This window comes from Phocoena phocoena, chromosome 17 (genome assembly GCF_963924675.1).
Source record: "Phocoena phocoena chromosome 17, mPhoPho1.1, whole genome shotgun sequence".
NCBI classification, from domain to species: Eukaryota; Metazoa; Chordata; class Mammalia; order Artiodactyla; family Phocoenidae; genus Phocoena; species Phocoena phocoena.
The window spans coordinates 70,178,856-70,435,501 of record NC_089235.1 but is presented as its reverse complement, the minus strand read 5'-3'; the positions used below and the strand labels follow the sequence as shown (position 1 = coordinate 70,435,501).

At 44.7% G+C, this 256,646-nt stretch overlaps 2 protein-coding genes across 4 annotated transcripts; one reads left to right on the top strand and one right to left on the bottom strand.

Annotated features, from left to right (window-relative positions):
- The first annotated feature begins 18,695 nt into the window (after positions 1 to 18,695).
- Positions 18,696 to 172,607, top strand: CYRIB (CYFIP related Rac1 interactor B). 3 transcript variants are annotated; one of them, XM_065895008.1, is made up of 13 exons: positions 18,696 to 18,972; positions 58,640 to 58,692; positions 119,136 to 119,174; positions 141,873 to 141,955; positions 148,652 to 148,773; positions 152,843 to 152,948; positions 159,029 to 159,165; positions 160,553 to 160,630; positions 162,632 to 162,748; positions 163,657 to 163,736; positions 165,419 to 165,545; positions 166,991 to 167,061; positions 171,878 to 172,607. In XM_065895008.1, the coding sequence occupies exons 4-13, from the start codon at positions 141,883 to 141,885 to the stop codon at positions 171,939 to 171,941; spliced, it is 975 nt and encodes a 324-aa protein (XP_065751080.1). In that variant the 5' UTR covers positions 18,696 to 18,972; positions 58,640 to 58,692; positions 119,136 to 119,174; positions 141,873 to 141,882; the 3' UTR covers positions 171,942 to 172,607. The 3 variants fall into 3 exon arrangements, with proteins under 3 accessions (XP_065751080.1, XP_065751081.1, XP_065751082.1); XM_065895009.1 differs by lacking the exons at positions 18,696 to 18,972; positions 58,640 to 58,692 and adding an exon at positions 84,334 to 84,555; XM_065895010.1 differs by lacking the exons at positions 18,696 to 18,972; positions 58,640 to 58,692; positions 119,136 to 119,174; positions 141,873 to 141,955 and adding an exon at positions 140,877 to 140,949 and having other exon boundaries at positions 171,878 to 172,387.
- An 18,899-nt stretch (positions 172,608 to 191,506) lies between these two features.
- Positions 191,507 to 196,187, bottom strand: GSDMC (gasdermin C). Its single transcript, XM_065895153.1, has 6 exons — positions 195,971 to 196,187; positions 195,175 to 195,221; positions 193,288 to 193,428; positions 192,840 to 192,969; positions 192,320 to 192,392; positions 191,507 to 191,672 (listed from the first exon to the last, which is right to left on the bottom strand). The coding sequence occupies exons 1-6, from the start codon at positions 196,185 to 196,187 to the stop codon at positions 191,507 to 191,509; spliced, it is 774 nt and encodes a 257-aa protein (XP_065751225.1).
- Positions 196,188 to 256,646: the final 60,459 nt, after the last annotated feature.

Below are 256,646 nucleotides of genomic sequence, written 5' to 3'. Positions count from 1 at the left end.
AGGGGCATCTTCACGCGATGTGTACAGCAGTGAGAATGAACCAACCACACACAATAGGGGTGAATGTCACAAATGATGTTGATTGAGGCAAGAAGCCACACTCAGGAGAATTCACCTTTGATTCTACATAATGTACAAAAATAGGCCATATATGTGGTTACAAGTCACAATCACGGTTACCCGAAGGGGAACTTGGAAGGGAGGCTGGGGGAGGGACTTTGGGATACAGATGCTATTCTTTCTTCTTCTGGGTGCTAGTTACACAGGTTTGGTTCAGTTTGTGAAAATTCCTCGAGCTGTTTGCTTCTGATATGTGCACTTTTCTGTGTGTATGTTATCCTCAGTACAATGCTGATAAACGTGTAATCAGCTCTCAAAAAATATATATATATATTTTAAGGCCCTTATTTGTAGCATTTGCCAATTCCCATGGTGTAAATATTTCTACCACGGCTGATTCCAAGCTACCAATATGATGTCGCTGAATGCCAAATTGGGAAAAGAGGTATACGATCCGTTACAATCCGTTCTTGCAAGTGGGACTGAGCCAGCTCCAGCAGACCACTGGTTATACTTTAACAAAAGTGTTTTAAAAAGTCAAGTCTGCTAAAACGCAGAGGTGAAATTAGGGCTAATGAGGATAAGCCCCTTCTGACCTAGCTACCTGCTTGGCCCCATGTGAGGAACACCCATCACCTACCCCCCCACCTCCCTATACTCTTTAAAAAAATGTTATAACAGCCTTATTGCAATATAACGCATATACCATACAATTCACTCATCAAGTTTACATTTCAGTGGTTTGTTTTTAGAATTGTACAACCATCATCACAATCAATTTTAGAACATTTTCCTCACCCCCGAATGAAACCTTATACCCTTTAGCAATCACTCCCATTTTCCTCCAACCCCTGACAACCACTAATTTATTTCCTGTCTCTACAGAGATTTGTCTCCTTTGGAAATTTCATATAAATGGAATCCTAGATGGTCCTCTGTGACTGGCGGCTTCTACTCAGCATAACGTTTTCAAGGTTTATCCGTGTTGCAGCATGTATCAGTATTTCTTTTTTTTGCCAAGTAATGTTCCACTGTATGGATATCCTTCATTTTGTTTTTCCACTGCTGAGCAGTTGGGTTGTTCCCACTATTTTGACTATTATGAATAATGCTGCTATGAACGTTCGTGTGTACGTTTTTGCAGGGACGGATGTTTTCGTTTCTCTTGTGCGTATACCTAGAAGTTGAATTGCTGGGTCAGAGGGTGACTCTGTGTAACCGCCTGAGGAACTGCCAGACTGTTTTCCGAAGTAGCTGGACCATTTTGCATTCCCACCAGCAGTGGACGAGGGCTCCAGTTGCTCCACATCCTTGACAACACTTGTTATGATCTCTCTTTTTTATTACGGCCAGCCAGGTGGGTGTGGAGTGGTATCTCACTGTGGTTTTCATTTGCGTTTCCTTGATGACGTGATGTTGAGTATATTTTCATGTGCTGACTGGCCGTGTGTACATCTTCTCTGGGGAAATGGCCATTTAGAACCTTTGCCTATGTGTCCTTTTGTTACTGAGTTGTAGGAATTCTTGATATATTCTAGATAAAGTCTCTTATCAGATGTGAGATTTGCAAAAATTTTCTCTCATTCTGTGTGTTATCTTTCCCTTCTACCCTTTTGAACATGGACCTTGTCCTCAAGAAGATGGAACGTTCAGGAATCACAAACTCCAAAGCCTTCAAAAGCCAGGCAAATCACCAAAATATTTGAGATGAACTTGGGTTCTTCTCCAGTAATACCACAGTTCAGGCTAAGTTAAGCGTCACTGGGGCCTCTGCGAGCATAGATGTGGGCAGTGGATTCTCTGGCCCTGGGTTTGATGCTGCATGCCCCCCGCCCCATAGCTGAGTGAATGTGGGCAAGTTAGCTGGCCCCTCTGAACCCTAAATTTTCTTTTTTAAAAAAATAAATTTATTTATTTTTGGCTGTGTTGGGTCTTCGTTGCTGCGTGCAGGCTTTCTCTAGCTGCGGCACGTGGGGGCTACTCTTCCTGTGGTGCACGGGCTTCTCTTGTTGCGAAGCAGGGCTCTAGGCGCGCGGGCTTCAGTAGTTGTGGCACGTGGGCTCAGTAGTTGTGACTCGCAGGCTGTAGAGCGCAGGCTCAGTAGTTGTGGCGTACGGGCTTAGTTGCTCTGCGGCATGTGGGATCTTCCGGGACCAGGACTCGAACCCGTGTCCCCTGCATTGGCAGGCGGATTCTTAACCACTGTGCCGCCAGGGAAGTCCCCTAAATTTTCTTGTCCATGAAATGTGGGTACTACCGCTGCCCTCACAAATGGAGATGGACAGAGAACAACTTGGAACATTTTGGAGCGGGCCCTCCTGTATAATGGTTAACTGTGCACACTTTACTTTGATAAATTTTTTTACTATAATGTAAGGCCTACATCTGGTCTGGCGTCTGTTAGGGCTGTGTCGGGGGTAATCCCCTCTCCCACCCTGCTCTTTATGCCAAAGAGCCCCGCCGGGCTGCCTCCACCCTCCATCCCCTGAGCCTTCCTGATTGCTCAAAGCTGCCTTTAGATGCCTGAACCTGCTACCTCTTAGGGCAGTGGGGAGGGCGAAAGGGCTAAATATTACTACTTTTGCTTTTATTGTTATTAAATCGGAGACCAACAAATGTTTCTCAGCTTCTGGGGCCAGTAAGAACGTTACCAATAATTGAAACCAAAAGAAAGTGTGGTTTCGCTCTCCTTTCAAGAGGAAGTAGCCTTTTGACCCCATCAGGGGTTTCTCAGTCTTCCCCGCGGTAGCCACCACCCCAGCCCCTGCAGCAGAGCCCAGCTGGGCATTTGTGCCCCTGGAGCCCGGGGCCTGGCTGCTCTGACGAAGCCCGCAGCCCGTGAGGTCGGCCTGCAGAGGGGCTGAGGGCAAGGGGCAGGGTCTCAGATCCCCGGGGGAGCAGATCTGGTGGTTCCAAAGCCAGACTTCCTTTAACAGACAGGTATACTCAGGGATCACGGACACACCACCCAAGGTTGAGCTGTGAATTTCAAAACAGAAATGAAACTCTAGAAGTGCCTCATCTCTGCCCCTCTGGCTCTTAACAGTAAAGTCACTCCCTTCCATGAGTCAGGCTGGGAAGTGCTGATTTCACGGTAACACATCACCTCTGCTTAGAGAACCCTCCCTGCCAGGCAGGATTCTTGCGGCTCCGACACACCCAGCTCCCCACGCCCTGCGCCCAGGGTGCCCGTGGGGTCAGGACGTCCTTGGGGAGCCAAGCCCAGAGCAGGAACCCGCTGCTCCCCTTCCTGAGGCAAACCCACCCATTAAGCTCCATCTATCTCTGTGTCCATCTGTCTTTCTCTCTACTTAAGCTGTGGGTCTCAGACTTGAGTGTTAAAAATGCAAACCCCGCACCCTGACCTCCCTGATTCTGAGTCAGCGGGTCAGGCAGAGCAGGTGGGACCCGGGGTTTTGTGCGTGTAGCAGATACGCCTGGGCGCTCTGATGTGGGTCGTCACGGACTGTCCTTTGAAAAATAACATTCACATGGTTCAACATTTTTTTTTTTTTAAACCAAAGCAATGTGTGGATCTTGAAGCCAAAAGAAGCGCTTTGTTGGGTGCTGGCCTGGCCCCTCCAGCTTCATCCTGTCTCACCGTCCTCAGCCCCTTCCAACCCTGGCCGGGGCCCTGCTCCATCACAAGCACCCGTGGTCTCCTCCAGCCTATTCTAGGGCTCAGGCCACCGACCAGACATAAAGCTGCTAATAGGTACCGTCTCTGCCTGCCTTTCACGCTCCCTGCAGCCAAGAGCCCATAGGGGGTCCTCAAACAACAACTTTAAGTAAGGGGGCCACTAAAACCCCAACCCCAATCCACCAACGTTATCCTGAGAGAAGAAAGACGTCAGAATTACAGGAAGTGGTGTCTTTCCTCTGGCCTGGTAGAGGGTATTCAAACACAGCTCGTCTGTCTGCTGTCGAAATGGAGTCCAGTTGGACTATCACAAATAAAACCCTGCTTGTGGGGCTTCCCTGGTGGCACAGTGGTTGACAATCCACCTGCCAATGCAGGAGACATGGGTTCGAGCCCTGGTCCGGGAAGATTCCACATGCCGGAGTAACTAAGCCCGTGCGCCACAACTACTGAGCCTGCGCTCTAGAGCCCACGAGCCACAACTACTGAAGCCCACACGCCTAGAGCCCATGCTCCGCAACAAGAGAAGCCACTGCAATGAGAAGCCCGCGCACCGCAACGAAGAGTGGCCCCCACTCGCTGCAACTAGAGGAAGCCTGCGTGCAGCAACAGAGACCCAACGCAGCCAAAAACAACACCCTGCTTGTGCCTGCATCCAATTAGGAGGGAAGAAGGAGTGCAGAGGGGCAGCTCTGCAGGGCAGCAGGGGCAGGAGAAGAACTGGAACCCGCCCACTGGGGTCACCACCCCCAGAGCTGCTGAATTGAGGAGGGGGAGCCTGTCCTTGCCTGGCTCCAGCCAACAGAAAAAGCTCGGGCGAGCCTTTTCCCCTCTACGCTTTAGTTTCATCGCCCGGAAGTTAGGGATTGCATAGGTTGGCCTATGGTTATGCCATCACATCTCCTTTTTCTGATTTTGACTCTCTCACCACCCTTTAGAATGAATTGTGATATCGGACCAACTCAGACAATCCAGGAGAGTCTCCCCATCTCAGAATCCTTAATCACACCCACAAAGTCCCTTTTGCCATGGAAGGTAATATATTCACAAGTCCCAGGGGTAAGGACATGGCCGGGGCAGCGGGGGCGGGCTGCTTTATTCTGTCTATCACAAAGAGCTCAAACAAGTCTCCCAGAGTCACAGCGCTGGAGAGTAGAGAGTCTGGGTTAGGTGACACCCAGGTGGCTTTTGCTTCCTTTAAACCTCTGTGACTCCATGCTGATGATCCGTGAGCTCCACCCTGTTCTCAACGGAGTGGCAGAAGCAGCAGCAGGGCCCATCTTCCTAGACTCACACTCCATCCTCCTCCGAGAGCCCCCTGTCTTTCAGTAAGCATCTCCCGTGCACCTACTATGTGCCAGACCCCAGGGACACAGGATAATCAACCCCACACACGCCTGTGTGGACACTCAGAGTCCAGTCAGCAAAACATATGTCCTCGGTACTTCAATAAAGCAGCTTCCAAGATGGGGGCAGTCTAAATTATAACAATCCTTTTGGCAATACATAAGAGGTCCCCCAAAATATTAATACACTGGCCAAAATTCCAACTCTTGAGAATTTTTCCTAAGAAAAATAAAAGATTTATATACTATGCTGTTATTTTAGAAATTCACATGGCTGATTAATTATGGTACATCCACCCAATAAAATAATATGTAGCCACAAAAAACATGCAAACATACTTAATATATGGTGTCTCAGGGTACAATCTAACAACCACCAACAGGGGACTGATTTACAAAGGTAAAGTGCTTCCTGACAATGGAATGCTAATGGCTGTCAAAAAGAAGAAATTGGAAATTCTCCACATGTCAAAAGACAAAAGAGAAAGATCTCCATTACTTGCATGGTTTATACGTGGAAAAAGTCTGGAAGGATTTGAATACCATAGTTCTGAGGTCAGAACTATACTTGGCACTTTCTTCTATTGTGATATATATTTTTTTAATCTATTATATATAGTAAGCTGGGGTGACAAATTGTAGCATAATCTCTTTGGAAAGTGGGTAGTAATATTTAATAAATTCGAAGTTACGCATATCTACCTACTACTCAGCTACTCCACCCCAGGTACAAAGAGATTCTTTCCTTTCCTTTCCTGTGCACAAGGGGACATGGAAAAGAAGATCCGTGCAAAAGCACTGTTTAAAAGAGCAAAATATTGGAATAATGCAGATGTCGTCCCCAGAAAAATGAACAAAGCAACCGTGTTAAGTTTATCCAGCAGAATACTCCCCGATGTTGATTAATTCTTGGAATGAATCAGCCAAAATTTTCAGGTATGTACTAGGTACAGTTCTTATACCTAAAAAATGATCCCGGCTCTCATGGGGCTCCCACTCAACTGGGGAAAGGTAGGGAAGAGAAAGTGGGAGAGACACAAAGACTCCACAGTTTTTCACGTGGTAGTAACGAGTGCTGTGAATCACGGAATGAGTAGACATGGGCTACATGTAGCAACATGAATAAACAGTGTGGAGTAGAAAAGAAAGTTGCCGGAAGTGTTCATACGAAATGAAACCATTTATATGAAGTTAAAAAAAATCTACAAAATTCGACATGTTGCTTATGGATATATGGGGATGATTAACCCCAAACAGGGTAGTGGTTGTCTCAGGGAGGGGGCAGCGGGGGAGCCACAGGCATGGATGCTGGCATAGGGCTTCCGCTCCCCCATCGCCCCCTCCCAAAGAACAGGAAAGAAGCAAAGAAGGAAGGGGAAGATCTGATGCAAACATGGCAAAATGTGAAGACACGACCGAGTACGTGGAGAAGGTGGACCTGGAAGGAAGGTTGTGATGTTCACGGTTGGGACCTGGGGGTGAGGAAAGGGCTTTCCGAAGAGAAGAGCCTTGAGAACAGACAGGTGCTCTTTCTATCATGGAGCTGGAACTCTTTCATAACTTTAAAGAAATGAAAAACCAAGTTGCTTTTCTTTCCTGGGCCTGAGCTGTAGTCAGGATGGCATCCTCCCTGCCCTTGTCCACACCATGCTCAACCTCATCTTGAGTCTGTTTATTCATTTTTGCCTCTTGTGGTCCCTCCCGCTCTGGCCTTTTCAGCCAGCAGTTGGTGAGAAAGTACACAGGATTCTCCCATAAAGCACAGCTGTCCGACCTCGCGTGCAAATACCAGCAGCCCTGGGGCTGGGGAATGTCTTCTGTGTTCTGAGTTCTTCCAGGAAATACTTACAGAGCACCCGCTGGGTGCTGGGCCCTGCTCTGTGCTCAGTATACCACAGGGAAAAGGATAGACAAGATCCCCATTTTCCTGAAGCTTCCATTCAGTGGGAGGAAACAGAAAATAAATAAGTGGAATAACTAATACCTGATAATAAGTGTCCTGGAGAATATGAAACAAGATAATCTGATAGTGACGAGTGTCGCTTGGTAATCCCAGGGTAATTTAGAACCTTCTCTTTTTCCCGCAACAAGGTTTATAATGAACTTTTGTCAATCCAAAAAGCAAAAAGGTTTTAGGTTTACGATTCTATTTCACTGAAAGAAGAGGGAATTCAGGTTAAAACAGTGTCATTTCCCCAACTGTTAATTTTGGAAAGAATCATTTTACTCTTTCTTGTCCTCCCGAAATATCTACAGTGTGCCAAGAACGTGACTTTTCGGAGCTGTAGTCCTCTGATGATAATATCTGTTCTATCCCTGTTCGTGCCACAAACAGCAACAACTATTGCAGGAAAAAAAAAAAAAAAAACAGTTCCTCCTGGTACCCATCAGGTGGCATATCCAAAGATTCACTTTTTTAAACTGTAAAACAAAAATATCAAGGGAGACTATGATGATTATATCTGTACTCTTTTATTTTTTAATTAATTTTCTAAATTGACATATAGTTGATTTACAATGTTGTGCTAGTTCCAGGTGTGCAGTGAAGTGGTTCAGTCAGTTACACACACACACACACACACACACACACACACACACACACACACACACGTTCTTTTTCAGGTTCTTTTCCACTATAGGATATTACAAGATATTGAATATAATTCCCTGTGCTATATAGTAGGACCTTATTGTTTATCTGTTTTATATATATTAGTGTATATCTGTTAATCCCAAACTCCTAATTTATCCCTCTCCCCTTTTTCCCCTTCAGTAGCCATAAGTTTGTTTTCTAAGTCTGTGAGACTCTCTGTTTTGTAAATAAGTTCATTTGTACCATGTTTTAGATTCCACATATGTGATATCATATGGTATTTGTCTTTCTCTGTGTGACTTCACTCAGTATGATCATCTCTAGATCCATCCATGTTGCTGCAAATGGCATTATTTCATTCTTTTTTATGGCTGAGTAATATTCCATTGTATATACGTACCACATCTTCTTTATCCATTCATCCGTTGATGGACATTTAGGTTGCTTCCATGTCTTGGCTATTATAAATTCACTCTTTTAAACGCTTTTTTTTTTCCTTTTAAGGATAAATGGCACAGGAAAAATCATTTGTTCTTCTTTCCAGAAAAGTTTCATGAACACCATCCTGTGAGGACCAGTGTGTTTGGAGTTGGGGTGCAGATGATGGAAGGTCGGAGCCTCCTGACTGTCAGGTCCTTGGGCAGCCCTAGCGCGAGGCAGAAACGCATCGCCATAGGATTTCAGGGTAGAACAGAGTATACGTCCAACAGGGATGTTCAGGGCATACTCGTGGAGCTGGTGACAGTGGGGCTGGGCTTTGAAGGATAAAAAGGATTCCCAAGTGAGGCACAGAGGCTGGAGGTACAACCCTCTTAATCTTTTCTCAGGAATCACTGTCCTTACTGCCTATTGTCCTGTGTCTGAAACAGTATTTTTTCCTTTTTTTTTCAGTTAAGGATGGAGAATAATTCCAGTCCTGTTACCCTACCTCAGCTAGAAGTCCTCCCAACCTGTTTTTATGGGTAAAACCTCTTCCTATGGGTGATCCCTACGATTCATATTAATGGGGTTACCCAGTGACTGGGTTCCTAGGTATCCAAGGGTTCATTTGAATTCTAGAGTGGGTTCTTGTAACGGAGCTGAGCACGGCCATGGGGTCCGGAGACCAGGTTCAAGTCCAGCGTCTGGTATAAATAGATGGCATTGGGCACATCACTTTGACTCTCAGGCTGCCATTTCCTTTTCTGTCGGATGACAGTAGCAGTACCTGCTCACCTTGAGGGACAGGATTTGAGGGTTAAGAGAGTGGGTGTAAAATCCCTCTGTAAACTCAAAAGCCCCATGTATTGCAAGGTCTGTTCATTAGCCAATTTTACAGCCACCCTTCTATCATCCAACAAAGCTGGTGCTCAAGGAACCGTCTGATGGTGGCTTAATCAGCTTATAAACGGGCACGAAAAGCAATGACAATATATTGAAAAAATGTGTGTCAAAGACAAATGTAAATGGAACGAATGCGTGTGGCATTCACCTTTCGAGGATTATCTGTGCCGTTTGCCACCTCCCCATCTTCATTTGTATATGTAACCACAACTATCGCTACAGATCATCTTTCTTAGAACGCTTCAGGGGCTTTTCCTTTTCATGAATGTGATTTTTACCAGCACTCTTCTCCCTCCACATAGCGATAATGAAAAAGCAACAACCACTAACATTCTCGGTCAGCTCCTCGTGTGCCCTGTGCAGCAGTAAGCACCTGAGCTGTGTTAATCTCATTGAACCCTCACCGCGGCCCTATGGGCTGGACCGTGATCATCCCCATTTTCCTGACGGGTAACCTGAGGCTTAGGGAATTTCAGGAGTGAGTGCCGGATCCTGTCTCTAACACCTTTCACTATTCAAGCAAATTAAGTCAGATTCTCAAAAGCCAGAACGCATCCGACTAGAACCCTCAATTAACTGTGTGCGTGTACACGCGTGTGCATTCTTTCCAGCCCAGTCAACTTCAAGAAGAAAGAGAGAAATGACTATACAAGATTATTTTGAGAATTCTTGCCTTTCTCTTTAAGTACAGCTTGAGCGGTTATGCCAGAGTCAGTTGACACCAGGGGACTGTAACATGCGTTTCAGTCATTCATTTTCTTTCATTCATTCGTATTCGTTCATTCAGCTCACTTATTTAGCCCTGACAGTTCCAGGCACTCTGCCACGTACACAGAAACATAAAAAATAATGACTTGAAGGCGTACTGAATTGTGGTTAAGAGAATGGATGCAGGCAGCCGTTTGCATACTGTGTGGCCTTGGGCCAGTCATTTAGATTCCTGGGCCTCAGATTCTTCATCTGAAAAATGGAGATGACAGTAGTGCCCACCGCTAAGTGAGATCACGTATGTCAAGCACTTAGTTGGGTGCATGGCATGTAGTAAACACTCTGTGAGTATTTCCTGTGGACACCCAGCCGAGGCACAGCCAATGGACTGGAGCCACTGGGCTCCCAGCAGCACACCGCTAACGATCGTGATGGGGGTTTCTGTCTGGAGCAGCTCCAGGTGCCCAGCTCTCCTGCCCCCAGGGCCTGTCTCTGTGGCCGGCTCCGGGCTGGGTGCCCACGTCGGTAGGCGTGTTGCAGGCGCCCCCCCTGCCCCCACGCTGGGTCTGGGCATCTTGCTCAGCTTCCCCAGCCTTTGGCCTCCACTACTGTGGCCTTCACAGTTGATGTGCCCACTTCAGAGCTGGCAGCTGCCGGTGACCCTGCCCAGGTCCTCGGAAGCTGCCTGCCACAGTGAGCGTTGGGTGAAAGAAAGGGCAAGGCTTATTCTAGACCCCCGTGTTCCTCAAACTTGAGTGTGCCTGAGAACCACTTGGCAACGGCCATGAAAATGCAGGTCCCTGGGCCCACCCAGACCTACTGAGCAAGACAATGTGGGAGGGGGGCAAAGCCTGGGAATCTGTATTTTTAACAAGTACCCCCAAGGGATCCTGATGCAGGTGGCTCTGGGACCATGCTTTTGGAAAACTTAGTTTTCTCATCTGCAAAATGGGAACACTAATAAAACTCCAAATTACAAGCATAAAGTACAATTATTTTCATAACCAAAAATTGTTAAAGAACACGGGATTGGGAGTCTGGAGAGCTGGGCTGAGACCTAACTATGTCTCTAACTCGTTGTGTGACCTTCTGCAAGTCACTCAACTTTTCTGTGACTCAGTTTCCTTGTGTGCAAAGGGAAGGGAAGAGTACTGCCTTATCTTCATCACGGGGCTGTTAAGGGACATCCCAGGAGACCATGGCTATGGAGATTCTTTGAAATGTAAGAAGTGCTGAGCTTCTAAAACCCAGGCCCATGGAAAATGAAACCAGAGCAGGAAAGCATGAGGGCTGGCCCAGAGGCAGCCAGGGCCGCAGGGAGAGCTGAAGGGGGGACCCAGGGGACATCCCTGCGGAGGCGGGGAATGTCCTGTGCGTGGGTGAAAAGAGGCCAGCATGAGGGAGGCAGCTCTCCAGGTGAGGCAGTGAGAGTAGGCAGACCAGTATAGACACACTGAGACTACGGCCCTTAATGGGATGAAAAGAAAGCCTTTATCCACATGGAGCCATCGCAAAAAGTGTCACTGGAACTCAAACAGAAAACCCAAGTTACAGAGGGATATGTACTAGGAGACCTTTTATGTAAGTTTGAAAACGCGTAAACAATATTTCATGCATATTTTACAGATGCATACATATGTTTACGTAGTAAAAGTGTAAATATATTTAACAAGCATGTGTATGTCACTCTTAACGTGCCAAACTCTATCCTAGGTGTTTTGTAAACAATAGTTCGTTTAACCCTCCAGACAACATGCAAAGGTGATACTATTCATATCTTCAGTTTACAGATGAGGACCATTTGGCCCCAGAGAGGGTGATTAATGGGTCAAAGTCACACAGCTAGAAGGTGGCAGAACCAATATTCCCCACCCAGTTGTTCTGGCTCCAGAATCCTCATTCACAATATGGTTCTGGCTCCTGGTAAGAAAGGTAAAGACTAAAGTTAGGACATAAGTTACCCCTGGAGCAGGAAGGAGAGGAACAGGGGACGGAATAGAGGGAGCTCCAGTTCTATCTGTTATGTTTTTCGGGTTTTTTTCAGAGAATCTGAGCAAATATGAATGTATTTGTTTCCCACGGCTGACATAACAAAGTACCATAGACTGGGTGGCTTAAACAACAGAAATTTATTGTCTCACAGTTCTAGAGGCTGGAAGTCCAAGGTCAAGGTATTGGCAGGGTTGATTCCGTCTGAGGTCTCTCTCCTTGGCTTGTAGATGGCTGCCTTCCCTCTGTACATGTCTATGTCCTAATCTTCACTTCTTATAAGGACGCCAGTCATTGTGCATTAGGGCCCACCCTAATGGCCTCATTTTAACTGTAGGACCTCTTTAAAGGCCCTATTGCCTCATACAGTCACATTCTGAGGTCCTGGGGCTCAGGAATTTGGGGGGCGACACAGTCAGCCCATAACAATGGCCAGATGATAAGATACGACAGAGCTAATGGTGGGTACATGGTTGTTTGCTATGTTAATCTCTACACCGCTTTGTATGCATGAAATATTTCTTAATAAAATAAAATCAGTGTGTTTGATAACAGTACCGTGTTCACAGTAATGATGAAAACACAGTGGCTGGGAAGGCACAGGAATCCAAGAGGAATAAAAGGGCCACCTGTAACCTGTCTGCCATCCGGGTCAGGCTCCTCAGCCCTGGCTGCACATTAAAAGCACCTGAAGAGCTCTGAGAACATGCTGAAGTCTGAGCACACCCAAGATCAATTAAATTGGAATCTTGGGCTGGGCTCAGGTATTGGAGGGTAAACAGCTTCCCCAGGTGATTCTAATATGCACCAGGGCCGAGATCCGTGGCTCTCAAATATGAGTGAATCTGGCATCACCTGGAGGGCTTGTCAAACCCCAGGATGCTGGGCCCCACCCCCAGGTCTCTGAGTGGGTAGCTGGGATGGGGTGGAGACTCTTTTCCTTATTGGTTCCCAGATGATGCTGGTACTGTTCTCCAAGGACCCTGCTTTGCTAACACTGCTCTGAGAGGTTGCCCACTGCAAACAGATGCCTGGTTTTTGATGAGCACAAGGTGTTGTAAAGATTGGAACGTGAATGTCTAACGATGGAGGATGTGCTCTCCTTCACTACAGTCTCCACCATTCCCTATTGCTCAGATGGGCGGGTGTCAGTGGCTGGGCCTGTCAGGTAAGGTATCAGTATCTCTCCCCCATTCGCCCATCCATTCTTTATTCAGCGCACCTTTATTTAGCAGTCATAATGTTTCGGGTACCATTCTAAGGGCTGGGACCTCAGTGCTGAACAAGACATGGCGTCTGTCCTGGAGGAAATGGCACTGAAGGAGTGCTTTGCTCTCTCACACGCTCCTTCCCTTCTGTGTGGGTTTCAGGCCAGCAGTGGCCTCCCAGTTTATTGTTTAAACCTGTGTGGGATGAGCTACCTCAGCAGAAGTGAATAAAGAAGCGAATTAAACATGCGCTTGCAGTGTGATTGCAACTTTTAAAATGAATTTTAACAAGACTGAGAGACAATACATCAAAATGTTAAGAAAGAATGGCTGACCCTGGACAGGACATTATGGATGAGTTTTGCTTGTTCTTTTCTTTTTTTTTTTGCGGTACGCGGGCCTCTGACTGCTGTGGCCTCTCCCGCTATGGAGCAGAGGCTCCGGATGCGCAGGCTCAGTGGCCATGGCTCACGGGCCCAGCCGCTCCACGGCATGTGGGATCTTCCCGGACCGGGGCACGAACCCGTGTCCCCTGCATCGGCAGGCGGATTCTCAACCACTAGCGCCACCAGGGAAGCCCTCTCTCGATTTTTCTATAGCAAACATGTATGACTTCTTTTTTTAAAATTTTATTCATTTTTGGCTGCGTTGGGTCTTCGTTGCCGTCCACAGGCTTTCTCTAGTTGTGGTGAGCGGGGGCTACGCTTTGTTGTGGTGCACGGGCTTCTCATGGCAGTGGCTTCTCTTGTTGCAGAGCACGGGCTCTAGGTGTGCGGGCTTCAGTAGTTGTGGCTCGCGGGCTTAGTTGCTCTGCGGCATGTGGGATCTTCCAGGACGAGGGATCGAACCCGTGTCCCCTGCATTAGCAGGCGGATTCTTAACCACCGTGCCACCAGGGAAGTCCCATGTATTACTTTCATAATTTAAAAAATAACTCGTATAAACACCCTCTTGCCCCGGGTGTGTATGCACGTGTGTGTGCACGCTCACACCTATACTTGTGGACCAGGGTAGAGAGACGTTTTATGCTCCGAGAAATGACTCATTTAGAAAGAGGTTTTATATCAGTGTGATCGTAGGGGAGACATTTCTGTGCCTTCTCACGTAGGGCCATTTGATTTCCCATGGAACATGTCACTGATACAAGATCACACCTCCACGTAATTGAGTTTTTCTGCACAGTGAAAGTTGACCCATTTACACAGCAATTCCCCCGTAAGTAACTGTTTAACAGCACTGGCTCTAAAATCACTCCCAGCCTTTCTCCAGGATTTAGGCTCTTCGGAGAGTGTGAAGGGCTAGTTTCCCCTCCCACCACCATCACTACATGATCCCAGGGAGTTGGCAGTGTTTTCACTTTGCTCTCTTGCGTTTAGTGATGATTGTCACTTTGCAAGGGACCAGTGACAAGCCGTGCGTGTCCATCGATTCCCGGGAGGGGCGGAGAGCGAGCGGAGCCGGCTGCGCCTGCGTCAGTCACATCACCGCCGCCTGCCACGTGCTGTGCTTGGGCACGTGTGAAATCCCTCTTGCAGGTGTGCTTTGGTTTGTGCAGTTCCAAGGCTCTAAAGTCTAGGCAGTGCTTTCTAAAGTTCCCCCAAGAACTCTGGTTCCTTTTCTCCGTGGCCCCGTGCTCCGGAAGACACTGTATATCATATAGTAAGAGCCACAGCAACGGCCATATACTAAGTATCTTCCAGGTGAAATTCTACCTGTGCTCCACACTCGGCCCCCGCAATGACCCCATGGCGTCGGTGTCATCGTCACCCCATTTTACGTGACAGGGAAACACAAGAGGCTGAATACTTTCCCCAAGGTCCTGAGGCTGATGAGAGCTAAAGTCAGGATTTGGATTCGGGTCTGTCTTGACCCTGACTTTCCCACTAATGCCACTCTCTTTTCTCAGAAACACAAATTAAGGTACAATAATAATAAAAATATTAATACCCAAGCTGCATTATTTCATGCTAATTGCTTTTACTTTCAGTTGTTAAAGGATCCCTTATATAAACTGGCTGCTCGCAAGGAGTTCCGGCGCCTGGTTGCCCAGATTCTGACATTTTGGTTCATTTGTGCGGCTCTATTGTGGCTTCCCCCACCCCTGGCCAAATTTTCCTTCCATCCTTTTTTTTTTGTTTTTTTTTTAATCCAGGTAAAATTCTCATAACCTATAGTTAACTGTTTAAATTTTTATTGTATTTTTTAATTGAGATACAGTTGATGTACAATATATAGTTAACCATTTTAAAGTGAACAGTTCAGTGGTATTTAGTACATTCACTGTGTTGCACAACTACCACCTTGATTTAGTTTCAGAATATGTTCATCACCCTTAAAGGAAACCCCTAAGCAGTTACCCCCATTCTCTTCTCCTCCCAGCCCCTGGAAACCATCACTCACTAACCCTGGTTCTGCATGGCAGGTTAGGATCCCTGTCCCAGCCTAAAGGTGAGCTCTCTCTCCACCTCTCTGAGTGGGATTCTCCAGCCGGAAGGGGCTGCCTGAGCCACCGGCAAGCCCCCTTCCAGGAAGGCAGCCCCTAGAAGTTTCAGGCTTTGTCTCCTCCCTTAAGTCTGTTGGTTCTGAATGGCTGGAGGTGAAGGGACCCAGGTGACCAGGTACATAGAGCGTCACTGAGTTTGCTTTTACCCCAATGGAAAATGGAATCTGCTTAATTGCAAAATACTAACCAGCAGGACAAAAACGGAGTCCCTGTGTCTCCTGACTTCTACCTTCTGTTACCATGTACACGTAATAGCATTCACTCTTGGGGAAAATGCCAATGCTCAGCAGGGAAACACATAGTCTTGAGGGGCTTTTGCATATGTGATGGAAAGAGCTAGCTACTTTGCTTGAAAGATGGGTGGACTGCCCGTGCCGTGGGAGGACAGGATTCTAAGACTGAAACTAAAATGTGCATATGCTATGTTACAGTGTATAGAGCATTCAAAATTCATTATCTCATGGCGCCTTCTCAACGACAGAATGAATGTTATTATTCCCATTTTACAGACAAGCAAATTAAAGGAGTCAGAAGTTAAATGACATGCCCAGGTTGCACAACTGGAAATGGTAGGCCGGCCTTCCCGACTCCAAAATCAGCTCTGTTTTCAGGATGCTGGATGGTACGAACTGCATATTTGTGTCCCGCCAAGATTCCTGTGTTGAAACCTAATCCCTCATGTGATGGTATTGGGAGGTGGGACCTTTGGGAAGTAATTAGGTCATGAGAGCAGAGCCTTCATAAATGGGATTAGTGTCCTTATAAAAGAGACCCCCAGAGAGCTCCTTCCCCTCTTCTGTCATGTGAGGACACAGTGACGAGGGCCGTCTGTGAACCAGGAAGCGGGCCCTCACTAGACGGCAAATCTGCTAGCGCCTTCATCATGAACTTCCCAGCCTCTAAAACCATAAGAAGGAAACGTTTGTTGTTTAAGCCACCCAGTCTGTGATATTTGGTTACAAGAGCCCAAACAGGCTGAGACATAGATTTCTACCTGCTGTTGTCAGGGCTGATACCTCAGGGAAACAGAGCAGGTCACTGCAGTGGTGAATTGCCGGAGCTTTTCCCAGGCATTATCCCCAGGTTTCCATTTGCTTGAGTCTGTCAGATCTATCAGGACCTGATTGAACGAGGCAAGGTCAAAGGCCAGAATCATCCCCTTAGCCTCCCCGTATGCAGTGAGTGGAGACACACGCATATGAGTTGGACCTCTCCTCTCTGGCATCTCTGAATTCAGCGGAGTGCAGGGGAAGAGTGATGCAGCCCCTGCCCATGCCCTCACCTACTCTTCCCTGCTTCCTGACTCCCCACATTTACACTCTAGGTTACAATCACGCCAAGCTGTTTGCAGTTCCCACGCGGGCCAGAAAGTTCCTGCCCCCATGCCTTTAACAATTACTGTGATGATAACTACAATGGTGATAGCTCTCTCCTGGGTCCTGTTAATGTGCTAGGTTCTACACATGTGCTATTTCATTTAACTGCCCCCCACACCACCACCTAATGAAGTGGTTATGGTCAATCCCATTTCACAGATGAGCGAGCTGAGGCTCAGCGTGGCTAAGTGCCGGGCTTTGAGCCAGACAATCTGGGTGCACGCCCAGCTCCACCACTATCGAATTAGTCTGACCTTGCGCAAATTCCTCCGGACAGCTCCAGTATCTTGCAAAACACTGAGCCTGATGAACCTGCCCCCTGGGGCTGTTGTGAGAATTAAATTAGATGGGGACAGCGTTTGGCACCTGGTGAGTATTTCCGAAATGTTCAGAATTTTTCATCCCACTGTGTAGGCGGCCAAGAAAGAAACTAAGCTCAGCTGTGTCTGATTCCAAACCCTTTCTCTGCTTCTAGTCACATTCATAGTTCAAGACCCAGCTGTTCCACCCCTCCCCATGCCACCCTCCATCACTGCCAGGGAGGCATCTGTTCCCCTTTTGTAGGGGTGAGAGCGCCAGTGCTCAAGCAAGCTTCCAGGTGCTTCTAATGCCTCCCAGAACTTCTAGGAAGGGCTTTCTGATTTCCTCCTGTTGTTCTCTCTTTGGCTCCCTCCCTTCCAAGCTGGGTAAACACCCCTTCCCCCTGTCTCCTCTATACACTGTCATCTGTCCTACTTTCCTGCAGGTACGGATTCGTGTGGGCCCCCATCTCCCTCCAGGGCTAGGAGCCTCTTGGAAGTCTTGTTGGAATTCTACCATCTCAGTTCCCCCAGCTCCTAGCACAGGGCTTTAGAAGGGGCTCGCTAAAGAAACAAACAGGTCATAATCAGGTAAGTCAGCACTCAATATTATTTGGTGACTGGTCACCACATCCCCTTTCCCGGCAACACATCCAGGAGAGGTGGAGGGTGGAAAGACAATGGAAGCTTCTGAGGTGATTCTTGATGTCCTGCTGGAGGTCAGAGGAAATACTTTAAATAACATTGTCTATATTCCTAAGAAATTTGGCTGAATTTCAAGACAGTGCTGGATGGCTTTGAGGGCCGGGGGAGCAAGGCAGAGGGAGGAAAGAAGCATTTCAATTTCCTAGGCATGTCTTGCTACATGGAGAGAAATGCACTCTTTGCCATTACAGACGAGGGGAAGGATGAGGTCTCTTACAATACCGGAAACGAGAGTTCTACTGAAGGGCATTTTGTCTGGGAATTTCAGTGCTGGAAGTCCTTGGAGAGCCTCGTAGGGTAGCACAGATACTCCCAACCCCCCCTCCCCGCCCCCGCGGTATCTTTCCTTCTGTAGCATTAGCACCACCAGACACATCGGATGCTTGTTTATTGCCTGTCACCCCCGCTCCCCACCCGCGGCAGGGATGTTGTTTGCATTCCCAGCTGCCTCTCGGGGACCTAGGACGGCCCTGGCACTTGGTAGGCCCTCAGCGAATATCTGTCGAGGGCCGAATGGATGTTTTGAACGCACAAGCTGTTCCACGCCTCCACCGTCAGGGGGGCGGGGCAGGGATCGGCATCCTTCCCCACGCACAGGTGAGGGGGAAGCGGACCCAGGGCCGGGAACCCGGCCGGCCTGAAGGTCGGGGGCGCTGAGGGCCCGACGGGCTGTGCCCTCGGGCCATCCCCGCGCCTCGCAGAGCTGGAGTTCCCTCGTCTACGCCACCGGGAGGGCGCCGAGCCCCCCAGCGCGCCCCCGGGCGGCCGCTCGCCCGCCTGCCGCGACTTGCCCAAGGTCACCCGCGCCCCGGCCCCCGGGTTGTGGGGTGGGGGCCGGCGCGGGGCGGTCCCGGGGCGCCGCGCGCGCTGACGCCGGGCCCCGCGATGCGGCGGGGACTGGGCGCGGGGGGAGGCGGCTTCGGCGGGCGTCCTCCTTTTGTGAGAGCGCCGGCGGCGCGGCTTCTCGAAGGTAAACGGCGTTTCCTCTTCCTCCTCGATGCGTCTCTTCCTTTTATAGTTATTTCTCGGCTGGCAGTCGCCGGGGCTGTTGCTGCTGCTGCTGCTGCTGGGCCGCCGCGGCGGGGGCCGCTCGCAAACCTGTGGCGGTGACGTGAGACCCGCCAACCCGGAAGCAGCGGCGGCGGCGGCACCCGAGGCTCCGAGGCTCCTGCGCTCCAGCGCCGGCGGCTGCGCTCCCCTCGCCGCTCGCCCGGGCCGCCAGGTACGTGCCCGGGGCTTCTCCGGCGCCTCCGCCCGGGCCGCCCGGCTCGCTTGCGCGCGCCCTGGGAGCCGATCTGCTACCGGGGAGGGCGTGGGGTGCGGGGCGCGCGCGCGATGGGTGCAGGGAGAGGTGGGAGTGCGATCCGGGCCGCGCCGGGCGCCCTGCGGTTGGAGAGGGGGCGCCGCAGCGGTGGGAGTCCCCGGCGCGTGGGGCGCCCCGAGGATGCGTCTCGGGGGGGAGGGGGCTGGAGGGCGCGAGGGGCGCACGCCGAGGGGCCGCCGCCCGGGTCCGCCCAGCTGTGGGGAGCGCGCGGCTGCGCCCGGAGGGAGGGTGCCCGGCGTGGCCGCTCCCCCGCAGACCCCTCCTGCTAGCCAGGTGCGGGCGCAGGGTCTGACCCCGGGCGCCGTGCACCCCCCAACCCCCCAGCTAACTTCGACTGGGGGCTTGGAAGGCCAGTCTCTTAGAATTGAGGAACTGGAGGGGGTGAACAGAATCTCCCTTGGCTTCAAGACTTCCTCGTGGGGTAACCACCCGCCTCTGTTTAAAGAGCACTTCCTCTTTGCCCTTTATCTTTTCGTCGTATTTTTTTTCCATTTTTTAAAAAATGTAAGTTCAGTGTTAACGAGTGGATGCCCCTGCAGCCTGCACGGCTTCCCTGGAGTTGTGTACACACCCTGTGGGTATGGAACCTTGTGTGTCCTGTGTCGGGGGTGGAAGGAAAGAGGAACCGAGGACTTCCCTTACTGGAGCCCCCGGCGGCGGTCTTTGATCCTCCCCCTGCCGCAGAAATGGAGCCAGAGGGGGAGGGGTTGAGTGGGAAGGAGGCCCCGCCGGGGAGTGTCACGAGGACTTTGCACCTAGGTTTAATTCCTTGCTCTGCCACTTAATAGCTGTGTGACCTTGGGCAAATCGCTTGCCCTCTCTGAGTCTTAGGCGCCTGTCTCTAAAATGGGCTGCTTTGAGTTGGGCCTCGAGAAGAGGAGCGTGTATTCCCTGGCCTGGAGAGGGCGCAGTGATTGGACGTGTCATTGTCAGTCACCTTTAATTTCTGCATCCCCACCGCCTAGAAGGGGGGCCTGGGGCACATGGGAGGTGCTCCATAGATACCTGTGAAATGAATAGGTGGGTGGTGAATTTTGAGAAGTGAGTGGCAGGGTGTGGTCCCACATTTTGGCCTCCTTGCCCTGTAACATCCATTCCACGGTCCCCCGAGAGCCACATTTTGCCACCTGGGATATATGTAATCCACCCCCTTCCCAAGGAGGATTAGCTTGTGAAAATATTGACTTCTTATGAAAAGGAGCTTAAACTCTGACTTTGAGCCTCTCCTATTCTTGGAAGATTGCATTTAGTGGAAATGAAAAGGAAGCCTCATTTTGATTGCCACCGCCAGATGACTGGCCGCCGGGGCGGGCTGCCAGGGCTGACAGCTGGGCTGATTTCCCAGGCGTTGGGGTTCCTGTAAACAGGAGGAAGCTAGGGAGAGGTGGGTTTTCTCCTAGGTGGGGCGTGCAGAAGTGGTCAGCTGGCTTGACTTTTCTTCCTGGGGAGGCACGTTGTAATTTGCGTTATCTGGATCCTTGCTAAACTTTAGGCATGGGGAGGGGCAGAGCGTGTGTGCTGAAGGAGCCCAGGGTGGACTCACCTTCAGGGGTACTTGGAAATGGCCTTCGTATAAAGGCTCACTGCATTTCCGCAGGTCACCTGGGGAGATTTTCAGGTGATTTTGCTTTCTCTGACAGCCATTCCTTTTCTCCTTTCTCAGCTCTCAAAGGCCTGTGTGCACTTCTCTTAGGATCCTTAGCTGTGCTTTTCTTTTGGTTTTTTGCTCTCACAGCTGGAGGGCAGGAGATGAGCCTGAGTGCTGCTATCATTTTAAGAGGCAGAAGCAGGCACCTCTGTGTGGCCGGCTGCGGTTTACGCATATGCGCGGATTCATTTTTAAGGCATAGAGTGGCCATAGTTACCCATGAAGTAGAGGTTTTATTCTCATCTTGCGACTTAGAGAAAGTGCAGGACTTGGCCCAAGACCCTCAGCCAATTAAGCAGCAGATTCAAGGTCCTTCCTCTAGACTTCCTACTGCAGAGCTCTCCCGCTTCCCGGTGCACTGTGCTCCCTTCTGAAGGGCCTTTGTGTTTCCCCTGGCACCTGGCAGGCTGTATGGCATATGCTGGATACTCAGTACATGCTTTTTTTTTTTTTTTGACAGAATGAACAAAAGAGGGATGGTTTGCTCTTTGTGGAGGTACACAGTCTGTCTCTACCTCAAGGTCAGCGCACTGGCCTGTAGGTGACCTTTTGCACTTGTTCTCTGGCCATTCCTCCCAAGTGTGTCTTGGTTCCCCATTGTGGAATCCCAGTGTCTGTCAGTTCCTGCTTCAGCACCCAGAGCCCATGACGGGAGGGACTCCTGAGGGGCACCAGTGCCAGGAGGTTGTGGCCTTAGGCCCATCATCTCCTTGATGGAAGAGACCACGGTCCTGTGGCTTTGGAGGTCTGGAACTTGGCCGCCAAAGCGGTTTCTCTCTCTCCAGAGAAACCATCTTCCAGCAAGCATTGTGGCCATAGTGTTGTGTCAGTGAAACATCAGATTTAAAATCAGTCCACTTTAGCTATGCCCTGGCCTGAAGCCTTAGAGAGGTCATGGCCTTCTTAGAACTTTCTTTTCCTCATGTATAAATGGGCAAAATCATCCCTGCCCCATTCCATCCAGTTCACAGGACTCCTGAACATGAGGGCAGGATCCACATTCACACCTCACTGCCCCCACTTACTGCCTGTGTGCATGTCGCAAAGTTCCTTCACCTCTCAGCCTCAGTGTTCTCATTTGTAAAATGGGACGATCTGTCGGGGGGATGGTTTTGCTCATTGCGGTCATGTGAGTGGTGCTCTCAGCACAGGCCCCCGTTAAATGGCCATAATTGTCAATGTTTATTATTATCAACAGCAGCAGCAGTAGTGATCCCTCTGTCCTCAACTAGAGAGAGCATAAGCGTCTCAAAGGCCAGAGCCATGTCCCATTTTTTTTTTTTTTTTTTTTTTTTTGCGGTACGCGGGCCTCTCACTGCTGTGGCCTCTCCCGTTGTGGAGCACAGGCTCCGCACGCGCAGGCCCAGCGGCTCATGGCTCACGGGCCCAGCCGCTCCACGGCACGTGGGATCTTCCCGGACCGGGGCACGAACCCGCGTCCCCTGCATCGGCAGGCGGACTCTCAACCACTGCGCCACCAGGGAAGCCCCATGTCCCTTTTTTAACTTGAATTGGAGCTTCTGGAGAGAAGTCAATTGAGGAAGCGTGGGGGGAAGGGTTGATTTTATTCTCTTTCTCCTTCCGTGTCTGGGACACTTGATAAAGGCCTGATGAAGAAAGACTCACGATGATCCTGTTTTGCATCCATCCCTGAGAGTAAAAGGTCTTTTTTCCTCTCTCTCATAAAGTGAGCTCTTTATGTGCCTATGGCACTCATTTCATATCTTCTCATAAACTTTGTATCCACTCCTTCCAGATATCACTCAAGACTTGATTCTCCCAGATTGTCAAATAGACAGAGTTCTGTTGCGTGGGTAGAACTTTGGGAGTTAAGTCTTTGATGGTCTTAAAAGGGGTGATTGGCCTCACCAGGTTGAAGGGAAGATAACAGCTTTGTAGCCAAGGATGCATGAGGTTAACAGCATCTGTATTTTCCTCTCATCCTTTTTGGCTTCAGAGGCAGCATGGCTGTGGGTCTGGGGGCCACACTGTCTGGGTTTCCATCCTGGTTGTGCTAACTACGAGCTCCGTGGCTTCCTCTCTCTGGGCCTTCTTCATCTTTCAAATGAAGAATAATGTTTGCTGCCTGGAAAGGTTGTTGTGAAGGTCAACACAGAGGTGGTCTGGGGAGCCTCCCAGCACAGTGTATGGCACATAGACGGTGCCCAGCAAATGTCAGTTACTTTCCTGCCACCCCTGGGCTCTTTCTGTCCTGGCCCCAGTCCCATTGTCCTGTCCCTCCGTTAACGGGGCTCCAATTCCCACTGAGGATCAAGCCCTTGGGTGACAGCTTCATCCTAGATTCAAGTTCAGGTCTCCATGCTTTTCCAAACCACTTGTTGACTGGCCACAGTATGGTGCTTCCACTGTGAATGGAGAGATCCTTGTACCAGAGCTTGTCAAGGAGAGTAAACTGGGGAGTCACTGAGTTTACGTTTTGTCCCGTTGATTTTTTTTCCCTCTCCTTTCCAGAGACTTACTAGCTGCCATCTGCTCCGAGGGAAGGAGACATCATGTTCATAAATAATCGAAGTTGACGAGGAGATTTGTTTAAAGAAGTGATGCTGAGAATGATTTTTATAAATATTTAAGATAATCTGAAGCCATTAGAGGAATCGCAGGGTTTATTAAAAAAAAAAAAAAAACCGAAAGCATGTTTTGGAAGGGTTCCTTTTCCTTCCAAGTTGAATAAATGTCAAGAGTAGTGGACGCAGGGCCCGCAAGGGGCAGGTGGCCTGCCGGTCTGTTTGTCTCTGCTGTTGGCTGTTGGCAGTCATCCATTTATGGGGGCTGATGGATGGGGAACACGAGGGTAGTCAGAGCCACAGGACTGAGGGGGAGAGCCCTGAACATTTTGAAGCTGCCTGGGCTTCCTTGAGACTCAGAGAGCCAGTGGGTCACACATGCCAGGAGTCCCCCTGGGGGGGCTGTACATTTCAGATGCTGCTTCTAGAATCTGAGAGTCAGTGGCAGGCTTCTAGAAGGTTCCTAAAGTGAATGTTTTTTGCTTAATGACAGGCTACATTTTAGTGAGCCCTGCTGAGGCCCACAAGTCGGGAGGCAGCTGGGTGGTCAAATCGAGGGAGGTGGGATAGGGCATGTCAGAACCAGGGGACACCTCGCAACACTTCCCAAACTGGCGGGTGCCCCTGGATCCCTTGGGGATTCCCTTGCAGATTCTGAGGCACAGGCTGGGGTGGGCGGAAGGCCTGCATTTCTAACACCTCCCCGTGTGATGCTCTGGGTTGTGGACCACACTTTGAGTAGGGAGAGCTTGGAGGTCCCCACCTGCCTCATTCATTTGGGACCCCAGCTGGCACTGAGGACACGGATCAGAATATAGTCCCGGAGGCTCCTGGCAGCTGATGGCTTAGTTAGCAGAGGAGACAGACATGCCCCAAATCACACGATACGAAGATGGTGGGGACTGAAGGGAGAGTGGAGAAGAGCTGCCTGCACCCACCCAGAGGTGCTCCATAGCCCAACAGGGCCCGGGTGCTCTGGGCAGTCCAGGTGGGGTGGGAGAGGGAGGGAAGGGAGGGAAGCAGGGGGAGTGTGCCAGGCCTTCACCCATGATCAGGGCTGGAAGGACTGAGCAGGGGCCTCTTGCTCAGAGTTTTAGCCTTCAGGCGTCCCGTACTCTATTTTTTTTTTTTTTTTTTTTTTTTTTTGCGGTACGCGAGCCTCTCACTGTTGTGGCCTCTCCCGTTGTGGAGCACAGGCTCCGGACGCGCAGGCCCAGCGGCCATGGCTCACGGGCCCAGCTGCTCCGCGGCATGTGGGATCTTCCCGGACCGGGGCACAAACCCGTGTCCCCTGCATCGGCAGGCGGACTCTCAACCACTGCGCCACCAGGGAAGCCCCGTCCCGTACTCTTAATTGAACAGATGAGGGAACTGGGATCCAGAGGGGGAAGCATTTTGCCCAAGAGGCAAAGTCAGGACCGGAACCCAGGTCTTCTGGCTCCCAAACCGAGCTTATCACACGGCTCCAGAGTGTCTTTCTGCGATCGCCTCGGGGCCGCCTTAGTGCAAGGCTCTGAGGCCAAGGAGATGCTGGGGGCTGGACGTCCCCAGCGCAGAAGGTACCTCTGCCCCTGACCTTCCTTTGGCAGGGGACCGAGCCCTTAAACCCACAGTGAACAAGAAGGCCCGACGCAGGAAAAGTGATGGCTTTGAAGCCGTGCACCCCGCCAGGCTCCTGGCCTCCACTCCCTTACCCCAGTCAGCACCCTCACGTGAGCGGGGGAGGGCAGCGGTGCAGCCGTGCGGAGGGGCTGAGGATGGGAAGAGGCCTGGGCAGCAGGAGGAAGAACAGCTCCGTCGTTGACTCATTCGCTTCGTGGAGTCTCCTGGGACCGGCTGTGTCCGGCGGCTGGGGGCTCTGTGGAGTGTTACCCCAGTGCCCACTCAGCAGATACTGTCGGACTGCGGAGCCGGAGGTGTCCTGGCGCTGCCAGTCAGTAGCTGTGTAACCTTGGGCGAATCGCAGGGCCTTGCTGAGCCAGAACCATCTCGGCCAGAGCTGGGCTAATAACACCTGCCTCTCTGGATTGCCCGGAGGACTGAATGAGGTAATGTGTGCTCTAGTTACTAACCTAGCCCCTTCGTAGAAACACTCCAAAAAGACACCCCCCGGGCTTCCCTGGTGGCGCAGTGGTTGAGAGTCCGCCTGCCGATGCAGGGGACACGGGTTCGTGCCCCGGTCCGGGAAGATCCCACATGCCGCGGAGCCGCTGGGCCCGTGAGTCATGGCCGCCGAGCCTGCACGTCCGGAGCCTGTGCTCCACAACGGGAGAGGCCACAACAGTGAGAGGCCCGTGTACCACAAAAAAACAAAAACAAAAACAAAAGACACCCCCTCCCCGCGAAGACATAGTCACCACTGGGTGGGGACGAATTTGTCCAGTGCTGAGTTCAGGCCAGGGCTGTATCCTTCTGGCAGTGATGCGGGATATGGATTTGAAGGGAGGGTAGGTATGTCTGTAAGGTCATTGCAAACTGCTGCAGTGCTTTTATGCAAAACTGAACGCTGGGGTTGGCCCCCCTGGGGTTCTCCTTTGAAAGGGAGAAGAACCGTGGAACTTAGGACCTGGGACCTCCTGGTTCACACATGACTCCCTAACGGTGGAGTCTTCTGCGGCTTGCCTAACCTCCCCCGACATCCCAGTGCCTGCTTTGCAGCTTGTTGTGGCTCTGAAGTTGGAAACCAGCGCAGTCGGCCTGGCGTAGGGCCTGGCTTCTCACAGGTGCTCAGTACTTCGAGGCCCCTGTCTCCTCAGCCTCAGGGTCTGGGACTCTGGGAGGCCTTTACCGCCAGTTTGTGTGCTGGCCTGGCCCCAGCTTTGCTCAAAACCAGAGGTGAAGTACAGTACAGAAAGCAGCCAGGAAGTGAAACTCAGCCAGTGAAATCCTAAAATGTCTGCTCTGCTCCCCTGAACTCTGGTTTTGTGTAGCGCCCCAAGCTCTGGAGGCATTGGAGACCGGCCAGTGCGGGCGTTCAGATCCCGCAGGCTGCAAGCGAAAGCTGAGGGGTATTTCACAGCCCTTTCCAAACGTGCTTTCGTAGCCATCAAGTGTTGAGTTCATTGTGGAGAGAGCAGGTCCATCCTGCTCTTCAGCCACAGACGCTGAGTGAGTACCTACTACGCTTTGGGCCCGGTGATGGGTCCTTGGGGGGAATAAATACTGTGTGACCCCTGACACCCCACACAAGTCCCTAAGGGCCTGAGCAGCTTAAGAAGGAAGAATTTGGATTTGTTTCCTTGGGCTCACCCAAGCCCAGTCCCTCCAAGCCTATCCTGTCCCTCAGGAATTGGAAAAGTGCTCTAGCTACGTTTGGAGATAGGGCAGTAGGGAGAGTCACCGGGCACCAGAGGACAGGGCGGCAGGGTGATGGGGAGCGAGACAGCATATCTGACACTTTGTGTCGCATTTATGACCCAGCCAAAGGTCTCCCTAATAACAAGCCTCCTGTAAATGTCGCATTGCGGGTTTTTGTGATTTTGGTTTTTTTTGGGTTCTTTCGTCTACCTTATTATAGTAATAACTTTCCCTTATCGGGCATGGACAATGTGTACTTTGCAGATGGTATTTCTTACCTCACAGTAACTCGGTGAGGCAAGTTATATTATCCCCACCTTACAGATGAGGAAACGGAGAACACTTAGAGGCTAATAGAAAGCAGAGCTGGAATGCAAAGTGCTACACCAGCTTCAACACCTACCTATTGTTTTTACTACCTCTTCTGAGTGTACTTCAGACATAACTCGAAAAATCTCTGAAGAGAGTTGTCTACCAAGGAGCAGGCACGGCTGCTGCTGGACGATGCTAGATGTTGCTAGAAGACGGTGGTGGTTTTCTAAGTGGGCATCTCATTATGATAGGTGCCTTGGCAACCATCACTGCCGAGAGCCACCTACTGTGAACTTGTCAGCCCAGGAAGTTCCAAATTTATAAATGACTCTTGTAAGTAGATTACTTGGGCTAATTTGAGTGGTGAGGTTTTTGGTAAATTCAGTGTGAAACTGACTGGTGCTATTAATACACCTCTTGATGTGTTTGGTGTTGGGACGTGTAGCACATACATCGTCTGCATTACTCTGTCTGCATGCTCCCCCAACAAGGCAAAGTTTTGGGGGAAGGAAGTGTGCTCTGGGTTCATGCTTTGGGGTGGATGGTTGAATTGGGCGGGAAAATCCCAGTGTTTGGGCATGGGTCACTGTAGACTTGAGAAAATAAGGTAGATACAGGATGAATCGCTGGGCTTGTAGTGTTTCCCCCATCCATTTTCAGTGTGTGAATTTACCAGAATATTCTATGTGTGGGTTTCCTCTTGCCCAGTATTTCTTTTATCTGACCATAACTTGCGTATGTTTAAGCTTCCTGGGTGGGAGGGTCAAGAATCCACATTTTTAACAAGAGTTCAAATGATTCTGACGCATTGGTCCCCGTCACCCAGTTAGAGGAACCCCGCGTAGCGTAATCTTTTACCTGTGTACCACCTGCTTCTAACTGCTGAGGGTGGGGCAGTTGGTATAAGATGGAAAGGACATTGAAGATCACCTAGTCCCATCCTTCTCAGCCTTTTTCAGGCCACAGCCCACTCAGGAAACAGACTTTATAAGGTGTGGGCTGGGGAATGGGCAGTAAAAGAGGAAGCATCTCTCGGCTGGAGATGACGGACCCTGGGGCCACCCCCCAAAGTGCTGAGGAGGTCAGTATCTCAACACTGTAATCTCGTCTAGGAATCCCGCTTGGGAAGTTCTGATTCTCATCCAAGGTTGGAACCTGTTCACACAGCCCATGGAAGCCCAGAGAGGTGATATGAGTTGCCCAGAGTCACGCAGGAACTTGAAAGTCATCTAGGTCACTCAGTGAAAGAATGGTCAGACCAGGGAGGTGAAAGCCCTACTAAGGGCCACACAGCCAGCTCGTGGCCCAGTGAGGAGTTCTCGTGACCAGACAGCCTGGCCGTGGCAGGCGGGTTGCCGCGCCATGGTGGCCTCCCCAGCACTCACCAGCCTTGGAGGTCTGGTTTCCTGTTCTAATCCGAACCTGATTTTCTGCTAGTTCCTGACAGAGAGACACATCCCTCAAGACCTAAAAGCACCAAAGGAGAAGAAACCTTACACAGGGGACACATCTCAATCGTGAAGTCCGGAAGTCAGCTCAGCAGGCAGAACTGCATATGGTGAAAACGATTCAGACAGTCTCCTAATTTGCCCCTGAAGGATCGTTTCTGCACACGTGATTTTGTGTATGTGATACCGTGCAGTAACACGTGTGCGTAAATGTATAGCACAAACAGTAGTGTACAGTATACAATAAAGTACAATGTACAATATCCAAAAAAGAAATTCAATTAAATACAAGAGACAAAGTACACTTTTATTATTTAAATTAAAAAAAAAAAAGCGTTTGGCCCTTTGAGTATAGCTGAATATAGCTAAGTTAAATGAGCGTGAGATACAGTTCCATTGTATGTTGTGATACATTGAGGACATCTTGAGAACGTGTAGTTGTCCTGACCCGGTGGCATGCCATACATTACACGTGTATGTACAGTTATTTCAGGGGTCTCTTCTGCTTGAGTGTGATTAACTTTGGAGACTTTTGGGGGGTCCAGCTCCAGTGTGGGAGACCTAGTAGACTGGAAGGACACAGCCTCTCCTGGCCTAGTGAGGCCCGACTCCGTTTTTTGAATGAAAGCAGTCTCTGATCACAACCTCACGCCAGTGGTTGAATGCCGCATTCTGGAGTTGATCTGAAAGGGCCTCCTGGGCCCATGGGGGACTCCAGCCTTTAGAGATGACCCCAGCTCCCTGAGGCCCTCCTCCCCCTGACCCCGACACCCGCAGTGGAACTGTTTCCCCAAGCGGTGTTTCTCAAAGTTTCAGTGGTGAAATGCAGAGGAAGTGTAGAAAAATGAATTTGCATACTTCTGACTTCACCCTGGCCCTCTCTCTCTCCCTCTCTCCCTCTCCCTCCCTCCTTCTCTCCCTCTCTCTCTCTCTCTCTCTCTCTCTCTCTCTCTCTCTCTCTCTCTCTCTCTCTCTCTCTCTCTCTCTCTCTCTCTCGGCAGTAGATGAGGAATAGGTGAGCTGTGACCTTTTGAATGTCCCCCACCCATTCCCCCAGGGACCCCCTCCCCCATGATCATGGCTGAGAATGTGATTGGAAAATGCTTCTCTCCAGCTAACCCGATCTTTGTCTCAAGACCTTGGACATTTAAAACCCAAAGAAAAGGAACCTGATCTTTTGTTCCCGATCGTGTTAAGTGGGGCAGGAGGGAGTATTTGATTCCACCTTGGAGCTTATTCTCCTACGCATTATGGAGCTGCCACTCAACAGCAGGGATTGAAGAGCACCTGAGATGCACCTGCTGATGTGCAGAGACTGGAATGTTCTCTAAGAGCTCACTCAAGAGAAAATCCATCCGGTGCCCCGTCCTCCCCCAGGATTGCTGTGAACCGTGTCATCCTGGGAAGGCGCCTGTATCTTCTTGCTGGTGGCCAGCTGGGTCCTTGATCAACCCTTCTGGGCAATCATGGCAATTTATATCAAGAGCCATGAAGATCTTTGTAACCTTTGACCCAGTGACCCCACTTCTGGGAAGCTGTCATAAGGAAACAGTAAAAAATCTGGACAAAATGTTGCACAGAGATCTTCAACTCAGCTTTTTTGACAATAACAAAATAAGTTGGCAATAACCTAAGCGTCTGACCATAACCAAAGACCTGAATCAGTTCTGCTGTAGCCACTCAAGGTGAAGGCCCAGGGAGGCTGGGCGAAACTGAGCAAAGCAGTCGTATATAGGAAAAAAGACTGGAAGGAAATACACTCCAAAATGGTGTCAGAGGTTGTGGAAGGCGGATAAGAATCTGGACGAATTTCTTTTCCTTTCTCTCTTTGACGCATTTTCTGTAATGTGGTGGCTATGTTACTTTTATGGGAAGAAAACCTCTTTTCTGTCTCTTCTAAGAAACTGAGAACTCTGCTGTTTGCAGGGAAAGCAAGAAAACCAAAGTGGAGATCCCTTCCCACACGGCGCATAACAAAACAGACCAGCTCCTGAAGCTTAGTCCCGGGCATTCCTGAGGTTCCAGTACTAACAGGCCTGTTAACAGGGATATAAGACAACTGGAAAAAGAACAGCTGGTAGTTCTTGAATATACCAGCCACCCTGGATCAGACACCCTAGACCCAGGCAGAAGACATTATTGTTGCCATTTAATAGTAGTAAAATAATCAATGAGGTAACCCAGGGGTGGGGGTGGGGGTCAGAGGAGGTCATGTGACTTTTCTAGACTCACCGTGTCTAGAGACACCACAATCCCAGGAACTCTCCTCAGGTCATATGGAAATCATTTTCTGGGAAGGATAAGGTGAGGGTCAGCTACCAGTGAACAATAGCAAGGTTGTTTTCTGTTTGGGTGGCATTGTCTTTTTAAGTGGCAAGCAGAGTGAACTCTGGTTCCAACGGAGGAGAAGCTGCCCTGGTGTGTTCTGAGTGGAAGAGATGTAACCTTATGTCCACAAGCAGGTGAAGGCGCCGAGGTGAGCTACAGCCAGTTACGGGGATAGCAAATTTCCAGACAGTCTTGTTGTGTTTAAAATGCCATTTTCTTTCAAGTTCTGTAGCTCACCTGTCATCTTTGCCTTCATTTTGGAGCAGTTCTGATTCAAATAACTCCTCAGCCATTTTTTTAAGGGAGGCACAAAAAAGGTGCCTGGGAACTAGGTGCCAAAGGTGGGTTTGAGGAAGAAGCGTATGAATTAATTTTCTGCTTTGGGTGGAAAATTGAAATGGGAGTGTTTTAAAATGTTCACTTCAAGGATTTCCCCGGTGGCGCAGTGGTTAAGAATACGCCTGCCAGTGCAGGGGACACGGGTTTGAGCCTTGGTCCAGGAAGATCCCACATGCTGTGGAGCAACTAAGCCCGTGCGCTACAACTACTGAGCCTGTGCGCTAGAGCCTGCGAGCCACAACTACTGAGCCTGCGTGCCACAACTACTGAAGACTACGCGCCTAGAGCCCGCGCTCCGCAACAAGAGAAGCCACCGCAATGAGAAGCCCACGCACTGCAACAAAGATTAGCCCCCACTCTCTGCAACTAGAGAAAGCCTGTGTGTAGCAACGAAGACCCAATGCAACCAAAAATAAATTTTAAAAAAGGTATAAAAAAATATTCACTTCAAACCCCAAGATTCATATTTTTTGTGTATGTGTTTCTGTGATCACATAGGAAACGGGGACACGTTTCAGCATCATTTCCAAATAGCCATTTATTGCGTGCCCAGAAAAGCCCGTGTTTTTTCCATTCTCTTCCTCCTCTGTTCTCTGTTGGGCCCGGCACCTGGGCCCTCTGCTCCCAAGCACCTTCCAGAGCAAGTGACAGGTAAATCAGGCAGTTGTGCTGCTCTGGCCGAATGACTGAAGCTACTTGCTGAGCTGAGCCCTGGGCCACAGAGCTGAGTCACTCCCCTCCCTCATCTTCGCAGTTTCCAGGGTCAGGACCAGAACACACGGTGGGCTAAGTTTCTGCCTGGGCCCATCATCTCGTTTAATCCTCACCTGCCTTCTGCCGGGACATGCAGGTCAGCTCAGCAAGTCCTAGCGGGCGACCCATCAGGCGTTAGGCGGGTTTAGTAAAAGCTTTCATCCTTGGGCGAGGCTGAAGCCCGTGAAAACTCCAAGGTTTTTGTTACCTGAGGGTGTGGGTTTCATCTGCTCCCGAGAGGGCGGAGGCTCGGGAGAGCCGCTGCTGGGCACGAGGCCTTGCCTCTGCTGTGGGTGCCCAGCCCTGCCAGTTGCTTCACGTCCCTTTGCTTCTCTGTGGAGGGGCCATCATGAAGCATCCTTACAGGAGGAGGAAGCTGGGTGTGTGATAGGCCTGTCACCTCCCTGCCTCCCTCTCCTAAGGACCATGCTCTGAGGGCTCAGTCACCCGTGTCCTCCCAGAGGGGTGTAGCTGCTGTCTGGGCAGTGTTGTGTGGGGGCGTGTGTTCTAGGTCTGCCCTGCTCTCCCCTCCCATCTTCCTTCCCTGTCTGTCCCCCTCGCCTCTGTCAGAGCCTGGGACAAGCGCTCCGTTGGAGAACCACTGAGAGCTAACTCGAGGAACAGTCCTCTGTGAATACATGTGCCAGAAAAAAGCCTTTGGCCAAGCGTAAGCCCAGCTGAACATTGTTGGCGCTAAATTAAAGGTGAGCCTCCTGGCTCTCTGGTCTACTTCGCGGTGACCACACACCACGTCTTGACCCTTAAAAGAAGAAACAAGGAAGGAAGAGAAAAAAGCAAGGGGCTTCTATGACAGAAAATAAAGTCTAATACAGTACCTTATATCCGTAGTGTGCTTTGTGTTTATGCCGTGGCCTTCTTCCACTAAGCATCACCGAGCCCTGGGACTGGGCCTTTTACTCTTTGAGGTCTACAGGTCAGGCCTCGATCCAAGAGTGTTTGTAGAATGAGTGTGTCATTTTTTCAGAAAATTGAAGCCCAGAGAGGTTGAGTGATTTGCCTAAGGCTGCACAGCTGCTGAGGGCCAGAGTTGGGACTCAGTCTTAGTCCTGGCTCTTCTTCAGCTCCACTTGGTGGCCTCCTTACAGGTGCACTTCAGGCTGGCAGAGAATTCAGAAGTCAGGAGACACACCTAATGAATGAAAGGGGCATTTACTGAGGCCTCATCCCTCCTTTATTCTGAAGGCTGGTATTCCTTGTACTCTGGAAATCAGCCTGCTCTCTGGCCACCTGAACTGTCCTCCCATCTCTCCCACCCTCGCACGTTTAAGCATTTTCTCATTTGTCTCCTCCAGAGCTCCTGGAAGCCCCCTGGGGCTGTGTTATTTAGTACCGTTGTTGAAAATCAGAATGCAGCCCATGGCTTCGGCTGTGGGAGCTGGAGTTGGACAAAAGAGTACATTGGTCCTCAGTGAGAGAGGACCCTTGCTGTCTGTCAGAGGGTCCCCAGGTTGGGTCCTCTCTGGGCCATCACACTTTCTGTTCCAGCCTCTCCATGTTCTTATCTGCAGAAATGATGGTTCGTTCACCATCATTAAATAGTAGGCCCAGAGCCCCTACTGTGTGCCAAGTACAGTACTGTGGGTTCTGTCCTCATATTAAATGCTGCTCTGCCCCTTCAGCCAGCTCTGGGCTGTGTCTTACTTCAGTTCTGTACGCCTTCAGACTCCAGGGATTGGGAGGCGATCGGATGGCTCCACTGGGTGGGCCTTCTGCACCCCTCCCCCCATTCCCTTTTTGGGTCCAGTGGGGAAAAACCCTGTCCTCAGTGTTTTCTTCTTCTCCTTTTCCTCCTCCCCCTCTCCCCCTCCCCCTCCTTTTACCATTTTCAACAAGCAAGCATCAAGCATGAGCTATGTGCCAGGGTTTGGGTTGGGTGCCCATATAGAGAGCTTAGCAGGAATCATTGCTCACAGAGGGTCCCGGACTGTGGGAGGAGATGGACATAAAAACAAGTCATTGTACTAATATGCAAAGTGTTATGGTTATGCAAAATTTAAAACTTGCCAGTGATATACATGGTTTAAGGAGTACAGTCATATGTAGTAAAAGCGTAAAGAAATGCATGGCAGTAAGAATACCCAATTCAGGACAGTGCTTACCTCTGGGGAACTGGGGAGACAGACAGTTTTGGGGTGGGGTACCCAGGGGACTTTGCTTGTATTCACTATATTTTGTTCCTTAAGCTTGGTGGTGGGCAGAAGAGGCGGTTTTATTATTCTTTATGTATTTTTTTGTACATCTGAAATATTGCACAGTAAATTTTTTTTTAAAAAGTTGCAAGCAAGAAGTTATTTGGAGACACTAGCCTGGTAGGGTCAACAGCCAGATATGGGGAAGTTTCTCTTCTCTGTGCATCTAGCCAAGCACAGCCCAGGCTCACACATTCAGGACATGTTGAACTGAACTTTGCCTGAAGGGGCTAGGGCAGGCTTTATAGATAAGTGACAGTTTGAACTGAATCTTGAGGGCTAGCGCTGGGAACAGCATTTCAGACAAAGGGAAGAGCGTGTGCAAAAGCTGGCAGGCAGGCCAGCGTTCAAGGAGCTATATGCAAATGGGTGGAGCCCATTTGCTCTCCCAAAGCCCCCCACCCCCCTGCCGCCTTTTTCTTTTTGGGATGCGCCGCAAGGAGGAAAGCAGACACTGGCCCTTCCGCCTCCCCCACCCCTCTTCGGAGCACACAGCAGTTTCCCAGATGAGTCTTCAGTGTCAGACAACCGTAACCTCGGCCCTTTTTCTGTACAAGAAGAGCTTTCTCGCCAGTGTTTGCTCTCTGCTGGTCCAACTCCTTTATCAGAGTCCCGGTTTACCAACGGCTTCCTCCTGCCTGGGCTGAGGAAGAGCAGTTTGCGGGCAGCTGTCATTGGAAGGGACCTTAGCCAGTGTCTGGTGCAGTGACCAGATGAGGAGACCGAGTCTCCTGATAACAGTGAATGTTCTGGAAAGCGGCGGCCTCAGCTTCTGAGCTTCACGTGGGATCTTAGTTCCCTGACCAGGAATCGAACCAGCACCCTCTGCATTGGAAGCACAGAGTCTTAACCACTAGACCAGAAGGGAAGGAAGTCCCTGCTGTTGATCATTTATACTCAGAATGGCTCAGAATCCAGGGTGGTGTAGAGTTGAGTTGACTCGGGATGGGCTTCACTCTGGTATTAACACAAAGTCAGATTCCCAAGAGCACTTTGGTGTTTACCGGGGCCTTGGCTTTGTGAGAGATTGGTCCCAGCCCAAGGAGATGGGCTTTGGTTTCAAATGCAGAAAGCCGGGCTTCCCTGGTGGCGCAGTGGTTGAGAGTCCGCCTGCCAATGCAGGGGACACGGGTTCGTGCCCCGGTCCGGGAAGATCCCACATGCCGCAGAGCGGCTGGGCCCGTGAGCCATGGCCGCTGAGCCTGCGCGTCCGGAGCCTGTGCTCCACAACGGCACAGGCCACAACAGTGAGAGGCCCGCGTACGGCAAAAACAAAAACAAACAAATGCAGAAAGCCGTTGGTAAACCGGGACTCCGATAAAGGAGTTGGACCAGCAGAGAGCAAACACTGGCGAGAAGGCTCATCTTGTACAGAAAAAGGGCCAAGGTTACCGTTGTCTGACACTGAAGACTCATCTGGGAAACTGCTGTGTGCTCCGAAGCGGGGGAGGAGGCAGAAGGGCCAGTGTCTGTTTAGTGGCTTTTGGGGAATCATGTATCTTCAAGATCATTTTCTTTGAAAACATTGCAAAGCCAACAAAACTCCTGGGGGAGCCAGATCAAAGCAGTGACGGGGAATTTCATCAGCGCTTAATCAAAGACATCGACTGTTTTCTGAGCCTCACTGGTTCCTCTCCCACTGTTGACTTTAATTGTGGAAACTTGTTCATTAGGGTTTCGTTACAGCTGGCCCAGGGTGTCACCCCTCGTTTGCCCACTTTGATCTCTGGGAAGTCGTCGGCTTTTTGGGAGATCCTTGGGCTCCTGGCCATCTCTGCCATTCACATTCAAATTCAGGCCAGACCTGCACCCAGATTTCAGGAGAGAGGTCCTTTTCCACACCCCATGTTCCTGCCTGGCCTGAGGAAGAGCAGTTTGCGGGCAGCTGTCGTTGGAAGATACAAGGAGACTCCAATAAAGATGTTAAAATAAAAAAAATAAAAGATACAAGGAGATAGGAGCCTATCATTAAAACAAAGAAATGGATTCCTAATGATGGAATGTCGAGTACTCATTTATTCATTAAACAGATATTTACCGAACACCCATGGTATGCTCAGTTTTAGGGGCAGAGATAACTCCTGATAACAGTGAATGTTCTGGAAGGGGGCGGCCTCAGCTTCTGAGCTTCATTAGGTGCCTCTTTTAATCTACCAGAGGCTGTCCCCAATGAACCTGCAAGTCCACAGGCTTTTTAGATGCAGTCTTGACGAGCTGTGTGACAACCTAGTGGCAGCAGGGGGCAGGGAAAGCTGCAGGGTCCGGAGGAACTTAGCATGGGTCTCCCACCGGGGACCAATTAATTCCGCAGGAAGTTATGGTTTACATTTTGCCCTGGAAACTCAGGCCCTGCACACACTCACGTGCCTTGGCCCTCAGAGCATCCTCTCCGCGAGTTTTGTTTAATCACAGTCATAGTTGAAAACTCCCAGCATTTTCCCCTGATTTTATTAGCTAGTCCTTACCCGCATTTCATCCCACTTTTTTTGGGTCTGTGTTTATAGACCCTAAGTAAACTTTAATTAGGAAGCCAGCAATGGCCAGAAAAGGTTCATTCTGTCTCTTTCGTACTGTAGCTGTTGAAAGTGCAAGTTAAGGCAGGGGGATCCCCAGTAGCTAGTAGAGTGACCTGGGGGTGAAGGATTGTGTGGTCTCACACCCCCCAACAGATCAGGTGCCCTGAGTCAGCTTCAGTTACATCGACATTACCTGCAAGAGATCACTTGATGTTACCTTTGATTGATTGATTGATTCATTCATTCATTCACCAAAGGGATACCGCCTTTTTGTAACACCATCTCGTGATCAGACCTTAGAGGGCAGTGATTTTTGCCTGTGTTCACTCCTGCTTCTCTGCCCCTAAAATTGAGCATACCGAGGGTGTTCAGGAAATATTTGTTTAATGAATAAATGAGTACTCGACATTCCATCATTGGGAATTCATTTCTTTGTTTTAATGATAGGCTCCTATCTCCTTGTATCTTTTATTTTATTTTTTTAACATCTTTATTGGAGTCTCCTTGTATCTTAAAACAATGCCCCAGGCGAGGGTAAAGAGTATATTAAGTGCCAACAATGAGCTGATCGCAGGAAAGCAGATGGAACTCTGTGGCCCCTGGCAAGAGGGTGAGCCAGAAGCTGGCTGGGGTGTCGTGTTAGTATGGAAATTGGTGTGAAGAGAGGAGGATTAGAGGCTCAGCTAGTTGTATGAGCGAGAATCTCTTGGGCAGGTCACCCAAGCTCTCTGAGATAGACTTCCTGATCTAGAAACCGGGGGTGGAATGATAATGCCAGATTCTTACCTAACTTGCCCTGTCCCCTGGATCTCGGTTTCCCTGAAGGCCCTTCTGTCCTCCCAGGTGTTCCCACTGGTGCTTCCTCAAGGCATTCATTCAGCTCCCACTGTGTCAGGCACCGTACTAGGCCTTGGGAAGACAGTGGTGTCAGAGGTAAATGAGTCCCTTTTTCATCTAAGCTGGGGAGTTTAGATGGAGAGACAGATAGCGACGATACAGGGAGCTGGGGCGAGAGACATGCTGGGACGGGGGACATGCAACCCAGCCTGAGAGGTCAAGGGGGGCTTCCCAGAGGAAGTGACATCCCAAAGGGTAGGGGCTGGTTTTCTTACTCTTTAGATTCCTAGCTCTAAGCAGAGTGCCTCACATATAACAGGTATTTGGGGAATGAATGATGGACGAGCAGATACGTGTAACAGCGTTTTATAAACCAGAAAGTATAGAACAAGGGGCAGGTGTCGGTGTTATGATTTGTGTAGGGTAGAGCAGGGGCACCTAGGACAAACTTTATTTCCCGCCTTCGTGAGGACCAACTGTTGCCAAGACCTAGGGTCTCCCTTAGAGCACAGCCAGCTGGGTGATGCTGTCAGCCTCTGCCTTTTGTCCCCCCACTCGGGGAAGGAGACTGTCTGTGGCTGGACATTTGAAGACAACTCAGTAGCCAGCAGCCCTTCTTAATGGGGTCTGGATTTGGACATACAGACCTTGTTCTCGGTACCATGATGGCTGACTCAGGAGGTAGCTCATTGTGTGTGTGTGTGTGTGTGTGTGTGTGTGTGTGTGTGTGTGAATGGAGTGATGCCCAGCAATTGCTAAAAAAGGTCTGCAGCTCATATTCAAATCCCTAACTCTGCACTACAGTTGCCATCCCCATAGCAGAGCTTGCTCTTTTTTTAATCCTCTTCTTCATCCAGCTGAACTTCTGGAAGCCAGGGATGGCAACTGATTCATCTTTGTAACCCTAGAGCCCAGCAGGGAGCCTGGCACATCTGGATCTTGGAAGAGTTTGCAGAGTGAATGAACAAACGAATGATAATGCCAATTAAGTTATCCAGAGTGTAGCTGGCGCCTGGCGTCTTCATGGGGTAGGGAGAGGGATGTCTCTGGAAATGGCCTTTTGCTACTACGCTAGGTGTTTTGCAATAGCAGATGCTTGAAATTCTGCTAGACGCTTGCTCTCTGGGGTGAGAGATGAAGAAACACTTCCTTTGTTCACACTTGGCTCCGGGGCTGTGTAGACAGGCAGAGGCCTCTCACTTCTGCCGCCCTGGGAGCCCCTGGGTCCACCCTGTGGGCCAGTTATGGTGAGACAGGGCTCGTGGATCTGCAGTGACCTAATTCCACGGTTCAGCGAGTTGGTGTGTCTTGTGGGCATTTTCTATATTTTGGGGTGCTCAGCATCCTACCCACCTCCCTCTTTGGGGGATCTCCCAGGATGTAGGTCTGGGAGGGGAGCAGAGCTCTGCCCCCTGGTACGGGAGCTGAGGTGGACCAGACGTGCTTTCTTGCCACGTCCAGCTGGTCAGGCCGCGGCGTGTGGCCTCCGTGTGGCCACGTGGCTTAGATTCCGGGTTGAGCGCAGCAGTAGTGCAGGTGAGTTAGAGGTTCCTCGGAGTCAGGAGTATTCTAAGCAGAGGTCCTGTGGGCACAGCCGTGGCCACATTTCCCCTCTGCCCATCTCCCCTGGCCCTTTATCCCAGCCTGGTTGTCCAGCCTGCCTGGTGATTCTGGGAGCTTCCCCTTATTGTCTCATCAAATTCCATTTTTCCTTTTCTGCTGTCTGTAATCAGCAACCCTGACTGACGGGTACCACTGAGGCCAGGGTGAGGCACCCCGTCCCCAGCAGGGACCTTGGGAACATGGTGAGACAGGTGAGCTTGCTCTGGATGCCTCCCTTTTTGTGCTGTAGACACCATCCAGCCTGATCCCATTCCTTGAAGACCCAGTCTGCTGCAGTTCAGCTCCGTAAACATGGGGCCACCTACTCTGTGTCAGGTTCGCACTCAAAGGCACAGGGATGCGGAGATCAAGAGTCCCTAATCCTGGCCGATCTGGGGCTTTCTGGCCGTTCATCCCTTCAACCAGTATTTACTGAGCACCTGCTAAGTGCCACAGGCACTGTGCTAGGGCTTAGGGATGCGGAACCAAAGAGACGGAATGTTTGCCGTCCTGGAGTTTGCATTTCATTTCTTCAGCCTGTTCTTCCTTTAAACCATGTCTTATTCTTTGCCTGTTCCTTCATTCATATATATGTGTGTGTGTGTATGTATACACACTTACACATATATACACACACACATACGCATACACACGTATACATACACATATATATCATTCACTGAACACCTATGTTCTCTGTATAGAAATACTTATATACGTATATTTGTTGCTGTATAAAACATGCACATATGTATGAAAACAAGCTTTCCTCGAATACCAGCTGTATGCTACAGATAAAAACATGTTTATACATATATATAACATGCACATACGCTGTATACATCTACATGTATCTACAAGTGTTTACTGAATACCTGCTTTGTGCCTACACTGTGTTAGGCATGTGGCAGAACACAGCCTAGCAGAAGAGACAGAAGAAAACGCTGTTTTCATACGCTGGGAAGGGCCATAACTTTGAAGGATTAGGCAGAGAGGTGAGCTTGGGAGGGTTACCGTGAGGCGTGAAGGGAGAGCGGGCATCAGGCTGCCACGGAGTGGTTGCTCTCCTCCATTACCTTGACAAGGACGGTCTGGTCCGGGTATCTGCTGAGGTGGCAACTCTGAGTGGCTCCTTATGTATTGATTTAGGTGCTTGCCAAAATCAGAGGTCGTCTGGGGACTAACTTGATTTAGGTTCCTTTAAAATAATCAATGAGATGGAAATTTCAGAACACTAAGAGGCTCAGATCTGTGCAGACATGAAAGTTCTCTTTTTCTTTAGAATTGACAGTGAGGGGAGGACCAGGGCAGGGGGTCAAGTCAGTGGAAGCGAAAGGCATTTCTCCCACTCTGCTTTCATCCTCTCATTCATCTAGAACTTGACCAGTTATCCGGGTCTTCTTGCCAGGATTTAATTGTTCTCTTGCCCCATTCCCTCCTAGGTTTTGAGGCCAAAATGAGGACCCTTTCAGCTCATTTACGCTGCATGTGCTGCCCTAGGACAGGGCTCCGGAGGGCTTCTGCAGCGGTGGGGGTTCTAGGCGGTCACCTGCTTGGGTCCCACATGCTGGCCACATCCTGCCCTGGCTATTTTTTTGTTTTTGTGACAGCTTTAATTTTTTAAAAAATATTTATTTATTTATTTTGGTTGCGCTGGGTCTTAGTTGCGGCGTGCAGGACCTTTAGTTGTGGCGTGCAGGATCTTTAGTTGTGGCATGTGGACTTCTTAGTTGCAGCATGCAGGATCTAGTTCCTTGACCAGGGATCGAACCCAGGCCCCCTGCATTGGGAGCATGGAGTCTTACCCGCTGGATCACCAGGGAAGTCCCATGACAGCTTTATTGAGGTGTATGTTAGACAGAATAATGTCCTTCCAAAGATGCCCAGGTCCTAATCTCCAGAACCTGTGAATACATTACCTTATGTGGCAAAAGGGACTTTACTGAGGTGCCTAAGGAATCTTCAGATGGGAAGATCATTCTGGATTATCCAGGTGGGCCTTAGAAGAGAGAGGTGGGAGGGTCAGAGTCACAGAAGGAGGTGTGATGATGGAAACAGAGGGTCAGAATCAGAGATTTGAAGCTGCTAACACTGCTTTCTTTGAAGCTGGAGGAGGGGGCCACAAACCAAGGAATGCTCACAGCCACCAGGAACAGGAGAACAGGTTCTCCCCTAGTAGAACCTCTGGAGGGAGCCTGGCCCTGCTGACACCTTGACTTCAACCCAGTGAAGCCCATTCTGGATTTCTGATCTCCAGAATTACAAGACAATACATCTGTGTTATTTTAAGCCACTAAATTTGTGGTAATTTGTTACAGCAGCCATAGGAAACCAATGCACGGTATATTTTATGTATCTAAAATCTACCCATTTCAGGTGTACAATTCAGTGATTTTTAGTCACTTTACCAAGTGGTGCAGCCATGGCCGTAATATAGTTTTTTGAATATTTTCATCACCCCACTGAGATCCTTCATGTCCATTTACGGATAATCTCTGTCCTCAAGCCCCAGGTAACCACTGATCTACTTTTTGTCTCTATAAATTTGTATGTAAAATTGCCTTTGGGACATTTCATATACGTGGAATATGTGATCTGTGTCTGGCTTCTTTTACTGAGCCTAGTGTTACTGAGGTTCATCCACGTTGTCAGTACTTCGTCCTTTTTACTGTGGAAAAATATTCTGTCGTATGGGTGTAGCACGTCGTTTCTCCACTCACCAGTTGATGGACAGCTGTGTTGTTTCCAGTTTGGGGCTATTAGGACTAACGCTGCTCTGAGCATTCATGTACAAGCCTTTGTGTGAACGTGGGTTTTCATTTCTCCTGGGTAGATGCCTAGGAGTGGAATTTCCTGGGTTGTGTGGATTTCTATATTTAACTTTTGAGAGGATGCCAAACTGCTTTCCAAAGTGGTTGCACTGGTTTTCATTCCCACCAGCAATTCCTGAGGGCTCCCTCCACCCCCAGTGTAAACCCCACAACTCAAGAAATTATTAACAGTCTGTTGGGGTTCTAGATCTGTGACCCTTGACCCATCCTACATTCTCTTATCACCAGGTTTATTTTGGATGTTGTCAAAATTTGGGGTTTTGGCATTGGATGAGACCTGATGTTGGTACTTGTAATATAAATAATGAGGCAGAAAGTTCAGGTCGAGACATTGGGTGAATCAAAGGGTTAACTCACCGTGCCTTTCTTCTTTTATTATTATTATTTTTTAAAATTGAAGTATAGTTGATTTACAATGTTGTGTTGGTTTCAGGTGTACAGCAAAGTGATTCAGTTATACATATACACACATTCTTTTTCAGATTCTTTCGCCTCATAGGTTATTACAAAACACTGAGTATACTTCTGTGCTCTACAGTAGGTCCTTGTTGGTTATCTATTTTATATATAACAGTGTGTATCTGTTAATCCCAAACTCCTAATTTGTCCCTCCCCCCCTTTCCCCTTTGGTAACCATAAAAGTTTGTTTTCTGTGTCTGTGGGTCTATTTCTGTATCATTGTTTTTCGATTCCACACATAAGCAGCATCATAGGGTACTTGTCTGTCTGGCGTACTTCGCTTAGTAGGGTTATCGCTAGGTCCATCCATGCCGCTGCGAACACCATGCCTGCCTTTCTTACTCCAAGCAGGTCTGCCATACATTAGCATCCCCCCCCCGCTGCCCCGTTCCAGCTTCTGCTTATGAGTTCTGCTTCTCCCCCCTGTCTGAGCCCATCTAGACTCCTCACTGGGTGGGGTTGGGGGCTGGTGAGCAGACATAGAGGGTTCAGTCTATAGACAGATGTCTACCCAGAAGGAGATGGGGGTGAGGGGCCCTGACCCTGCCGTAGCAGGGGTGGGATTGACAGAGATGAGATCCAGACAGAAAGCCTGATCGTTCAGTCTGAGCTTGGTGGGTAGGCAGGCCCCTCTCACTTCCTCAGTGACAGCAGTAAACAGAACACAAGCTTCGTTCCGGACAGAGATGGGTAAAGGAATCTTGCAAGCATTGCATTTTCAATGTGGGAAAGTGTTGTATAGACTTCAGTGACTTACTTTAAATTTCCACGAGGGAAAAAGCAAGTAATTTTATGGTGACCGTTAGAAGTTTTCAGGCCTTTGAGGAGAAACTTGACCGTGGGGCTTCTTGGCCGGACTTGGATGACCAGGTGGTAGCGCTGGGCCCTGGAGCTGACAGGGCCTTGGGGGCACCTGACCAAGGGTGGTTGGTCCCCAGGCAGGAAGGCGGCCGCCTAGGGCCTGGCTCTGCATGAGAGGGAGGTGTGGATGGGATGACGTTGGCTGGCCTGGTCTGAGCGGGTCTCTGAGGATCGTGGCCTGTAAGTTAAGCAGTTAATGGGAGGCGGAAAGGCTTAGAGAATCCAAGGTGATGACCTAGGTCAGCAGAGGGGCCAAGCCCCCCCTTTTCTTTCTTTCTTTTTTTTTTTTCCTTTTGGCTGTGCTGCGTGGCTTGTGGGATTTTACTTCCTTGACCAGGGATTGAACCCGGGCCCTCAGCAGTGAGAGCACAGAGTGCTAACCATTGGACTGTCAGGAAATGCCTGCCAAGCCCTTAACTAGAGCCCGAGGGACTCAGACTCTTCCATGGATGGTGTTTCTGCCATTTTATGAAGATGAAGCAACTGGAGAGATTAAGTGACTTGTCTAAGGTCACACAGTGAGTGAAAGGAGCCGCCAGAAATTCAAACTCCAGGGCTGTTTCTGAAATCACTGCCACTCCGCAAGATGCTTTTTCTTTAGAGATGAATGGGACGTACACAGAACAAAACAACTCACACTGAGTAATGAATGAATGTCCTCATGACAAGTTGCTGGGTCCAGGGGTGGGTAGACATTTTTACAGAGTGCCGCCTCCATCGCCTAGGCCCACTTTAGGAAGTAGAGGCTGCCTCTCATTGCATAACCAGAAACTGTTATTGTCTGTGTTGCCCCTGTTGACGCTGTTTATGGGCAGCAGGGAGGGTGAGAAACCACACGAAGTCTAAGGCCTGGAGGGCTCCAGCGGCGCTGCCAGGAAACAGAGACCCCGTTTTTCAGACACCCAGTGAGATGTGCAAAGAGCAGAAAATACATACAGAACTTCTCTGTGGCTCACATTTTTAAGTGAGTGTGTATGAATTAGTGTTGTAATAAAATAAAGTAAATGAAAGTAAGGTTATTATTTATAAATTATTAGGGTGGCAAGAAGCAGAGAACCTGGTGTTTTGTCCTGGCTCCTCTGCCTCCTGACTGTGTGACCCTGAGGTATCATTTCACTTCTTGGAATCTCAGTTTCCACTTCTGTAAAATGGGGAGGTTGCACTGGGAGTTCTCTAAAATCTTTCTTGAAATGAACTCTCTGTAATTATGAATGCTGTCTGTTTATGTTCTGTGTCAAGAGAAGTTTTATCCATAAACTTTTTCCTATGGCTTTGAATGAAATTTACACAGCCAGGGCTTCCCTGGTGGCGCAGTGGTTGAGGGTACGCCTGCCGATGCAGGGGACGTGGGTTCATACCCCGGTCCGGGAAGATCCCACATGCCGCGGAGCGGCTGGGCCCGTGAGCCATGGCCGCTGGGCCTGCGCGTCCGGAGCCTGTGCTCCGCAACCGGAGAGGCCACAACAGTGAGAGGCTCGCGTACCGCAAAAAAAAAAAGAAATTTACACAGCTGGCCGATTTTTCAGTGGAAACTTGGTGGGGGAGCTTTAATTTACATAACAAAGGCTTAACTCTGAGCCACTTTATGGCTTCCGTGGCTGTTAGAAAGCATTTGGGAGGGCCTTGAAAGTCATCTGCGGCGGGCGGTGGGGGTGGGTGGGGCGCGGGAAGAGGCTGTGTTTATGCAGTTCTCTCAACACTGACTAACTCCTGTGAAGAGTGGGGTCTTTGACCTCAGTGGACAGGATGTGGTTTACAGAACATGAGGTGCTCTGGAAGAGCTTATGCAGTCAGCTGGGATGGTTTGGAAACACTCTTCCTACCTGGTGGAGCGTGCAAGTGCCCGGACCTGGGAGGGATCTCGGAGTAGTTCCACGTGGCTGGACTGGAGGGTTCTTGTGGAGAACACAGGTCATCGGGGCCTGTGATGGCAGCCTCGTGAGCTGTGTTCAAGGAGCTTGCATAATAATCCTCAGGCAGTATGAGGCCACTGCAGGATATGTGTATTACAAAAGGTAACTAGGGACGTCCCTGGCAGTCCAGTGGTTAAGACTCTGTGCTTCCACTGCAGAAGGCGCGGGTTCGACCCCTGGTCCGGGAGCTGAGATCCCGCATGCCCCGCTGCGTGGCCAATAAATAAATAAATAAATAAAACAGAAAAAAAGAAGCCTTAAAGTTTTTTTTTTTTTTTTTTTTCTTTCAGTACACAGGCCTCTCACTGTTGTGGCCTCTCCCGTTGCGGAGCACAGGCTCCAGACGCACAGGCTCAGCGGCCATGGCTCACGGGCCCAGCCGCTCCACGGCACGCGGGATCTTCCCGGACCGGGACATGAACCCGTGTCCCCTGCATCGGCAGGCGGACTCCCAAACACTGTGCCACCAGGGAAGCCCTTAAAGTTTTTTTAAACAAAGAAAAAGAGAAAGAAAAGGTCACTAGTGGTAGCTTGGGAGATGGAGGGCAAGAGACTGGAGTCTAGGGGTCCAGTGAGACGGATGCTCTGTTTGCAGGGAGCGGAGGCTGTAGGGCCTGGAGACAGCCTCCCAGATGCCACCAGCAAGCCACAAAGTCACAAGAAATGGCAGCCAGGGCAAGAAGCGGGGCCGGGTAGCAACGAGCATCTTCTCACGCACCCACTGAGGAACGTGTCAGTCAGTGCTCTGGGTTGCAAGTGACAGAAACCAAACTCAAGCTGGGCTAGGTTTGAAAAAGTTCATTTACTGTGTCAAGTCGCTAAATGGTCAGGGGTGGCTGAACCAGGGCCCAACCATATGCTGGCCGGGTTTTGTCTCCCACTGTCTCTTGGCCCTGCTTTCCTCCCTCCTTGTTTCTCAGGCAGTATCTCCCTGTGAGATGGGTTCAGGCTTTCAGCCTTTCAGGTTAATGACCCTGTGTGTGGCAAGGAGGGCACCCTTTCCTGGTGTCTTCAGCCAAAGTGCTAGAGTAGGTTCTTATTGGCCAGTCCGGGTCACATGACCATTCTTGAACCTCGAGAGGACTCTTTTTTTTTTATTTTATTTTTTTTTTTTTGCGGTACGCGGGCCTCTCACTGCTATGGCCTCTCCCGTTGCGGAGCACAGGCTCCGGATGCACAGGCTCAGCAGCCCTGGCTCACGGGCCCAGCCGCTGCGCAGCATGTGGAATCTTCCCGGACCGGGGCACGAACCCGTGTCCCCTGCATCAGCAGGCGGCCTCTCAACCACTGCGCCACCAGGGAAGCCCGAGAGGACTCTTTTATTTAGCTAGTTATTTATTTACCTGGCCACACCGGGTCTTAGTTGCGGCATGTGTGCGGGATCTAGTTCCCTGACCAGGGATCGAACCCGGGCCCCCTGCACTGGGCGCGTGGAGTCTTACCCACTGGACCGCCAGGGAAGTCCCGAGAGGGCTCTTACGGGCCAGCTTTGGTCACATGCTTGTCCTTGTAGCAGCCACTGATTCTGGAAGATTCTGTGCTTTGACAGCCCTCCCCTTGGTGATATGCTAGCCCCTGGAGCACATGGAGGGAAGGGTCAGGGGATGCCCCAGAGGACACTGGTGCCATCCCAGAGGGGCTGGAGGCTGGGCAGGGCAGGAGCCCAGAAGCTTCCTTTTGCCTGGTTACGGTTAGGGTTAGGGTGAGAGGTCAGCACAGACTTTCCTTTTGCCTGGCCAGGGAGGCTTCTGTGACAGTGGTGTCATGACCTTGGGTGGAGTGAGTGGCCCAGAGGGAGGGAGGCGCCGTGGTTCCGTGGCCTGTCCTAGGTGCTACTGCCAGCAAACATTTATTGAGGGCCTTGTCCCTTTTCTGAATCCCTCAGAATGTTATTTGCCTTTTTCATGAGCCTTAACTGTGCCCGGGGGTGATGGTCAGAATGTTTAACATTGGGCACCCATCAGAGTCCTTTCTGGAAGCTTCCACAGTGCCGGATGTTCATCCTTCCCTTGCTGGGTGCCGGGGTAGGTCTGGGAGCTCTGGGGAAGGGCCGCCGGGGAGAGGGGCTCCGGACAGCAGCTCTTTCCCAAGCTGTGTGGAGTCCTTCGGTATTTTTAACGCTGGCTTAACGCTGCCGGCTAGTTTGGAAGCTCTTGGGGCGGGGCTGGAGGAACGCCTCCTGGCTCGCACCCCTCCCCCCACCCCTCCTTACGCTCACACCCTGGAGGATTCCCACTGGGCCACGGGCAGAGCGAGTGTGCCACTGAATTTGTGGAGGCCGCTGGAGAGAGGCAGGGGAGATTGCTCCGGAAGTGGCAGCTTTCTCCTGCTCGGCTGGGCTGAGGGCTTCTTCAGATCGGCTGCCCTTTCCTCTGAGCTTCGACGAGGCCGCTGCTGCCCGCACTTGCTCTCTTTGCACCCAAGTTTTTTTTTCTCTTTCCTGTGAGCAGTTCAGGTTTACAGGCCTTGGAGAGTGTGCAAATATTTGACTTCAATTAAGGAAGTCCCAAACGAGGAATAGAAAGAGTTACTTCTCGTTTATTATTTCTGGGGGACTCGGGGGTGGGGGTAGGCATGACCTCTGATGCCCCAGCCACCTGGTCCTCCAGGGCGGTGCAGGCACCCAAGAGGCCAGGCCAGGCACAGTGCGGCGGGCCAGCTGGCCCAGGGTGGCCTGTGGGAAGAGCAAGGCAAGAGGGTGCAGAGTTTAGGGACTTCCCTGGTGGCGCAGTGGTTGAGAATCCACCTGCCAACGCAGGGGACACGGGTTCGAGCCCTGGTCCGGGAAGATCCCACGTGCCACGAAGCAGCTAAGCCCGTGCGCCACAACTACTGAGCCTGCGCTCTAGGGCCCGCAAGCCACAACTACTGAGCCCATGTGCCACAACTACTGAAGCCTGCGCACCTAGAGCCCGTGCTCCGCAACAAGAGAATCCACCGCAATGAGAAGCCCGCACACTGCAAGGAAGAGTAGCACCCGCTCGCCGCAACTAGAGAAAGCCTGCGCGCAGCAACAAAGACCCAACGCGGCCAAAAATAAATAAATAAAGAGGGTGCGGAGTTTGGAGGCTTCTACCATGGGCCTGAATCTGGAGCACGGAGCAGGTGATGAGAAGGGTGGTGCCCGCTACCTGAGTAATACCTACCAGCTGTTAGTACTTCCTGCCGGCTGGTCGTGGTGCCCATGTGGTCTGTTTGACTGATCTCACTGAATAATCCTCTCCACAATCGTGAGTGGTAAACATCATCATCCCCATTTACAGCTGAGGAAGCTGAGCCCAGAGAAGTTAAAGCATGTGTCCAGGACCACGCAGCTACTCAGTGGCAACTTGGGTACGTCAGGCTCCAATGCTGGGCTGAAAACCAACCCCCTGTATAGTGCCCAAGGGGTGCTCTTAGACTTCATGGACTGTTTTGAGGACAGGTGAGGGGTCCTATAAATCAGAGCCCGAGGATACTAGATGAGAGTTTACCCTGGTGGTCAGAGCCTGCATGTTGGCTGCAGGAGGGAGAGGAGAGAGCGTGGGTGAGGGTAGAGGAAGCAGTGGGCCTCAACCTGGGGTATCAGGAAGGGAATGAACCCAGGCGCCCAGAGCTCCTGTCCCAGCCCTGCCACCGCACCATGGGCCTTGGGTGAGTCATACTGTCTCTAGGTTCTGGTTTCCTTTTCACTGAAATGAGAGTAACGACCACAATGACAGCTTTTACTGTGGGCTTCCTCAGTGCTGCGGCCAGCCCGGGGACACCAGGACGGAGAGGCGTATGGATTAGGGCTTCTGCTCACGGGTGCTCAGGGGCTAGTGGGGAAGGAGGCCCCTCCCCACCGGTGCTACACATGAGACATGGGACAGGTCAGCCCTGGTGAACCGGAAGGATCTCTGCCAGTTGGGGCTGGAAGGAGGGGAGCAGCTCGTGTCCCAGCTCTGGTTGCGGGGTCCTGCTGCCATCTGGCTGTTGTCCCTGCAGCCAGAGGGAGGGACCCGTTGACAAGGGACTTCCTTCCCCAGCCCTAGCGCTGCCCTAGACAGTCCTCAGCAGAACCACCTGCCCAAGCCCTCAGGTGAAAAATACCAAGTCCCAGCCACGCAGCACAGTCACCTGGGAGCTTTCTGCAAACACTGATGCCCAGTCTGGGGAACACTGTTTCTAAAAAGCTCCCCACGTGACTCGTATCCACAGCCTGCTTCTCCGGGGACCTGCTGCCCGTTCCTGCCGAGCGGATGGATTCATTAGGGCTGGGGAGAGGTTCCAGCAACCAGATGCCTCAGGGGCTTCGCAACTGCGCCTGGTTCCCAGCTCATTACTGTGTCCTGACCCTTTCGGGAGGCAGCAGGTGTGGCATTCTCCGTGGATGTGCAGGACGCGGGATGTCCCCAGTGTGCCCCGAACCCTTGGGCACCAGCGGCCGGCCTGGGGTGCACGTGAGCCCCCTGGGGCACCTGGGCTTCCTCTGGGCGCTGCTTCCTCCCTGCTCTGGGAAGAGCCTGAATCCCTACCCCTGGGACTGTGTAGGGCCACACTCAGGTGACCTAGCACAGTATCTCCCCGTACCCAGTGCCTACTGCCCCAGTGGGACTCAGTGACAGCCAGCCACAGGCCTGGGACAGAAATCAAGCAGGACGGCCATGGCAGTTTAGAATCCGAATTTGAACCTGACAGGGGTGTTGGAGATCTGGTCGATACGATGCTCTTGCCCTCTTGGGTTCAGAATCAGAGTTTTCTAGCATTTTTACATTGATTTAGTTTCTCTCCTTCTAGAGAAATCCTATTTCTTGAAGTTCTACTAGGGGCCAGCCACTTTCTGAACATTGTGTCATAGTAAATTTGCAAGGATTACAGAGGGAGAAACAAGCTTCCCCAAGGAGTTGTGACACATTTGCAAATGACTGAGTCAGGTTTCGAACCAAGGTCGGTCTGACTTCAAAGCTCATTTCTGTGCACAGAGATGTACTGTAGTTCCAATCATGTAAAATCAGAGCTGAGCTGTTCCATACGGTGGCTGGTAGCCATATGGGGCTATTTAAATTAATAGAAATTAAACATAATTAAAAACTCAGTTACAGTAGCCAGAGTTCAGCCGCTCTGTAGCCACATGGGTCTGGTGCTATGGTATTGGACAGTGTAGGTATAGAACATCTTCAGCACTGCAGAAAGTTCTATCAGATAGTGCTAAGCTAGAGTGATCGAATGGCACAGACAGGGCTCCGGGCCTGGCACGTATGGCCGAGGATGGTTAGAGGAGGGGACATGGTGAGCAGGCCGTGTCACCCTGTTGGCATCTGCTATTAGCGTTACCAGTTGTCCTGGTTTGCCTGAGACTGAGGGGTTTCCTGAGACTTGGGACTTGCTTTGCTAAAGCTGGAAAATTCCCAGGCAACCTGAGACGAGTCAGTTACTCTGTTCACTGCACAGTGTCCCTGTAGATGTCACACCTGTGCTCAGGTCCAGGACACAGAGTTGAGCAAAAAGTTGCAGAAAGTTCGGGGGGAAGCTAGCTGATGGAGTGGCGGCACCATTCAGGTAAAATGGGAAGAGTGCTCTGAGAAAGGGGAGCACCAGGTACGGTGTACCCTGAAGCCTCTCTGAAGCGGGGTACACCTGAGCTGAGTGGACATCTGGGGTGCAGTTAACCAGGTGAAGGAGTTTGGAAGTGTGCGGAAACTCAGTGATCAGCCCTGGCTAGTTAGGAGTTGGGAATCTTGGGAGACGGTTCTGACTCTGCTGTGATCCTGCTGTCTTCACCACAGGCATGTTCCTTTCCTTCCATGCTTCAGATTCTCTCACCTGTAAAACCAGGCAGTTAGACCAGATACCCGCAGTAATATTCTCCAGCTCCACCAGTGTCACTTTTTCAGGTAAATTGTGATATGTCTTTAAAGGTAACACAGCCCCACACTGACAAAGTGTTTGATAATCGGTTCCCTTCTGTTTCAGAAACAACATCTTTACCTTGCTTCTCTGTTAATGAGCTTCTTTCCTTTTCTCCAGTTTGAAGAGGGTAGGGCTAGGGCTGGCCCACAGGATTGAGGTTTTCCTGAGAGGGTATTGAGTCTGGCTGTTCAATTCCCAAGAGGTCTTTTCCTTCCTTGTTCACCTTCTTTCTTTCTTTCTTTATTTTAATTGTTGAAGTACAGTTGGTTTACAATGTTGTGTTAATTTCTGCTGTACAGCAAAGTGACTCAGTTATACATATATATATATATATATATATATACATTCTTTTTCATATTCTTTTCCATTATGGTGTATCACAGGATATTGAATATAGTTCCCTGTGCTATACAGTAGGACCTTGTTTTTTATCCATTCTCTATATGAGTTTGCATCTGCTAACCCCAAACTCCCAATCCATCACTCCCTCCCTCTTGGCAACCACAAGTCTGTTCTCTGTGTCTCCCTTCTTCACCTTCTTGTTAGATTTCTTAACTCAGTGGTGTGCTGGGCTGCAGCATAAAAAGAAAAAGAAAGACCATTTATTTTTAAAATATTTATTTATTTATTTCGTTGCACCGGGTCTTAGTTGCAGCAGGCGGGCTCCTTAGTGCGGCTCCAGGGCTCCTTAGTTGTGGCATGCGAACTCTTAGTTGCGGCATGCATGTGGGGATCTAGTTCCCTGACCAGGGATCGAACCCAGGCCCCCTGCATTGGGAGCATGGAGTCTTATCCACTGTGCCACCAGGGAAGTCCCCCAGGCCACTTACTAAAGTACACAGTAATAATTAATGTTTTAGTTTAAAGAAATGATTGGTTAAAGCTTTAAAATATTTTGAACATTTACCAACATGTAAGCACTCTACTATGTAGTGTCTCCACTCCCCCTAAATGGGGGATTTTTTCTTTTTTTTTAAGGTTAAAGGCAAATTTATTACCTGGACATAGAGTTGCAAGTACTACAGCTTCATTAAAAATATTGTAAAATATATAAGCTGTAGATCATGACACTCTGGAAATAAGTGTGAGATGTGTATACATCTTCAGCGGAAATCCGCCTGTGCAAGGAGAATGGTTAAGCAACATGCAGAAACTATGTTTTGGATTTTATCCTGCTTCAGAATTCGACCCTGAAAATGGTCCATCGTTCCAGGAGAGAAGGGATGTAGAGGGAAATGATAATAAACATTATTGCTGAATAGTATCTTTGAAAGAGAATAGCTCAGTACAATAGCAGTGTCTCCCCAAATCTCAGGCCCTGGATTTGGGAGAAAGGTGAGCTCCGGAGTCAGGTCAGAGTCCTTCCACTTAGAGGGTTGCCACCTCAGGGAAGAGAGTATGTGAGTAAAAGAAGCTCGAGTACATGCATACCTTGTTTTATTGTGCTTAGAAGATACTGCATTTTTTACAAGTAAAGATTTGTGGCAACCCTGTGTTGTCAGGTAATACAAAGTGGCATAAGATTTAGTGTGGCATAAGTTTAGGTGATGGGCGTCGAGAGGGCGGTGTGATTGATGAAAGCTGCAGTAGTTATTTTAACATTGTTATCCACAACCATTTATCTCCTATGTGCTTATTTATTTTTATTTCCTAATTTCTGATTCTAAATATTTAGGGCTGCCCCTGTGACCCTATCCTTTGCGTTTCCTTGTCGCCCTTGGGTCAGAGTCACACTATGTCACAGTAGCCAATCCACACTCTCCTTGGAGCCTGAGATCCTTGAAGATGGGAACTCTGTCCTCATGTCCATCTCTCTGGCACCTCTGGAGCTGCCTGCCATGTGGCAGTCAGTCATGACATTCTTATTGAGCAAACCAAGCTGTTACTAGCCAAAGGCCCATGTGTGGTCGCTTGCGACTTTTGTTGTTTTAGTTGTCAAGGCTGCTATAACAAAATGCCACAGACTGGGAGCTTATAAACAACAGACATTTATTTCTCACTGTTCTGGAGGCTGAAAATCTGAGATCCGGGTGCCAGCATGGTCGGGTAAGGGCCCTCCACCCATGACAGGAGGAGTGAGGGAGCTGTCTGGTGTCTCCCTTATAAGGGCACTAACCCCATTCGTGAGGGTTCCACCCCCATGACCTCCCAAAGGCCCCACCTCCTAATACCATCACATTGAGGGCTTAGGATTCCAACATTGGAATTTTGGGGGGACGTAAACATTCAGACCAATAGTGCTTGTTATTGACGTATAATATGCATATAAAGAAGGGCACGTCATGATTATTTTTGCATGTGTGTTGATTTAAAACATGAAATGGCAGATGTTTGGAGACAGAAGGCAAAGAGAAGCAAAGGGTAGCATGCTCAGGTGTGAGCTATGGAAGGGTCTCCCGATAACAGTGTGAATCCTGAACCAAGCACAGCAGATCTTCCAGCCTAGCTGCTGAATGCCTCTTCTGCTTAGTACAACCCGAGACAGATGCGGACTGGCGTAATGCATCTGAGCAGGGCAACAAGAGGTTTGGAAATGTTCTAAATAAGACCTCCTCATCCTGATTAAGAAATTATATTCTTTTTTTTAAAACAGATTTTTGGTTTCTTAGTTAGAACTGAGGGGTAATGTGGACATATAGAAAAATCGCCTTCCTAATTCAGGGTCAGGGAGGCAGTGGTAGGGAAAAGTCGGATTAAGAGGCCACTTTGAGCTAATTGCAGTGTTAGCATTTTCAAGTGGCTATGGGAACTGCTGAGTGTTCACAAGTGACTTTTCCAGGGCCCCCTTGAATGTGCAAGATAAGCTAGCTACCTGTGCAATGATCACATTTAATATTTTTTTCACAGATTTATAGAAAGAATTGATGTGCTTAAAAGTCTATTTTTATAAGTTTGTTAAAGATTGCCCTGGTAGTTTTTTTACATTCTTGCTAAGTCCTCCAGATAGTATAAAATAAGTTTCAACTGAAGTTATAAGAATTATCATGAATTCTTATAAATAAGTAACATTTGTTGAGTATTTAGTATGTATTAGCCACTGTTCTGGGGGAAAGTTTTATTAAATAAGTGATTAAGAGTTGTTGGAAATACTACAGAGCTCCTGTAATTGAACAGGATTATGGGTATACGTTTCTAATTTTATTAACAAGGATAGATTCTAGCCAATCATGGCTAAGAAAAAACAGCATGTGATAAACAAGCCAATAAAATTACAAGATGAATTTACTGAGGAGAAGGAGTAATTATTTGAATTATTATTTTTTTGTTTAATTAACATTTGTTAAGTGTCTTCTGGGTAACAGGCCCTGTTAGGTACTTTTACATCTGCTGTTTTATTTAATTACGATGCGTTTTTCACTTCCAGATAAGATTTCCCATGGGCTTCCTTTGTCTAATGAGTTATCCTAGGCCCGTGCTTCACTGTCCTGTTTGCACCGTGCAATCACCTGGGGATCTTTGGAAAACTGTAGTGCTGGGGTTTCATCCTTAGAGAGTCTGTTTAATTGTGCAGGCTTGGGATCCAGCGGCAGTATTTTTAAAGGTTTTCCTCCCTCCCCTGTGGGCTCTGGTTGAGCCGGGGTGAGAACCACTATGCTAGGCTATTTGAGATGTTATTTCACTGGCAGAAAAATATTGCCTTAAACTCTTCAGCAATAAGCAACTATTGCAAACTTTGGGAGTGTGCTGTGCCAGGTGGATATAAGTAAAACACCTGCTTTGCTTTGTCTGTTTCCTATTAACTGGGATATGGGAAGTGTCAGAATAATTAAATGAAGCAGGCTAGAAAATGTCACCCTCAGTGTCTCAGACCCAGAATTTCCAGGTGCACTTAATTTGTCACCTGGATTTTGCTCGGGTTTGGTTTCAGAAACATCATGCCAGTGACTTGCATACTAAGTTTTTTTTTTTTTTTTAAGAAAAAGTACTCTAAGGAACTTCTACACTGAAGGTAATTCCTTTAAATGAAATACATGTGTATGTACACAGTGTAGATTTGTGAATAAAAACTTTAGGAGGACACAGGAATTATGAGGAATTCTTTTGATGGAGGGGTTATATAGGTCGAAATGGCCTCCTTAAAAATCGTGTTTGCTGTCACAGTAAAGCTAATGTCAAAACATTAAAAAAACAAGAGGGAACTAAGTGGTTTGGGGAGCTCAACTTTTCTTTAAAAATTCTTATAACCTGAGATCACATAATAGAGATTTAACCTAAAAAATGATCCATAATCCAAGAACATATTCAATCCCTAAAACCTTTTTTAGTCACCTTCATAAATAGATTTGTTTCAGTGGGAACTTTTAGTCCTGCCTAGAAAATCCCAGGAGTTGTGAAAGTGTGGTGTAATTGGCGGTCAGGTAAAGGAAAGATTCCGTTAGACCTGCCAACATTAAGCATTTTCCCCTAAAATAAGCAACGTTTCTGGTAGGTGTGACTAGATAGCCTTCCATTTAAGAAAGTTGTCCAAAAAAAAAAAAAAAAAAACAAAAAACGAAAGAAAAAACGTTGTCCCCCTTTTAAAAACATTATATTGCATTTGCTAAGAGACCTTGGGCAAGTCATATCATTCTTTCGGACCTGAGGTTCTTCATTGGTAAATAAGGGGGGCTGTTGGTTTTCCGATGGGGCTTTGCTGAGCACCTGGAGTGGCTTAGAGAGCCCTGGCAGAGAAGTTTTGAGCTGGCACCTCTCTGGGTCTCCGGGTTTCCCGCTCTGGCCTCAGACAGAGCTGCTGTCTGGGGCAGCTCTGGATGGGTGCTCATTTGCAGAGAGAGGAAATCCTTTCGTTCTGCATGTGTTTTTGATGACCTACTATAAGTCAGGAATAATACCAGGTGCTGGGGACACCAGGATATGACCAAAACAGAGTGGGAGCCCTCAGGTAGCCTGAAGTGTCCTGGAGCAGACAGACAGGGACACAGGTAATTCCAGTGTTTCTTCAGCTAGGTCAGGGGCTGGGCGGGAGAAGGTTGGTCAAATAACTGTGTATGTGAGCCTTGGGTGTAGTTTTTTAGAAACAAATGACAAGTAGAGGACAGTTCCCTCCTTGAGTCACTGCCTAGTCACTCTCAAAGGGAAAAGAAAGAGGAAGGAGGAGGGCCCACATGGGATGCTTGGGACTTCCCTCGTGCCCTGGAGTGGACTCACGGACTTGGCTGTGCTGGTGAAAGGGCTGTTGGGAAAAGAGGACGATCTGGGCTCTCAGAAGACCACAGAATTAGCCCTTAGGACTGGGAGGGCCCCTGGGAGGTCATCTAGTCCAGGCAAGTTACTCTGGCAAGCCCACCTGCCTATCCAGGTCTACATATCCTATGTCTCTCTCCCTACCTCTTGTGCTTGACCTTGTAAACCAGCAATTTGGTCTGTGGGCCTTTGCAAGTGCTGCCAATTCTACTTGGATCCCCTTGGTTGGGCAAATTTGAACTTGTCTTTCAGTTCTCAGCTTAGATAACACCTCCTTGGGGAAGTCTTTCTTATACCCATCACTTTCCATCCCCTGCTGAATTAATTAAATACCCTTTCCTGTGATTGCCCAGCACCTGTACTCACCCCTGTTGTAATACTTTTTGTTACTCCATTGTAATTGCATGTCAGCCTGTAATTGCCCCACTAATCGATGAGAGCCCTTTGTGGCTGGGATGGTTTAATTCCTGGAATTATTCCCATGGCCACATGCTTGGTACATCGTAGGTGCTCAGTAGATAGTTCTTGAATGAATGAGTGTCCTCACTTGACAGCAGCGGCTGCAGGAGCTCAGAGAGGTTCAGTGACTTGACCAAAGTCACACAGCTCTGGGAGACCGAGACAGGACTAGAGCCCATGCTGTGAGTCTAAAAAGCAGACAAGATCAGATCCAGTTTCTGGAGTCATGGTCCTGGTTCTCTCTGCCCATATAGAGGAAGTGAAACAAAGTCACCCCTGTTTTGAGATGGACACTTTCCTTCTAGGGGAGACATACTCTATCTCCTGGGTTTGTCTCTAAGTGATGCAAAGACCAGCTTACTCTTCATGTTTAAAAGAACTCTTCATGTTCTTAAAATAAAACCAAACAAAGAGTTTTGGGGGCTTCCCTGGTAGCGCAGTGGTTAAGAATCCGCCTGCCAATGCAGGGGACACGGGTTCCAGCCCTGGTCCGAGAAGATCCCACATGCCGTGGAGCAACTAAGCCCGTGCGCCACAACTACTGAGCCTGTGCTCTAGAGCCTGTGAGCCACAAGTACTGAACCCATGTGCCACCCCCGCACATCTAGAGCCCATGCTTCGCAACAAGAGAAGCCACTGCAATGAGAAGCCCGCGCACCGCGATGAAGAGTAGCCCCCGCTCGCCGCAACCAGAGAAAAGCCCGTGTGCAGCAACAAAGACCCAATGCAGCCATAAAAATAACAATAAAGTCATAATAGTTCCTTAAAAAAAAAAAAGTTTTGTGAGAGTGAGTTAGTATGCTTTTTTCCAATTTCTGGGACTTTCAGCCAGGACCCTAAAATTTTTCCCAAGTAAACAGCTTGTCCTGTTTTCTGTTTTGTAAATCTGGTCAAAGAATCAGAAAGAAAGAAAAAAAAGTCCTTTATGTAGCTGCAAGACATAGCGAGTGGAGTCAGAACTGTCATCATGTCTCAGGGCATCTGTGCGCGTGTGTCTTGTGTGCACGCACGTACACGCAGAGTACGGAGCGTGTGCACACATCTGAGGTCTTAGCTTGTGAGTATGTTTAAATGGTTCTTAAATGAAATCCCCTTTTTCTTTGGCCACTGGGCAGTTCTGTGATTTTTCTTTAAAAGAGGATTTTAAACCCCACTCAGGCAACAGCGGAAAGAAAACCTGTACTGGTGAACAAGAGGATTGCTGGCAAAGTAGCAGGAGTGGTTGACGTGATCGGCTGATAATGTTCTCCCACGACACTTAGGAAGGGCCCCCAAACCTTTTGTGAATAAAGTGAGGCTGGTTAAGTGGCTTCCGGTAGTCTCAGCCCCCGATGAAAAGCAAAGAGAAAACACCAAGGCAGCTGAAGATTTAATCAAAATTAAGGCCAGAAGAGGGCATTCTTCCAGGCAATAATAAGAGCGTCTAGACACTGCAGACCTTGCTCCTATCTTCACGCTAAATGCTGGTGAATGGGTTCGAATGGGATATTGTTTAACTATGGTTTTATGGAGACTCCCTTTGATTCATAAGTATTTGTCACTGTAAGAGATTTTGAGGGTGACAAGGATGGTGTAATGTACATGTTTGTTTTCCTTTCTCTGCAGTGTAGAAATCTAAAGCAGGAAGCGATTCAGGGGTAGAATGACTAAGACCAGTTCAAACTCAAGTTGAGCCCAGTGTTTTGCTGAGACTAAGACTTGCTGAGGTACCCCAGAGTTCCAGCATTCTTTATCTTAGAATTCTGAGTCTGAAAGGACAGCCAGGCCCCACCTTCTATGTCCCTGGGACAATGCAGTCCAGCCAAACTGTGCCTTCATCAGAGGAGTTTGATTTGGGTTTGCTCTTTACTTGCTGTGCAACCTTCAGCAAGTTACTTAACATCTCTGAATCTCCATTTCCTTTTTTATTTTTGAATCTTCATTTCTTTATTTGTAGTACACAAGACTATTTTGAACATTAAATGAGAAAAACGTTTGTGAAACATGCTCTGTAAACTATAATGGTCGGGAGAAATGTTATTTGGATTGAAATGCTATTGGATAGAAATGCTATACTGGGTTGTTATTCCTGGTACAGGAAAAAACACAACAGTGGTTAGGATTTACTGGAGGCTTTTTTGTGTGCTGGAATCTTGTGACTTGCTTAATCCTTGCTATAACTCTGTTTTACAGGAGAAGAAACTGAGGCCTGGAGTTTGAGTAATTCGTTCAAGGTTACCAAGTTGGTAAGTAACAGAGCTGGATTTGACCACCCGGCTTCAGAACTAAGAGCTTAATTTGAATTACCTTAAGCTTCGCAACAGCCCTAGAAAGTTGAGGTTCAAAGAAGAGAAGTAACCTTGCCCAAGTTCATTCCACTGGTAACGGGTCGTCTTAGTCCGTTCAAGCTGCTGTAACAGAGTACCATAGACTGGGTGGCATATATACAACAGAAATTTAATTCTCACAGTTCTGGAGGCTGGGAAATCCAAGATCAAGGTGCTGGCACATTCGGTGTCTGGTGAGGCCCACTTCCTGGTTCTTTGTGTTATAACTTCACATGGTGAAAGGGGCAAGAGAGCTTTCTGAGGTCTCTTTTATAAGGGTGCTAATCCCATCCATGAGGGCTGCGTCCTCATGACCTAATTAATCACTTCCCAAAGGCCCCACCTCCAGATACCATCATATGGGGGGTTGGTTCCAACATATGAATATTGGCGGGGGGACACGGACACAAACAGTCCATTGCAGGGGTCGATTCAGTATTCCCGTGCAGCAGTCTGGCTCGAGAACTGCTGCTCTTAACCACTGTAAACTTGCTGCTCTTGTAAAGCCCCTCACGGAAAACCAGTTCTGTGAGCCTGGGTGCCCTCTACCCCCGAAAGGGCACTTCCCTTTTCTGCCCTTTCCCTACGCTTCCTGGTACCCTCACTCCCCTCCATTTGACTGTCCAGTCTCTGGAGAGGTTTAGCCATAGAACGAAGACAGAACTGGCAGAATGTTATCCAGCAGTCTCTCCTGCATGCCTTTAACTTTTATTTTAGTTGAGGTATGACTTACGGACTGCATAGTGCACATCTTTTTTAAAAAATTTAATTTTATATTGGAGTATAGTTGATTAACAATGATGTGTTGGGAAGAGATATGGGAACATATGTATAACTGATTCACTTTGTTATAAAGCAGAAACTAATACACAATTGTAAAGCAATTATACCCCAATAAAGATGTTAAAAAAAAAAAGAAAAAAGAAAAAGAACATTAAAACCTTCAAATGGAAAAAAAAAAAAACAATGATGTGTTAGTTACAGGTGTACAGCAGAATGATTCAGTCATACCCATAGAATGCACACATCTTAATCATATATCTTGATGAATTTTTAACATGTTACACTCATCGAGCTGCCACTCAGATCAGGATACATGGTATTCCCGTCACATAAGTTCCCTCATGCCCCTTTGCTCTTAGTACTGCCCCTGGAGATAGCCACTATTCTGACTTATAGAAGTCAGATCATGTCTGTCATAGCATAGGTTCCTGCTTCTATCCTATCCAGATCCATATATACTTGCTCCACAGAAACAAAATAGAGGGCTTCCCTGGTGACGCAGTAGTTAAGAATCTGCCTGCCAATGTGGGGACACAGGTTCAAGCCCTGGTCCTGGAAGATCCCACATGCTGTGGAGCAACTAAGCCCTTGCGGCGCAGCTACTGAGTTTATGCTCTAGAGCCCGCGAGCCACAACTACTGAGCCCGTGCGCCTAGAGCCCATGCTCTGCAACAAGAGAAACCCCAGCAATGAGAAGCCCGCGCACCGCAACGAAGAGTAGCCCCCACTCGCCGCAACTAGAGAAAGCCTGCTCATAGCAATGAAGATCCAACACAGCCAAAAATAAAATAAATAAAATAAATATAACAAACAAAAACAAAATAGAGGTAAAAATCACACTTTAAATAGCGTGGGTGACCCTGTCTTTCCACCAAGCAGGCATGTGTCTTGGAGGGAGCTGAATGGGAGACACAGATCTGCTGTTCCTTCTGTTGGTCTTTGTTCCGATGGCTTTTTAGGGGGTGAGCATCTTGTGCTATCGGGGGTGTTTCTCATATTCCTACATTTTAATTATCTTACAACGTGGCCCCAAATCCAAGCCGGCTATTTCTTCTTGTGCTCAACCTAAGAAACCCAATCCAGTGCTGAAGAAAAAACTGGCTGTGTTGCACTTAATGAGAGATGGTTTGTCCGTCTCCATGATGAGGCTTTATTATGGGATTTTCAAGGGGAATTCTGATGCCCTTCCACTTTCATATTACAAGTAGACCTTAGAGGCTAACCCTTGAGTAAGAGGCAGTTGTAATGTGGACAGAACTCCAGCATGGGTAAGTGGATGTATTAGACTTGGTGACCTGAAACACTTCTGGCAACATGGTGGACTGACTTGTGTGACTCCTTCCTGATAGGAACACAGAGTTGACTGACATACAACAACTATATCTAGGGGAGCTCATCAGAAAGGGAAGTCCACAAGTGTCAAAAATGAAGAGAGAAGTCTAAGCCAAATGGTTATGTGAGCTGAAAGCATGACAGCTTATGGGGCTTCTGCACCCAGATGGAGGCTGTAGAGTCTGGGAGTTAAGGTTTTAAGACCACAGTGGGTCTAGAAATGAGACCTGGGTCCAAGGTGGACTTGAAACATTACACGTCTTCATGAAAAAGGGCTAGAAAAACTCCACTGTCTGGAGAAACAGAGAGGAAGCTTGTTTTGAGTGGAAAAAAGTCACCAGCAAGAAATGAAAAACCTGGGGCTGTACCATATGTGGTTGTGGAATCTATATTATTATTGTCATGAGATATGAGAACTCCTCAAGCTGAGAAATTAACATAAAAACTGGCTGCCTACTGTGGGAATCCCTAACACAAACACGCAATCACTCCACAAGGATGCTTCAACAACCCAGACCTAACAGGACTCTTACAGAAAGAAGCCTAGGATGAGTTCACAATTAAATCATATGGACTACTCAGGAAATGAATGACTTTGAGTTGAAAGTAATAGAACCATCCAAAAGAGACTATAAGATAGTATATATATAGTTTTTAAAGTATCATGTTTTCATTTTAACTATTATTTTTAAAAATGTATTTATTTTTGGCTACGTTCGGTCTTCGTTGCTGAGCGCAGCCTTTCTCTAGTTGTGGCGATGAGGCGCTACCCTTCGTTGTGGTGCACGGGCTTCTCATTTTGGTGGCTTCTCGTTGCAGAGCATGGGCTCTAGGTGCACGGGCTTCAGTAGTTGTGGCATGCAGGCTCAGTAGTTGTGGCTCGCGGGCTCTAGAGTGCAGGCTCAGTAGTTGCGGCACACGGGCTTAGTTGCTCTGTGGCATGTGGGATCTTCCCAGACCAGGGATCAAACCTGTGTCCCCTGCATTGGCAGGCAGATTCTTAACCACTGTGCCACCAGGGAAGTCCCAAGCCAGTATATTTTCAAATGATTAAAGACTAAAGGTGATCCAAAAATGTAATGAAAGACGGAAAAAGAATAGGTTGATTTGAAAAGCTGCCACATGGAAATGAAAAGTAGTCATTGAAATTAAAATCTAACAAAAGGGTTAGCTGACAGACTAGACATAGTGAAAGAGATAATTAGTGAACTGGAAGACAATAATAAAGTTTACATTTGTTAAGTCCTTAATATGTGCCAGACACTGTTCTGTGTCCTTGCATTAACTCATTTAATCTTCAGAACAAAATTATAAGGAAGGCATTATCATTATCATCTGTATTTTATAGATGAAGAAACTAAAGTGTAGTAGTTCAAGCCACTTGCCCGAAGTCACAGAGCTGGTAATGATGGAGCTGGGATTTGACCCCCGGTTGCCTAGTGTAGCCTAGAGTCTGTGTTTGCAATTCCACACTGTAGAAAATCATCAAGAAGCAGCACTAAGTGATAAGGAGATGGGCGTATGGTAGAGAGGCATGGAGGAGAGAAGCAGAGGGCACTACTTAGGTCTCAGCACAGGGACTAGGGGAGAGGCATCATCAGAAGACAGAATAATTAGCTGTCCCTTCAGATCTCCTCCAGTGCTTAGGTTCCAAGAACTTGTGCCCCTATTGAGGGCAGAAATATTCAAAGAAGGGTAGCAGAGCTTCCGTTTCCACTATAGAATGAATTGATGGGCTGATGTTTGACAAAGGTCTCTCTGGGGGAAAGAAAAGAAGCCCTGACTGTAGCATTTACCGGCGTCTATGGTATAAATACTTCCACCACGACCAAGTTCAAGCTACCGACATAATGTCAGTGAACATGGCCTTGGGAAGAGATGTACGTACTTGGCTCTTTTGAGCCAGTCTGAGCCAGCTCAGCAAACCAGGGGGTCTGACGTTCATTCTCTTTTAAGCTCTGATCTCTGGGTTGTGCATCCAAGGGGCAGAATTTTCAGGAAGTAGTAGTATCATGTGTAATATCACAGGGGCAGGAAGAGACAGTGGGACAAGAGTGGAGCTCTGCCCCCACTTTCTTCCCTTGTATTTAAGAAACAAGAAAACATTTTGTGAATGTGTGTGGAGAGACTGGCATCCTTATGACACTGTTGGTGAGAATGAAAGTGAATCCAAGCTCTTTGAAGGCCATTCAGCACCATCTGCCAACATTTTAAGTGCAAGTACTCTTTGACCCCGCAGTTCCACTTCAAGGGTTTTATCTTACAAATCTCATCTTTCCTGTAGTTACACATACGTGTGAAGATGTGTGTGATGTATGTTCATTGCAGCATTGTTTGAAATAGCAAGACCCTGGAAGCAACTGAAATAAATGTATGTCAGGAGAGGATTGATTGAAGGGATTATGGTATATCCTTACAGGAGAATACTGGGCCACTGTTTAAAATAGTAGGTCGTATATACCAAGAAGGAATCATCTCCAGGATGCATTCTTTTTTTTAATATATGTAAATTTATTTATTTTAATTTTGGCTGCATTAGGTCTTCGTTGCTGCGCGTGGGCTTTCTCTAGTTGTAGCGAGCAGGGGCTACTCTTCCTTGTGGTGCGTGGGCTTCTCATTGTGGTGGCTTCTCTTGTTGTGGAGCATAGCTCTAGGTGCTCAGGCTCAGTAGTTGTGGCGCGTGGGCTTAGTTGTCTCGCCGCATGTGGGATCTTCCTGGCCCAGGGCTCGAACCCGTGTCCCCTGCACTGGCAGGCGGATTCTTAACACCTGTGCCACCAGGGAAGCCCCCCTGTTTAACTTTTGAAGAAAAGCTGAGGCAATGGTGGGTCTGGGGTGGATGGAGGATATCTTACTGTATATCCTTTTTTAAAAAAATTTTTGACGGAATTCCCTGGCGGTCCAGTGGTTAGGACTCTGCGCTTTCACTGCCAAGGGCACAGGTTCGACCCCTGGTCAGGGAACTAAGATCCCACACGCCGCACAGAGCAACAAAAAAAAAAAAAATTTTTTTTTTTTTTTAGGCATAGGCATATGATATTTTTATTGTTAAAAACAAACTAATTAACAAAAACTTCACTTTGGGAGCTTTCAACCCAAACCCCTCTTATTTTTAGGGGAGATTGGCAGGTCTCCCTGGGGTTGCTGATCCCCAGCATTTATTGAGCACATGCCGAGTACCAGGCACTTGCCCGTGTTGTCATACGCTGTGGGTCTCTCCATTGTCTGACTCTTCCTGGACTCTAGTAGTGGCCTGGTCAGTGTGTGATAAACAATAATCCCATTTTCAGGAAGAGGGGAGGTAAAGTCTTTGTGGGAAGTCATGTGGCACGCAAGGAGAAGAAGTGGAATTCAACAGCAATCTTAAAAGTGCTTTGTGAACAGAGGGAACCACGCTGCTTCTTAGCAATCCCAGTTATCTGCAAGGCATCTCAAGCCTCTCTCCCTCCTGCCATTAATCCCCGGAATCTCTCTTGAGACCACATGAAAGTGTTCTATCAGTGTTAATTTTTCCAGCTCTAAGATTCTTTGCTCTGGAAAGTTGGAGCTGTGTTCTGGACCAAATGAATCGCTGATGTGTTTAGAAACCACAAAGGCAAGGAGAATTTGTCCTGTGCTGTCCTCCTTTTCTGACTGATTTTATCTTCACAACTCGCCTGTTGAGTTCACATCATCAAAGATCTAAGAGACACTGGCTCTGTTCACCTAAAAAGAGCGACCTTCAGGGCCTTTCTTAGCAAAACAGATGTTCCCAGAGATGCTTTCATTGTTGCCCTTGTTGTTTTCAGCAATCAGCCACATTTCTAGCCCATGATGATACGTTTTATGGAACCAGAGGCTTGCTTTCTCTCTCTCTCTCTCACTCATCATTTGGTAATAAATTCAGTAAATAGGTTATACGTCTTGAGAGGACTGTTGTGATGTTTCTGTTTTTGTTTTAATTAATTTTATTTATTTTTGGCTGCATTGAGTCTTCACTGCTGAGCACGGGTTTTTCTCCAGTTGTGGCGAGCGGGGGCTACTCTTCGTTGTGGAGCACGGGCTCTAGAGCGCAGCCTCAGTAGTTGTGGTGCATGGGACTAGTTGCTCCGCGGCATGTGGGATCCTCCCAGACCAGGGCTCGAACCCGTGTCCCCTGCATGGGCAGGCAGGTCCTCAACCACTGCGCCACCAGGGAAGCCCCTGTTGTGATGTTTTTGTGATTTGATCAACAGTAATCCAAACGGACAGAAAAACTGGAGTGAAAACTTAAGTTCATGGAATCAAAATCACAAAACCTGACCTGAATATTATTTAAGAGTGTAACATCATCTGTAACACTGGGATGAAATTCTTGCAAGGGAGGGCTGTTTGACCCTGCTCTCGGCTGTTGCTGTTTTGTGGGCTCATCCAGAGAGCACCCTTTAGTGCTTTAAGTATCATTGGCCATCCTGCAGTGTGGGATGTCATGGTTTTGGTTTACTGTGAGATGACTGTGTATCAACAGTGTTGACTTCCCCTAACAGTAATTCTATCTTCACTGCCTGAATGAAGATACAGAGGACGTTGAAGTGATATTTCTTGCATGAGGCCTGCCCTGACTCCTCCCTGTGTTCCCACTGCGCTGAGCATTGCTTTCTGTAGTATTTAGTTCAAGCAATTATCTTATTGGCTTTATTTTTTTAATGCCCTTTTGTTGTTATTATTATTTACTCATTTATGTATTGGCCGCACCGCGCAGCATGCGGAACTTCCCCGACCAGGGATTGAACCCATGGCGCCTGCAGTGGAAGCGTGGAGTCTTAACCACTGGACCGCCAGGGAAGCTCTATTGGCTTTAAATAATTGTAGTTGTCTGTAGCTCTCTCCACCTCAGACCAGGTGCCAAGAAAGGTGGCCTGGATCCTCTCGCTTCATCTGTTTATAACCAGCATGCAGCTTATGTCACGGCACTTCAAATTTCATGAGTTAGGATTCTTTTGGCCTCGTAACAGAACCCCACCTTGACCTGGCTTCCACAGAAAGGGGATTTGCTGGTTTATGTAGCTGCAAAGTACAGGGATGTAACTGAAGGCATGGAGGCTTAGACAGTGTTGCTGAGGCTTACACAGGTTTTCTCCATCTCTCAGCGCTGCCTACTATTTCTTTTTGGATTGTGGCGGCAAGATACCTGTCAGCAGTTCTAGCAGCAGGGAAGAAAAGGCCACTTACCCAACAGTTCAACAAAAGTCTTAATATCTCTGATTGGTCTTCCCTGATTGGTGCCCGTTCCTAACCAATCCCTGTGGCCAGATGAATGAGATGCTCTGACTGGCCACCTTGGATTAAATGTCCGCCCCTTGAAGAAGCTGGGGTCGGGTCTGCACCTCCCAGAGCCCAAGAACTGAGAATGAGGGAAGGCAGATGTTCCCTGAGAAAATCTGGGAACCATTTGTGAACGGGGGTTAGGCAAAAGCAAGGATGTCCAATATAGTAGGTTTTTAATCAGTGTTTACCCAGTGAATGAATTAACAAATGAATGAGCAGACAAGAGCTGCTGCTGATTCTGTGAGCTGTTTATACGATACCCGGAGTGGGGTTTTAACAGATGGAGCCTTTGCAGAGAGGAGGATAAAAGAGAGCCTTGAAATCAAGTCATGTAAGGATGACATTAAATTAGCTGAGATACTTAACAAGAAATAGGAGACATATGATGGCTGTTTCCGAATGTCTGAAGGGGGTGTTCATGGGGACGAAACATTTGCTGGGTTCCTACTTTGTGTCATAGGTTCTAGGCTAGATGCTTTAATCGCCATCACCTTACTTTTATTTTCATTTTATTTTTACTAGACCACCAATTTATGTTCCTTATAGAAAATCCAAAATGCACAAAAAAAGAGAAAAATAGAAGTCCTTCCGTGATCTAACTACCTAGGGCTAATTGCTATTAATATTTTGGTGTATATTCTCTCAGTCTTTTCTCCCTGTTTTACAGATGCATTTAAAAATTCTTATCTAATCTTGGTAGTTGTGTTTGTCCGAGAGAAGCTGGCTTAGAGAGTTTAGGAACTTGCCTGAGGCCCCAGGAGTAGGCACTAGAATTCTAGGACCAGAATTTGGTCCACACCTGTCAGCCCCAGAGCCCTCTCTCATTCCCTGGTCTTTGATTTACCTGTTGCATAACCAGCAGTCTGTGTACTAACTTACAGGGTTTTACTACAGTTCTATTCAGGAATCTTGATTTCATCGCTCTTTGCTTATCCACACATTCATCTTTATTCAGGTACTCAGGGAATATTTCATTGGGTGTTTTGTGGGTGCTGGGGGTAGCCCAGTGAATGAAGCAAGGCTGCTGCCCCTCTTGGAGCTGACAGTTGAGCTGAGTTCTGCATCGCTGTAAATGGTTGAATCAACAGCCTCTAGGGATGTGTGGATCTGGGATACTGCCAACTGCAGAAGTCTCACACCTCTTTGAGGAAGCAACCAGCAAAGCCAAAAGGAAGCACCATTAGCCAGAAAGCTGGACAACCTGATTTTATATGTGCCTTCTGCCCAAGATTCCTCTCCTAAAGGGGTTTGTGTCGAAGGATGGGAGGCTCAGGGTGTGCGTTACCAGTCCCAAGGCTGGCTCTGCTAAGTGATCTGGGGTGTGGCCCACCATCATGTACATATGATGACTCTATCTTCTGAACTCTGGATCAGAACCCATAGTATGAAGCAGGGTTAGCTGAATGGAAGGAGGGAAATACACATTTCCTGAATATGGCCTACCCTGAGTGCTTTCACATGGCCCTTCTTGTGCAGGAAGATGCGTATTATTATTCTCATTTTACAGGGGAGGAAGCTGAAGTTCATTTGGAGTTTTGACTTGAGCTCAGGCCTGTCTGATGGCTCCAAATCCTACGAGCTTCCTCTTCAGGCTCCTCTGATAGAGGCACATCTGGGGAGTGGGGCTCTGGAAGGTTCTGAAGCCCCAGGTGCTTTGGTTTCATTCCATTCACTTATTTTAAAAAGTATTTATTGGGCTTCCCTGGTGGCACAGTGGTTGAGAATCTGCCTGCCGATGCAGCGGACACGGGTTCGAGCCCTGGTCTGGGAGGATCCCACATGCCACGGGGCAACTGGGCCCGTGCGCCACAACTACTGAGCCTGCGCGTCTGGAGCCTGTGCTCCGCAACAAGAGAGGCCACGATACTGAGAGGCCCGCGCACCGCGATGAAGAGTGGCCCCTGCTCGCTGCAGCTGGAGAAAGCCCTCGCACAGAAATGAAGACCCAACACGGCCAAAATAAATAAAATAATTAATAAACTCCTACCCTCAACATCTTAAAAAAAAAAAACTATTTATTGAGGACCAGGGTCCAGGAACTCTGTCAGGCGCTGGGATGTGGGATGACCAAGACCAGTGAGGGCTCGTGCTCCTAGGGAACTTGAAGTCTGAGTTAAGTCACTGGAACAGCGATGAAGCTTCTGCACAGTTCTTTGTTCAGTGACTCATTCAACCTTGCAAGAGGGTGTATTATTAGGCTGCTTTGAGTTGCAAGGGACAGAAAACCCAGTTCAAATTGGATAATTGATAGAAGCAGTTGAATGGTTCACATAACCAAGAAATGGAGAGGTAATGTAGGTTTCAGGCACATTTTGGTCTGGGCTCCAGCTTCCTCTTTTAGTGATTCTCTTGGCTCTGAACTTCTGTCTGTTGGCTCTGTTCTCTGGTGACTCCCTTCATAATAGTGAGAGGGCTGCCAGCAGGGCTTCTGTATTGCTCAGCACCACGAGACGCCACGTAGAATACACGTGCTCGAAGAAGTACAGGGGATAGCTGTCCAGTGTGGTGGCCGGGCTGCTGGTACCTCTCAGAACGCATGCTTGCTTGTTTACATCCAGGGAAGAAAGAGCTACCATCTCTCCCCAGAGCCATTGAACAAAATTTCTGAGCTTCCCTCGGATTGGATCGTCTCAGGACGCGCTCTATCTCTCAACCAATCACGGTGGCAGAGGAAATGGGATAACACTGATTGGCTTAGACCATTCCGGACCCACCCCTGGAATTGGAGATGAGGTCTGAATGAATGAGGGGGTGCTGCTTGGTGGGAGAGGAATGGAACAGATGTTAAAGAAGCAATTGCTCTCTCTAAGGGGCAGCGTTTAGGATCTGGGTATCGAAAGATGAGTAAGGCATTGTCCCTTCTCTTAAAAAGAGCCCATTCTAGCGAGCTTCCTGAGAGTTTGGCAGTGGTCAGGGGAAGGAGTGTTTACATTGTTGAAGGCTAGGCACATTACATGTTTTCTCAGTTCTTATAACGTTCTTGTCAGGCAGGTATTTCTCACGTTCAGAGAGGTTAAGTGGCTTGCTGGTAATTGCACACCTAGGAGAGGAAAGCAAGGTGTTTTGAGCCTGTGGATCCCACATTTCTTCCTCTCCTTTTTGTGATGTAGTGAAAACAGATTAACAAAGACCCTGCAAAGCTTCGTCCAATGACTCCTTGGACGTCCAATGGACTCCTCGTCCAATGGACTCCTTCGTCCAATGACTCCTTCGTCCAATGACTCCTCCACAATAAGCAGGGCCTTGGGAGTAGTTATTGCTTTTCATTTCAGGCTTTTATTAGAGGAATCCTGCCTGCTTTTTTTCTTTAACTAAGTCTAAATGGGAGGAAAACCCCTCTCCCTGGTGCAGATAAGCAACAGATAATTGAATGAGCTTCTGAGGAAAGCAGAACCATTGTTAGCTCACAATGCATCAGGAGAGATGGTTGCATTCAGATAATTTTACAAAAATGATTTCTCCTTTTGACTTTGCTGCCTGAGGCTTCCATTTGGTTTAAAAATAATAGAGTAACTATTATGTAATCGTATACAATGCTTCCTCCCCCTGGGCCCCAAGTTAACGCGAGTGTTCACAACACAGAATACATTTTTTGGTAAAGAGTTTATGTAAAGCCAGAGTGATTCCTAAATTAAACGGCCCAAACAAGGGCAAACGAGTTGGATTTTTAGTTTTCTCCAGACTCTGCAGAGCCTTAGCATCCAGCAGAGCAGGAGATGATTTTGCTCGTGTGCTAGTGGCAAAATGTCTGTGTTCATACTGTTGCCTGCACCCAGCGTGCATATCTTGTGCTTTGCTGCCAGGTGAAAGGCCCTTGTTTTGTTCATGGATCTCCTGATCTCACTTCCACCCCAGCAGATGTAATTTCATCCTGAGAGAAAGGAACCAAAAGAGGGAAATCAAAATGATGGTTGGTAAGCACTTGACCCATAAGGTTTTCAACTTAGATGCTGTACTTTTTAAGTTTCTGCATCTGCTTTTTACTTCTTTTTAGGTAATTAGTGATGATAATGAATTTACCTATTTATCCACATTTCTCTTCGTTTGGCTACTATGTTTTGGGTCTTGGGGATCGAGAATTAACAAACTCATAGTCTCAGTTACTAATAGTTTTGGTGGCTCTCCTTTGACCAGATGTCCTCTCAGTCTGTCTCCACTAGTATAATTTTTTGGCTCTGATTTACTATGGGCCTGGCAAACTTGTGAAAGTAAAGAGGAAACAAGGTCTGGGGGTAAACTCCATAGGCCTCAGTGTCAGGTAAAGACCAGAAAAACATGGTTGCTGGGCTCATCTAGTTGACCGTGGACGGTGCCCACAGTAGTTGTCGTTAGGGTTAATATTTAGGGGCTATTTGTTGCCACTCATAACCTCAGTGACCCAAATGATATGAACACCACTGTTATAAAGGTGGCTGGATTTATGGAACCTGGGAGCAGACCAGCTGGTGTGTGTACACAGGGACATATGTGTCTGTATAGATGTGAATCTTGCTGCCTCTATGATGGTGGTTCTCGAACTTGTCTGCACATTAGAATCACCTGGGGAGCTTTCAAAATTCCAAAGCCAGGGCAACAGGCTAGATGCATTAATTCACTGACTCCGGGGCTGGGACACAAGCACTGGTAGTTTCTAAGCTCTCCAGGTGATTCCAATGTGCCGGGGAGTAAAGGAACCACTGGGTATGAGAATTATAATAATAACATCATTATCATCATTTGAAGATGAGTAGGGATAATGGTTATGACAGGGGTACTGGCCACCATTATCATTTACCAACTGCTGCCTATAAGCTAGGCAGTGTCCTGGGTGTCTAACAAACAGGATCACATCCAGTCCCCACGGCAGCCCTGCAAGACAGCTTTATAGGTGGTTGGATAAAGAAAGGAGGGGGTCATGTCTTTGATGTCAGCTACAGAGTTGCTTAATCCAGAGTGTCAGGTAAAGTCTACAAAGATGGAGTTGTTGGGTTCCTTGTGTTGATCCTAGAGTGACCAGTGTGGTCATCATTGGGGTTGAGATTTAGGGCTTGTTTGTTACCACAGAGTAACCTGGACCATCCTGACAGATGCAGCCATCCTTTTAATAACCTCAGTGGATTCAGGAGTCGATATGCAAAAGCATTTTTTGCAAAATTATAAATTGAGGGGGAGTTTATTTTGGCTTGTGGCTTGGAAAGAGAAATGAGTGTAGTAAACCAGGCTATTAATCTTGGGTTGGTTGATTCGTCCGTCAAAATCAATTCAAGGAATCAGGTGAAATAAATTAATAAAACATTACCTTGTATTTCTGTAGCTCTTTTCTCAATGGAGGACATGGTGCTATGCAAACCTCATATCATTGCTAGTCTTTTTGAAACATCCTAGGAGGACCGTCAGGTTAAGTAGGGCTGTGTGTTACTGAAAAAGGTAAAAACAGGAAGTAATTCACGTTGAAATCCTTATCCAATGTCCATAGAGATGCCTGACTGGAGTCTTAGTGGGTAGTTTGGATGGGAAATATGGGAGTGGTGGGAAGGGTGTTTGTAATAGAGGGAACAGCATGGGCAAAGACACAACAGCAGGAATAGTATTTATAGGAACTCTGTGAGTAGTTCAGTATTACTACCAGGAACGATACCATTCCTACTTAAAGGTGATTGGGAAGTCCCATGAAATCTGCATTTCCACTTGTTTCTTTTTTTTTTTAATCTTTATTTTATTTTTGGCTGTGTTGGGTCTTTGTTGCTGCACGTGGGCTTTCCTCTGGTCGCGGCAAGTGGGGGCTACTCTTCGTTGCGGTGCACAGGCTTCTCATGCGGTGGCTTCTCTTGTTGCGGAGCACAGGCTCTAGGTGCGCGGGCCTCTGTAGTTGTGGCACGTGGGCTCAGTAGTCGTGGCTCGCGGGCTCTAGAGCGCAGGCTCAGTAGTTGTGGTGCACGGGCTTTGTTGCTCCGCGGCATGTGGGATCTTCCCGGACCAGGGCTCGAACCCGTGTCCCCTGCCTTGGCAGGCGGATTCTTAACCACTGTACCACCAGGGAAGCCCCACTTGTTTCTTCATCCGTCCGTACATGTCTCCTAACTTTTTTTTTTTCTACCTTGGAAGAGATTTGTGAGTAATGAAGGGCCAAATAAGGGTAATGTTTTAATTGACCTTGTTTACCCTGGAAGATCACACCAGATACCACACTGAATGTTACACACTGCTTATTAGTAGAGATTTTTTTGCAGGACTCTGTTGACGCCTCAGTGATCCAGGCTAACCTTTGGAAACGAACTCAGCAGTTCTCTGACAGTGTAGACGGGAACCCATGTGATCCTCACTCTGGGCCCAGAGTCCAGGCCTGGGGGGCTGTGCTCCTGTGGGCCCCCTCTGGACCTGTCTTGGGCCCCTCCACTTTCTAAAGAGCAAAATGTTAGATAAAGGTCAATTCCAAGGTTCTTTCCATGTCTAAAATTAGGCGATTCATTCAAAAACTCTGATGCAGGCACTCATTAATACAAGTGACCTATTAAATAAAAATGTTAAATAAAATGCTGAAATGGATACCACAGACATTTCTCCAAGTCTGTGGGTTCAGACAAGACCAGAGCTGGGGCATGGCAGCATTCCGCTCTCTTCTTCTGTGCATTGAAACTGAGGAGGGATGCTCTCTCTTTAAACCTGTCTTCTAACATGAAATCAGCACCAGGATTTTAGAGAGGAAGCTAGCTAAACCAGTTAAGCTTCTTCTTAACTTGGACCATATTGGTTCTCTCTTGGAAAGGTTTCCTCTTTTCATTTTCTTTTCTTTTTTTTTAACCTTATGCAATATCTTTTCTTCTGTAGCCCCCAAATTCGAAACTGTGAGAATCTAAACTCTTTCCAGGCTCTTAGCTCCTGTTTGACTTATCCCCATTGTACTGTCTAAAGCTCTGTATTTCAACTCTTGGGTCACACAGCTAATGACCTTATCATTTTGGCTACTTTGGGGAGGGCTTAAATCTCACCTTCTTAAGCTGCTCATCCAATTCCCTGGTTCCAGGGCTGTGGCCATATTAGGGCTTCAGAGTAGGGTAAAGGCCCCAGGCCTGGGTTAACTCAGCCTGGACGCATGCCATCTCTTTGACAAGCTGCAACGGTTTGAGTGCGTGCCTTGTACCAGGCATGGTGCCCGGCTCTGTGCTAGCACTGGGATACAGCGATGACAAAACAGGATGGCTTCTGCCCTGCTAGAGCTCACAGTGTTCAGGGAAGTACACAAATCACCATACAATTACAATTATGTTATGTGCTGGAAACGAGAAACACGGGTCGGTCCCAAGAACTCTCCCAGCTGGGGATCTGACCTGCTTCGCTCAAAGTTCAAAGGCATGGCCGTGATGAACAGCTCAAGCGAGCAGTTGGAGGCTGGAGGCATTCAGAGTAGCATGTGATCCCAAAGGCAAGACAGGACCAGGTGAAGGGTTCAAGATTAAGTCCACAAACAGCACTAGGGGCCCAGTGATTTGATAAAGTTCAGGACAAGGCTGGACATCTCCTCCCTGCCCCCTCCCCTTGGACTCCCCCAAACCAAAAGGAATGATTCTTTCCCTTTAATTTTCCAGGCCATTTGTCTGTATCAATTTATTTGGCAGTTGTGTGTTGCTTTGTATTGTAATAAGGTAGTGTGTCTTTCTTCCCCTGGAAGGGAAGGCTGTTTCCTGTACTCTGTGTGTTCCCCCCAGTGTGTGACCCTGGATGGAATTTTCGGTCAATTGGTTCATGAAAGACCTGTGGTTTACCAGTTAACCATAGTATGTGGGCCTCATTCTTCTTGCATCCACAACAGCAGCTCAAGAGAAGGCTCAGGACTGATGAGAACAGTAACAGGTAACACCCCAAGGGCCCCTCAGTGCTCAAATTCACCAAAGCTTCCGTTGATTGAGGCAGTTAATGGGGAACTTCTGTCAACCTGGGAATAGTTTAATAGATATTCGCATGTAATTAAAAGTTCAAAATAAATTGGCTTTTCTTTTCTGCATCAGATTACCTACTTTTCCTTCTGCCCCTGTGATTCTGTTTCCATTCACAGAGTAACTAACCGCCCAGAGCCTTCTATCCTCAATGGCCCCGGCCCTTCCTCGTGCCCTCCTTCAGGTCCACTCCCATTTCCCGTGGCTACTTCCATTTCTCTTTCACCTTTCTCCTCTCTACATGCTTCTCTGTTCGAATGCTATCTTTTTGAACAAATAAAATTGTTCAAAACATTGAAGGAAAGTAAAATTCTTTCATCCCTGCTCTCATTGTGTTGTCATTGAGTTTTAACTTCTCTGATCCCATTTGCCATTTCCCCATAAGGGTAGATATTTTATATGAATGACATTCTGTTTTATGTATATACTTTTGTACTTTGCTCTTTTAACTTAATATTCACAAATTTTCAATCAGCAAATGTTAATTGAGCTCCTACTATGTGCCAGGCATCACTCTAGTGGCTGGGGATAGACAGATTGGTGAACCAACCAGACCTACATCCCTGTTCTCCTGGTGCTTCTGCTTATTTCATATTCACAATAAACATAATAGAAATTCTGTTAGGAGGTGATCACTGTTACAGAAAAAAAAAAAAAAACAGGGTTAAAGGAGGTTGGGATTATTAATTCATAAAATATTTTATCATGTTGCTATCATCTTTCTATGTACCTAGGGGTTGCTTATTATCCTTGATGTTGATGGATTATAATTTATTTAGAACCTTAGGAATATAAACTTTAAATCTGGAGAGGGCTTATGAGTCATTGAGAGCAGACCCTTCATTTTCGAAGTGAGGGAACAGATCCAGAGAAAAGAAATGATTTGCTCAAAATTATATGGTCCCTAAGTGGCAAAGCAGGAGCTTTTAAATTTTAATTAAATTGGTTTTCATTAATTCTAAAGACAGTTCTTTCAAACCCAACTTTACTGTTTCCCTATCGTGGGAAATTTCATTTGTTTCTGGTTTTTATTATACGTAATGCTAATATGGGCGGCTTTATGCAAATACTGTCTTAATGAAAGTAGCAAGTTAATTAATAATAACAAATAATAGAAGAGACTACTATTTATTGAGCACTTACCTTTGCCAGGCAGTGCGCTAAGTGCTTTACATGAAATAACTTAATTCTGAAAGTGAATACCATTACTTTCCTATTTTAAAAAAAATAATTAATTAATTTATTTTTGGCTGCGTTGGGTCTTCGTTTCTGCGCGCGGGCTTTCTCTAGTGGCGAGCTGTGGCAACTCTTCGTTGCAGTGCGTGGGCTTCTCATTGCAGTGGCTTCTCTTGTTGTGGAGCACGGGCTCTAGGCGCGCGGGCTTCAGTAGTTGTGGCACGTGGGCTCAGTAGTTGTGGCTCGTGGGCCCTAGAGCGCAGCCTCAGTAGTTGTGGAGCACGGGCTTAGCTGCTCCGCGGCAGGTGGGATCTTCCCCGGCCAGGGATGGAACCCGTGTCCCCTGCATTGGCAGGAGGATTCTTAAACACTGCGCCACCAGGGAAGTCCCTACTTGCCTATTTTTTTTTTTTTACAGATGAGAGAATTAAGGGATTCAAACTCTGAGTCCAGGGTCTGAGCTCTCAGCCACTGTGATATATAGCCTTCCGGGTCTGAATACTAAAACCGCAAATTTCAAAACCCAAGATAGTCTGTAATGTACATTTTTTTAAACCATTTAAGAGTTTACCAAGACCACGGACCTATTAGATTTAGCTGTATGTAATTGCTGTTTTTAGAGTAAAAAGTGGTTGAATATTAGCGATTTCATGCTCCATCTATTATTTTAGTTTACCCTGACAATAGCAGTGAGTTAGGTGGTTATTGTGCCTATATTTTTTAATTTTTATTTATTTATTTATTTTTGGCTGCGTTGGGTCTTCGTTGCTGCGCGCGGGCTTTCTCTAGTTGTGGCGAGCTGTGGCTACTCTTCGTTGCAGTGCGCGGGCTTCTCATTGCAGTGGCTTCTGTTGCGGAGCGCGGGCTCTAGGCGCGCGGGCTTCAGTAGTTGTGGCGCACGGGCTTATTTGCTCCGTGTGTGCCTATTTTATAGATGACTAGTCTAGTGTTTTAGAAGGAGCTTTGACATTAAGTGGTATAATTAATGTTTGTAGAAAGAAAGGAGGGATGGGAAGCAAGGAAGGTTGAGTGACTCATGAATATAAACGGCTCTAGGATCTGGGGTCTAATCCTGGCTCCATCTCTTAGTAGCTTTGTGACCTCTAGCAAAATACTTAAAAACTTTTTGTACCTTACCTGAATTTTGTTACCTGGAAACTGGGAGCGATAAAATCTTTCTCATGATGTCATTATAAGGATTGAATTACAAAATGAGTGGAAATCATTTTGTTCAAAACCAGCCAAAATGAAACCATTGATCAGAGGTGTTGGCGGTAATAGTTCGTTCTGTCATCATTATATTTCAAACCAAATTCCCTTCTCTTTTCTCTAACCATGGTATTTCTGGAAAACACACACAAAATCTTTTTTTTTTAAATTGAAGTATAGTTGATTTACAATGTGTTAGTTTCAGGTGTACAGCACAGTGATTCAGTTATATGTGTGTATTGTTTTTTAGATTCTTTTCCATTGTAGGTTATTACAAGATAGTGAATATACTTCCTTGTGCTGTAAGTAGGTCCTTGTTGTTTATACATTTTATCTATAGTAGTGTTTATCTGTTAATCCCAAGCTCCTAATTTATCCCCCTACACCCCCTTCCCTTTTTGTAACTGTAAGTTCAGACAAAATCTTTGTTATTTTTATTTATTTATTTTTTAAGATTTATTTATTTATTTTGGCTATCCTGGTCTTAATTGCGGCATGCAGGATCTTCGTTGCGACATGCAGGTTTTTTTTTTTTTTTTTTAGTTGCGGCATGCGGAGTCTTAGTTGTGTCATGCGGACTTTTAGTTGAGGCATGCATGCGGGATCTAGTTCCCCGACCAGGGATCGAACCGGGGCCCCCTGCATTGGGAGTGTGGAGTCTTACCCACTGGACCACCAGGGAAGTCCCACAAAATCTTTTTTAAATGGCATCGATAAATTAGTGACCGATGACACAATTAGGAATTCTATTTCTTTACAGATAGTTTCCCTCTGCCTCCGATGGGGTGCCGTGTAAGGTGGTGGAATAGCAGATTAACCTCTGTTTGGGTTTCTGGGTCGCAGGGTGGTGAGGCCCAGGAATGGAAAGGCCCACCCAGCCCTTCCTCTCCCTTCCCTCCCTCCGGCACCATCTCTGATTTTATATCATCTCAGCCCCACCTTCAGTGACCCCCTCCTGTGCCTGTGCATCTTGACAAGGTGGCCCACCTGCAGTGGGGGTGGGCAGGTGGTCCAGGCAGCGGGCGCCCTGGCACACTGACGGGTCCTGCTGGAGTGGGGTCTGCTGTGCCAGGTGGGCAGAGGGAGGCCTTTTCTCGTGGAGGGTGTGACTGTCAGAGCTGAAAATGCCAAGTGGCTCCCGAACCACACAAGGGGCTGAGAGAGCTGTTTGTGGAAAAGGGCAGCACATCCTTGCGTGCCCTCTTAGACTTTTCTGCGGCCACCTCTGCTTTAAACGGGGCAGTGGGCTTTGGCCTGTGGACTGCTTACAACAGCAGTAAACTCCGTGGACCAGCCCATCCCTCCTGGGAAAAACTTGGCCTCTAAACAGGGCTTGGGAAGGAGAAGTGAAGACGTACAGAAAGTCTTTCTTTTCCTCTTTTTATGTTAACGTCTTGGCAAGAAAACATGTTCTTTATTTCTGTCGCCTGTATCAGCGGCAGATTCCCGAATTGAACTCCTAGGCATCATCCTGGCTTTGTCGTACTTCAGCTTTTCCGGCTGCAGACAATTTTGCTTCTCTAGTTGACAGGGACTCTAATAACTCCAGGTGGTGAATGGGCGGCGGGGAGTACAGTTCTGTAGAAATACAGCTCTAAAGCAATACAAACACAGAGGGAAAAAATGGGAAGCTTGTCAAGAAGGAAGTGCTGTATTACAACATGTTACCTTTATTGACATTGAAGAAACCTCCCCTTTAGCTTAACACTAGGAGACTTGTTAAATACTTTGTGGTGTAGCTACCTGGTCCAGTGCATACGTATTATAGAGCCTTTAACAGCAGGGTGCTGAAGTACCTTTGTTAAGGAAAGGTGACTAAGATAAATCTTGAGATGAACACAGCAGATGATAATTCAGAATATGAACCATTTTTGTAAAAATATATGCATTATCTTTATATGGGTATAGACACAGAAAAAAACATTTGGAAGTGTATCCACATGGTATGGGAGGTTGGATCATGGCTGTTTATATTTTCTTCCTTTTGCTCATCTGTATTTTCCAATTTTTTCTGCAATCAACATGTATTATTCATATAATCAGAGTGAAAGAAAGGTAGAGGGGGCCAGGAACCTCTCTTTTTACCCAAACTTTTACCCAAAAAATCATTCCATGTATTTATTGAGGGTCTCTTAGGAGCTGGGTGGGCACAGTGACAGGTGTCAGAGTGGGCAGGGTAGCCCTGGCCTCTATCTTCACTGAGCCGACATTGTGTTGAGAGTCTTTTCTTAACTTAAAGTGTTTTTTTTTTTTTTTTTTTGCGGTACGCGGGCCTCTCACTGTTGTGGCCTCTCCCGTTGCGGAGCACAGGCTCCGGACGCGCAGGCTCAGCGGCCATGGCTCACGGGCCCAGCCGCTCCGTGACATGTGGGATCCTCCCGGACCGGGGCACGAACCCGTGTCCCCAGCATCGGCAGGCAGACTCTCAACCACTGCGCCACCAGGGAAGCCCACTTAAAATGTTTTTTAAGCTCAAAAATAAAAACAATAATTATAGGTTGTGATAAGTGCTATCAAGGAAGAAGAAGCCAGTGACGTATGAGGGGATGATGGAAGGGAAGACTTTATGATGGATGATGGATGGTGGACTTTAGGAAAGATGATGGGACCACTTTGAGGAAGTGACCCTTGAACCTGGAGGCTGAGAGACAGCCACATGAAGATGCTGGAAAGCGTATTGGAGGCGCAGGCAAGGACCAGCAGATGCAAGGCAGTGAGGGTCTGCTGCTTTCCTGCAGGTCACTCAGAGGGCTGGTGAAACTTGAACTGGAGCTGCCTACTTGTGAGAAATGTGTTACACTTGGAAATGTGAGGAGCCTCACAGATACACCCTGTAACTGGGGGAGTCCGGTCATGTGGACAACTTTATGGCCCCAGAGAGACTGGTGACTGCTTTGCTAAGTAACCGGAATGTATTGGGTTTGAGCTGTTGGCTTTGTTCTTTGGTTCTTTTCGAAGGGCAGCTCTGATGCCATCTCTCATGCTGAACAGGCTTCGACTGCTGCTCAGGGATTCGCAGGCCTCCTTCCTCGTGCTCTTCTGTGTTCATTAAATGCACCCACTGTGTGGATGCGCATCTGTAAGGCCTGACCCTGGAGTCTTAGTTCTCAGCCTCGGCTGTGTTGGAAATATTTGGGAAGGCACCTCTTTGTTCAGGGATTCAGTATTCATTCACTCCTTGAAGAGGAGGAGACAAGCAGTCGAGAGAAGTTCCTGAATGTTAGATTAAGGACAAAGACTGGACACAGAGGCAGCAGAATCTATGATCTAGGCGCTTAAACATACTGAATGGTGTATGTGAGTTAACGATGGCAGCAGCTGTTCACAGAGTCCTAAGAGCGATTGGGCCGTGCCAATCAGGAACCATAACGATGTTCAGATCCTTCGACCCAGTGATTACAATCCACGGAACTTATGCTGAAGTCATCATTTTTTTAAATGGGGAGAAACCAAGAAAACAGTGAGGTCTATAATAGCAGTCATAGTCAGTAATGACATAGTGCTTTGGGGTTTTGAACATATTTTCCTATATAGTATTTATGAGAGCATCACAACATTCCTGTGGATAGGTTTTTATTCCCATTTCACAGATGGGAAATGGAAGGTTAGAGAGATGAAGTGAGTGCCCTGCTTCACTCTGGCAGATTCAGGCTCTGAACTCCAGCATGTGCATTGTCACCTGGTGGGTGTGCTCAGAAACTAAGGAAAATGTTGGAGTCAAGGAGGCACAGGGAAGGATCCAAGACTGAAAATAATTATTGAACTTAATGTATGCTTCGTTCTGTCCCAAATACTGTACAAATTTTACCTAAACTAATCCTTACAACAAACTTGTGGGGAAACTGGGGCTCTGAGAGGTTCACTTGTGAAGGGTTTTGAATAGACTTCAAAACCCTGGCAGGGCTAAATCCACAGCTAAATAAAGCTGCTTTCAGCTCTGCTTTATTGCCCTCTGCTTCACAAGAATGCATTGCTCCAAGAGGGAATACATGAATGAAGGAATGAATGGATTAGAGGGGTTAGGACTTGAGAACCAGCTTCCATAGGGAAGTAGATATCAGGATTCCCACGCTTGATAGGTTCTTTTCAACAGCTTCGCAATTTCTGCTTGCAGTACAGTTGCCCGGCCTCTCCCACGAGAGTTGCAGCTTTGCTGGCCCTTGAGGCTATACTTCTCCAATACCCTTCACCTAAAGGCTCTCTTTCTATGCTCAACTCATCCTTTGCAAAATGCCTGGAGCCAAATGAGTCTAGGGTGAACCAGGCGTGCAGGGTGTGGACCTTTAGCAAGTGAAGGAAACAGAGCTATTTCAACATGATGAAATATTCTGCAGCCATTAAAATGATAAATGTGACTGGAGAAATAGGAAAAAGTATTTGGGAAATATTTGCAGACATCTGAAGATACCAGCTGAAGCAATGTGCGTTTACAGGGATAAAGGTTGAGAGAGAACAGGAATGAAAACTGTGTAAAGGTTTTGGGATTGGATGGTGTCACCATTCAATTAGTCTACTAAGCTAGGAACCTCAGGGTCATGCTCCACAGCCCCTGCTTTTTTTCCCCTAGATTCAGCTAGTCACAAACTCTCATAGATTCTACATCAGGAAATATCTTAATTCTGGTGCCCATTCTTCCTCTCCATTGCTAGTTTCCTAGAACGAGCTCTTATTATCTCTCGCCTGCACTTCACAACAGCTTCACTGGTCTTCTGGTCTCCATTCTCTCTCCCACTGTAGTCCATATTGGACACTGTGGTCAGAGTGATCTTGATATAAAACACATGTGATTATGTCTCTCCTTTGCTTAGAAGCTTCTATTTACCAGTGGTTGCCTTCAGGAGGTAAGTTCATACTCCTTAGCTTGGCATATGAGGAGGTCCTTTACAGTCTTACCACCCCAGCATATGTGAACTCCCCTTCCTCTGCCTCTGTGCCCATGCGCCTTTGCCTTTTCTTCGTGGCCCTTGCCTCATCTCTTCAAGACCAAGCTCATCTTTTTTTTTTTTTTTTTTTTTTGTGGTATGCAGGCCTCTCACTGCTGTGGCCTCTCCCGTTGCGGAGCACAGGCTCCGGACGCGCAGGCTCAGCGGCCATGGCTCACAGGCCCAGCCGCTCCACGGCATGTGGGATCTTCCTGGGCCAGGGCACGAACCCGTGTCCCCTGCATTGGGAGGCGGAGTCTCAACCACTGCACCACCAGGGAAGCCCCAAGCTCATCTTCTCTGAAGCCTTCACAGCCGTGCCAGGGAGGGTTAGTTCCTCCACCCTCCTAAATTACAACGAATCATGCCATGTCGTAATTGTGAGCTTATAGCCCTTCCTTTTACGAAAGTTTGAGCCCCTCCAGGGCAGGGACCACATGGCTTACTGTCCTCCACCCTAAACTCTCAGCATGGTGCCTGGGACATAGTAGAGGGGCAAAAACATGTGTTGACTGAATGACTCAATGACTGATTTTGTAAAGTAAAAGAGGAAATGCGAGTCGAGGGCTGATAGCATAGTGCTTGACACATACTAAGGACTCAAAAAAATGCTAGCAAGCCACCATGATTAAATTATCATTGGAGCTTAGTGCTTTTATGTAAACATCTTTTTTTTGCATCCTTCCGCTTGTTTTTTCAACCTAAAACTTTGACCTCAGCTGAAATGTGATTCCATTCATGCAGAATGATGAGGAGAGGATCGTGGAAGAATAAATTCAGCACTTAGGGTCTTGTTTTCTGTTCCTTCTTTCAGGACATCCCCCATGGGGTAGTGCTAGAGCTTCCTCATGAGTTCTTACACAGATCAGGAACAGGTCTAAGGCTGATAAGGACAAAGGCGCCTCTGAAAGGGGCACTGCATCTTCCTCACGGGACTCATTCTATTTTATGGTTATCACTCGTCAAATGGACTGTTTTCTTTGCTGGACGGTAAGCTCCCCCAGGCCAGCATCATGTCTATGTTGCTTTCCAGAAATAAAATTAGAACCAATGGATGACAGTTGTTGGGCATCAGATTTCTGATCAGTGTAAAAGAAGAGGCTCCTCACAATTAGAGGAGGCTGACCATTGTGATAATGAGCTCCCCATAAATGGAGATACCCCCCCAAAATGGAGATACCCGAGCTAAACTGGATGTTCAGGTGTTGAGGATATTACAGAAGAGATTTCTGCTCTCAGTGGGAGATTGGGTTACAGGTGTGTGATTACTCAGAGCTCATATCTAAGGGACTGAGCAGGTGTAAGAACTAGATAGAGTTCAAATAGAGGATGGTGGGTTGATATGGACCAGGGTTATTTAAGAGTGGGTGTCGGTGTGTCAAACAAATGGACCAGAGTTCTTGGATTGTGAAGACTGTTCTCTCAGCATTAGTGTTTGCAAAACCTCAGCTCCCTGTGTTTAATTGAAATTGATGAAGATTATAATGGATAAGTGTAGGACCCCTAAATCATCCATAAGTATGATAATTAGGGTAAAAGTATGAGGCCTTGGACTCTTGCCCTTAGAGTGTGCCTTGAAAAAGTCACCTACTCTCTCCATGACTCTCTTAACACATTTCTTTGTAATATGGCCAATATCACTTGGTCTCCGTGTAACTCAAGAGGGGGAGGAAGACAGAAGGCTAAATAAGGTTAAGGGCTGCCCTTCTATACTTGGGGCAAGGAGTGATTTCTTGGCTACATGTGCTGAGGCCCAGATAGTTACTGGGATCTTACCCATTTGACTAGAACAAGGGTTCATAATCAGGGTTTCACAGATAGGCTTCCTGGATCCAAAAATCTCCTGAAATTGTGTGCAAATTTGTGTGCATATATGCATTTTCCAGGAGAGAAAAGCGCATACTTTTATGGGGTTTTCAGTAGGGCTCTTGACCCCAAAATGTTTAGAACCATTTACCTCCATAGTAACGACCTGCCCCGCAGTCACATTGAAAATATCCCTGGGAGAGGTAACGTTGTGATCGTTTACACGTTAGTGTTAATGAAAAAATCTGAGAGTTTCATAACAGGATTAGGATGAGCTAGCTAGATGGGATGTTCTGGTTTTGTAGGTAAAGAGGGAGCATTTATGCTCAGAGTGAAAAGGGAATTAGGGAAAAATGAAGAAGCTGCGCCCTCTGTCACATTCAACTTCTCTGTCCATCAGATATCTTTGCCCAGAACAGACCCCAGAACAAAGTCTCGTTTGTCTGAAAGTGCTATGAGTAGCACCGTACAAGTCTCACGTGGCGCCTGATTTCTGTTCTCAGACTGATTACTTAACACCTCCCAAGGGCGTCTCCAGGATACCTTTGCAGGCGATACCTTCGCACTCTCAGTACCTCTCGGCTCTGGGGAGCCTGCCAAGCGCATCTGCCGCGTCTGGGAGTGTGAGGCTCAGTACCTGGCAGAGAGGGAAAGGCGTGCCCACCAGCCCAGCCATTCCACGCATGGGGGGGATGATGGTATGTGAAGACTTTGATGGGTTGAGCACAGAGCCCCGACCCGCGAGTCTCGAGTTCCAGTTTCTGCCATTTCTGAGTTCGCTGACCTGAGGCAGATCGCCGTCACCTCTGAACCTCAGTTTTCCATCTGTAAAACGAGACGTCTGCAAAACCCCGACCCATCCAGATGCCATCTCCGCGCGAAAGTGCTGCCCCTTTAAGGAGGGCGGGGGAAGCGGAGAAGGTGGCCGCGCCCCCTTCGTCTCCTAGCTGAGCCCTCCAGACCACCTGTCTTCGGCCTCGCCCCGCCCCCTTGGGGAGGGGCGGGGAAGGAAGGCTGAGGATTTACCTTACGGGGCGGGAGCGCGGCGCATGCGCACGGCCGGACAGGTCCGCGGCGCACTCACTTCCTGGCATTCCCCCCTCCCCCTCCTCGCCGTTACCCTGTACATCCGGGTCACTTGCCCTCCCAGCTCCGAACCGCCGCTGCCGCTGCCGCCGCCGCCTGGCTCGTCGCGGCTCCGCCACAGGGGCAGGTGCGGAGGGGCTCCCGGTCCGGCTGCCGCCGCTGCCCCGCTCCGGGCCCGGGGCTCCCCCTAGCGCCGCTGAGGAGCCGCCGTCGGGGCTCGAGGAGGGCGGAGGAGCGGGGCTGAGAGAGCCTGGAGGTTCGCGCGTAGGGTGAGTGATTTATTTTTACCATTTCCCCCTCTTCCCTCACAGTTCTCTCTTTTCCTGCTCCGCGCGCGACCCCATTTTGGCGGAGAGGCGGGTGCGGTGGGACCGGCGCCGGTGCGGGGCTTTCTCATCCCCTGGCGCGGGGGCCCGCCCCGGCGCTGCGGCTGCCATCTCCGCGGGCGCCCCCGGCCCCTTCCTCCGAGACCCGGGCCTCCGCGGCACTCATTCATTCGGATCTTCCTTTCTTCCGCCGCTTCCTTCCACTCGCACCTCCGCGCGCGTGCTCGCCGTCCCCTCCCGCCCCCGAACCCTGCCGCCGCCCGTGACCTTTGGCTCCCCGGGTTCTTCTCACCACCACCACCCCCCGCCCCGCGTCGAGTTCGCCCCCTACCCGCAGCTCCCACCGCCCTTTACTCCTAGCGGCCGCCTTCTCTTCTTCGCTCTCTCCCGGTGCTGGTCCCTAGTCCACACCCCCTTGTCCCTCGGACTCCGCCATGCCTCGCCCGGACACCCGGCCCTCCCGGTCACCCGCCTGGAAGTTGGTGCCCCCATCCCTTCCACCTGTGCGGCCAGACCGTCCACCTTAGGTGCTGCGTTGACCTCTCACTTCGCAGCATTTAAAGTCCAGATTCTCAGTCCTAGGGTGTGGTCTTAGTGTGTTTCCAGAACACACATTTCTACTCTAATTACCCAAATCCATGACTGTCAAACTGTAGTGGAAGTGGCAGTTGGTGTGTGTGTGTGTGTGTGTGTGTTCCGCATGGCTATCCTGGGTCGTACCAAATATCTCCTTTCGCTCTCCCCCCCACCCCCCACCCCCGGAGGACTATGTATCTATGATGGGTTAATTTGCTCTGAATGTAAAATTTGGCGGAAGATTGTTACTTTTTCGATTCCTCCACGTTCCTTCCCGCGCAGTCCCGTGACTGATTTGCAACATTACCTGTTAATACTGTTTGTTGGTGAGACTTTTTCTCGGCTCATCTGTCAACATTAGTTACTGAGTGGCCCTCGGTGTGCCGAATGCTGATGAAATGCCTGAATTCGTGCAGTACCACAAAACGCCATTCTGCATAAGACAGATTTGGGGCATCTGTTTACACTTTTTCCCCCCCTCCTGTGAATTTATTGAGCTTGCCATTTTTTTACTCTTTAATGTAGAGAATGAATATCAATTTATCAATTGTGTGTTCTTACAGTCTTGCTATTTGGAAGACTGGCATTCCAGAGGAGTGTTTTGTATAGCTGAAGGAATTTCAGTCACTTGGGTGTTCAGGGACTTATTGCAAATCATTTTAGACTAATATATCTCAAGAAAAATACACTGATCCTTTTAATTCTTTAATTATACTTAATAGAAACAGAAGCTTTGTGTCTGAAACAGCTTGATAATTGGGACTTATTTGATAGCCTGCTTGTAAAGTGTTGCAGTTAACTAAAACTGCCTGATTCAGCATTCACAAAATGAAATGACAGCACTTTTTTTTTTCATGTGACATTCATAGTCCATAATAATGAACTCCAAGGAAGGTACTTAGTCCTGAAGTACACTTACCTGCGTGTCAGTGTGATACAATTGCTATCAACGTTAATAGCATTCTCCTAACAGCCCTTTCTTCTGGGGAGCTAGGTACTAAAATGGTGGTTGGTTGGTTGTCCCCTTTTAGGTTTTGGATGACCGCTTTAAGCACTAAGATTACTTAATTCAGAGTCAAGATTGCATTTTTTTGGCAGAGCAATATTGCTAGATAATATATTTTTAAAATTCCTTAAAACTTTAACAGTTATGTAGCTTTTTGAGAGGAAACTCTTGTTTTGTAAAATGTAGGATATATAGTATGAACTCTAGATTATTTGATAGTTGCATCGAGGCTAGATTTTTCTCTCCTAAGAAAATGGTTCGTCAGAGGGAGGCATGATTAGTAAATTGGTCCTAGTTGCCTCAGCAAAAATGCAATTTCAGATGCTGAGTAAAACTAAGTGAATGTAGCTTATTTCTGATAGGTTACAGGTGACATTTAACATCAAATTTAAGATTTATTTCTCTGAACTTTCCCCCCAAAATGGGTAAAAAATTATGTTAGTTAGAGGTCACTCTTGAGATTACTTGACTCATTTGAAGTGGCCATTTACCTTTACTTAGTAAGTAATTGATTGAGCAGTAGAGAGGGATGCTTATTTCATTTAATCCTAGTCTCCATGGGGAAAATATTGTACTGTCACTTATATGAGGTTACTTAACTCATTAAGTATTGATGCACTCAACCGTTAGAGCCTACAATTTGCTCTTTCACTGTTCAAGGAAAACAAAATTATAAAATTTCAAAATATTTAATAATATTGTTAGTGGCTTGCCCACTCTTACTTTTGGTCTCTCCTTTTCTGTTACTACACCAGAGTTTAGCACAATGCCTGCCTAGTGCACAGTGGATATGCAATAAATGTTTTGACTAATTGAATGAATGGCAGGGTTGCAAAGAGTTTGACTCTTAACATTGTTTTGTAATTATGTGGCAAAAGTTCTGGAGAAAGATTTTGATTCCTCTCAGCTGCAGTTTTCTCAAGTCACTTGTACATTTTGAAGATTGTTATATTTGATTATTATTATAATTATTATTATTATTTTGCGGTACGCGGGCCTCTTACTGCTGTGGCCTCTCCCGTTGCGGAGCACAGGCTCTGGACGCGCAGGCTCAGCGGCCATGGCTCACGGGCCCAGCCGCTCCGCGGCACGTGGGGTCTTCCCGGACTGGGGCACGAACCCGTGTCCCCTGCATTGGCAGGCGGACTCTCAACCACTGCGCCACCAGGAAAGCCCTATTTGATTATTTTAAACTGCTTTGAAATCTTTGGGGAGAAAGTACAATAGACATTGGTTTGTGTTATGCTTTAGTTCACTGAATGGATTTGTTCACTTAGAGTGGGTATTTGATATGTGTATCTTGTCAGCATTCATGAGCAGTGGTCAATTCAGATAATTTCTGTGCATTTAAAGTTTCTAAAAGTCAGCGTAAAAATTCTTGAATGTGTGAGCTCGTGTTATATTATGATCAGTTCACTAAATTAGGTTAATTTTTCAAGGAGCATTTTTTCATATAGTAGAAATGTAAGGAATAATCCAATGTGGCAAAGGTTACTTAACATTTCAGTGGTGGTGATGATAATGACATTATTAGTAACTAACACTTACCTAGTGTGTGCTACTTGCCAGGCAGTGTTGTAAGACATTTAATCTTTACAGCACCCTAATGCTAATAGGTGTTAGTATTTCCATTTTACAGGCTAGGAAACTAAGGTTAAGTAACAAAAGTGACACAACTACTAAGTGGTAGATCTGGGTCTTGGCTCTTAATTGTTACGCTGTAATAGTGAACACCTCTGTGCCAAGTTCTCTGTACACATTAAGTTAGTTTTATGACAGCTGTGCAAGGTGTAGGTTAATTCCTAGTTAATTGTTAATTAACATTAGGAAAGTAAGGCGCAAACTGCTTAGGTAACTTGTCCAAGCACACGCCCAAGTAGGATGAGGAAGGCTGGCATTTAAACCCAGGCCTCTGTGACTTGTAGTCTTCCCTAAAATTCTGTTTCAAAGTATTAATTTGAGGTCCTGTATTTTATGTTATATATTTAGAAGGCATACTTAAAACAGCAAATCTCCAGACTTTTTCACCTGCCACACAGGATGGATAGTGTTCACTGTTCTTTACTCTCTGAGCATATACAGGATTATAATTTCCTGCTCACTGGCTGTAGCTTCGCCCCTTTCACACTCATGCAAGTATATTGGAATGCAAATGAGTGACATTTGTAAAACTATTTAAACAAGGAAATCATTCTAAGAATTTTGATTCTTTAACTATACGCATTTCTTGTGACATATGCCACTTCCTGATTGTGGTACCATGGGTGAAAATGGCTGTTTACAAAGACATTGGGTGATTTTGTTTAAAAAGAAGACCTAATGCAAAGATGTATTTTTGTAGCTATTTAATTTGAAAAGATGATGTTCTGTGGTATTATTCTGTGCAGCATTGTGAAGCTTTCAGTCCTGTACAGTTATTTTCTGCCATGCAAGTAATCTCTGCTTGATGTAGTCTAGTTGGTACATTATGTCTGGTCTATATTAAATTTAAACTGATACACTTTTCACTGTGTCTACATATACTGTGCCTAAAATCCTCCTCCCAGTCATAAATTGGCGTGTTCTCAGATAATCCAAATTACACTGACTACTAAGGTCAAACAATTTGAGAAAACGTGGTGAAAAAAAATTATGACGGCTTCCCTGGTGTCGCAGTGGTTGGGAGTCCACCTGCCGATGCAGGGGACGCCGGTTCGTGCCCCGGTCCGGGAAGATTGCACATGTCGCGGAGCGGCTGGGCCCGTGAGCCATGGCCGCTGAGCCTGTGCGTCCGGAGCCTGTGCTCCGCAACGGGAGAGGCCACAACAGTGAGAGGCCCGCGTACCGCAAAAAAAAAAAAAAAAAAAAAAATATGACATATTCCCAGATATTATTATTTGGGGGATTATTTATGCCATTTCTCTGTTCTAAGTGAGGGTAGTGGAGAATTGAAGGCAGTAATTTAAATGAAAACGGAGATTGACTAATTCTTGAAGTGGACTTTTGTAGTTTGTTGACTTGTGCTCTTTTTGTTTTTTTTTGGCCTTGCCGCATGGCTTGCGGGATCTGAGTTGCCAACCCAGGATCGAATCTGGGCCCTTGGTAGTGAAAGCGCGGAGTCCTAACCACTGGACCACCAGGAAATTCTCAACTTGTCTTATTGATAGATTCTACTTGTAAAATTTTAGTATGTATGGACAAACACATTGCATTTAAGCCCTGATTTGCTCTTGTCTGATAGTATTGTCAGATCTATAAGATAGGAACAGTACTATCTCTGCTACGTGCCTCATAACACTCTTGTGAAATTTTTGTATTAATTTCAGTGCAACATAATAGGGAAGGATGTGATGCATTTCTAAGTCGAATGATCATTAAAATTCTTTTTTGGTTTTGATCGTTTGTTTTCTTTGACACCTGGCACAATACCTGGTATGTGATTGCCATTAATTACCCAAATAGTTATTGAGCACATAAGCAGGGTTATATAACAGTGAATAAAATGTTAGTGGTTCCTTTTTTACAGCAGAAGAAAAGACAGAGAAAAATAGACAGTATGAATTTCGCAGGTACCTAATCTTATTTTATGAGTCAGGATAAATGCCCATGTTGTAATGCCATCTAAATTAAGATCTGAAGAGTGGACCATTAGTCAGTTGGGCAGAAGGGAGAATGCATGCGCATTGGAAGAGGGAGAGGCCAGAACCTGGAGATAAGAGAAGTCCTGTACGTCTTCGAGACGGTTATTGGTTCTGTATGGCAGTAATACAGGTTATAAAAGAGGTGTGGGAAAGAGGTAGACAGTAAGTAAACTGTAAGACTGGCTGTCTGAGTCATGTTAACAAGTTCAAGTCAGTTTGGACTGAAGGCCGGGGGAAACCATCATAGGACTTTAAAAGGGATGAGAGTGAAATACTCATTCGTCCTTTCAGAAGATTGTTCTGACAGCTGTTAAAGAATGGATTGAAGGTAAACTAAGATTGAATACAGGCGAGCAAGTTAAAAGGCTGTTGCTAAAGTCCAGGAAATAATTGATAGTGATCAGTACTCCTATTGACAATGGAGGGATGATGTTAAGTCTACAAGATTTGATGATTTACTGGATGTGGGCTCCATTGAACCCATAACTTTGTGTCCAGTGGTAGAATAGAGGATGAATTTCCCCCAGAGGGCTCACTACCACTTTTTCATATAAAGTTGAGATGTGGGGCTAAGGCAGTCCAGCTATGTTTGCAAATATGCATTTTCAGTTGACTCTCCCATATTGTTAGTCACTGAGTATGAGTTGATTCGCCCCAAAGTAGGAATATCAGACTGGAACTTATGAGGCCTCCATGAGTTAGGCATTCAGTTTCCACGAGAGCCCAGTAGCAAGCTAATAGCTGCTTAACAAAAGGAGCGTGCCTGATAGCTGTGTCAGGGTGGCAAAAGAGTCCAAACCCCAGGGGCACCTACAGGTGGCACCTTTGTCAGAGGCTCCAATCAGTAAAATCGTGAGTCACAGAGACTTGTGACTAAAAATGGTTATGAGGGTTGTGGAGCCCCAAAGGTACTAGTATACTAGCACTTTTCTACATGCAGCCCTTCCTGATCGGGAGAATCCCCTCTGGGACATACAGGAAGGGGAAGTACAACCGTCTACCACATAAGTTCCTACTATACATGAGGATGGATGTAGAAGCAACAACAAGAGGACATTGAATTGGCCCAAAGAGCCCCAGCAGTAAGTCAGTTCATTTCCCTTCCCTACTGTAAATCCTGCCCAAACCGTATTAGCTGAATCTGATGTCCCTTCCTCTGTGGGACCAGATAGGAGGGTGTCTGTATCCAGGAGAGCCATAAAACTTTGAGTCCCTCTCTGAAGTTTTCTGGCCAGCTTCTCAGGGGTATGTATGGCCTTCAGTCCTTCTTGGGGGTCAGGGAGACCTCAGCCCTATCCCTTATTATTTTTCTCTGTAAAGCAGAAGAGTTTGGGGATAGTAGTAGAGAGGGATAGAGAAGAGGGCACGAGGGAGAGAGCAACTCTGTACCAGGAATCAAGGCTTTGTATTCACTTTTGGTCATTCCCTTGTAATTCAGCCAAAAGAACTTCTAATACTTTTGGACCATCTAAAGCTCTATATTATCAGCAAGGTCATCATTACTTACATAATCTATTTTAGCTCTAGGGACTCTCTGGCTCAGCAGTCACAGCCTTTCGCCTGGAGACACAATGCATGTTGCCCATCATCATGACACATCCCTTCCTCTGCCAGCCCAGGGGAGAATGAGTAACAGCCAAGTCACCATTTCAATGCCTGATTTTGATCCCACTTCTCACTGCTCAGTTTCCAAACATGAATTCAACTCCTTTCATTAACCGGACAGTGGGGATCCTTATTCCCACCTTCTGTCCACCCACCACCAGGATCACTCTGATTCCAGTGTGTCTTCTCATTTCCCAGAACTCTGACCTCAGGGGGCCTTTATTCTCTCTCTCCTAGGAAGTCATGGCTATGTCAGTATCCCATTCTTGTTGCCAAAACTGTCCAGAATCATGACGATCTGAGATCTTATCCTACTTTGAAGTGAATAAGTTTCCCTGCCACGTTTTCATGGATGCTGGTAGAAGACATGAGACTCCTGTGTAAGAGATGAAGGACAGTTTATTCCTCTCAGTAATAACAGTAGCGAGAGTATCAGCATTTGTAATGGTTTCCTGATCCTCAGGCACCCATAGTGGGTCCATGTTAGTGGAGAGAAGCCCTGCGTTTAGGGAACCCAGATCTTTTGTAATGAGCAGTAAGCATGCCCGTCCTTTGCTCTAGAGGGAGCCACTGTCTTTATCTTTCAAGGCTGTTTGCTGCACGGATGTCCTTGAAAATATAGTTCGAAGGAAAAGGCAGTTGGTACCTCTGCTTGCAACATATTAAAAAGACAGACCTATAGAGAATTGTTTCCCAACATACGTAAATTATACTTCAATAAATCTGACTTTAAAAAGAAGCTGGCATGTACTAGGAACACAATACGTATTATTATTGGTGTTCATGTCCTTGATTTGTTTTTGAGGGCAAACCTCTATGCAATGACTTTCGTGGAATTTTGGGGTTAATTTTCTCCAAGGTAAGTTGCTAACTAATAACATTTACTCAAAAGTAATGTCTAACATGTTCAGATGCCTTTTGATTTGAAAAAAAGAAGTCACGTGGAATTTCAGGAACATTAAAGTGAAATATGAGAAAACCACCTTGGGTTGCAAGGAATGGGACTACTTTGCTTTTCTTTATGTCAAACTACATTGCTCTACTTAAAATTCTGGCAAATTTTAAGAAACAAAACCATGGTAATTAAGTACAGTGTTTTTTTAAGTGAGGCTTCTTTTTCTCTAGATCTTGAGACAGTATAGATTTAGGGGAGAGGCTAGCATAGTTAGTTGGAGGGAGGTTTAAACTTGCAGTTTTTCATGTTTTTAAGGGGGTAGGGCTCCATTTTATCAACCTGCATTTTCTAAATCCTTTCCAGTTATTTTCTGTAAACAAGCATTATAGAAGTATTATTTTGAAAGCTGACTTTACTTGCTGAAGATTATGTTTGAACTTCTTTTGACTTAAACATTTAATGTGTTCTGATATTAAGTAAATATATTTATCCAAGTTGTTTTTAAAGGTACAGAGAAGTCAGCTTCATTTATTCCATTCATTTGGCTTAAAGTGTACATGAATTTAGACTTGGAAATGTAAAATAATCTTCTGGTTATGGTGGCACTAGTGCTAAGTTGCTAGTGGGTAAAAGTAGGTTGATGCCTAAAAATGAAAGGCTGAAGCATTTTGGAAATAGTCTTTGATAAGTGGGACTTCCTATATTAAAATGTGAATATAATTAAACTAAAGCTTTTCTTTTTATTTATAGAACAGTATGTTGAAGCAATAGTCAAAATATGTAGCCTGGAGTTGGCAACCCTCTGAAATGGGTGTGCCTAAGTTCCATTATAGTATGTGTCATGGTGACAACTGGCCAGTGTTCTGTCTTTGGTATGTGTCACTGACCCCTTTTTAGTAGTCTATTAGCATATCTAATGTGTGCCTTTTAAGAACTTCATTTTAGTTGATTTTCAGTGTTTTCTTTATAAGCAACTTAAAAATGGTGTTATCTTGTTTTATTAAAATCAAATTTAACTTTTTAAACCATTCTCAATTTGTCTAGTTTGGATAGGTAGATAGCTTATGCATTTAAATAATTTTTAAAAATGTTTAAGCACTTTGAAATTCTTCCTAGTTGAGGTATACAAGCAGAAGTTTTTGTGAAGTCCTTTTACTGCCTCTGGTCTCTCAGGCCCCTTCTAGGATTTTATTTGGGCCTCACAAGTGAAAGATGAAAGAACAGTTTTTAAAAAAGTATAACTAGTTTATGGTGTTACAGGAAACTGCCCTCAAGTCATAAAGTAGGGTTAAACAGGTGCTCTAAAACAGTTTATCCCAGGCACTTTTTTCCCCTTGTAGCAAGGTCACATTGCACATCAGGGCTTCTTAACTAATTCATTGTGCCTAAAATCTTTATATACACTCTCTTCCATCGTCTTCTGTAAAATGGGAACTGTAAGTTACCTTTTCATGAGTTAGTTGAGGTTTCTGGAAAAGACTGCTAGGAACTATTCATTACTTGAATAATAGTGAATAGATTTAAATATTTAATATGTTCTGGTATTTCATAAATATACTTACCAAGTTATTTTCAAAAGTACCGAGAAGTCAGCTTCATTCATTACATTCATTTGGGTTAAAGCATACGTTGAATTTACCTTCAATCCCCTTCTCTTGAGGTATAACCTTGCTGGATTCCTATCCAGAGAGTTCTGGAGCAGACTTTGGATAATTCTGCTTTCTTTTTTAGTCTCTGGTATAGGAATATACAAATATGTAATATCCATGTGTGTGTGTTTGTCTTTATATAGCTTTATTCCTGTTATGATCCTGTATAGCCAGATTATATAATTAATATGGAAGAAGCAGGTGACTTCTTTATTTAATCTTAGTAAAGATGCGGGGCTGTTAGCTAATTTGGTCAAACAGATGTACTCCCATGACTCTGAAGTACTGTACAAAAGAGTAGAAAGTAAAAAGCACCTACAGTCCTGATAATGGAGATAAGTGTTACGTGTGCTGTTATGATATGCTATTTTAATGTATATTTTCTTTTAACACAGCTTTATTGTATCACTGGTTTTTAACTTTGGCATCTAGAAGAAACCAATAATTCTGTCAATAAACATAACCATGTGTTAACTATTTTCCTTCTATTGTTTAAAAAAATTTTTACTGAAGTATACCTATCATAAAATTCACCCATTTTGTACAATTCCATGATTCTTAGGAAATTTACTGAATTTACTGAATCATAATCCAGTTTTGAAACATTACCATCAACCCGATAAGTTCCCTGTTCCCTGTTATACTTCATTTTCGTCCCTACCCCCAGCCCCAGGTAACCGCTTACAGCAGTTCCCCCTTATCTGTGGTTTCAGCCTGGTCAACCTGGGTCTGAAAATATTCTATCAAAAATTCCAGAAATAAACAATTCATAAGTTTTAAATTGTGTGCTGTTCTGAGTAGCATGATCAAATCTTGCGCCTGTTCCGTTCCATCCTGCCTAGGATGTCAGTCATCCCTTTGTCCAGTATATCCTGCTCCTTAGTCACTGAGTAGCCATCTGGGTAATCAGATCGACTGTCATGGTTTCGCAGTGCTTCTGTTCAAGTAACCCTTCTTTAACTTAAAAATGGCCCCAACTGCAAGAGTGGTGATGCTAGCAATTTGTATATGCCAGAGGGAAGCTGTTAAGTGCTTCCTTTAAGTGAAAAGGTGAAAGTTCTTGACTTAATAAGGAAAGAAAAAAAGTCGTATTCTGAGGTTGCTAAGATCTAAGGTAAGAGCAAATCTGTTTGTGAAATTGTGAAGAAGGAAAAATAAACTTGTGCTTGTTTTGCTGTCACACCTCAAACTGCAGAAGTTATGGCCACAGTGTATAAGTGCTTAGTTAAGATGGAAAAAGTGTTAAATTTGTACAGTAAGATATTGTGAGACCACATTCACGTAACTTTTAAGTATGTTGTTATGATTGTTTTATTTTATTATTAATTGTTGTTAATCTCTTACTGTGCCTAACTTATAAATTAAACTTTATCATGAGTATGTATGTTTAGGGAAAAACATTATATATAGACAATTGAAAATCTGTGTATAACTTTACAGTCTGCCCTCTGTATCTGCAGTTCTGCATTCTCAGGTTCAGCCAACCTCGTCATGTAGTACTTACTCTATTGCATATTTATTGAAAACAAGTCCACGTGTAAGTGGACCTGTGCAGTTCAAACCCATATTATTCAAGGGTCAAGTGTACACCAATAATTCGTTCCTTTTTATTGCTGAGTAGTATTCCATTATATGGATATACTACATTTTGTTTATCCATTTACCAGTTGATGGACATTTGGATTGTCTCTTTTAAAAAAAATATTTATTTATTTATTTGGCTGTGTCGGGTCTTAGTTGTGGTGCGCGGGCTGTTCGTTGTGCCGCGCGGGCTTCCTTCTAGTTGTGGCACTCAGGCTTAGTAGTTGCAGCACTCGGGCTCTCTAGTTGTGGCACCCGGGCTCAGTAGTTGCAGCATGCAGGCTTAGTTGCCGCGTTGCATATGGGATCTTAGTTCCCTGACCAGGGATCAGACCTGTGTCCCCTGAATTGGAAGGCGGATTCTTAACCACTGCACCACCAGGAAAGTCCTTGTTTCTACTTTTTGGCTATTGAGAATTATGCTGCTTTGAACATTTGTGCAGCCATATGTTTTCATGTCTTTTGGGTAGATGCCTAGGAATGGAATTGCTGGGTCATGGTAAATTTATGTTTAATTTTTTAAAAACCTGCTGTTGTCCAGACTACCATATGAGGATTTCAGTTTCTCCAAATCCTCCCAACACTTGTCATTGTCTTTTTGGATTATAACAATTTTATTTATTTAGTTAGTTATTTTTATAAATTTATTTATTTTATCTTTGGCTGCGTTGGGTCTTCATTGCTGCGCGTGGGCTTTCTCTAGTTGCGGTGAGCGGGGGCTACTCTTCGTTGTGGTGCGCGGGCTTCTCATTGCGGTGGCTTCTCTTGTTGTGGAGCACGGGCTCTAGGCGCGTAGTCTTCAGTAGTGTGGCACGCAGGCTCAGTAGTTGTGGCTCGCGGGCTCTAGAGTGTAGGCTCAGTAGCTGTGGTGAATGGGCTTAGTTGCTCCACAGCATGTGGGATCTTCCCGGACCAGGGCTTGAATCCGTGTCCCCTGCATTGGCGGGCAGATTCTTAACCGTTGCGCCACCAGGGAAGTCCCTGGATTATAACAATTTTAGTTGGTGTGAAGTGATATATTACTGTGGTTTGAATTTATATTTCCTTAATGACTGATGACTAATGATGCTGAATATCTTTTAAAGTCATTTTTATATCTTTTTTGGTGAGATGTTTTTCAAATCTTTTGCCCATTTTTTATTGGGTTGTCTATTTCTGAGTCATGAGAGTTCTTTTATATAGTCTGGATCCAAGTTCCTTATTAGATACATGATTTGCAAATATTTTCCCCCAGTCAATGGCTTGTCTTTTTATTTTCTTAATGGTCTCTTTTGAGTTGCAAGGTTTTTGAATTCTGATGGAGTCCAGTTTATCTTTTTTTCTTTTGTGTTTAGGATCGTGTTTTTGGTGCTGTGTCCAAGAAATCTTTGCCCAACTCAGGGTCCTGAGATTTACTCCTATGTTTCCTTCTAAAAGATTTACAGTTTTAACTCTTACGTTTAGGTCTTTGAACCATTTTTAATTAACTTTTGTATGTAGTGTGAGGTAAAATCTAAGTTCATCTTTTTGTATATCAATATCCAGGTGTCTCAGCACCATTTGTTGAAAGAGACTGTCCTTTCCCCTATTGAATTGCCTTGGTTTTTTTTTTTTTTTTTGCGGTACGTGGGCCTCTCACTGTTGTGGCCTCTCCCGTTGCGGAGCACAGGCTCCGGACGCGCAGGCTCAGCGGCCTTGGCTCACGGGCCCAGCCGCTCCGTGGCATGTGGGATCTCCCCCGACCGGGGCACCAACCCGTGTCCCCTGCGTCGGCAGGCGGACTCTCAACCACTGCGCCACCAGGGAAGCCCGCCTTGGTATTTTTGATTGATATTGATTGTTGATAATCAGTTGACCATAGATACATGGGTTTATTTTTGGACTCTCATTTCTGTTTCATTGGTCTACATGTCTGTCGTTCTGCCAGTACCAAGTACTTTGATTACTGTTGCTTTTCATACCATATTGTAATAAAGCAAATAGCATTCTTGTTTTCTTGTAAAAATATGTACTCATATTCATAAAAATTGAAACAATATAGAAAAGTAAAAGAAGCAAAAATCACCATCTAAGTAGTCACTGTTTTGGTGAACATGTTTCCAGATGTCTCTGCACATATATGCATGTTGTATGAGTGCACACACACCCTCCACAGTTATACATAAAGACACGTCAGTATTTGCCCACGCTCCTTGTTCTTGTGTACTTTTTGAGTGAATGCATCTGTTGTCAGCTTTAAGAGAGAACTGATTGTTTTTCTTTCTTCGGGCGCTTTTGTAATTCTGTGAGTTTTTACTGACACAGACTTGTGAGAAGAGTGAAGATTCTTTGGACTGAGAACTATGAGTGCTGTTTTCTTGGTAGCATGTTAAATGGAATTTATTTTTCACTTCATCTGCTGAAACATGGCTTTAAAACAAAATTTTAAATGTGTGCTCCGTGAATGGATGGCAGATTATATGTGAAACTTTAACAAAACTAATCCCCAAATCCAGTTTTAAACATTTAAAGTTTTGGGACTTCCTTGGTAGTGCAGTGGTTAAGAATCCGCCTGCCAGTGCAGGGGACACGGGTTTGAGCCTGGTCCGGAAAGATCCCACATGCCACAGAGCAACTAAGCCCGTGCGCCACAGCTACTGAGCCTGTGCTCTAGAGCCCGAGAGCCACAACTACTGAGCCCGTGTGCCACAACTAATGAAGCCCGCGCTCCTAGAGCCCGTGCTCCGCAACAAGAGAAGCCACTGCAATGAGAAGCCCGAGCACCACAACGAAGAGTAGCCCCCGCTCGCCGCAACTAGAGAAAGCCTGCACACAGCAACAAAGGCCCAACGTAGCCAAAAATAAGTGAAATTTTATGAATAATTAAATGAATAATTCATCCATTTAATTATTCATAATTATTATAAATGAACAATTTTTTAAAACCCAAACGTTTAAAGTTCCCATAAATCTCCTCTTGAGTATTAGATAAACTTTTTGGCAGTTGTGACAATGAGTGTGGAGCCAATAAATATATATGTATGGGTAGTAATAGTTTTATTTGCAGTCAGATGGGGACTGATCCCTGCTGCAAGCTTGGTTTTTACCATGTTATGAAGGAATAGCATATTTGCTCTTTTGTACTTTGTGAATTCAACCTCCTTGCCTTGATGAAGCTGGATCCTGAGATACTTTGAGTAGCCATTGTGGAGCTGTGACCAGACTCATGTGAGTGTAGGTCAAATTACATGATCAGAAACTTCTCTGACATTCACATTTTTCTTGCAGAATGATTTTATATGATGAATACATGGTTTAAAACCACATTTAGAGGTGTAGCAGGTATAGGAGACCATACAGATTATGCTTAATTTAAAAAGATTGAAGTTTAATTTCTGGCAGTGGGGATTTTGACTTTGGGGAGTGACAGAGAGAGACAAGTTTCAGAAAGCCACCTGCACATTGGTTCAGTGGAAATTTGGTGTTTGAAAATGGCATGCTTAGATTGTGTGGAAAAATGGATTGCTCAATGAAATTATATAAATGAGGTGTTTTCGTTCACGATTTTAAAAGTTAAAACTTGAAATAGGAAATTTTCAGATGACAAATGGGCTCTACAGAATGGAAAGCAGTTAGCAGTGGCTAACTCTGGTGGGATTATGGATTTTTCTTTCCACTTTTGGTGGAAGTTTTAGAAAAAGTGTTAAGTATATTATGTAATAAGATGTTAAAATGGAGCTCTTATTCTGAGTTTAGCCCTCAGTCAGTAGATGCACAATTCTGAGATGAGTTGTAGGAAAGCCATTCAGGTCTTGCAAAAGAAAGAGCCAGAAAATGGATCTTGTGACTTCTAACACCTACCCCATCTGTTGGTATAAAAAGATTCAGAAGTTGGAAATAAGAAGAGTTTTTGACCTGAGTTGTTGGTATGCTAGGAGTTTCTTCTAATATCCCTCCTAGTCTGGTGCCCCGCCCCCAAGCACAGGCAGTGACTTGGACAGCTTACTCTGAGATTGGTTCAGTTTTGGGGGACACAGTGGGTTGATGTCTGTCTCACCCATGCCTGGGCGAAGGAGACGTTGTCTGCTCTGCAGCTCAGGAAAATGAAGACCCTTTGTGGGTTAGTGTTCTTTGGGGCAAGGGGTACGTGTTTCCTGTGGACCTTATGAGGGCCACTAGTGAGAGGAAGCCCATAGGAGCAGGGTGGTATGGGGCGGAGTGGGGAGGAATAAACAGCTGGATTCCCAGAGGAGATGCATTGTTCTCCATCAAGGGAATTTCAATGAGAGATCTCAAAGGGCTGGGGTGGGTGAGAGCTTCCCAGAACCCTGAAAGCAGTTCCTGACAGATCGGCTTTATGCGTTTTTGAGCTAAGAGGGTGCCCATGTCCTGCAGTGACGCTTAATTGCCCACCCTGGGTTACTAAGGTGGAACGGAGAGGGGTAAAGCACAGTCCTCTAATAATGCCTAAGCTGCTAGCCTGCCTTAGGCAGAGCTGGCATAGGGGAGAAGCTGTAACCTTGAATGAAAAATTTTGACAGTTGTACTAAACTGGATCTATCAATTTGTAAACTCAGATAGTTTTTATAATTTGAAAATGACCAAAGTCAGGCTTGCCGAAATAAAAGTTCAGGGACATTAACTGTCACCAAAGAATAACTTTAAAGGACAGCAGTGAACAAAAAGTTGCTTCATGGTTACATCCCACAGGTTCTGCTTGTTCAGGGTAATGGTTACTATTGTTTTTCTAATAAGAAAAATATCAATGAAAACAAATTTTTACGAGAGGAATGTGCCCATTGAGGCATTTTGTTCTGGATAAAATGACATCAGCTTCGGGACCAGGCAGATCTGTGCTTGAGTCACCCCTTGTTAGCACTGACATGAGGTAAGTAAACCAATTTTTGAGGTTAATTTTCCTCATTTTCTTTTTATAAAAAGGGTAACATCACCTGCTTTCTAGTGTTTTACAGAGAGGTTATGGTCTACAGCAAAATGTGTGGCACACAGTAGGTATTCACCAGTACCAATAGCCCTCTTTCCTCATTGAAGCAGATGTTTCCTATAGTTCTAAAGGTTCTTAACATGTGTTTTACTTCCTCTAAATGTATTTCTTTAAAATACAAAACGGATTAGGGGATTTATAGGACTACAGGATACTACTATCAAGGATGTAAGAAGTGTTAGCTTTTAGAATAGCTAAAAATTCACTTTTGACTTGAATTGTGAAAGGTTTGCAGAAACAATGAAAAGTAGTTTTACTTATGTGTTGGTTTTTAGTGAGGAAGCATGTGAAATAGGGGTCTAAAGAAAAGGTAGACCCAGGTGGAGAATCTTTTCATTACTGTTCTTGGAGCAATTTATAAAGAAAAAAGAAGGCATCCTACCCCAGAGAGAACACTTTGTAAAAACCGGTATCATTCTAGTGTTATTTTCTCAAAACATGCTTCAGTGTTTAATTTTTCTGGAAAGCTTTTTTAGTTTTTTATTTGATTGATACAGTTTAAAATGATCTTGGTATTTCGTCATCGCTTCTGGATGTTCTCTTATACTTTTTTAATGTTCAAATTTTATACTTTGGAACTTCAAGTTTTAGTTTTAGTGATACAGTCACCTCTTAAATGCCTCAAAAAGCTGATTTATGTCATCTTTAATTTCATAGTATTTTCATACTCTGCACCTGAGTTACATTTGTAACATAGTTAAGTTTTGCTTATTTGTAGGAATGGCTTTAAATCAGGAAGGAAATTATAATTAGCTTTGTATTTGAGCCCAGAATATTCTTTATAATTAATTCAAACATCTTTGGTTGCAACTTGCAGAAATTGACAGGGTAATTTGGATAGAAAAGGAATTTATTGGGAGGCTGGCAAGTAAGCTCACAAAATTGGTGCAGAGACTAGGAATTCAGGCTCCAGAAACTGAGCAGTAACCAAAGGGGAGGGCAAGCATCAGGAAAACACAGTCCAGGTTATATATAGTCTGGTTAGGACACTGGCACTGGTCTTTTGTTGCTGCCACTGTGAATGATTTCTCAAGAATCCCTGGTCTTTGGATCATTTTCTCAAAATAAGAAGTCCTAGGGGTGGAGGTGCAGTATTTGTGGGCTGACCTTCCATGACCTCTACTCTTGTACTCCATCCACCCTCGATGTATGTTTCATTTGGAGGCCCTTGACCTGGCGCATTTAACATGGCCGAAATGGAACACCTGCTTTTTTTTGGTAACCTCATACCTGCTCCTTCCAATCCAGGCAGGTTGTCTTAGAAGTTGTTCCATAATTTGGATTTGTCTGTTTTATGTCTCCTTGTAAATAGATTCAGGCTAAACATATTTGACAGGTATTTTACATAGGATATTATTGAGGATGTCCCATTGTATCACATCAGGAGGCGTGCAATGTCTGTCACGTTTCTTGATGATACTAAGTTCGATCCCATATTTGAGGCGGTGCCTGCCAGATCTTTCCCTTGAAAAGGCACATTTAAAATTTTAGATTTATTTTTAAATTACGTGATTTATTTTAAAATCATATCTTGTTCATTTTTCTATATAGGTAAAAATTACTGATGATATGAAGGTATTCATAACAACAGTTGAAGTATTGCAGTGATACATTCCTTTGGTTTGTGGATGTTCATCTGTTAAATCATGTGAACTAAATCTGTAAAATAAAGATAGCACAATATTAGTTTTTTCTCTACATAGGTTGGAGAAGTTTTAATTTATTGATTTGCCTTATATTCTATATACTATATAAATATTATATATACTAATGTTTAAGAATAACACTCATACACTATTTTGAGCATGTAGCACAAAATGGTATGTGTACATGTCCCTTCATATTACATAAGAGCAGCATTAGGTAATATACAAAGTATGCCAAAAATCTGGAAATACTGATTATTTTCCAACTTGTAATATCTCTGTAATACACTCTAAAGTCAGAAAGACCTCTAAAGTCGAAATACAAGCCATTAAAGAATACACTTAAAATTAATACCTATAGATGTGATGTTTTTGTAGTTGTTTTGTTGATGTTTTGTTATCTGTTGAACCCATTAGATACCATGTGGCTACTTTCATTCTTAAGAAAAAAGCTTGTAGGATATGTAAGTTTGTTTTTAAAGAGGAGAAGATAGACACAGAAAAAAATTGATTTTATCCCAGGATGTGTAGCTTTTTTGGACAGTGTTTTAAAGATAAAGCTTTAACACACACACGTGCGCGCACACACACAACACACACACACACACACACACACACTTTGGTCATTAAAGAATAATTTTTAGAATAGTATGTGTTTTTTTCCTATTTGTTTATTCCAGTTTTATTGAGGAGTGATTGACATAACATCACTGCATAAGTTTAAGGCACACAGCATGATGGTTTGATTTCCATATATTGTGAAATGATTACCATGATGAGTACATGTCCTCTCTTGAACATGTTTCCCCCTTAGTTGGTATATAAGTTCAGGCTTGAGTAGTCAATATCTAGAATTATCTAAACTCTCCAATAACTAGAAATAAAAAAAAGACAAACAGATTAAGATTTAAACATGCATAGCAAATGGGCTAGTAATTGTTGAAAAAATTGGCGTGGTTTTTGTTGTTTAGTGGGACTGAAAAATCTTACCTGTTGTTCTGTGGAATTCTTTCTTTTTTTTTTTAAGATTTTTTTCGATGTGGATCATTTTTAAAGTCTCTGTTGAATTTGTTACAATAATGCTTCTGTTTTATGTTTTGATTTTTTTGGCCCCGAGGCATGTGGGGTCTCAGCTTCCCTATCGAACCCACACGCCCTGCACTGGCAGGTGAAGTCTTAACCACTGGACTGCCAGGGAAGTTCCATGTTCTCTGGAATTCTAGATGTTGCCTCAGTCTCAGTTTAACAAAGCTTTTTCTTAAGGACTTTAGCGTTAACCTATTATGTGCCCCTTGTTAGCAACCAGACGGATAGCATTTAAAATGCCCCTTTTAGGAGGAGAGAATATCCTTTTTTTCCTGGTTACTGGATATGCTCATATAAATACTTAAAAAAATGTTCTACTTAATTTAAAGCATATGAAAAATGTTTATGGAAGTTGTTAGTGGTGGTGGTGCTTTTAAACATACAAGGCAAATTCAAGGGCCATCACTTCTCTAGCTTTCTCTGACACTGTCCTCTAGGCAGAATTCAATTACTCCTTCATTTGTTTTCCCAAAGCATTTTATCCACAGAACTCTGGTATAGCATTGTATTACACTGTATTGCAATAATTTGTTTATGTGTCTTCTCATAGACTGTGAGCTTCTGGGGGGCAGGTCTTATATTATTACTCAGCATTTTATACTCTGCCTTGCATGTGACATCTGGTGTTGGAAGTCCTCTACTAATCTTTGTTGAATTGCCATTAGGAAACAGTTTAGCACATTTTTAAAAAAGTGACAAGGTATTTTTTAATAGTTTTGAAAAATCTACTATTTGATGACTACTCAGATAATTGTGCAGTAACACTACAAATCAGACATACAGTATCTCTTCAAAGTGGTTATCTATGCTTGTTGCAATTGAATTATTTTGTTAGCCTGGAAAAACCATTATCTATAAAACCATGGTGCACACCTTAGAGTAATTTATTTAAAGTCTGTTTATTAATTTAAATTTAAATAGGGGAAATAACACATCTTTCTAAATTTTATCAGTTAACCCATTACTTTTTTTTTTTTTTTTTTTTTGCGGTATGCAGGCCTCTCACCGCTGTGGCCTCTTCCGCTGTGGAGCACAGGCTCCAGACACACAGGCTCAGTGGCCATGGCTCACGGGCCCAGCCGCTCCGCGGCATGTGGGATCCTCCCGGACAGGGTCACGAACCTGTGTCCCCTGCATCAGCAGGCGGACTGTCAACCACTGCGCCACCAGGGAAGCCCCAGTTAACCCATTACTTTAAAAAAGTATTTATTTATTTGGCTGCATCGGGTCTTAGTTGTGGCACTCGGGGTCTTCGTTGTGGTGTGCAGGCTCTAGAGGGCATGGGCTTAGTTGCCTCGCGGCATTGGGATCTTAGTTCACTGACCAGGGATCAAACTCGAGTCCCCTGCTTTGGAAGGCGGATTCTTAACCACTGGACCACCAGGGAAGTCCCCTAATCCATTACTTTTTTACTGATCTCTCCTTATCTCTCATTTTCCCAAACAAATCCTTTTAGCAGAATGGCCAGTCTTATGGGGCCATAACTCTAAACAAGTCACATTTATTCTGGTATCCTTAAATCATTTTTCATATTGTTTGCTTAATTCACTCATCCGCTCATCCAGGATACACGCATTGGAGACTACAACGTGTCAGGCATTGTGCTTAGTGCAGGGGATACAATGACAATGAACAGGCTTTCAGTCCTGGGAAAGAGCCAAACATTTTGTTGAATGAACTGATGTGTTGTGGGGTCCATGAAAAGATTCTTTAAAAAAAAAAATTATTTATGTATTTATTTAATTTTCGCTGCATTGAGTCTTTGTTGCTACATGTGGGCTTTCCTTAGTTGTGGCGAGTGGGGGCTACTCTGTATTGCGGTGCGTGGGCTTCTCATTGCAGTGGCTTCTCTTGTTGTGGAGCACGTGCTCTAGCTGCGCAGGCTTCAGTAGTTGTGGCTTGCGGGCTCTAGAGCACAGGCTCAGTAGTTGTGGTGCACGGGCTTTGTTGTTCTGTGGCATGTGGGATCTTCCACACCAGGGCTCGAACCTATGTCCCCTGCATTGGCAGGCGGATTCTTAACCACTGTGCCACCAGGGAAGCCCCATGAAAAGATTCTTAAGTATCTTGGAATATACCTTCTCACACTAAATTTTATCTAAATTTCTATTATAATTGTAGTCTGTAACAGTGATCTAGTATGGACAGAATTGTTAAGGAATTGTTACTTTTTACATATGCAAGTATCATTTCCACAGGAAGTCATAAACCTCTTTCAGGATAAAGATTGGCTTATTTCTTTGTATCTCAAGCACAGCTGGAGATAAGATAAAGATTTTAGTACTGCTTGTTGAATCAACAAACAGAAACTCTGTCACCCTCTGGTGCTGCATAAACTCTTTGGGCCTTGAAAACTACAAGAATGGTAGTAACGGCACCTATGCAGAGGGAATGCTGTTGGCCTAATGTGACAGGTTAAGACCTGGAAAAAGAGCCAGACAGTGGAATAAGTGCCCCTCGTACGTTATTTCTGAGTCTCTCAATCTTATGAATAGGTATTATCTTCCTTTCTACAGATGAAGAAATTGAAGCTTTGGGAGACTTAAGATTCTTGCTTAAAGTTTAAAAGCTAATGCTTTCTTTCTGTCAAATTGTATTACATATGGATCCATATTTTTGTCAGGAAGGTGATTAAATATTTGTTTGGGTCATAGAACTCTCTGGAATTAGGAGAGCAGTGTGTGACAACCCAGGCACAGAGCTTCTCTCTGAAGCTCACAGGCCCAATATGGATCAGGTCTGTAATGCTGGCTTGGTTGGTATCTTGCTGCAGTAGCTCAGACTAAATGGTACACTGGCTTATGTTATTTGTAAGCAACACAAATTACCTTTCAATACAACCAGATTTTACAAGTTACTTCCCTTAATTTTTAATGTTATATTAAGGATTAAGAAACTTTGAGTGGCATGCATACATTTGATTTTATCAGTGGTTCCTAGTTTTATTTTGCATAGATTGGTTTTTTTCATTCTAGTGTATGGAATAAGGCTTTTTTAAAAAGACTGCATAGATGACTCAAAATATAACCATCTGTATTTTGAAATTTGTGATACTGCAGTTCAGACCCAGAAGTTTGAGAACATGTTGCACTTAAATATATACTTTTGTAGAGCATTATCTCAATATTTGGCACTTTTGGTATATTGCTGCCAAACACTTAGGTTGTGTATTTCCAGCAGTAGGAAAAATGGCTAGAGCAAATTAAGAAGTGGACTTAGCCTTGGGACTTTGGATTTTCCAGCCATGGACTTGTCTCTTTCTGTTACTGTGAAGTGTACTTTTCAGAGGTACCCTGTGGACTGCCACAGTTGTAGAGAGGGACATGAATGGACGGACTTTGTATTCTTTGCTTCCAAAAGAGACCATTTTCCTTTTGTTAATGTAGGTTAGACCTATTAATATTTATGTATTTTTACATAGGTTAGATCTATAATACTTACTGAGAAATCACATGCTTCCCTCCCCCCCGCCCCCCACCCCGTTGTATAGCTTACAATATGGAGTATCATTTTTATGGCTTGGCCAAATTGTCATACTTTTTTCTAAGTCTGGATCGGCTTCCAACATCCATTGCCTTCTCAATGTCATGAAACACATCTGTGAGTTCCTTTCATAAGAATTTTTTTGTCGGTGTCACTTCCTCTGAGACATCTTCATCCTTTTCATCATACCCACTTTTCTCACTTATATTGATAAGTTTGCCTCCACGAAGTTCTTCCTCCGACTGCGTATTGGTCTCCCTAATGGCAGCAGTGTCAACGTTCTTCGCAGTCAGCTGTTTCTTCTATAGCCCCACTTATGTTCCATTAGAATTTGACTTCCAGTGTTAGCACTTTTGTTCCTTTACTGTAGCTTTATCTTTGTTGGCAAGTTCTCTTGTTTGGTTATCCCTTTTTGTAAAATGTCACATGGGTTTGTCACTGGGAGACAAGGAGGAAACACAACCATATGCTTTGCAGTCTGTGTATGACCTGGATAGCAGATGTTCAGTGACCAGTCATTGACTGGCTTTGAGAGAAGTGTTGTGATTGGTCACTAATAATGATGTAAAAGATTGGAGAAAATTATAAAACTAGAAATATAAAGCATTCTGTATTTTCAGTATTTTCATTTCTCATTACATTTTAAAAAGACGGCCTGATGTTTTAAAAAAAATATATTTATGGGTATCGTTTATACAATAAATCATATTTTAAAGTGCTAAGCGTATATTCATTTACTCCTCACAATAATCCAATGAAGTAGGTATTACTGTTTGTTATCCCTTCTGCAGATGAACAGAGAGAGAGTAATTTGTCTGGAGCTTATCCTGACAGTCTGGCTCCAGAGTTCATGCTTTATGTTACATTTTGTGAACCAGCACTAGTTTATAAACTGTTGCCAGTCTGCAAAGAATTGGGATTTGAATTTTGCAAGTCTTTTAAAAGCTACTTTTTTTTTTTTTTTTTTTTAGTATTCTAGGGTTTTTTTCCTAGTATATTAGTATTCTGGGTTTTTTCTCTTTGGACCACGATGGATGGAAAATTTAAAAACAAAACAGCTGTCCTTCACCACAGAGAGCTTGAAAAATCTCAGTAGGCTATGCAGGAAATCCCATTCAGTACTCTAGAAGTGATCCGTAGTCAAAGAATGTGTTTTGGTCTTCATAAAAGGATTAGCTAATGAATATGCCATATATATTACATCTATCTATCTCAATCAAGAATTTTGCTGAATTGAACAACTTCTGATTCTGATTATCCTGATGGAGAAAAGAGGGCTTTTACTGTAAACACCTTAGAAAGAGGCAAGGCTTCTCTCAAAAACTTCTGCTGTTTTGAAACTGGAGCAGATTCCTGAAAGTCAAGGTACTAAATTGTACCATTCACCTTTGTGCTTTGTGTGTAGATTTATCAGTTTCTTTAACAGTGATAGGAGAAAACGTGCTTGATTGCTGTCACCATAAGCATGACATGCAGATTAAGAATTCACTGACTCATTTTACCGAACCGTTCTGTAATGTGCTTCAGCACTTCATATATGAAAGATATGTAAGTTATAAATCATTAATAAGCATAAAGTGAAAGTCCATGAACCTCACCACTAATTAAGATCTAGGAACCTACTTTGTTGCTTCCCTATACAATTTCCCTGCCTCCCCTGGAGGAAAATACTCTCCTGAATTTTGTGTTTATCACTTTTATAGATTAAAAAAACCCATAAATGTCTGCATCTCTAAATAATATGTATTTCAGTTTTGCTGTTTCTTGAGCTATGTGAAAATTGTTATGTAGTCTTCTTGAGACTTTTAATGAATTCATCATTGTTTCTGAAATCATCCTTATCTTTCTAGGTGGCTGTAGCTCCTTTGGGCTGCTCTATACATTATCATTGTGTGAAAAAGCTACAATTTATTTATTCTCCTATCAATGAAAGTTTAGATTGTTTCCAGTGTTTTGTTATTTTTTTTTTCCCCTCTGTAACAGTGAATGCTGCTTTGAGCATACTTGTACATTTCTCCTGGCATCTATATGCAAGAGTTTCTCTAGGTATATACCTGAGAGTAGAGCTGTTAGATTGTAGGGTATGTGGTGTTCACTTTAACAAGATAATGCCAAATGTTTCCTAAAGTGATTGTAGCAATTTATAATCCCACATACTGGGTGTCTAAGTACCTATTGATGCCCATTTCTGCCAGCACTTACTATTGTTAGAGTTCTTAATTTTTACTAATCTAATGGGTGTAAAATGGTATTTCATACTGTTTTAGCTGGTAAATGTCAAGGCTGAGGATTTGCCTTTTGTGCTTCTTTTTATTGAAATGCCTCTTCATGACTGTGGGCCTTTTTTCCAGTGATTTCTTTGTCTTGTTATGAGTTTAGCAGTTCTTTGTGTACTAGATACTAATCCTTTCTCTGTTATATACATTGTCAGTATCTTTCTGTAGTTTAGTGGTTTATATATTCAGTTTCTTTAAAGTGTCTTGATAAACAGGTTTTTGATACTAATATAATCAATTTTATCAGTCTTTTCATTTATGGTTAATGCTTTTTATATTTCATTTAAATTAAACACCCCTTCCCTACCTTGGGATTGTAAAGAACCGTTCCTGTATTTTCTTATAAAAGTTTGAGTTTTGCCTTTCAAGTTAAAGTCTTTAATCCCGTGAGAATTGGTTTATGTATGGTATAGGATAGGGATTTTATTTTATTTTTTATGTGAATAATCAATTACCCCAGCTCCATTTATGCAACAGTCTCTTTTCCCCAGTGATCTGCAGTGCAGCCCCTTAACATTTAATTTCTCTTCATAAAAGTCTGTATTTGTTCCTGTACTATGCATTCTGCTTTTGGACTGTGTGCTGCTTTTCATTTGCCAGTTTGTCTTTATGTTAATACCATTCTGTCTTAATTAGTATTGTTTTATTTTATTTTACTTATTTATTTTTAATTAATTATTTTTTGGCTGTGTTGGGTCTTCGTTGATGCACGCAGGCTTCCTCTAGTTGCGGCGAGCGGGAGCTACTTTTCATTGTGGTGCGCGGACTTCTCATTGCAGTGGCTTCTCTTGTTGCGCAGCATGGGCTCTAGGCGCGCGGGCTTCAGTAGTTGTGGCTCATGGGCTCTAGAACGCAGGCTCAGTAGTTGTGGCACACGGGCTTAGTTGCTCCGAGACATGTGGGATCTTCCCGGACCAGGGCTCAAACCTGTGTCCCCTGCATTGGCAGGCAGATTCTTAACCACTGCGCCACCAGGGCAGCCCCTGTTTTATTTTACATGTTGATATCTGATTGGGCAAGTTGTCTTGTTTGATTCCTTGAGCGTTTTGACTGTTCTTTAGGTTTTTGCTTTTTCACGTAAAGTTTAGAATCAGCTTATAAAATTTTATAAAAGAATACTTTGGGGATTTTGGTTGGAAATGCATTTAATATTTACATGAATTTTAGAGAGAATTGACATTTCTTACAGTATTGAGTCTTCTTACGAACATGATGTCTTTACATTTATTTATGGCTTTTTATAAAGTTTTATGATTTTTTTCCATGCATATATTGCAGAACTTTTGTTAGATTTATTCCTAGTTACTGTATTTCTTTTTGCTATTGTAAATTGTGTCTGTGGGGAAAATTCTCTTTTGAGCTTTTTTTTTTTTTTTGTGGTATGCGGGCCTCTCACCGCCGTGGCCTCTCCCGTTGCGGAGCACAGGCTCCGGACGCGCAGGCTCAGCGGCCATGGCTCACGGGCCCAGCCGCTCCGCGGCATGTGGGATCCTCCCGGACCAGGGCACAAACCCGTGTTCCCTGTATCGGCAGGCAGACTCTCAACCACTGCGCCACCAGGGAAGCCCCTCTTTTGAGCTTTTTACTGGAAAATAGAAATGCATTTGAGATTTTCATATTGATAATAATATTCAGTTACCTTGCCAAACTCAATGAATTGATTTTTCCTTAAATTTTTTTTGACCCTTAATCTCTTTCTCTTGACTTTTAAAGTTGGCTTGAACCTGCAGTATGGTGCTGAATAGAAGTAGTAATAGCAGACATGTTTGTCTCACTTCGATTTTAAAGGGAACGTTTCTAACAGTTCTTCATTAAGAATGATTTAATTTGTTATAGGCTTTTGGTAGAGGTAGATACCTTTTATCCTTTCTATTCTTATTTTGCTAAGTTTTTTTTTTTAATTACAAGTAAGTATAGCTCTCATCAAAAGCTCTTTCTGCATCTTTACCTGATCATATGTGAGTATTTTTCCTTTAATCTGTTAATGTGGTAAAAATCAGTTCTAGGTTTTCTGACCCGACTTTGCATTTCTGAGATGAACCAAATTTAGTCATAGTTTGTTTTTTTAAACTTTTTAATTCAGAGTAGGACTAGGAGTGGAGAGAGTGGCAGTGATGGGAGGGGTGGAGGTGATGAAACAGGGCAAGAAGCTGGAAAAGATAGTCATTTCAGTGCTAATACAGTGACTTAGGATGCTTTTGGGGCATTATGTTCTTAGGAGGAAGTATAATTAAACAAGCAGGTATTTATTTGATCTTTTCTAAAATTGACCGTAGGGAAAATGATATTTTCATTACATATAGAATTGTAAATTTTTCCTGTTATTACCTCTCTTCTTATTTACCATTCCTTTAAAATTAAATCCTATGTGTAAATTTTATAAGGGATTTTGAATATATGGAGTAGATTACATGAACAACACTGAAAACTATTTTCTTTGAAACAAGCATTTGTTTTACAGAATTTGAGTTTATGGGACTGCAAAATAGGGTATGTATTTGTTTTACAGAATATATCTTAAGCCTGTGGAATCTTTAGGTTGGGATGGTTGCAGCGCCTGTTGTCCACAAATGCATCTTACAGTATGTTTGTTGCTGTATGTTCCAAAACATACCTGAATTTAGGTATTAGAGAAATCCCATTGTAGAAAGTCCAGTAATCAGGGCAAGGCGATGACGGTAGCCAGGAGATCCAGAAGTAAGAAGGTTCTGCATAATGTTCCCAAAGCCTGGTGATCATTTTTATGAAGCCCCTACCTCAGGGTTTCCAGTTATGCTGCTGTGGGTTGTTTTTTAAGGAATCATTGTAATTTTACAGAGGAAGTTAGTAGGGAAGTAGTATTTATTTTACAGAAAGTCACATTTACAGAAAGGAATTTTGTAACTGTTACTGCTTTAACATTTTCCTGAAAAATAGTTCTCTCACCTATTCCCTGCCTTCCTCCCGCTCTTTCCCTTTCCTTCTTCTCTACCTTCACCCCTCCCTCTCTCGTGACTCTGGGTAAGCTACTTCACCCTTTAAAGCCTCATCAAGGAAAAGAGGGTAATAATTTTAATCTCATTAGATTGTTAGCCTTCAATGAAATAAATCATGCCAAGTGCTCAGCATAGTAACACCGGTCTCAAACCCCGTAAGTACGTATGAAGTGGCAGCCTAGTAGACAGAAAGATAATATTTAAAGACCATATCTAACTTCATCATATACATTTATATTGAGTGTCTGATCTAGGAAGTTCAAACTTGACAGTGATCCTCTTAAAAATAAGTAAGGCCTTGATAGAAAAATGAGAAAGGGTTAGTTTTACAAATGCGGAGGAAAAACTACTATATTAGTAGTTCAATAAAAGCAGTGTGGGAGAAGGCACCATATTGTATGTGTATGTGTACAAGCACACATACAGGCACACTTTTTTTTTTTTTTTTGCGGTACACGGGCCTCTCACTGTTGCGGCCTCTCCCATTGCGGAGCACAGGCTCCGGATGCACAGGCTCCGCGGCCATGGCTCACGGGCCCAGCCACTCTGCGGCATGTGGGATCTTCCCAGACCGGGGCACAAACCCATGTCCCCTGCATCGGCAGGCAGACTCTCAACCACTGCGCCACCAGAGAAGCCCCACAGGCACACTTTTTAAACAATGAAGCTCCTGTCCAGGATGCATGGTTCTGATGACAGTATAGATTGGAACACACCTTTGTAAAGCAATTTGGCATTAGGTATCAAGACCTCTACGTATCTTAATTTAAACTTATTTCAACAAAGATTTGTGTTGGTCATAGCCAGGATAATTATTCACATTGTTCTCTGCACAAAGGGGCCACATGTGTATATCAGGCACAACACAGAAATGTCACTTCTGAGGTCATGGGTGGGTTTAGGGATCAAGGCCTTCTGGCCACACTTTGGAGCAGCGGTTGCCTGGTGTGTAGATGCACAGCAGCACCTGTGGCGTGTCTGGACTCAGGAGTGCTCATACTCATGGCCACACTGGTGTGTACAACAGTGTCTTGTCTGGATTCAGTTCCAGGCATCCCCTGAGATTATTTTTTCACTTACCTGCCCTTTTAGGGGATGATTCTCAAACTCCCACCTCCCTACCTCTACCACCCCCTCTGACAGGAACTAATGTCGTAGTCTCTTCTGAGAAATTTGGGGCAGGCGTGTCTGGCACTGGCTTAGGCATATTTGTGCCTTGATGTCCAGGGGTTATTTTTGTGAGTACGCAAGAGCATGACTCATGGGCAGGGATACATGTATGCACAGCCAGATCTGTTGCTTGCTGGGGTTCTTGAACCCCAACCCTGGCACAGCTACCTTGTGTAGTTGTTCAAGTTGTACAATAAAATACCAGTTCATAATTTGAGAATGGGATAACTTTGCTAATCTGCACAAAGTCTTTATGTGCTTTTGGAGGCCCTGGATATAGCCTGTACAGTAGTAGGAAAGTGTTTGAAAAAAATGTGATATACCCATATGATAGGATGGGGTGTAATGATTTGGGAAGAATTTTTAATGATGTGAAAACGGTGCTTATGATATGAATGATAAAAAACAGGACACATACAAAGAAAATGGTGTTCGATTGTGTACAGATATGCATAGAAGAAGCATTAGAAGGGAATGAAATGAATTGTTACAGGTAGTTAGCTTTGGTTTTGGGATTACAGGTAGTGATATTTTTTCTTTCTATTTTCCCTCTGTATTTTGTTTAGTGAGCATGTGTTGCTCTTATAGTAAAAGGGAAAATGAAAATTATAAGAAATTTTTAGAACCTACAAAAATAAAGTCATGTTCTGAAGACCTGCAGCTGTCTATTCAACTGTTACTTGTAAATTTACTTCTTCCTGGAGATAATACAACTTCTTTAGACTCATGAGAAATGTCTATAATTTATACCTTTGGGAGCATGAGTTTACAATAGAGTTTACGAATTTACTGATAGTGCCAATTTAAGATGTATTTAAGTTATGTAGTATCAAAGGATTATATAGCTAAATAAGGTATTAATTATTACATAATATCAAGATTGATCGTATATATTATATATACCTTGATAATTTATCAATATAGAAAATGTAGTTCTTGGTATAGCACCGAGTGGGGCCCTTAATGTAACCTTCACACTTTCTTCTAATGAAACCAGCTTTGTGGTAGTAATTGTGGTGTAGGATGACATAGAAGCCTGAGATTTGTATTCATGTATTTTTCTGCTGTGTCTTAGACATGGATACTTTTAAGTATAGTGTACTCGAGATAGAATATCAAAATAGATATGTATATATTGTTGTAATTTTAATATTAAATGAGAAAAATAGTGATTATGTTCAGCAAAACTGTCATTTCCATTAATCTTCACACAATCTTTAAGATTATTTTTGCTATTTTACAGATAAATGAAACTGATGCTCAGATAACATTTTACAGATAACCTAATTATTTAAATAAGTGGAAACTCAACCCAGGTTTATCTCATTCCAGAATCAGTGTTATAAACCACTTTGCTTATATTTCCTTTTTATTATTAGGGAATATACATTTTTTCATATATGTGTTTACTGTTTTGCTTTCTCATACAAATTACCATGGTAATCTTTTCCTCTCTTGATGTGATTTTGTGCATATTTATATGAACTATCAAAACATTGTAGATTTCCTTTATGTTAAATTTTTATATGATTCTCTCCGTTTTAAATTTCTTATAGTGCTTCAAGTTATTCGTCTAAAGATAAGTAAGGTATTATTTTCTATTTTTTGAGATTTAGCTTTAAGAAATTAAACTCTTCTCTATCTAGAATATGTAGGCTGAGAAGGTTGTATCTTAGTTTTTCATGGAATTATTTCAGCACAACTTATTAAATAAATTTTTTTTCTTCATTGCCCTGTGATGACTACTCTATACATTCCTCACATGGAATGTTCTCTTTGTACTTTTTACCTTCTTGTCCAGATGCCATTCATTCTTCAGAATCTACTTTAGCTACCAGAGCTCCATAGCTTCATAAAATCTTTTCTAATACCTGATTTCCTAGCTGGAATTTTGTAATTGCCACGGCACTGTATGTAGCTGTTAACTCATGCTACTCATTTTTACCTTGAACATTTAAATTGCTATGGTAAGACTAGACATTTTTAGAGAGCACAGTCTTTTTCATCATAGTATCTCGTAGGGTATCTATTTTGGTGCTGTATACATAAATAGACTTTCTGATAAATATTTGGTGGTGTTTTTTTGTTTTACATTTATATACAGTTGGGCCTATTCTGATGTCTGTTCTCTTCCCCTCACTATATATCTATACCAGTTCCACAGTGTTTTAATTATTAATGAGTAGGATGAGTCCATCTCACCTGTTCTTCTGTCTTTCAAAAAATTTTTTGTAGATTTGCGTGTTTCTTTTTTCTCAACTAGATATAGAATAACCTTTTCAAGTTCTCAAATTTAAAACTTAATCAGATATTTGTTGGAATTATGTAATAATGCACTTTTGTAGTATTGTCTGATCTGCAAACATGGTCAATAGGCCCTTTATTTCAAGTGTTCTTTTTTGTTTCCAAGATGGCTTTTTAAATTGCTTTGTGTATGATAAGGGGAGCTTAAACAAATTGAATTCAATTAGATTTTATCATGTACCCAAGTGAAGGAGGAATGCAATCTAGGTTGAGAAGGTTGTATCTCATTTTTTCATGGGATTATTTCAACACCATTTATTTAATGCAGTTAGATTTATTTACCATCATTCAAAATATTGGAAAGCTGTAAATGTGGCTGACAGTGCTCTGAAGTCATAACTCTTATGTTTTGCTGGAGGCAGAGAAATTTTAACACTTGAGGAACCTCTAGGTTTAAAGATTTTAGATGCTTGGATTATCTAATTTACATATTATCTAATATTCATTACTTAGGACCTGACATTTGATTTCTAAGGGTGAAAACAGTTACAAGTGTTTTATTATTTCTTGATTTATTAAAAATTAGAATCAATGGAACTTTTTCCCCGTGGTTTTATGTAAGTGGCACTGGTTTTTCTCCTGTGGTTTATGCAAGTGGTCAGCCAGGCCACTTGTTTTATTTCTGGGTGGCTGCATTGGGTCTTAGGGAAGGAAATTTTCCTTTGGCAGAAAAAGCAAAAACGTGTTTATTCATTCCATTTGTAGTAGCATTGATCCAAGAGGAGCTTTTGAGGAAAACCAGAGCGGTTAGGCTTTGAATATAAATAACTCCCATTCATCTCCTAACTGATGGAGGAAAGTAAAAGGTTAAGGATTAATACTATGTCAATTATAGACAATACAGAGTTCTAGAGCAGAAGTTGTAAACTGATGGTTCATCAACCAAATATAGCCCTCAGACTGTTTCTTTTGCCTACTGAGTGTTTCCAAAACTTATTTAATTACTTTATAACATCTAAAAATTGTTTTATATGAGTACTTTGCATTGGATCGATCACCTGTATTTTCAGTCTGGCATGTTAATAGCTGTGGCACTCTGTAGATATTAAGCCCCACTTAGCGCTTCTAACATGGTCTCAGCATCTAACTTTGCAACGCCTGTTCTAGAGGCGCTTGAATACAGAAGTAATAGTAGATCTAATACTGTTAATGCCGCTGAACCTTCAACATTGAGTAAACAGGAGATAGAATAGTAGCCATGAAGATTTTAGGTAGTGAGAGTTTGAGTTGAATATGGGATGTATGAGAAAGAGTAGCTGCAGAGGAATCCAAGGTTTTTACCTGAGCAGCTGTACGGACAGAAGTGCCATCAACTGAGATGAGGGAGACTGCAGGTAGGTCAGGTTTGGGGAGTGAGATGGAGTTCAGTTTTGAACATGTTAAGTTTGAGGTCTCTGTTAAAACATCCTAGTGGAAATATTGAGTAGGCAGTGCTATGAGAGTGCGGAGGTGGAGAGAAATGTCTGGATGGGATAAATAAATTTGAGCTATATAGATGATCCAGAAAGTCTGAGATGGGATGAGGTCACAAAGAGAGTGGAGAACCTGGGACTGAGCCCTGGGACATGTCAGCATTCAGGGATTTTAGAGAAGAGGAGTTCAGCAAAGGAGATGAAGGAGCATCCAGTGAGGTGGGACAGAAAGGAAGGAGGTGTGGTATCCTGAAGGACAAGTGTCTAGACCTGGCTTCACCCCCAAAGCAGAGCCTGAGACAGGGACTTTTTAGGCAGGTGATTTATTTGGGGAAATATTAACAAGAAATAGAAGTTGGAGAACTAGGGCACGTGATACAGAGAAGGAAAGTCAATCTAAGGGTGTATTATTGACCTGGTCACTTCTGTGAGCAGCTGGGGCTTGATCCTTAGGAAGCCCTCAGAAGACATGAAGAATATGCCTTTTGGTGGGAAGAAGAAGGTATTTATCTACCAGACCTCATCCCCCCATCGGTTAGGGGTTGCCCAGCGTGTTGGTATTAACCCCTTCATGCTTCCAGGCTCATTATGACTCAGGATGGCCGAAGAGTTCCATTAGGTATCTTATTGCAAAGCCTTTGAGCGGGAAGTGAGCCCTACCAGTGCAGCAAGCAGCTAAGGGGAGGTGCCTCAGCTGGCGTGCAGATGTGAGGCAGAGCGTGAGAGGTGTCCCATACAGCCCACCCTCTTGTACCCTCCACTGAATGCTTGCCCTTTACTGCGAAGCTTTCAAGGTGGTGGCTGGCCACAGTCTCTACATCAGACTTATAGCAGGAGAGTTAGTGGAATAACGTTCATTATTTCAGTCCACTGCTTATTCTAGATTTTCCTCACCTTCAGCCAGCAGTTCAACAGGCTGATCCATTCTCCTGGTAGAGTGACCCAGATTTTTTTCCCCAAGGGATCAGTGCCTGTAGTGACTTTATCCTTGTCGGGCCATAGTTGCTGTAGCTGCCCATTTCCAGTTATCCCTGGGCATGGCAGCCTCAGTCGAATCCCCTAGGTTCGCGATACCCTCTCTCCTGTGCCTGTTGTGTAGCAGCAGCCATAAGTCCTCGTGGTTGTTAGGGTCAGTCTACAGGACCCCACCACCACCACCGCCGCCCCACGCTGCCACGTCCCCTCATTCCTCTCCCGTTTGATTATTGCTTTGGAATTCTTCCTGTAGCTCCTGACTGAAGCGCCTCCCCTTCTCCTGCAGAATCAGAATTTTTAACCCAGTGGAGCCTAAGGTTGCCAGTCTGCTTTTCATCTTTTGGTTCCTGGACTCTTGTTTTGTTTTTTTTTTTAATCTGTCAGAGACACAGTGCCACATTTTGGCCTTGGGAAGACTGTGTCAGATCACTTACCTGCTTGGATGACAGTGCCCAGTTCCCTCAAGATGTTACCAATCTTTTATACATAGAAATTTTTGTTGTATTTGTTAATCCAGGACTCTTGGGTTATATATAAGATAAATAATTAGGGGAAGAAAATTTCACATAAAGGTGATTAGTTACATTAGTCAAATGTATCTCCTCACTCTGTGAATTAAGCTAGTTTGTTATCTGGCTTTGTTCTTAGTTGCAAAGTTAGAGTAAACTCACTCTGAAAATTTCATTTCACCTAAAATTGTTTAATAAGGCTTTGAAAAAGTAAAACCAGTCCTAGAGAGGACTTTGTGGTTCGGTGAGTTTTGCCAATGTGCCTCTGGCTTATAATAGGTTATTGTCATGGAATGTAAGGATCTTAGTGCCTGTAATAAAACTGATTTTTTAATACATTGAAACAACTTAAACTGTGATAAGAATATAGAAATATGCCTCTTTTGATAATTTTACAAGAATAAAGAGGAATTACTAATTTTTTCTCTTGGTATGTGAATAAAGAAGAATTACTAATTTTTTTTCTTTTGTTATCTCCTGCTTCATAAGCTATGATGAGAACTGTGTACTTTTCTTGGTACACCTGCTTGTCTTTTAATATCTTGAGGGTGACAACTAGGGTGTTGTATCACCTATTGGTATTTCGCAGAGCTTAAGATAATGCCTCACTCTTAGTAAGTCCTCCATAAATAGTTGTTGAGTTAATCCAAGGGGAGAAATATATGGCTCATGCATGTGGCATGTGATAGCATTGATGAACTTTGTTGTTAAAGTTAGTTTTCATAAAATTAAAACTTGTTTTAAATTATAATAATGTTTTAGACTTTCTTCCTTTTTTCTTTCTTTAAACAGATAGAGGGACAAGAACGGAATCACCAGCACTGGCTGAAGGTAAATATGTCTTTCGGGGAAATGATTATTCAAATACAAGTGAAAAGTTATGATTTAAATAAAAAACTATATTGACTAAATATAATTTAAGGAAAATGTTCTGTATATAATACTGAACTGCTAAAAATGTCTGTAGGAAATACCCTATATTGTTTAGTTTCTGGCTTAGAATGGGAAGTAATATAGATTAATTAGAAGTTTTTTTTGCAGCTTCCTTTCAATAGGAGAGGTATGTGTTTTTCTTTGAATTCCCTTTTAAGTCATTTTAGCTGTCACCAGTATAATTGATCAAAAAATGTCTAAGCCATAATTGTAGTAGTTAAAAATAAAATGTATATATATATTTGAAAGCTAGCTAGAAGGAAAGACACTTCTACCTATAATGGCTTTTGGTCCTTTTGTAAAGTCTTGAAAGTAAAGAACACAACCACAACAAAAAAATAATTACCGTTAAAGGGTCCTGAGTACCTAACCATTTATAATCCTGTAATTGTTTTAATTATAACAAGTTAATAGGTATTTGAAAATGTAATTTTTCTATAGACATACTTTGTGTTCTTCAAGAGAAAATGATCAGCTTAAAGTCTCTGTGTTCTTTCTAAATATAAACAGATATTTATATTTCAAAACTTGCCTGTCATTTTATTAGAACTGATGCGACAGTTATCATAGTAGTCCTTTGGAATTGTAATCATCTCAGCTGCTCTCTGTGTCACAGTGCAGGAGTTCTCAACCATTTTTTTGTTCCATGAATTCTAATAATAATCCATGATTTTATGACGTAAAATGCATAGATTTAAAAAGGAAACCAGTTAGTATTGAAATGTAGTTAACGAATATTAAAAATGCAAATTTTTGTTAGAGTATTATATATGCTTCTCACATTAGAGAATAAGCTTTAATGACAATTCTGCTAAGTACTGCAATTTTGAATAATGATGAGTTTGCAGTAATTGTGATGTAATGTGAAAATACCTGTGATGTTTATTAATGACAAATTCATAGATATTTCTAATCCTACTGTGGCTTGTTACCTATAATCTTAATTGAAGGAATTGCTAAATCTCACGTAGAGGTTAGTAAGAAGTTTCCCATCTAGATTCAGCAGATCACTGAATTCTCTCTCTGAACCTCAGATTAAGAACTCCTATTAGTGAAAAGTCAGCCAGACCTTTCTTTCTCCATCGTATTTGAGTAAGTGTAGTTTTTTATGCTCTGTATAACTAATCTTAAAGGAGTTATACATCCATTCCTTAAGAAATATTCTAACCGAAATAGCTTTGAAGAAACTTCTGTTTGCTAATCAATAATCAGAGAAACAACAGCATATTCTGTAGAAAAGGGAACAGAAGATAAGTGTGAAGCCCTGGAGAGTGCTTGCCTTCAAAGACCTCACATTCTTGTTCAGGGAACATGACATAAACATGTAGAAAGTAACATATCAGTTTGAGATGCTAAAAGTTTAACAAGAGAAATGTCATAATTGTCATAGGAAGGATGCAAATAGTAAGTGCTCTGATGCTTGTGTTATGGAAGCACAGAAAAAGATCAAGACTTGTAAGAAGTCACCAAGTGTCTTCCATTTACTTCAGGAGTATGAACTATACATGAGAACATGCCACCCTAAGCCAGGAAGAGCCTGGAATGGTGTCACTAAATTTGAATGTCCAGGACCTTGTAGCTGACCACTAATAAAGGGAATGGCAGGTGTATTGAAGTTTGGTTGATGACAAAAATAGCTCTAATATTTGTTTTGAAGAGGACATGGAAGGGGTGTCTGACTTTCGTGGTGTCTGTTTGGGTTTTTTGGTTTTGTTTTGGTTTTTTTCCTTTTTTTTGGTTGTGGTCCTTGATTCTTTCTATCAGTGTGATCTGACTCTGATGCCATATTCTAAAGATGTTCTTAAAAGCTGCACTGTCAGCGTCATTGGAATAAGCCCCACTTTTAAAAAACTAATTTGCTGCTTTTGCCCAAGTCACCAAGTTTCTCTAGTCCTCATTTCCCTTCTTTTATGAATTTAGAGAATTGAGCTACATGATTTCAAGTCATTTCGTGAACCTTATATTCTGGCCTCAGATTTTCTATCCCTTGTCATTCCCTTCATTTCCTTCCTTTCTCTTCTCCTTTCTCCCTCCCAGCAACTTTAGACATATGGTAAAAATATTCAAAGTAGTTAAGTGATTTGACCTTGGATTTATATAAGTGTTGTCCTTGTATATGCTATGTGAAACTTTAAAAGCTATAATTATTGGGTAGCATACTTAATTCAAAAAAGTTTATATGATATACACATACTGCATTTTGGTCTTACTTAATGGCTTCAAAAATTCATTTAAAAGGAATATGCTTCACTATACTGAGAAACAGTAGATTACCTCCAGTTTTTTGTAAATCAGGTTTTTTTGTTTGTTTTTGGGTAAATCAGCTTTTATAACATTATTTAGTGAAAGGTATCAGACCATGGTATTTGAAAATAATTATAGAGTATGCTTGTTAAATTTACTGAGGGAATCTGTCTACTCTCTAACTGAAGTAAAGTACTATTTTTAAAAATGATATAAATAAAGCATATATAAGTGGTTTTAATTACCACCTCCTCTGAAAGATCAAAATGTAATGAATGACCCCTGTTGGAGTCTTTTTAGCATTATCTCTTAAGAGAGATATCATATTATCTTTTAAGATACTGATTTAAAGATGTACAAAATGTAGAAAAATTATTGAAGTATGTATCTTAAAACTTATATGATTACAAAGAAGAGAAAATTTATATTTTGTTTTTGTATTCTGTTTGATTATGATGAGCCTGGAGAAGTTATGTGTAAGAGATTTTAATTTAAGTTCAAGAACAAGGAAAACGTTTAAATTCCTTTTATTTTTAATTTTTTTATAAATTTATTTATTTTTGGTTGCGTTGGGTCTTCGTTGCTGCACGTGGGCTTTCTTTAGTTGCAGCGAGCGGGGGCTACTCTTCGTCGTGGTGTGCAGGCATCTCACTGCAGTGGCTTCTTTTGTTGTGGAGCACGGGCTCCAGGTGCGCGGGCTTCCGTAGTTGTGGCTCGCGGGCTCTAGAGCGCAGGCTCAGTAGTTGTGGCCCATGGGCTTAGTTGCTCTGTGGCATGTGAGATCCTCCTGGACCAGGGCTTGAATCCGTGTCCCCTGCATTGGCAGGCGGACCCTTAACCTCTGCGCCACCAGGGAAGTCCCTAATTCCTTTTAAATTCCTTTAGCGTACCAGGCTCAAACAGAACAATCTGACAAGGTAGAGAAATATTTAAGGACATTTCTTAGTTAGCATCTGTTGTCTTTTTCTAGTCATCGTATTTTTTTTTCCTTGAAATTTTTTTTCTGTGAGAGTTTTATTCCTAATTTAGAAATTTTAATGCTGGTACTGAATTAATTTCTTTCAGGAATAATTGAAAAATTTCTTAACTCCTTTCGGATAAATTATGTGTACTTTTATTTATGACCAAGAAGCAGTATGGCCATATGGTTAAGAGAAATGTTGGGAGCCAAATTTCCTCAGTGAGAATTCCACCTTCATTGTTTACTAATTGTTGACCTTGAGCAAGTTACTTAATCTTTCTGACCTCAGGTTGCTCAGAGATAAAATAAGGACTATGGTGCTAACTAACCACATAAAATAGTTGAGGATTTTATGAGATAATACTGTATCTGTAATACTTTAGCATATTATGTGATACACAGTAAGATCTCATTCATTGACTTTTACTTTTTATTTAGTAATTACTTTCAATTAGCACCTCTGCAAGGTGCTTTGGATATAAAAGTTAGGTTATAGTTGCTCAGGGAAAAATGAATTCTATTGCTCTTAGTTCCTTCAGTCTGTAATGTTTAAGAAGGTCCTTAATTTCCTAAATAAACCCTTCTAAATAAAGTTCTTTCAGAAGCTAAATCCTCATAATTATGAGACAGGAGATTATCTTGTAATTTTTTGCATACGTGAGCGTGTGTGTGTGTGTGTGTGTATATAGTCTGATGCATAACTTTCCTTTACCTCAGTTTAATATATTTTAAGCTACTTCAAATGTTTGATGAGTTGTCAAGCAACACAGGGATTGTTTGGTTAGTTTGGTTCCAAGAGGCCAGTGGAAACTGGGACCAATGAGGAGAAATTAACAAGTGGGTGAGTTTCAGCTTAATACAAATTTTGTGTGATTCTTGAGGGTTGAATTCATGTCAGATTAAGTGTGTATCATTTGATTATTGGCTATTATTGGCTATTAAAAAGTTTTTAAAAATTGACTTGAGTCTAAAAATTTGTCATTTGAAAACAGAATGACTTGCTCTTTGGATGTAGTCTTGCGGAGTAAAGCATTTAAGTAGAGGCTAAACGACTACTTGGCATAGATCGATGTTGTAGAATAAGTTCTTACTAAGGTTAGATGGTCAAGCTTGAGTCTTCCATTTTAGTGCATGTCTTAGTTTGGGCTTCTTTAACAAAGTGTCATAAACTAGGTGGCTTATAAACAACAGAAGTTTATTTCTCACTGTTCTGGAAGCTCAAAGTCCAAGGCCAGCGTAGATGGTCCCTTCCTGGTCTAAGATTCTCTTACTCATTGATGATTGGATATTAAGCCATCCTGCCTGATAGCTTTCCACTCCTCATGGCGACTATTAATGTTAAGAAGAAACCTCAGTCCACCAAAAAAAAAAAAAAAAAAAAGAAATTCTCACTTCAGAGAATACTTTATCTTTTTAGTTCAAATTATGAGGGAAAGTAGAGGACAGTTTTTTTTCTTTTTTCATTTTTTTGTCCGTGCTGTGTGCCATGTGGGATCTTAGCTCCCCAACCGGGGATTGAACCCATGCTCCCTGCAGTGGAAGCACAGAGTCTTTTTTTTGTTTGTTTGGCTGCGTGGGGTCTTTGTTGCTGCGTGTGGGCTTTCTCTAGTTGAGGCGAGTGGGGCTACTCTTTGTTGTGGTACGTGAGCTTCCCATTACAGTGGCTTCTCTTGTTGTGGAGCACGGGCTCTAGGCACGTGGGCTTCAGTAGTTGTGGTACACGGGCTCAGTAGTTGTGGCTCGTGGGCTTATTTGCTCCTCGGCATGTGGGATCTTCCTGGACCAGGGCTCTAACCCGTGTTCCCTGCATTGGCAGGCGGATTCTTAACCACTGCGCCACCAGGGAAGCCTGAAGCCCAGAGTCTTAACCACTGGACTGCCAGGAAAGTCCCGGAAGGTCAATTTTTAAGAGCCTCTTGACCATTTCAATCATAAAAAGATAACGAAATGCTTATTCCTATATATCAAATCCTTGAAGATTTCCTTGAGATTGGAGGTCTCCTGCTTTCCCCCCTCTTTCTCCTCCTCTGAAATCTCTGAGGGGAAAAGAATGATGACAGTTTCGTATTTTATCCTTTCACTACCTTGAGACCTCCTAACCTGGCATTGAGGCCCAAGTTCCTTGCCGTTTTTGCTGTAGTTTGGTGGCTGGGAGAGGAATCAGAGGCACTCTGATTCCTGGAGGGTGAGGCGGAATGTTTATATGTAGTGGATGAGAACCTCTGTAGCCCTTAACCTCCGTGCCAAAATATATTAAAAAGCGATTTTTCTGAGGATGACTGTTGTGTTGTAGGATCAAGATTTTAAGAATTTGGGCTCTCGTTGCTGTAATGCATAGGAACACGAGAAATACCTATGACGATTAGTTCAGTGGTGATAAAGGGTGTTGTGGGAAGGTATCAGTGCTGTCTAGACCAGCTTTGATGTGTTAGCAGTAAACCTTTGCCTGCTAACCTTGCCCTTGATTGGGTTTCTCAACTTTGTGGAGCTTATATTTGCATTACTCCTTTGTAGGCAACACATTCCATAAACTTACTCCCTACTTTGTGTGTTTTTTGTTTTTTTTTTTTTTTTGTGTTTTGGCCGCACCACACGGCATGTGGGAATCTTAGCTCCTCCACCAGGGATCGAACCCGCGCCCCCTGCAGTAGAAGCGCAGAGTCTTAACCACTGGAACCTCAGGGAAGTCCCACTCCCTACTTTGTAAAGTTGCAGTTTGTTTCATTTGACCTAAAGCTACAGCTTTTACAGGATGCCCTTCGTTTAGATATGCTCTTCTTTGATGAACAAGCCTTTTTTACTTGAATTTTAATTCATTCATTAATTCAACTAATGTTTATTGAGTAGTGACTGTATAATAGAATGTCTGCCAGAGGCTAGAGGTTCAAAGATGAAAAAGATGTTTGGAAGAACTTTCCCATAAAACTCATCAATGAACTGCTGTGCTCTATCTTCTGTAACCTGTTCTATAGAAAAGAAAGAGCCAATATATAAAATATCAAAACCAGATAAGAACAGAGAGAAAAATTACTGGTTGGTCTTACATGATAATCCAAAGTAAAATATTAGTAAATCAAATCTAGGAATATGTATTTCTTTAACTGACCAAATAGAGTTGATCCCAGGAATGCATGGATGGTTTAGAAGTAGAAAATATATTCATGTAATCTACCATATTCATAGATTAAATGAAAAAATTGTTGATATTTTATAAAAAATGGCAATTTTGCCTCAGAATAATATATATATATATGTATATTTAATGGAAAATCAAATCAAAGTCCCATCGAGATTTTTTTTTTGTAGAACCTGACAATCACATGAGTGAATAAAAGGCCAAGAATTGCTAAGGTAGTTTTGAGGATGAAGCATCACTTAAACAATAAGCACAGACCACAAAAAAACGATGAAAAATTGGATTGCATGGAACAAAGGGCACCATAAACAAAGTTAAGACGTATTACGGACTAGGAGAAAGTATTTGCCATGTATATAAGCATCAAAAGATTGGTATTTAGAATTCCTAAGGCCCAGTTGGGGGAAAAAATGGGTGGTGTATCAGTTGGAGTCAAGTTAGGAAAACATACTACTCAGTATTTCAAATAGAGGGAATGTAACATAGAGGATTGGTTATTAAAGGTATTAGAAAGACTGGAAGGGCAAAAGGGAGAAAGAGAGGAATAGAGTGACAAAAAAGGTGGGGTGTTGCCTGCTGCCACCAGAGATAAGCTGCTACCTCTGCTAGACTTCTGTCTCTAACTGGGGCATTGGATACTGGAATCACCCCAACCAAACTTCTCCTACAGCAACTGCTAGTCTGTCTTGGCTAGAAACAGGAAGCTTCTCTCTTTCTTTAGCCTTCTCCTCGCCCTCTAGTGCCGCTTATCGAAATAACCTAACAGGAACCCAGCTGGCAGGGCAGGATGTCTAGGGGATGTCGTTTACAGATCCGAAGCCCCAGCAGTATGGAGTAGAATAGTGTATGCAAAGGTAGGTGTGGGGCTGAGAGACAGTGGAAAAAATAAATGGCACAGGTGGCAAAGGATATGAACATACATTTTACAAATGGCCTGTAAACATACAAAGAAATACACATTTATTACTGGTAATCAAGAAAATGCAAATTAAAACATCAGGTATTTCACAATCTAAAAATTAAAGCTTGAGGTTTTGGAGGCTAAGAGAGAGGAAGTCTTTTGCTAGTGGAACAGTGCATTGATAGAAGTACTTTGGAGAGCAATTTGGTACAGTTTAGTAAAGTTAAAGCTGCCTTTTGATTTCTAAATAGCTGTTCTGTGGAAACTCTTCTATATGGGCACAAAGTATGGGTACTGTGTGTAAAGTAGAACTCGTTAATAGAGAGAAATTGAACATCCATTGTCCCTCAGTAGGGGAATGAATAAACAAACTGGTTTCTTTGAACAGTGGCATAGTATGTAACATCTAAAATGACTGAACGTGGATAATTCTCAAAGCACCATTGAGTGGGAAAAGTGAGTTTTAAAGGAATATGGACAGTGTATCATGTATGCAGATTGAAAAGCAGAACAGCACTATGTTGTTTATGAATACGTACCTTCGCAGTAAAATTTTTAAAATATGTTTGGCAAGGAAGCATATTTTGAAGACGCTGATTACCTTAGGAGATGGGAGAGGGGAAGAGAGGAAAGAAAGTTAGTTGGGAGAGATTGGGAGATTAACTACACAAAAAAAGTAGGCCAGAGTCTGAAGCAGCTATGGCACAAAGTTATTGCTGGGTGGTAGAGTATGTGAATATGGTATTTTTAATGTTTGAATTATTTATTAATTTAAAGAGATAGAAAATAAGAAAATTAAGAATCAGCTCCTCTGGGAAGCCTTTGGTTAGGTGTTCCCTTTTCTGTATGTTCATAGAGGTGTTGGCATGCTTCTGTATGGGAGCATGCCACATTATCTGTCTGATCCCTTCCAGTTGTCTGAGAATTTTTCAATGCCAGCTATTCAGTCTTTGTCACAGTGATTGGCAGATAGGAGCCAGGGAAAGATTGTTTGATTTAAAACAGCAATAGCAACAACCAGGCACTGTAAACAGCTAGATATAACAGTTAGGGTTTTATAATGGTAAGATTTTCATTTAATAGACCATCTATGCATTGCTGCATGTGTTTTGGGAGAGTTCAGGCACCTGAATTCTACTCTGGTCATTTTTGTTGGGCATCTTTGAATGAGCCACATGTCTTCTCTGAGCATCAGTGGCTTTAGTTTTAAAATTTTTAGAATTATTGTTACAGACAAAAGAATGTATACCTTTATTTGTGAATTTAAAAGCCTAAAAATAAAAGATTTCCATGAATCCACCAGTAATTGAGGGACTAGGGTATTTCCTAAACCTTTGAAGTTTCCCAGTCCTATGGCCCTGTCCCTTGCCAGAGATAACCAGTATCTTAAATTTTGTGTTTATCATTCCCTTGCATTTTAACATGTATATTTTTACCACCTATAGGTATATATAATTTTTTCCTGGATTTGAAAATAGTGGTAAATTTTAAGAAAGTGAATTCAGTTCAGTGATCATATTTTTTTAAAGAGAAACTTTCATAATAAATCCTTATAAAATAGGTAATTCTGAGTTTCAGTTTTGTTTTGTTTTGCTTTAATATTTCCATCACACACCATCCTGTATACTCCTAAATTATTTACTTCAGAACTTTGTACTGTTCCTTCTCATAACCTTTGTCTGTCCCTGAATACAGGATGTTAGAGCAGGAAGCATTTCTTTCCTCTAAATTTGCAACTCAGGCAGCTAATTTGCATTGGTGGTTTAATTTTTAATGGCTGGGTACATAGAAGAGTACTAGTACTAGTAATCTTTGACTCAAACTCCAAGATGCCATGACAATCTGATGTAATACTCTTTTATTATGGCTCACTTCCATTTAAGGAGCAACATTGGTCTCCTAATTTATTGTACTTATTGCACATAGCCAGGCATCCTAGTGAGTGTTTTATTTAAAATAGCTTAACTGGGAATTCCCTGGTGGCACAGTGGTTAGGAATCCACCTGCCAATGAAGGGGACACGAGCTCGAGCCCTGGTCCGGGAAGATCCCACATGCCAAGGAGCAACTAAGCCCGTGCACCACAACTACTGAGCCTGCACTCTAGGGCCTGCGAGCCACAACTACTGAGCCCACACGCCGCAACTACTGAAGCCTGCGCGCCTACAGCCCGTGCTCTGCAACAAGAAAAGCCACCGCAGTGAGAAGCCCGCGCACCACAACGAAGAATAGCCCTGCTCGCCACAACCAGAGAAAGCCCACGTGCAGCAACAAAGACCCAACATGACCAAAAATAAATAAATTGAAAAAAAAATTTTTAAATAAAATAGCTTAACTAATATTTTTCTTTTTAAAATACTAAATTTAAGTGTATCCACTAGATGTCAGCATATCGTACCATATGTAGAATCAGCGCCAGAACAAATGTGAGACGTTCAGTCTACCAAGTGAACTGACCTGTGTAAAGTCACATATTTTGTGATAGAGTCAAAACTAGAAATCAAGTCTCCCAATTTTCATTCCATTCTTTGTTTACGTCATATTTCTTTAAGGCAAGTAGCTTAACTCCATGTTAATCACTAGACTAATAAAATACATTGTGCTAGGGATTGGTGGTGAGATTTTAGTACTAATATGATGGTATTATAGCTGGATCATGCTTCTCTTCCTTTATATTTTGCAGAGTAAAGAGAATCAAAGAGTCACTTTATTAAGAGGTACACTGATACCTGGTGATGATAGATTAGATAGTGTTGGTAAGGTTAAGAATTAATTAAGCTACTCTCTGTGAGTTCCTCTGTATAAGTCAGATTTCAACTAGGAAAGCAGAAACCTTGCTAGGTATTTTAAAACAGGAAATTTAATATATGTATTTATTTACGCAAGTGTTGGAAGCCTGAGCAAAAAGAGGATGTTGGGGTCTGTATTTTTACTTAAAACAACTTCTGTCACCAGTTCTGGACTGTTTTCCGGCACCGCCTCTGACACCAAATGTGTGGGCTTTTTTCCCCACACCAGCCAATTCTTCAGCTCTCCAGATACTGTCTAGGTGTCCTATAATTCATTTAATTCTAACAGTATGTGGAGTGAGTGTAGACCCCACAGGTTAAAGGCTGCATCCCATAAGACTGCCCTCCACTCCAGATGCCTGTCTCAAATCCTAGGCCTCCTACTTCTGACCAACCAGATAGATATTGGGGCTTCCCACGACCCCCTTCTCAGGTTCAACAAACTGCTTTAATGACTCACAGAACTCAGGAAAACACTTTACTTACTCGTTCCAGTTTATTATAAAGGATTTTATAAAGGGTACAAATGAACAGCCAGATAGAGAGGTACATAGGGTGAGGTCTGGAAGTATACTGAGCATAGGAGCTCTGTCCCCGTAGAGTTGGGCTGTGCCACCCTCCCAGCATGTAGATGCATTTACCAACCGGGAGGCTCCATTACGTAGGCATGACTGATGATAAATCATTGGCTATTGATGGTCAAACTCAATTCTTTTTTTACAATTAAAAAATGTTTAATGCCACCCATGACCCTTCGATTACAGAGTATATTCATTGGAGAGAATAAAATTCCTTAACCTGACATCTAAGGCTCTCTCTCATTTGACGTCAAGCCATATTTCAGTAGAGCAGAGTGGCTAAGGGCACATGGAGACAGGCCGCCCCAGCCTGAATCCCAGCTCTGTGGGAATCTCCAGTCCTTCTCCCCTCCCCAGAGGTCAGGAAATGGGGCTGAAAGTTCCAACTCTCTAGTCACGCCTTGGTCTTTGTGGCAACCAGTCCCCATCTTGAAGCTAACTAGGGGCTTGCCAAGTATCATCTAAAAAACAAGAGGCTCCTTCCACCCAGGAAATTCCAGGGATTTAGGAGCTCTGTGTTAGGAACTGGTGATAAAGGCCAAATATATATTTCTTATTATATCACAAGAGGTAACTGAGATATTTTGAAATTAAAAACAATGATTTGTTTTTGGCCGCATTAGGTCTTCGTTGCTGCACACCGGCTTTCTCTAGTTGTGGCGAGCGGGGCCTACTCTTCATTGCGGTGCATGGGCTTCTCATTGTGGTGGCTTCTCTTGTTGTGGAGCCCGGGCTCTAGGCACACGGGCTTCAGTAGTTGTGGCGCACGGGCTCAGTGGTTGTGGCTCGTGGGCTCTAGAGCGCAGGCTCAGTATTTGTGGCGCACGGGCTTAGTTGATCCGCAGCATGTGGGATCTTCCCGGACCAGGGCTCGAACCCATGTCCCCTGCATTGGCAGGCGGATTCTTAACCACTGCACTACCAGGGAAGTCCAGTAACTGAGATGTTAATGGTAACCACAGGAAGTAACCATCACTCCTAAAGCTGGGGGAGAAAAGGCAAGAGGTAGATTAGGCAGAATTTAGTTGTGTGAAGGAGGAAGGCTGGAAGCTTAGACCTCTGAAGGGGGCTAGGCATTTTGTTGCTGCCAGGAGTTCCACAAGAAGCTAGAGCTTGAAACCATAGCTGTCTTTTGCTCACGGGAAATGCTGACAGGACTTGAAAAACAGAAAGAGAGACCTTCTTTCTTCCCACCTTCTAGTTTTCTTTTAGTGGTTCTCACTGATGGAATATACTGAGAAGTCAGCTGACAAAGTAGTCTAGGGTGTACACTTCACAGCTTCCTTTCCCCAACATCACAGAGCAGATTATAGAAGGATAAGCTTGGGGGTGTGAGAAATAGGTAACAAACCGTCACTGTCCACCTCTTTGACTCCACGGCATTCGTTTAGCCATGTTGATTTAAGGACAACAATAACAGCATTTTCATGCTTCCTCTCAGAATTTTTGTTCTTGGATAGCTCATGCTCTAGGGGTACAGGTGGAACGGAAAAAACACTGTATGAATCCAGAGTCCCAGAGAGGACGCTGAGTCTACTTATTTTGGAAGTTCAGTGGAACCAGATGTGGGGAGAGAGTTGCAGTCCTGGGAGCTCAGGTTCTGCTTAAGCATGTTTACCACAAAAATATCAGAAAACAGCAAGGGCAAGAGCAAAAGGGAAATCTCGGTTGTGCTAGTTAATGAACAGATGTTTGTTGCCAGTCACTGTCATTGTGTTAGAGCAAAAGATTCTGTTTAGCAGCTTCTCTTGTTGGGAAGAAAGGGGGAAAGGAAAGTGGAGAAGTAGGTGTGAGAAGGTTAGGGTGTGATGTGCATTTGCAGTGCCATCAGGAAAGCAAATGGCTTAACGTCATGATAATTATTACACATACTTTTTGATAGACTTGCTTGAGTTGGTTATTTCTCTCCATTATACTGGCACTCAACTATTTCAGCTTCTTACGTAAAATTATCACGTTTAATACCATTAACTGCTATGTTCCTAATGTGAGTTGCAGCATTATCAGAAGCTAAGAAGGAATTATGATTTTACTTCTCCTTTAAATTATTGGGTACCTAACTGATCCTTTACATAAAAGAAATACCATTGGACCCACCTATTTACAGTCATTAAATTAATTCATTAGATACTTATTGAATATTAACTCTGCCCTATGTTGAATATTTCCTTTGTGTACTTGTATCAAATGTGTACTTGTACCAAATGTGTATCAAATACACATTTGGCCAATAATCAATATTCAGCCAAGGCCAAAGCTGAAAATCATCACAGAATGAACTTCTGAGATGCATGGATAAATCTGAAATTTTATCAAAATTTAATTATTATAATGTTATTAATTGTAGTAGTCAGATTTAAAAAGTTTGATATATTGAAATTTTTATTCTTGCCCTGTTGTCAGCTGCTGGATCACTCCTGGAATCACTTCTGCTGTTCATTATTAAATCGACACTTGCTTTCAAATCATGTGGTGATGCAGTGTAGGAGCAGTTCTGCAAACAAGACTTTGTGCACTGTTTGAAAAAGATGGTGCCTGGATTTCAGAGGCAGATGTGCTAAGTGAGATTGTTGATAATCATTTGAATCATTTTGAAGTTTCTACTATTTTAGCCTGTACTTTCTGCTTTATGTAATCATTTGAGAAATGTTTATCCTTAAACCTTAGACCTAGAAATGTGGCACTGGAGTTACATAACTGGTTTTCAGGATAGTTTCTTCTTGCCTTTCACCTTTTTATTCACCAAATTGCAACATTTTCTGTGTAATAGATTGATTAGAAGGCTTTTTTCAGCATGTGTCGTATCATATTTCTGTAATTGCTCTCTTCCAGTGCATCGATTTTGTTATTTCTTCAACAGGCTCCAGCAGGTGGAAGTTATTAGTGATTTTTTTTTTGCTGTTGGCATTAATTATCTTAGTGCAATATTGACGCTTTTTACGTTAAAGCAGATTTTTAAACATGTAATAACTACTTGGTTGAATATATGAATGGCAAAGCGATTCCAGACTCCTTTGTATCGCTGGTAGTTTGTCTTTGGAAGGACAATTATTAAAGCGATTCTTTATTTTTTGCTTGTGCAAAATACTACATTTTGTGATGTTACATTGTGTTATAGTTTTTGAATACACAACCGAAGAGTGTGAACTTGTGATTCCTGGCCTTCATCATGTGTGTACCATTGTCAGTGAACATTGTATCATATTTTTCATTACGGATTTCCCATTCTGTTAATATTGCTTCAGAGTCACGGTACATGTTACATGAGAACCAGAAATTTCTTGGTTGACAAGTAAAGCAGAAGCATAGTTGCATTCCAGAGTAACTCACCATCTTGTCAATTTTAAAGATTTTCAGTTGCTTCTACAGGTCTGAATATCTGTAAGATTGAGAAATAGCATATTTAATATTAAGTAATATTTTATATACGACAGCATATAGTTAAGGAACATTGTCTGGTAGTATGTTTTCTAGAAGACCTTTTTGCCTAGGATTCAGAGTTTGGGTAAATATAAGAAATTATTTGTTTTTAACACTAAAAATGGTAGGGTCTAGTGATCATTTTGACAAGTTTTTTCACATTCACACTTTTTTTTTTTTTTTTGCGGTACGCGGGCCTCTCACTGCTGTGGCCTCTCCCGTTGGCGGAGCACAGGCTCCAGACGCGCAGGCTCAGCGGCCATGGCTCACGGGCCCAGCTGCTCCGCGACACGTGGGATCTTCCTGGACCGGGGCACGAACCCGTGTCCCCTGCATCGGCAGGTGGACTCTCAACCACTGCGCCACCAGGGAAGCCCACATTCACACATTTTTAGTCCCCGTAAATTGGAAGAAATGGGATTGTATTAAGGCATTCTTATGAAATCTATTGTTTGGTGGTTTTATTAGAACAAAGTATGTTTTCAGTATCTCCTTGTTTTCTTAACACCACATTTCTCTGCATTCTTTATGCATTTATCTGAGTTGAAGATGGTAATGGATATTGGCTTGATTTTGGAGTTTGTCCTCCTTGTAAAATTTTGAGGGGACAGAACTGACACTCTGCTTTTAATTTTTTATCAGAAGGTGTGAAGAATTCCCAAATAGGACTTTTTTGGAGGATGTATGGTCTAAAGGAGATTAAATAGAATAAGCTTTAAAATGTGGGTTTAAATTTTAATGTTATGAGTGCTGTTCGGTTTTACAAAGATCAGAATTCTGATACAGGCACGTCTCGATTCTTATTTATATTTTGGAGCCATATTTATGGCTGTGGGAGGATACTATGTTCTTCCTAAGTTATCTTGGCAAACTGTAATTTTCTTGATATTCATAGTGTCTGTCAGTTTATTTCCCTAAAATTTAACATTTCAAAAATTTTAAATTTTTGTACATAAAATTAATGGTTTTTATGGGAGGGTGGGGGGAGGGAAGGACTGTCTTCATTTATTTGACTGAGAAGGCAGTGAGCTCTTCCTAAATTCTCAGACCATTTTTTTTTCTTTTTTCAACTTATAGTTTTCAGTTGTCAGTATTTTGGTCTTTCGTCTCTCCTTGAAATACTCCTGTAATTTTACAGACAAGTTTTTGTTTTCTATGTGTATTTTTGATCATGGAATTATTCAGCACATATTTGTTACTACCTACAACGTTGTAGGCATTACTCTGGGTGCTGGGGATAGAGTAGCGTACAAAACAAAGCTCCTGTCTCCTTAAAAGTTCACCTTGCAGTAGAAGACAGACTAAACAGATAATCAAAGGAATGAATGTGTGTTAGATGGTGCTAACCATCAATTTGGGAAGGGGATAGAGAGGAGAGAGAGGAAGAGGTATTATGGATAGATTGGTGAAGGAGGTGCTCTCTGAGGTGGTCTAATTAAAGCAACGACCACATGAAGTGCAGTAGCTTGTCATTTAAAGGTCTGTGGACAAAGCATCCCAGGCCAGGGAAAGGCAGGTACAGAGGCTCCAAGGAGAGAGAAATCTTGCTGTGTTAGAGAAACTGCAACAGGCTGTTGTGGAGAGTGATGGGAGATGAGGCCATAGTGAGTTGGGGACAGATCATGTAGGGTTTTGTACGACCTGGTGAGGAGTTTGGATTTTATTCTGAATGTAGGAGTAAGCCATTGCATGTTTTTGAGCACAGGAAGGATGTGGTCCATTTGTATTTTTAAAAGATTGCTTTGCCTCTTATAATAAGAGGTTGTAGTAGGAGGCAAAGGTAGAAGCAGTTAGGAGGCTTTGGAAGTAATCTGAGCAAGAGGTAATAGTGGTACAAACCAGACTGGTATAGCAGTGAAGGAAGTGAGGGAGGGTATCCTTTAAGCTAATGATAAAAGTATATTGAGGAGAGAGTGTCATATGCTCCTGACAGGTGAAATAAGGTATGGGCTTGAGAATTGACCATCGGAATTAGCAATGGATGTTATTTGATGACCTTGCCAGGCCAGTTTTGGTGGTATAGGATTGGGCAACAAGCCGGGTTGGAGTGGGCTTAACAGAGGGTAGAAGGGGAGAAATAAAAGACAATGAGCGTAGGCGACTCTTCTTACGGAATTTGCTGCACAGAGTCAGGGAATGAATAGGGTGGAGCTGGGGAGGGAAATAGAATGAAGATAGGTTTTTGTTTTGCATTCAGGTGGGAGAGATGACTGCGTGTATGCCAAAGGAAAGGTCCAGAAAAAGAATAGCCGTAAAGCAGGAAGGAAGCTCAGGAGAATGCGGTGTCCTGAATGTCAAATGAAGAAAGTGTGTCGGGAAGGAGCAAATGATAGATTGGGTCAAAGGCTATTAAGAGGTCCAGTGAGTTGAGGTGTGAGAATTGCCCTTTGGATTTCGCCAGATGAAGGTTTCCGTGAGCTTGACAGGGACCAGCTTCATCGTAGTGGCGGGTGTAAAAGCCAGATTGGAATGAGTTGAGACAATGAGAAGAGGAAAAGTAGGAAGACATTACTACAGACAGCTCATTTGACAGGTTGCTATAAAGAGGACGGGCAGGACGATGTGGTCGGAGAAGGGACGTGAAGCTTTGCTTTTCATATAGAGAATAGGAGAACGGGTGCCCTGAGGAAAGGTCGTCTGTCAGGAACAGGTGCAGAGGTAAAGTGAGTGGTTACTGATGAAGAAAGGGGGGTAGAAAGGATAGTAGGTGTTTCCTTTTCTTGTTTTTTTGCGGGTAAAAGATGTAGGGAGGTCATTTCTTCATGTGAGGATGTTTGAGGAGATTTTTTTAAAAAGCCTTGGGGAATGGTCAGCTGGTGGAGGGGGAAGAAGAGTGACTGCAGGTAGGAGTAGGGTTGCTAGGCTAACCTGAGAGTGTGCTTCATGTCTGTGGTCACACGTTGAAAGCAGTGGTTCTTAACTGGAGGCAGTTTTGGCCCCCAGGGAGTATCTGGCGATATCTCGAGACATTGTTGGTGGTCACAGCTGGGTGTGGGGTGATACCAGGTTTAGGTCTAAGGGGTAGCGGCCTGGGATGCTGCTAAGCATCCCACAATGTACGGGACAGCCCCGCGACAAGGAATTACATGGTTCGCATGTTAATAGTGCCGAGTTTAAGAAACCGTGGTTTATAGTGAATCTTGTCAGTATGTTTATGAGGTTTCCTTCCTTCTTCCCCCACCAAGAAGTATTTATTAAATTTATAAATAGGCTGTGAAGAAAACTGACACTAAACAAACATAGTCACTTAGATTGCGTTAGGCACAACTACTGTTGGTGAGGTTGACAGACAAAACCTCTCTGAAGAGGGGCGTTTGAGGTGAGGCCTGAAGGGTGAACAGAAGCCAGCCGTGGGAGAGCCCTTGGAAGTGGCATTCCAGGCATAGGAGACAGTATTATAAAACACCCCTGAGCCCAAAAGAGTAGATGAAGTAACAGCATCTCTTAGGAATTTTCTAGAAAGAGAGATGAAGTGACATATTAACGGTACCATGTAGTTGTGTTTCTAGTGGCTTCTATTATTCTAGTTAAGGAAACTTCTTTTCAAATGTTTTATGGGAAAATGGTCTAATGTATTTATTAAATGCTTTTCGTGAGCTCAGAAATACATTCCACAGACTACTGGCCAGGAAGAGCGTGTTCCTTTCCAGATAAGCCTCCAACTTCGAAACAAACACATAACATGAGAGCTCGTAGTCACAAAAATACGTGGAAAATATTGCAGACACTCAAAGTACACTATATCTGACTTCTGTGTATCAAATTTCTTCTTAGGTTATTTAGTAAATATTTATAATATTTAGTTTAAATCCAAGGATTACAATAAAAACTACATCGAAAGAAAATTCTTTAGTTTTTTCCTCCTAAATTCAGATTGGATGACAGTTTATTATCCTAAGTTGTAATTTTTATTATTTACCCTGAAATAGTGCCTCTAAAGTATATCAGTATTTTGGACCAAGTTTTATATACTCTGAAAAATCTTTTATATCCTTTGGATCAGATTTATTTATTCATCTGTAATTTAGAAATCATATTAGTCAGAACTCTTTTAGATGCAAATGACAGAAGCCCAACTCAACTAAAAAGGTAAAAGGGAAATTGAAAGAAACCAGGATATGTTAAAACCAGAGGAAAATCTAAACTCAGCTGAGGTAAATGGCAGCTGAAACTTGGGAACAAATAGAATCAGAAATTAAGGACTTGTGAACGCTTTCTGTGGCTCTCCACTGCATGTTGGCTTCATTCTTTTGTGACAGACTGGCTTCCTCTAGGGCAGGAAATACAGCTGCCACACGCTCCAAAGCCTCACATCCACAGGTTCTGCTACTGGGGACAGATCCTGTGGGTCAGTCAGGTCACTCTAAAAACAGCCAGAGCGAGAGCAGCAAACACTTTGCCAGGCATGATACTAAATGTTTTGCTTGTATTAACCCGTTTAATAATTTTATGAACCCTCTGCAGTGGATATTATTATTATACACATTTTATAGATGAGAAAACTGAGGAATGGAGAAGTTAGGACACTTGACTAAAGTCGCAGAGCTTGAAAGTGACAGAGCTGGGGGGTTTGAACCCAGGCAGTCTGGTACCTTGCAGAACTGCCAAGTAGCCATTATGTCATATTCATTGAAATCAGTCACACTGAGGGGATGGAGAGGTTTTTTGGTTTGGTTTTGTTTTTGACTGAAGAGTTAAACTATGCAAGACAGCAGGGATATGGTTTTAATTTTTTTGTTTTTTCCTATAAAAAGATATGACAACTGATAATATTATAATGAACTGTTTTCAGACCTTCGAAAAATTCCATGAGTTTTTGTTCGGAGACACACATGATGTGGGTTGCCTGCACAGCATCTTTCCTGTGTGCTGTAGGGTTTGCCCCCTAGGAGACATTTGCCACCATCCAGAATCATTTCTGGTTGTCACAACTTGTGTGGTGGGTACTACGGCATCTAGTGTGTAGAGGCCCAGGATGCTGCTGAAGATCTTGACAGTGTGAGACGGACCCCTCTCAACAAAAGAATTACCCAGCCCCACATGTTAATAGAGCTGAGGCTGAGAAACCTGTACTAGATAAACCGGGCCATTTTCTAGCTAAGAGTCACTGTTTGGGATGAAGAGATTAAAAAATTCCGAATCTTTGAGTACTTGTGAAGAGTGAATATGTCAGGACCAAGTATGATGCAGGGTGAGGGGTGTTAGGGTCACATTAGGCTGGGGTGCCTCGAAAGAAGGACTAAATAATGGAAGGAATTTGCAGAAGTAGATGTAGAAAAATGGAGCAGACAAACTTCGATAGTTTCAGTATTTTCCCTGAGGATCAACTGTGTGCGTACAAGTACAAAGGTAAGGAAACTTAAATCTGTCCCTTCTCCCTCTCTCCTGTACCTGATGAAGGTCTCATAGGACTAATTTTAGGACAGCATTTTAGCAATATTCTTGACAAAAGTGAGCTAAAACTAGGTTTTGTGATTTACTCTGATTTATAACATTGAAATTCATTGACAGATTGAAGACTGTGGTTTGTGTTAAAAGAAGTAGAGCCATTATTATTTTTTTAAAGTTATTTTGTGATTTTGGGGTTATAACAACAGGCAGCATTTTTATTGAATGCTTTCTGTGTGCCATACACTGTGCTAATAATAAGTCAGTGTTTAATCTCATTGAACTCTCATAATAACCCTTTATTTAAGATGGTTACAATGAAATGTGTGCTTTACTGAGGAAGAAAATGAGTCCCAGAGAGGTTGACTACCATCCTCAAGGACAAACAGCTATTTAGCTAGAGTTGGAATTTTGGTTTGATTCCATAGTCTAAACTCTTCTAACACCAAATGGTGTGCTGCCTTTTCCTCTTAAAGACAATTACAGTCCTCTCTCATACTGATTTTCCATCTGTGGTTGAAGTTTTGATACCACTAGGTAATTCTTTGTATATTGCTCTTGGTTCTTGTTAGTGAGAGAATTTATATATGTTTGGAAACAGATACTCCGTATATATTTGAAAGCTTTTGAAAATTGAAGCTGTGAAATATTTTTTTCCAAATGTTCCTAAAACAATTTATTGAATAGATTTAGTAACAATTTAAGGTAATTATTTGGATGTGATGATTTTGGAAAAATGGTTATATTTTCCTTATATGTAAAAGTTTGGTATTATTAAACTTTACAGTGTAAAAGATAATTAAGGTGAAATATTTCCCTTTTAGTTTTAATCTCACGTAGTCCATCTGTGTCGTACATTGGACAGAATCTTTCCTGTGAATTCTGTGTGATAGGGATTTTAATATCAAAAATAACATAGATCCCTACCTCTCCCTTAGGGGGCATCATTTTAAAAGAGGGGATCCTTCGTATTAACCATATTTGTGAATAAATTAGATTGCTTTTAACATTTCTAAGAAGTATGTATCGGTCCATCAGATTTTGATCTCTAAAGCAAATAACTGTTATACATATACTGTTATCTCCTCTTTGCGAAGCTTAAAGTGAGGAACATATGCCATTGTCCAGAGAGTAGGTGGAGGAAGGGGGCACAGCACAGCTGGCCAGAGTGCTCTTTTCAGATTTCTTGTAATAGGGGTGAGCAATAAGGTGTTCTTTTTCATTGATAAAAATATTGTTACTTTTGTATTTTGTTTCATTTACATTTACCAGTAATTCCATATTTGGAGAAAAAGTATGGAGATTGGGGGAGGGGAGGGTATGGGATGCCTGTGACACCATAGTCTGCCTTTCCTATAGTTACTGCAACTACAAGGTTTGAATCTGGTTTCCTGGATGTTCCTGACCCCCTCCTTCCACCTTCATCCTCACTGAGTCATGGCAAATTCTTGAGCAAGATTTATACCATCGCGTTATTTTTCCTCTGCAAATTTATGAAGTCGTAATACTTGCTGGCTCCCTTTGTGTTTGTTTGCTGTGTTAACTTCTAAGTTATATACTTTGTATATAGTTGATATTGTTGAATAATCAATTTGTGGGTTAAATAACAAAAAGTTTGATTATTCTTAGGAGTATAGAAAATGTAAGAAATACTGGTTTATGTGTGGTAAAATTTAAAAAATGGGTCATTAATTGATATCTCCCTTCAGTCTTTAAGTGTGGTTTGAGTACTGTTTTCCATGTATTCCCAATAGGATTTGATTCTGCAAGAAGGACAATATCCCTATTATTTAAGAATAATGGTCTCAATATTTACTTAGTTGAGAAATCTATTTTTGATGTTAATTTCAGTTGAGAATATATGCCTCAAACATTTTAAAGGAGTAACACTAGCATAGATATTAATCAAATGTAAATATTACAAGTTATATGTAAAAATCTAATCTTTTTGCCAGTTTTGCCTTATGTAACTTTTTTGATATGTGGAAAAAGAGGGACAAGAGCTATAAACTCAGAGCCAAATGTGCTTTTGTTGTTCCAAATTTTCAACGCCAGAAGCATATAAAACCTGCACCTGTTGGTAATTATGAGCAAGCCAGCCTTTGCCGAATCCCAGGCCTCTGCTTAAAAACTTTTTTACTGGAACTAAATGATGTTGCCATTTTTATTTTTAGGTTTGCTGGCATGGGTAATCTCATTAAGGTGCTAACCAGGGACATAGACCACAATGCAGCACATTTTTTCTTGGACTTTGAAAGTAAGTCTCTTAGCCCTTCACGGCTGGTGCATAATGGTAAAGGTGAAAGATTAATTATACTCACACCACAGTGAAGGCCAGCCAGACTATCTGTTAATAAAGTATGGGGATCAAACAAAGTTTGCATGACTTTTTTCTTAATCGTAGGCAAGCATCATCATCATATGTATAATTTAGTTTTTCATTTGCTGCAATCATGTTGAGTCTGTAGCCAGTGCTGTCCTTTCATTAGTCCATGAAGCAAGTAGCCTTATGATGAACATTCTAATAGTATGCCTTAGTGACTATGCCCAGCAATCTGTTTGCTTATAATCTTACGATAATTTTTATGACAAATCAGAGTTGTGCTGCATATCCAGAACCAGTACTTTAAGTAGCCTCCACAAATTATTGAGAATCCAAATTTGCTTAGAAATACATGCTTTATTTAACGGCATACAGGAAGTAGTTTAATATTCTGCTATTTTAAGGTGAAATGCAAAGGTGAGCTGTGGCCAAAACTCTTAATATTTGGCTTTGAAATAAATTGTTGTTTCAGTGCAATATTAAACAAGATTACACGTGAATAATTCTTGATCAGAAATTTCTTTTTCAGAATACTAGCACTATTGGAATACTTAAAGAATTTTTCATTATAAGGCCATTAATGAAACTTGGGAGAATTTTAAGAAGAATTAGAGCAACAGGTGTGCCATTGTGTACAGGAAAACTACATTTCACCTCTAGGTCCTACATATCAGCACCTTGAGAACCCGGTTTGCTGTCTGCCAGAGCACAGTCTGGGTAACCTGAAGGACGAATTCATGGCCTAATGAACATTTTCCCTGTTACTGTTTTTTGTTTTTTTTTGGTTTTTTAAGTAAATTTCAGATGTTCTTTTTTATAAAGGGATATTTTCTCTTTTCTCATTCTTGTCTTGACAGGTACCTTAACATGGGGAATCTTCTTAAAGTTTTGACATGCACAGACCTTGAGCAGGGGCCAAATTTTTTCCTTGATTTTGAAAGTGAGAAGATGATTTTATATCTATTTTTCTTTGCCTGCAGTAGACTGCGTTTGTCTTGCACTAAATGAATGTTTCCACTTTGCCATCTTTTTAACTTTTGCTTTGCATGACTGAGCTATGAATTGTTTGAGTAAAATTTCTGGTGCCTTCTAGAACTGGAAGTCATATTTTATAGATTAAATTGTGATAAAATGTTTTTGAACTTTTGTAAGAGACTCATATCTCTTAGTTGGACATTATTTTATAATTTGAGATCTCTAATGAAAATATTTGAGATTCTCTGAAAACATTTTTATGAAAAATTTTGGTGGAAAGGACAAATGCTACTTCAAGCTTTGTTAACTAGAAGCAATATTTGGGGAAAATTTTATTGCAGTTGAGAAAAATTGACTTGGTTTCAGTTACTCTGTGTACCTATTGAAATACTTTGAATACAAAATCTGTTCATGAAGGCCATTCAGAGCTCAGTAATTTGGGCATAATATTAAAAGGTAAGTGTGAACCTTAATTATTTCATCTTTGCAGATAATTAATTTGAAAAGTTAAATTCATTATATGTATTTATTTCAGGAATTCATTTTTTTTCTAACTCTAAAAAGAAAAATAATGGGTTCACAGACCTTTAAGTAATTTGCCTTCTGTTTGTTTTATGTTGCATGACCTATTATAATATGGTCTAAGAGTGGCAGGTAAGTGTCATTGACCCCTGTGCATGTTGAAAAGCTTTTGCTTTTTTGGCTGTCAGTGTTGCTTTAGCTTGTCTGGTTGTCAAATTGGGAACAATGATATTAAATTGGTGTTTTAGTGTGAATCTTGCTATTTTAACTCATCATTAGAAAATTGTTAGGAAAGGGTGAAGAGAGAGCTTTTAGGTTATAAATCATGTGACCCGCTCCCCCCGCCCCGCATTTTCATCTGAGATGAAAACATTTGAACAGATTTTTAAATACTTAAAATTTAAGACCTTTTCTGATTTTTAAAACAAATAAATCTCTTAAATCCACAGAGACATTACATTTTTCCATCAGCTTCAGTTTAGTTTATGTGATATTATACAATTCATTCTATTATGAATAATTTATATATTTTTTCTTTAAACCAGGACAGTTCATATGAGCACATTAATTTATAGCTTATCTCCATTTGATGGGATAATTTTTGGTCTCTGATATTTTCCTACTTTTATTACATTCCTATTAATGTTCCGTTACAGTTTGGGTACTGTGTACAGGCCAGCAAAGAGTAGTAATGTCAATATCAGGACCATATTGTTTGGTTTTTAGGGGACAATGTTACTGAATAGTAGTTTTCTTGACCCTTCTCAACAATTTAACAGTGCTGTTTTAAATGCATGTTTAGCATGAATTTTAATCAGCTTGGAGATGTTGAGCAGATTGCTGACTTGAAGATTATTCTTTCAGATGAGGCAACTTACATTAGAGCTGTATTTTAGTTTATTTGCATCTGTTTCAAACTTGCTGTTGTATATTTTCCTGCTATTCTGTCTCCTTTTTACTCTTTGTCTCAAGTTCCTTACGTTTGCAGAATCTTGGCTTTGATATAGTCAAGATCTTGTTCAAGACTTGGCACTTGATCTTTTTATAAACCTAGCATTATGTTGTGGTCAAGTGAAAAGCATGAATTTACTGTAGTTTAAAAAATATTATTGGGTCTTGGTTTTCTAATCTTTGGGAGTTTAGATCATTATCCTTAAAATTTAAATAGCTAATTTAGTAGCAGGAAAAGATAAAAATTGCTAACAAGAACAATAATAACCAACAATGAAGAACTATATATAAAGTGTTAACGTCTTAAAGGCAGATGTAAATTAAATATTTGTTGCTTATATCAGCCAATGTAGAACTTTTGGTTTGACACTTACTGGTATACTGTACATGAAATTTAGTGAAAACAAACTGCAGACTAGGCCAGAGTTTGTCCCTTGTTAATTCTTAGTTACATTTTTAAATGTTTTCTTTTGAATCTAACATCAGAGTTCTCTTAATCAATTTTATCTGTCATCCATTTGAATATTTGTCATCTTTTTGGAAATATGCACTTGTAAAAGTGTATTTTATCATTAAGCTACTATAGTGACCCCTTGAAACTTCCTTTCTTTAACCTGTTTTATACCGGATTCAAAATTGCCAACACAGTTGATTTGCCAGTTCCTTATGATTACTAAGGATAAAGTCATATTCTTTTATTAAATAGAGTATTAGTACTACATTATTTCTAGATGAACAGTAATATTTAGGTTACCAGAATAATTTAGCTTTACTATTTCCATCATTCTGATTGGTTAAATCTAGCTCAGTGCATGTCCATGGTTCCATACAGACAGATGTACTGGCGTTTTGCATCAAGCTGTATAAAAATTAACTATTCTGGTAATTTTAAAGTATGATTTAATGGAATCCTGTAGTTTACCAAATGAAGACGGTCTTTAATCAGTATCCCTTAATTTCCGTGCTTGCACACACACACACACTGTTTTTCACTTCAGTTCAGCCTGCCTCCTGTATGCCAGCCAGTAGGTACTGGGGATGCAAAGATAACTAAGATACAACCCTTGCCTTTGGGGAGTTCTCAATTCAGTAGAATAGAGAGAAATACAAATCATTAGAATAGATAGAAATGCAAACTAATTATTTACATAATTTACATCATTCAACGTGTAGTTCAGGAAGGGGATTAACTTTATCTAGCTGTGAGTAGATAGGGCATGGAAGACTTTCTGATGGTGATATTTGAGTTGGGTTGTGAAGCGTGAATTAGAATGTTTCAGGCTGATTTAGTGCAGTATATTGTAGAAAGAAGGAACAACATGTAAAAAAGCCTTAAGGCGTGAAATGACATTCTGTGTTCAGTGAAACATATCATTATCTACTCGATGTCCTAGAAAGAGGGTCTTTTTCTGAAAACAGATTATACCTATGTGATTTTAAGAATAGTGGTTTAATTAATATTAATATGTAAGTCCAGAATTGCCCCATAACAGTTTGGCAGCAGTTATGCTAATGACAACATATTAAAAGCACTGAATTGGGGCCTGTACAACCTCTTCTAGTTCTTGAAATTTCTTACTTTATAGTGACATTGTTAATTTATAGGTCATTCTAATGACAGATCTTTAGCCTGAGTAACTACTATATCTACTAGTTCACTAGATTGTTTCTTGGGAGAAGAGGGACTTTTATATTTATGTCCCCTCCCAACCTTAGCATAGTCCTCTGTAATCATAGAAGTTCAGTATTCATTAGTTAACCTTGATTTAGTTATCTCCAGGTAGGCCAAAATAGGAGAGTAAATATAGGTGGTCATTTGTAAGTGAGAAATGAATCTTACTTCCTCTGATTCTTTGTTATAGTGCCTTTCCACTTAGTCATACATTTCTTCTAATTCTTGTGTCTTTTGTGTTGCCTGTTCCCCTTACCCCCCATTTACAAAAAATATTGATAATACCCACCCTTTTAGTCTAACTTTGTTTTTCCATTTTATTTTTGTGTATTTTCAATTGCTTTTTCCCCATACTTGGAAATTTCTGGTGGCATTTTCTTATATTTATTTTTCTAAAATGATGTAGGATTATATTTATTTAGAGTTAAAAATGCATAATAGCCTTCTTTAACACATGCTGGAGGCATATTTATATCTCTGTACCTTCTCATTCATTCAATAAATATTTATTATGGAAAATCTACTAGGTACTGAGTTTATATACTATACAGTGGTATGTACCCTACATTGAGGTCCCTGCCTCGATGAGACTTGTGGTGATTGATATACTGTAAATATTTAATGAATGAATGCAAGATTAAAGCAGACAGACCCCTTATCACAATTACAATTTCTACGTGTCTTTTAATTGTTTTCCTTTCATAGCTGATCCTTTGCCTCCTTTTGTATCATAACAGCTTCAATTTTAGCAATTATTTTCAGTGACTCTTCTGTAGGAAACTGGTGTGAATTTATTAAAAAAATTAATTTTACCTTCAAATAGTACGAGCAACTGAAATATGCTGTAATTTCCCTTGAACAGCTTTTAAAACTGAGCTTGATGAGTAATCACTGTGGTTACTCTCAGTAGTATAGTAGATACATTTTGCAATCAATTGAATGGCCGTCCGTTAGCTGGCTAAGTGATGTGTTTTTCCTCAAGTAATAAAAGTTTTCATTTTTTGCTATGAAAAATCAAAGTGACAAGTCTTGGTTGTATTATATGATACCATTTTTGGAAAAAAGTGTTTTATTTTATGGAGTCCTTTCCCCTCCCTAGTATTTCACCCTTTTGCATGACTTGCTATCAGTAAAGTAGTGCTTTACCTGTCTGCTATTTTCTGTTTGTCTTCATCTCTACAGCAGTCTTCAGCAGCTTTCAAAATTATAAATGTGACTTTCCTGTGACAGTCTAAAAAATGTTTAATCAGTGTGGTGCTGGGTACTTTTTCCACCCTTAGGGGAAACTGGAATCTTCTCCTTTATTTTTAAATTTCTTGGTATTTATTAAATCTTTAATAATTATTAACCACTTCCAAGGTCTATTTAAATCTATCTGATAATGTTTCTTTTGTATGTAATTCTCAGTGTCATATTTTTCTGTTAACAGCTAGTCACCACATCCAAAATACATAGTTTAGTATTTTCAAACTTCACAATTATCTTTTACTATATAATAGTTAAAATATTGTCCTTTGTCATGAATTCCCACTTCATGAATTCAAACTATGATATGTGTCTACTATTGATGTTATGTCCGTAGTTTCACAATTCCATATGAAAAGTATAAAACTGCTGTTTTTGCATGTGAAACTATTTTTCTCTACTGCATCTGGTGTAAGTATAAAAGTTATGAGGTGTACCTTTTTTTTTTTTTAGTGTGTGTCTAACTGTGACTTTGGAGAACATGGTCTGGCTAAATGTGAAAAAATACTACTGCCAAATGACAAATTCTGATTTTTAAAAAATCATTTAGCTATAATATCAGTATTTGCTCCTAGTAATACCTTTATAGCTTTGGACACAGACAGGGTCTTTTTAATTTTTCAGTTGACTCCTTGTGTAATTATTTTGTTATAACATTTTCATGAAAAAAAAAAAACATTTCTGAAAGTAAATTTGAAAAATAAGGGAACAGATATGAAAACACAAATTCTTGAGTTGGCTTTGCATGTGAATGTTACTTATTGTTGCTGTAGTAATGTCTTAAGTATGTTGAAATTGATACTGTACTTGTTGATTTAAAAAATATAAATGGTATTTTTTGACTAGTTGGCAGGTTTAATAAGTGGAATTGAATTATGACTTGCCCCAAGCGCAAAATAAAGTTACAGGTTTTAGGCATCTGGACTCCTAGTTTCACGTGTGAACAAAGTTTGTAAAATTTTTCTAAGGAAAGGAATAAATAGATCGTTGTGTACTTATGGGGAGGTGGAATATGTGCAGAAAATTCTAGGTACTAGTTTTATGTGATTGGTGAACAAGAGATTTATCAGAAATGTTCTTAATTCATGTTATAAATTTGGTCTGCCTCCCCTACCTCCAGAGTAAGAGAAAATTTTAGCATGGAGGAATTCTGACATCAAAGTTGCTCTCTAAAACATTATGGTAATCATAATGTTTATTATTTTAAGTGCTTTATGCCTTATCTGCAGTATTGGATATAGTCTAATTGGAAAGATTTATGAAAAACTCATTTTCGTCACAAAGCGGCCAATTCTCCCCTCCCCACCCAAAAAAAGAATCAAATGTATTGAATAAAAAAGATTTATCCTTAGAGAAACAAGTGACCAAGGTATTGAAAACGGGATTTTTGTCACCTCGAGTCTAACAGAGAGAAATCCAGAATTATTCATCTATTAACCTAAGTTTTGTGGCTAACACCACAGGTAGTAGAAATGCCTATATGTTTGTGTTCCTGATTATGTTTTTTGTAAGTATAATTCTCCATTTTTCCTCTCAGTCCCAAGTGTATAGGAACTCAGTTTTTGCTTTAGTATTTCAAAATTTCAGTGATACTATTGTATCTTAAAGTATCTAGTTTTTAGTAGCCTAGTGATTCTGGAGCAGTTTCATAGTTCGAACTCCTCTGCACAGGAATCTGGACCTTTTGTTCATCAGCGGAGAAGTTCATTGGTACAGAATACAAAGGTCTTTAGAAAAAGGGAGCATCTAAAAACCTTTTGTTTTAGTTTCTAATTTTTTTATATCAAAACTCAGTCATTAAAATGAACTTTATAGGAAAATAGTTTATGTCTTAAACCGTAGATGAGCAAGATGTATTAATAGGGCTTTCATTTCTGTTGCATTAAAATAGATCATTACTCATACATTTACAGTCATTACTGTTAGTGATGCATATAGTAGAAACAGTGATTATTGACACTCACAATTAAAATTTTTGAATTATAATCCTTGTTTGTTTAGTATACCACGTCATGATTTGTAACTTAAAATAAATAGTAATGTTTGGTGTTCCCTTGCTTCTTTGCGATATTTACAAACTTGAGGATAGTTATTCAAATGTAGAACTATGGAAAAATTGTCAGTCTTTTCTAAGAAGTGCAAAGTTAGCACTGGACAAAATGTTAATCATCTTTAGAAAATCAGATTAATCAATGCTTAGAGTTATTATACATGTACTAAAAAAAAAAAATCATGTGACTCTAAATTTTCTTGTGCTTTCCTGCTATTTAGATGCCCAGCCTACAGAGTCTGAGAAGGAAATTTATAATCAGGTGAATGTAGTACTAAAAGATGCAGAAGGCATCTTGGAGGACTTGCAGTCATATAGAGGAGCTGGCCATGAAATACGAGAGGTAAAGCATGTTTATACATTTTCCAATAAACTAAAAATTACTATGTCCCTCTTTTTAATGTCTGTTATTTTCTATACTTTATTGTCTGTTTGCATATTACATATTCGGTTTAAAGGAAGATCACTTGCATTATTTCAAAAGTGGTTGCAGTGATACAAGGGTAAAAGGAAAACAAGGTTCTATAAATATGTAATTTATATATATTAAAGAAAAGTTTATTTTTTTGGTTTATTCTCACACCTGAAATTTACAGTATCCATGGTGGCTATTTATATTGTTTTTGGAGGGGAGAACATGAGACTTTCTGTGGCTTCTTTTTGTCCTGCTAGTCTGTTTTTCTGCTCCTCCTAAGCTTCCTAGGAGAAAGCTGAAGCCATCCTTGTGATCTGGACCCCCTCAACTCTGTCTGATGACTTGATACCACAGAGCAAATGTTTGGTGTGGTCTCCCTCAGCTTTCTTCTCCCAAACCTCTGAACTTATCCAGGTTTCCATCCATCTTTTTTTCTATTTCTTCTGTTTTTTTTGTTTTTGTTTTTTGTTTTTTTCAGAAGAAGCTGTCCCTACTTCTTACCAAGACTAACTTCTCTACCTTTGTTCTCCACCCTCCTCTGGAACTTTACTCTTTTAATTTCCTTCTCTTAATTACATTTTCTTTCTTTTTTCTTTTATTGACTCCTTCCCGGCACATGTACACATATACACAAGTGTCCTATACTACCCAAAGAAACTCCCTGGCCTCTGGACCATATCTCTCTTTTTCTCATTACATTTCTTGAAGGCATAGCTCACACTTTGTTGCTTCATTTTTTCCTGCCCTTCTGTTTCTGTTATTCTTCTCTGTAACTAATAGTGCAGAGGTTTTCAAGGATTGATCTCTTGGGTTTACAGACCATATCGAACCTGATTCCTCTGATGACATTTGGAGTACTAGTAAAGGAAGAAATAAGTGCACACACCTGAAGACACTGAGTCACTAAGTGTTTTGGACTGAGGGGCCACAGGTTTGGGTGATTGACTGGATGTTTAATGTAAAGGAGAAGGAGGAGTTAAAGGGTTCCATGGAGTCTAGTTTAGATTAGCCGTTGGTCCTTTCATTAGCAGGGAAGTTATGGATAATGTGAATTCCATGTTTTACCTCTCCTGCACTGGACTGCTTGTTTCCTGAATGTCTTACCTAGGTACAGTTACTTGCCTTTGTTTTTGTCTGGAGTATGCCCTTCTTTTTTTCTTTTCCTTCCTTCAAATCCCAATAATCTTCTACTTCCCTGTACTCTTTTGCCATAGCACCTTGCACATGTTTTTTTATGGTAGCCATCACTTTTTTTTAAACCACTGATATATGATGTCTGTATCTCCACTGCTGTACTGCTAGCTTGAGGAGGGTAAACTTGGTTTCTTACTTATTTTTGTGTTATCAGCACCTAGTATAGTGCTTAGTAAGCAGTTAGTAACTGTTGAAGAAATAAATGCAAGAGCTTTAGATTAATCTTGCTAATATTATTAGCTTGAGTAAAACCTTAAGATTTCAGTAAATGAAGGCATGTAACCATTTCTGTGAATTTCAAGTTCCCTAAACATATAAAAGCTGAGTATATACCAAATACATAAAGAACAGATATAACTGCCAAAACTGCCATAGGTCAATGTGAAGACTTAATTGACTTAGTAGAACAACCATTCTACCTATGAGAAAACACACAATAGAAAAATGTTCAGGTTTACAATAAATGCCCATCACTGTCAAGAAGTTTTACTGCATACAGTAATAAAGTATTAAAAGTTTAATATTGGTTGGTTTATGAAGAAACAGGTAGTCTTAATGCAAGTGGTATTGTAGAATGGTATCTTTTTGAGGTCGGTTTGGCAAGGTATAAAATTAGATCTGTAAAATTATTTATACTCTTCTATCAGATACTTAATTTTAGAAAATATTCTCCAAAAGGCTATCATTCAAGAGGGAGGGAGATGTAAAAACCTTTATGGCCACTTTATTCATCGTAGAAAAAATGTAGAAGCAATTCATAGAGTCGTTTTGAGGATAAAGTTAGATAATCCATCAGCAAAGACACATAGAAGCTGACACATAGAACCTAGACTGAGAGTTTACTGTTATTACTATGCTAATGATGTGGATTATATATGTATTTGTTTAAATAGTACTTTATTAAACATGACTCTAAAATAGAATAAAATGTGATTTAAGATATAATCTATTAAATAAACAAAGCTTACTCTCCAGAATAAACCACTAGAGAGGGAAATAAGAACTTTCCCTAATGTTTTGATGTATCCATAATAGTTTTAACATTTTTGAAAATGAAAGTTATAATATTTGCTCCATGACAACCTCACCATTGACATTTTACTTAAGTTCTCTTTTTCATGTTGGGCTATGATGGGTGCTGTACCAGAAATGTTATCTAACAGCAGTAAAACTGATCTGAGAGGAGAAAGAATCAGAATTATAAGGAGAACCATAAAATGTTTTCATAAAAGAGCAGACAGTGTCTTCAGTTCTAAATCCAGGCAAGGCAGGGCCAAGGAAATAGTTAACTCTATTCAGTTATGAAAATGGGTGACACTTGCTGGAGCACTTTAATATTATGAGAATGAGCCGATATTTAGAAAATCATTTTTAGATCCTTGCAAGAAAGGTTGGATAGACTTCTGAGGAGAAGAAAATAAAATTTAAAATTCTATCTATTTGCTTATTTCCCAAGTAATAAACAAATTTTTACTACTTGATATGAAACCATTGAGACTGGACTTGAGGCTAAAAGGATTTTTTCATATACATCAAGATAATAGCACAGTCCCTTTGAAATAGTCACATTAATACAATGTGAAATAAGGATTGTTACATGTTGTAATGTCTGGTTTTCTTTAACATTACAATATTTCTAGATAGTCATATAAGTGGGATTCATTTCAGACTCCTATTTGTTTATATAAAAAAATCAAGAAAATTTGAATACAATGGCAAGCTTATAAAGCAAGTTGCTTAAACAATGTATAGCCCATTTATTTAGTTTGTAGCTAATTTATTTGAAGCATCTTCTAAATCTGTCTGGCTTCCGTTTTATTTTGCTGTCTTATTTTTTGGTTTTGTATGGATGGAGTCAGAGTACTAGTGTCTTGGGAAAATCTAAGTGTGCCATTTAGATTGCTGATATGTTACAAACAGGTGTTGGTTATGCGTTTCACCTTTCAGATGGTGTGTTTAGCTCATTTGAAGATGTTAGAGAAAGCAAACCAAGGTGTGGAAAAACGGTGAAGAAAGGCATCTGTAAGCAAAAGGAAGACGAAAGCAAGAAAATATATTTCTTTGGGAATAACCCTCTATATTTACAAATGATTGCCTGATGGCTTGGAAGACTGGGCAGAGAAAGAGCATATTCATGTTTATTTTAGAGTCTCTAGATTATGTTTTATTTTCTCCCCTTTCACATTTGAAACTAGTTTTTCACCTCACTCAGGAAAACCTAAAAAAAACTTAGATTCCAGAATAGAGTTTTAGTTACAGGGAGGGGATAAGTGACAATTTCTGAATCACATTTTTCAGGCTGATTTAGGTTTTAAAGTGTTTGGTAACGTTTTAAAAACTAGTTTGGACCCTGGAATTTGAATTATTGAAAGTTTATTAGCCTTTTCCCAGATTGGGTCTTATTTCATTATCGCCTGCCTTTTTTGGTTTCCTTTTATTCTACGAAAATAATCCTTAAAACAGAATTTCTAAGAAAGCTTGTCCGTGATATTGGAAACATTTTGGTTTCTTTTTGTGGCTCTAAAAAGTATCAAGGCGTAATATACCTAACAAACATACATTGTGTCATTTTTTATTCCATCTCTCCATATCCATTGCAAGAATAACGAAGAATGTATTATAATAGGTTTAAAGTATCCATGGAGTTGAGAAGGCCACTCTCAGCATTTCTGGGTCCATTATTCTGAATTTCATGGACTATACCAGGGTTTCCTGTGTTTGCCAAAACCTATATTTTAATGTAAAAATAATACTGTTGTGATTTTTAAAAAATCTAACTATTTTTATTCTTTGGATTTTGAAGGCCATCCAGCATCCAGCAGATGAGAAGTTGCAAGAGAAGGCATGGGGTGCAGTTGTTCCACTAGTAGGCAAATTAAAGAAATTTTATGAGTTTTCTCAGAGGTTAGGTAAGTTGAAAGTTTTGTCATTATGACTTGCCTAGTGAGAAAGACAGTTACTGATACTGGAAGTTATTTACAGTATTTTATGTTCATACTGCTAAATTTATATGTTTCATAAGTAAAGCAGCTTGGTAGACTATGAGATTATAGCATAATCTTCCTATCATCCTGTTCAACCAGGTGTTCAATTTATTTAGACCATTTTCCTCAACAAATTTTGACTTCCATAAGGAAATTTCTGATTTTTTGCAGCTTAAAGGGTCCTACTATGGGAAACAGCTTGGTAGAATTTCTCTCCAGCTCCATAGCACATCCTTTCCCATATGTGGGAACTAATCCAAGGTCTCCTGGGTTATTTAGATTGTTGTGTTCTTAAGATCATGGCTGATTATGATCAGTTCATGTACCTAAAGCTGTACGAGATGAGAAATAGGAAGCTAATGTTATATGCGAAGTTATCGAGGGAGTCATTAAGTAACAAGAATTCATGACCATCTGCTCCTGCCCTCACATGGGAACAATTATTCAGAGATCAGAATTGTGCCTTTAATACAGTGAATAAGCAAAATTGGAGTTCTTTTTCTTGGAGAAGGAGGAGGTAGAACAGGTAAGATTTAGCTCTCTAGCTGCTTGTGTAATTTGAAAGATGTAAACTTTGTGAAGTTGGGAGCATAGGGGAGGAGTGGTATAGATGTGTCAGAAATTTGAAACATTTCAGTTTAAGTTTTTGATACGTGTTTTTATATAGTTTTGCTTTTTGAACCATAAAAATGTGTTATATATTCTAAATGAGTACATACAATTTGATAAGGAAACCAGTACTGTAAGATAGAAGTCAACTGGCGGCTCGTAAGCTAAATTTAGACCTGAGACACGGTTTGTTTGGCCCACATGGTTTTTAAACATTCCTGATTAATTGCCAGGTTTTAAAATTGGTAATTATATGTGTTGTGTGTGTTTTAAGTCTTCGGTTGCTTTGGAAAAATCAATAGCTTAGCCAGCAGTTGAGCAATGGATCTGCCTCTCAATTGGCGAAGCTAAGTGGCAAACTGACTCTGTGTCCAGTAGTTAGGGCGTGTACTTTCTAGTTTGCAGTGGGTCTCTACTGCATCCTGGTTTTTTATATCTTGCTCTCTTTATGTCTTTATATTAGCTACTTGGCCATTTGTGTTTACAACCTCTGCTTCAAAGTTGAAGTTCCATTGTTATTTTTTTTAATTTGAGCTTTTTATTTTTTAAATATTTATTTATTTATTTTTGGCTGCGTTGGGTTTTCGTTGCTGTGCAGGCTTTCTCTAGTTGTGGTGAGCCACAGCTACTCTTCGTTTCGGTGCGTGGGCTTCTCATTGCGGTGGTTTCTCTTGCTGCGGAGCACGAGATCTAGGCATGCGGGCTTCAGTAGTTGCCGCGTGCAGGCTCGGTAGTTGTGGCTCATGGGCTCTAGAGCGAGGGCTCAGTAGTTGTGGCACACGGGCTTAATTGCTCTGCGGCATATGGGATCTTCCCGGACCAGGGCTCGAACCTGTGTCCCCTGCATTGGCAGGCGGATTCTTAACCACTGTGCCAGCAGGGAAGTCCTATGAAGTTCTGTTTTTTTTTTTAAAAAGCGCATACTTTTTAAAAAGTAAGAGAATTGCTATTTTTCCTTAGATGCAGTATACACTGTTAAATGCAAAGACAAATAATAGGTGAGATAGAAGTGTTTGTGTAAATTGTCCTTTTTTTTTTTTTTGCGGGCCTCTCACTATTGTGACCTCTCCCGTTGCGGAGCACAGGCTCCGGACGTGCAGGCTCAGCGGCCATGGCTCACGGGCCCAGCCGCTCCGCGGCATGTGGGATCTTCCCGGGCTGGGGCGCGAACCCGTGTCCCGTGCATCGGCAGGCGGACTCTCAACCACTGCGCCACCAGGGAAGCCCTAAATTGTCCTTTTCTTACTAGAAATAAGAATTATAAATTCTTTTCCTCGAGCATGACAGTCAGTTCTTTCAGTCAAGTATCTACGTAGTCTGTAGCTTTGTAACCTCAGAGAGCCTAGGTCTTTCCATTTTAGTTATCTTCACAACTTATTTAGGGTTTTGCTGTGCTGCTCATTCCTAGACACTTTCGAAGTTAAATGGCTTTAGATGCCGCTCAGGTCCTACTCAAGTTCATCTTGGTTTCTTAGCATTTGCCAGTAAAAAAAAAAATAATAATAATTGTAAAATAGACCAAACCCATCAGGCTTACGTATTTTCTCATATTTTAACTACTGGAATTACATCAGGCTAGTGTTGTGTGTTTCGGCACAGGTGCTGGGTTCTGTTTCAGCAGAGGATATAGTAACACAGGTAATAGCAGAAAGCTATCAGTTTTTTATTCTGTCATGTGGGAGCCTTGAACCTTCATTGTGTAGTCTAGGGCTTCTGTAAAGGTATGAACAAAGTACAAATTTAAGATCTGGTGGTTTACTCCTCATCTCTCGGCCAATAACCTGGTTTATAATGTTTCCAGTTTCCTTGCTGACAAGGGTACATGTCTTTGCTTGCATGTGATAGGAACTCAATGTTGAATGAGTGAGCAAGTGATAGATAAATGAGTACGTACATCTGATATATCAAATATGTGTCGGATATTCAGGAGAAGCAATAATAATGGATTTTAGGCTTTCAAGGCATAATGGCCTGTGTTTGAATTCCTCTGTTTGCGGTTATTAGCTGTGTGGCCTTGGCTACATCATTTAAATTCTCTGAGCTTCAGTATCCTATCTGGACCTCCAGTCAGTTGAACCCTCTGCTTTAAGTCCACTTAACCTCTGTCGTCTCTTTTCTTCCTACCTCACTGTTGAGCCAGAGATGAGGATAAACACCACAAACAGCACACAGAATACCGCACAACTGTGAAGATGCACATGGTCCTTCAGAATTCCAAGAAGGTTGCTTGGTTCAAGCACTACAGATAAACCATGGGGTGTACTCCAGAAGAGGGACCCTGATCCCTTGCTGGTTTGCATATTTATAGAGGGACAGGGAAGGGACCACTTGACTAATTTGGAAGACGCTGAGCTTTGCCAACATGGTTTAACCTTGCTGGCACGGGAAACATCCTGTACTTGCTTGTTTCAATCTGAGGCCTTCCCAGTTGAGGCAGCTATCTGAGTGAAGGTTTTGAGGCCAGACAGTACATAAACTGCTTTGTGTCTCCTCAGTCTTCCTGTTCCAGGGGCTTATTGGGGCCACCTCCAGGGGTCATAGTGAGTGAGTCTATCCAACGTGTTGACTCCTTTTCACTGGGCTAAATTTATCAAAATTTGTTCAAAAAGTTCTGAAGTGCCCACAATGGTGGTATTACCTCTTGGCTGTTTCAGATCCCCCGCACTCCATATCCTTTGGGTTCTCTTCTGGGGATTCAAAGACTGCTCTTTGATAGTGGATGGTTGGCAGTAGGTGCAAATATATGGCTCTTGTCTGTAAAGGAGCCTTCTCTTCCTAGTCATCCGTTGTTTCCCCTTCTGGATCTACTTTGTGGACTGATCTGTCATTATTTCTCCATTCAGTCTCTTCCTTGCAGCCTTCTTACATAGCTTTGGCTTCTGCACTGGTTTACCAGCTAATGCTTTCCAGAATTTAGGGCTTAAGTAGTCTACTAATTTCCTCCTTGCCGTCTACCTTTTGTAAGAGTCATAACCACATCATTTTGTTTCAGGAGCTTCATCAGAGAGACCAATCCCTACATCATCTGTTCTTTGACCTCCCTTTCTTTCTGACTCAGCCAGAGACCGGAGCCACCTTCTGAGATCCTCTGTCTCTGATTCCCCTCTTGTCGCAGGGCACTGTAGTCTAGTAGGACTGTCTTGTATCAGCAGAGGGCCCCAGGCTGATCTAGCTGCTTCAAAGGCAAGTAAGCAGCCTTATCATTTTGAGTTTCTCTTTCATGGCAGATGTGCCACTGAGGACTTAGCCGTTCACGGACAGAAGTTCTCCCCGGTTATTGGCCATCTCAGGTCAGCCATGACCTGACTCACCACTCAGTGTGGGGCTGAGGAGTGTCTCCCATTCCCCAGAGCGGTGAGCACTGTAGATGCTGGACTTCGCCCTGAGGCTGGATCAAATCCAGGAAATGAGAGTTTCTTTTTTCTTTAACAGCTTGTCACAGTATTGGTGTTTTTTGTTTTTGTTTTTAAAATGGTTTTTCCTGTTCTCACATCTCTCAAACTTTGTTTTCCACTTATATTAATGCTGACACATGAGATGAGTAGTGGGAGAAGTAAGCCATTTTTCAAAAGAGCCAAAAGTTTTTTCCTTTTAATTGATCCTCACATCCACTCTTGCACCTCTAGAAGCCATCCATACTCCCACAGTGTGTTCTCCACACTGCAGATGAAGTGGAGTTATTAAATGCTAATCTGATGATGTCACTACCCTGCTTAAATAGTTTCTCCAGGGACATTATGATGACATGGCCAGGGTGCTTATTAATATGGCACACAGATGGTCCTCGTGTTGTTTTAGTCTTAGGTTCCTCTCCTTCTTGCCTCTCCATTCCCCTGTACTGGTTGTTGTGCGTTTCTCTACTGTGTCACGCTCTTCTCAGTTCAGGATCTGGCTCCCTGCCCTATTGGCAAACCCCTGCTCATTCTTAGTGCACAGTCCAGTCTCAGCCCAGATGTCATGTATTCAGGGAGGACTTTTCCTGAGTCTTGAACTAGGTAAGGTCCCGTTTTTATACCTTTCCACGGTGCCGTGCCCTTCTCCTTCTTAACACACATCCCAGCTATAGTAAGTTGTCTCTCTTCTCTGTATCATTAGGCGCTGTGTGGGCCTCGGGCATGTCCATCTCCATCTTCCCCCAGTGCCTGGCACATGTTAGACCATCAGTACATTTTCTGACTTACATAAAGAAAAGGATAGTAGCTGACATTTGGAGTTACTGTGTGGATTACAAATAGTGTCTAGCTCAGTACCTGCCATATAATAGACACATAAGGAAGTACTTACTGTTGGTACTGATCAGTAAATTAATCTTTTATAAGGTTGCAGAAGGCTAGTTAGAATGTCGCTTTTTGTGAGAAACAGTTTATTATGGTGGAAAAAATAGGGCTGTGAAATCAGAAACACCTGGCATTTATGAGCTATACCCTTGGGGGTCTAACCTGAAACTCAGTTTATCCATCTGTAATGCCGATGTCACAGTTGATGGTGAAAGTTAAATGACAGACTAGGTTAAATGCGTAAGTATGAACGTTGGTTCATAATTGGGTCTTCATAAACGGTAGAGTTGGTAGTTTTTAAGTGAAAGGTTGATGATCTGACATAAATTTGTTATCACTAATAAATATTTATTAATCTAACACTTATTCCTAAACATCAGATGACCGTCTAACTCTGTAAGCTCTTGTTTTCTCTGAATAGGATCTACCATTGTTTTCTGATTCTGTAACTGAAATAGTTTGATTTCTGTGATTTTTTTTTTTGAAGTGCAATCAGTATTTCCATTTTTAAATGGAATATAAAATAAACTGCTACGTCTGGCATTCCAAAAGTAGCAGTTGTTTCAAAGGAACGGTTTTATTTATATAATAAATTAGAATATTTATATTATGGTCCTGAGATACCAAGTTCTAAAACACTGAAGACAGCTAATTATTAAACCAAATATTTGGTTTCCTTTAGTAACTGAAAGAAAGCAGTTTGTGTTTATAAATAAACAGTATATTCAAAGTATGTGAAGTTGGTAATTCATTCACACCCATGTACCGATTTGTCTCTGTGGCCACAGTGCCCCTGAAGAAGTTACTCAGCTGTAGTAACAGTTACCATTTCATAAAAATCAACACAGTAGAATGTGAAAATAATATAAAATTTGTCCTTTGATCCTGGTATCTCATTCACATTCCACATGATTTTGAATTTGTGTTTACAGAAATTGAGTTAGTCACTTCAGGGTTCCTATTCTAGTAAACAGTATTCAGTTTGAGTGTTACGTTTAGAATCTGGCTTTTAAAGAGACCTTACTTTTATGGGAATTGAAGTCAAAACATTTAAAAATCGCTCACGTTTTAATAAACAAATATCAGGTACAAACAACATTTTAATCTTTTTTTCTTTAGAAGCAGCATTAAGAGGTCTTCTGGGAGCCTTGACAAGTACCCCGTATTCTCCTACCCAGCATCTAGAGCGAGAGCAGGCTCTTGCTAAACAGTTTGCAGAAATTCTTCATTTTACACTCCGGTTTGATGAACTCAAGGTAGGATTGTTCTGCTGGTCCTCATTGTTACGGAAATCAGGAGTCTTTCAAAGAGCACTAGGAGGAGATGCCTGGAGACCTTTTCAAAATGTGTTTAAATGCCTGCTGGTCCTTAGCAAAAATGCCGGATTTAACACTTGCGCAGGCCTTTTGGTATATACATAGCAAACAGCAAATTACCCAATATTCAGTTTTCATTTTAAAATTTATTTTACTTAGTTATTTTTTGGCTGCACTGTGTCTTCATAGCTGCGCACAGGCTTTCTCTAGTTGCGGCGAGCAGGGGCTATTCATTGTGATGCGCGGGCTTCTCATTGCGGTGGCTTTTCTTGTTGTGGAGCACAGGCTCTAGGCGCGTGGGCTTCATTAGTTGTGGCTCGCGGGCTCACTAGTTACGACTCACAGGCTCTAGAACACAGGCTCAGTAGTTGTGGCACACGGGCTTAGTTGCTCCGCAGCATGTGGGATCTTCCTGGACCAGGGATTGAACCCGTGTCCCCTGCATTGGCAGGCGGATTCTTAACCACTGGACCACCAGGGAAGTCCACCAGTTTTCATTTAACTTCATTTTAAAAATCATCTCTGAAACAACAATACTGGCTTTTTCTAATATACTTTTTCTGCTCATCCCCACTTTTTTCAACATTCTTCTATATAAAAATGTTAAGATACTTTTTCTTTCTCTCACCCATCTCCCTCCCTCTCTCTTTCTCACCACCCTCCTTCCATCTACCTACCTACCTACCTATAAATGTCCTTTTTGCTGGAAGGAGTGAGAGTGTAAAGAAAGGAGCACTAAATTCCATATCAGGAGACCTTAGTTCCACTTTAGGCTCTGGCACAGTAACCAGTTATGAAGCAGGTCCTTTGACTTTTCAGCACCTCAGGTATCTTGTCTAGAAAGTGGAAGAGCTGGATTCCTAACTGCAGCTTTTTATCAACACTGTATCATAGACAATTATTCTCTTTTATTAATACTTTGAGCACAGATGATTTGTATATAAAGTTTTAGTCTGTTTGAAGATTGCCCTGTTGACCCTATATATACTTTATTGTAATAACCCAAAATAAGTGCCTACACATTCCTTTTTGTTTTTGTTTATTTGGTAATATCATTTTTGGTAAACAGACTTTTAGTATATTACCTGAAATTAATGAAAAGAAAGAAAGAAAGTATACTGACTGACTGGAAAACAGTGTACATGGTCTTCTGTGTTCAGTAGTGACTGAATACAGTGTTATATAACGTAAGTGCAGATAGTCATATTGGATGATATTACAAATTAGGGAATGTTACTTAACTAATTATAACTAGTATATCTTTCGCTTAATTTGTGTACTATATTTAGTAAATAATACCTTTTTCTTTCATAAATATCTCCTTTAGATGACAAATCCTGCCATACAGAATGATTTCAGCTATTATAGAAGAACATTGAGTCGTATGAGGATTAATAATGTTCCAGTAAGTTAATGCTTTGAATTACAGGGTGGTAATAATAATTCAGCTCTCAATTTGTTCAGTTTAATCTTTTGCTCATGCAGTCATTCATTCAGGTAAAGCTAAAGCTAGTAGTAAAGTTAGTAATTATGGGCATCCACAGCTGTGGGAAGAAAGAGCAAAATGTAGCAGACCATATTGTTTTTACCTATTTTTCCACCCAGGCCCTGATTCCATAACTAATCCAGTAAAATTGCTTTTTGCCTATATAATGTTGATACTTAAAGATTTCTCTTTGTATTCTCATTTTAACTGCACAAAAATTGTGTGAATTAGTGGTTATGAGTTATTTGTCCCCATATTCTTAGAATGGGAGAGTCCTGGGGAGAAATTGACCAGGGACAGGAGAAATACTAACACTGGCAGGATGGGAAAGTGAGGTCCTGGACGTCGAGCATGTCCGTGTCTGACATGGCTGTGTGAGAAATGGCTTCTGTGCCTGTTGCTTGGCTAGCATAGCATCTCTTCTGGTTTGTTAGCATCTTGACTTCTCCTCATTTTAAGCTGTTTAATACCCTTTTCTCCAGGATGTCAAATGCCATAAGTAAAACCTTAAATATGAAGAAAATACTATCTTTTTCTCTAGATATTTTGAGGACCTATCAATATATTGTGCTAATTGGTATGAAAAATAGAAAATTCCTAGGGTCAGGCCTGGCCTCAAGTAGATAGTTTAATAAAGAAATACTATATAAGATTGTAAGGAGTGATAAGTGGCATAAGAGGTTAAAAGAAAAAACAACCAAAGGAGACCATTGAATAAATATTTTATGAAGTAGTTGCTCTAAGACAGGCCCGGATTGGAAGAAAGATTTCTTTTCCATGAAGCCTCTGGTATATGCATTAGTTTGGTTTTGCATAGCCTGGTTTCTTCTGTGAGGCTGACCTTATCATCTGTCTTTTTCATACTCACCATGTAAAATAAAATAAAATAAAATCACCCAATCCTCTATTATAGCCATCCTGCCATGCATCAAGGGCAAAGGCATTGAAATCATCTTTGTACTGTCTTTTGCTCTCAATAATTATAGGTAAATCCAGTCGTTGTCAAGTGACATCTCTCTCACATCTCTTCACTGCCCCCCTTTCCATCTCTTTGTACTTCTATCCCAGTTGAGAGCCTAATACCCACTTTCTTTTTGGCAACCATTCTATAATAGCTGTAGAACGTATTTTCTGACATACAGTCTCTTTTTGGTACAATCTGCCCACTACCATTAGTTAAATTTATTTAGAAGATTGACTGAATTGTTATTCCTTTCTTTTGACACTGTAAGTGGCTCCCCATTACATATAGAAGAAAAATATGACCTTAAGCTAGGATTTCACTTAAGCTAGGATTTAGTCCTACCCCAGCTTTGCTTTCCAGCCCTTCTTTCAGTAGTTGCTGTCCCTTATTCCACTGACTACATTGACTTACACTCTACCAAGCATTTGAAAGCATGCTCTTCCGCCTGACTGGTTGGAATACCTTGTGTGCCTGCCCGTCATCACCTACAAAAAAACTCTTCCATGAGTCCAGTTTAGTTTCTTCCAGTCTAACTTAGTCTTCCCCTGCCCCCCCTTTCATCCCTTGTCTCTTAGCATGTTATTGTGGCTGCTGTGTGGGTACTTATGTGCTCCTAATAGAGGCAGGTACGATGTCCTAGGCATCGTTCCATCCTCCGTAGCATTTAGGATGATCCCTTGTATACAGTAGGCAGCCCATCAAGGTTTTATTTAATTGCTTAATATCATTTAAAATATTTTTTAAAAAGTTAATCTTTTTAAAAATGGCTTAATATTATTTTTAATCTTTTTATTTTTAAAGAGTATTTAAGTATTGTGTGCATTTGAAGGTCTAAAATATAAGAGTATTTATTAGATTAATTTAACAAGCATTAGATGGGCACCCTGCCTAGGCTCTTTTATAATATTATTTCATGACTTATGAGCTGATATCAAGTGTCTTTATTTTCCACACAGGCAGAAGGAGAAAATGAAGTAAATAATGAATTGGCAAATCGAATGTCTTTGTTTTATGCTGAGGCAACCCCAATGCTGAAAACCTTAAGTGATGCCACAACAAAATTTGTATCAGAGGTAAGCATTGTTACTCTTCTGCCTGTCTGAAGATAGGATGATCTGAGCGAGACCATGACTTTAAAGACCATCTAAGCTGATAGACTGAGATGCAGTTTGTGCACGGGGTCTGGTCCTCTTCCCCGAGGCCCATGTGTGCACATCTACCGCCTGTTTGCAGTCGCCCTTTGGATGTATAAGCCACACCTCAGTAGTACCATGACCAAACCGAAGTCTCGATTGTTTTTCCCAATCCCGCCTTTTCTCCAGTGTTCCCTATCTCAACTAACAGTAACACTGTGCAGGCAGATAACGTAAGGATTATCATCCTGAATTGCTTCCTTTATCTCACCGCCTACGTCCACTCCATCAGGCAAGGCAGTCTTACTGGCTCTTCTTACAAGATATACCCTGAATCTGAAAACTTAACCCTTTGCTACCTCTAGCTACCTCTCTAGATCAGCCCACCACTTCTCACTTGCATTTCTGCATTCCTGCTCTGACTGTTCTTACTTCTTCCACTCTTGACCCACTGCAGTCCTTTCTCCAAAGAGCAGCCAAGTAATCTTCTTAAGACATAAACCACATTCCCTTCCTCTGCTTAAAATGTTTCCAGTGACTTCCCAGTACTTGTAGCATCAAATCCAAGTACCTTGTGGCTATGAGGCCTTGTCTGCGCATTGTGGTTGTTTCCACTCAGCTCTAGAATGTAAGGGCTTCTTGGGAGAAAGGAGGCTTTTAGTTCTTTTGCTCATCGCTGTATCCTCAGAGCTTAGAACAGTACCTAGAATCTAGTGCATTTTTTAACAAAATTAAGAGTAGGGACCAAATTTTAAAGTTGCTAATTTTTCATGTTTTGCTAGATTTAAAATTTTTCTTGAGTAATAACTGTCACTCTTACTTTTTTTGTTCTCCATACACTTTTACAGAATAAAAATTTACCAATAGAAAATACCACAGATTGTCTAAGCACCATGGCTAGTGTGTGCAGAGTCATGCTTGAAACACCGTGAGTATCCCCTGATCTTCCTCACTTGAACAGTCCTGTTGAAATGATTGTCCAGATGTGAATAAGTTGTATTAGTATTCCCTGATCTTCCTCACTTGAACAGTCCTGTTGAAATGATTGTCCAGATGTGAATAAGTTGTATTTGGAAGGTGGAAATTAAGTGTATCCCAAGTATGTAATGCTAACATATGAACAAAACTAAAATAATTTGACAGCTTAATGTAAGTTCTAGTTAAACATATAAAGTACATTTGATTTTCAGGTGTGTCAGACTCTTCAGAATAGGGATTTTTGGGTGCTTTTGGGAGTAGGGGAAGAGCTTAAAAGCGCGTCTGGTTATGCCTCTCATAAACATTATCATTCCCTTTTCATAGAGAACTTTGCCCTTTTTTCCTAGAGGGCTAGAGTTGTTCTACTTATCCCTTTCTCCCAATATTAGGTCTCAGTCTTCTTTTTTTTTTTAAACCCAACACTCACCTAAATTCTCTTCTGGGTTTCTCCTCTCTCTCAAGCCATTTGTAACATGTACCACAGTGTGTTCTGTCTGGATTTTCCTGTCAGCAGGCAGAAAGAATTCCTCCTGTGTTCCTGAATAATATATGGTTTTGCTAGATAACTTTAGTTTTTGTGGAGCTCTTTATTTTCCAAAGCACTGTTATATACTCATCTTATTGGAGAACTTTATGAAGTAAGAGGGCAGCTGCCAGCCATCATATTATCACCACTCTCGTCTAGGGGAGTAAGGTCCTGGGCAAGGAAGGGGCTCATGCACAGTAGCTGACCTCACACGTGTGCTCGGATGCCTCCTTTCTGGTTCTGGACTCTTTCTGCTGTGCCATGCTGCCTTTTATGTAGACAAAAGTGCTATTTCCTTTTTCCCATTTGAGAGAAGAATATAATTGAATTTTAGGAAATTAAAATCCAGTAAACACAATAATGTGTTTATATCAGCTTAGCCCCTAAATAGCAAATGTACTTTCTCTGTTAAGCTAGTGGCTTTTTCATCATATTGCTGGTGACAGCCTTTCAGAGCACCCATCCCCAAACTTTTACTTTGGGCCACTTTTAAAAAAAAAATAATTTAAATTTTTATTTGTTTTTGGCTGCGTTGGGTCTTCGTTACTGCACACGGGCTTTTCTCTAGTTATGGTGAGCGGGGGCTACTCTTCGTCACAAGGCGCGGGCTTCTCGTTGCGGTGGCTTCACTTGTTGCAGAACACTGGCTCTAGGCGTGCAGGCTTCAGTAGTTGCAGCACGTGGGCTCAGTAGTTGTGGCTCGAGGGCTCTAGAGCGCAGGCTCAGTAGTTGTAGCGCGTGGGCTTAGTTGCTCCGCGGCATCTGGGATCTTCCCGGACCAGGGATCAAACCCGTGTCCCCTGCATTGGCAGGTGGATTCTCAACCACTGTGCCACCAGGGAAGTCCCTGGGCCACTTTTGATTTCTCTAAAATTGTCTCATCTCCGCTAAGCAGAAGGGGTAATATACCAACGTGCATATAGAGACCAGAATATGTAAGTGATAACTGCTCCACCCCCGTCATTTCTCTGGGAATCTCATTGCAGAGAAGGTGGGGCTATAAGCTTAGCGTCCCTTTTGCATATCAATAGAATACAACTTGGAGCATCAGTCAGCTCATGAGTTTGTGATGTGCCTCATCCATCCATATCTTTTCTATCCTCCAGGGAATACAGAAGCAGATTTACAAATGAAGAAACAGTGTCATTCTGCTTGAGGGTAATGGTAGGCGTCATAATACTCTATGACCACGTACATCCAGTGGGAGCATTTGCCAAAACTTCAAAAATTGATGTAAGTTATATTTGTTTTATATAATTACCAATAATTTCCGTAAGTGGAAACCATAGGTTTTTATTTAAAGAGCTGGCAAGCTGCACTCTGTCACAGAATTTATTTTTATAGTTTGTGATAATAGTGGATTTTGGTTTCCTCTCTGTTGTGGTATTTCTTATAGCCTATATAGAGATGGAATAGAATGAATGAAGGATAACTGTACTGTCCTTTAAAGTATCTCCTCAGTACTGATAAGTGATACTTCTGCATATTTGGCAATATATGTAAATAAATAATCAGACAAAATTTTTTTTATTGTATCCTTTCATTCCTTTGGCCAAAGCCCATTTTAAATGATTTACTTACAAATGTATATTAAAAGCCAGTCGAGGCGCCTCAGTGCAAAAAGTTGAGGACTGCGTCTTTCCCTCCTCCTCCCAGTCATAGTGCTTTGTGGCTGTAGCCTGGGCTTCTCTGCTTCGTAAGTTCTCTCCTCGCTCTCACACCTGTCTCATAAAAGTTATAGCCTGTAGTTTACTGAGAGTTGTCTTCCAGTTACCCTTTGACAGCTGGCTTCAGGCTCTTTGCATTTCACATGTAGACTACTGATGACTAGGCAGTCTTCTTGCCTTCGCTCATATCTATTCTGTGTAAAGAGAACTAAGTCAACATTTATTGAGTGATTACTGTGTCCCAGGAATTTGAACATTTGTTCTCTCATTTAACTCTGAAAATACCCTTAGGATATAGGTGCTATTTTCCCTGTACTAGCAGAGAAGTAAAGTTTAGAGAGGTTTGTAATATAATTGCTAGTGAATGGTACATGGATTCCGAACCCACATCTCCATGGCTTCCAAAGCCTGTGGTATTTCTACTGTGTTATGCTTTTTCACGATAATCAGGCTCATCTTCCTTACAGATCATTTTCATTGAGCTGCTCCCTTTCAAAATAGCCTGTAATGAGTTCCTGCCATCCCTGTCAGTTCCAAATGAGCCCTTCTGCCTTTCGAGGCCCTCTGTAAATTCCCCTGTGTGAGTCATCTCGGCCCTGCAAAATATTGTCCTCTGCATGTGATGAACTTTATTACTTTTGTCATGGGGTTCGTCTACCTGGAAGGTGTCTTTTTTTCCTTACAAGTGTGTCCATTCTGTCCTTTAAAAGGCTACTCAACACCTTTTCCAGGAAGTCCTCCCTTTAGTAAACCCTTAGTTTTCCCATTAGTGTGGGTGGTGCTTCAGTTTGTCTGATTTGATTCCCAAAAAGTTTTGTTTGATTGACAAACTGAAAATAACACTTAGGTAGATTTTTTTCCCCTATTCTAAGAATAATTATTTTGACATTTCTAGTGTGTAATTTCTCATGAGTGCATAGTTATGGAGCTGGTTTAAGTATTAACTATTTTGAGAATGAATGTTAGATGAAAAATCGATGTTTTACCTTTTCCGTTTCCTTTTCTACTTAGATGAAAGGTTGTATCAAAGTTCTTAAGGACCAGCCTCCTAATAGTGTAGAAGGTCTTCTCAATGCTCTCAGGTGTGTATACATGTAAAGGTATATATGTATAGAACAAATGTATTAAGAAAGTGCTTCAAAATATGACTAACACATGAATATAAATGTTAGAAATGTGAAGATCTCATTTTGCTTATTGGTAATCTTGCTTTCAGATATTGGTAACAGTATTTTTATAATAAGTGTGTGTGTGTGTAAATGAAAATAGCAGCTTCATTTCTTTGCTAAAGAGTTTGGCTTTCACTTTTTGCCCCCCTTGAAGCGAGGATTGCTTATTTTTTGTTTTTTAATGAAAATAATTGTAAATAAAATTCAGAAAACAGGAAAATTTAAAGAAAAAGAAGGAAATAATGAAACCTCGCCATTTTGAAATAAGCCACTATTAACATTTTGGTATATATCCTTCCAGAGTTTTTCTTTTTTAAACACTTGTATATAGTCATAGCTCTATATAATAGTTATCTTTTTACAAAATAATACCATACAATCTGTTTAATACCTGACTCTTTTCCCTTAATATAGTATAATTACATTGCTATGTTCATAATACAGATCTCTATTATTTTTGTGCATTTCTTATAATATTTCTTACAATGAAAATAAAGTAGTCATTATTTGATGTCTTCTCAGCTTAGACTTACTTGATTTAGTTACTGAAGCTCCTAAGAATCCTGTAATATTTTTAAATGAAAATGTCAGCACATTATAATATCTTGACTACAGATATTTAATTGGTAGTATAACTTCCTTAACATAAAAAGATGATTTGCTTGTTACTTGATTATTTTGTGTTTGAACACAAAAATTATACGAATGCAGAAATATTCATTTAGTGACTTTTTGAGGTCATAGGCCGTCTTTGCTTTTCACTGCAGTGCACTGTAGTTCACATAATAGAATAAAATGATTTCCAACTTAGTATTATATTCCCCACATGTTTTGTGAGCAAAACAGATTGTTATTCCTTTTGGATACTTCGTCACCTGGTAAGTCATAAAGCAAAATCTAGGATGTGTATTTCAGCTGAGTGGAACCATGAAATTATTTTATTAAGATGATGAAGAGTATTCTACAAGCAGTGACTGCTGAATAAAGGAGATGTATTCTAAATGAACACCAAACGCTTAAGGAACGTAATATAACAACAACAACAAAATTCTTATAATGTCAAATTATTTCAACCGTGAGCCTATCAAAAACCTGAAGTTTTTACTCTGGAGATTTCTCATTGGTTTTACCAATATTTATGGTTGTGTGAATCTTCCCTACTTGGTCCCTTTCTGAGGACTCCCTGTGTCCCAGTCAGCCTGATTTTTCTCCCAGGCCCTTTCTTTCGGATTGGTTAGACTCTTCCAAAGCCAGCAAGTGACAGGACATTTTTTTAAAGTAAGAGGTAATAGAGGTCTAAGAGGTTTTAGTATTACATATTTCTTTACCCTGAAGGGACTGTGCTTCAAACATTAATTTAAAAACTCAGAGTTTACCTTTATTTTTCAAAGTGTAAAAGTAGTTTGGTGTAAGGCAAAGGAGGGCGGTGGCGGTGAGTGAAAGGGTGCTGAAGTCTCCCACACAGCGATCTGTGTCTGAGGGAAAGAGGAGGAGAAGCACCACTGAGGCGAGAGCCACCTGTCAGTTTTCAGTTTTCTTTCCAAACGTATAATGGAAATCAGAAAAGAAAAGGTTGTTGCAGAGAGAACTCTTGAACTGTTTTTATTCATAGTGAAACACATATTCTGTGTCTGGTTCTTAATTTTCACCTGGGAGTTTTTGTAAAGTTTATCAGTATACTTGTTGCTATGTAGTAGTGGTTATAATGAATACCATTTTTATGTCACTGTACATTTACAATGCAATTTCATGTCTGTGGCTTTATTGAATCTTAACCACAGCTTAGTGAGGTAGGTGGTGGGCATGGGGTGTTGGGGGTATCTCCATCATGCAGTAGTTACCGTAAGCTCTTGAGAGGCTTAAAGATTATATAGCTAATAATAAGCATTGGAATCTATTTTCAAATTCAGGATTTTATTCTTGAAATCCCATATACTTGATGCTACATCATTGAGCCTTAGGTGTACCATGAGACTGAACTTCAGTGTACTTTGGAATTATCTGGATGGAAAGGGACATGCAGATTCCCAGGTTACCACCTCCACAGAGTCTCTTCATTACGTCTGGGGTGGGGCTCAGGCACGTCATTTGATAAACACCCTGTCTGTTGTAGATAATGCTGAAACTTTGAGAAACACTGCTCAGACTAAACCAACCTAACGCTTAATCTGCTTCACTCAGAGCAAAGAAGATGCTGTTAAGAAAGCATTTTGGAATTCCCAAAGTGCTGTGCGAGTGCTGTTAGTTCTGCCTCTACAAAATGGAACACTTTTGTGCTGCATTATTTTCTTTTAGTGAATAGCTTATTTATTAGAGATGCTCACCCCATCATTTTCCTCAGAGCCAAGTTTCAAATAGGAGTGTAGTTGCATATATATACACATTGCCTATTTTGGGTGCTTTTCTGTGGTAATGATACAGTTCCCGCCAGCTTATACTATGTGCTTAAGAGAAAGCAATGAGCCATGTCTACATTTTACAGGTGGGGAAATGGAACCAAGTGCCTTTGATTAAAAAAGAGACAGAAAATGAAAGCTAGAGCTGGGAGTTAGGTTCAGTGCTAGATAATTGCCTTCTTCATTAAGTTTAAAAAGAAAGGTAAATAATAGTTGCTTTTCTTCAGTAGAAAAGTCATATGCACTTGGAATAGGACTTTGGGTTTATGCATAAAGTAAAATAATACCATACATGTTCATACGTTATTTTCACGTATGTTAGATGCCATTGGCCTTTTCTTGATAAGAGTGTGATGGTGATGCGACATGCCTCTGGACTGGCTCTGTCCAGGAGGCTCTGATCACATCCCTCGCGGGGAGCGAGAGCTCGTATCTGGGTAGAGAGGAAGGCGCTCAGCACTCCCGCACGGGCACAGTCCACTGCTGAGTAGTCATGCTTTACTCTGCACTTGGCGTTTTGTCGTGCCTGTTCCTTGGCTCTTCCCACTGGGCAGCTCCGTAAAGGCGATGGAGACAACAGAAATGAAGGAGTGGATGTTGGAAATTCTTACTTCCTGACATCAGTGGGGTGATGTATAGCGATATGTATGTTATCTGCACTTGGGAAATAAAACAGAAAGGTTAAGTCTTTGCTGCATCACCTACCACTTAGTGTAAAAATTCTCCTTTATGGAGTTTGATTTCAGGCTGGCTGCTTAGCTTCTTGTCTTCCTTCCACAAATATTAATTGAGTACCTGTTATGTGCCAGGCTGGTGTCTTGTTCTGTAATACGAGAACAGTATGGAGGTGACCTCTGAGTAAAATTGTAGGGTATATCACAGACTTACTGAAGCACATATTTGTCTCTTTACCTCTCTAAGGATTCACTTGAGTTGAGGTACTTTCTTCAGTTTTTAAATTGATTTGAAATGAACCTGACGAGAATTGAGTTTAAATTTCTTTAACACAGAGGGACCATCCGTGTGTATCTCCTTAAAGAGATACATTTCTTAAAGATATGTGAAATGCTTGTGAACCAGGTTGACTGATCCAGCATTAATGTTCTGTGTGAATTATGTCCAAAATGTGCCCCCCGTTCAGGCATCGCTCCTCATGCGGTGCAAGCCTGGGTCACTGGGCCTTCCCAGCCCCCGGCTGGTCCCTGCTCTTCCTTCTCCCTGTGCTTCTCCCTCAGCAACCGGGGAGGAACCGCACATCACCCCCTTGCTCAGCATCCTCCGCTGGCTTTCATTAACCTCAGAATAATCTCGAAACGCTTCGCTGTGGCCTGTAGTGTCCGCGTGACCTGGTCTTTCTTTGTCTCTAAGGCCCCACCAGTACTTTCCTCCTTTGCTCCTAATACCCCTTCTGTAGGGGTAGTGTATTATCATCTTTCTCCCTCTGCTAGGTGGTAAGCTCCTGGAACAGTGCCTGACACGCAGCAGGCCTGCTTATTGAATTTCTGCCATTAAAAAGAATCCTATGGTGAACCTTCTCGTAAAATAATAATCACTCCTAGTGATTCTTTTTTAGGTTCTTAATTTACATTTACATATTTAAAACAAAGCACATCTGCCTGGAAATAAGGCACTTAGAGAACTGAAACATTTTGGGATATGACAGAACTGAAATAGTTGAACTGTCTTAAATACAGAATAGAACAGGGGTTGGCAAACTTCTTTTTGTAAAGGACCAAAGAATAAGCAAGTATTTTAGGCTTTTTAGACCACGTGTTGTCTGTCAGAGCGATTCAGCTCTGCTGTTGTAGCAAGAAGGTAACCATAGACAGTACTTAAGTGAATCAGCATGGCTCTGTTAGAGTAAAAATGTTATAAACACTGAAATTTGAAATTCAGGTAATTTCTACGTTAACATGAAATACTATTTTGTGACTTTTTCTCCCAACCATTTAAAAATGTAAAAATACGCTTAGCTCACAGGCCCTACAAAAATAGGTGGTGGGTTGGATCTGATCCACGGGCTCTAATTTGCCAACCCCTGATACAGGACAGCAATTATTTTTCTCTGAGTGAGAAGTTACTTTAGAATTTAACCAGGTAGTTTCAACAAGGTAGTTCTAAATAAGTTAAACAGCCATTGGGTCTTCTGTTTAAAAGGTGAGAGGAGCATAAGCTAGCAGGACCTGAATAGGGTTAAAGCTGGAATGAAAAGGCATAATTTTGTGAGAGAAGATTGCCTGGCCAGTTGCCTCTCTTACCATAATGGTAGAACCTGATGCAGGTTATGTTTGTTTGTTTGCTCACTCCCTGAAATTGATGTTTTTCCCTTTTAGGTACACAACAAAACATTTGAATGATGAGACTACCTCCAAGCAGATTAAATCCATGCTGCAATAACAGCTCTGGAATAAGCTGTAGACGGAAGACAGTATTCTGCAGTGACTGAGAATGCACAGCTTGTAGTGATTGCGGTTACTATCTCATTTACTCCTGCTTTTTATTTCTTTCCTCTGTTCCTCTCCCTCTTTTTTAATCATATTCTTGTTCTTAAGACTTCTTTTCTGTGCCAAAATCAGTAAAGTTATACTCTGAAGGGATGTTGTCCTTTCCAACAGGCCATCTAAGGCAGCTAATTATGCATTGCATTGGGGTCTCTACTGAGAAAAATTCTGTGACTTGAACTAAATATTTTTAAATGTGGATTTTTTTGGAAAACTAATATTTAATATTGCTTCTCCTGCATGGCGAAACTGCCTATTCTGCTATTTAAAAACCCTCAATGACTTTATTTTCTACTGCCGCTTTTTCCTGTGCAGCCGAAGTGGAAATGTTTAAATTAACCGTGTTGTACAACGTGCCCAGCACAGACGTTTTTAAATTAGTAAGACTTTCGTTTAAAGTTTTAAGTTTGCATTTTGACTTTTTTTGTAAGGATGTATGTTGTGTGTTTAACCTTTATTAACTAATGTTAAAAACTGTGATGTGTGCGTAGAATATTACGTGTGCATGTTCATGTTTAAAGAATGGCTGTTGATAAATAAAAATCAGCTTTCATTTTTCTAAGTGTGGCTTGGTTTACTGGTGTTTTGTTTTTAGGCTTCTAGAGATTTCCCCATGTATATTTTTATGGCATGTATATACACATTACATATTTTTTCCAGGCAGGGCTGGGTTTTTCTTTTTTATCATTTTAATTGCTTTTAAAATCTTGCTAAGTGCAGTAAGACTAGTGATCTTGCCGTACTTGACTTTTCTCCTTGACTTACTCTTGTATGGACGTAGTAACAAGGAAGTAAGACTAGTGATCCTGCCATGCTTGACTTTTCTCCTTGACTTACTATTACTACTCTTGTATGGACGTAGTAACAAGGAAAACTACACTCCTGCTTGATAGGCATTTTCCAGCAGCGAGAAGGTAGCAACTGGAAACAGAGTGTGGAGGAAGAGCAGTCCTTATTACTGGGAGGAGAGTGAGTATACGAGGGACTTCCTAGGAGAAACTGAAGGCCACAGTATCACTAGTGGTAGGAAACTCGCATGCTTGTTACTTTAAGATCATAAAACCGTAATCATGAAGTCTAAGTGTCCTGATTGGGAGAAGCTGCTTAAAGGTTGTCTAGTCTACCCATGCTAGTTTAACAGTTAACTACGGGAGAAAATCCCAGAGGATTCCCTCAACACCTGGCTTAGTAGCGTCAGGTCACCATGCCCACAGCCCTTCACGATGGAATCCCTGTTGACCTCTCTGTGGTCTCATTCTCTGGCACCCACACCGTGCTCCCAGCCAGGCTCAACTGTGTGCCGCTCAGATTGTTCCACGCAGTGTCACACCTCCGTAACTCGGGTCCGGCTGGTCCCTGAGCCTGTCATTCACTTCCTCCCGTGTGTCCGTCTGATGAAGAGCAGCTCTCACTTTTCAAGGACCAGCTTGTGTCACTTTGACGAAGCCTTTGGGATTTACATGAGCCACCTCTTTCTAGGCACCTTCTAATAAGAGGGTTGTAATGGGCTAAATAGTGCCCTGTCTCCCAAAGATACGCGCACCTGGAACCTGGAGGTGCCACCTCATTGGGAAAAGGGTATTTGCAGCTGAAATTAAGGATCTGGAGATAAGGCCGTCCTGGATTACATGGGGCCCTAAACTCAATATAAGAGAAAAGAAGAGGAAACGGACACAGAGCAGAAGGCCCTGTGAAGATGGAGGCGGGATTGGAGCAGTGTGTCTGCTAGCCGAGGAACCCGGAGTCGCCGGCAGCACCAGAAGCTGGAGGAGAGGCCTGGACCGTTCTCCTTGAGAGCCTCCGGAGGGAACCAACCCTGCTCACACCCTGGTTTCAGACTTAACGGCTTCCGGGACTCAGGATAAGCTTGTTCTATGCCACCCAGTTGGGGGTAACTTGTTATGGCAGCCCTAAGACTCTAATACAAACTATCTCATCCAACACTGCTGATATTTCGCTGGACCTCTTTTCTGATACTGTGAGAACTTGAGAAAAGAGCCATGTCTGAGGTCCCTTCAGTGTCCCAAGGATCTTGCCCTCTGCCCGAATCTAAGTAGGTGCCAAGTGTGCGTGCTTGAACGGAGTGAATGAACGTAAATTAAAAATAAGGTTGCAGCTGAAATAGATAAAGGAATACAGCTGCGGCCTTCGCAGTTAACATAGTTTGCGATCTGCACGTTGGAGAGTAAGTGGAAAGATCTCTCAACCTCTGACCAGGGCTCAGCAAACTCGTCTGTGAGCCAATCCTCCCGCCACCTGTTTCTCTACAGCCTATGAACTAAGAATAGTTTTTACATTTTTAAAAGGTTGGCAAAAGTCAAAATAATATTTTGTGGCATGTGTAAAATATATGAAATTCAAATTCGATTGCCCGTAAATAAAATTTTATCGGAACACAGCCTCACTCATTTGTTTACATGTTATTTTTGGCTACTTTTGCACTACAACAGCAGAATGGAATTCTTGTGACAGAGGCCATATGGCCCTCAGAGGCTAAAATATTTACTGTCTGGCCCTTTACAGAAAGTTTACCGATCTCTCATCTAGTTACAAGAGCAGGTTTCTTTGAGAACCTAGTGTGTCGGAAGCACCGTGCTGCAGAGTGATACAAGGAGCCATCTCTGCTGCCAGGAAGTGGTGGGTTTAATTTGGTCTAATATTTGCCGTTCAGACAGCCAGAGAGAACAAAAAGGCATCTTCTCACCTGCCGAGTCTGATCCCTATTCATGTCTATCCTCAGAATGAAGGATTATGGGGCCGGCCATGGGCTCATCAGGAAAGAGGACCAGGATTAATTAGCAGGATCTGCCCTGTGTACTGGAGGGACGTGTGACTCTGTCCTGTGCAGGTAAATTTTCTATCACCCTAAGGCAGCCTCCTTTTACCCCCTCTTACCTCTAAAACAGCCCGGTCGGTATCTCTTTACTCACCCTTGGCCCCAGTCCCCGTGTCTCTTCCTTCACAGTGTAAAGTATCCGTTGCATCATGTCTTCCACCAACGATACCCATGATGACCTGTTATCTGCCCTGTTTCTGCAGCCCTCCAGCTAGACGAGTAGAACTCTTCAGTTGGCCGTTTTCTCACTTTAGAGATTTGGATTAAGAAGCCCTCTGGACTATTTTAAGACTGCTCCAAGTATTTTAGACTTGTCATAAGGAGAATTAGCATTTGTGCTCAAACCCAGGTCTTTTGAGTTGAAATGCCATACTGGTTCCATTTGAGATTGCAGGAACTGCCAGTCCATAAATTCTTACAATCCCTTACAGAGCATATTTCACAGTCTTTACGTGGTGCAGTTTGTTCCATATCCGGTTACGTACTTTGCTTTATTCACTTAATGAGGATCGTAGATTGTCCCGTGTGTTTACCTAGACAGCATCCTCATTCTCTGTGAAGGCTGTGTGGTATTCCATTATATGCCTGTACCATAATTCGCTAAACCAGTCCCTATCTGAGGGACTCAGTTTATTTCCAAACTACTGTCACTGTAAACAGTGATGTGAGGACAGACCTTGTACATACATCGTGCATGTACACAAATATCACGTCTCCTTCACTCCGCATCACGTAACGCCGGCCACGCTAATCTTGCTGTTCCTCAAAGGCAGTGAGGGCGCTGCACTGCCGAGGCCCTTGGCAGTGGCCGGCCCCCCTGTGGGGTGGCAGATGGGTCATACCCTGCGTCTCTGATCAGGTGTCATCCTCCCAGTGAGGCCTGCCTTCCCCACCTCCTGTTTATAACGGCATCTGTTGGTCTGGTGGGGGAGTGGTCCTCCAGGGAGCGTTCGGCAGCGAGAGGCTGGGAGGAGGGGCAGGGGCATGAAGGGTGGACCGGACCGCAGGACAGTCCGTGTAGAGGAGAGTCTCCCCTGTACGGGTTCTGCTCCCTTTCTGCCCCTCACTCACTGGCTTTACGACTTCCCTGGGCCCCATTCTCCCCATCTGTAAAAGTCAGTCTCCGTGGTCCCACCTCTGACCTGGAATAGCTGCTAAGACAACAGTGGCTTCCAGGCTGTGCCCCAGGTGCTTGGGGGAGGTCCTGAGAAGGGAGAGCTGCTCCAGGCGCGGTCAGAGGCAGAGGAGGCGCCTATGCACAGAGAGGAGGCTTCCTCAGACACCCACAGCCGCAGGGCAGCTCACCTATCCCAGCTCTGCTGCTGGCCCCAAGCTAACGGCTCCTGGAGCCCCTGACTTAGCTGCTGAGGCATTTCAGACAAGGATCATCCCGTGAGCTCTCTAGGGGTCCTATAAAGGGAGGAAACCACTACGTAAGCATGCTATTCAAGGGGCACAAACATAGGGAGACACTGTTACCCCCGTTTTATAGATAAGGAAACATTCAGAGAGGTGAAGAAACTTGCCTAAGGTCACACAGCTACCGCTAGACCACTGCTCAGTCTAAATCTACCGGTTTCAGGGCCCTTGCTCTATGTTACGTTCTTTTTCTCCATCTTTGATGCTGCTGCTGCTGCTAGAACTCTCACTTTCTAGAACTAGTTTGATTTAATTAGATTGTTGGTTCAAATTGTGACTACCTCTAATTTCAGGCAGAAGCCAGTTTTCAAGAAAGTTGAACTTAAACATGTATGTGTTATGGAACAACATTTATTATTATGTTCACCAGACCACAAGAGAGAAGCCTTTCACTGCCACTGGATGTCCATTCCCACCCCTACAAAAGGAGAGATTCTTGCTGGGAGAGAAGATGGGCCAGTTTGTGTAATGAAGTTCAGAGAGCGGAGGGTGTGTGAGGAGCAAGAGGGGGATGGGAGGGGTCGAGGAGAAGTCGGCGGGCGGAGGGGCGGTCAGAGGGGCTGGGGCAGCGCAGGAGGTGAGGGGCTGCGAGGGGAGAGGGGATTTTCATGCAGACCATGTATATGGACTCATTTAATGCCCTTTAAGACATGTGAGTTGAACATTAATCCCTTTTAAATTACTTGTGGCTCATTAACTTATTAAAACATGGGCCTCTCTGAGCCCGTAAGAGCAACATGCAGAAAGACAGACTTGATTAATGTGACGGGCTGGACAACTGGCAATGAAGAGTGGAAAGCATCTATGTTCTTTCTCTCCCCACAAGGGGGAGCCCGTGTCCACACTCTCCAGACAGAGCTGACGATGCTTAAATTTGGTGAAAGTGTGACGTTGGGGCATTATTTCCAGAATAGAGCTTTCCAGGGGTTGGTGTAAGGTCTGCAAAGATTCCCTTGCCCAAAACCTCACTTCTCAGGCTGCAGAGAATGTTTGATGGCATACACACACTATATTACATTTTTAAAAAGCAAGTTTATGACATTATACGTACGTTACCATATTTTTCTGCAAGATAATTCATATGAATGCATGGAAAAAAATACTGAAAGGATGAACACCAGAATGTCAATACTGGCTATTTCCGGAGAATGGGATTAAGGAAATTAAAATGTTTTTCATACCTTTCTGAAATTTTATTATTTCTTTTACAATGACCATTGTTTTGATTGTTAGACAAGTTTTATCAGGAGAAGAGAACATATAAAGTGATCCTGCTGAGAGTGGGCAAAACAACGTGATCTGTCTGCCTCTGAGCGCTGTCTGACTGAGGTCTGTTTCTGTCTGGGTGTGCTCTGCTAGGAAGAGCACGGAGCTGAGAGTCGGGAGAGCTGCTTCTGGCCTGTGCTGTGTGCTCAGGCTCTTCCCCTGCTCCCTGTGCACGTCCTTACACATGCGTGTGCGGGCCCATACCCCCCACTGCTCACACAAAGATGCACAGCCCTTGGCCTGCACCCCAGTCTGTAGTGGAATCCCTGAACGGTGCAGCTGGGTGACAACTGTGCAATTTGATCCGTCACTCTCATTTTACAAACGGGAAAACTGAGGCTGAAGGAGAGCTGCAGGGAGCTGAAATTAAGGGGAGATTGTCCAGGTCCTCTGTTAACCTGGAGAAAGGTCTGGCAGCTTCGTCCAGAACAGTGATACGATTATTAATAATAACACCATCGCGCAGCCAGGCGCTGTTCTGAGCACTCTGTGTACAACTTTTAAAATCTTCGCTACAATCCCGTGAGCTAGGAATTCTCATCACCCCACTTTACGGGGGTAATTTTACAGGAGGAGGAAGCACAGAGAAGGCCAGACGCGCCCAGAGCCACGCAGCTGTCGGTGGTGGAGCCGTGAATGGAGGCCAGGCTGTTCTGGAACCAGCCTCTGCTGACCCCCCAGGAAGAATCCTGCTCCAGGGTAGGACCCTAGCCTAACTGGTGCCCCCCGCCCCAGATGTGGACAGGCAACTAAAGTCTGGGGGCCATCCTGTGAAGGGGAGGAGAGGGTGTGTGAGCCAGTCCCGGGGAGCCCCACAGTCACCTGCGGCTGCCAGAGGGGCAGCTGCATCCCGGCCCCACGCAGAGGCTCCTGGCCAACAGCTTCTTGGAGGCAGGGTGGCTGGAACCCTGGGGGAGGATGTGGCACCCTTCTCAGGCATCAGCCTGGAGGGCTGCAGGGCCGGGGGCGGCCAGCAGCTGCAGCCCTGTGAGGGACACGTAGAGTGCGGACAGCTGTGGCACCATGCCAGGGTCCCAGGTGAGTTGGCGGCCCGGGCCCTGCGGCTCCAGCTCACAGCCCCCCACCAGGCTCTGGGAAGTGCGGGGACGAGAGCACTTCCGGTGGGAGGGAGAAGGTTGTTTCCTTCAGCTGGTTGAAGTTTGGCTCTAAGCTGCTCGCCACCTGCAAGGAACCACCCAGGGTGAACAGACAGGTCTCCCAGGGCCGGGAGCAGTGGAACACCCCCTCCGCTGAGGGTGGGAGCCTGGGGCCTCTGTTCCCCTGCCCTCCCAGCAACGAAGCCTCGGCCCTGGGGCCTTGCTCCCAGCAGAACTGTGGTTCCAAGTAATGCGCCCCCCAAATGCTCTTCCCTGCGCTGGCTGCCCTCAGTGGTTTCCAACGCTCCCGGTGCCTCCCAGCCTTTGCATACGCTGTTCTGCCTGGACGGCCACCCCCATCCTTCACCTGTTAATCCACGAACTGCATGGAGGGGCCCCCGCTCCGGGAAACACCCCTGAGCTCCCACCGCCACCTACACAAGCTAAATCAGGCTCTGTCTGTAATCACCTGTTGGAGGATCCCCTTGAGCAGCCTGTGAGGGACAGGGCTGCCTCTTCCACCCGTGTTCCCAGGCCCTAGCAGAGGGCCGGGCACAAGGGAGGAGCCCAACGTCATCCGTGAATAAACCCGCGTATTTCATCATTGCGAATGAACCTGGGTGTAGCCCGCCCAGCAGAGGCTGCTCAGGTCTGGGTACACAGAGGTCAGAGCCCAGCGCACGCTCTGCAGGTCTGTTTCCCCGGATGTCCTCCCCACATCCCCTCCCCAGGTTCTCACCAGCTCCAGCCGCTGAGGCAGGACCCCTCTCTCCAAGCACTGGCCCAGCAGGCAGTGTTGGGTGTCACTCAGCACTGTGGAGAGACGGGGTGGGGGGGTGGGGGCCACCAAGGGTCTGTGGCTCTCACCTGTGACTCTCTTCGTGGGCCTGGCAGCCCCGGCAGGAAGGGCTGGGATACAGGAGCCCTGAGCTGGGGAGAAGCCCCACCAGGTATCTCTGGGGCCATCCTTCCCCAGAAGATTCCAGAAGGTGGGAACTGTGCCGGCCTTGGAAGTGCTGCGTGGTCTTCAGTAAGACTACTCCCGTCCCCCTCAGTCTTCCTAAAACACAATCCATTAAGGGTGGATGGTGGGCTTCACTTACAAAAGGCGTTCGTGTGTATTAGCTCGTCTTCCAGCCCGGTGGCTTTGCAAGGTGGTTATTAAGCAGGACACGGTGAGGCCTGCCCAGGGCTGCCCAGGGCTGAACCGGGACGAGGACCCGGCCAGCCTGATCCCCAGCGTGAGGCTCCAGCCACGAACAGCATCTTCCTCCAGGCTCTCTCTTCTTCCCGACCCCAGCCCACGGAGTCCTCTTACCTACTAGTGCTCCAAGAATGCAGAGGATGGCCCTGCCTTTCGAGGGTGACAGGCTGCCTGAGGGGTCCTGGAGGGTGCTTAGGATGAGGTCCGCAGGGCCACCCAGCTGTCCAGCACCCCAGTGTCCAGGGCCTGTTCCAGCTGCAGGAGAGCGGCGAGGAAGAGCAGGGAGAGGCAGCTGTGGGTCCCCTCCATCCACGTACTCTACCACCCAAGCTCCTGTCCCCATGCTCTGGGTCCCCAGCCCTTCGTGATGCCGGTGAAGCTGGGACGAGCCTGGGTTCATTGCCAACAATGCGGAACCAAGGTCCCTCCTTGGTCTTCAGGGAACAAACGCTCAGGGAGATTCTGATACGACAGCTGGTACGCGGCAGCACCCAGTCACCCCAGGGCCTTCTGAGGTTGTGTGCTACCAAGACCCATAGCATGTCCCGTGCCCGCCTCTCATCCCCTTAGCCCATCCCTCTCTGTCCTAGATGCCAGCCCCCAGCCCGGGTCTGGCCGTTGAGCCCCTTACTGTGTCCTCGAGCTCCTGCGGTGCCCAAGGGTCCTGGAGCAGCTCTTGGAGGGCGCCCAGCAGTGGGTCCCGCAGCTCTGGGGGCAGCGTGGCCAGGTCCTGCAACTGGGCCCTAGCCTGCCTCTGCAGGCCCCGGAAGTCAGGCTCCGCACCTGGGGCCCGGCCAAAGGCCGTGCCTGTGGGGAGCGGCATCGGCACCTGCTGGAGCCTTTCCCCGGGCTCCCTGCCCTGCGCCCGTCAGGCCCTGGTGTCCTGAACCTGACCAGGAGGTCCTGGGGTCACAGACCTGGCCCGGGGAAGCTCGTGTGTTAGGCAGAGCACATCTTTATGGGCTCACCTCTCCCTTCCTCCCTCCTTCCCTCCCCACCCCACTTCCTTCTGAGCATTTTCTGAGCACCTACTGCATAGCAGGTGCCACCCACAGGGCTTATCCTTGCCTCTCCCCTTCTCACCCACCCTGCCCAGGGCTGACGCTTCAGCTCGAAGAAAGACCACTTCTCTGCCCAAGGGCCTGCTGTGTGTCTGCTCCTGAGACCCCCCCAGGCTGAGCCCCACCTCCGGCCGGCTGCCCCACTGGGATGGCTAAGACAGGGCTTCTCAGGCTCTAAGCACCACGGCACAGGTGGGTGGGTCTGGCAGGGTGGTCAGGCGCCCCCGCCTTCCCACTCCTGTCTTGTTAACCGTACAAACCGCCTCTTGAGAGCCCACCTTCCAGGTACCGAACGCTGTCCAGACACCATCACTGATCCCCCACCCGGGAAGAAAAGTCCCAGCCTCCCCGCTGTGCGGGTGCGGAGACCAAGACTGGAGCTGGAGCCTGGAGCCAGCCTGCGCCTCCTACACTCAGCATCCTCCCCACAGCCTGGTCCTGGTCTTTCCAGCTCATCTTCCCACTGGGGAGAGAGCACACGGCCCTCCCTGCCCGAGTGACACGGGGTGACCGCATGCGGAGGGAAGGGACCCCAGCGATGGGGTCAGGGCATTCTTCGGGGAAGGAGTGATTTCTGGCTGGCTTCTCGGGCTCTGGCAGGGGTCACTCACCTCCTCTCTGTCTCTCCGGAGCTCTCCTTCAGGCAGGTACAGCACAGCTGCGTGGGAGCACAAGGCAGGGAGAAGAGAAGAGTCCCCGGGCCACGGATGAGCAGGACCAACCCTGGTCCACGTGATTCTCTGCTAATTGGATAACACGCCCCTTCCTCCAGTCACATCCCCCCATCCCCGGCCCCCCCGGGACAAGCAGGGCACAGGCTGGGTTGTCAGCCCTTCCTGAGAGCTGGCCTCGGCAGCTCCTGTGAAAGGCACATCCTTTCAGCATCTGCCTGGCTGGCTGCTTGCTCAGGCCAACAGGGAAACGGCCTCCCTCCCCCTCTTCGCGCCCTGCACTTGGGCGCAGCCCCTGCCCCTCTCCCAACCCTCCCAGAGGGAGAGTCGCGTCCAGCTGTTTCTGCTGCTCCAGGCTCCACGTACCCCAGCGATCGTCCTCCATCACCAGCTGCAGCTCCCAGTAGGCCAAGACTGTGCTCCGTGGGATGGCCACTGTCTTCTCTTTGGCCATGGCGCTCTGACCCTGGAGCTGGGAGACAGGCAGGGAGAACAGGACGTGTTGTCCACACAGGATGCTAGGGCCTGCAGGAAGGGGTCTCGGGGGCAGACAGGAGCAGGGGATGGGGTGACACGGGGGGAGGGACTGCGAGGGTCCCTCTTGGTGACCAGGGCCTTCTGAGGTTGGCGGGGAGAGGGAGATGCAAAGGCAGGGGACACCCAGGCACAGCACAAACAGCATTCTGCCAAATACGTTGCACATGAGGTATTTCCAAAAACCCCAAGGCACTCTGGGGTCAAAGCAGTACACACTGGCGCGGTGAAAGCTCCACACGGCCCCACCATAACGAAGTGAGTTTTATTTTGCCTCAATAAACATTGTCCAGAGTTTGGAGTGTTCGCTTTGGGAAAGGCTGAGCTGGAATCCTGGGGCCCTGCAGCTGGACAGCCGCCAAGCGATCTCGAAGTCGTCCTTCCTCGTTGGGCAGGTGGAAACCGAGGCACAGAGGGGCGGCTGTTGGGGGTTGCTGGGAAGCCGGGGCTCCTGATGTGGGCCAGTGGTGGCCCTGTTATCGCCCTGTTCCCACAGGAAAAGGGCTATCGACTGGCACTCACCTGCACGCCCAGGGGTGGCGAGAGCTGGGGCCCAGAGCTGATGCGGAGAGAGCAACTCGATGTGTGGGAGACGAGAGCCCCGGAGCCCTAGCATGCTGGCATGGGGCCCAGCCTCCCCCCCCCGCCCCGTCACAGTGGGGACTGGCAGTCGATGGACGCTGAATGACCAAGGAACAGAGCCGCCGAGGAGCAGGCCCGGGTCTCAAAGACAGGTGGAAGGAACACTGACTGTCCTTGCCCTCAGCACGTCCGGCACTTTTCTCACATCGCTGCTTAATCCTCACCCCGATTCTGCAGCCCAGCTTCATGGACCAGAGAAGTCAAACTCAGAGGGTCAAGTGACTTGTCCAAGGCCACCCAGCCAGCCAGGGGTGGAGCTGGGATTCGCAGCCAGTCACGCCCAGTTCCAAAGCGGATGCAAACCCCCCTGCCCTGTGATACTACTCCCCGGCAGCAGGTAAGACTCACCTGGGAGAGTTAAAAGAAGACCAGCAACTGGGTCCTAGTCCGGACCAGTTAAAACAGATTGCGTGTGCGTGTCTGGGTGCTGGTATTTAAAACATAATAGTCAAAAAACAACACGACGCCTCTCCAGGGGATTCTAAAACGCAGCGTTGAGAACCACGACTCAGGTGCCCAGGAACTCCACTCCTGGTTTAGATGGGGCGACCTCCAGGGTGCAGCTCTTTGGCAGGAGTTAGGGTGGAGGGGTGGGCCCCTTGCTGGCTTTCAGCACCCCCGGGACACCCCCTGCACCTTGAAAGGGCTGGGCCGGAGGAGTGACAGCGGCCCCGCTCCGTCTCCTCGGCCGAGGCTCTGAAGCGTGGCGTCCTGCGCAGCCTCCACGGCCTTGTCACCACATACGGGCCCTCCCTCTCCTTCCGGCTCTGCAGCTCCCTGAGGAACGAGGGCCTCGGAGTCCTCAGTTTCCTGCCAGGGGTGCGGGGTGTGGGCAGGAGAAGAGGCAGAGCTGGTGGGGCTGCTCTCCAGGGCTCCCCCGCTCAGGGGCCTTTCGAAGCGGGCAGCTGGCCTGTCTTCCGGCCTAGAGTTCAGGGTCAGGTGGGCGTGGTCGCAAAGGGGAGAAACTGACGGAACTCTGAGACATCTGTCTTCTACAGGGTTTAAGATGTCCAGCCCAGAGGCTACCACCGGGCTTTCTGCCCGCTCAGTCAGGCAAAAGGCATACGTTACTTGGCTCACGTGGCACTTAGAAATTTTGAGATAATATTAAAACTGGTAGATTTCACCAAAAAAACCCATTTGTAGCTTCTCTCAAAGACCGGTGCCACTGCACTCACATTGCTGCCTGGCAATAACCAGGTACAGCTGAGATGCAGCCGCCAGCTTCAGGCAGGCATGTGTCCCCGCTTTGCTGGAGTCCCCACCACGCCCTGTCGCCTCACACCTGGCAGCTACCGCATTTCTGTTTCCTCTTCTGGCCTTAAAAACATCGGGGTTGAAATCTCTGACGTAACATGAGTCCCTCTCACTGCCCACTCTCTCTTCCCTGGGCCCCTGGGCTCGCTGCTAATAGTGGACTCCCCCGTCCCAGCCCATGCCTCAGAATGCTTCACTCGAGGCCTCGAGCTGGCAGGAGGCTTGGGCTCTTCTCTCCTGCCCCCCACGCTCCCCTCCAGCCCGGGGGACCTGTGCCCACAGAGAGGAGAGTCCAGCCCGCCTGGCTGATGTGCCCCAACTCTCACCTCTTCTCCACCAGCGTCTCCCAGGTGTTGGGGGGAACCCTGAGGGTCTGCACAGCCAGGGCAGAGCTGTGGCTCACCACGCCGCTCCCCGTCACGCTCCCCTGCAGCCCGGTGCCCACGCTCACGCCCCCCGTCACGGCTCCTGCCACCATCTCCCGGAGGTGGATGGGTTCGCTGCGGCTCACCTCTGCGGGGAGAGAGGTCCAGGCTGAAGCCAGGGAGGCAGGGTTGAGTGTGGCTAAGCCTCAGCCTCCGGCTCCAGTTTGGCCTCTGCCACTTACTGGCCGGGTGTGACCCTGGGCAAGAAGGCACCTAACTCCTGGAGCCTCAGTTTCCCCATCTACAAAAGGGAGGGAAGAATGACAGGGTCTTCCTCTAAGGGTGGTTGTCAGGATTAACTGAGGAATTGCCAACATGACACACAGCAAGCACTTCATCCTTGTTAGCCATTATGGTGATTGAAATTATGAAGATGACTATCACACGGCCAGGACAGGAGGAAGAAAACGGTTCATCCTTCGCCCACACGGAAGGCACGGGCTAGCCGGGGTGCCCGCGGTGTGGCTCCAGGCCAGGCAGGCCCGGGGGGCTCCGTGTGCCCAGGAGGAGGGCGTCAGCTTTCTCACCCACGTGGATCTTTTTTGGAGCTGCCCTGCAGTCCCCCTACTCTGCCGCCTGCCAGCCCCACCTGAAGGTACCTGGGATGGGGGAGCCGGGCTTCAGTGCATCCACGAGGGAGAAGTCTGTGGGGATGAGGGGGGCGTCCCAAGGCCACAGGTGGCGTCTGTGCTTCTTCCTCACCAGGCAGAAGGGGCGCAGGCGCAGGGCACTGGCCAGGCTGTCCACGGGCACCAGCTCGCCTTTCCTACCCAGCTCTCTGACCAAGCTCTTGGTGCCCCTCGAGAACAGGGATGACATGTTCCTTGAGGGCTAAGAAGAGCAGAGCGGGTGTCATCCAGGGCTGTGGATGCGGGGGCCTTGGTGAAGGCTGCCAGCCGGCTGAGCTTCTAACAGAGTGAGGAGTGGGGCGCCCTGTGAAGACTGCTCCCCATGCCCACAGCTGGGTGCTAAAGTCAGCCTGTAGGTGGAAATCACAGGTGGTCAACCCCCCCGGAAACATCCCTCCAGTCACCCCCCCCCCACCTGCCTGCGCGGGACCCCAAGAAACTCGAGGACCAGGGACTCCTCAGTTTTGGAACAGCTGTTCCCTTGGGAATGTTACTTACTCTGTGCCTTGGTTTCCTCATCTGTTAAGTGGAACTTGATGCATATTTACATAAAATATTTATAGATTATTATTATCTATAGTAATACCTCCTCTGTGGGATTGTGACCAGGACCGACGAGCTGTCTGTAACGAACCTAGAACAGCGCTGGTACAGGTTAATAAGCTGTTACCCTCTGCAGCCTGGCCCCGCCTCCTTTTCCCAGGTAGCGGGGCCCAGGCAGGTCCAAAGATGGGGAGAAGAGATGAGGGTGGAACAGGAAGGGAACGGGGAGTCCTCTCTTCTCCCAGCCCACATCATTGGGTTTCTGGGTAGATGCATCTAGGACGATCCTCTAACTACCCCTCGCTCCCCCGGACTCCAGTAGCGTTTTGTCTGTAGTCTTTGATAGCACTTGACCTTGCAGTGGGCACTTTACCTCGGAGGGCACTGGGAGCCACAGAGGGCTCGTGAGCAGGGCAGCGGCACTGCACACCAGTGCGTGTGTTTTAGGACGAGAGCTTGGGCAGCCGAGAGCACAGCCGAGTGGAAAGGTAAGACTTGAAGAGCTTATATCCAGAGGGTGTGACCATGGGCTCCAGCCCGAGGGGACAGACTTTTCCCCTGCCGGGGGGAAGTTGGGTGGAGGGAAGTGAGGGGCTGACTTCTCCATTAGGCATGGTGCCCAGGGCCCACAAAAATGTTTTATTTAAAATCAGAAGAAAGAAAAACTTTAGCTCTAAGAGAATGTCATAATACTTAACATTAGAATAGTCATCTGTATACCAATACACTTAAGGCCAAAGAGAAATGTAACGTATGGTTGGGAGTGGGCCAGTACAGTCTTAAATGGTAATTTTAATGTTTTTACGGAGGAAGGTGCCCACGTGGCCGGGGTGCAGGAAGCAGCAGGAGGCAAAGGAGCGGCCGGCAGACGTTCCTGCATCGGGCCTGCAGGGGGCGCCGGAGGCACGTCGCACGAGCGCGGGGAGGAGTCGCCGTCGGGCCCTCCAGGAGATGGTGAGGAATTCAGGGTGGGGCCGTGTAGAGGACCCTGGGGGGGACAGCCCGGGGCACGCCTCATGGAGAGACAGAGAGACGCTCTCCAAAGGAGAGGGGTCCCGAGAAGGGAGGGAAGCTCGGGGAAACGGCGTGGGGGTGGGGGGGCCGGGGCTGACCTCCCCCGCGGGGCCGCTGTGGGGCGCCCTCGCGCTGAACCCTGCCGCGCCCCCAGGACCCGGGTCCGGCCTCCCACCCGCCGCCCCACCCAGTCCCTACCTGAGGCTCCGGGCCGGCTGTCCCCGCGAGCCGTGGCATGGCGGCCGTGCCAGTCTTGGACCGCACGCTGCACCCCACGCAGGAACTCTCTAGGACCCCTGCCCAGGCCACGGGGTTTCCAGCCCCAGCCCCGCCCGCAGTCGTGGCCCCTCGGAGGCGGGGTCTCCCACGCCTCCCTCTGACCCTGACCCTGACCTTGACCCTGACCCATGGAGGTGGTTCTCCAGCTTTCAACAAGGGCGTTTAGACGTACGCTAATATTTATGCTCTGTTTTTCTTTCTTTAATCAAAGTTATACATTCACGTGGTTTAAAGAATCAAATTGTGCCCAAGTTCTTTTTTTTAAACCTCAGACTCTCCCGTTCCCGGTCAACCCCATCTCCTCCTGGCTTCTCGCCAGAGGCATCGCTTTGAAGTCTTTTTGCTGCTTGTCTCGGTAGCTGCCTCTGTTCTCTCTTTTTCTTAAAGCACTGTGTTGACACCATGCAATCCACTTACTGGAAATGTACACTTCCGTGGCTTTTGAGTGTATTCACAGCATTGTGGAACCTCCACTGCAGTCAGTCCCAGAACATTTTTATCACCCCAACCACTGATGGACTTCATGGATTTGCCTATTCTAGATATTTCAGATAAATGAATACAAGGGGGCAGTGGGGGAGGGAAGTGAGGGGCTGACTCCTTCATTAGGGCACGGTGTCCAGGGCCCACAGAATGTATTATGATAATACAAGATGTGGCCTTTTGTATCTGTCATCAATTAAATAAGAAGCTTGCTGAGTTGTAGGCACTATCCATGGGCTTACACCAGGGAAGATGAGGATTTAGGGCCCCCTCTTTCTCTACACCACACACAAGTCCCATCCCTCATCCTCTCAATAGAATTATAATTCTCTTTGTTCTTTAATATTATTGTGACTCTGTAAACTCTACTCAGCTATTAGTAAACTAATTATTTTTCCTTTCCTGTAGGATTTTGATAGTTTCTCATCATCATTTTTTTCTTTACTTTTTTTTTCTATTTTCTGTGAATTTATATCTAATTAAATCCAAACTCTGCCAGATGATTAAATCTCTTCCTATTATGTTCAGATTCAAGGTATTTTTTTTTTAAATCAATTTCATCTTCCTGGAGAAATCTCTCCAGGAGCCTTCCTATCTGTTCAGGTCAGGACTTTTTGTCCTCTGGCCTGGCACTGAGTGTCATCCTGGGAATCCCCCTGTCTCTCTTCCACACTAAATCTCCTTTCTCAGTAGCCAGCGTCTTCCTCATGTTTCTCTTCACTTTGGTGTATCACATCCTCTTACATCTTTCTGGAAGAGGGAACATGGGCAGTCATTGTTTTAAAAAACTTTGTTTGAAAATGCCCTTATTCTACCTTCAAACATGATATAGACTTAGAGACTGGAAATAATTTTCCATCAAAATTTCGGAAGACATTGCTCCATTGCCTCTAGTTTGCTGTGTGGTTGTATTTTAAAGTCATTCTCATATAAGATCTTTTGTAAATAACCTGTTTCTCCCCCTGGATTTTCACTTCGTCCCACATGTTCTGAAATGTCCTCAAAATATTTTGGTATGGGCTCATTTTCATGTATTTGTGTTAGGCACAAATATCAGTAGGTCTTTTTTCTTTTTTTTTTTTTCATATTTATTTATTTATTCGGTCACACTGGGCCTTAGTTGCGGCACACAGGATCTTCGTTGCCACGTGTAGGATCTTTGTTGCAGCATCTTTAGTTGTGGCATGCGGGATCTAGTTCCCTGACCGGGGATCCAACCGGGGTCCCCTGCGTTGGGAGCGTGGAGTCTTAACCACCGGACCACCAGGGAAGTCCCAGTAGGTTTTTCTCTTGTGCCCCCAGGAAGAATCTTCTAGTCTCCTGCCTGCTACAGAAGCCCTGGGAGAAGGGAGTCAATTGGGAAAGACCACGCTCACAACTCCCAGCTTGGAGAGAAGGTGAGGAGAGCGGGGACAGGCTGCCTGGGGGGTGAACTGGAACTTTCTGTGAACCAAAGGGCTCTCTGGCCACTTCTGTGCCCTACTAGTGACAGGAGAGACTTCTGGAATGTATCCTTTTGTTGTCTTTTTGCTGGATGGAAAGAGAAAAGAGGAAATGTTAAGCACCCAGAGTTAATTATCACGATCGTTAACAAACAAAAAATCCAAGGACATTTCAACACAGGAGAGAACAGAAAACGTGAGTCAGACAAGATCTTCTGGGGGAACAGGAGGAGGCTGGAGTGCCATGCACCACTTTACAGGCTCTTGACCCAAGGCCAGAGTTTTGTGTTTTTTTAAATATTTATTTATTTTTGGCTGCATCCGGTCTTAGTTGCGGCACACAGGATCTTTCGTTGCGGCACATGGGATTCTCTCTAGTTGTGGTGTGCGGGCTCCAGAGCGCGTGGGCCCTGTAGTTGAGGCGTGCGGGCTCTCTAGTTGTGGCCCACGGGCTTAGTTGCTCCGCAGCATGTGGGACCTTAGTTCCCCGACCAGGGATCGAACCCGCGTCCCCTGCATTGGAAGGCAGATTCTTAACCACTGGAACACCAGGGAAGTCCCGAGAGTTTTTAAAAATAAATCTTTTCCCCCTCGTCTGCTTGGCTGAGCCGTTGTGGGGAGGGGAGAAAATGGATTGGAGGAGGGCAAGTCTGGGCATGGCTTCCGGGAAGAGGGGCGACACTGGCCACAAGCAAGTGTTTAGGGGAAGCAGAACTGTGTTAATGAAAAGTGATAGCCACGCCTGTAGCCGGGTCTCCGCGACGAAGTGTCTTGCCCAGGTGCTGACTCACCTCTTCTCCCCCAGGGAAGCCAGGTGAACGCTCTCAAGGAAGCTAAGACCCCTGAGCCCTTCCCCCAACACACACTGACCTCTCTGAAGACTCAGAGAGGTGCTCTGTGCGGAGAGAGAGGCAAATGCCTCTGCTGAGGTGAGGGAACCCAAGCCCGGGGCGTTTAGCCAATCCATACACGACAGGACAGAGCCCAGGCCAGCCATCCAGGACTCCTCAGAGCCCAGGGGAGTCCCTCCTTTTTCATGCATGACCATAGCCAGTAGGAACAGGCTCCAAACAATAGAAACAGGTCTCAGTTCTGGTGGTGGGGAAGAAAGAAACACTTACTACCCTGCCGTCTTTGTGCAGATAGAGGGTTTGGACAGAGCCACTCAGGCTGGGGATGAGTAAGATGAATAAAAAAAGGGTGACACGGCATCTGTGCAAACACTATAGGGAAAAAAGACAGTGGAAGAAACCATTCAGGTAGAAAAGTTAGGTTAATGAAAAGCGCACCAGGACTTCCCTGGTGGCGCAGTGGTTAGGGATCCGCCTGCCAATGCAGGGGACGCGGGTTCGAGCCCTGGTCCGGGAAGATCCCACGTGCTGTGGAGCAACTAAATCCGTGTGCCATAACTACCGAGCCTGCGCCCTAGAGCCCGCGAGCAACAACTACTGAAGCTCGCACACCTAGAGCCCCTGTTCCGCAACAAGAGAAGCCACGGCAGTGAGAGGCCTGTGCACCCCAACGAAGAGTAGCCCCCCTCGCTGCAACTAGAGAAAGCCTGCGCACAGCAGTGAAGACCCAATGCAGCCAAAAATAAACAAAATAATTAAAAAAAAGAAAAGCACACAGTATCTTAATTATTTTGTATCAAAGCAAAATCATCTCAATAAAGCAAGACCTCATAGATGAGAAGATGAAACAACAGAATTAAGTGAAAAGGGAGATTGCAAAGCTGAGGAAACAAATTGAATATCAGAATGACAATTTCTGAACTAATAAATTAGAAAAGCAATAGAACGATAATTGCAGTTGAGGGTTGAAATCACAGACATCAAGGAAAGACCTGCTCTGATCTCAGAGAATGCAAAGGGAAAAAGAGGAGATTAGAGCAATTAGACAAGATACAGTGTATTTAGAGGACCCAAAGGACATTTGGTGACTGAAACAGAGAATTCAACAAACAGAATGTATAACGTGTTTAATGATGTTGAGTGAATCTTCCTTAAATGACGAAGAACCTAATCCACAGCTCAGAAGGCACAGTCAGGAATACTCACAGGATGACTGATGGCCACACAGATATAATTGTGTGTGTGGGGGGGTAATTTTTATTTTGAAACAATTCCAGACATACAAAAACATTTCAAGAATAAAAAAGAACTCCTGTTTTAAGTATTTCACCACATTTCCTTGATCACATACTTATCCATCCATCAATTCACCTTATTTTCTGATACATTTCAAAGTAAGTTACAGACATCAGTACACTTTACCCAATACAATTCAGAGTGCATATTAACGAGAGTTCAATACTTGTGTACATTGCTTTGAAGTAAAATGAACACGCAGTAAAGTGCTCACATCTTTAGATGCTATCTGTTGAGTTTTGACAAATTCATAAACCTTTTACAAGATGGAGTATCTCTGTCACCCCAGAATGTTCCCTCGAGTCTTTGTTGGTCCCTGTGCACCCACACTGGAGAGGCAGAGAAGCATGGCCCCAGGCTCCCTGAGCACCAAGGATGCTCACAGCACAGACGGGGGTGTGGCCAGGCCTCTCTGGACTGAGCGCCCCGGGGAGGGCTCAGGCCTCGGCCAGCTGCTGCGGCACTGAGAGGGACCCGTACAGGGCGAACAAGGGCTTCTTGGCCTCCAGGTCTCAGGTCGCCTTGGGGCTGTCGGGAGCCACCCTCAGGCTGCACTCCTCCAGCAGGCTGAAGGTGACGGCCAACCCCTCTACCTGCAGCAGGGTGAGGAGCTTGGGGTCCAGGGTGAAAGTTATGTTCCAAGGGTACTTGAAGTTGGGCTCCAGGATGCTCTTCACCTGGAAGAAATGAGGTCAGGTGTTGCAGGTCAGCCTTTGAGATCAGGAGACAAAACCTTCTGTCCCGAGAGCCAGGGGCCTCACCGGGTCATGGAAGAGGCAAAGTCATGGAGTCAAGGGGACCAGGAGTCTCGTCCTGTCCTGTCCTTTGATCGGTGTGATCTTGGATATGTCATTGGAAATTGTTGCGCTTTGGTTCTTCAGCTGCTGAATGGTGATACTAACATTGACCTTGCAGAATAGTGGTATCTGGAATTACATGTGTATGTGTACATGTGTGCAATGTGTGCACACACATGTACTCATGTATGCAGAGAGAGAAGGAGCAATTTGCAGATGGTAACTGTGAGGAAAGCAGAGGTGTTTCAGATTCCCTGAGCCCCCCCAAACTTGTATTCCTCTTTTAGAACTGTGAGCGCCCTCTGCTGGGGTTGCCATGGAGACGGAGACCCCCCTGAGGTAGACTCACACCCACCGGGCTTGCTCCCCAGAGGGAGAGGCAGCCAGAGGATTCCCGGTGGCCACACGGGATCCTTTCTCCCCTCTCAGCAGAATCTTACGTCACCTCTCTTTCCTCAGGATCATTCTTAGCCCTGGCTCCCTCACCCCCATCCCTGGAGGCTGGCCCCTGGGGATTGATTTCTTCCCAGCGCCCGCTGCTGGAGCAGGATCCTCTTCTCCATGGACCAGGCCAGTAGCTCATGTTGGGTGTCACTCAGCCCTGGGAACGAGGGGACATTTGGGGAGAGAGAGTGATGAGTAGTCAGATTTTTCTTCCCTACTGTGAACTAGGAGACCTCCCGAGGGCAGAGGAATAAAACCCGCTCGACTTGAAAGGTGAGTTCCCTCCTTCTGCTCTTGGGATGGTCTCCAGGATGCTACATAACATGGTCCAGCGGGTGGGACTCTAGGCTGGAGCCTGGAATCATCCACACCCAATGATAGGTTGGGTGAACTTGGGCTGGTCTTTCTAGATCCCGGGCTGGCTCTGTATCATACGTTGAATTTATCTCACTGACTCCTCCTGACCTTGGAGAGGGGCGTGATGTGAGATGAAGACCATGGTATTAGACGGGTTTTAGAGAGGTGGGTGGCATCTAACCCCATCCTTTTCGGGTCTGGAGGCCAAATTTGTGACGTTCCCATATTTCCCTCAAATCACTCTTACCCAATATGGCTTTAGGGAGGGAAATGATGTGCAGTCTTAACTTGAGCCGTAGATTTCTTGAGTCCTCTTGCATCTCACTTAGGAAGGTGCCGCCAAAGCTGTCCAGATGATGCGAGGGGCCCCGATCCAACTACAGGAGACCGGTATTATTAGTAATACAACAACGATAACAGTAATAGCAATAGTGATGTAGTTTTGCAGTTTTGCCAGCATCTTTTGAGTCTACAAGCGATTAACCAGGGTGGGAGGGGGCGGGGTCTTCACCTCCCCCCAGATTCCAAGCAGCTTCAGCATGTGGGCTGCATGTCCTGGACCTGGTCATTGTGCCTGGACCAGCGTTTGGGACCCCCTTCTGCAGCCCTCCTTCCCCATGTATCTTGGCAGTCTATCTCCTAAACCTGCCCCTTCACAACTTTGATCAGCCTTAGGTAGAGTGGGACCCCCCCGCCACGTCCATGAGGTCCTGCAGAGCCTCTCGGTCCTTGAGCCTGGCCAGGATATTATGGAGAACAGCATCCTGAGTGTCCTTTGGGAGCTGGGCCATTGCCTCCATTTCCCTGGAAACCTCCTTTTGTAGGTGCTTGAAAATCTGTCCTCAGGCATCAACATCAACCAGAAAGTGGGGACAGTTCTCTGATTAGAACATCCGTGGTGTGATAAGCCAGGCACCTCCATGTCGTTTATCTACCAACCAAAAGCATCTCTGCAGATGGCATGTTTGAGCTCTGGGGATGGAGCTATCATAATAGGCTAAAATGATGGGCGATCCTAGTGCTGTGAAGGGACCCGGGGTGGGGTAGAAGGCAGGGAGGAGAGAAGGAGATTCTGGAAAGAGGTCGTGGGAAGTGGAAGAAAATGACCAAGTGCTCTTTTCTGGGACACGTCTAGAATAACGTGGATTCTAACGTTGGGCTCTAGAGATGAGAATCTTAGGTGCTCTGGGCTCAGTTTCCACATCTGTTTAGTGGGAAGGTTATGAGGATTAAATGAGTTCATGTATGTAAAATGCTTGGGGGAGTACCTGGCACACATGAACTACCCTCCTTATCGTGTAATTCTGCCTGTATCGTCTATGACCACACAAAATTAAGCAAGGAATGGAGTTGGGGGTTCTCTGCTCCTCCTAGGAGACTTCAGGTGGCCTCCAGCTGATCTGCCGAGAGGGAGAGGTCCAGTGAGGCAGACATTTCTGTTTGGTCCACGGCCGTATCCCCACTGCTCAGAATAGTGCCTGTTGCCCAACAAGTCCTCAACAAGTGTTTGTTGCGTGCATGCACGAATGAGTGAATGAACGAATGCGGCTGAACAAAGCGTCGATTTGGAAGTAGAGCTCAGTTTTGTAAGTTGCATGCAAGCCACCTTTTGGGTAGTTGGCTTTGCAGTTTCCCACCCAGGAAGTCCCAGCTTCCCTCTTAATAAACACTGACCTTGGCCAGTGGGTTCCCTTATTCTTCCTGGAAAGAGAGTCACAAGTGATCATCTCCCTTTCTCATCCCCCAACTTTACTTTTGAGACATTTTGGAGAGTCCTGCCCTCTTAACGCCTTCTCCCTTTTGCTTAACCTCTTCCTGCCCCCATCCCCGTCTGTCCCTCCCCCTCCTTGGTCGTGTGGAACCCCTCCCATTCCACAGAAACTAGGGCCAGGCCCCGGGGCAGTGGTGGCAAAGGCAGGGGCCATCTGCCCTGCTCTCCAGACGTATGTGTGCCATTAGGACCCATCCCCCATCCCAGGAAACACACACTCACCCATTGGGAGGATGGTGCCTAGAAGAGAAATTAAATCCTTACCCAAGAGTTAGTCTCTGAAGGCACTCGGTTTCTCTGACCCTCTGCCCCCTACTTCCCTGACCCCCGTCCCCTTTCTATCTACCCCTTCCCTCCCAGGGGGCCAGACCCAGCGACTTGGGTAAGGACAGCAGAGGCAATCACGTGGCATTCTGGTTGTGACAAGAGGCCTCAGGGAGGGATCAGATCCCACTTTCCTGGTTGTAAAATCACCCACTCGCCCATCTCCGATTGCAGCTGACCCTCTTCTGGAAAGATAAACAGAAGGACTCACTCACCAAGAGTTAACCTCCGCTCCCCCAAGACGCACACACGTGCACACACGCACACACAAACACACACACACACACACACACACACGAGAAAGGTGCCTTCCTCTGTGGCCCCAAGAGTCTATGGCTTGTAAAAGACAGAAGCAGTTGGCGGGCTGTGGAGGAGGTTAGCTTCCCTCTGGGTCTGCTGGCTGAGCCCCTTGCGTGGCTCTTATTAGCATCCAGAGGGGGTCAGAGTTCAGGGGTAGGCAGAGAAACTGCCCAGCTCAGGAACTCACCTCTGGAAAGGTTTTCCACTTATCATCATCTGAGATGAAAAGAATGTCTGGATGGGGAAGAAGCCAGGTCAGGAGAGCCCAGGTTATTCCTGCTGGATCCTTTCACATCCCTGCACCTGTAGTCCCCCCCGAGCCCATCCCCAGCTTCTTCCTCCGGATCAGGTGAGGCAGCTTTCCTCAGTGTGGCCTGGGGACCCCTTGCATCAGAATCACCTGGGATGATTGTTTAAAAACTCAGAATCCCTGACCTCACTCTGTTTCTTCTGAATCAGATTCTCTAAAGAGAAACCTGGAACCTGCATGTTAACTAAGCACCTCATCAAGGGATAACGTCCTAGCCCTAAGAAATGATGGCGTCACTTGAACAGTGGTCCAGGAGAGACACAGCATCCTCTTTCCAGGCACAGCATCAGCCCCAGGATGCAGCTCACTGAGCAGAAAATGTTTGGGATTTGGAGCCAGACAGACCTGATTTGGATTCCAGTTCTACCAGTTCCCAGGTGTGTTAACTTTGAACAAATTATTTTGTAAGTTTCAATTTATTCTTATGCAAATGGCGATGTTATTCCTAACTTCAGAGGCTGCTGTAAGTATTCAATATGCTAAAAAAGTGCCTGGGTCCAGATAGTTAGTAGATTCTCAAATAATCGTAGCTCCTTGCCCTGTGCCTTTAGGCAAGGCTGGTTTGATATCTACCTGTGCGGGCGTCTTAGGGCTTCTTGGGTGTTGCACCAAGAATCTATCTGAGCATGCTTGTTTTTCACTCCTTGCCTCCTTCGTCCCTGGTTGACACTACCTGGGACTGAAGAACTTGGCTCCAGGATATCCATGAGGGTGTATTCTACTGGAACAGCAGGTTGTCCCCAGAACTGTGCATGCGTCCCCTTCTTCTTCCATAATAGCGCCAGCTGACGGAATTTATTGGTGCTCAACAGGTATTTGACAGGCCTCAGGTCTTTGTCTCCAAGCTCTTTGACCAAATTCTTGCTAATAGGCTCAAACAGGGAGGGCATGTTGCTAGGAGAGGATGGAAGGGGAGTGCAAAGTTCCGTTGGGAGGCAGGGAAGAGAGTGGGCAACCTCGTACAGATCCCTGATATTCTTCCCGAAGGGACGCACATTATAGGAGGTGAATTTAGGTTGTAAGTCAGACACAGAAAGACAAATACTGCAAGATCTTATTTTTTTTTTATTTTTTGCGGTACGCGGGGCTCTCACTGTTGTGGCCTCCCCCGTTGTGGAGCACAGGCTCCGGACGCGCAGGCCCAGTGGCCATGGCTCACGGGCCCAGCCGCTCCACGGCATGTGGGATCTTCCCGGACCGGGGCACAAACCTGTGTCCCCCGCATCGGCAGGCGGACTCTCAACCACTGCGCCACCAGGGAAGCCCTGCAAGATCTTATATGTATGTGAATCTCAAATAGCTAAACTCATAGAAGAAGCAGAGGGTATGATGGTGTCCAGGGCCTGGGGAGAAATGGAGTGACATTGGTCAAAGGGTTCAAAGCTTCAGTTGTACTAGATGAAAAAATCCTGGAGATCTAATTTACAGAATAGTGACTATAGTTAACAATATTGTATCGTATACTTGAAATATGCTGAGGACGTATCTTGAGTGTTCTGACCACACACACACAAAAGGTAGTGTGTGAGGTGATGGATATGTTTATTAGCTGGATTACGGTGATCATTTCACAATGTATTTACGTATATCAAAATGTCAAGTTGTAAACCTTAAATATATACAACTTTTATTTGTCATTTATATCTCAATAAATCTGAAAAAAATTAAAAAGATTTATAAAAAACACAAAAAAGAAATGAACTCCAGGCAGTCATATAGATTGGAGCTCAGAGCTAAGAAATGCCCTGGAGATCCAAGTGTTTGAGTTATCTGTGTGTAGGTTGTAATCGAAACCAGCGTAGTAAGGATGCAGACATGAATAAATAGTGAATAGCTGGGTAGACAAAAATGTGAAGTGCATTTTACACACCACATTGAATGAGAGTAATTCATTGGAATTGCTCTCTTCTGGGCAAAGAGGAATTAGATTTCCCAGTTATACAGAATTCAGTTTTCGAACATTCACTGAGTGTTGAATAAAGACAGAATTTTCAACAGATCAAGTAAAATCCCTGATGTGACTTTCAATTCTGTCTCGTGGGGCCCTGCAAGGGATCAATGGACAGCAGAGAGTAACAAGAACAAAAAAAGATTCTCTAAGCCTGGACCTGGATAAAGATGTATGAAAGATACATCCCTGAGCCTTACATGCTTGCATGTTGTTATCAGGAATTCTCCTTTATTAATGAGAACTTTAGGAAGAAATAGTACTCTCTTTGGGGGTCAGATTAGGACAAAAAAACCACCTCAAACAAAAACACTTCTATTCATTTGACAAATCTATCCTGAACATTTCTGTCTCTGGCAATAGTATCCTCTCTTCTTATTCATCCCCTGATTCCCCAGTTAGAACTTACCAGACTGTGTATTGTTTTGTCTTGTAGAGAAAAGATTCCAATTGAGTAGGGTCCCTTTCAATCTTCAGATGTCCCGATGTCAAGCAGAGTTTGTCAGACGAACTCCAGAGAGCAGATCAACGTGACTCTTCTCACTGTGTTTTCTTTCCACCAATAGGTCCCTGACTCAATTTCCAACGCAAAATCCTAGAAAAGCAAGCATATGACAGGCTCTCTTCTCTTCCAGGAGACCGGGTCCGGGGCTGAGCTCTGGATCATGGAATCTTAGCCTCCTAAGTCTTCCTATTGCCCTTCGTCTTACTCTCCTCGAAACTCCTCCATCACCTGTCTTCTCCCAATCCCGCCCTCACCCAGGGTGATTTCCAGTTTCACATGAGAAATGTGCAGAGCCCTGAGTCTTGCCTAACACCAAAGATTAAGTGTTTGTCAGGGGACAAGAGCCCATGAAGGAGGCAGAATGGAAACGGTCCCGTAAATGGAGACCCCATAGATCATGGTGTCGTCCTATCTGGGGAGAAGAGAGCTCCAAGGAGAGGATAGTCAAGTGTGTGTTCCTTGGTGATGTACGTGGGGTAAATTCGCCAGAGGACAGACTCCAGTGGGTGCCAGGGAGGGGGTGAGGACACAGGGTGTAGGAGATTCTTAACGAAGTTTCTGTGAGGGGCAAGTGGGTGGGAGGAGGCGATCACTGGAGGAGGAGGACACTTGGGGGAGGGCTTGACAAGCTGCCAGAGATCCGATCGTGTCGTCAGGTCATGGGGGAAGCATCCAGGTGACCTGGAGAGGATGAGGATAAGCTTGTGTCCATCACGTTGTCAGACATTTTTCTCTAATCTTCACATCAACTCTGGAGAGATGGTCTTATTTCCGGTATACAGATGGGAAGGCTGTGTAAGAACAAATAGAAATTAAAAATATGAGGCTTAGGGCTTCCCTGGTGGCGCAGTGGTTGGGAGTCCGCCTGCCGATGCAGGGGACACGGGTTCGTGCCCCGATCCGGGAAGATCCCACATGCCGCGGAGCGGCTGGGCCCGTGAGCCATGGCCGCTGAGCCTGCGCGTCCGGAGCCTGTGCTCCCCAACGGGAGAGGCCACAACAGTGAGAGGCCCGCGTACCGCAAAAAAAAAAAAAAAACCAAACCAAACAAAAAGAAATGAGGCTTATTTCTCCCAGTTGAAAATCAGGGAAGAGATTTCCTTCCCCTCCTTTTCCTTAGAACCTTTATTTTAGAAAACTTGGGTAAAAGTGTACGCACTTTCTCCTCTCTTGGAAATGTATATAAATCCTTTTGAAAACTCAACTTTAGGACCCAGGAAAGTCTTTCTCAAGGACCTGAGACCTATCCTGTGAAATGTAAGCACCCATATCGCCCCTCCCGGTTTCTGTGGAAGGGCAGAACCTAAATTCAGTGGGCATGTGCTCCAGGGCACAAATCGACTTCCTCTTGTAAAAGTTCAAAGTTCGTTTTTCTTCTGGATAAAACCGATTGGCCAACAGGTGGTCACTTCGATTACCAGGTAAAGTCAGGATAAACTACACGTGATAGACGGTTCTGTCAAGGCTTCTTACCGGAGGACTAGTTATTATTTATCTTGAAAATAAGTCTATGTAATTGGTTGTGTCTGCGGGGCTGTATATGAAAGGATGAGATTTCTTTCTGTTTTTGCAGTCTTTTAGTGGATTGCTTATGACATGCACCACGTTCTGTTTTAATGCTTCTTCAATGATAACATTGTTTTCTTTCTCTATTCCCTTCGTGGACAGATTTTCTGGATTGGGAGATTCTAATTATATTTCCCCAAGAGCTGAAACCCAATGAGGGATTCACATTTCTACCAGTTACACAGCAAGTGCTCTGGCAAATGGCTGATCTGTTATGCACGTTATTTCCCTTTTTGGTTTGTTATGAGGATGAAATTAGTTCATGTAGGTCCAGAGTTTACTGCACTGGACAGCATAGTAATGTTCCTTCTCTTCTCCCTTCGGCTTAAATTTTGTTAATAGCAAGCAAGCCACACTCGCCCCCTAGTGGTCAACACGTGACTTGCAGGCACTTCTGTGAGGTTAACCTTTCAACTAAGTTCATTCTGTTCATACTTTCCAACACTTGCAAAAACACGATGTTGTTGAAAATGAGGACCCGTTTTTCTCCTCCCTTAATTAAAAGCACTTCATCATCCCTCATGACCTTTAATAATACTACCTTCTCCTGGTGCCCTCAGCACCTCTGACTAACTCTTGGGTGGGGAATGTAATTTTGCTTCTAGGCACCATGAGAGGTCTCATCCTCCGAAGAGGTGTGTGTTTGCTGGGATGGGGGATGGGGTCCTAATGGCACACGTACGTCTGGAGAGCAGGGCAGATGGCCCCTGCCTTTGCCACCGCTGCCCTGGGGCCTGGCCCTATTTTCTGTGGAATGGGAGGGGTCCTAGGAGGTGGAGGGATGGACCAGGATGGGGGCAGGAAGAGGTTAAATGAGAGGGAGGTGGTGGTAGGAGGGCAGGACCCTCCAAATATCTCAAAAGTAAACTGAGGATGGGGAAAGATACGATTACTTGTATCACTTGTGACTCTTTGTCCAAGAAGAATATAGGAACCCCTTTGGCAAGGTGAGTGTTTATGAAGAGAGAACCTGGGGTTTCCTGGGTGGAAAACCATAAGACTGATTTCCTAACTTGGAGATGACCATGAAAACTGAGATGACTCAGAAAACCGAGTCCTACTTCCATGAAACAAACATTTGTTGAGGACTTGTTGTAGCTGTTTTGTTTTTTTTGATTATAGCCATCCTGGTGGGTATGAATTGGTATTTCATTGTCATTTTGATTTGCATTTTGCTGATGGCTTATGATGTGGAGCATCTTTTCAAATTCTTATTTGTCGTTCATATTATGTCCTTTGGATAAATATCTAATCAAATCTTTAACAATTTGATGATGGGATGAATATTTAGAGTGGTGTAGAACAAGACTGGGTAAGGGGTCTGACCCAGCTGGGTGTAAGTTTCTGGCTTGTGCTCCTGGGTTCTGGTAGTGCTATGCTTTGAGAAGCAGTGGCTGAGAGTCAGGCTTGGGAGAGGAGGATCTTTTATTAGTTTTGGGGCATATTGAATTGGAAAAGGCTGTGAGATCTCCCAGTGAAAGTGTCAAATAGGTAGCTTGAAGTAATGGTCTTGGAGTTGAGAAGTTGGGTTGATGATGTGCATTTGGGAGAGATTGCTCTGTAAATGGTAATTGAAGGCATGAGGATAGATGAGGTGGATCTAGATCTAGAGGCAGTATATGGAAGAAGTGTACCTGAGACCATTTCTGAGGTTCCCCAACATTTAAGGGTGGTTGGAGAAGGTAGAACCAGGAAAGGAAACTAAAAATGAGGTGGTATGGTGGGCAGCATTTTTCGCAGCGGTCCCCGAGATTCCACGCCTTGGTCCTCAGATCCTGTTACTTCACTCATGGGATTATGTTATGTTATATGGCACGGCTGGTCTTAAAGCACAATGCTATCCTGACGGGTCTAACCTAATCAAATACATCCTTAAAAGCGGAGAATTTCCTTCAGCTGATGGCAGAACAATTCAAAGGAATTCCAAGCATGAGATGGATTCCACAAGCTGTTGCTAATCTTGAAGATGGAGGGGCAACGTGAGAAGGAATATGGGCAACCATAAGGAGTGGAGAATGAGGCCCCAGCAGACAGTCGGCAAGGAAATGGGGACCTCAGTCCTACAGCCTCAAGGAACTGGATTCTGCCTGAATGAGCTTGGAAGCAAATTCTTCCCAGAGCCTCCAGGACCTTGCCATTGACCTTGTGAGACCCTCAGCAAAGAGCCCAGGCAAGCTTGTCTGGAATCCTGATCTAAGGACTGTGAGGTAATAAATAAATGTTGCTAACAAATTGTTAACAAATTACCACCAGCTGCTAAACTGGTGGTAATTTGTTAAACAACAACAGAGAACGAATGCAGATGGCTAAAGCTAGGAGGAAACACCAGGGAGGAATTACCCATGTTGTGGAAGGAGTGTTTTTCAAGAAGGAGAAAGTGGCCGAAAGATTTGAATGCTGCTGAGAAATGTAAAAAAGTGAATTAAACACACACATCAGATTTAGCTACATGGATGTTGTTTGGGGAGGTTAGCAAGATCTGTTTGTGTGGAGTGATGGCCCTGAAATCTCGTCGCCGTGGACTGAGAAATAGTGGCAGGTGTAGATGTTTCTAAAGTTCCCTTCCTGTTGGTGGAGAAAAGATCATTATAAGGCAGTAAGTAACTCGAGGGGGTTGAAGCGTTGGGTGGGAACTTTTTCTTCATTTGAGCGAGATTAAGCACTGATGGGAACTATCAGTGAAGAGGGAGAGGTTGAAAATACAGGAGAGATGAGGGATACAGGTGAGTTATTTTGTGATTTTTCCTTCCTTTTTGTGAAATGAGTTTTTTTCAACTCGATGATTTCTAGTTATTTCTAAGGTGCTCCTGTTCTGTGATTATTGTCTTCACTTTTAGCTAAACTCTCATTCTTGCTTCAGCTCTGACAAATCTTTGGGAACTTCCTTCTGTTAAAGTCAAACTTTTTATATTCTGTTGACCATCTCTCTTACTCCCCACATACATTCCAAGGAGTCCGTAGGGATGTGTCCCCTCCGAATGCTGTAGGGGAGAATCCTTCCTCACCTCTTCTAGCTTCCGGTGGTCGCTGACAATCTTTGAAATTCCTCAGCTTGTGGCCGCATCACGCTGGTCCCTGACTCCATCTTCACACGGCCTTCTTCCTTGTGTGTCTTTGTGTCTCTTCTTATAAGGATACCAGTCATATTGGATTTAGGGTCTACTCTTATCCAGGATGGCCTCTTCTTAGCTTAACTCCTTACATCCGCAATGATTCTGTTTCCCAAATAAGGTCACATTTTGGGGGTCCAGGTGGACGTGAATTTCCTGTCTTCAGGGAAGTGAGCTTTCCTGACTTCAGGGGCCACGTGGGTAAATAAACCCGTGAAGGGATGTGCATGTCTGTACCGGGCATGTGGGAGAGGTTGGCAGGGGACCGAGGAGATAGGGGTGCCCCCCATAAAGCTGTCTCAAACACTGCTGTGGACACGCACACACAAAATCTGAGTTGCTGAACCTAGGCTTGCAGGCTGCCAGTTGCGGATCCCTCATGTGCCAGAGGAACAAATTTGTCCCAAGCAAAACTTTTCTCCCAGTTTAAAGTCAGTGGAGACTGGCTGCTGGTGGGGGAATGGGTCAGAAGGGTAGGGAGAACACTGAAGAAGTTTCTCTAATTGTCCAGGGACTAGATGGTAGGAGCTTAAAAAGGGAATATACCGAATTATAGTTTAACTAGATCCCAGGAAGACCTTGGAGCGTAATTTTGTTTTTTGAAACTTTATTGGTATATAAGATGACATCTTTGTGGTTCATCTAATGAAAGACGGTGACTGACAATATTATCTCACGCACTTCCAATTCATGCCAGAGGGTGGCAGCATTGTCAAGCAGCTGGAAGCTTGCCGGGGATGCCAGACTTCCTTTATTTGCTTTGGGACCTACTGAAATAAAGACGTCTCCTCAATCCCATCTCTGCTGTCCTGCCTGCCCTCCCCCACGTCTCCCTTCCTCCCTGCTGGGTTTACAGGGAATGAGCTGGGAGAAATGGGACAATGGCAGAGGGCGTTAACACTGGTTTCTTTTTATATCCTCAGAATAGAATCTCCCTCTTAAACATGACATTGATTGTATTAAGTGTCTTCCTTAAAAAATCTCTAGGAGGGGGCTTCCCTGGTGGCGCAGTGGTTGAGAGTCCGCCTGCCGATGCAGGGGACGCGGGTTCGTGCCCCGGTCCGGGAAGATCCCACATGCCGCGGAGCGGCTGGGCCCGTGAGCCGTGGCCGCTGAGCCTGCGCGTCCGGAGCCTGTAAAAAAAAAAAAAAAATCTCTAAGAGGTAAGACCTGAATTCTGGGGGAACTTAGAGCTATTTTCAGTGTTTCAGAGACGCTGTGACTTGGTAAAATGTCAACTGCTTACGCCGGGATTACTATGGATTCTGTGATAAATCTGATTATTTCATGCTGAGCAAAAGCCCGGGTTGACAGCTCTAAATGTCTTTCAAGAAGCAGGGAAACATTATTTCTAGGTAAATTCAGCCAGGCAATTAAACTCTTTCAAAATCTTGGAACCTTGATCAACACATAGGAAAGCAGGGGTGGTGAAAGATTTGGGATTCACTGTCTTGGTAGAAACAAAGATTGTCTTCAAATACTTAGAGGACTATTGGGACTGGTCGGTGGGGACACATGTAAGAATCTGGGTTTGGAGTTGAACGCATCACCTGCTTTGTGACCTCTGGTAGATAATTCAAATTCTCTACGCTTCATTTTTCTCATCTTACCGAATTGCTGTTGGATCAAATTAAATAAGGTATATAGGATCCTACCATGGCATCTAGCACATAGCTGATACTCAATAAGATTTCCTTGAATGAATGAAATAATGGCAATAGTAACCTGGAGTTTTAGAGGCTGTATCCTTGGTATCATGGCCTTACGGAGACTCAAAAGCAGTGGGTGGGAAGAAGAGAAAAATGTGATTCTCTCTTTTGGGACGTTTAAGTTGCTATTTAAAAATTTTAGTTATTCTTGGATAATTGAGCATATTTTAAAATGTCCCCTCCCTCTGGAGTGGGACCATGAGTGACTGGGAATCAGAAGCTAGATACTACTGTTCTTGCACATTTCACACAGGTAGTAGAGTACACATCAGCTGTTAAAAAGAAAAGCCAGGGGCTTCCCTGGTGGCGCAGTGGTTGAGAGTCCGCCTGCCGATGCAGGGGACATGGGTTCGTGCCCCGGTCTGGGAGGATCCCGCATGCCGCGGAGCGGCTAGGCCTGTGAGCCATGGCCGCTGAGCCTGCCCGTCTGGAGCCTGTGCTCCGCAATGGGAGAGGCCACAACAGTGAGAAGCCCGCGTACCGCAAAAAAAAAAGAAAAGCCAGCCTCGGGAGTGGGGGGTGGTCTTTGCATTTCAGTACAGTTAGCCCGCAATGATCTGAGATGGCTTGGAGGGCAAGTCTAACTTTTAATCTGCATCGTCCTCATTGTCACCGAGGAAGCAACACAGTGATTTGCTGCCATTGTTCACCCTCTCTTATCTCTACGGAGGTGTGTAGCCGGTCCTCAAACTGAGAGTCTCATCCCAATGATGGTGATGGGAAGTGTGTGGACCTGAACGTGGGAGATGCTGGTGTCCCGTCCTCCTCTTCGGTTTTGTTCCCGCCAGCAGAGGGCCTCAGAGTGTGCGCCCCACCTGCCTCCCAGGTGTGCAGGGAGCAGAGGCAGGAGTTGGTCTTCCAATCACGGCAGCTCAAGTCAGCAAGGTACCGAAGGGTTATCTCCTCCAGCTGGCTTTTTAATTTTTTCCCCAAGAAGCAAATTCTGGCATTTATTTTAGGTTACAGGAACAGTTTATTCCCATTCACTTTCAACAATCTTTAAGAGCCATCCAGCTGGCCTTTGTAAGCTTGAATGCCTCTGATGACTTTGCTTCAGGGGAACTTCAAGAAAACCCCCAAGTGGGATCTGAGACCTCAGTCCCTCTGTTCCCTTTCCTTCTCGTGAGAAGAATGGACTTCTCAGGCTGTGCCCTTTGTTCATTGCTCTTACCTTGGATACATCAATGCCTTATATTCCTTCTACATGTAGCTCCCTCTCACTCCAAGCAGGGGGAAGGATTATAAAAATTCTAACTACTTTTTCAATAATTTCTAATAGTTCTTTTTTTGATAATTCTGCTAATGCTTCTTTGTTTAACGTCCCCTTTTTTTTATTGGTGAATTATGCTCTGTTTTTGTGTGTCAACCTGTATGTATAGGTTTTCATAAAAGATTAGGGACAAGCTTGTCATTAAATGAGCTGTTACCTATGGTTTACTGAGTGCACACAAGATGCTAGGTGTTGAGGACACAGAGTGAAGAAGACACCTTCAGGGAATCTATATGTTATAAGCTGTCATCTCAGAAAAGAGGAAAGATTATATTATCTATTGCTGTGTAACAAATCACTCCAAAACGTAGTGGCTTAAAATAGCAAACATTTAATGTATGTTTCCCTGTTCCCATGGGTCAGGAGTTTGGGAGCGGCTCTAGCTGGATGGTTCGGGCTTGGGGTCTTCCGTGTGATTGGAGTTGACGTTGGCTGAGGCCATGCTCATCAGAAGGCTTACCTGAGGCTGGAGAATCTGTTTTGAAGATGGTTCTCTCACATGGCTGTTGGCAGGAGGCTCGGTTCCTTACCACGTGGGCCAATCCATGGATGGCTTGAGTGTCCTCACAATACTGCAGGTAGCTTCCCCCAGAGTGAATGATGAGAGAGAGAAAGACAGAGAGACAGAGAGAGGGAGAGAGAGAGAGAGAAGGGAGAAAGTTTCGATGCCTTATACGATCTACTCGCACACTGCGAATTCTGCCATACTGCATTTGTTAGAAGTTAGTCCCTACGCCCACCTCTCCTCACACTCCATCTCTTGAAGGGAGAGGTACCAAAGAATATGTGGACCTATTTTAAAACCATCACACAGATGTTTAACTATGCTTGTATCCATCTACCAATGTTACGATTCCCTCAAGATGCAGAAGCAGGCCCTTGTGCTCACATATTCATTCATTCATTCATTCAACAAGTGTTCTTTGAGCACCCACTACTTGCTGGCAATCCCAGCATAGAAACATAACTCTTTGTTTCGTCATTGGGACTCTGGAAAGAATAAAAAATACTCTGAGCTTAGTTAAAAATTTGAAGAGCTATCATATAGAGTAACCGGGAAGTAGACCATCTCACCAAGGTAAGGGTGCACTCCAACCAGTTGCAAATTAAGAGTGCAAATGCACTCGCATCAAGTGTATGCTGGGTGGCTTTTTATTTTGGAAATCCTTCTGCTTTTGTAACGGTTGCCTAGCAACCAGAGCTTTGTTCTCAGTTCACACCAGGAGTGCTGGAACAGAGTTGCTCAATGGCATTAAAATTCACTGGGTTTCCCAAGCAGCAGAGAAAGTCTGGATGCTGAGCCCTGTTGGTCACCTGGCCGTGCACAGGGTGGACATCAACGTGGGGAGACCCTGGAGGGAGTGGAGTTTGCCTAGGGTCGGGGGAGGGGTGTGCGGACGAGGCCGGTATTTCTCCTTATGGATGGCTAAGAATGACATGAGGCACATCTAAGAAAGGATAACACTTGTTTTCGAATGTCCTTGACACTTGCTTCTGCAGCACTTGTATTGAAATGGGAATGACACAGGAAATACAGCACGGGCTGTTTGTGGGTGAAACATTCTGCAGTTTCATGATTAAAAGCTATCCGTTTTGGAGATGCTGGCGCATAGATAATGCAAATCCAGCTACTTCCCCAAATTTGCCCTAGCCCCAAACAAGAAAATCTTATTTTCCTTTTTTAATATGTTTTGAAATAAATGAAATCCAGTAAACAGCTATCGAGCACGTGCTATATGCAAGGCTCTGGATTAAATGCTGTGCAAGAAATAATAATGTTTGATCCTTCTCATTCATTTGTTCAGTCAATGAAAATTTATTAAGGGTACAATTTGCCAGGTACTCTGCTCGGCGCTGGGAATATAGACATAAATAAAATTGATATATTTCCTGTCCTCGTAGTAAGGCATTCTAGTGGGGCTCATGACATAATGGGAAAGAGAAAACCTTGTAGCTCTCCTGGGGAAGGAGAAGGGAAAAGGATTCCAATGGATGGATGAGAATTGTGACAGCTACACAGGCAACCCAGAGCTGCCCAAATCTGCATTTCTGGAGGCTTTGCTGTGAACCCCATCCTCGAGTGTGGATTTTATTTTTTAATTGAAATATAGTTGATTTACAATGTAGTGCCAATCTCCGCTGTACGGCAGAGTGACTCAGTTGTACATGTATATACATTCTTTTTAAAATATTCTTTTATGGTTTATCCCAGGAGATTTGATAGTTCCCTGTGCTCTAGAGTAGGACCTTGTTATTTATCCATTCTAAATGTAATAGTTTGCATCTACCAACCAAACTTTCAGTCCATCCCTCTCCCTTCCCCCTCCCGCTTGGCAACCACAAGTCTGTTCTCTATGTTTGTGGGTCTGTTTCTGTTTTGTAGATAGGTTCATCTGTGTCATATTTTAGATTCCACTTATAAGTGATATCATATGGCATTTGTCTTTCTCTTTCTGACTTACTTCACTTAGTATCATAATCTCTAGTTGCATCCATGTTGCTGCCAATGGCATTATTTCGTTCTTTTGTATGGCTGAGTAGTATTCCATTGTACATATGTACCACATCTTCCTTATCCATTCATCTGTCAATGGACATTTATGTTGCTTCCGTGTCTTGGCTATTGTGAATAGTGCTGCTGTGAACATAGGGGTGCGTGTATCTTTTTGAATTATGGTTTTATCTGGATATACGCCTGGGAGTGGGATTGCTGGATCATGTGGTAACTCTATTTTTAGTTTTCTGAGGAACCTCCATACTGTTCTCCATAGTGGCTGCACCAGCTTACGTTCCCACCAACAGCGTAAGAGGGCTCCCTTTACTGAGGTGTGGATTCTTATGTAAAAGACTAGTTTACAAGCCACACCAGCCCGAGGCGCCCAGCTGGGCTACAGGAAACAAAACTAAACTCTAACTCTCTCCCTCCCAGTGATTATGACATTACAGCTTCACCTCTTTTTTTTTTTTTTTTAAGTCCCTCCCTCTCATTCAAGGAGGGCTCTGAAATTTCTCACTGAGCTTGCAAATTGCCATTGCCTGAACACCACAGGGCCTCCAGTGGGGAGGCAATGAAGGCTTGTGAACAAGGGAGAGAAATGATCAGCGGTGTCTTTAAGATGAGTTCACTGACAGGGAATAGAGTTAATCGAAGTGGAGTGAAATTGGAATTAAATACAATTAAGAGGCGTACTGGACAGCTTTTTTTTTTTTTATCTATCTCTCCATCATCCATCTTTCTTTCTATCCTCTGTCTCTCTTGCGGATTAACAGTCTTTCCCTATTTTGGGCAAAAGCTCCTCATTTTTGCTTTGGGGGAACCATCCTTCCTACTGAAAGTCATTATGATTTGGGTGGGGCTGATCTGGAGCTGGGGTTAGTGGATTAGATCTGACTAATGAGAGCACACACATCAAATTATTCTCAAACCACAATGGTCATTTATAGAATGGTTGCTGGAACCCTGGGTGAGACACCTTCTTACGAATGCAGTGGCCAATTGGTAGGACGTAAGCCCAAAGCCATGTTTGCCATTGTATGGGCAAAGCATGGCTGAGAGTGAAGTCAACTCAAAGAATTAGATCAGGGATAGAGAGAGGGAATATCTGGTAATGACGAGGCCTTGGATGCAGCCTTGCCTGAAGCCTATGTTCAGTTATACTAGTCAACAAATCACCTTCTTTATTAAATCTGGTATTTCTGACGTTGTCACAGAAAGAATCCCGGCTGACATGGCAGAATACGTAACACAGGCAAGCGGTAGCAAGGCTTTAACAGAGTAAAGTAACTGAAATTAGGGAAAGTTTTGAGAAGAACTGCAAAAGAATACGGCAGATGAAGGAGAGAGGGAGGAGGCCAAAGAGATTTGGCGTCTTGAGCCTGATGGTTAGGATGGTGGTGTCCTTAACTGAAACAGCGAAGTCAGGAAAATGATCTGGAGTGAGGCCAAAGCGTGAGGCCCGTTGTAGATGTGTCGAGTTGCCAGGGCTGGCTGGGCATCCAACCTGGTAGCTGGAAATTTGGGACTGCAGCTAAGGAGAGAGACTATTTTTAAAGTGGGAGGAAATAGTTAAAAACAAAAACGTAATGAGTGAAATCACCAAAGGAGAGCACGGGGGTGGGTGTATTAGTTTGCTTGGGCTGCCATAACAGAACACCAGAGACTGAGTGACTTAACAACAGAAATTTATTTCTCATGGTTCTGTCTGAAGGCTGGAAGTCCAAGTTCAGGATGCCAGCATGGTCAGGCCTCTGGTTTGTAGACAGCACCTCCTTGCTTTCCCTAGGTACATGTACGTGGAGGGGGGGGGGGGGGGAAGGGGGAGGGGGAAGGGATCTCTCTCTTATAGTGACACCAGTGTTATCAGAGTAGGACTCCACCCTTATGACCTCATTTAATCTTAATTGCCTCCTTAAAGTCCTGTCTCCAAATATAGTCACAATGGGTGTTGGGGCTTCAACATATGAATTTTAGGGGGACACAGTTCAGTCCCTAGCATGTGTATAAGATGGGCCATGGATAGACCCAAGGAGAGGACCCAGGTTTAGGACTTGAGAGGAAGAAGAGGAACCAGTGAAGGTGATTTCTTGTCCTGGTGTGTGTGTGTGTGTGTGTGTGTGTGTGTGTGTGTGTGTGTTCCAGATCCCCTGGGATCCACTGCTCTGTGTCAGCCATCCTTTGAAGACAGTTCAGATGGCACCTCTTCCAGGCAGTCTGCCTTGCCTGTCGCTCACATGCACATGAGGTTGGGCTTCCTAATACCTACTTCAGTTTCCCACTGTACTTACCACGTTTTATTATCATTATGCCTATGAGTTTGCTTCTGTAACAGACTTAGCTAGGATTCGAAACTAGGATTTGAAACCAAATCGTAGAACCCATGCTTCTCCCGTTATGCTTTGCTGGGATGATATCTAGCCTGACTCCAGTGCAAGACAACTGAGACCCTAAAATGAAGCGATGAATATGAAATTGCTTTGTAAATAGTAAGTTAATATATGATTATAAGCTGACATTCCTATTATAAGCCTTTATACTTTATGTTTGTGTATGTTTAAGGTGGCGTTATTGCAAATGGCCATAACATTTGTGCATATGTTCATTAATATGTAATAAATCATGTGTATGTGAATACAGAATAGCATTCATATTTTATGTGTTTGGAATTATTCTTTTTTTTAATTAATCAATTTTATTTTTGGCGGCACGCAGGCTTTCTCTAGTTGCGCCGAGCGGGGGCTACTCTTCGTTGCAGTGAACGGACTTCTCATTGCGGTGGCTTCTGTTGTTGTGGAGCATGGGCTCTAGGTGTGCGGGCTTCAGTAGTTGTGGCGTGCGGGCTCAGTAGTTGTGGCGCATGGGCTTAGTTGCTCTGTGGCATGTGGGATCCTCCCGGACCAGGGATTGAACCCGTGTCCCCTGCATTGGCAGGCAGATTCTTAACCACTGCGCCACCAGGGAAGTCCCTGCAAATTATTCTTATAAGTGTATTTATACATGATATATGTGTGACATGTATGATGTATGTGTACGGGGGTGAATGTGTGTGTTTTTATCTCAGTACTCTGAAAACAACCATCATATTACTGGCTTTTAAAATGTACACTATTAAAGAGGAATTTAGGCAAAAAAAGAAATGTGGCATGTCCTGGTATCAGAACATAAATACATTTGTAATCCTGGATGTTAATAATAATAGTTATTAAACTTTACTTTTAGTAAATGTGTGGTTTTTAGCCTATAAAGCACGGTTATGAGCATCCTCCTATTTGTTCTCAGCACATCCCATGAGGGCACTTGATTTTTTTTTTTTTTTTTTTTTTTTTTAGGGCACTTGATTTGTATGTTGGGAGAAGCACATATTTTGAGTGGGGAACTCACTGGGGCTTCTATGCTGGCTGCTGACAATTTACCAGACTGGCTATTTTTATAATAGTTACATTTTATTATAATAGTTACATTGTTGAATACCTTTTATGTTGAAGTTCTTTTACCTATTAATGTGTCTGAAGTTCATATGAACTCTCTAAAGGGTAGAGATTGTTATTCCCATTTACAGATGAGAACACTGCCTCTCAGAGAAGTTACATGATCCATGTGGTCAGGGAACACACTTTGTGTGACTTGAATCCTTTTAAATGTATTAAGGTCTTTTATGGCCCAGAATACAATCTATCTTGGTAAGTGTTTCATGTACCTTTGGGAAGAATGTGTATTATGCTGGTATCGAGTGGTGTTCTATAAATGTCAATTGGGTCTTGATGGTTGAGTGTGTTGTTCACATATTCTATATCCTTACTGTTCTAGCAACTCTTGAGAGACAGGTATTGAAATCTCAGCGTGGAATTGCCAGTTGGCTCAATAAGGTTTTACTTGACAGAGTTTTTAGTTGCGATTGGCGGAGGAGATAGGCTGTGCTCGGCTTACTCCGTCTTGGCTGGGCCTGATGTTTTCGCTTGTCTTTTTCTTCTACTTGATGAGAAGCTCCATGAGGCAGGGTCTGTTTGTTATTCATCATCGTCATTTTCATAAGGCGAACGACGCCACTGTTTAAGGATGTGGGTAAGGACCTTAACCTGCTATGATGAGCTCATTTTCATTTTTAATTGCAGTCTAGTTGATTTACAATGTTGTGTGCATTTCTGCTGTACAGCAAAGTGACTGTACAGTTATACATATATATATATACACACACAGTATTTTTTCATATTCTGATATGGCGTATCACAGGATATTGAATAGAATTCCCTGTGCTATACAGTAGGACCTTGTTGTTTATCCATTCTATATATAATAGTTTGCATCTGCTACCCCCAAACTCCCAGTCCATCCCTCCCCAACCCCACTCCCTCTTGGCAACCACAAGTCTGTTCTCTATGTCTGTGGGTCTGTTTCGCAGATAAGTTTATTTGTGTCATTTTAGATTCCACATATAAGTGAGATCATATGGTACTTGTCTTTCTCCTTCTGACTTACTGCGCTTAGTATGATAATCTCTAGGTCCATCATGTTGCTGCAAATGGCCTTATTTCATGATGAACTCATTTTCTAACCGGAGGATACAGAACACTTGACGCCACATGTGAACGCAAGTGTAGTTTGGGTGGATGATACAACACAAAATGCATGAATTTTCAGCCAATGTAGGGAGAAAATTTGAGGTTTCATTCACACAACCCATTGAAACAGAATGGTTAGACATTTTACGTAGGACTAGCAAATAATTTGGCACTATATAAATTATGAAATAAAATAATATAACTTATAGGAAGATGTGTGTTTTCAAAACCTCTTCTCGTGCGAAGGTGCCTCAGAAGTGGCTTTTAGAGCAGCTTACTCATGGGTGGTGTTAACCAATGAGAACTCAGCTTCTCCAGCTCCATGCTGGTCCCACGTGCACAGTCACAGGTTTCCACCAGTTCTCTGCCCTCAACATCCAGACCTGTTTATGTGGCACGTCCTGAGCAACGTAATAAAATGCAAAGCGTAGTGACTGTACTTGTTTGCCAGGGCTGCCGTAACGAAGCACCAGAGACTGGGTGGGGGGGCCCAAACATTTGATAGACATTTATATCTTCACAGTTCTGGAGGCTGGAAGTCCAATATCAAAGTGTTGGCAGGTTTGATTTCTCCTGAGGCCTCTGTCCTTGGCTTGCGGATGGCCATCTTCTTGCTGTGTCCTCACATGGTCTTTCCCTCTGTGTACACACATTCCTGGGGTCTCTCTGTGTGTCCAGATCTCCTCTTCTTGTAAAGACACTAGTCTGATTGGATTAGGGCTCACCCAACAGACTCATTTTAATTTCTCTAACAGCCCTGTCTCTAAATAAGTTATTTACTGAGGGTCTGGGGGTTAAAGTTTCAACATACAAATCGTGGGGGGTGCACTTCAGTCCATAACAGTGACTGGTTTTATTTTATTTTATTATTGTTATTTTTTGGCTGTGCCATGTGGCTTGCTGGATCTCACTTCCCTTACCAGGGATCTAACCTGGGTCATGGCAGTGAAAGCCCGGAATCCTAACCACTAGGCCACCAGGGAACTCCCAACGGTGACTGATTTAAAAAAAAAAAAATCAGAAAAGGATAGGATTCTACCAATGACAAACAACAGGAGTGAAAAAGACAGACAATGTCGATAAGCATACAAAGAATAATTTTGGAAAAACGTAACTTACCTTCTAGATGCCTTTTGCCTTGGACTTTACTACCTCTACAACTGTTTCTAATCAATAAGTGTTTGTTGGCTGTGGCATTGGCCAACGTTCAGCCATTCCTGAAACACCTTTAAGGTTTTTGCCGTATTCTTGTAACACACGGGCTATTCTTTAATTATTTTAATCTACAGTGACACCCTTGTTTTACATGAAGAAATCTGACAAAAAATTTTTTTTATATCATACCATAAATGAAAAATCAGTATCACTTGCCATGTATAGATGACAACGTGAAATATAGGTACAGTGAAAATGAAACACTATTACATTCTCTCTTGCTGGCCTGGCACTGAGCATGAAATATGTTCTGTCTTTGTAACAATCATGCCCTTTGGGAAATACTGATTGGATGGATGGATGGATAGATAGATGGATGGATGGATAAATGAGTGAATGGAAACAGACTTTCTGTCTATTCATGAAATGAAGATTTACTGAGCCTCTCTTCTGTGACGGCTCTGAATTGTCTCTGGTATCACGGTGATCACGCAACAGATGAGGTTTAGGACCTCAAGGCATTTTGGTCCGGCAGCTCTCGTGAAGGAGAGGAACCAGCCTTTACCTGAGAGCAGGTTTTGATGGGGCCAGACCTGGGGTAAGTGGCCAACTTGCAAAGATGTGCGGTGGAAAGGTCGTTAGGGGTCAAGGCTTGCCACTAGCTGCTGCAGACCCTCCCTCCCTAGGATCCGGCCTCCCAGATTTTCCTCCCCTCCAGCTCGACCTCAGCGGGGATGGGTAGTGTGAGCTGCTTCCTGTGATGTATTTGGAACCATCTCTCAGTAATATAACTGTCTGTTCCGAACATCTTTACTTAGCATTTAGCGAGAGCCCGACCTTTTTCCACCCAAGACCATTACTTCTATCAGTGGCTCTGTGTGTGCTCTTAGCCAGAATAAATCCCCCCGAGTCAGGGGCAATAGATCATGAGCTCCATCATTTACGGCCTGTAAATTAAAGGGCGGCTGGCTTCTGAGCCTGGCTGCCTGCTCCTTCGATACACAGTGTCACTTTTTTTTATCAGGGGATCGCGGGGGCAGGCTGTCTGGTCCCCTTCTGAACCCCCTGAAAGACAGTATTTACCGGCTGTGGAAATACCTTCACCACATGTTTATTTCTTTGAGACGCTCTGCCCCAGACTCATGGGCTCCTTGTTCTTGCCTCTGTCCCGAGCTGTCTGGGCGTTTAGTGGCTTGGGTGGTGTGCTGTCCACATTTCCAAGGCTCCTCAGTGGTAGCAGAATATGCTTTTAAAAAACCCACCTCACCCAGAGTGTTTGGGGTTTCATAATGGCAAAGCGTGGCTGTCTTCAGCGCTCTGGAGGTTGCATTCCTCAGACAGGGTGTTCCTCTCTTTGCACGGAGGCCACAGAGCTCCACTGACGGCTGGGACCGTCCCATCCCTGCTCCTCGAGAGACCTAGCGCCACTCTAGGGGCTCCGGCCTCCCCACGGCCGTCACGTCCCCTTGGAGAACAGACGCACGACTGTGGAATCGCAGATCTCAGGATGACCTTGACTTTGTAGGGAGATGGTTCTCAGAGACATCTCTGCCAGGTTCAGATTTCAAAGACTTGTGCTGTCTCTGTATTTGGAAGGAAAGCGTTATCATGTAAGCAGTCCTAAGATGCCTCGGTTGAGCCCAAAGATAACGCGTGGTGGTCCAGGAGGGGGTGGGGTGAGCACAGGGGTAATGAGCCTGTTGCCATCAGGGGACTGCAGACTTGGAGGGTGTGTTAGAGGTCGTCTGGTCCAACACTCTACCGAATGAAAGAATCCCCACCCTGACCTTTGGGACAAATGCTCATCCAGCTGCAGGCTGAAAGGTCGGGCCCTGCCTGGTTCGCTGCCTTGGGACACATCTTTCGCTGTCAGCTGGAGCTCTCAGGACCCCTGCTGTCCCAAGGCTGGAGAACTTCTAGAAACCCTAGGTGGGTTGAATGAAACTAAAATTCAGGCCCCCCCTTGGGCTGCTCCTCTACGCCCCGTCTTTGCCCGGTTATCTGGTAACTGGGATTAAGCCATCCTGATACCAGCTACCCATCCCTCCTCATTCTCTGTGCCAAAGTCCCCATTTTCATAGTGTAGATACTTCCCAGCCCTGCGTCGTCCTAGGAAGATCGTCTTCCCGGGGCTTGTAGCCTTGTCCCTGAACCCACGCCTATGACTCAGGTCCTGCTGGCTGAAGGCAGACCTCCTCGATGTAGACTTGTACCTTGGGCGTAAATTGCTCCCGATTTCTTGTTGCTGTGCTCTGTCTTCTGTGGCCAGTAGAAACCCTGAGCTAACCCCCATCACTAGTGAACCTGCTCTGCGCCAGTGTCAGGCTGCTGGGCTAGATGTTTTTCTAGGACTTGTAGCTCAGCCCGTGCACAAAATGTTTAATTTCAAATCCTGGGCTGTCCGGGACCGTCTGTCTGTATCATCCAGCTGTAGGCACTCAGGAGGTTCCTAAGCACCTACTGAAAAATGAGAATGAATCCGTGGAGCTGGGAAATTTATTTAAGGATAAAACGTGTCCTGTATCGAATACGCACTACAGGCCACACACTTGTAACGCTTTACACGCCTCAGATCCCCAAAGCCTATGAGATGGGTGGTATTATTATTATTCCAATTCTTATATCATTCCTGTGTTCAGAGCACAGGCACTAGAGCTGGAGCACCCGGACTGAAGTTCCAACTCTGCCGCGTTCTAATTGGGTACCTTGAAGGAGATGCTTAGCCTCCTTTCGGCTCAGTTTTCTCACCCACAGAATAAGACCATTAATGCCCACTTCCAAGGGTTGTGATGCGTTTAAAGCATTTAGAACAGTGCCTACCTGGCCTAGAGACGTTGAGTCACGTGCCAGTGAACGGTAAAGTTGGGACTTGCCAAAAGGTCCTCTGGCTTGAAGGCTGTCTCTTCCTCTGCATCTCACCGCCCCCTTTCTCAGCCTTGGAACCGGGAGATTAGCCCAGGTGATGCCTTAGGGGGCAGTTCTTTGCAACCAAGGCCTTGCTTTCATTGATTTTGAACTAGTCCCTTTGCATCGGTAAATACCATGTTATTAATCTGCTTGTCAAGAAAAAACAGCGCCCCTTGGTCTCGTGGTTCAGAGAACGGAATGGGTTTCGGGAACATTTGCGTCTGGGATCAGCCTCTGCCACTTCCCAACTGGGTGATCTTGGGCAGGTCCGCTGATCCCTTCCTCCTGTTGTTTTCTCATCTGTAAGAGAAGGAGAATGAAATTTCCCTCGCAGGGCTGCATCGGATTCAGTTAGATTGCGTGAATAAGAGTGGGTGTGAAAGCACCTTGTTAACCGCTTCAGTTTTCTCCTTTGGAAAGTGGGACGATGAATACCTGCTTGTGAGGACTCACTGAGAAAATCCATGCGCGCTACCTGGCGCAGAGCGACTTCTCGATTGATGCTACGAGCATTGTCATCCTTCCATCCTTAACACGTCCTGTGCAGAGGCCAGCAAGAATTCACCTGTTTTCCTCTGATGGAGGTTTTCAGCTAAGCCGTCCGTGCGATGCCCTCCCCTCCCAGACAAATGCATGAATTTGCAAGATGGTCGCCCAGAGTTAGCCCAGAGTGTGGCTGCGAAGCAGATTTTGCCTCTGCCTGCCGATAACTAGTCTCTAGGGGGCCTCAAACCTGTGACCTTGCCTTCATTAGCCATGTGAACTGGCTGGCCCGGTCTGCCCTTGGTAATAATTCCTGCCAGGTCACAAAGAATATCTTACCCCATGAGCCTTGGCTTAATACCAACCTTTGACCCTATTCACTTAAAAGGTAATAAGCAACAGAAGCATCCATTCATTTATCCAGAAAACATTTATCAAGGGACATTCCTGAGTTTCTTAGTTCATCATGACTCAGCGTGCCGGCTGCTGACTCTTTCAGGCTGCCGCATTCTTCCCGAGATAAGAACAAAGTCAGGTATCTGAGTTTCCCCGGATTGGGGCCATTCATCACCTTTTCTCTTCTTTCCACACCCAATCGAGTCAGGAACTCGCATTAAAAGGGCTTTGAGCGGAGGACTCTGAGAAAGCCCAGGACCCTGGATCCCTTTCCTTTACGATCCCATTAGCGAGCTGATGGGTGACAAGCATCTGAGGGAACCAGGTGTAAGAAAGCCCCACTGACAAATGCAGCGCACATGTTGGCTGTCGCGAGGATGTGGCACTTTCTTTACACACACAGGTCTGCCTAATTCAGTTCAGTCCGGCAAGTTTTGGGCAAATGCCCAATTGCTCCTTCATTCAATGATTCGCTCATTCATTCATCAAACATTTTTTGAGTGTTGTATACAAGCGCTGTACTGTACTGCATACAAACGAAATCTGTAACGCTTACCCTGCCTGCATCCTAGGGAGAGGTACGATTTGCATTTGCAAAACACCCAGAAAAGAATTACGTGCGTAGGGGAGAAGAAAAAAAATATTACTTCCCTTAGCATTCATCCATTCATTCATTTAACAAATACTTACTAATTACCAACTGTGTGTCATGCACTATGTTAGATGCTGATACCCAGAGGTGAGCAACAAATACATTGTTTCTACCATCACGGAGCCTTGGGAGACCTCCTTAGACGAGGTGATCAAGGAACACCACAATTATCCTGAGATCTCAATTAAGAGAAAGAGATGGTTATGCCAGACGTGGGGAAAGGGCACTCCAGAGGGGACGGCATAAGAAACGGTTCTTCAGTTCTCTTGCTTTGTGTTTGAAGAGGACTTTCAGCCGTTTTGTCCGCCGTAGGTGAAGGGTGATGGCCCAAATTTCCATCTGGTAATGCTTGAGTCAGGGCCAGGTGTGGGCCATGTCCTAAGAGGAAACCCACCTGGCTGCTCTGCCGGCAACAAATGGCTGGTCCCGTCTAATTTCGGTGCCCTCCCGTTTCTGATCTGATGGCATCTCTCATCAGCGCATATGCAAGACACCCTTCTTTGGCTAGGACTGGAATTGCCGGGGAATCTGAGTCCTGGTGAGCCTGGAAACGTTGTCTTGACCGTTTCCGCCTTTCTGGGCTCAAAGAGGTTCCTCTGAGGCTGGGCTTCGGAAGCTCGCATCTGCTCTCTCTTGTTTCTCACCCCACATTTTCATCCGTAATTCCCAGGGGGCAACAGAGCCTTGCTTGCTGTTCTCTTGGCAGGACCCGGAGTGCTTTTCTCCTGGCTAAGGAGGCTCCCCGAAGTAACCAGTGCTCCCTGTTTACCCAGGTCTAACTGGCTAAACTTGTCTGTGGGCCTCTGGGCTCTTCAGGAGCTACTGATGCTCCAGCCAGGACCTCATCGGGGCCATTCCCTTGGCTGCGAGCCCTTGGTCCCATCTAGGCAGAGCTGGCATCACGGGCGTGTGACTCGTGTAGCCACATAGGGTTCCATGCTTAGAAAAGCCCCAGCTTGGTTTCATGCCCTGCTGCCACAGTCTTGAAATCCTTAATTTTATCCTTGACCTTGCATTTTGTCAGTGGATCTAATGGTACAATGAAGCGTGCACAGCATGTGTGCCCACAGTGCCTTAGCTCTCCACTCACAGGTAGTGTGTGTGATGTGTCGTGAGCACCGGATTCTGATACGTGGGAGGGCAGCACGGCGCAAATGAGTACAAGGTAGGTGTGTTACGTCCACACCAAAGTAAATGGAGGTGCTGACAGCCCCGAGAAGCCGTGCTTTCCATTTGAGCTAGAACCTGGCTTGAACGCAGAAAGAAGGCAGCGGCGTTCTAAGAAGCGTGAACCACCGAGGAATCTTATCCCATCCTATCTGTTCTTACATGTGTTGCTTCCTGGTATGAGTCCTCACGTATGCCGGGGATGATGGCATAGAGCAAAAGGCAAAGATAGGGCAACCCAGAGTTCCCTTTCCTGAAGACAGAGGGTGGGTAGAATGTGTGTGCATCCAGAAATGAAATAACAACAGTTGACTTAGTTTCTGCTGTTTCCACTGTTCTGGTAAGAATGAGGTACAAACTACCAAATTCAAATTGTGTAACGTCGGTGATTCTTCATGAGTTAAATGTGTTTACATTCGCGTTTAAAAGCATTGCACGATATAAAGATGAACAGTAAAATTCCTGCTAGTAATTTAAAATGCCCAAATTCATCCCTTAGAATAATGTTAAATAGCACATAAAAACACACTCTGACTAGTTGAAAGAGAGGCCACGAAAGAGAGGAAGAACCTTTGTATTTCAGTTCCTCTAAGGGCACTTTCGTCCTCCCTCTTGAACAAGGGGTCCTATGTTTCCATTTTGCACTGGGCTCCACAAACTATGTAGCTCTCCCTGCATTCAGGGCTCATCCCATCAAATACTTTTGAGATGTCTAACCTGGACAGCTACACTACTTAGCTGAGAGACAGCAGAGCCGTCTTTCCATTCTCTGATCATGTCACCCTTCCAGAGGCTGGGCATCCAGAGATAAAAGGATGCAACCCCTGCTCTGTAAGGAGTTTACAGTCTAGGGAGGGGAGCACAGAGCAGGGGCACCCTGGTGTCTGGGGAGGTAGGGAAGGCCATGTCTGGGTGAGGTGCACCTATCCCAGGCACAGTGCCTAGTACAGGGTGTACTGAATATTTATGTATCCAGAAATATTTGATGAATGAGCAAGTGATGTGATGGACGTGAAAGCTCCGCGTTAACTGCCGAACACTGTAGAAATAAGAGGGTTATCACTAACGGTGGGGGAAATGTAGGTGCTAAGAGAATACAGCTTTCCAAAGGTCAGCCAGAGCAGAGCAAGGTACATGCTCCTCTGTCTTCATAAGTTTTGATTGATTTTTTTCCTCCATGTACTTTTTGGGGGTGTTGGACAGATGTCCTGCCTCTGTGTCTATCCAGATGAGGTTTCTATCTTGGGGTGAGTGGTGCTTCCTGATATCAAATGACTGCACACAATTCAGACTTTCCTTCCACAAATACATGATGAACATCTACTAAGGACCTGGCTCCATTTATGGGCCAGGAACCATCAGCACCCAGACAAAGACAGGACCTGGAAGCCATTCATTGCGTGCACTCATTCCCAGACATGGACTCGCAAACTGGTACTGCTGAGTGATGCTTTCACTGGGTCACAGAAGAATGGTGAGACCAGCCTGAGGTTTCAGAGAGCTGAAATTGTGAATTTAAAGGATCTCCTTTATTCTGAGATCATATTCTTCCTTCTTGTTAAAATGTGAATGTGCCCTTTTATTTATTTTTTAACGGAATGGCTACAATAGCAGATGAAAATTGAATTTGTTTTCATATCCACTGTTGGCCAAAAGTTGGCAACCCTCTGTCAGTCCTCTGGTGTTTTGGTGGGGAAAACTTTTATTGTCCGTGAAACACAAAATCTGGGGAGTTCCCTGGCAGTCCAGTGGTTAGGACTCCAAGTTTTCACTGCTTTCACTGCTGAGGGCACGGGTTCAATCCCTGGTGGGGGAACTAAGATCCCGCATACAAAACCTGGAAAGTGCTCGTGTCCAAGTTCCAGTTCTGACTCCCTCTTCCAGCAGGATCACCATCCTGCACGTCATCCTGAACAGAACACTAGCAGAGAGGCCTCCAAGGGCAAAGAAGCTCCCTGACTCTCTGTAAAAATTATTCTTAAAATGTCTTTATATTAATTACTCTTTTATTTCCCAGTAATTTCTTGTATCAGGTCTCTGCCTGTGAGGGCCGTTCAGATGTTGTCCATATGAGTGTTCATTGGTTGATGGATTACCTGATGGCCTTCTCAATCATTAGCTAACCCTGATTAAGCGTGACTGAAATGCCACGCATCCTACCAGGAGCTGGGGACACAAAGATGCAGATGAAAAAATTGCCCCTTCATATATTTGAGGATGACTTCTATGCCCCCATTCATTCCTCCAAGTCTCTCTGCCTACGATTAACCATCTCTGGTTTTCAGGCCCTTTTCATACGAGAAGGTCTTAAGTTTCTACACCATTTGGATTCATCTCCTTTGCATGTCCTTCAGTTTATCTAAGTTTCTCTGAAAATATTCCCCCCTGAAACTGACATACACAATGTGTGGTCTGATCATTGGAAATTACGTAAGTCTTATCACCTCCACCAATCTACAGGTTATATTCTCAGTAATGCAGCCTAAGGGATCTTTGGGTTTTTTTGAGGGAGGCAGCTGGTGCACACCGTGAGTGACAGTAGTAATTGCTTATATATTTACTGTGTGGCAGCCGACGTTCTAAACGTATTACGTATACCAACTCATATAATCTCTCGATGATCCTTTGAGTATTTTATAGAAGAAGAAACTGAGGCACCAAGAGGTAAACGGCTCAGGCCTGTGCCCTTAGGAGAAGGGGCATCTCAAGAATGGGCGCAATGTCTAGGAGCAGCAAGGCAAGTCCTTGGCTGAGCTCCCAGGACCCGGATGAGAGTCTCCCAGGTTGGGGGAATGGAGAGGGGTCTGCAGGCTTCAGAGCAGTGGTGACCCGTGTAGCACACCAGGGAGGCCGTGAGATCCGCATGAGGGAGAGCTGGCCGGTTGTCGCGGGAGCTGTCACCCGAGGCAGCTGGTAAGGGATTCCGGAGGCTGGAGCTTGGCCCGGAAGCAGTAGAGAGCTGTCCCACCTGGAACACCTGGGGACAGGGATACAAGCATCTTTGCAGCCTCCTGTGTGGACGGGTGGTCGTCACCAAAGCTGCCCTTCATGTGCTTTTTCACACTGAGTAAGACCCTCAGAACCTTAAAGTGACCCTATTGTGTTAGGGGGATGTTCCCAATGACCGAGGTGGTGGAATCACAGTTTAACAAAGAAATTGTTTGTTTATAGTGTCCTATGTGTGTGACGCCAGAAGGAAGGAGGAAAGAGGGAGGGAGGGAAGGAGGAAGGACGGAGGCAAGGAGGCAAGGGGGAGGGGAAAGGCTCTCTCCTGTGTCCTGGTTCCCACACTTCCCTCAAGGCGAGCTGTGGCCTCAGCTGTCCTATTGCATGAGTGAGTGAGAGCAGGGCTGTCTGCACTTGGTCGTGGGGAGCAAGGAGCCCATTAGCTGCAGTGATTTACTGCAGGTCAGTGTGCTGCATGTTGGTGCCTATCACAGAAGCTCTGGAAGCCTTGTGATGAATGAGGAGCCAGGTACTGGAAGGGGAGATGCTTGGGCTGGAAGCAGTATGGCTCCGAGAACAGAGCCCAGGCTGGGACAATAGTGCAAGGCCCAGCACAGCCAGGCTCTAGACTCATGGCCGATGCCCTTGGGCAGGTTGCTTCTCTCTGGGCTTCGGTTTCCTATCTGTAAAAGGAGGGGGCTGAGAAGATGCTTTCCTTCGGGTTTGGGGGGAGGTCAGTTTTTTCCTGTGCTTCCCATATTCTGTGCTCATCACCAGCAACAATACCCTCATATTCTTCTCATCTGTGTCTCTTAGCGGGACCAGTGATGGCAGGCCACGTTGTCTACACCATCTTCCTTGCTTCCTTTAACTTCCCTCCCCTTTAAATCCCAAGTCTGTCATGGAGCCTTGAGACCCTGGCTCATTTCATGCTCCAGACCCTCGCCGCTCTCCTCCCTGCCACCACGTGCATCTCGCTGCACCCTTTCTGGGCATGTCTGAGAAATGAATCAGAGAATCTTTCTACGTCTTGGAGTGTTAAAACCTAACTTCCAAAATCATGGGGACTTCCGTGGTTGTCCAGTGGTTGAGATGCTGTGCTTCCACTGCAGGGGGTGTGGGTTTGATCCCTGGTCGGGGAACAGCCAAGAAATAGGAAAAAAAAGTAGTATTGCAAGGAAATGAAAGCTGTAAAGAAAAAAAACGAAATTAAAAAAATGTTATACAGCAGACAAAGACCTAGATTTATCACGAGAGGGATTTCTTCATATTTCCCCCCTTACTGACAACTGATTTCAAACATTAATTGTATGTTCAAACCAACGCACTGCTCTGTGGTGGAGTACAATGCACAACGCCTTTAAACTTTAAGCCCAGACCAGAAACTTCAAAGAAACGTCCTCCTCCCAGGGGGCTAATTTGGGCCCCCGTGTCTGACTTCCGCGATTACCTATTCATCCTCTCCTGCCATTTGCAAACTCCTTTGCAAACTCTGAAAAGCACTTCTTCGCTCTATTTCTCCTTCCTGCCTGACCGCATATTTTTGTGACGCCCAAGAATGCTGGAAGCCTCAGGACTCTCTCCCCTGCCGTGGAGCCTTGGTGGGCAAAGAGCAGTCTCGGGTGGGTGAAGATTTCGGGGCCCAGGCTGGATCGGGAGAGGCCGGGGTGGGGTTGGAAAGAGTCCCTGAGCCTGGAGAAGAGATTCTCGAGTCAAGTGAGGGAGGAAGGGACGCTGGGGACCAACAATCCAAAGAGAGGAACCCACCAGGCAAGACACATTTCAAAGCAGGGCCCTCCTGCAAGCAGACCTGTGGGCACAGCTCTGCTAGTGCGACACAAGGAAGATTTTCTCGGTCCGGTGCCTGATGAGGTTCAAAACTCAATCCAGTACATGCTGGCTGTGCCACTGAGGTGCTGAAATGAAAATGCACGAAGCTGGCCTGGATGTCCGGGCAGAAGCCAGGAGCTCTGAGGGCAAGGGTGTTGGTACCATATGCTACTGTGAGGTCTGAAAAAGGAGGGCTTTGAGGCCGTGGTCTAGAAAAACAGGAGCGTCTTCCAAGTGTGGTCTGGGGCCAATCTGCCTAAAAAAGCCACCTGTAGGGGAGTTCCCCGGTGGCCTAGTGGTTAGGATTCCGGGCTTTCACTGTCGCGGCCCGGGTTCCATCCCTGATTGGGGAACTGAGATCCCAAAGGCTGCGTGGTGTGTGTGGCCAGGGTGGGGTGGTGACGTCACCTGGAGATGCTTGTTAAACATGCAGCTTCCCAGCCTCCTAACTGGACCTACGAAATCGGTGATCCTTACGTACACTGACGATTTAGAACCAGAGGTGAACCCAGGAAGAGCAGGGCCGTATGGTCTAGCTCAGTTTAAAGAAAAAGGCCCAGGATAGGGTTGAACTTGAACTCAAGCAGAGCCCTCAGTGGAGGAGGTTTCAGGCTCACTGCAGGCTGGGAATGGAGGCCTTTTGACCCTGAAACGTTCTCTGACTGTCCTGGTAGCATCTCTGAAGCACGCAGCGCACTGCCTGCCACACACGGTAGGTGCTCCGGGAAAGTGTGATTCTCTGTGAGGACCAAGAAGACCCTGGAAGTTCGGCCTGAGTCCCCGCTGTGCTCAGAGCTGCAGGGGCGTTTCTGCAGCCCTCCAGGCTCAGGGCCGCCCCTTCCCAGCAGCTGGCCCGCGTCCTTTGCCACCCCTTCTCCACACTGTGTGGCCCGGCAGTGCCCGCTCTCTGCAGAAGTCCCTGGCCTCCCTCCAAGACCCTGTGGTAGACAGGCCTCCTCCTGAAGGACGGAGCTGGGCCGAGAGGTGATTTCATCCTGTTCTTCAGCTGGGCCCAGCTGTTTCCAGCTTGGGAAGGACCCTTCCTTCCCCGTTTCTCATTTGTTCTGGGATAAAGCTCGGAGCTTGCTTCAAGGTCTCTAGACCACCCAGGACTCCGGGCCTTGTTGGAGGAGGCGTTAGAAACGTTCTTGGCTCTGGGGACCTTCGTGGGGAGGGATGTGAAGGCCAGCAGCGGTGGCAGGGCGGGGCAGGCCAGGCCTGGGGACGGTGCAGGCCCTGGGTGACTGGGGTTTGGATCCTGGCTCTGACAGGTGGTTCCCTTGGACACGTTGATTCTTGGGCGTCAACCTTTCGTCTACGTTATGGGAACGATATCACCATCTAACAGGTTCTCACAAGGAGTCAGTGAAATAAGGTGTTTGCAGGCAGTATCTTAGCTCCGTCTGCAGTATCTTTCCCGTCTGGGAAAGATGGAAAGATGCAGTTCATGACCAGGATGACAACCACACACTTAGATGACCCTGCCCAGAGGGAGTCCAGGGGGAAGGCAAGAGGGAGCTTTCCTCTTCAATAGGATGTGGACATCCGTGAGTCCCTCCTCCCTAACAATCCCTCCTTCACCGTGCCCCCCAGGGTGCCCACGGGGCAGCGCTCCATCTTTTTTTTTTTTTAATTTTCATTGCAGTATAGTTGATTTACAATGTTGTGTTAGTTTCAGGTGTACAGCAAGTGAATCAGTTATACATATACATATATCCACTCTTTTTTAGGTTCTTTTCCCATATAGGCCATTACAGAGTATTGAGTAGAGCTGCCTGTGCTATACAGTAGGTCCTTATTAGTTATCTATTTTATATATAGTAGCGTGTATGTGTCGATCCCAATCTCCCAGTTTATCCCTCCCCCGCCCTTACCCCTGGGTAACCATAAGTTTGTTTTCTACATCTGTGACTCTATTTCTGTTTTGTAGATAAGTTCATTTGTACCCTTTTTTTTTTCCAGGTTGCACTTTTAAGCGATATCACGTGATATTTGTCTCTCTGTGTCTGACTTACTTCACTCAGTATGACAGTCTCTAGGTCCATCCATGTTGCTGCAAATGGCATTATTTCATCTTTTTTTATGTGCAGCCCTCCATCTTCACCTCACTCCCCACCGAGTTCACGTTCTGGTTCCACGAGTACTATCTTGTTATTCTTTGACAGTGGTTTAGGGTGGAATGAACGCCTTGGCTCTTTTTGAAGCTGGAGGTGGGAGCAGAGATGGGGTTGGGGGAGGGGGAGTGGGGCGGAGACTTTCATCTGTGAGTGGGAATCTACGAGACGAACTTTTTTGTTTGCTAATATGGACCACCTTTATTGCATACTTGCCGCATGCAAGCATGCAAGAATAATGCTATGCTATTCTATTAACAGGCTACATTTTTCTTCTTAGCAAAACACCCTCCCAGGAAAAGATTGGGAGGGATGAACGGCACCCCGCACCCCTTGCCGCCCTGGGGTCTTATACAAAGTCTCCAGTGCAGTGGCAGTAACAGGTGCTGGCCATCGTTATTGTTGGTAGCAATAATAGTAGCAGCGGTATTTCCAACGGGCATGTGAAGGTTCTGATCTTATTTCTCTAGCACTCCAAAATAGGGTGGTGAATGGGTGTGCTGATGACAAGGTGCCCCAGAGCAGAGGACAGACTCTCAGCCAGGGGGTCTCTGACTCTCACCAGTAGGGGTGCGGAGCACGGCTGGGTGGAGCTCAGGTTATCAGCAGGGCAGGGTAACAGAAACCAGAATACTATCTGTGGCAAACATACGGTATCTAGGTTGTCAGTCTCAACTTCTAACAACCTTCTAATGAGAAGCTGAGTACTCAGAAATGGACAGTGGCCTGTGTTCAAGTGAATACCTTTAATTAAAGTGCAGAAAAGCTGGAGCTTTTAAATTACCAGCTTCTTGGGGGAGGGGAGAGGGCGCTGTATTTCTAATGGAGAGAGCGATGCAACCGTTGGGTGCCTCCTGTGTACGTTTGCAACCAACACTTGAACTAATTATGTTTATTTTAGTGATGGAACAGTGAGGCTCAGAGAGGTTAAGGAACTTATCCAAAGTCACACAGTAATGTATAGAGGCAGGGTTCAAACCCCAAGCCCAGTGATTTGTCTGCTCTGTGATGCTGTGTTTCAAAAGGTACACATTAGGGACGTCCCTGGTGGTCCAGTGGTTAAAACTGCACTTCCACTGCCGGGGGTATGGGTTCGATCCCTGGTCGGGGAACTAAGAACCCACATGCCGCATGGCGGGATTAAAAAAAAAAAGGTACACATTGTAAGCAAATAAGCTTACGGTCTTATTCAAATCTGTATTAGTTTTCTATTGTTGCTATGAAAAATTGCCAGAAACCTAGTGGCGAGTAAGACCATAAATTTATTCTCTTATAGATCTGGAGGCAAGAAGTCTGAAATGAATCTTAAGTGGCTAAAATCAAGGTGTCAGCAGGCTTCTCTTCCTTCTGGAGGCTTCCTTGCATTTTCCAGCTTCTAGAGGCTTCCCACATTCCTTGACTCATGGCCAAGGAATCTCATTCCATCCCCTTTTCTCCCTCAGCTCCAATCATCACATCACCTTCTTCTATTTCTGATTCTGACTACTCACCTGCCTCTCTTTTATAAGGACCCTTGTGATTACGTTGGACCCACCTGGATAATCTAAGATAACCTCCTCACTTCAAGATCCTTAATTTAGTCACATCTTCAAAGTCTCCTTTGCCATATAAAGTTACGGGATCCAGGGTTGAGGTCATGGACGTCTTTGGGACCGTCATTCTGCCTATCACAATATTGGAGTAAGGTTTTAAGTCAGTGCAATATCAGGGTAATCTCCTCCCCTTTCAAACCCTGTAATCGGCACTGTTCAATACAGTCATTATGCTCGAATGAAGACCCTTAGCACATGAAAAGATGCTCAACATTGCTAATCATTAGAGAAATGCAGATCAAAACTACAATGAGATATCACCTCACACCAGTCAGAATGGCCATCGTCAAAAAATCTACAAACAATAAATGCTGGAGAGGGTGTGGAGGAAAGGGAACCCTCTTGCACTGTTGGTGGGAATGTAAATTGATACAGCCACTATGGAGAACAGTATGGAGGTTCCTTAAAAAACTAAAAATAGAACCACCATAGGACCCAGCAATCCCACTACTGGGCATATATCTGGAGAAAATCATGGTTCGAAAGGATACATGCACCCCAATGTTCATTGCAATTCTGTTTACACTAGCCAAGACATGGAAGCAGCTTAAATGTCCATCAACAGAGGAATGGATAAAGAAGATGTGGTGTATATATATATATGCAATGGAATATTACTCAGCCATTAAAAAGAATGAAGTAATGCCATTTGCAGCAACATGGATGGACCTAGAGGTTGTCATACTGAGTGAAGTAAAAGCGTCAAAGACAAATATCATATGATATTGCTTATATGTGGAATCTAAACAAGAATGATATAAATGAACTTATTTGCAAAACACAAACAGACTCACAGACTTAGAGAATGAATTTATGGTTCCCAAAGGGGAAGGGTGGAGGGGGAGAGATAGATTGGGAGTTTGGGATTGACATGTACACACTGCTATATTTAAAACAGATAACCAACAAGGACCCACTGTAAAAAAAAAAAAAAAAAATGAAGACCCTTAGGACTTGTCATGTGATAATAATTGCCTACATTTATTAGATGCTTACCATGTCTCTGGCACAGCCTTAAGCACTTAACTGCAACCTCACTTAATACTCACCAGCCTTATGCAGTCAGTACTATTATGCTCTGCGTTTTCCAGGTGAGGACAATTACGGCACAGAGAGGTTTAGCAACCCACCCCAGATCACACAGGTAGGAAGTGGCAGGCTGGAGGCCTACAGTCTGGTCCCAGAGCCTCCCATGGCTGTGAGCTCTGGGCCAACAGAGCCTGAGTCTGTTTTACCGACTGTTGTATCCCCAGCGTGTGTCTGTATGGTGCCTGACTACAGTAGGCACTAAATAAACACGCTCTGTGTACGAAAGCATAACACACCCGAAACCCAACGACTTGTTTCTCTGCATGGAGTCATTGAGCGAGAGAAGAGGAATCAGGCATGGTAGAGAGACGGAGTATCCTTCCCAAGAATTAAATTAACTGTGTTTTTGCTTACCTCACCAGTAAGCAGGAAGTGACACCTTTTCTCTTTTACCAGGAGTTTCTATCATCTAAGCACTGTAATTAACCGAGTGTCCAGGGCTTTCAGCGGCTCCTCTACGTGAAGAGGGAGACTAAGACACATCCATCTCTGAGCTACAACCAAAGGCTCAAATGTGGCGACGGTCCAGGGCTTGATCTGGTGTAAGCAGATGGGTGGTCTCATGTCGGGTCACAGAAGTGGGTAGGAAAAATCCCTCTCTTCAAATCACTTCTCCCAGTGGGGTCTTGAGGATTTCTTGCCTTTCATGACAGGCTTTGCCTGGCCAAGCTTCCTTTATTGTGCAGATACTCTCTGCGAACTGTACAGCATTTGAGGACGCTAATTAATCATACTCCTTTTATCACTCGGAGTCTAGAACTTACTAAGGAATTGAGAGAGGAAACTGGCAATTGGAAGCATAACAGTTAACTTAATTACTGCTAAGAACATCGCTGTGATGTGAGCCCCAAGTGCTTCTCTGTTAGTGGCAAAGACATGGTCTTATTTGGAGGATCTGAGGATCTGAGTCTCAGCACACCAGCAGAATGCCAGACTTGGGACTTCCAGGCTTCCGATTTCCATACCAACCTATCAACTTGCCTTTTTGCCATAAAATGGCTTAAATCACATCCAGCGCCCCTCCCATTCAATGCGGTCACACCCCTATATTCCCTGGTAATATATGTATTTTTTTTTCGCGGTACGCGGGCCTTTCACTGTTTTGGCCTCTCCCGTTGCGGAGCACAGGCTCCGGACGCGCAGGCTCAGCGGCCATGGCTCACGGGTCCAGCTGCTCCGCGGCATGTGGCATCCTCCCGGACTGGGGCACGAACCCGTGTCCCCTGCATCGGCAGGCGGACTCTCAACCACTGCGCCACCAGGGAAGCCCCCCTGGTAATGTTTGATGCTTAATTCTTTGTGGCCATGGGGGTGGTAGGGTATTTAATGGGGGAGGGGGCGGGATGAAGGCGCTCCTGGGTTAGGCTGCTGGGAGGGTCTGGACCCTGAGCTTATGCTGTGTGGTGATGTCATCCACGTCCAACAGATGGCGATGTTGCTACATGCACGAGGAGTTGTGGACAGTGGCTCGAAACTTCCACCTTCCTTTCCAGAAAAAAATAAGCAGGCAGGTTTTGTTTTATTTGTTTGTTTTTCCTTCTTTGAAAACTGGGGAGAGAGCTTTCTAAAAGGATGTATACTTCTAAGCTTTAGGTAGGATTTAAAATGAATTTGAAAGAAATTATATCCTCTTCTCAGGCTTATTCTGTCTTTCCCCTCTGCTGGATTCAACAATGTCAATGGCCCCTCCCTGCTTCCTCCCTCCCCCTTCCCCCCCTTCTTCCTTCCTTCCTTCCTTCCTTCCTTCCTTCCTTCCTTCCCTGTGTTGGCAACACTTTATTTAACACATGGAATTTTAAAACAATGTAACATAAACTAGGAAAGATTACATTTGTACTTGTTAATTGCACAAACAATTCCGTGTCAAAAAATGTAGAAAAAAAAAAAAGACTAGAAGGAAATATGCCAAAATGTTAACAGGGGTTTCCTCTGTGGCTAGGAGACATTTTTGTATTTTTTTGATTTTTATTGATTTCATTTCTTTCAGTATTTGTATCTTATTGATTTTAATTTTTAAATCATCCTAGAGCAAAATTGTCATATGTTGGTGTACAATTCTGTGAACTGTAGCGTATGTGTGGATTTGTGTAACTACTGTATGGCTGCTTTCTCTCCTCCTTTCACCCTCACCAACCCCTCTCAGCCTTTCCTCATCCTCCTACCTTTCTGCCCATTCTTTCCTGCTCTTCTCACCTGGCTTCTTCTCTAAATGCCTCTGAAATGCTGGTGTTTCAGCATTTTTTTTAAAAAAACAGGGACTCTATCCCATGGTGATCTCATCTGCTCCCCTAAGTGCTATCAATCACCTTCATGACAAATGGCCTCTGGACTGTAATCCACTCCAGATCCACTTGCTTGCATACCTTTTGGACTCACCGGGCCGTCCCATAGGTAACTCCAACACTGCGTATCACAAACTAAACTCATTTCTCTTCCTGTTTTGTGCCTCTCTTGCTCTCAAATCGCTGTTAATGGTGACACTGGAAACCTGGCTCCCAAGCTAGAACCTCAGAAGCATGTTTATACTGTCTTTCCATTGCCTTCCGTGTCAATCTATGACCAAACCCCGTGTGTTGGGTTTTGGGCATGTCCCTTGCTCCATTCCCTTGTCTCCATCTTCGTTCTTTTTTGCTCTAATCAGGGCCCTTATCGTATCTCACCTGGGTTCCCCTTGAAAACCTCCTAACTAGTCTCTTACTCCCTAGTTTCTCTTCTCTCCTGTCCATTCTTCCCATTGCCAGCATGGGCTGGAGCTAAAAGCAGATGTGATCATCTCTCTCCCATGCTTAAAATCCTCCCAGAACCACAGCATGGCGTTCAAAGGTTTAGGGTGACATCCAGAGCTTTCACGATGGCCCCAGGAAACCTGGTCAGTCTCATCTTCCTCTGCTGTCCTGGCCCAGCTCCGTGACAGTGACTGGGGTGCTCCAGCCACTCCAGGGTCTTAGGGGCCTTGCACATTCCTCCACCTGGTAACCTTCTACACTCAACAATTAGGTCAAAATCACCTCCTCTATGCCACTGTTCTTGACTCTCTTAGGAAAATTGAATTGCTCCTTCTTTTGGGGTCTTCCACATGCTGACCATTGGGCAATGGGAGTTGCTCTCTAGAAGGGATGATCAGAATCTAAAGGACCTTGATCGTATGAGGAACAGTCAGAAAATAACAGAATGAGATAAAGACCAAAAGAGACATGGAATAGGAAGTAGAAGGAAAACAAAGGTTTAAAAACCAGGGGTGATGGAGACTTCCCTGGTGGTCCAGTGGTTAAGACTTCACCTTCCAATGGAGGGGGTGTGGGTTCGATCCCTCATTAGGGAGCTAAGGTCCCACATGCCTTACAGCCAGAAAAAGCCCCAGAAACAGAACATAGGCAGTGTTGTAACAAATTCAATAAAGATTTTTAAAAAGTGGCCCATCGAAAAAAGTTTTAAACAAAGCAAAATAAAAACCAGGGGAGATGCTAGTGAGTATTATCATAGAACGAACGCTTCTTAAGTGCCCCTGAAGCTGTATGGCATTTCTTACGTAGTCTTCACAATAATCACAAGAATCTGTTTCTCAGATTAGAAAGGTGAAGTTCAAAGAATTGGGGTAACCTGCCCCAAGTGACACAGTTTGGTGTCAGAGCCACTTTTTTTTTTTTTTGTGGTACGCGGGCCTCTCACTGCTGCGGCCTCTCCCGTTGCGGAGCACAGGCTCTGGACGCGCAGGCTCAGCGGCCATGGCTCACGGGCCCAGCCGCTCTGCGGCATGTGGGATCTTCCCGGACCCGGGCACGAACCCGAGTCCCCCGCATCGGCAGGCGGACTCTCAACCACTGCGCCACCAGGGAAGCCCCAGAGCCACTTTTGTGTGAGTCTGAAACCTCCTGCTTCCCAGTGGAGGTACTTTGATCCCTGACTCAGCTCTGGAGGGAGCGCATTCTAAGTCAGAACGTGTCTTTCCTTCTGTGTGTCCACAGAACCAAGCAGAGCAGACCGAACAGTCCTTTGCTAACGGTTCGCATCCTGCGTGGTCGCTGGCATCCAAAGGAAGCTTCCTCAGCACAAACCCGATAAAACCTCTAGAGCCAGGAGAGCTGTGAAAGCCAGCTCAGCGGACGCCAGTGGTCGTCCAAGCTTCCTGCCCAAACGGATCCCATACCCACCGTGGAAGAGAGAACAGAGTAGTAACAGGGTCCAGAGCAAGACCACCTCCTGGTCTTATCAGAGTCACTCCTGGCAAATGATGTGGGTTCCCAGAACCCTGGACCCATCTGTTCTCAAGTGCAACGATTAAGAAACCGATCCAAGTGAAGAAGGGCAAGAGGACAGGAAGTAGAAAGCCTTCTGTGCTGAGATTTAGGAGATCTGGGTCTAGCTCTGACACTCACGAACTCTGTGGTTCGAGCCAAGAACTTAATGTCTCTGAGCCTCAGAGCCCCTCTGGTCACATGTGGGTCATAATGCTTATCCCATGCGTGAGGACTTGGTGAGATTTTTGCACTGTTCGTAATCTACAAATCATGTCTGGTTCCCCAGTTGCTTGTGAACTCCTTGAAGACGTATGGAGATGCTTTCTTCATCTCCATAATCCTTTTACATAAAAATAAACAGTTAAGATATATATCAATGCCTTCATAGCTCTTATAAAATTTTCTTTTAGGATTTTGATCATAATACCCTTCTATGTTAATTAATTCACCATTCTATTCATTTGGTCAACGATTTATTGACCACTTACTGCGTACCAGGCAATGCGTAGGTTTTTGGCAGATGAAGATGAAAAAAGCCAACACATCCTTCACTATCCTGAGATTAAAGTATTAGTGGCATATAATCATTACACACACACACATGCACAAGTACAAATTGAGTTCCAAGAGGGAAAAGAAAACACACCAGGAAAAATGGATGAATGTGTTGGGAGGAGGGGCGTGAATGGTTTGTAGAGAGTGGGCCAGGTGGGCATCTCTGAGGTGGGGGGCATCGTAGGGGAGACCCGAAGGCTGAGTAGGAGCCGGCCAAAGAGCGAGGATGGGGGCAGCTGCTGGCAGGTCCCAAGCAGAATTCATTCTAAGGTAGTGTTGGTTTGGTTGCACTTGAGGGAGGTCAGTTCAGGAACTATCTTTTTGGCTGGCCATGCAGCACAGCATACGAGATCTTAGTTCCCCAACCCGGGGTCAACCACCTGCCCCCTGCAGTGGAATTGCGGAGTCTTCACCACTGGACCGCCAGGCAAGTCCCTGGAACTATGTTTCAAGCGAGTTTCGAAGCATGGGCTCCAAAAGCAATTGTAGAGTCAGGCTCCTGCCACAGGCGAGCTGGAAGAGGAGGTTTTCCAGTCCCTGCACAAGGGCAGTGCATCAATACAACTGATGTCAGGGTCCCCCAGGGGTCCGGGGAGAGGGTCTTGGGGCATGTGCAGGAGCTGCCAATAACAAAGAGATGCCTGTTCTCGCCCATCCCCACCTCCACCCTGGCCCAGGGGCACAGCCTCTCGTTTGACCCTTCCTTCTGCCGCATCTGTGTGAAGACTTCCCACTCCAAACTACTTCAATGGCAGGAGGTGGCTGGGAACAGCTGGGAACTGTTGTTAGCTTCTGGCAACATCCTGGAATGTCTTCCTTGTGGATCCTGTGCCCCTGAGCTGCTGGGGCCCCCTGACTTGACCTGAAGTTGAACTTAGCTGAAGGGTCCAGGGCTAGGGCTGCCTCTGTGTCAGCCCTGATAGCAGCATGAAATTGCACAATCTTTCTGAGAAAGCCAAGGCTGCCTTTCTCGCCATTCCTGGGATGGGAAGACTATCAGAGGCCACGGAGTCTGCAAATCCATTCACGTTTTCCAGGGGCAGGATGGTGCATGAGAGAGTGACCAGATAAGACCCTGGCTTTCGTTCACAGACACCCGGAGGAGGTCCCATGTGAGATAGCAACGCTCCTGGTGGGGATGAGGCAGAGAAGGGTGGCTTCAGATAAGATGCTGTTTGAGGAGAATGGCTGTTTTCGAGGGTGGAGGTGCAAAGCATCCGTTAATGAGTTTGTCCAAGGGTGAACTTTCCATTCACAGGACCAGAGAATGCGAGAGTTGCAGCAATTCTAGTCTTTTGAAACCTTTTTTGAAGCGTTTTTTTTTAAGCACAAGGAAAAAGAGTCCGAGAGGGGGGTAGCGACTTATCCTAGATCACGCAGCAAGTCAGAGGTAAAGCTCTTTGTAGAATTTGGAACCTCTGACATGGAATCCACTGCTTTTTCCCCTCTGTACAGTGTACCACTTAACCTCTGCATCCCAATACATCCCTCCTGTCATCTCTGTGCACATTTATTTATTCATTGACTAACCCATCCATTGGTTCGTGCATTCCTTTATGTGTTCACACATCAACATTTATTAAGAATACAAAGATGGACGTGACAGCTCTTCAAAGAGTAGTCAGCGTGTTGGAGTGGACACCCACGAGTGCAGGGCAGTGGTACCAGCCAAGCGGCATGGAAGAGGCAGAGGGGGGGCTTGTCATGGTAAGGATGCAGAAGGTTCCACAGGCAAGATGGCTTTTGAGCTGTGCCTTAAAGGAGGAAAAGGATTGCATTTGTTGAAGGAAACAGATGCTTTAGCTCTGTACCTCTAGAGGCAGCATGAAGGATGGGTTGAAGAAGTGAAATGTTGGCCCCAAAAAGATGAGTTATAGCAGTGAATTCATCCAACAAGCCAGCAATGCACACTTCTCGTCTGCAGGGGCCATCCTTGGTGCTGGGCAGTGCGGGAACCTCAAGATGAAATGATCCACCCTTTTCTTTGAGCAACATGCCAGCTAGTGAGGGAAAAACCAAGTGTGGGCAAATAAAACGACAAAAGGCAAAACTAACAGTGACCTAGAACTTGGGAGCCCGGGGTGTTAGCCGTGCTCTGCCTTTTACCTGTATGGTGTTTCAGCACCTTGGTTTTCTCACCTCCCCAAAACTGAAACTTGACCTGCCTTTCTATCCTAGTGGAAAGGAGAGGGCAGTGTCCAGTTGTGAGCCTGTTTCTTATTAGTTGTGTAACTGTGAGAAGTTATTTAATCACACTGGAGCTCAGTTCCTCACTGACACCATAAAGAGTCGATTCACACATATTTTATATTAGTGTGTATCTACATATATTTCATGCATTCGCGACATACATAACTTTTTCTTAATGTTTTTCGATATTTGTAGGCTATGCTGCTCATCTGGGAGTTTTTTCAAATTGTTGCAAATCTCCAAAAAAAGTTTCCAGTATAATCATTGAAAGAAATCCTTGCCGAAGTGGACCTGCACAGTTCAAACCCATGATGTCCAAGGGTCCAGTGTCTATGAAATTTCCTTATAGTAGGAAATGCCCCCATGGATTTCTTACACGGGGAGTCCGGAGGCTCTTGAGGTTGGGCCCTGCGGCCTCTCCTCCGGTCCTTTCTCCTTGTAGTGGGTCGCTGGACAGGCCTTCCTCTGGACCCGCGCATCCTTTCCCAGAGGCACACAGAAGGCAACAGGTGTGATCACGGCGACAGACTGTCCTTGACTTTCTGGCCCAGAGACAGCTTCAGGCATGCTGCCTCATTCCTCTTGGGAGGACCTGTTAGCCTGTGTTGTGGGTCAGGAAATGGGTCCAGTGTGGGTTCAACTCAGCCACCAGCAGCAACGACTGCCGTCCTCACATTGTTCGGCAAATCCCTTTTGTGCTTTCTTCTCCACCACCCCCACGCCTACTGCTACTTTTCCAGGCTCCTGCAACCTCCCACTTACTTCGTGCCTTTGTCACTCTGTGCTTTGCTTCCGCCTCTAGCATCTGATTGACCTTCCTTCCCTCCTTCTTGTCCGCTCCACAGTGAAGGGATCCTTTCTGCTTTGATCTCAGGGTTGCTATGGAAGCGGAAGATGCAGAGGACTAGAAGAAGCAAGGAGGGTGCTGCCCCTTTCCTGTCTGCACTTTGTTCTTGTGGGGGTCTTCTCTGCTGTCACGTTGTTTTGTTTTTAGAAGGACAATTATTTCATTATAATTTCATTTTTTTTTTTTCTGCAGAAGGATCAAGTGCAAACACTTGCCATTCAAGGCAACGCCCACACTGAATCCAGCCTTTTTCAGCTTGTTCACAACAAACTCCTTCAAGTATAACATGGTAATTAAGAGTGTGGACTTTTCAAGCCAGATGGTGTTCAAATCCTACCTCTGCCACTTATAAGCTGTGTGATCTTGGGCAAGTTATTTAACCTCTCTGGGCCTCTGTAGTCTCATTCATACATTGGCAATGATTATACTTCACACCTCATAGGGTTATTGTGAGGGTTAAATGAGATGATACATGTAAAGCTCTTAGAACTTCATAGTGAGTACTCAATCAATATTACCCATCCAAGAAATCTCCATCCTAACTAAATCCATCTCTGTTAATGGCCTCGAGTGTGCTTTTGACTTTCCTACCTCTGATTTCAGATGCTCTTTTCACCTGCTTGGAATGACCTCTCCTTCCTTTTGCTTGTATACAAATCCTCCTTGTTGTTCAAAGCTGAGGAAACTTAGGAAAAGGCCTGGACCTAGACAGACCCTCCCTTGCCCTCTGGTTTCACAGCTGAGTTACTGCAGGAGATAATTTGGCCTCTGGGTTTAAGCTCTCCACTCTGTGAAGTGGAAATATATATATATATGTATTTATTTATTGAAGTATAGTTGATTTACAATATTGTGTTAGTTTCAAGTGTACAGCAAAGTGATTCAGTTATATATATATATTTTTTTCAGATTATTCTCCATTATAGGTTATTACAAGCTATTGAATATAGTTCCCTGTGTTATACAGTAAATCCTCGTTGCTTATCTATTTTGTGTATAGTAGTGTGTATCTATTAATCCCATACTCCTAATTTATCACTCCCCCTTCTCCCTTTGGTAACCATAAATTTGTTTTCTGTGTCTGTGAGTCTGTTCTGTTTCGTATATAGATTCATTTGTATTATTTTTTAGATTCCACATATAAGTGTTGTAATATTTGTCCTTCTCTGTCTGGCTTACTTCACTTAGTATGATAATCTCTAGGTCCATCCATGTTGCTGCAAATGGCAATATTTCATTCTTGTTTATGGCTGAGTAATACTCCATGGTATACATGTACCACATCTTCTTAAACCAGTCATCTGTTGACGGGCACCCCAATGTTCATAGCAGTACTATTTACAATAGCCAAGATGTGGAAGTGGAGATAATTATACAGACCTGGTGGAGTTGTTGAAAGTACAATCCTCAAACCCTGGCAGGTATTTGGTGCTTAATAAATGATAGATCTTATTAAGCCAAGTCTTGCCAGTCCTTCCTGTCTGAACTCTTCTAGTAATTAATGATTCTAATATTTATCTGGTTAGTCATTGACCATGTAGACCGTGTAGTACTTTGTGTTACCTTTTTTTTTTTTCCCTGCTTGGAACTACTATTGGAATCTTATGACTGTTTAGCTTTTCAGACACACGTAGTATCCTCCTCACTGCCATGGGGGGTCCTTGAGGGAAGACCCTGCACAGGCATTCCTAACTTGACCATAGCTTATTGAGCAAATTGCTGTTCCAGGAGCCTCATGCGGGGCTTGAATTTTCCAACACCTCATTGACTTTCCATGGTGGTACCTCGGCCTGGTGTAGCTATGGCTTCAAGGTCCCAGCTCTCTCATGAGTTTTGGGGTGTTTTTGCATCTTTACCTTTGCATGGGACACTCTTCCTCCCTGGCTTTGGACCTTCCCAGCTGCCCCATTTGACCAGCTGTGAGGCTGAGGCCAGCCCCTGAGTCCAGAGCTGGGACAGAGCAGATAAGGGCTCATTCTCAGAACCAGCTTGGTGATCGTTGGGTGCCTTCCTCTCCTCTCTTTCTTCTCTGTGAAAACATGAGCTTTGCAATTGTGTTCCAAGAAACATGTCAACGGTCCTGTGCCCTGAATGTGGCCTCACCTGAGATAAAGCCTGGCTGTGGGCTCTAGGGAAGGAAGAGGTACAGCAGAGAGGACGATCTGATCAGTGAAGATTCTTCAGGCAGGGGCACCACCTCTGACAGCAATGGCCTGGAGCCTGGGCTGCCTGGGTGCACGTGAAGACCAGGCCCGCCCCCAGAGGAGGGACTGTTGGCACTGCCTGGGCATCCTCTCCTGTCCCAGGCAGGTGCCTCCTGAGAGGTGTGGAGGCTTGCACCTGCAGGAAGCACTGGGTCCCATGATGGCAGCTCTCCAAGGCCTCAGCCATGGAGCCATGTGGCTGAGGCTATAGCTCTTGGAGCAGATGGGCCCTGGGTAAAGTCTGATCCAGGTCGTGTCACTCAAGCTCTTTGGACCTCAGTTTCCTGCCTAGAAAAGAAACGTGTCATATCAGTGGTTTAGACATTTTATTAAAAAAAAATCAGAATGCTTTTAAGTTTTTTCCAAAAGGGAATCGTGTGCATATTCCAAGTTTATAAAACAGATAAAAGGAGCAGCTCTTTCCTGCCATTCACTGCTACCACATGGCACGTACCCAAGGCACATCTGTGTAAAACTGGCTTCCCCAGATATGATTGAAACCCCGTGGGCTACTTACTCTCAGCTGTCTGTTCGAGGTCTCTCAGGCTGCTTCAGTGATTCTCTCTGTCAACAGAGACGACAGAGCGGTGCTTGTGTACAGGGACAGGAGTCAGAATATTTACCCATTATGACCCAGTCACAAACTGATCAGAAAGGCTGCTGGTTAGTGAACTGGTTGGATGTCAGTCATGCTTTTGTGTGAGAATCATATGGGAAGTGCTTTCAAAATACATTCTTTGGGTCCCATTCAGATTCATTTGAAAAAAATTGGGGGGCTATTATTGTCATTTATTTTTTTTTAACTTAAAATTTTTTTTATTGAAGTATAGTTGATTTACAATGTTGTGTTAATTTCTGCTGTACAGCAAAATGATTCAGTTTTCCATGTATATTCTTTTTCATCATGGTTTATCATAGGATATTGAATATAATTCCCTGTGCTCTACAATAGGATCTTGTAGTTTATCCATTCTATATATAATATTTTGCATCTGCTAATCCCAAACTCCCAACCCATCCCTTCCCCAACCCCCAACGCCTTGGCAACCACAAGTCTGTTCTCTATATCTTTGAGTCTGTTTCTGTTTCTTGGATAAGTTCATTTGTGTCATATTTTAGATTCCACATGTAAGTGATATCATATGGTATTTGTCTTTCTCTTTCTGACTGACTTAGTATGAGAATCTCTAGGTCCATCCGTATTGCTGCAAATGGCATAATTTCACTCTTTTTTATGGCTGAGTAATATTCCACTGTATATATATGCCACATCTTTTTTATCCATTCATCTATCGACGGACATTTAGGTTGCTTCCATGTCTTGGCTATTGTAAACAGTGCTGCAATAAACACTGTGGTGCATGTATCTTTTCGAATTATAGTTTTGTCTGGATATACATGAGGGCTATTATTTTGAACAATGTCCATAGGAAATAGGTAAATGCACTCCCTCCAACGACTCTAAATCAAAACACTAAAACCTTTATTCTGTCTCTTTGGTCGGGTGAGTGGTGTCCAGGTGGGATGGCTAAAATGAAAAGGGACTTAAGTTAACCCTGAACACAGTCAGGGCAAGAATGCCGCCAACGATACCATGAAGCACTTACTCTGGGATGGATATCCTGCTGAACAGTCCATGAAATAGGATTATATTGGTTTCCTAGGGCTGCTTTAACAAATTACCGCAAATTTAGTGGCTTGAGAGAAACACTAGAAATGATTTCTCTCACAGGTCTGGAGGCCAGAATGCGAAATCAAGGCGTTGGCAGGGCTGTGCTCTCTCCGAAGGCTCTGGGGGAGAACCTTCACCTCTTTTAGTTTATGAAGACTCCAGGCATTCCTTGGCTGTTGGCTGGATAACTGCATTCTCTACCTTTGTCTTTTCTTTTTTAAAGAAGATGTTGAGGGTAGGAGTTTAGTAATTTATTTATTTATTTTTGCTGTGTTAGGTCTTCGTTTCTGTGCGAGGGCTTTCTCTAGTTGTGGCAAGTGGGGGCCACTCTTCACTGCGGTGCACGGGCCTCTCACTATCGCGGCCTCTCTTTTTGCGGAGCACGGGCTCCAGACGCGCAGGCTCAGTAGTTGTGGCTCACGGGCCTAGTTGCTCCGCGGCATGGGGGATCCTCCCAGACGGGGGCTCCAACTCGTGTCCCCTGCATTAGCAGGCAGACTCTCAACCACTGCGCCACCAGGGAAGCCCCTCTACCTTTGTCCTTGTACAGACATCTCTTCCCCTGTATCTTCCCGGTGTCTCTTACAAAAACACTTATCAGTGGCTAATCCAGGGGGATCTCATGATCCTCAATTACCTCTGCAAAGACTTCTTTTTCAATTAGGATCACAGTGATAAGTGTTGGAAGTGAGGATGTGGACATATCTTTTGAGGGGGAGCCATCATTCAACCCACTATAAGGTATTATTAACACTGTTGTAGAGATGAGGAAACCTGGGCTCAATGCATGGAGGTGATTTGCCCATGGTCACTCAGCTGGTGGGTGGCAGAGCTGGGCTGGGACTCACCCTCGGGCTTGCTTTGTGCACCGTCTACTAAAGAGCGTTATGGAACCTCAGAGAATGTAGGACAGTCCTTAGCAATCCGGCTTTCAAGGCTCTGCCTTGCCCACAGAGGGCGCTCAATGTAAGTCTGTTATGGAGGTAGTTATTGATTCTGAGGCCTTGACCTGAGCTGCTGGATGATGGGGAAGTGATCTATCTGCCTCTGTATCCCTAACACAGTGCAGAAAATGTCAGACAAATGAAATTTAATGCCCATAAGAAGACACAGTGCTCATATGTCCACGTGTCTACAGCTTAGTTAGCGGTAGTGCACAGATGCCACGGAAAAAGGCTGTTCGGGAAGGCATAGCTTCCTCAGATCTGTTCCTTGCCCACAATCTACTTAAGGGACTTCAGATCAGTCACTCTGCCTTGCTTTCCAAGGATGTAACGTGGGGTGAGTTAGTAATGCTCACTCTTCCTACAGATCTCATAGGGTGTTTCTATGTTTTGTTGATTTAGGGGGGGTCCTGTATGAAGGCAGGAGGAAGTTAAAGATAAAATTTCCAAGCCCTTTCAAGCACTAATGTTTTAGGAAAAAATTTAATTATGTTGTACGCCACCAGATGTAAGCACATATTGTAACTGTGAGGGCAACATGAAATAGGGGACAGTCATGCTTTTTTGCTTAGATAGAGCAAGGAGCCCTGCTTACACTTCGATCGGAAGGATGGAAGTTCGACAACAATCCCTTTGTGATGTTGGGGGATGTATTTCATGGGAAAGGGTCCTGCCACTGACTTCTCAGAGGAGAGTTTGGGAACCAGGAGGACGGTGGGGTGTAGAAGGCAGGAGTTAAGGGTGATGACACATTTTGACTTAAGGAAGCCTTTCCAAAAGTTACGGCTGTAAAACCTTGCAATGGTTGACTTGGGAACGTGAGACGGCCTCGGAATCAACAAAACGGGGGCCAGATCCTTAACTCTCATCTGTGGGTTTGGAGGGCTTCCTGCCTGGTAGAGGGATGAGAAGCCTCTGTCTATCCAACTTGTCTAGAGCTTGTGCTTTGGAGTCAGACAGACCCGGGTAAAGTTCCTCCATTATCATTTACCAATTATTGACTTTGTACAAGTTACTTAACCATCTCAGGTTCCTTGGCTGTAATAGCGATACTAGTATCCACTCCTTGAGGTTGAGTGTGAGATCAGATGCGTCAAGGCAGGAAAAACACTTAGAACAGTGCTTGGCACCCAGTAAGCATTTAGAGGTTCTGACGCGTATATGGGAAACCCTGTCGTCCTCGTTTATGCGGTGAGGACAGTTTGGAAAAGCTCCAGGTTGGGTCAGGAGAGTCCTTGTGTGGTTAACGGACGAATGCTTTGGGACTTCCCTGGTGGCACAGTGGTTAAGAATCCGCCTGCCAATGCAGGGGACACGGGTTGGAGCCCTGGTCCGGGAGGATCCCACATGCCGTGGAGCAACTAAGCCTGAGAGCCACAACTACTGAGCCCACGTGCCGCAACTACTGAAACCTGCAATCTAGAGCCCGTGCTCCACAACAAGAGAAGCCACCGCAATGAGAAGCCTGCACACCGCAATGAAGAGTAGCCCCCGCTCGCCGCAACTAGAGAAAGCCTGCGCGCAGCAACGAAGACCTAACACAGCCCAAAATAAATAAAATTAAATCTTAAAAAAAAAAAAAAAGGACAAATGCTTTCTGTGTTTCAAGATGAAGGCACATTGAAGCTTGGTATTTTTGTTTATTAAAAACTGTAAGTCAAGGCAAGGCTTGGTGGAACACCAGAAGGTCGTCGTTTTCTGTGACTGTGGCTCTCGGGCAGGGTGTTGGAATGCCCCTGCTCCCCGGGACTCCCTTCTGCTGCTTTGGTGACTGCCCACAGACAGGCCAGCTCCCAGGCATCTGAAACACCACTCGGAAGGCAGGAATTTGCAATCTGTTCCAAGCTGGAAGCGACTTTCATGTGATGGGGCCACCCTGCTCTGTGACTCTGTAACGAATTCTCCCAGTTCTGGCAATTTTCCAAATTCCTGGGACACAATCAAGTGACCAAACGACTTCAGGTCAGAATCAGGAGAAGGCTGTATCTGGAATCTCGTGTGAGAGCATGCGAAAAACTCAAGCCCCAAGTTTCTTTACGATTTTCCGTATTCTTTCCAGGCAGCTCTTTTAAGGGAAGGAATATACAACCCTCAAAGTGGAAAGAAATTAAGTTTAGGTTAAAAAAAAAAAAATCAGAGGTGCAACTCGATGACCAAAGAGGTCACTGTGAATGGCACACGTTCATTTTTTTGGAACCCAAATCAATGGAAATGAACTGAATTGCCTTCAGTACATTTTTGTGAGTGAGTTTGGAACATTTATCGCTCTAAAGGTGACCTTATAAGAGGAATACTGCCGTGTGAATCCCAACCCTGGCTTCTAGCACTAGTTGGGCCTCTAACTCACTGTGAAACTGTGAGCAAACCTCCTAACTTCTCAGGAAGTCAGTTTCCCTATTTCTAAAATTAGTTGGCTTCAGAGTTTCCTTCCCTATTTAAAATTCTTTGTTGTATTTTCAAGTGTTAGATGAATTCACCCCTGATAGATCCATTACAGAATTCGTAAGGATCTCTGATGTTTGCAGGGTGCCTCATTGTTTCATTTATTGTTGAGAAGCTTCCGAGCGTGGCAGGAAGGTTTTGTTACCCCAGCGTATAGATTAGGAAGCTGAGGCTCAGGTCAGCTGAGTGTCAAGGCCAGGACTTTCTGGCTGGTGATCAGAGAAAGTGAAACGAAACCTCAGATCTCCCGATATCTAGTCCAGATATGAGTTCTTCCCAATCTTGCCACCTAAATTGTTGACAGAGCAAGAAACCATATCTAACCAGGGCTGGTCTCTGCCAGAGACAGAGTCCTGTTTCACTTGCTTTTCTGAATAATGTTATCAGCCACCTCAGGCGGTTCTTCTAAGGTTCCCGTTTGGAGTCCAGTTTACAGTCAAACGCCCTCCATGTTAAAAATGCAGATTTCCCATGTGGGTCTTATAACCAGGCATGCAAAGGCACCAAGGGAATGGTAGGAGGGGTCTAGGTTGGAAACCAGGCAGGTGGGCATCTCTTTTCCACCATTAACTGGCTGCTCCTTTACCTTTGTTTTTCCATCTTTAAAATGGGTCATATCGTATCCAGTGTTTAGGATACTCGTACAGGAGCTCTCTTGCTCTCTTCCTCTTGTCTTAATCATTTGTAAATGGAATATTTGACTTTCATTACAAATGATGCCATACAGGGACGTGGAATGCTAGAAAGATGGTTGTCATATGTTGCTATGGGAAACAAACGATACAGAGTAGTATGTTTTGTATGAACTCTTTTTGTGTAAAAATGTAAAATAAGGTATACAATGAAGAGAGAAGGATCGTCACCGGTGGGCTAGTTATGGTTTTCCTTAAACGTGTAAGTTGACTCTATGTTATGTGTTAATTCTTTTTTTTTTTTTTTTTTAAGTTTCTTTTAAAGGTGTGCAGGTGGGCATTCTATTTGGGAGAACAATTGGATAACCAGTTTACTTCCAGGTGGTGTTTGAATAAGACCGATTCCCACAAATTTTCAAAACAAATTGTGTTCTTCCCAGTAATTGCTGCTTAACCCTCTTTTTGTTCAAGACTGGCCCCTCCAGCTGCCCGGGGGTCAGTGGGATTGAGGGTGCCACTGCCAAGCGTAGTTGGGCCTCTGGGCGCCACATCTGCTGCTTGCCTTTGCCAAACAGCTGTGTTCTGAGCACGCAGCGTGATGACACTCACCTGCAGGAAATGTGGGTCGTGCACTTCGTCTGCAGGCCGGGGGGCAAAGAGCAGACGGTTCCACGCCAGCAGGTGGGCCGGCCAATGGAGAAAGGGCTAGAGCAATGCAAAAAGAATGTCTGTTGCTCTTAGCAATGAGCGAGGGTGCCCCAGCTGTTGGACAAGACCGTGGGCAGGATGCTTTTGCAATTTGGCCAAGAACCCACAGTCCCTGGGCTCGGGACTTTCAACACAGAGGATCCTGAAGGGAGTTTTCCCGTAAGCTCCCTAGTAGGGCTGGAGAGAGACAGAAAGACAGAGCGAGAAAACCACGCACACACACGCAGAGGCATCAGCGTAACACACAGATTCCCTGCTCCAAGGTGGATTTCTGTCACATTTCTCTCAGTCTTTTTTTTTTTTTTTTGGCCTTGCTGCGTGGCTTGCGGGATCTTAGTTCCCTGACCAGGGATTGAACCTGGGCCCTCGACAGTGAATGCGCAGAGTCCTAACCACTGGACCGCCAGCGAATTCCCTCTCTCATCCTTGTCAGGAGCAGAGAGGGTACCTTTCTTTGCTCTCAGTAAGCAATGGCTCCAAAATTGGAAAATGAAATAACTACTTCATGCCTGAATGTAATTTTTAAAAAACATTTATTTTATTGGAGTATAGGTGATTTACAATGTTGTGTTAATTTCTACTGTCCAGCAAAGTGATTCAGTTATACACACACACACACACACACACACACACACTGAATGTAACCTTTAATTTTTGTATTTAAGTGTATTTCTTTTTGTGTATTTCATTTTGTTTCATGGAAAGTGACATTGTTTTTCCATTTCTGAAAGTAATGGCATTCTTTTAAAAGTACACTGATGTAAGTAAAATGGGGTCACTTATAATGTTAATAATATTGTTAGAATGTGGAATTGGCAAAAATCTTTCAAGTGATGCAAACCACTGAAATGTGGGCGACACCATTCCTCACTGGCCTGGGAGTTGAAAGCCCTGTGGCTTTGCTGTTAGGATCACCTACTAATTGGGTGAAGGTGCTCCGGGAGCTTGTCTGTACATTGGAATCACCTGGAGGGGGAGTGGAGGGAGGGTTTCAAAAACTACTGATGTATTTTTCTCATCCCCAGAGACTCTGATGGAGCAGACCTGGGGTATGGCCTGGGTGTTGGAGTTTGTAAAAGATCCCTAGGTGATCCTAATGGTAGGTGCATTGGGAACAGCTGCCCCAAACAAATTCTTATATCTCCCCTTAGTTTCCTTATCTGTAATACCGGGGCCTTGAGTGTCTACACAACAGGGTCTGCCCTGCCCTCCACATTCTTAAAAATGCAAGCAAATAGCTTCAAGTGAATGATTCAACACTTTCTCCCTGAAAGGGATTGCTGGACAGTATAAGACTTCAGCGTTCTAGAAAGAGAGGAAAATATCAGGTCTAGTCTGGGGCTATTGGTGCGAAGGGAAGAAGGTGGAACAGAAAATGGAGAGGAAAGGGTTGCCTCACAGAAACTCTTTTCTCCAGGCCAGCTTCGCTGATAATTCGTATATTTAGATAGGAACAGTGTGGGGTGGGCCGAGCTAAGTAAGACCTGGATCTAGGAGACGTGGGCTGCCATGGGCTAGCGGTGTGACCTCAGACAAGCCACTCTACCACTTTGGGCCTCAGTTTCTCCATCTGGAGGATGAGGGGGTGGACTGATTGGCCCCTAAGTTCCCTTCCCTTGTGCCTGGGGTGAACCGCTAAAGCTTATTCCCCACCCTCCTCCCCCCGCCCCTGCCCTGTCCTTTTGGCTTTTTGCCAGCAGAGTCCCCAGCGGGTCGGTAGATGGCGCTAGAGACTTTTGAATTAGGCTTTTAGGGTTGTTGGGTCCTCCTGATTCATCCTCTCACCCTGGCAATGCTGGGAACGCTGCCCTGGAAGGAAGGCTTTTCTGTTGCCGGGCTCGACAGCTGCTGTCTGAATGTATTCATTTGTGAGCCACAAAGGCGCAAAATTTAAAGGAAAAGCATTTCTTTGGCATTCCCAGCCCCACTAGGGTACAGTACACTTGGACCACGTTGGTGCTTGGATCCCAGTCATATGTTTCCTCTCTCACTGGGGTTAGACTTCACCTGTGTCTGATATTTGGTAGATGTTCCTGCAATGATGAATCAGTGAGGGAGCCTGGGCATGCTTAATAGGACTTTAGGGGTAAGAGAGAAACCTGGGTCATTTTTAAAAGCAAAACCAATTTCTGGGAGGGACTTCAGTTTGGATATACGATGTTCCATCTCCATAATGAATGAAGCGTGGAGCTCTCTTCCACATTCCAAGAGTTCTGCTGGCACATAGGTAGATGATTACATTGTGATGCAGTAAACACAATGGCAGTTGAGGCCCAAAGAACAAATGGCCTAGAGTATAATACAGACCTTCAAAAGCAAGGACTTTTACCTAGAGACAGAGAGAATTGTTTCCTGTACAGGACCTGAGTCTTCTGTTTATAACAAGAGCTGTGGATGAATACATCTAATGCTCCTGGAAATTAACATGATGTCTGTAGAGGGGATGCTTAGAACTTGAATGCCACGGGAACTTAGTGTGATGTTACCAGATTAGCCAAAGACCCTTTTCAGACTTTTTTTTTTGTGGCTTGACCGTGCAGCATGCAGAATCTTAGTTCCTCGACCAGGGATCGAACCTGTGCCCTCTGCAGTGGAAGAGCAGATTCTTAACCACAGGCCCGCCAGGGAAGTCCCCCCTTTCAGTCTTTGGGGGAACGTGCTGGGAGGGCAAGAGGATTGGGGAGGGCAGTCTGGAATAAACAGACGCAGACTAAGAGCACTGAGTGCCTGGTATTTAAGCTGTCATGAGGTCACTTGGTTGGCTTCCCTGTAATTCCCAGGGTCAATCTGGTGTGATAAACTTTTCCAGCAGTCAAGTTTATCTGGGATACGCTTTATCTTGGAAGTTACAGAAACTTCCAAGAAGCAGCCAGCTGGGTTTTCCCTTGCTCCTTGTATAGTGGTGCCTCAGCTCCTCCAAGTTTATGGTGTTTATGAAGATCCGTAACAGCTGGCTCCAAACCCGGCCCCTAGGAGAATCGTTTCCGGGAGGATTCTGAAGGCTGTGTTTCAGCTTCAAGACCAGCGAGAAAGTAAGTTGAAAATCCCGTGTTCATAACGTTGCAGTTATAATCATAGCCATTAACTGAATGCCTCCCAAGTGCCAGATGGTATGTTAGGGAGTTTTCACTTAATTGCACTGAAATCCATGAGAAGCCTGCCAGGGCCCCATTCTTACACCCGCGTTAGTGGAGGATTGGAAGAGGGGGAAGTTGTTTGCCCTTGGCTCCCGTAGCTGGAGAGCAGCCGGGCTGGAATCGTAACTAGGGTGCCCAACTCAGCCCAGTTCACTCAGGACTTTCCCGGTTTTAAGACTGAAAACCCGGGTCCTGGGCAGCAGGGATGGTTGGTCAGCCTAATATGCATGTGTGTTGGGTTCTCTCTGCTGTGCCCTGGCGGTGCTGAGAAGGGTCCTTCGCTCCTCTCATGACAGCCAGCGGTATGTGGTTTGCGCCTCTCCTTGAAACCCACTATGGGACGTGCCATGCCCCTCCTTATCTGTCCCCGAGTGTCTGCTCCGCCACTGCCCAGGGCCTTGTCCCCTCCCAGCTGCTTCCTGGCCCCTCCATTGCCTGCTTGCTCTCGTTTTGAGTCTGTCCCTCTACCGTTCTTCTGTTTGGAGCTTGCCCCGAGCACCCAACCCATGGCTGGCTACAAACCATCTGAAGACTTGAACCGGAGGGGTCCAGCTGAGCCCCCTCCTGGCTGTGCCCCAGGCGTCCCTGGAGCCTTTGCTTTCTCATCCAATACGAGGTGATAGCTGTACTCACCTCAAGACACTGCCATATAGTTTAATTTAAACGCAAGCTATGAAATTGATTTTGAACCTGAAAGGCACTGCATGCATTGGCTCTCGTTGCTGTCGGCGGCTTTCTACTTTCCCTGCCTACCTCGGGAAGGGCACATGAGTTCGGTGGCAGTGTGGACCCCTCCAAGCCTGGAAGCTTTTGGTGTCTGCTGGCCTGGATACCCATGGCTTGTGTGTCTTGGGTTTCTTCTCTGCATTTTGTGGCTTTAAAAACAGGATTTTGTGAGTGTTTGAGAAATTAGCTTGTGAAATGCTTCGTCTTGTCTCTGGACTGGCTTCAAGTTGCAAAGGACGTTGCAACCATGTGTCTTCAAGTCAGCCCTCCAGACCCAGCCCTGGGAACACTGGCTCACAGTGTTGTCCATAAGTATTTGTGGCGTGAATGGATCAGTGAATGAAAGTGACAATAAGTATTGGGGAGGACCTTACAATAGGAGGTAAATTTGCTTTGCAAGGCTAAAAATAGTCAATGCAACAAACAAGCTGATCTCTCACAAACACCTGAAATCTTTCTAGAACAAGGTGGCTTGTGAAGAAATACATTAAATAAGAAATGTAATCCTTTCCCTTTTCTTTTCTTCTCTGTCCTAGTTCTTTTCACCCCTTGCTGTGGTCCTTCCCACCGTAATCCCATTGTCATCAACTAAGCACAGGTGTGAGCCAATTTTATCGTACCTATTTTAGCAGCCCTCAGGTAGGTAATTTTGCCTCCCTCTCCAAACCAATCCAGGGCGTGGCCATTTTCAATTATTTCTGTTACTTCATCTTATGTCACTGGTTACTTCTCAGCCTCCTTTGCTGGTTTCTTTTTTCTGCTATACCTCTTACATTAGAAAACCCAGGGCTCCATCTTTGGGACCTCTTTTCTCTGTCTGCACTCCTTCCCTTGGTGATCTCATTCAGTCTTTTGGCTTCAATTATTATTTATATCCCATGATTCTCAAATTTGTAGTTCTGGTCCAAACCTCTCTCCTGAATTCACACATTCAACTGCCTACAGGGCATGCTCACTTATTTATTTATTTATTTATTTTTGCGGTACGCAGGCCTCTCACTGTTGTGGCCTCTCCCGTTGCGGAACACAGGCTCCGGACGCGCAGGCTCAGCGGCCATGGCTCATGGGCCCAGCCGCTCCGCGGCATGTGGGATCCTCCCGGACCGGGGCACGAACCCGCGTCCCCTGCACCAGCAGGCGGACTCTCAACCACTGCGCCACCAGGGAAGCCCGCTCACTTATATTTTTAATGGACATCTAAATTCAACTTGTCCCAAACTGCACTCCTGGTCTACCCCTTGCCTGCCCCTCCCAACCTGGGTCCCCTGCGTTCTTCCTCATCTCACCTGAGGGCGGCCCCATCCTTCCCGTTGTTCAGGCCACAAATCTTGGAGACATCCTTTACTCTTTATCTCTCATCCCCACTTCAAATCTGCCAGAAACGCTTTAGTTCAACTTTAAGACACTCCATTTCCTTGATACCAAGATACAGGCTATGTCAACTCTTCGTATCTCCAAATTAGGAATGGGCCTCATGAACTGGCATCTTAAATTCAATGAGATGTGGTATAGCAAGGATTTGGCCATTTCTCAGCCGTCCACCGTTAACACTTGGGTCAAGGTCACCGTCATTGCTCACTTGGATGACCGTCATAGCTTCTGGAGTGGTCCCCTTGCCCCTCCCTTGATAATCCATTGTCTATTCTCAAATGGTAGCTGGGTGACTCCTTAAAAACATAAATTGGAAATCTTCCAATGACTTTCTGCCTCAAGAAGAAACAGAGCTGATGTCCCCATAGCATCCGGCCCTCCCTTCCTGTCTACTGCATCCTTACTCCGTTCATCCCTCACACACGCTTCTGCAGCCACACTGGCTTCACTGCTGTTCGTCAGGAAATTCAGACATGCTTCCACCTTTGGGCTTTTGCAGTGGCTGTTCCTACTCTGCAGAAAACTCTTCCCTCAGTTATCTGTTTGGCCGACCTCTTTATCTCTTTCAAGGTTTGCTCAAACATCATCTTATCAGTGAGGTTTGCTTTGACTCTCTGATTAAAATTACAACCCATCTCATGCCCTAATACTTACCTCCCATTCTCTGCTCTTTGATTCCCATAGCACTTATCACTTTCTAGCATACTTCACAATTCAGGTATAAATACCCATCTTCCATTTCTGGAATGGAAGCTTCACCAGGGCAAGAATTATTTTGTCTGTTTTACTTCCTGATGTGTCCCAAGCACCTGGAGGAGGTGCTCTTCCATATTTGTCGAATGTGAGAATGAATTTCAAATTCAACAAAAGCAGCAGGCATCAGAGAACCCAAAGTCGAACATGCGACCTTGTCAGAGACCCTGGTGTGATCTCGGTGACGACAAGAAATGTTTTCCCTCCTTTCCTTTCAAAGCAAGACTCCCAAAGCTGAAGCGATTATTGAAAGCAGCAGTGGGGAAAGGGTGGGAAAGATGGCTCGTGGAAAACAGCGAAGTCAGTGTCTTTAGTAGCTTGGGTGAGTCAGAAGCTGGGTAGCCATGTCTGACTGTCATTAATCATCCTCTTCACCCCACATCAACAGAAGCGACAACTCTTGTCTATACCTCCTGCTTCCAGTGCCATGATGTATGGCCTGGGAAGAGTCCTGGGCACTAACAGTTGAAGAACCCGAAAAGATAAATGCTCACGTCTTGGCCTGTGAAGGAAGAGTTAATCATAATGAAGGGTGGATGGACGTGCAAACCTGCTTTGGCTTTGGCCTCCCAAGCCTGATTTGGCTGTTCTCCTTGTACAAGGTCCTGGTGACTGTTATCCCTGAAGAAGAAATGGCACTTGTGCATAGCTTTGGGACCACTTGGTTGCATGGCTCTCTGAGAAGTTAGTTGGAAAAGAGAACAGATGAGGACAGAGTTGTAAGATCAGGCAGACAGATTCAGAACCCCTCTTTTCCACCCCAACAGAGAGCTCCAGGTGAGAGCACGTTATGTGGACAGAGATAAGGGCTTGGATTAAGAGTTTCATTTTGCTATTTCCCACATTCTTGGGCAAATTATTATTTTTAGTTTTCCCCATGACTTATGAAGTGATAGTCTCTTGTAGCTGTATAGAATTTTGGATATCACCAAGACCTTTAACTGTTATTCGCTAATATGGTCCTCTCAATTCTGTAAGGTCGGGGAAGGTCTAATTATCTCATTTTACAGACAACCCCTCCCCACCAAGATTCTGAGAATTCAAGTCATTTGTCTGAGGTCACAAAGCTAGTAAACAGCAAAGATGGAATAAAAATTCAACTTCTTGTTTCCTAGCCCTCTAAAATTTCAAGAATCTCTTAGGTATTCAAATCTAATTTATTGACATTGAAGTGGAGTAACCAGTGATAACCCTCCCAAGGAAAGATTTTCTTAAAAACGTAAGATGGAGGAAGGGCATAAAGACAGTGGTTGACCGGAACAGCTGAATCCTGAGTTACATATCTTCATTCATTCATTCATCTCAAAGATTTTTTTTGAGCATCTGCTTTGTGCTGTGAGCTCTTCTAGGTATTTGAATTTTAGGCCCAATGGCACCTGGATATTGAAACATCTTTGTGTGGTAGGGAAGGAGGTCTTTCAAGTCCTGGAAGAGTTAACCACCCCACATGGTTTTCATTGTGGTCAGTCAACAAACCCTAGAGTGTTTGTGATTACCAGAAAAAGCTATGCCTTTGTTCATGCTGTTCCTGCCACGTGCAATGCCCTTCCCTCAACTGGCTGCCCATCTACCTCTGCTCCCCTTTGAAGACTTAACTTGAACACTCCCCCCTACCTCGGATGAAAACTGCCTTGATACTTCATCATTTCCCATAGAATTGACCACTGTCAACCCTTTGAACCCTGCAGACACTGTCACATACCTGCAGTTCTTCCTCACGTTGGTTTATGTGTCTGTTTCTCTCTACCAGGCTCTGAGCATCTTGAAGGAAGACATAGTATCCATTCAGAAAATTTCGTAGAGTATTGAAAAATATAAACAATCTAGAGAAAACCATCATTAACATTTTCGTATGTTTCGTTATGTTACTAACATATACTTAAATATATCATTTTCCTAACTCTGAAATCATATGGCTTTATTTCCTTTCTTCTAACAAAGATGAATTTTCTCCTATATTTTGACGCTTCTTAAACTGGGACATGTTTTACCGCCAATATTACATTATTGTTGACATTACAGTGTCTGTCAATACCCAAATCTGATGTTAAATAGATGGTGAGTTTTAAATTGCTGCTATCTAGAATTGAGAGAATACTGTGTGTACATGTGTGTGCATATAACATACTTTCCCAAATATACATGTATATATACTGTTTTCTCAAATAAACATATATGTATGTGTATATGTTTATATTCTATAGTGTGTATTGACCATATTATGTTGCGAGCATCTTCTCATGACAGTACATGTTCCTTGAAAACATAACTTTTAATGGCTGCCTAGAATTGAATGTATGGATGAACCACACACTCTTTGATTATTCTTAGCCCTTTGAGCTCTTCCCAGTTTTTGTTAATATATGTATGTAGTTCTATGACGAACTTCCATGTGCATGTGTCTGGTTTTATTTTTCAAATAAATTCCAGAAGTAGCATCGCTAGGCCAAAGACAAATGTGTTTTTAATTGACCGCAGAACAGGGTCTAAGCAGCTCCTATCCAGACCCACCAGCCTTATTCTGCCCCAGTTCTACCTTCGAGGAGCACGGAGAAAGATAGATAGCAGTTACATGCCCCTTGGTGGCTGCCAGAGGTCACTTAAACCTTCTTTTGCAAAAAGTATGTCAGCAATTTAAAGAAGCACATTCCTTCTTCTATAAAAGACAAAATAAAAAAGTGAGATTTAAGCAAAACTGTTGCACGGTGACCGTATCCTTGAACCCAAGTTATTTTAGTCCTGAATGCTACAAGCTCGAAGTTGAGTCTTGAGTGCTGAGCCCTTGAGTCCTGAATACCATACGCTCAAAAGTGTCCAAAACTCTGATGTGAGGCGGGTTGGAGACTAACCCATCCAGACTGACTTGGACCAAGGAAAAATCATAAAACAAGAGAGCAGCTTTCATGAAAGCATGTTCTAGTCCAGCTTTTAAACATGAAGTAAACACCTTCTGTATGTTGGCACCGTGCTGGTTCTGGAGACGCCGTGATGACCAAGATTCAATTCTTACCTTCAAGAGGCTCAGAGACTAGTAGTAGAGTGAAACTGGTAAATGCACGAGTTCAAGAAAGTGTCACCGTTGTTTTGTTGGGCTTACACATAACAGCAAGGCCAAATGGGAGGAAAAATTAACTGCAGATGTGAGAAGAGGAGGTTCAGGAAAGATTCACAGTGAAGTTTGAGCTGAGTCTGGAAAGATGCTGAAAAAATTTGAATTTTTTTTTTGTTGTTCCTTTCTTCCTTACTAGTACCAAACACTCCCTTTATAATTTTTACTGAAGGTCCAGTTATGCTGTGTCCAGGGAGGACACTTTCATACTCATCCCATTAAGCTGCTGGCCTGAGGGGAAAGGCAGACCATTGGAGGACCTTTTTGGCTTGGTCAGTGAGAGTAAACCTGGGCAAAACACAGGCTGGGATGATACTGATTAAGAATGGCCTCTTCTTGCAGGATGGCAGGATTGCTCCTTGCCCAGCATATTTGTTTTCTGTCATGATTCAGTTTTGCTAAGAAGGCAGAAAGGGAGAGAGAAACTTTCTGGAAAATGCCCCTGAGATGTGGGAGCAGATGTGAACATTAGTCTGAAGAGTTTAATGAGCCACCGCTAGAGGATCACACCCAGTAATTTAGGAGGACGTGGATGAGACCTTCCTCATTCAGAGGTCACTTATCTGGCCACACTGGCTATGTGACAAACATCTGAGAACCAGGAAATGGGCAAAAAAAAAAAACAACTCAGAGATGTCAAAGCCAGAGAGTCAAAAAGGCCATGGAGTAAAGCAAAGTACTTTCTGGCTTTGGTGCAGAACTTATTTTTTCTTACTTCAGAAACAGTTCTGGGACTTCCCTGGAGGTTCAGTGGTTAAGACTCTGTGCTTCCAGGGCAGGGGCGCGCAGGTGTGATACCTGGTCAGGGAACCAAGATGCCTGCATGCCGCGTGGCACGGCCAAAAAGAAGTAAAGAAAGAAAGAAAGAACTTAAGAAACAGTTCTAACTTGGCGACCTTGTTTCCCAATACCTAGCCGATTAGATACAGAAAATTAAAAGTGTGAAGTGGAAGGGGCTGCAAGATTCAGCTCAAGCTGCATGAAATCCAGAGACCCTGATATTGACCAAGGAGGAAAAAGCAGAGAAAACTTCTCAGGCCGTCTTCTGGCATTTCATGCAAGGACAACAGTGTGCTATTGGTCACTAATTCCCTTGGCTGTTGCAATGCAATGAGGGCGGACCCTTGGTCCCTGAACAGGACTAAAATTATGTTTAATGCCCTCAATTTACAAAGCCAAGAGAGACAAGACACTTTTCCTTCCAAGATAACGAAGATATTTAATTCACATTTAAAAGTTTTTTTGTTTTTTTTATAATTTGGAAAATCCATTCATTTGAGATTCTTCTTTCTTGATAACACTAGGTTAAAGAAATACTACTGTCTCAGAAGGCAGCTGTTATCAAGGGGTAAAGTGGAACTCATCTGTGTGTTGGGAGTGAGAAATTAGTGAGTGCAAAAAAGGGAAAGAAAGGGGATATTAGATATAAGCCACCCTGAGTGGTGAGTTATGGCTTCATATGGGTTTCTGGGGAGCAGAGGGGAAGATGAGTTTGGAGATGTTAACAGAGGTCAAGTCATGGAGAATACCAGTTACTTCCTTGTCTGCACTTAGCATTGTTTTGTTAATTTTAGACATTCTGGTGAATGTGTAATGGTGTCCATGGTGATCTTAATTTGCATTTCCATGATAAGTAATACTTCTGAACATTTTTTCTTGTACTTATTGGTCATTTGTATATTTTGTGATGCATCTCTCTTCAAATGTTTCACTCCCCACCCCCTCACCAATTTGGCTGTTTCGCTTATGATTGAGGTGCAAACTTCTTTATTTCTGAATACAAATCCACTGTCAGGTATATGTGTTGTGAATATTTTTTTCTAGGCTTGCCTTTTCATTTTTTCAATGGTGTCTTTAAAAAGCAGGAGTTTTAAATTTCGATGGAGTCCAATTTATCGATTTTTCCCCTTATGTCTTATTTTTTTCCCTAAGAAGTCTTTGCCTAACTCAATGCTACAAAGATTTTTCTCTTATGTGTTCGTCTAAAAATTTTATAATTTTACTATTACTTTTAGATCTATAATCTATTTCAAATTAATTTTTGTGAATGGTGTGTGATAAATGTTAAAGGTAATTTTTCCCCCGATGAATATCCAGTTGTTCTAACACCATTTGTTGAAAAAACTACTCTCTTACCATTGAATTACCTTGGCTTCTTGGTCAAACACTAATTAACCAGTTCAAGGATCCGTTTATTAACTCGCTCTTCTTCTCCTTTGATTTCCGTCTATCCTAATGCCAGTATCACACTGTCTTGATTAATGTAAATTTATAATAATTCTTGAACTTAGATATTGCTAGTCTCCAACTGTGTTCTTTTTCAAGA

Excerpts from the sequence above, each read along its gene's own strand:
- CYRIB (XM_065895008.1), top strand. The coding sequence starts at position 141,883 with ATGGGGAATCTTCTTAAAGTTTTGACATGCACAGACCTTGAGCAGGGG. Across the intron at positions 152,949-159,028 it reads TGAGTTTTCTCAGAGGTTAG|AAGCAGCATTAAGAGGTCTT; the intron begins GTAAGTTGAAAG and ends TTTTTTCTTTAG. Across the intron at positions 160,631-162,631 it reads TGAGGATTAATAATGTTCCA|GCAGAAGGAGAAAATGAAGT; the intron begins GTAAGTTAATGC and ends TTTTCCACACAG.
- GSDMC (XM_065895153.1), bottom strand. The coding sequence starts at position 196,187 with ATGCCCTCCCTGTTTGAGCCTATTAGCAAGAATTTGGTCAAAGAGCTT. Across the intron at positions 195,222-195,970 it reads GCCAAGTTCTTCAGTCCCAG|ACATTCTTTTCATCTCAGAT; the intron begins GTAGTGTCAACC and ends TTCCCCATCCAG. Across the intron at positions 192,970-193,287 it reads TGCAGGACCTCATGGACGTG|TTGGATCGGGGCCCCTCGCA; the intron begins GCGGGGGGGTCC and ends GGTCTCCTGTAG.